Source organism: Lagopus muta, chromosome 1 (genome assembly GCF_023343835.1).
Source record: "Lagopus muta isolate bLagMut1 chromosome 1, bLagMut1 primary, whole genome shotgun sequence".
NCBI classification, from domain to species: Eukaryota; Metazoa; Chordata; class Aves; order Galliformes; family Phasianidae; genus Lagopus; species Lagopus muta.
This window is the reverse complement of record NC_064433.1, coordinates 65,693,211-65,905,484: the sequence shown is the minus strand read 5'-3', so window position 1 is coordinate 65,905,484 and position 212,274 is coordinate 65,693,211. Positions and strand designations below refer to the sequence as shown.

Sequence of the window (212,274 nt, the reverse complement as noted above, 5' to 3'; positions counted from 1 at the left end):
ATACTGGCACTTCCACAAATTCTACCAAAAAGATCCAGAACAGCACTTGGATGAGCTACTGCTGACGATGTTGCCATCTGAAACAGGCTGAAAACTACTTCAGATCCAAGATCTTTTGAAATTATTCTACCATCAGCTTCACAGAGAACCAAATTTGCTTGAAAACAATCAGGAGAGCTGCAGCTACTCACTGGTGGTATCATTTGCAGTAGTTTGGGCTGCAGCAGAACTTAAGAGAATTTCTAAAACACTGAGTGCATGAGCACTGTGCTGAGCACCTCACTCAGCCACACAGCCCTTCCAACACGATTCTTTACTTCGCCAAATGCTGAACAACCAGTTGTAACATCAAAGAAAAAGCCTCTCTGAGGAAGGCAAGAATGTGACATCTTTAATATGCATCCACTGTACACATTTAGGTATTACATATATAAAAAGGCAAGGGTTTTTTTACAGAAATTTATTGTGCAAAGAATGATTTTCATGCTCATTTACAATGAAATAATTATTTTTAACAAATAACCATGCCATTGCTTAATTTCAACACTAAGCAGACTATTTACATTCAAGTTTACACCTTTGTTCAAGTTCCATGTATTGTCAGATTTAGGTAAGAATGCATCTTCAGATCAAAGCTTTGCATCTTTTTACATTGAAGTATCACAGAGTTTCAGACTCTTACTGGAAATGACAGTTTTCCTTTCTTTTTAGTACCCTCATTTTCCCAGATACTGTACCGGAAAAGAAAAGCAGTGTGCAGAAGTGAGCATCACAAACGTACAACAGCGTACAATCAGCCTGGTGTTTCCTACCCCTGACGGAAAGGGGGCTGCAAGGTACCTCTCTGCTCTTTAAGAGGATGGTTTACGATTCTATTTATTTATTTTGCAAAGATGACATTCCTTAAGGAAATCAGCTTTATGACATTTTTTTTCCCATGAATTCTTATATAAAAAAGTATTTGTTTTGCCAATAATGAAATCAGAACACAGCATCATCACGCTCTGACAGCTTTCTAAAAACAGAACAAAAAACACCCCAAACATTTCATTTCATCTAATCATAATTTTAACAGAACAAAACAACATAACAGTTTCTCAAAGAGTTGAAAAATATTTTTCTGTGTGCAGAGATCCAAATGGAATTTTGGTGCTGCTCCTTCCTCTCCATGCTGCAGACCAGAGCCCAGTTCAGGCTCTACATCTCACAGCCTGCGCTCCCTCCCCTTGCTGCCCCAGCACAGCACAGGCTGCTCACATAACCTCGGCTGCAGCCCACCTGCTCACGCCCACTCCTTTCTGAAGTGAGCTGAGAAGCACCTGATAGAGGAAGGGAACTCGGAGATGGTTCTGAATTTTAATGTATTGCAGGTTTGTTAACAGCTGAAAATGCAGTGGGATTTTAGTTCACTTTTCTGGGATGTCTCCTTTCTTATCGCACTTCTTATCACCGCTTCTGCTTGTCTACATCTCCAAGGAGCCAGCAATATTTCCCAAAGAATCGGAGCATTCCTACCAATACGTGGTCCTGACAATTGCATGGAGTTGGAGGACAGAATACTGTGATTGTCTTACACTTTGGCTAATGATGTTCAAGGAAGATACTGATTTTGAAGACGCAATCCTAACATTCCCACATTTTAAACAAACTATCTGGAAGACTATTTCACTCCTTCTGCCTTCACGTTGTGACATCTCCTCCAGTACTTGTGGGCTGGGAAGCAACTGGAGCAGGCTGCACTGGTAACACCTCCAGCTCTGATTCGCGTACAAAAATGACTGCATCTCCACTTACATTTATTAAGCACTGGGCCTGTAGGAAGACAAACAAAGAGAACATACAGTTACCAAACATACAAGTAAACACAAAGTATGTGATTGTTTAAGCTGCTAAGTAGAATTACACAGATCTGTTGGCACAGATCAGAGAGGGGTAAATTCCTTTTCATATCCTCCCACTTTTACACTGTGTAGACATATTCTCATGAGATCAGCAACATACAATAACCTGGGTGCTGTTCTTCGTTTTCACTGATGTTTTGAATTTACCTCGTGTACCAAAACAACCCCATTCAATTGTCTTCTGACAAAACTTTGTCACTTTATGATTAAAATGAACCAAAATCTCTATATGAACAGTATTAAAATACTAATGCTACTAAATCAGAAAAGCCAAGCATTCAGCACTGCTGTGTTCTACTGCTTCCCACAATGTACTTCATTCTAGTGACCTTAGTTTCTTTTTATCCATTTGGGAATTTATCAATATAAATATTTGCAACTTTACGTTAGCTTGGGTGCACAGGGTGCTCTTGGCTTCTTTAAAGAAACGAGAGATCCAGAAGTGCCACACACGTGGCTCTAACAGAGAATTTCTAAGAAGTTTTTATATTCATGTCATACTAATACAGGCACTGTGATTCATACTGTAACTCACCTGGTTTTTGTTTGGATTCTCCATGAACACACACTGCTTCATGATGTATGAGACAACCGCATTGCCCCCTAACGCTGCAACGTGTGCTCTCACCATTGCAAATACTTCAGCAATAAAAGCATGGAGAAAGCCACTGACACCACCCTCCTAAAATGGGAAGAAAAAAAAAGGTATTTTATGTCAGTTATAGTTATCACAACAGGATACTTCCCTTACATTTTATCTACCAAATACATCAGCACATTTGAAATTGTATTGTGTACAGAACATAAAACCCATTCATCATTTCATGTGTTACAGTCAAACCTCAGATCAATGAAACTCTCTGCTTGAGAAAAGGAACCACAACTGGGTATCACACACAGCGGTTCTTTTCAGACATTCCTACATCTCTGCACAAACAGCTACACTCAACTGACATCCGAGAAATGATTTTTTCTTTCATCACAAAGAACGTTGCCCTTTGTTCCTGAAAACTGGGAAGTAAATACAGAGTAATTTACACTGAACACTAAGAGTCATGGAGAATCATTAAGAGTACGGAGTGGCTAATTTCAATCTACTATCGCTCCATGTATGCTAATGACTGTCTTGAGTTCCCAACATTCACTAAGAACAGAGCCCTCAAAATACAAAGTGAGCAAGGACAGATCAGAGAGCTGAGATGCTGTTCAAGCTGTTTGGTTTCTTACTGGTGGGTGGATTTAGTTGTTCTTTCAGGAGTACACAGAGGGCTGTTTTTTTCCCAGTGAAGACCAAAAGAACTTCTGGCCATTGTGTTTAGTTACTGCTTTGACTTGGTGGCACTCGTGGGGGCCTTTTGTTTGCATGGTGCTGAGCCCAGTAATTTGAATTGGTACAAAAGAGGGAGAAGGAACACAATAAAGTATCTTTTTTTCTTAGTCAATCCTTACGAAAGCATATGAGTAGCAACTAGAATAGGGGGGAACAAACAGAAAAATATGCAAAGAAAGAAAGAAAACCAAAAAAAGATGTGGAACGAAACTGACAAAACAGAGCTCACTACTGGTTCAAAGCATCTACAAAATTTCATAATGAGAAGTGGAAGGCAAGACTGCTTGACTTCCCACTTGTGCATGCCACTCTAGGATATGAAACTGGAAAGCAGAAGTGAGAAACTAAGCTGGACTTCAACAACCACGGCCTGCCCTAACATCTACTGGAAAATGTCTCTGAGTGTCTTTGGGGTAGATGATACATTAGGAACCAGAAAGAACACATGAATCTGTGCATAAAGCACGAATGAATTCACCTGCAGCCAGAAATCACATTTTCAATGAGTTTATCATTCCTTGTGAAATTCAGTTTGTCCACCTGTTTTAACAGTTACAGCACCAGTGGAAAAAAAGGTGTAATACTACAAACCTGATACATGTGTTGACAAAGATAATGAAAGATTACAAATATCCATGTAGATTTCAAAGCTTAGGAGCAATGAATAAACTGAACTTAAAATTATCTATGTATGAAGTACAGTGTCTTGCATACAGTTGAACTTATTAAAGAGTTCATATGGCTTCAATACTCTGTAAAATAACCAAAGTAGAAAGCAATTTTGCCAACTATTTTTATACAGAATATAAAACACAACTGCAGCCACTATTGAAGCCGGTTTGTGACTCAGCCTACATAGCTGAAATAGGTGTTAATCAGCTTCCCTTGGTGATGCCAGCAGCACACTGTCAACACCACAAAAACTGCACAGGCTTCCCAGCTTCATGGAGGAAGTGAATCAAACACCCGAGCAACTTCCTCTGCTTAGATCCATTACAGTAATCAGCAAAGTCTGCATATCAGCTATTTAATTTATAACTACAGAAGGCACAGTTAGAGCAAAAGCACCGTGCAACCAATGCCCTGGGTGTACCTTATTTCATCCTTTTCAAAACATTGTCCTTTTCATATAGACTTCTCAAGTTAAAAGGAACCATTAATTGCAAGAGATTTGTCTGTTCAAAGCATTTTCATAGAGCTGGCAGCAAGGTTTTATTTATCAATGCCTAATTAGCAGTAAACAGCATAGTTTCAGTATGGGCAAACCAGATGAGGAACGGTTTATTTCTGTGTCTAGAAATTTGGCAGAAGGATGTGGCTATTTCCCAAAGGTACACAATGGTGAGAAGGAACACATCTTAGACATTTATGGCACGGATCTATGTTACTGAGCATGCAGAGAATACAACATTAAAAAAGTTTGTATAATGGTTATATATAATACGGGAAAACATTAACAACCAACAAATTGTAACATCTGAGTAGAATGTGAAAGTTCATTGCTGAGCTTGCTAAATGAGCGAATAAAATGGGCATTATTTCATTTGGCTGGCTTATAGCAATTAAACGATTCTCAGTTTGGGGTTCAAAACTCAGTTTGGGATCCCAACTTCCACTGTTAGTCAATGATTCATTTTTTCATACGGTTCTGTTTAAGAACCTATAGTTGAACAGTACAGTCAAATTAGCCGTCAGCAATGGCCAGAGGATAAGTAACGTTTTCTTAACAGTGCCAGATGCAAAGAAACTCTATTTTGACAAGAGCAGCACAATGCAACTTGATCCCCACTGAGCTCCTCGCCTCAAGCGACAAAATCTCAATCCACTGTGCCACTGCTCACTCAAACCTCAGCAGATACCACATATACTTGGCTTTGATTATTATTATTATTTTAAAAACTACAAATCCCTGATGCACAGCTCACCTCACGCAAAGAAGTAGTTTCTCGTATAAAAAACATGTTGATTATCCCAAGGTATTTGGTTATTTTTGCCCGAGGAATAAAAGAAAGAGGTGTCATCTTAACAACAGAGACGGTAGAATTGGTACATGATGGAACAGAACGGTGTCGTAAGTATCCTTCAGCCAATGGACTTGCTTTATCAACTGAAGCAGCTAAACAGATGGAAAAGAAAGAAGAGAAAGTAACTATCAAAGTAAGATTCCCGTTTCCTAAAACACAACAATTCTTCTTTATGGTTTCCAAATAGCTTGGTGACAACATTCAGCTGCCTGTGATGCTCAGCCATACCATGTGAGAAAGGAAATTATCATGCAACGCATGCAAAAGGAGACAAAAGCTGAAATGGAATTTATTTGGAAGAGTGGCATTCCTGCAAAAGAAAACACTGAGGCGAGTAGCTGCACATACAACAATCAGTTATAAAGTGAAGATAAAGAAAAAAGTGCCAACATTTTGAAATACAAATTCTGCCGGAGAAACAAATTATTACAGGAAGTGTGAAAGTTGTTGTGTTTCCCCAGTGCAGCATTTTCCATTAACACAGATATTAATCTCTACTTATTTAAGCAAGATAGTCAGACCTGTGGCCAAAGAACTACTGAAAAAGAACTCACCACTTGCTAATTTAGTGACCATTGCCTTGACTGTCACCTTGGTGATTGCTTCCTGTTTCTCACCAAAAATTTTCCAAGATCATACATACACCTACATCCATGCAGTGTATGTTATATAATTAGTAGGCGTACACATTTATCCATAACTAATATCATAACTAAGTGAACAGAAATACTGTATTTTGCTCTTTACGACACCAGCTCATACACCCCCTATTAGCTTACACAGTCATTAACAAGTCGGCATTTTTCACTATTCATTCTACGTGTGATCTGCAATACTACTGCTGGGCAAGAAACTCCACTATTCACCACTGGGAAATCAGAGATATGTCTCAGATTATCATAACGTGGTAGAAACAGCCGCCTACTTGTCTTAATTGATCCGCGCCTTATGGTCTGAGCTTTCAGTTTAATGAGCTCTATCCAGCTGTTGCATCTGTCTGCAAAGGAACTGTAATCAACTGACGTTGCTGAAAACACAGACAGAAAAAAAACAAAAGAAAAACAAAGAAAAAAAATATGGATGATGTCTCTCCCTCATCTCAATGCTCCTTCTGAGGAAGCAATTATCTGTGTCTGAGAGAGATCGAACACCCCTTTCCAGGTCTGTTTAAAGGAAAAGTTACAGTATAAATCTGCACTTGTCCAAGCCAGTGTACCCATTTCTGGTGATGTCACAGTTGTGAACCAACTGCCTGACCGGGACTTCAGCACTGGAAAAACATGCAAATACAGTCATTAACTCTTTATGTTAGATTATTCATTAATTTTTGTTTTAATCTCACAGTAGGTACTGAATTTTGGGTTTTGTCTACCTAGGCCTTGTTTAACTTTAATTTTCGTTGTTATTCCTTTCCTCCTGAGGAGCTGCAGATGACGATTTAAGCTTCCTAACTACCTTGATCAGTAATTAACCTACAGACTAAAAAGAAGCATTGGTGGTGAGGACCAGGGTCAGAAGCTGAAACAGCATCTATGTTTAAAACATAAATGAGCTTTCTGTAACAAAATGCCGTCCTCCATCTCCATCCCCACTATCATTACAGTGGAAACCAGACTTATTTCTGCTGTGAGTTTTTGCTATTGCTTGTGGGAGTGTTTGCACATCTTAAAAAAAAAAAAAAAAAAAGTTTTGCAAACACCGTTTCTTCATGATCCAAAGAAACGGAAGGAACACATGCTAATTCAAATTAAGGTATTAAAAGCAAAAAAAGCTCTCTCAAGGAACTCATTCTCTGGCAGATAAAGTGATCTTAATTTATCTCACAGAAAAACACTTGCTATTAATGCATAGGCTTTGGTAATTAAAAAAAAAAAACATCCAAATTTTCTGATATCATTAAGCCACACCAGAGCATGCATTCTCAGTTAACTAGTAAACACTTCCTGGATTAAGACACATCCAAAAAGAGTATACCAATGGCCTAAGAATGCTCATTCTGTTCTGGCATACAGCTAAATGAAGTAAACTCACCTCTCTGAGCAGCAGGAATACCTGAGTGGGAACTTGCACCCTCCGGGACTTCTAACAAAACAGAATAAATTTCACTCAGATAATTTATGGGCACTATTAACTGTGCGTCATGTAGGATGTGACAACTTCTTTCTCATAAAAGTTTTACAGTAAAATATCAGAAAAATTCCATACATATAATATCCTGTGTCATGTACCTTGGTAACAGATTATACATTGGTACAAATCTTTATTAAACTTGTCTTGCAAGTTAAAAGATGCTTTGTTAATAAACAGTTCTGACAAACAAATAGCTATCACTGAGCCATTCATATTTAGCTTAATGGAAACAAGCAAACAAACTAGCTAAGACTCCATGTTCCAGAAGTCAAATAAATTTTGAAGTTTGTTTGAAACAAAAGAATCGCCAACCTTTTTTTTTTTCCACCTCCCACCTATTATCAAAGCAAAAGATTTTCAGTAAACAGGGAAAAACTGAGATTAGTTATGATTTTTCTTTGAACACAAAGCATAAAGTAAACTCATCAAATAACGTCATAAATCATTTCTGGCTGGATATTAGGAAAGGTATCTTCTGAGAAACAGCCGTGATGCACTGGAACAGGCTGCCCGGGGTGGGGTGAAATCACCATCCCTGAAGGTGTTCAAGAAACATGGAGATGCGGCACTGAGGGATGTTGTTGGCGGGCATGGTGGGGATGAGCTGACAGCTGTACTGGATGAGTTCAGAGGTCTTCCCCAACTTTAGTGATACTATGACAATTCTAATCGCCCTTTTTTTCCTGTGAGAAGAATCTTTTATCCACTTCACATTTATCTTGGCACGCTTAGCAATTCCTTTGCCAAACACACAGGTAAATACAGCCATTACTTCAGCACACTGACTGTTATCACCTCTCAGGGCAGACAGGCACGGTTCTTAGAATTACTGGCCCAATGAAGATTGCTCTTTTTGCTCTGACTGATGAATTTAACATCTATCACTACTGCCTGTCACTACAGAAACTGGGTCTCATCCTGACTTCTGGATATTATGTTTTTAAAAACAAGGTGATCTGTATTTTAAATAGGCTACCAAACAAATCTGCATTGAAACCTCAATGTCTATTTGTGAAGAAATGACAGTTGAAATAGTTATCTATCTGAAAACCCCGAAGGTGAGCTATGGTACAACATGGAACGTGAAGACCACCAGAATAAGTAATTTCTGTGAACAGGCTACCCTCTACTGGTCACTACCCATTCTACAACCTGCACAGTGATGTGACAAAAAATAGACATTAGAGGCTCACTCACATTGCAGACAGATGAGAGGGACATTGTTAGTCACAATGCTAACAAAATAACTGGAAGCTAAAAAACACCTTCCTCTCCATGCTGGTCACCCTCTGTTGATGTGATGCACTATGCAGTTGGCCTTCTGGACTGCAAATGCACACTGCTGGCTCATATCCAGCTTTTCATCCACAGGAACAATAAAGCCCTTCTCAGGGCTGCAGATTAAGAGTTCTTCTCCCAGTCTGTACTCATGTCTGGGATTTTCCCAGTCCAGGTGCAAAACCTCACACTTGGCCTTATCAAACTTCATGTTATTTGCACAAGCTCAACTCTCAAGCCTGCCTACATCTCTCTGAATGGCACCCCTGCCTTTCAGCACGTCGACCGCACCACACAACTCCATATCACACACAAACCAGCTGAGCATGCACTCAATCCCACTTACTAACAGAGGTGTTAACCAACAACATACAAGGAAGTCAAGGTAGATGATTTCAATGAAAGCTGTTTGACATTTACTCTACAAGTTAAGAGCGCTTACACCTACAAAAAAGAATTCATGCAATTTAGCTCAGCTGAAAAGTCAGCATTTGCTGTCTGAAGTATTTCTCACTGCACAAAAAAAATCTATGAGATAGTGACTATGTCGTTATTTTATATGGCCCATCTGTGGAAGCAAGGTCATATGAGACAAGTCTAATTATAAAGTAATTTATAACTCTTCTAAGTGAAATCACACCCAACACACAGTGGTTTTATATTTTCCATGAACTAAATATAATGGAAGAGAAAAGAATACAGGAAATCTACCAAAGAAAAATGCAGACCTTATATGACTCAAAAAATTGACTGCAGGAGTATTTATCATACATAGGCATAACAATATTTAAAATGAAAATACAGATGTTTAAAGGCTACTACAACAGTGAAAAAGTCACATTTAAAATCAGTAAAAAGGAAAGAGTTCATTTTTCTTCCATATAACCAACCTTTAGCTGCTGAGAATGGTTGAGAAGCAAGGGGATCAGAGCTAAGTTCCAATGGAAATTGCAGCTGTTCTTCATTGTCTGTTGACGCTTCAAGGAAAATATATCAAATTAATAACTACTCTGAAAACATGATTTGCCAGTAGTAGTAAGCACTATAGATTCAGTTTAGCCAGGCCGTAATAGAATATATTATTCCAACACATGCATATAGTAGTGCTGTTCTTTTTGACCAGTCAGGTGACTTAAAGTAAAGCCAGCTGTAAAACTCAACAGAGCCTGTGTTCTCTTATCAGAATTCAATACTTTCAGGAAAAGAAAGTTAAGTCAATTTATGCATCTTCTAATTTTGATTTTACAGTGGAATCCAAGCCAGCTTAGTTTTAAAAAAAAAAAAAAAAAAAAAAAAAAAAAAAAGCAACATTTGATTTATTTAATGTAAGAGAAAATGTTCTGTTACAGAATCACAGAATCACAGAATCACCTGGGTTGGAAGGGACCCCAAGGATCATGTAGTTCCAACCCCCCTGCCTAGCAGGGCCACCAAACATACACATTCAGATCAGGTTGCCCAGGACCCCGTCCAACCTGGCCTTAAACACGTCCAAGGACGGGGCATCCACAACCTCCCTGGGCAGCCCGTTCCAGGGCCTAACCACTCTCCTAGTAAAGAACTTCCCCCTAACATCCAACCTAACTTACTACTACTTAATTACTTTTACTATTACTTTTCTTACTACTTAAGAAGGTGAGATACAACTAGTATTTTTGAAAAATATGACACTGTGTTCTGCCACTAAATTCCCTTTATCAGAATGGAATACCTTCAAAATTCCATCTGTTTAAATTCTCATATACAGAGTGCAAATGTACACTTCTAGCATTAGGCGGTGCTTCAATAGAAAAGACAAAGGCAGAGTAAAGTAGAATCTCTTCTCTCTCCGTAATGCTATATGGCGGAATGCTTTACTGATGCCCCCAAAATGTACCTCATTATGATTTTTTGGTGTTTTTTTTTCTTTTGTTTTGCTTTTTTATTATTTTTGTTAGTTTGTGTCTCATGTTAGGTGTGTTTTTTTTTTTTTTTTTTTTTTTACAACTATTATAATTCATTTTATTCCTTCTTGAAGGGCAGAAGTTCTTATAAGCACAGTGGCTTATGTTATGCACATAAAAATACAATTAAAACAATGCCAAGTATTACATGAATTGTTTATAGAGAAAAATATTCTAACAAATATGGTATACAGAAAATGGAAACAGCAAACATTTCTTTCCTAAGGCTGTAATTTTGTCTAATAGGTACAAATATCAACTACCTGACAAGTAAGGCATCCTTCTACCGGAGGTCACATACATGAGCCCCAACAAATCTGTATTATAACTGTGATGTTATAGAATAGGCCTCACAGTATTTACCTCTTTTTTGTGATTTTTCTGTAGGAGGTTTGGCTGCTTGTAATGCTTGGTCTTTGTCAAATGTAATTGCAACAGCTGTGACTGCAATCTGCAAATCAGAAATTGATGGCATGTTAGCAACTTAATTTCTTATGCAAAATCCAAAGGTTTTTGGAAAAGAAAGCCAAGTGAAGAAAACAAACAAACAAGCAAAATGAAACAAAACTAACAAAACCCAACAGATTTTTCCACAGGAAAATAATGAAAGAAAAAAAAAAATTAAGCAGATATATTTAAAAACCTCCTTCACCGCACAGAATAAACAGGAATACTAAGGTCTGAAGTCAGAACATACATGGCAGTGTTTCTCCTGTGTTTACAGTTTTATTCATCAGTTTGTTCACTCTTTCTTTCTTGGTGAAATGACAAAAGAAATATCATACAAACTCATTATTACCTTTTGCCTGAGAGAAAGAAAGAGATTTTTAATTGATCCCAAAAACAATGTCATTTAAAAAAATTAAGTAGACTGCATCATCTTGAAACTGAAGGAAAAAAATACAGGTAATTTTAGACGGCAGTATATTTAGTATAATAAATGCCTTAATGCATACCTAGTCTGGACTTTTTGTTTCCTAATTAAAACCTCGCATGAAGACACCCCATGTTCATGATTTGCTCTGTTTGCAGTCCCACGATTCTCAAAACTAGCGCCTCTATAGTCACCTTTCCTCTTCACAGCCTTAAGTTTCACTTCAGAATCCACCAAGCATACCTATAATCCAGCCCTACTGGACCAAGTGTTAACAGAAGGGCAAAACTGGCACGCCTACATGCTGAAATTCTGAAGAAGCAATACACTTACCTGAACTATTTCATCCTCTGGAAGAGAGACAGTAAAATTCACATGACAAAGGCAGCACGGAACCATAGATCGCAGTTTAAAATACAAGCTCTGTTAATGACACAAAGTTATTTTTAAAGAAGTTTAATTCAGAGAAATTAAAGGTAAAAATTCTCTAGAGCACACTATCAATAAGGACTCATTCAAAAATCTTTGGAAAGGTCTAACGTACTAAAAAAGGCCACATCTATCAGCAGCATGCAAACTAATTTCAGGCACAGTGTAGCCGAATTGTGAAACTCAACTACGAAGAAAACATTACTGTCACTACACTCTCATGTCACCTTGCTCCCAATGAACAATTCAAGGTATATTTTAAATCAAAGACTCTTACCTTCAACAGGTTCTCACATAGGTCATTGAAGTTCTTGTTAAGTGTTTGATTTGTTAGGTTAATATTGCTTAATCTGGATACTCTTACTGCTGTGAACATCTGAATTAGATACACACAGATAAGAAAAATAAGACAGAAATGGAAAGAAAAGGAAAAAACTAATGAAGCATGTCTTCAAAATTTTACAAAAGACAATCTCTGCAAACTACTGTTTATGAATATGTGAAAAAGGTGACTGATCAAGATATAAAATACTGTATGCCATTCTACCTCCTACATAATTTTCAACCAGAGAAAATATAATGTACATAAATTGTGTACAACAACGTGCACAATAATGGAATGTCATATACAGACACACAGGCAATCACATCAACCTGACAGCATGCTGCTAATGTATTCATCTTACTTTCAGATTCAAACTCCATTTCTGCAAAGCATAGTCCTGCACTGTGCCAATTTAGATCTGTTTTAACTCCCTCTCTACATGTGACAATTGTATGGTATATATTAACTCAAAATAGTTAATTACAAACAGAAGTTTTCTTTTTTCTCCATTTTGGCTTTAGCTAATTCTTACTTATCTTAATCTACTAAAGCTATCAAATTCAGTATTCGACACTAGCCAGCACTTTCAACATTTGTTCAAGAAGCTCTAAAATCTAGCCAGGCTATTAAGAATGCCTGAAAGCTCAAATTCATATTTATCACAACTGTTTTTTTTAATGTTTGCATTTCTGTAACAACTTGTTACACAACAATATTACAAAATAGAAACAACACACACACAGGCACACACAAAAAACAGACTCCACATCTTCCTGTTCTTAACAAAATGCCACCCATATTTCTAGCACAAAGGTATCCTCTTAAATTATCTTTCAAAATCAGTGATCCCTAAAATATATTTCAGTTACTACTGCACATTTCAACAGTTTGGAAGGAATGTATGATGGTAGTTTTTATGGTTTATTTTTTGAAATAACCTTACTTGGATTTCCGGTGTCCAGTTATTTATACCAGGCATAATTTCTGTGTTGCAACTGTAAAAACCTGTAATGATAATATTTGGGCAAATTAAGTTGTACACTGAAATATGAAAATATTTCTGAAGAAATGTATACAATCCCACTCAATGTTCTGAAAATAAATTCCCTCGAGCATTTCTGAATATTGGATAATAACAGAAAAACAAGAATGGTATTTAAAGAAAAAGCAACATCTAAAGAACACAGTATTACTTGTAACAGAGACAGAGTTTCTATTATTCATACTGCAGTGAAAAACAGATGAGAAAGATGGAACTTCTAAATCAAATGCTCTAACTACAGAATCCTTATTCTGAATATTTATCTAATTGCCCAAAAGCAAAGCCAGAACCTTCAACATGGTGACATCAGAGAGATTAAGAGGCATCAAATGCAACAGTGACAACTGTATAGAAGACTGGCTAGCTCACGTCACCTGATGCTGACAGGGGAGACATGCTGCCAGGCTGCCTCATGGGGCCATTCCCTGCCAAGCCCCGCAACAAGAACCTCACAGAGAAGCACACAAAGACACTTTTTAGCTCTGATCAACATATACTTACGTACTGTCATTGGCAAACACCAAAAATCCACAGCTTAGCTCCTAAGAAACTAAGTACAAATGAAGAAGCTTACAAGAGGCACCTGGATGAGGAGCTACGAGATATGGTGTAGTTTGTGGTGGCAATGGTAATGAGAAGATGGTTGGACTAGATGGCCTCACAGGTCATTTCCAACCTTGTGATTCTATGATTCTGTGATTCTATAAAATGTACTCGGAGGAGAAGCTGAAAAGCTAACCCCTCAACAGACAGCATAGAGACGCTTGAATATACCAGCTGAAGATGAGAGTGCAAATATTAGCACTTACTCAGAGAAACTTGAAGAGATTGGGAAACAAACAAACAAACAAAAAAAGGCACAACAACTGAACAGTAGGGTAAGTTATCAAAAGCAAGTATGTAACCCTGAAAATCTGAATGTACATCTAAAAGAAAAAAATCTGTTAGAGTCTCTGTAAACGCACAAAATAAGCTAGAAACTGTGGAGCAGCTTGAAAAAAAAGTGTAAATATGAATTAATTTTCTTTCAGAACATCAAAAGCAGAAATCTTCTTAAGTGTCAAGTAAGACATAATATTCAAGGTATTCAAGGTAATAACAAGGTAGCAGACCGCATGTACTTTCTGTGTCAGTGCTCACTATGGAAGAGAAGGTTTCCACAGCGGTGAAAAACTCTAATTGATATTTCAAATAACTTGTCTTAAATAGAGATTTCTGAAGGAGTTATTGAACAACCAGGCAAAAGAACTAGGAAAAAAAAAATAAAAAAAATCATATACCAACAGGTGTGTAATTGCCACCAGAGAAAAGGGATCCTTTCACCTTCTGGTATTGAGGTGCTTTTACGTGCCCAGAAGCTACTAACTTACATGGCACAGATATTGGCACTACTGATCTGAGGAAGCTATCCCAGAACATGAAATCAATGGGAGAAAGAACAAGAAGATGCTGAAGAAAAGCTGGTAACATTTCTGCAAATAGAAGCAATGGCTCACACTCCCACCGGAGTTCTGTGAAGGAGTCACGAAGCACATAAACATCTGATCGATACAATCTGCTTGGGACATAAAAAGGCATTTGGTATGACAGACTCTTTAATAAAGCAGTATGCTGAGGAATACAATAGAACACCACTGAAGGAAATACAGACGGTTAAAAGACTCAACAGAAGGTCAGAGAAAATGGTCAAATTTTACAGTGGATAAATTTGTAACTCAGAACTGTATACTTCCAACACTGCTTATCTGTAAGAGAGGACATAATGAGATGACTGCTGACAACCTCATTTCAGGGTAGTAAAATCAACTGCAGCAGGACCTAATGATAGATAATAAGTATGTAAGAGATGAAATGTAATATTAATAAACTACTGATGGGCGCAGAAAAAAAATTAACATCACATATATGCAGCGACAACCTGTCTGTTGGCTACAATCTATGAGGAATAAAAGATATGGTCATAATAGTAGATAACTGACAATGATAGTTCTGGACTCAACAGTAGCAAAAAGATAAATACTGGCAGCAATTATTCGGAATGCAACAGACTCTCACAAGCATGGGTAAACTCCAAAAGACAAAAGAAGGATGACATGTGTGACCAAACTTCTGTATGGTCGATGACTTCATTAGCCTCTTAGTCAGATCAAGAAGTTCTGTCGAGTGGGGTATGACAGGTGTCTGTAAAACCACAGATGGAATACAGAAAACTGATGGAAAGCAGTAATTCAATTCACTGTTCTTCCCAGTACAGTAAGGAAGAAGGAGGAAAAAAAAGCTAAGAAGGCAGCTGATTCAAAACAAGGGCAATGGCTTTTATAGGGGTACAAATCCTGATGCAAAATTCTACAAACACAGAGAGCACGCATGCGTTCAAAATGCAAACAGCAAAACACACAGAAAAGTTTGATAAAAAGCTACTCTCTTTCAAGGTGCTGCTGAAGTACTAGCTGTTAATAGCCTATTCTGTTGGTTTTTTTTTTTTTTTTTTTTTTTTAATTCATTTTGCTCAGTCTTATTTTAGTGCAATACACATTTCTGGCTCACCTGCAACAGCAAGCATACATCGTGTGATACAGTACACCTATTTCTAGGTGGAGTTTTCAAATAACTCTTAAGAAATAAATCTATAAACACACAGAAGGAATTACAAGTTACTGCATTTCTATTATGTAATTCTTCTGCTGTCTACAGAAAATGGCCATTACTGACTTGGACAAAAAGGCTATGGGTGATTTAAGAACTCCAAATCTTTTTCAACTTTGCTTTCTCAACAGTAATGACTACCAAAGCAGTGAAAACAAGCATATTGAAGTTCATGGTATAGCACAGTCACAAAGTAAGGAAAATGTGTGAGGGCTCTCCCAAAAGTAACGTCTCCTATTTTCTTATGTTGGCCCATGAGATCAAAGGCAGATGTTAGCTGTATGGCAGTAGAAGCTGAACCTTCCCACCAATATTCCATTCCATTTTGTTGTAGCTTCCATGGAAATAAATAGAAGACATTATTTCTGGAGTGACCTAAGTATATGCACAAGATAAATGAGAGTGCTACAAGGGCAAATTGCTCGCTTCAGAGTGACACTGTTGTGGTACACTGTATGGCTAAATCAACATACTGCGCTCCATGCTTCTATTTTCACTGTCTGCAAAACTTACAAACTTGCCACTGAAATTCTAAAGATCTTCAGCAACTGATCCATATGAAGTAACTACAAACTTGCAACTATGGTACAAATCAGTAAAATGCAACCTGCCACACAAACACTGTGTTTAACTCAGTTTTCAATGAGTAACATATCCCCATAAGTCTTAATGACTTGTAACTCAGAAAACTTTCACTTGCAAAGTTGTATCTTGTCACATTGTTAAGGAGGAGGTTTTACAGGCTACAGTATAAATCAGAGAAGTATTGTTTTAACTATACCAGAAGGTGGTGGAGCATCTGTCAGCAAAGAATGTACATCTTCCATTGCATCTGTATCATCGATCTAGGGGGAAAAAAAAAGATAGCAATAAATAAAAATCACATTGTTTTTTCGGTCAGAAGTCTCAGAAAGACATAAAAGTGATGTTATCTAGAGATTTGTGTCTGACAGCTAAGCAGATATTTTAAAAAAGGATTCCATCAGTCAATCTTCTGAATTTAAACCAAGATCTTATGATGTGTTAAATGCCTGGAAAACAGTTCCCCCAGTTAACCAGCATTAAGAAAACAAGGAGCGCAGAATATACATGAATTGCACTCAGTAAGAAGGTGGCAATAAATTATTTTTAAAACAACATAAAATCCCCAACAAGGTATCACAGACCTTAGAACTTGTTTCAGCTAAGCGGTCCTGAGATCAAGAGTCAGGAGCTTCATTAAAGCTCCTGGAATTTTGTGTCTAATTACCAATTTCTTAACTAGGGATACGGTAGTAAGTGGTTCCACAAAACTGAAAAGTCTTTTTTTTTCCCCTATAAATAAAGATTCCACTACCAAAACACAGGGGCACACATGATAGGATCAATATATCCACATGATGGAAACCAGCAAGTATAGTCCCTTAATTCAGAGTTCTGCATTCTGCACTAATGAGATCCTATTTTTTCTTACCCATTCTGAGCAGCATTATAGTGTATCTTGTTACATACTTAGGATTTTCCCTTACACATGGGGACCTCCTGCTATTAACTCAAGAACTTCTACCATAGTTAATAAATAAGGTAGAGGAAAGAATTCTCCAAAACAGTTTAAAAAAAAAAAAAAAAAAAAGGACCGACCTCTGCTTGTGCTATATAATGCAGTTTTTAAGTAGCTGATCTTTGCTTATAGCAGATCAACCTTTTTTATGGGGACACCTGAAGGAAGTTTGCCTGACTTTTATCAGTACCACCCCTCCTCTAGTTAACAGATTTAGATGCAAATTGGAGGACATTTATGTTTTTCAGGTATTTCTTCTAACTCCTACATAGTTTCTTGCAATGAAATGGTCTTTGTTCTCTTTTTAATGCAATAACATCATGCTTTGTTTGTGACAGTCATCCAACACTACGGCATCCACTGAACTATCTTCTGATCAACTCATCCACTCAAATCCATTGCCTCACAGTACATCTCTCATCATTTTTGCTTAGAGGATACAATTTCATTCACCAGAGTCTATGCAGATCATGCCAGCTGCAAAATTTATTTGATGAGAACAGATCTTACTCATTTTAAATGTGAAACTAACCTAAGGGCCTTCCTGATTTACTCTCTTTGATCCCAGCATACTTGTAAAGCACTGGAGAACAAAAGTTTACTCAAACATCAGAAGTGCTAACTAATGTCAATTTATTAATTTATACCAACTGCTCACAATCTGTTTGTTTGGTTTTTTTTCCACTCTCCAGTCTCAGTGTTTTCAAATTAATGCCTATTACAGCACCTCTCACATTCTCCCCTATCGACAACATTTCTTTCAGATTACTTTCCATGAAGGTAGCGTTTTGTGAAGATTAGCATAACTACTGAATGTATGCCAGGCTGCAATTACAGGTTGTAATTTCATTCATTTTTTTCTTTTTGTTAGTTGAGGTCAGGTCTTTATAACACTTGTAACTACAAAAAAAAAAAAAAAGGAAAAAAAAAACTGAAAAAAATCCCAAAGCTCTAGAGTTCTTTAATACCTGATCCTTTTCTCCAAATTTTACGTTATTAAAACTACATCTTTAAATCTAAGTGAAGAAAGAGGTAAAATAAACATGCATTTTTTTTATCTACAGACAATTTCTGTTTCTAGTTATAGCTGTAGATGGAATTGGATGGTATTCTCTTCAGTTTTAAATTTTTGTGCTCAGAAAAGCATCAGTGGTAAGTTCAGAAAATAAGTTAATTCCTTCCTTTATGCTCTCTTGACACCTGCTGTTCTAATAATTCTGAATATCCAAGTACAACATCAAGAGCTTTGCAGCAGGAAGAACACAAATTTAGCCAAGAAAAATGCATTAAGTGAGACAATAGAGAACCACATCATTCATAACAATGTATTGTAGCTTTTCGATCCATCATGACTGTTGCTTGAAGTAGGCAGAAGAACATTTCTCACCAGCTGAAGTTATAATTTTACAAACATATAAGTATATGACACAAACATCAGTGTGACATTTTTCCTAATGACACAAAATGGGAAGAAAAAAAGGAGTATAAAGTCTTCAAACCGTAGTCAGAGGAGTTTTTATTTTCTTGTTTGACTGTTTTTAACGTATGTTGGGAAAAGAAAAAGGTGTGAAAATGTAGTACTGAAAGCATTTATCACCTCCAAGACAAAAGCATCTTTCTTCCCATGTGAAAGATCTAGCTCTGTAACTTCATCAGAGCTTTCTGATTGAGATCTCAATAACCTGGAACGCTGTCTTGGCTCTGGAATGGGAGACCCAATGATTTCTTCAGGTAGTTCCTAAAAAAGACATCACAATTAAGTTGCTCAATGTAGTTTTAAAACCATTTCATTTCTAAGCAATTTCTTCACAGTTTTAAGAATCAGAACATTCTGAAACTACATTGTCTTAGAAAGAAATCTACATATATATAGGTATATCTATATATCTGGATTTTAAGACAAGTACAGTATGTTCACAAAAAATAGTGAACGTATTACATACCTCTCTTAAAAATAACTTATGTCATTTGTGTTAAATTCAGAATACACTATTTTTAAGAATATAAAAGCTTTACTTACTGGAGGATTGATCTCATAAAGCTCCTTGTTTTTTGCTATTGTATCATTTATTTTCTTTTGCATGTGAGATATATGCTGCTCATAGGTGCCATCATTTGGAGTCTTCCCAGCAATCTGAATACCACCAGGTGTTGGCAAAGCAGCTAGATACACACCTGTTGCAGACTTTTTAGCAAATCATTAAGAAAAAAAATACTCTTAAGTATCTTCAAACCTCTTACACAAACATGTACTTCTAATCTTTTCATAGAAATGGTTTTCAATAATGGTTATGCTATAATGGAGAGCATTATAACATTTACGCTATAGCACAATCTCTTTCCATACCAGATTAATCTCTGTCTCTACTGTTCACATATGTAAAACACTTGCCTTTTAATAAACTTCCTTATTCTCATAGATCTTTTGCATGATGGAGCTCATAACTTACCTACAAGTTCCAAACAAAGTATGAATTCAAAACTCTCCCACATTATTCTAAGTTTTTATCTTCAAAATGAATTACGTTGATACAGGTCCTGGCACTAGTACATCTTGCATAGGCAAGTGATGGTCTCCCAGTTTCCAACACTTAAAGTTTGTCCAAACAAGTTACAGTTGTGACAGACCCATTCTATATTTTCATGAAACAAATCATCAGGTCAGACAAAAGAACCATGGAAGCCACTCAATATTACCCAAGCATCCTCTTACATCGCCGCAGGAAGAAGTATAATTCACTATTCTTACCCCACATAACAAAATGTAGTTTAAAATACTGCGAATGAGCATTTTCTCGCTACACCTGGGAGACTTTCCGCCTGTTATTCATTTATTTCTTCAATAGTTGCAACGGAGAGGCAACAAACCTTTCTCTAGTTGGCAACTAACCAAAGGATGTATCGACCGCATTTGACATGGAGCTCTAATGCTACTTGAGGAACAAGGATCTCTGACCTTTAAATAATGCAATCATTTTTCTATAATTTATGACATTGAACTGTCTGAGGTTTCTTTCCCTAACAACCCCTGTCTAATAAAATCCTTCTCAAGCAGAGCTTCAAGAGGTTCCAATCTTCTTTTCTCGTGCTGAAAGACAATCTGTCCTGATCTGACAGCAATTAGACACCTTATTTCTTCCCATCACTACAATTTATTCTTAAAATGACATTTTAACATCCCTAGCTATCCTGAAGTCCACAACATGTGTATGTCTTTGTGTCTTGAAAAAATAACTCAAGAAAGCAAGAGTCCCAGGATTAAAACTGTACTTACTGCCAACCCCATTAGCATATTTTCACCCACTGTGATTTGAATTCTCAGCCCAAACAGAGCATTCATTCCTCTCAGCTTAAGTTTGTTCATCAGTTGTGTGTGCACTTCATATTCCATAAATGGCAAGAGATTACTGATAGAAGTTGCGTTTGCTTCTGCTTGAGCTTTCTTCTTTAGACGGCATAACCTGGTAATAAAAAACAGTACATAACATCAGCAATTTTAACAGACTAGAAAATTGAAAATGATCACAGGATACTTTCTCACATCGCTGTAACACCAATACAACCAGTTTCTTGTTACCATATTTATTTACTTTTAAACAGGATTTTAAAATAAATAAAAGTAAATTCTTCTTGAGAAGACCTAGGCACTGAGTTTCAATAACTGACTTAATCTTCATTTTTAATACGAAACTATTTTAATATGAAACAAAAATCTGCAGCAATAAAAGAAACGTAAAATAGAACAATAATAACCTTCAGCAATATTAAAATCATATTCTCTATCAGAGCAGAACACAAAAACACAGAAGTATTATATTTTTCTAAACCACTGAATAAAGCCTCCTTCATTGAAGGTCCCTTCTAACCCCTGACACTCTGTGGTGGTAGTGAAGTATGCTTAAAGGTGTTGTCAGATAGAAACAACATGCATCGTGCAGGTGTGTTTTCTTTCCATAATAGTCTGACAGCATGAAATAACTACTGAACACCTATTCTGTTTGTTTCTGTTGCTGCAAGCCTCCTAATTGTTTAAGGTACAATTTCAGAACATTACTCTACTGGAAGAACTTGAATAATTATATTAACGGAAATTTGTCAAGTAATACTTGGGAATAAAGGGAAAAAAAGTAGAAGAAAAAATCAGTGCCCTCACAGCTCAAGCAATAACAAAGTTAGAAATACTCATTTCTCATGAATAAAAGGCTACAGAAATACCATCTCTGACTATAGTGTTAGTAATATTCCTTTCTTCAGCTTCAGTCTCATAGGCTGAAACTCAAACACCACACTAGTGTAATGACCGCTTACTTTCAGTTGCAGAATGGCATTCAAAAAGAACAAATGATAACTATGTCTTCTATTGATAAGATCAGTTATTTCCTTCTACGGAACAAATTACTACATGACCAGAAAAAAGGAGTAATTCACCTAATCCTAACAAGTTCACCTCAAAATCTTTCTGAATATATTTTAAATCTTTGTTTCAACTTAAGGCAAATGCCTCTTGCCCTTCCACTGTGCACCACCCTGCCTAATGTTTTCTTCAGCAGCTCCCTGTAAGTGTAAGAAGGCTGCAATTAGCTACCCCTGAAACCTTCTTTCCACACTGAATGAGTCCAGATGCCTCAGCTTCTCCTGTAAGGGCAGGTGCTTCTTACTCTTTTGGTGGTCCTCCACTAAACTCTCTCTAATTTGCTGATGTGTTTCTTAGTCTTGGAGAACACAGCTCAATTTAATTAATTCACCACCTTCAATGTAGTATAACTAACAAATCCTTACCCACACCCATGTGTCCAACAGTACAGGTCCCACTGCAGAACTTATTACATTTGTTAGGTCATCCTAGTAGGTTATGAACTATATACCACAATTCTTTCAGTCCAGCCATCCAACTAGTTATCTATCCACACAACTGGACAACCATACGTATCGTACACAGCTAACCCTTCCTTCTTTCCCACTTCCCATAAATTTCCTTATTCCCCTTTTGAAATTGAAAGGCCACAGCATAAATGTGACACAGCTGACAGTTCTACAGAGCTGAAGTTATGGACAACAGCAAAGCATTAATACAACTGTCTTAAAGAATTCATTGAGTTTACAATGGAATAACTGTAACAGATCACGTTAGCAGTCCTAATCAGCAAGCACTGCAACTCTACCTTATAATTCATGCAAACAAAACACAGCAGTGTCCACCAACAAACAAAAGTTACATCAACAGGCATGCACATAACACAATGGGAGGAGAAAGGTGGCATTCCCTATGTACCTTAATACACTGTTATTAAATGAAAATTTAAACTTGAATAACATATTCAACTACAGTAACAGGAATTCTTTCGAAGACCTCTAAAACTTCATGAAGAAAACATTCTGATCAATACCTGGCTTGAATAAGACATCCCTTTCCAATAACAGTGGCCTCTACAGGAAGATCAATTGTGGTGAAAAGGACATCAGGAACTTTTTGCTTCCTGCAGTTGTAACAATAAGTGAGGTGGGCAGGGAATGGCATGTTCAATTCATCGTATGGTATATGGCAAAATCCACAACCTGGTGGTGAAGCTTCTTCAATCCTAAAAATACATTATGGAGAACATACTTAAAACATCCACATCTTATTAACAAGCATCAGCATGTGCACATGTGTACTGCATTTCATCAATGAAAGATTAAAATTTGGTTGCACACTAGCTAATACATAAATTAGGCTTGTGCTCAAACTTATGATACAGGGATTGAATACATACAGCGGCCAATGATTGATGTACTCCTAAAACATTACTGAGTTAGCTTTAGGCTCTACAACTTTTTAAATGTAGTTCATGGTACAATACATTTACAGAGAATTTGCGGTACCAAATGTAAGTCTCTTATCTGATTGTATCAAAAAACCTACTCAAGCCTAATAAGCAGAACATAAATGACAGAACAACCATCCTACTGAGAAGCACAATAGATGTTAACATTGCAAAAATATTTTCTACACTAAAGTATCAGGTAAAACTTGCTGTTCATTTAAAACAGACAGTCCTCCTTCCCAGCAGGAAAAATCCAGGAGCGACCACTGTAAAAAATATGAACAAGGAACATGTGTGCAAACATCATCCCTGCAAACTTACTTTGTTTCACATAAACCAGTGCTTCTCAGTTATTTTTGAGGAGATGCTTAAAACAAATTCGAGAGACTTGGAACATTAAGGATCACTTTGGCAAGCATATTTTGTCTCAAACATGGTTTGAGACATATCTGTCTGTCTGGTTGCTTTATCTTACTTTGTTATACTTGCCAAGACTCTTAGTAGCACTGAAATACATATTTAGATAAAAACAGAATTTCCTTCACAATGTGAGCACATTTCTTTCTTTCCATCTCTTATTCTTTTGATAGAATGTAGAGTGATATACTGAATATAGACACAAATATTTGTGTTCTGGCTACATTCTTCAAGACCCTATCTGCACAAGAAGATAACAGCCTCTTGATAGAGTAAAAAATAATAATAATAATAAACCACACAACATTAGCAGGATTATATGAAAAAAGTAATACAAGTGTCAATGTTTAACAAATAGCCTTACTTGTGACTTAAAGTCACCCCTTGAAATATATGCTGACTTTTCTGACAAATAAGCAACCATTATGTATTAATCTAATTAGTTGGGTTTTTTTGTTTTTGTGGGTTTTTTTTACCCGAAGTAATTGTCAATAATCATTCTTTAAGTTTTATTTGCAAAAGCAGAAACAAAGGGATGTGTAAGGAAACTTCATGGTTTTCATTCAGTTTCTTGATTTTTGTTTCATGAACTTCACCTAAAAACATACATCTTGTGAAAAAAATCTGTGACCATCACTGCTTTACAACTAAGCTATTTTATCTCCTACACACAGAGCATATATACAGATATGATAGCCACAGTAGAATTTGGCTTACATAACATATAATACATCTGTCATTTTTTCTATGTGATATAAAGTTAAGAAAGATACCTGAGGAACGGCAAAGAGAAAAACTGAGTTATCATCTGTGGTTAGTATCAAATGTGTTACCTTATTCAGACTGTTAAAAATAAAAATAGAATATCTAATTTGTTGTAGAGTTCCATTACTTCTGTTGTTGTTGTTGTTAGTGAAAAGCAGTAAAGTGGTTGGTCCCGCATCCTGCACTGTAACACTGTAACCTACCCTAATAGAGAAGAACTATCTTGGCTGTGAGGAAAAAAATCAACCTCTCCCTTCTCTGACCCTATGGAAAAGAAGCCAGGCTGCCATGACAACCTTTGATCCAAACAGCCTTCCATGGTGCCATCCTGAAGAAACCTAGGGTTCAGTACAGCTGCTGTGCCAGACGCGGACAAAATACAGACCTCTTCACTATAAGAGAAAAAAATTACAATAGAGTGAATTCCTACTACTCAGTACTGCTTTCAAATACAACAATTAAACTAAAAAGTCTTGAACTTAAGTCTCTGTAAATTCAATATAGCTACTAATTTTACGCATTCATTCAATTTTATCCATGAGACCACACACACAATCCTCTTTCAGTATTTAAATTATGTTATCAGTAAGCAAAGCAGGAATGAACAGAAAGCCTAGGGAGCTTTGCCTGACGTTATAAAGAATATAGTACAGTACCACAAAGGTTACCCGGGTTTTTGACACTACAGTTAATGAAAAGAAATCCAGTCATCCAACAAAGGCAAAGAAATGTTTAAAAAATGAAAAAGCATAACTGTTTACCAAAGTGAACTGGAAGCTGAGAGTGTCATCATCTTACAGACAATTACTCTCAGAATGAAGTTACAATACAACGTGGACAACAAGATGCTTCTTGGAAGATAGTAAGTAGCAGAACTACCAACAACTACAATCATAGTACATACAGCACGTAAAATAACCAGCCACATTCCTAGTTTAGAAGAGTTAAAACTCTCAGAAATGCAAAGCATGATTCACAAAGCTTTTAGCATTTTTAAATTAGTTAAATATGAAATAAACCTATAATATTCAGTACTTCAAATACTATGATGAAAAAAAATACTGAAAACATCTTTCCTACATTTTCTAGAATGATATATTTGCCTTCTTTATTTGTCATTTCTTTTTTCAGAATCATTTTAATACACCATATCTAGCAGAGCAATACTACAGACACAGCTTTGCTCTTTATGGAATAAATATTAATTGACAAGTAAGTACAGAAACTCAAACACTAAACTACACTAAGTTTCTAAAGGAAATGAATGCATGAAATCTTAAAATTGACTGCCTAACTCTGTACAGTTTTACCCAATACCTAAAGTTAAACAAGATTATATATTAATTCTGTAACAAGATGAATTGTAAGATATTTCTCCCCATCTCCAGACTTCTCACAGATTATTAAGGCATAAAATACACAAGATTAGCATTTCTTAGTGAAGAGGAATTCAGCAAGACACAGGAATTTTGGCCTGAGTAGGACACATGCCTGGGGGAGCTTACTGCTTTCTAAAACTGGACTTTCAGAAAGACTACTGCAGAGCTGCAGTTTAACACGCTCAAAAATAATGACATGCACTTTTTAAAAAAGAAATGCAGTATATTTATACCTCAAGCATTCTTATGCATTAGGCAGCACATTTTCCTTTAACGTACATTTAATACATTCCTAGTAAAGAACTTGTGTCTCGAGTTTGATGTTTACCACTTAAGTACCAGTCCACCACTTTTACTTCAAGTAGATTAGGTTTAGAAAACTTCAAAGAAATTAGTTCTACTTCTACAAAATCAAACATTCAGGTCTGAATTTTTTTTTTTTTTTAATGCAGTAATAAGAACAAACAATGTCACTAGGAAATAAATGAAAACCCAGTGAAAGCCCAAATCAAAACCTATTAACAAAAAGGAAATCTGACAGACTGTTTAAATTTTTAAGCTCAATTCTGAAACTTAAGGAAATTACTTCGGCATGTCCTCCAAAGTAGACCTAGTAGAGAGTGGCAACAACTGTGTTGAAACAGTTCTCTGTCTGTAATCCATTGAAAAATAAAATAAATTTTCTGTGGCATTTTGAAAAATCATGATTTACCAAATGCTAGTTGATTCACTGTAGCCCACTACAGCATGACAACCCAATGCCTTGGCATGGGATTTTATTTCTTGTCTGATTTCTGCCCACCACGCATCTCGTGTCTCTGGTTCATCTGAAAGACAAAGTACAAATCAGTTCACTATTCCGCACTATGCCAATATAAAGTTTCATGCAATTAATCTCACAGGCTGAAATTTTCATATTCAAGTGTTTAATCTGAGGACTTCCTATTTCCTAGCTGTCACACTACAAGTATTGAGCAAACATCAGCAGGGCTGTGTCATTAATGTTCCTGTTTATCACTCATGGAACTGGTTCTGACAAATTACTGCGTTCTTGCTGTGGTCTGTAAGACACCAAGTATTGGAGACACTATTTCAGTCTGTACCATCTTTAAGATCATGTTATCAGTTTCCAACAATTTAAGAATAGCATCTAACTTGCAATAAAGCATCAAAGATCTTTTCTAACAAAAGAAAAACTACTACTAATAATGAACCAGTATTTAGAGTAATACATTGATATTTACCTCACATCTTTGAAATAACCTGAATATTTTTTCTACTGTTAAGCAGAAGTACTGTTAGCAGATTTTTAAAACCATTTGCACAAGACTGAATCACCAGTCAAACACAGTGCTCTGCAGTTCTTGGTTTACCGCTTCTAACTTATAATAACAAACAGTACAAATTTTAAGCTATTTTTAAATTAACAGCATGAAGAAGAACAAGAAGTATGTTGACTACATACTTGACAACATATTTTTTGCTTCAGTATCCTGATGACTGTCCTGGTGACTGCGCTTTTTTTTTTTCCTCCTTCCAAAATGGATTATTTATCTCATCATCTCTATTGCCTCTGGGGTGCATCCTAAATATTAAATATACTCTAACTTCTTACCCTGAGAACTACATTAAAATGCAAAAGAAAAGTATTACTAGGATAAGTTCATGCAATTTATTTGAGTGTTTAGAAACAAATTTCTCAAAATTAAAGCTATCCCTGCAAACTTTTTATATATGAACTCAAAAACTACAGTTTAAAACTAAGGTTTATAAAGTGCTTCATCTTTCAAAATGGAAAACTACGTTGACTGTTGATACATAAAACAAGGGAGAAAACAAAATCAAACTGTAGGCACTCAGATACTACAAGAGGATCTGAACAGATAGATTCTCACACAATTCCACTGGAATCAATTGCATTTGGCATGGATACAAGTTCTAGCCATCAGGATCTCGTTGCTAAGTCATAATATAAAATATTAAATCTGAGAACCATTGGGAGCCACTTTCGCACTTTTGTGCTATTAGGAATATTTATAAATATAGTGTATGATAATTCGATATCATACACTAAGTTCTCTGACAACGTGATGAACAAAAATGGAAGATGCAGATATACAGATATTTTGAAACCTACTGAAACAAAAACATCGTACAGCAAGATACATTCATCCATGATTTCACCTCAGCTTTCTTTTTTTCTAATTCAGAATTTGGCTTTCAGCTTTCTAAAATAAACCAATGATCATTTTGTAATAATTAAAAAGCAAGCACAAAGGTTTGTATTAATAAGTTAGTTATTCAACCATATCTATTTTTAGATGTTATTGCTTGTGTACTCATACTGTACTAACAGCAGGCTTGGGTGTGTAGAATCAAGGTCATCCAACATTCACTTTAAGAAACATATGCTAATGACAACAAAAAACTACAGTGATCATGGAGAACCTTCCTAAGAACTGAGACAAAAAATATACACACCAAAGCATAAAGCAGACTAAGGATTTTCATGAATTGTATCAATCACGCTACACTCCAGTTGAGTTTACCTTCAGCAGGTTTCAAGACATTCCCAGTAAAATCTCTAGGCATTGCATTTTGCCGTTCCTCAGAATGAAACCAGCATTGAAACAGTTTTACTGGCAGGAAAAATCAAGTGCTCAAGACTCCGATGACTGTGGTACCTGCTATTAAATTCCCACACTTTTCAGCTTTCAAGAGCTGAGCAGAAGTAGCCCATCACATCACAGCACTGGACTTCCCAAGTTCACTGTTGATAACAGTGTTATCAACTTTTTGTTACACATCAAGCAACTTTTTATTGCATGTGTTCGGGTACAGAAATGCACAGGCTGTCCTCGCTGCCACCAGTTAACAGAAGCATTACTATGCAACCAGAGGAACTTTGGAAACACATTTTAAGGCAAAGACTACGGTGTCAGACAAAACACATTAAGCTACAGGAAGATGTGAGACCACAAGCAAACCAATTAAATGTCATCACTAATTCTTCCTGGTAGAATGTAAACGGGTCTAAAGAGACATTTCTCCTTCTTCCATCCAATCACAGTCAAGAAGTTTGCTTATTAATGTGTTTCCCTCTATAAGAGAATGGGTTTAACTAGGTAGAAAAAGTGGGAGCACTGACCACACAAGACACTTCTTGCTCAACCAGGCTTGATCACAGGCTGCTGGATGTAAGCACTGATGGAATAGCCAGTGACATTTTTGTGATTCACAGAAAAACCTGCAATGGAGATGTAACTGGACCACTGCAATCTTTTCCCAGACATAAAGACTTAGGCAAAGGAAAGTTAATTTTATTATTGTTGTTAGTTTTCTCTTCACATCCTCAGGTACCACTTGGCAAATACTGCTAATGACCTCTCTGTGCAAATGAAATGATGTTGTAATGAAAGACTTGAAAGCAAGAGGTGAAGCAATGGGGTGAACAAATGAGGCATTGTGGGGTAAAGAACAAGATTACAAGCAAGAAAATGATAGTAAAAAGGAATGTGGACACAGGAAAAACTGAAACAGAATGAAATGTTGAAACAGAACAGACATGCTCAAAGGGAACAGAAATGGCTGAGAGAGAAGTGACGGGTCCCAACCTCGACTACAAACACGTAACTTTCCTCAACAGGAAATTTAGCTTTTAAATCAAAGTTAAGAGCACGTTTTTAAGAGAGTTAACACAATTTTCTTACCCAGTCTATCTACAAGAATGCCTTATCATAATGAAAAGTGCATATTTTGTGAGGTTGCTCAACACTATGTCTTGCTCAAGCAACATTTAACTCTTTACTCTAAGCATCTGTAATTACTGTAGTAATGTAATGCATGATTTTCATTCTTATTAAAGATAAGAACCATTTTCCAGTCATTGTCTTCACTGCTCACAGGATCGGGCTCAATATCTTTCAAAAAAATAAAAATAAAAAAATCCAACAAATTCTCATTGTGAAAGTTCAAAAAGGTCATGCATAAACATCTGCTTGTAAGTAGAAGACCCAGCCTCCTTTAAGACATTCAACTGAGTCGCTATATTTTCCCTTCCAGGAAGGGAATAATAAGGATCAGTATATTAATACTGTACATTCACACACAATTTACATAAACTTACCTTTGCATATAAAAATACAAAATGATTGTCTACAGTTAAGATCAAACACTATGACATTGCAGTAATAAATTGATACAGAACACTGAATGCAGTGCAATGTGTAGCATTCAAATTCTTCTGACAAATATTTTCACAAGCAGCCTTGTTTGACACAAGCCACACAATTTCACATGGGGATGCCATTGTAGCATTTACAAGTTTAGTAAAGCTAAGGATTTACATAAACAATTAAGCAGGGAAGCAGGATGGCATGTGTCCAGCACACTCTGTATGAGTGTCTGTTGTTGTTTTTCACTAAGGCAAAAGCTTAAGAACTAAGGGTTTGCAAAGCAGATTCAGCAGACAGTAGCCAGAAACGGTGGGTATTTTGGCGCATGCTTGGATCAGGTGACAGTACAGACTGAAAACTATGGCAGCTCACTGAAATGGTTACAGAAAGTAATGGCCCTGGATTCTAGGTGGAAGCAAAAAGGCAAGCATACATAGCACTCAGTCACAAGCTTTTCTAGCAAATCCATCAACTAGTTTATAGCAAGGTTTATCTAAACTCCAAACAAGGAAGTCTGCAAAAATTACACTGCTATTACATACTCTTTATTGGAAATCACAGACTGAATATTAACCTGCTTTCATTAATGTTTCAAAACTGGCATGATATTTATAACAAAATAGAAGCAAAGCATACTGTTTCAAGAGTTGAAGACTTGAGAAACAATGCTGCAAACAAGAACAGCTTTCTATAAAAATCGTGCCAACTCAAACCCTCTCCAGTTAAAATTTTTCCAAAATTATTTAACAGCTTCAGTAACTACAAACATTGCCTTTATTTGGTGCCCCAATTGTTTTTTTTGGTTCATAAACCACCCATTTCTTTCATTCAAAGTATAGGATGGATTTCTTTCACCTGGATAACACTTAACACTGTAGATGTTTTTTATTCACAAGAAGCAACATCTTTCCAGTTATCTGTTAAGAGGCTGTCTTCAAGGCCTTTCAAGAATCAGCACTAGGCTAGGTCCCCTACAAATCTTTAAAACAAGAGTTAGGTACACAAGAGTTACTGCATTGAAGTTGAATTCTAAAAAAGACATCCTGAGAAAAGCTCTTAAGTAGGAGCTGTATGGCTCATTTCAATGTATCATAATACTTCATATTGAAATTTAGTGACATTTACAATGCAGCATTCCAAAATGACAAGGACAATCACACTGGGAGTTGTGTCAACCTACAAATGATTCTTTGTCCTGGCACCTCAAAAAATAGCAAGGAAGACAGCAAATTTAAACTCTGAATCTTTCACTAGGTAGAGTCATAATCCACACTTTTCTGAGGCGGCCTCCATCTTAATAACCTTACAGTAGCAGAACAGGCACAGCTACTGCACTTTCATACTGCAAACAGAGTTTCCTTATCCTCTTATTCTCAAATCTTCTCTATTACAAGATATTAATCAGCTTATACTGGGGAGGGAGGAGAGGGGAAGTTGCTTGCTTTGTTTTCTGGGTGTGAGATTGGGTGTTTTGGGGGGCGGTCCTTCTCTTTCAAGAAATATCTTTGTCAGGTTTACAAGCACCTTCCCTGGAGTTTCACCTACAAGTCTAATTTGATGCTCTCTGGCTACCCCATAAATTAATGTATTTCCCACAACCTTTCTAAATGATTTAACAGTGCACAGAAAGTTTCTTGCCTGTGTATCCTAAAACATAAAACAAATGACTAACCCTGCAACAGATGAAAACTAGTCTGAAACTTTCCCAAGATTCTCAATGTTTTTTTTCTCTCCTCTTTAAACTGTTCTCTATGTTTATCTTTGAGACAAAGTTGGGAAAATGAAAGCTTTTTTTATAATTCAGAAACCAAAGAAAACAGATTATTGGAATTTATCATACGAAAACTAAGATGCAAAAAAGCAGTGCATACATATCACCAAGGAGAAATGGTAGACTTACTCCTACAAAATTTAAAACTACAGATAAACCACCCAGGCTAAAGAACAGTACTGTGTCAGTGATTCCCTGGCACATGAAATGAGGTCAGAAAGCATGTACTTTATTTCTCAAGCCCAACTGCCGAATGAGAAAAAACACAGCTGCTGATGTTGAAGGAATTCTTCAATTACTTAAGATGCAGCACCTAGGATTAAAACCGCAACCAGCCTTCACACATTTGTAGGATAAGGTATTTTGGCTGGCTGACTGAACACAAAATTAGTCCTTTGCAGGCCTACTCTTCTTCTATTGAGCTAGTCAGGACAAGAGACTCACTCTGCAAGTGCATGGGCACCACAAGACCGCAGGACCACATGGCAGGAACAGTGCAGAAAAGCAGACTGCTCCTTCCAGTAGCAGCACACTACTGAGATGCGTTAGATTTAATGAAGATACACTTTCAGATGGGAAGAAGCAAAGTTTCCCTCAGCAACATTCCCACCACAACTCCTGAATATTCTTAATTGCAAATATTCCACTGAAAACCCTATATCACTGCTGGAAGATCAGAGAATACTGATTTTTCACATAAAAAAAAGAAAAAAGAAAAAAAAAAAAAGCAGTTGCTTTAACTGTAAAACAGAACTAAAAGGCTCAGTTAGTTGGAGCACCTTCTGTAAGATGAAAGGCTGATAGATCCAGAACTGTTCAGCTTAGAGAAGACTGAGGGGGGAATCTCATCACTGTTCATATATATCTGAAGTATAGGAGTCAAATGAATGGGATCAGGCTCTTTAGTGGTGCTGTGACAGGTTAGGGGGAACAGACAGAAACTGAAATACAAGAAGTTCCATACAAGGAATGAATAAGGAAAACTTCTTTACTGTGGAGAGAGACAGAGCGCAGGAACAGAATGCCTGGAGAGGTGGTGTAATCTCCTTCTCTGGAGATATTCAAGACCCACCTGGATGTTTTCCTGTGTAATCTACCACAAGGATCTTGTTTTATCAGAGGGATTGGACTCTATGATTTACACAGCTCCCTTTCAACCATTACTGTGTGATTTTGAAACTTCTGTTTCTTTGATACGGGTGAATGTGCTTGTAATTTAGGAAGGAACATCTGTATGGAATTACACTTCCATACAGAAATTCTAAAGCAGATTGAGGCATTTTAACTGTTTCATCCCTAAAAGACAACTATAGGAATCCTAACTCAGAAGTCTGGCTTTTGGAATCGCACTTTACCTTCCCATCAGCTAACTAACTCTCTTACATTCGTAAACAAACTTACATTCTTGACATTCCCAGCCTTGAAACGTTCCTAATTTGTTCCTAACCTCAAACAAATAATCCATGGAACACTTTAAACTTTCAGATACCTGAAGATTAGCATCTCCTAAATCTTAGACTGACATAAACAAAAAACAAATATTTTGTAATGTTCACTGTGTGACCTACATGAATTCAATTCTGTATATCTAAACAAAACATTTCAGATGAAAAAAAAATCAGTAATTGGAATTTTACCCTAAAAAAAGCCAAGTCTCCATTGTTCTGCACTTCGTTTACTAGTCACACATCGCAAGCTATGTGACTGATCTTCAGGACAAACAAGCAAGAATTACTTGGACAGATCACTGCATAATTAAACCTTTTCTTTACACATCGTCTTTGAGGGAAGAATTTTCCATACTGGTTCAAACAAATCTGCTGAAAAATACTATCAGCATGAACTGCAGGGCTGTAAAGTTTAGACCCTGTAACTTTTCCTTTTAATGGTAGGTGAAGGTCTTACATGCTTTATGCATGCTGCAAAAGACTATCATTTTTCTTTTTTTCTTTTTTCTTTTTTTTTTTTTTTTTTTTTTTTTGAAGTTATCACACCATCAAACTGGCAGCAGTAATTGGGTTTATAGAAAAGGGAAATATCATGTAATACAACTAAAAAAACCTCAAATCAAATAGTAACACATTTGAAGTCTAAAAAATAATACTGGTTTTGTATGTACATATTAAAAATTAAACCTAAAATTAAACTATTATTAAGATAACTCTTAAAAATGAAGGTTTAGTCCTCAGCATACTTCCATAGCACTGCAAGTTTCAAAAATGCTGTTCAGGCATAATAAAATGTTAAACACCGTAACTAAATTGTCTCTGGAAAATTAAGTGTGTCACACCTAACTGTGTCACTAGCTTTTAATTATCATCTCAATCAGTCATTCATTTTCTAACACTGATGTCCTTACAGCTGTGCTCAAGGTTCTTGTAATAACAAATCAACTGGGACTAAGTACCATACAGGAATGTTTTAATTGATCCTATTACAGTAACAGGGACAGTCTACTGCTTTGATGAGGTGCTAGCTAGTAAAGATACTCCTCATTTTCAACTTCTACCTGTTGCTTTGTCGTTTAGGAACAGTAAATGCAACTGATTTTAAAACGAGCAATCTTCAAAGGACATCTTGAAATGATGGGACTGTCAGTCAAAACTGGAGCAAAGTAGTAAACAAAGCACATTTTTAAAAACCACTCAGTGTAAATGTAATAACTAGTATCAAAAAATGAACTATGTATATGTTTTAAAGTCTTAAGTCCAAACACCTGGAAACTTAAAGTATGCAAGAATGTTATTTTATCTAATACAGTCATTGAAAGAACCACACAGAACTTCAAAGAAAGTAAGCGATTAATCTCTCAACAAACACAGATGTTCACAGACAAGACTACCACTTTCTGGCTGACTGCTATGCAGACAAATTCCCTCACTACACAACTGCAGAAATTACCTGGCAGAAATTCATACAGCCTCTGCATTTCCCATTCATTGTTTACACTCCTCATGCTGTCTGTTGTATACACAGATCCACAGATCTTCCACAGCCTGTGCTCATATACCTTCACAACCACGTGTTTCTGTTTTTGCTAGTCACACTAGCAGAAGAACCCTCTCTAAACTTCTGGATCCAAGGAGTGTTTCCTACAGGACTTCAACAAGACTGCATGGAGACAGAACAACTCAAAAGTTACAAAAAACACTGAAAATATATCTGCAGAAGATCAAAGACAGATTTTGCTGTCTAGCAGAATTTAAACTACAAAGTAAATGAGGAAAAAAAAAAAAAAAACAACTATTGTTTTTTTCAATGAGAAACGTGGTGCACTGAAGAACTTTGTATTCAAACCAAGAAAGAAGAGCTCTCATGCTAATTCAGCTCAGAAAATGGATCTTATCCATTAACATTTACCCACTGCAGTTCCCATTACCTTGCTAAGGTCAGCTAGAACTTGTATAATCTGCAAATTACACTCCAGTTTCCTAAAACTCTGTCAACGTTTTACAAATACATGTTTTTCTGTTGTTTTGTAGTATTTTGGAAGCTGTCATTTCAACTAACTTTGTTCCAGTTTTCTTCTAATATACCTTGGACAAAGTAAGAAACCGTACAACTACGTCTTTCCAATTGTAGAGTGGCACAGCATAAGGCTGACCAAAACTCATCATGAAACGTGAAGCAAAACCATGACATCAGGATAACTGTTTTAGTTGAACCTCATATTTTGAAATTAGGACAAGTGATCTGCAACAACTTTCAAGACTACAGTTCTCTCTCTCTCATGTTCTACCAGTTCAAACTGTAGTGGTGTAATAAGCAATAGCTGCATTGAAGCATCTGTGCAGCAAAAAGTCAATGCTGACTCTCACGCCATTAACCAAATTTCAGAGAGAAACTAAAACTAACTAAATAGCAGTACTTAGTATTGGAGCAAAGATTTCTCAAACAAAGACTTTAAATGTAAAATTTGTTAATATATGAATCTTTAAAAGAATACCTGAATAGTCACTGACAATGATGAACCTTTGTTCAATTACACAGACGTCTGCTCAAAACTCACTAAGTAAAAAATCACACACAGTTCCAAAGGAAATTATTTCCCTAAGAAATGAGTGCATCTGCTTCAAAAGAGACTATTCAAAAATTAATCACATTAATCATAGAAACCATTTGAAAATACTCACTCCTCTGAAATAAACATTTCAGAGCAAAGAAGCAGAATAAAATATTACTGAAAAACATCATAATTTAATACACGTATTAATAAAGAACAAAAAGTTAAAGGTTCATTCAGACACCATGTAGCTTTTATTCATTCTCCCCCACTCAGAAAACACCCTGACAACTGCTGTACCATTATTCTATCAATACACACTGATGTGTTGCAAGTCAATCTGGAAATTCTTCAAGAAAAACCTAGAGGTCAACCTTAAAATTTAGTTGTCTTTTTTTTTTCTAAATCTGAACTTTAGAATGTAATGAGAACATTCTGGTGTTTCCTACTGCATTTTTTTCAAGTACACCACATTACCACTCCAGATAGCAGTAAGAAATGTAATTTGCACATCCACTGTATGTTCGTATTTCCAAGACAGAAAAGCATTCAGTTTTAGAATCAAAACATTTTCAGGCTTTCCTCTTGCCTTTTCTCACGTAAGAAACAAGCATTCTGGAGAATTTCACACTCCAATAACAACAGGAATATCACACAAGGATCTCAGAAGAGCCCTGGGAATTATATTAACAATCTTTTTTCCTTTCACATTTCTGACTACTGGAGCTAACGAAGCACTATTAGAGCAGCTCCCTGAAGCAGGAGGTTAAAAATGTGATTACTTGAATATATTGGATACTTTAGTCTATGAAATGACTGTATGTGAAAGTGGTGTCTACTGAACAAGTTTCTTTTACTTGCTTAGGAACCTTTCTTCTCTGTATTGAACCTTAAGGAAAAACTACCAAAGATCCAGCCTGCTGGACCTAGGACTTCTTTCACACTTTTATATTTACAATACATCTTTAACATCCTTTTATAGGATGCCACAAAAATGGCATCCAGTAGTGCCCTTGTTTCGACAAATTTGTGCTCTTCCCCTCTACATTTATACTGCAGATTCATCTTGACCACAGCTTATTCCTAACTTTGCAAATGTGTAACAATTATGTCAATAACTATGCACAATTTGTAGTTTAAGAAATTTATTTTTCCTTCATCAAATTCAAATAATTCCTTACTTCCACATTTGATTTTCAGGCATGCTCAAATCTCTGCATCTTTTCATCAAATGTCGCCACATCTTACACATTAAACAACCTCCTGACCACTAGCAAAGAAAGAAAAGGAATTTCTTTCCATATCCTTACGAAGCCTGAACAGTTTCTAAAAGGAAAATAATTTTAGGCTACTTATGGTTGTGATTACATCCTTGCTAACAGGAATGCACAGTAAATGCACAGTACTCTTTCCCTTAGCCTTTAAAAGCCTCTTCTCTCCTTCAGGCCAAGCATTAAGAGATTTGGCAAGAAACGTCTAGAAGAGGGAGATAAACAGAAATTTTAGATTTCTCAACAGTAGCAGATTTACACACCATCATTATTTCAGCCTAAGACAGAGTTAAAGTATATCATCTGAACTCTATTACAAAATCTACTGCCTGCTGCACATCATACCTAACACCTGATGCACTGTATTCCTTAGCTCTTCTTGTTTAGCAGTATCCCTGGCAATGAAAAACCAACAAATGTGAATACAACTCCCACAGTCCCTGACCAATAAGACAAATCAAGAGTGAGAGAGCTGCTGACACGTGTCAAGGCTAAAGAAATATAGACAGTTCTGGCTTGCAGGAAACTATTAACTCTAAAATTAGTGCTTGACTTAGGCTTCTCTGCTCCAGAATTTCTGCATAACCAACACCTTTGGGTATAAATACATATAACAAACTTAATGTCTTCATTTTTCTGTCACCTCTAAGCAATTTAGGCCATTGCTTTGAAATGAAGTCATGACCAGCTGGCCTTTAGTTTTGTAGGCTTACATTACTGCATTCCTTTCCAGCCTAGTTTAATGCAGTTTAGCGTCAGTACACAATTAATCTACTCCATTATTCTAATAAAATTTCCATAATAACATGAAACATCTTGAACCAGGCTACACTATACCAATAATAAATCTGAAAATTTCATAACATTATTTTCATATGAAAATTAAAATTCAAATTAAAAGATTCTATTTCATAACAAGAAAATAAACAAAAATAAAACAAACAAAAAAGCCATAAAACCTCCTAATTCTGACGTTCCAGGACATTTAATGTGGGAAGAAACAAGGACAAAAAAATTAGCCAGTGGTTTCACACACTACCTGTAATTGAACTATCTGTAAAATGAAAAACGTATATAGATAATTAAACTAAAGTTTGAAGCATGACTGTGTACAATTTCCAAAGACACAATACAGATGTGCAAAGCAACATTTCAGTAACAAGAAGGCAAGTTTGATACTGGGGAAAAACGAATCCCTCCAAGTCACCTTTCCGCCTTTGCACTGTGTCAGTTTTGAAAATAGCAATGCTTGGCAGGCTTCACTGACTGGGATATTATAAGCATGGAAGTTACACCTCTGCTTCTTCCATACCATTTTATATTTCCAGAAGGAAGAAAGGGAATCTTTAAGAAAGGAGACTGTTTTCATTTCTCCCTGTAAGAGGCCAGTACTTCACATAGCTTTCATGTAGACTGTACCATAACTCTTCCATTTTCTCTGGAGCTGTATAAAGATGTTGCACACTCTGATCCCTAAAACAGCATAAAAAGTAGAAAACTGGGGCTTTTTCACATTAGGTTTTGAAGAGATTTAAAAACTTAAATAATTCTGCTGTAAAACTTGCAAGATAATTCTATCTTACAATACAAGATTTATGAACCAGCACATTCTAGACAACATACTACCCTCTCTGAAGAGACCATCTTCTTTAGTCTATTTTTCTTGCTTTCAGCATACTTTACGTCAAATATTTAGAACAAACATATTCACTGATTTCCTGAAATTAACAGAAGTACAGCCATTATTAAAGAAAGTGCAATATCATGCAAAATAAAACAAAACAACAACAACAAAAAAATCACATTTGACATGATCCCAACTATGTAAAATCAGAATCCATTCTCCTTACCTAGCTTACTTGTTTTCTAGATGCAAGGCTTTTTGGATTAGTATAATATTAATCTTAGGAATACTATTTTATACTAAAACAATGTTTTGTGATTTTAAGTAAAGCCTTCAACAACATTAGAACAAGACATTGAGGCATGTCACTGTTAAACAGATTTAAATTTGAAGCATTAACCTAATTAATATCCTACAGCGTATCTAAGAACTTCACTGAGCTGCCATAATTTCTGTCAGCATATGTAGTACTGAATGACTAGTAAAATACCTGAATTGAAACTATTCCAGTCTAGCAGTTTGTATGATCTTGTGTTACCCATAATTCCGACAAAGGCTGAGTTCAAAACAGCAAATTAGTAGATCAGTTATAGGAGCAGAAAAGTGAAAAAATAAAAAACTACCAACAAGAACACAATTGACAACATCACTCCACAGGAACTGGAAAGACACAGACAGCAGAGTTAATAAGAGGCTGAAAGGGAAAAAAGGAGCATGCTATAGCAATCTAGCAGTAGGCGTGATCAAAGTGTACAATAAACAGCAATTACTGTGTAATTCGTAAGTTCTCAAACAACCTCTTTTAGTATTTTTTCCTCTTCTACAATTTCCTGCATATTCACTTGCCAGCGTAAGTAATTCAATTAATTTACAAACTTGACTGAAATGCTTTGTATGACCATAACAGAATTTGCTTCTACTTCTTCACTTTCCCTCCCACTGGCACATCCTTTCACTCCCCTCTTTCAGTTTTCATTTTTTTTGCAATATGCTGAGTTTGAAGTATGAAGTATGTTACATACACTCGTCAGGAGCAATCCAAAAATCACAAAAAACCCCTTTAAGTTGCAAAAACTCACTTAACAGTGCAAATGTGAGTCTCTGTTTTACATTCTTCTCCCGCTTCCAGTTTTTTTTTCATTTTGTCTTATCATACAGTACGTTCCACATGTAAGTGTTCTGTACCACAAATGTTATCTGTACATGAAATGTCGTATCTGTATCATATATGTTAAAATACAGACACTTGAGACAAACTTGTATCAAAAAAGAACAAACAAATTATACATTGACATTACTCAATATTTTCTCTACTTCATAAACAAAAGCTTAAAAATAGGGAAAAAAGAACAATATTCTGTACTCAGATGCTTTAAAAATTTCCTGAAGTAGTTTACTTGAATTCAAATCTAGTCTGGGATTATATTTCATTTTGTCAGCATAATCAGGAACGACGTTCCTGCTTTAAAAATTACCTGCCTTGAAGGAAAGGAGAGAGATTTCTTGTTGTTTTTTTTCTAATTTTTTTTGAAAAAGATGCATTTGCAGAAACTTTATGTTCTATTACTCCTGGCCAGTGCATGCAAAATTACTACAGGTGTTATTGTATTCTCTCATCTGCTTACATTTTAAGTGCACTGATTAACTCCAACTTTTTACAGAGCACTTCTACTTGTATCAAATAATGTAACACCAAAAGTATTCAGAGTCGCATAATGTTGATTTCAGAAACATGCAAAATACATGTTCCATTACTGGAGTTCCTAGGTAAATATTAGACAAAAAACACTAAATTGTTCTGTGCGTGTTTTTAAGTAAAAATAAAACACTCCAAAGGTTTTATCAACGGAGGTTAAAAACACATACTGAGCTAGAATGCAGAGATCAGTCCTTAAGGATTTCAAAGAGCTAAAAATTAGAAAACATTTGTAAGTATATATTTCATCCGATTTTTGTTTGAAAGGAAATCTTGCCTCGTGCTTTAATATTCAGAAGTAGCCAAAAATAAGTAGTCTCGATAAATCAAAGACAATTCTTGGTGTGAAGTTAATGGATCCCACGTCCCATCAGAATTTCACTAACTTGATGAGAGATTTCTCACTGAAGACAAACCCTCTGATTGCCTACTACTTTTCAAGCTTCAATTATTGCTCTTAATATACACTGTTAGAATGTATTTTTATTAATACAAATACAACTACCTCATAACATTTTAAGGATTAGAAGTACGTGGTCATCACGATAGAACTTAGAGAAATGTATTGTGTCAACGTACCAGGATTGTGAATGCGATCCAAGAGCTTCACAGAACGGGCACTAACAACACCACCAACGTGGACAAGGAAGCCCGGTGGAAAGGCCGTCAAGGTAAAAAATGGAAATTCCTGTCACGAGTAAAAACAAGCATCAATGACTGTTCATCAACTACTGGTAATTGCCACTAAACATGCAGTGAACTGATCATTGCCCTGAAATACAAATAAAGCAGTTACAGAGGGCCAAGCGTATCCTTCAGGCTTACTAGGCACTATGTAACCATACATCTTCACAGACCAACAGTGTAAGAAAAGCAGAGTTATTCTAAAAATGTAAAAATACTTTTCCCCCATAGAGTTGCATTCTAACACAGTATTAATTAGTAATCAAAGCTTTACATGTTTGAGTTAACAAAGCTTTTATTGGTCTGCCTTTAAGAAGGCAGCTAAGCAACACAAGTTTGTTAACTGACAAAAAATAAAGGATTATTTTCCTCCATTTTCCAGGGCTTAATGTTATAAATGAATGCAGTTCAATACTGAAGCACGGGGTAAAGCTAACTACAGTTCTGTAAGAACAGTGAATGTCTTAGTACAGGAGGACACATTTACAAATATATTAGCAGATTGCTTTGTGAGTGTCAAAAGCTCTAAAGATAAGTAGTAAATATTCATCCTTTGGAATAAAGCTTAAGTCTTCTATGAAATACAACTAAGTTCTTAAACCAAGGAAATTCATTTCCAATTTCATTTGTTTAAATGATTTTTACAAATTCATAATTGAAATCAGCAATTAATAAGATCTAGCAACAGTTTGAAAATGTTAATACAAGAGGTCATTATGAGATAATAGCAATTTTTCATTACATACATGACAAAAACCTTCATATTCAAATGTAGTGAACCCAAAAATGGGAAGATTTTATTTTCTACAGTATTACACTCTATAGCACATTTATGGGGGAAAGGTGACAGGTTAGTGTTCAGCAATTCTCAACGGAGAGGCAAAAATACAAAGAAAAATCATGCAATCATAGTTTGTATAGTGATGATTGGTTAAATGGATAAAATAAACAGCGTAACTGTATATGAGAGAAAGTACGGTACAGGTTCCTTTCTCACATACTTAAAGCACTTACAACAGTACAGTGCAGCTGAGCTTCCACCTAAACAGTGTACATGCTGCAAATTAAATGAGGATCGTGGTTCTTCCAGCAATACATGGCATGAAAAGCCCTTTTGAACAGAAGTCCAAGGCAACTTTTAAAATGACCACTTCAGGATTACTACCACCCATGTGAAGTTTACTAGAACTCTTACAATTCTTAAGAACTTCCTTTTTTCTGTATTTTCACTTTTACAGAATTTCAAAACTGCAGCAAATTTTGTCATCAATAATAACAATGTTGACTACCTCAGGCAAAACAAAACAAAACAAACTACTGTAGTTGTGTTTCATGAAGTGACTAAAAAGTAGGACTTCACAAGAGGAATCTGTGAACCGGCCTGGCTGATATGTCTTCAGGAGCACCAATGGATCTCTACAGAGGAGTACAGAAAAGATTCCACCAGAAGGTTTCACCAGATCTTGAAGTGCTCTGCAAGTTGTCAGAGCAGCCAAAGACCCTGACCACAACACAACCTACTTCTTTCCTGTACAGTTTTCTGTCAAAAAAACATAGAAATCCCAGAACAGCTCCATCAACTGTTCAGTGATTCACAACAGTGACAATATTTTTTTCTCCTGTGTAATAATTCCATGACAACCATTACGTGTAACTTAAAAATATACAAAATATATATATAGCAAACATACATTTGCTGTGTCTCCTGAATAGTTATCCTGCATTAGTAATGTTAAAAATTAATAACTAGCTTTCTTAGAACAGTAAAAATTGATTATAGAAAGTTCAGTGCGTGCTATCTGTATGAAATATATATTCTCCCTTAGGCTATGCTTAGCGTATGTAGTGAACAAAGTAAATGTTTTCACTCTGCGCTCTGAAGTACAAGGAAATCAAATGCTTATTAATCTGCAGTCAGAAGCTGCTATACACGTTTTTGTAAGGCTTCACACTGCAAGTAATCTTAACATGTTCAGACACCCAGCCTGTTTAGCTTACAAACTAGGAATAAATAACAGCATCGCTTTGTCTCAATCAATACACCCAAATGTAATATGTTAAAATTAGACCTATGTCCTCTCAATTAATTTCGCACACGAACAACTCTAAAGAACTCACTGAAATACTCAAACATGCTCTTACTCCCTTAACGATGTGTCTCGCTCCTTCTGATGCACATAGAAGGCTGTCACTTATTACAATAGCCTTTTATTTCTATTTTTAACCCAGCTCTCTCAGAAGGGTTTATTTATTATCGTATTAGTCAATACACCACAAGACCCAGCCTCAACTATACGTGGTGATCTGTAATACTTCAAGAAGTTTAAAGTTTAAAGCCATTCCTGTTGCACAGAAAACAGATTTCCTTTGAACCAGATGCCATAGTTGTGTATTATAAACTTCCTCCATTATTGTACTTCGCAATGGACCTTCAAAATAAGGTGGTACAAACACAGAATCTTCCCACCCGTGTGAAGACATGATGACCTTAATTTTCCAAGCTACAACTGAAAACAGCCAATTATTTTACCAATACTAAATGGTAAGCTGGGTGCTGGACTCAGTGATCCTCGTAGGTCTCGTCAAATTCAGCATATTGTGTGATTCTAATTCACTACACCATTTCTCAGTTATTCATTGCACGGACTCTCAAAAAAGTACATAACTGATTTAATCCTTGCAACTGCACTGACATTTTACAGTCAGCATCTGGAGAAAGCTTGATGAGGCTACAAGAAAGTAATTGCCACATTTAATATACTGCTTTAAAATGCTTGTGTTATACATACATGTATTGCTAGTATTCAAACTATATTTTACATACATTACACATAAAATAATGAAAAAGCACATGGAACAAGGCCACATACGCACACATACTGTGGTGCTAATGCCAGGGAAGCAGTTCTCAGCTTTCCATCCAGCCATTCCCTTATTCCTACCACGGTGCCACTCCCTCAGGTATCACCTGTGATGCTGACACATTCATGGAGCTTTTGGCACTGAGCCAGAGCAGAGATGCCATCCATACCAAAATACTGTTCACTTCCTGTTTGAGTTACCTTATTCTAGACATGTTTGCTGTGCAGTAACAGGAAATCTACTACAAGCTTGATTTTCTCTTTAGTGTATCAACTTCGCACCAGATGGCCAAATAATCTCATAATTTTTATTTCAAATGAACTGAGGGGTGCCCTGGATAGGAGTAAGAAGTCACTGGAAAGAAAAGTTGCTTAAGTCAGCAGTGCAGCCAAAAGAATCAGAGAGAGAACTGCGTTGTAACACAACAGTGATCCAGCAGTGCTCTTCACAGATGAATATCAGTGGATCTCTGTTTTGTCAAGGGAGCAATAAGGATCTCTCAAGCACTTGCAGAATGCAAATACGGAGGACTAACAGCATTTGTCCAAGTTGAGTTTGAAAGAGAGATGAATTACAATCAAGAGCAGTGCTTGACTGCATGTGTGAAAACACAGGCTAATTTTTGCCTACTGACAGAGGCAGTACACATTTCTAGGCAGAAGTACACAGAAAGATAGCTGTGTCATACAGTTAACACTTGCAATCAACAGGGATCCTGTGAACTGCTAAAAATACATTTATATTAAACAACACATGTACACATTTTCCATGGCTGGTGTACTTTCCCAGGAAAAAAAGTAACAGTTAAGATAATTCTTCTAACAAAATCTCTTCTGAATTCCAATTCAGTTTATTAAGTAACAGACTAACACATATTTGATTAAAAAAGCTGACAAGACATCCAGTTACATGAACTGCTTATAATATGCCTTAGCAACACCCATATGCTCAAATAATCTTACCAAAGATTCAGAAGAGCTTACTATACTTTCAACACATGTGGCAATATAACACATACATCAATTTTACTCTTTGCTTAAGTGCTATCCTAAATAATCCACACAAGTAACTACAACGCACTGTGCACATATGGAACAGTGAAACAGACAAAATGTTCTTCTGAGTGCCAAAGACGTGCTGAGCTAAACGTCTCCCCCACCTTTCTTATTCATTCTAAGTAACTGAAAGAGGGCAAATGCAATAAAAACCAAATCCAACGTAAAATTATCAGAAAGACAACAGAAGCAATTTTGTATGTGTCAGTCAATAGTCTGCATGTTTTGCTACATATTGATCATCTTAGAATCAGTAACAGATTCAACATGTTTCCACCTCATTTTATGGTATTTCTTCAGCTTGGCAGTATACAGCTCTTACCAAACTAATTTGCAAATAATTCAAATTCCAGATATATGTTAACTGTACTGATTTGACATTTTTAATTGTTTTTAAGAAGCTTCCTGAATAAATAATAGATAAGTCATGAAATGTCTAAAACGTTAGGAGAATAAAGATAAAAGAGAGAGAAATTGATCTTTTTTTCCTCCAAGCAACAGCATTAAAAGCAAAGCTATGGATTTCTATTTAAAAGAGAAATTATAACTGAAATCTATGAACATGCAAAATATAAATTAAGCCAAAGTATATCTGATAAATGCTTTAAAACAAAAAACTAAAAAATATACAAAATTCCTGCATAAGCAAGATTCCAAAGAAATCTGAAGAAACCTCACGAAGAAAATTAGAAATCATTGCTTAGATATCTTCAATACAAAAAAAAACCAAAAAACCAATAAACAAACAAACAAAAAAACTACAAAGAGTCACACAATGTTGGAGAACATACCCGCCTTCTACAGAACCTATGAGGCGATCCTCTCTTAGCAATGGACAACACAAGAAATGAGAAGAGAATCATCCACTTGACTCAAAATAGCAGCTATTCACTTCTATTTCACAGATGCAGCTGACTTTGTTTTCAACAACTTACACAGGTTCTACAGGTATTCAGGATTTGTAATTATAATCATTTATTTTTTTTCCCCAGATAGCAGAATATTCCACATTTCTTCTTTCAAGACATCTCGTTAATAACACAGCATTTCAATTATAACAGAATATACTGTAAACTTACTGCAAAGACCTCATAAGCATCTTTAAACAAATGAAAGGAATTTAAAGCACTGTTTTTATTTTGCTTTATATTCAGTATGGATCAATAGCATATAAACAAATTGAATTTTTAGTCTTACAGAGGTTCTTCCAAAACTTCTAAACTCCTTTCACTGTTTGGGAACTGAATTGTTGAAGTTATCATCTTACAAAGGCTACATGCACATCGTTTCATGTAGAACACACAAGTTCTGAACTTCTATGCAACGACTCTATTTTCTTCCAAATATCAGTTTTCTCAATTAATTATGGTACTTTCACCTCGTCTGAAGTTATTTCAATGTTTCTGACTTTGGCTTCTACAAAAATTCAACCAAATACGTGACAGTAGAGTATTAAATAGACACATACACCTATAACTTAGACACCAAACAGCAGTAATTTATGCTTTAACTGTTTTGTCATACCAGCTGTAATCACTTGTGTGTAAGCACTAATGTGCATACATTACACTTACTTCCACTGCTCTTACGGCTTTAATAGTATGTTTTAAAAGCTCACCTGAATTCTAATTATTAAATGTCTAATAAACATTAAATGCCTATTAAACATTCAACATTTATAGTAAACTCTCAGACAAAAAAAAGTGCATCTTTTAAAATAGACAGTAACAGGAAACCTATACAAGCTTAATTTTCTCTTTAGTATACCAGAAATGTAAGTATAAAATGCCTTACCCTTTGTTCCAGAGCTGACTGAGTCTGCTGCCTTAAGAGAGTTTTAAACGGCCCCCCTTCTTTTCCAGCACTCCCACTGCCCATTCCTAAAGAGCACCAGTACAAATGACATTTAAAAAAATAAATAAAAACATATTATCATTTGCAATCAAACTTCAATTTAAAAATACGTGATGCTGTGATTGAAAACCATACAAACTATTCCCTTAAATTTCCATGAAAAAAATGCTGAGCATTTAAGCATTTGAGTTTTGCGAGTGGGGCAGGGTAGGAAGGTGATGGGTTTTTAAGTTTATTTTAAAAATTCCTAGCAGTGTTTTCAATCATTATAGATTTGGATAAAAATTTCCTGATCTAAGACATTTTCCTGACATGTCTTTGAAGATCTGGGCTTGCAATTCTTTTGTACAACACAAAGCTTTAATTTCAATACAGAATCATAGAATGGCTTGGGTTGGAAGGAACCTCAAGGATCATCAAGCTCCAACCCTCTGCCGCAGGCAGGGCCACCAACCTCTACATATTATAGTAGAACAGATACATAGATCTCCCTCCTGTGCTTTCCACAGGAAGTTTCAGCATCATTAGAGTTTCAGAGTTCTTACCTAAAAAGGGCTGCAATGTTACCATTAACTCCACACTTTTGAACAATTCTGCTGCATTCCTTTATAGTAAGCTATACTTCTCTACTTGCATTATTGGTTTAAAAAAAAAAAAAAAAGAAAAAAAACCCTGCCTCCCAGAGTTTCAGCGTAACCACATCACCTTTCCTAACCACTGGGAAGTAACTGCACGCTACTTCAGCAATAGCTGTACACTGCATGAGTGAAACTAAAATGAGAACTGCAAAGCTAACACAAATCATTTGAACTGAACTATATGGTAGTGATATTTATTTAACATAAGCACCGTGAGATATTCAATCAGATAAATTTAGCAATACTGCTCAGCATTTCAAACGGCTACACTTATCTGATTACTATGTTTTCATACACATAACCTGCAGATCATCTGTAAATAAAAAATAACAAATAAATGATATTTTCGCATATCGTGACTAATTGTTTGGTTTCTTTTTTTGCATATTTCACTTCCACCTCAGCCCCTAAGTAGGGAACTTCTCTGAAGAGCTCTAAAATGTATCAGATACATAAACATCTTTGCCATCAAGGATCTGTTGTCAAGGAACAACATGTTATGTGGTTAACTAAGCGCTGCGAGATGCAGGTTATATGTATAACTATAGCATTCACTCTACTGTTAGAAATCAAAAAAGTAAAAAATAAGCACATACCAAGACTGTGTTTTTTGTACAATAAACACAGTACTGGTGAATCAGATTTTCTTGGTAATATTTCATGCCTAAAAATACGCTATCACTGGTACTTATCGTCTCTAGAACCATCAGAGCTAACTGGACACTGCAATAATATGCACCTAAATTTAGGAAAGCACTAAGAAAAAGGATAAAGAACATAAAGACATGTCAGGAGCAAGATGAAGTACAAACACACTGCAGTGCAAACGCTTATGAGTGAAGGCAAGATTCTCATTTACAGTAATTCTAACTAATTAAAACACTTGCTAGGTACCTCTCTTCTTATTAAGCATCAAATAAACATGAATGAGGGTGTACATATATATCAAAGTGTAGTTACTTCTTCTAAGAAAATAAAGGGATATCTAGAAATACTGATCTTGATATACATTAACTTCATTACTAACACTGTCAAAAAATAACCAGGCTCTCATTGCCATTTAATTGCACATACTGTAAGTACATACTATATATATTACATGTACTATATAAAGACTATAAAGACTATAACTACTAACAAATATTTTTAGCTGTTCTTGGATAAGGAAACAATAAGATTAGTATATGTATAGTCCCATTAAACAAGTTTTAATTGCTTTTAACTATTTGGCATTGAGCTAAATATCATTGTCAGGGACTATACAATATTAAATACAGACAAACACAGCATCAACACTGGACAAAAAAAAAAAACATTCTACAGAAAAAAAAAAAAAGCACTAACATCAACTGAATAATTTAAATGCATGCCAATGGAATGGAAAAAAGTACAGTACAAATAAAAACTCTGTACGGACTTTGCTTGACGCGCATTAAAGAGCAGAGTTGCTAGCCATCTGATAGCCATAATTCCAAACATTATGAATGAATTAATGAGCAAGTGCTTGTTCCATGCAAAATAGAGGAACAACAAGCTGAAGTGAATGAGAAGGGGGAAAAAAAAGTCTATTAATTTAGTCCAGTTACCAAAGAAAATTGAGAGGGGAAACGAGGAAGTTCTTTAGCGTGAATTACATGCTTCAAATCCTCTATGGCGTGAAATTCTGAAGCTGTTACAAGCTTCTAGGGCACAGCTGAGAGATGGTATGGACAGTCATGTAGCCAGCAGTTTTCAGAGGCTAACAAAAACGTTGGGTTATAGAAGGCTGTGTGTTAAATGTCCCTGTATCAAACAGCAACAACATTTGCTTAAAATGTTTAAAAGGCCATAATAGATTGATCCTACCAGAAGCAGCCAGAAGCAGCTCTTCAGTGAAAGAAACACTTTTCCTCAGAACAACTGGGCTGACATGGCTAGAGTGTAGAGGGTAAAGGCTAGACCCCGAGAGGAGGAGACAGGACTTTTTAAGATGTGGGGAATCACATGAGAGTGTAGGGGAGCTGGGAAACAGGAAAATCCTAGGTCCCTGTGGGGAAAGTGCTGTGGAGGAAAGTAATAGAGACAAAAAGATGTAGATTCAGAAGATGACTAAAGAAACAGAAAAAAGAAAACAAAATGAAGCATTTTTTTTTTCCTCCAAATGAACCCACACTCACTGCTGAACTATTCCTCAACATACAAAGAAATGGAAGGACAGTACAGCTACACAATATGAATGAGAAGCAGGTTATCAAAAATCACAAACTGATCAACTTCATTTTTAAATTATCTTGTTTTATTAAGAAGCCCTGATGATCCAACATTTCTTTTAAACTGTATATAAAATTTGATAGGTGTTATGGAATAAAAGCTAAGAGATTACTTTCATCACTTTGGTAAAAAGTTCTTTGGAATCTTATATCCTGTTGAATTCTAAGGTCCCACCAAGAAAAGAAGTTCCCACCTTTCCAATTTCCTCCAAATATCACATCAAACAATATGCAATGCTTTTCATCAGCCTAATATTCTATTAGTTTGCAGCAGCATAAAATAGATCACTGTGCACAGCAGAAATCCAGTTTCAAACCAAAACATGTCCTCTCAGATCTGAAAAAGTTTTTCTTCTACTTAGAGCACATACAGAGCAGACTATATAATGCAACCACAGCTGTATTTTCTGTAAGGTATTAGCACAGCAGTCTCCTGATTTGGAGCTACTGAAAACTGGACACTTAAGCAGATCCAAGTTTCCATCTCCCCTGTTTAATTATTCATACTGTGAAATTGTGGTATCTGCACTCTTTTTCCAGGTCAGTCTCCATCGCAAGCACGTGAACCTACCAGCTACCTGACTGAGAAATAAAAGACTATCTATCATATATTGCAGAAAAATGAGGAATCTCATTTGGTATCTCAAATTTTATGTTTAACAGGTTGTGCCAAGACAACAACAAACATTGTTTTAGCACTAGCCTCTCTAGCTTCCACACAGAAATATTCCAATAACATTACAGTTCTTGGAAAGGAAAACAGAGGTCCTAACACATATTGTATATTGTTGGAAGCAACACAATGAATTCAGTACATTATGGAAGCATATTTTGTATTTCATTTTGTATTGTCTTTTAGGTAAAACAATTTACTGAACGATGTTGTTCTTTAAGCTACTGAGATTCAAAATTTAGTATGTAACACCCAGATAGTGAATTTTTAAATGCATTTGGCAAATCTCAAGACACAATTCAGCAGCAGAGTTAAAAGCTGATAAAAAGTGCTAGCAAGCAAAAGCACACCCACTGGTAGATTTGATGCTAAAAAGACAGGTGGAACATAGGTCTGCTTCCTCTACATACTTCAGAATTCCTAAAAGGTGGCAATTATACAATCTGGTTTAATTATAAACAAACGAATCAAAAGACAGGGACCATCCAACTACGTAACACTGCCAGTAACCAAGTTAAGGCTGCTGCTTCAAAAACTTGGTGAATTCACAGTGAGTTGCCACTTCATAAACTAAGAATAATCACCACCATTACATTTTAATCCTTTACACCACACAGTCCTTACCATGAAAATCTGATCAAAACAAACATATTTTCAAATATTCCACAAAACAAACACAATAGTCATCATTTACACAAAAGGACCACAAAATGAAGTGGTAATGTGGTTTTTTTTGGCTTTGTTTGTCTTTGTTGTCATTTCTTTGGGGTTTTTTGTTTCTTTCTTTCTTTCTTTGTTCTGGTTGGTTGGGTTTGTTTCTTAAACAAGATGAAAATGACAGACCTAAGACAGCTCCCTTATATGGAACATTTTTTAATGGAAATATGGAGAATAAACTAGGTAAAACATTTAATACAAGTGCATGTGAATGCAGTATTACATTTATCTCCTTGGGAAAATTCTTGAAAGGAAGGGATGCTATCAGATAAAGCTGAATCAACCATTTCAACATACTTAAAAAACTGTAATGATCAAATGGAAACAAGAATGTTCTGAGCTCCAAACACCACAATTTAAAATACCATTAAAAAAAAAAAAAAGTGAGCTTTCATAAACAATTCTGCAACATCTTTACCACTATGCTGGTGAAACTCAGGGCACTGGCCATATAATAATAAACAATATAATTCTTTGAGCTGTGCTGACATTGTTACTGCCATGATTGTAACCACAGACTAACAAAAAAAGAAAGGGAAGAATCAAACAAGCTGAAGAAATTTTGACATAACAAAGAAGAAAGAAAAATGCTTTTAGATGATGACTGGAGTATTATTTAGGTTACATTCAGCAACCAGACTGTGTATGTAATTCCTGTATGCCAAGAAAATTTAATAGGCAGCAGCTGCACGATTTCTAGTATGGCATTTGCACAAGGGAGTTAAATAGTCACAGAGATATGTATCTAACAGTACACCTACAGCACAATGCATAATGCTAGAAAATTACAGCTTTAGTAAGAAAACTGCCTGCTAACATATTATGGTGAGAAATGAATCCCATGATCTGTATGTAATATGAGATGGAGGAAATAAGAAAAAGGCGATTACTTCAGACGCCCTTAATGCTGTGCAATATTTTATTTAGGACTAAACTCAGTTGTGTTAAAAATGTAATTCTAACGTTATCCACCTTAGTGGAAACATAAGGCTGGATTTAAATTTTCAGCCTACAGAAATTCTCCTGAGCACAAAAGTGCTACCTGAAGTCTCCAACTTCAACATAATTTTGATAACTTAAATGTCAAAAAGCAAAAAGAGGTTGAATGAAATTATAAAAAGAGAAACACAAATTAAACGAAAAGTGGGTGGAAGCGCCTTACCAGTTTTGGGTGTCAAACTCAAATCTGTGTCAGAAGAAGAGGACTGTCGACTGTAGGACTTGGAAGGTGAAAAGGAATAGGTTTGGTTTTTCAGAGGGGTGGAGGGTCCTGATGAATGAGTATTGGGATTGGGATCTTCATTGAAGGGAATCCTGCCAGAAGAAGGTGGAAACACATTCAGTAATCCTGTGCCAAAGGACCTGGCTGACAGCAGCATGATCCAAACACCAGGATGGGGTTGGGGCAGGGCCAGCAGCTATTCCTTAGGTGCGAGACTGGGGATGAGGCCAAAGGCAAATGCTGTTTAACCACTCAGCACTCTACAGGTAGATGCTGATAATCTACAATGAAACAATTAAGCCAAATGAAAGGCATGAGATGGGACCAAAAAAAATATATGTATATATATATATGCAAAAGAAAAAATTGAAAACAGTTCATGGCTTAAAAATCTAGTCATATACACAATGTTTGAGTTAGTTTAATGAAGAAAAAATGATTTCAAGTTATATTTGTGTTTATACATATCCATACATTTATGTATATACACACATATACATTTTAAGAAAAAAAAAAAAAAAAATGTTTCCTTATCCTATAGCATCAACAGCATGCCACAGCTAAAAACAGAGCCAAGAGGAGAACCTTTATGGGAACAGCTATATTGACAAACAGTTCACTTATGCACAGATTGACTTACCTGCTCTCCAAAGTTGTCTCTTCCACAAATGGCACACACGCTTCATTTAACCATTTTAAAACCAAAGTATTATATCTGAATTATGTCTGAAAGCAATTGTTAACTCCAATCAAAACGTGATTTCCCCTAGGGACTGTAACACAGCAAATGTTACTCAGATTTATCAACTTATTTTTACTTAATTTCTTAGAAAATAAGTTTATTAAAAAGAAACAAAGAGTGTGGCTTTGTGGAAGAGACTGATGCACTTTCAAGAAACTATTGCCTTTGTTTCAGGAGCTGCACAGAGAGTTCTTCACTGACAACAGAAGGTTTCTCCACGAGAAAATGAGGGAGAAAAGATGGGTGGTACCTGCCTACACTGCCTGCCTGCCTGCACTTTGCGACCACTGTGCCTTGTGGCCTGCCTCTCCCCAGCTCTTGAGTCTGAGCAGTCTCGTACCAGTGTAGATGAGAGTGGGAACAGACACAGAGAAGTTCTGAGTAAGTCGTGAGCCAGTAGCAGTGTGAATTGGGCTGTTGTGAGTCGAGCGGCATCCATGGCTTGGCGGATGAACCAGCGGAGACCTGAGAGAATTTGCAGCCAAGGTGGAAGAAAAGAAAACAATACATACAAACAGGTTGCAAAGTTATGTATAAATGATTTCAGGGAAGTTTAGCTAGAGGAGATCTCTTATTTTAAGCAGACTAAGAATTTTAATTCCTAGCATGCAAGAGTCCAGATGAAATAAAGAGAGAAAGGAAAAGCTTAAGTACTAGCTTATGATTATAAATTGATTTTTTGGCAACAGTGCATCAAGTTAGTAAAGCCAATAATAAGAAGCATTAGTTGACTTTGCTGGCTTTGAGAAACAGCCTCACTTTTTAGACTGAGGGACAATGATTCTGTAAACATCCACTACCAAACTGCTACACAAGGATTATTTGGTGGATGAAATTTCCACCTTTCACTCCAGAGTTATCTACGAAAGCCTTTTAAGTTGGTGGTTGCCAGGTCCAGGCTTTTTTGCTTTGTTTGTTTTAAATAATCACTGTTATTTCATGCTGCATTTTATTCGAAGCTCTTTTGATGGCAAAGTTTTAAAACAAAGACAAGTTAAACAAGCTATTATTTGAAACAGAAAACTACTTCTGAGAAGCCAGAGCACACTGCTTCCTAGAAAATGTCTGATTTTTAGTGCAATAACGTAACAGTAAGTTAATAAAGATGTCTGGGAACATTATGGAAGTAGTACACTTTGTAACACTGATTTTTCCTTTTACAAATCGGCTGACACTTTGAAACAGAAAGTCACTAACTTATCCAAGCAAAAATTTAGAGACTGCAAGTATTTCCCTACTAACTCCTCTGCACATTAAAAATTTGCGTGCACACTGCCTTTAACACTGCAGTAGAATTTACTGATTTCTGTTATATTTCTCCCATCATAAACAATATCCTCTGCAAGTACACCTTAGCCCTACCTGTTCTGCAACAGTGGAAAGCAAAGGACACAAGAAAAGATGAGCCTACCTAGGGTCACTCTCTAAACCGCTGACTGAACTGTGCAAACCCTTCTATGATCAGCACAGCTACTCAAACTTGACTGTACTCCAATCAGAACATCTTAAATACAAGGCATATCATTACGTCTTCACAGAACCATTTGTTGCACAAACACAGTCACTGCAAACTAATTATTCATTGGGAAATTTGTGAATCCCAGACCAAGGATAATACTTTTGCTAGCAATATATATGCAAAAAAAAAAAAAAAAAAAAAAAAAAAGCAATAATACCACCCCAGCTTCTAAAGAAATAACGTAAGTAAGCCACATCATTCCAAAACTGTAGAAAATAAAACTGAGTTCCAGACAAAAAAAAAAAAAATTAAAAACTGCAAAAGAAAACAGATTCTGGAGGGGAAGGGGGGGGTGGGAGGGGAAATAACACCTGTTATGTAAAACTGAATGACTATGAAAATAAATGAAGTCTGTTCCTCTAAAAGCTAGTAATTAATACTTACTCCTTCATTTCTTTGGATGGAGAGTTACATGCAGGTAAAAATGCTGATGTGCTACTTAATTTATCCAACGTGCAGGCTGTTCCTATGGCTCGTACTACCAGTCCAGACTCTCCCTCCAAATCAAAACACTGCAAATAACCAACAACAGCATTTCCTCTCATTTCAAGGACTTTCAAGCCAATCTTCCTTTGCAGCTCACCTACAACACAAAAAGTGAAAAGCTCATAGGTAATTGCAGTGAACTTCTCCTGTTTTCTATTGTGGGCTTTGTCCTCTATGATTTTGGAACTGCAGATCAAAGAAACAGGTAATAGTTCTGTTTTTATATAATTACATTAAGCACCTCTTCTTCTTATAACACAGAGTGATATTTCATTAGTTTTCACTCTTTTCCCCTAAATCTATTCTGATTGCAACTGCAGCTTGTTATTTTGTAATTTATTTATTTACTTTAAATTCTCATTAACTGTTCTCTTTTTTGTTTATTCAGAGACAGAGAAAGGGATGGTCAAGATGTGTGCTGGAACACACAAAAGATTATAGACGCTCCTTCATACAGTTCAATCTAATGCAACATCTTTGAAACACCTGTGAAAATCTATTACTTTTGTAATACTCAATTACTCAATTACAATACAATTACTTGTAATTACTCAAAACCTATTTAACTTCATTTAACCTTATCCATGCTTTTAGTTCTTTTAAAATTTATATTACTTTACTTGGTAACCTTATCTAAAAAATAACGTATGACATAAAGTAAGCAAAACATAATTCCAAATACACTACTACTGCAAACCAAGAACTGCACACAAAGACTGCAAACCCCAGTTACTGTAAGTTACAAAATTCCTCAGGATTCTTCAGACACAAATCAATGACTACAATATGAAGCACTGCATTATATGGCATAAAAGAGTGTTCCTATGAGGCCTCTTTGGTACTTTACACTGCCATGAATGAGAATAGTAATAAAACACAGCAGAACACTTCCACACGCGCTCTTTTACTTATTTTCACCTTTTATGCAAGAAAAGGGATTTACTAATGTTAATCCTTTAAAATGGCAACCAGAGGAATTAAATTTTTAATGAAATTTCTAATAATTCATGTCAGTTATGGCAACATTGTTCCACATACTCCCACAGTATCTACTGGTTCTCTTAGTGAAGATACTGAGTATCACCTCCATATTCTGTTTAGGTGGCCCCTTCTACTAAACATCTCCATACATTTGCAAAGCAAAATTTACTTTTTCTTCTAGTATCTGCCCTGAAACTGGTTGTATCTACAAGATATCTGATTACATTAAATGCCTATTACAGAACTGAAGCCATTGCCTACTGTTCTAATGATTATTTTTTCAACATTTCATTGTATTCCTTACACCTCCAGCACTGGTTGTCTCCTCTGTTAGCGTACAAGTCCTCTAATCTCTAGTGCAGGACTCATTTGTTCTGCTCCACTGTCACAGAGATGGGGACCCTTGACTCACAGGCTGTATTCATGTTTCTAATACCAGACAGACAGAAAGACAGACAGAAAGACAATCTGTGAAGGTAACTGATACTGTGGAGATATAAATTGGAACTCTAGTGACTAGTCTGTCCAAAAATTGTAAGCATATCCTGAAGAGCTGTAAGGCAATATGGAAGCATTCTTCAAAATGGGAGACAAATCATGACTTAGAAAAGATGATGAATAAGGTATGTATTAGTACACTATATCTCAGATCATGCCAACAGATACTAATTCACATACTTCAATGTAGTGCAAAGAGGGCTTCAATGTAGTACAAAGAGGGCAGTTTATGCTATCTTTATTAGACTCGAAGTACTACTAATATTCTTCATATGGGTAAACAACATCTTCAAGGGAGTTCCATTTCTTTTTTAGCCTTGCTAAAAACAACCAATAAATTGCACAGCAGTATGGCATCCCCAAGACGGGTGGGGTGGACTTTCTGTCACACTAGTCATTAGTTAGAACAACAGAACCTTCTGAAACATGAGATAATATGAACTGAAAAAATAAACGCTTAATACCAAAAATTATAACACAACCTTGTCTCCAAGCTAAGCCACTAATTTGAATGGTGACTTCTTTTACAAAGCAGCAATAACCATTGCAGCCTGCATGTTTAATACCTGACATCAGAGAAATGAGTCTTTGTCTAGCCTCATTTGATGCTCTTGGTGTACGTATTCGGTCTATCCATTGGTATTCCGGGTCTTCATTAACTACCAGTTCTTCCACAAATCCATGGATTATTACTGCTCTGTAACACTTCGGAATAGATGTAGCTGTTAAAGAAATATAAAAAAATGCAAGGTGTGAGTCTAAGACAAATGAACTCAAAGACTAATAGAAAATTACATCTAGACACTGATGTGATTCCAGAATGTAATCCACGCTTTTTTTTTTTTTTCTGTTAAGCTCCATTCCTATATCAAATAGATTGATCTGTTAAAATGTGGACATACCAGAGGCAATTTTGTTCCAGAGATGTTGTAAGGCCAGTAACTGCCCAGTGTACTGGTTACAATGCTTCTAAAACATGTAACATTCTGAAACTTTTTGACTTTTTGCCTCTTTAACAGAACATTCACTGAAAGTAACATAATGATCAGAAAGATGAGGGAAAGAGGAAGCTACCTACACTGCTTTGTGAAAAGAAAATATATGAAAGAAAAAAAATTGAAAAAGAAGCAAACTAAACATATTTTCTGTATTTGCTATTGCTGTCAACATAATCCACAGTGGGTTTATGCGATGAATTGGCAAGTGGAGGGAAACAGAGTCAGTAAAGAAAGAAGGAAAAAAAAACTTTGGTTTTCCTTTTTTTTTCCCTCTACTTACTGCAAAAAAACTTTACTCCACACGATGACTGCCTGAATCTGTTTAAATCATTGAAGAGATCTACTTTCACCACCACATTAATCTCCCCACGTATACCTATCAAAAAGAAAACATGAAATGGTGTTAAAAAACAATACAGAACTAGCCATTCTGTAATCTAATACAATCCTAACAGAACTGCCTGCTTCAACTGGCTGCTAATGTGTCAGTTCTAGCTTGGGCCAGAGGAGCAGGATGGCATCTCTTTGCCTTCAAGTGTGCCACAGAGATGCCCTCTCACAGGAAGCTGCTAGTTCTGCCCGGCCTTTGAGGCTGAAGCCACACAAGCAACAATCATTAATGCCTGCTGCAACAAACAGGATTTTAGAAGGGTGGTACTGGGAAAAGAGAAGCCATCAGCCGCCTGCTATTGCAGTGGGCCCAGCTGCAGGGAGCAAGTGCCGCTTGCTGCTTTGAGCTGCTATCATCGGTGCTGGCAGGGCAAGAAATCAAGTAGTAAATTCCATGATATTGTCCTAGGACATGCTCAGCACAAAAAGGCAGGACTACGTTGGATTATAGATACATCAAAACTAGTCCCGCTCACATCAAGTTTTTTTGTGGTGTTTAGAGCATTTTACATTTTCTCCCTCAAATAGTAGCAAGATTATGGTAAAGCTGAAGTCGATACAATGAGAAAAGTTACAGCTCTTCTGAGAACCAGAAAGCAGGTAATGTAAAATATTTTCTGAACAAATATATAAAATAAGGTACTACAGATCAGGTAAAGCTTAATCTTTTGGCTACAACTAAATCTTATTAATAGGACTGGATTTCTTCAGAATGTAGCTGTTCCTTTTCGGATTTTTCTGCTCCTATTTTGAACTTACTCCTTTTCCTGCACCTACTATCTAACTCCTTTCACATCATGTTACTATGGATTCTGACACATTGAGGGCTAAACTTCTTGATGAATCTGATCTCTAGTGACTTCAGAAGCCTTTAGGACAGAAATATCCAACTCAGAAAAATCATCAGATTCACAGACTGACAGACATTATTGCAGTAAAGTCACCTACAGTTATCTTCCCAAATGCCAACAGAAAGAAGCCTACATCTACTGTAGCAGGAAGTACATCAAACTAACACATTTTCACACATAATCATGCTAGGAAGCAAGAAAAAAAATTAAATAAATATAGATAAATGTCAATTTTCTTTTAAGAAAGCATTAATTAATGTTTGCCAAACATTGAGATACTTAAAATCTACTGCTACAAGCATGAAATTTATTTTTGTTTTATCTAAGTAGAAGAAAGAACTGTGAAAAACCAACAGAACTAGAAAATACAGGGAAGTCTAATTCTCCAACATACAAGTTGCACACATCCTGAGACAACAGTTCAAAAGAAAGCATCCAATACGAAAATGGGAGTAGAATTAAAAAAAAAAAAAGCAATATTTTGTAAGACACTTTTTCACTATAACTGTTAGAAATGCAGCAAGAAAAAAAATTATCACTAGTTATGATGACCATCCAATAAATACTACTAATGCTTTTCCGCCAATTAAGTACAATTAGGTTTTAAAATAGTTAAGTCATTTTGATTCCCACTGTATAATAAACTGTGACAGTACTAATACCTACACAGATGCTCTGCAGTAAGGTATTCAAGAAGATAGCTTGCTGTACATGGACCTTAATTTTCTGGGATGGATGCTCTGCCTCTTTAAAATCTAAGGCACAAGTATCATTAACTTCATTTTCTCATACCCTCAAGATACTCTGAAGAACTCTATCTAGGACTGCTGGCAGGGAAATGGAGTTTCACCCTGCATTTTATGTTTGTCATATCCTGCCCCATCATCTCAAATGAAGCTTATCCAACACCCCAGGAAGGCACATCGTAAGTAACTTCAGCAAAAATACATTCTTTTAGTAAACACAAAGTAATTGAATAAGTATGTTTTAGGGTTGTTTTTTTTAACTGATTTTTCCAGTAACTATTTCCACCAACTATTTTAAATAGTATGAGAAGATGTTTTCCACTTGTCACAAATTTTATGAAAGGCATTCTGCCAAGCCTTAAGATTCTGGCACAGTAGTTGAGACTTTCTAATGTCAGAAATATTAGACATCTTTCATATATGATCATTATTGCTATTAAACATGAAAAGTCCCAGAAGTATTTTGTCACTGATTTTAGATGGCATTCTTAACTTACTGAAGAGCTGATAAAAGCACCAAAACTGGAGCTTTCCAGCTCCTGAGGCTAAAATTATTACACATTTCTGAGGACTGCTTACAGAAAGCAACAATGCAAAACAACAAAATTAGCAAACCTTACCATGGATGGTATCATAAATTGGAAACCATCCTGAAATAACTGTAGCTGCTTCACTATAGAGCAAGGGATCAATATCAATGTATACTTTGCCAATAGCATCATTAGCGCTGTAGGTATCATGATCAAGAACTGTGATCTGGAGAGGCTCATCTTGTAGCTCTTCATCGTCTACCTAGAAATAAATATTGACATGGAATTTGAATACTTTAAAAAAAAAAAAAAAAGCAGGGGAACACTGCTGGAAAAACAAGCACAGTAAGAGGTGAGTCAGTTATGTACAGAGACATGACACAGATAAATCTAATTTCTACTTCCTGGATCTAAACAACACATTATTTTTACTTTGACCTTCATCAAATGCTGAAAACCTGAAACAAGAGTTATCACTGGGAGAAGTACAGAAAAACAAGATTATACTGATTGCATAGTTTAAAATTCCACATTATTTTAAGCCACAGTATTTACCCATCTCCATAATATATATACTTTTCATAATAAAATGTGAAAACTTAACGTAAAGAGTCTCAGAGGACTGTGACACCCTGAAGTTATGCTCTCCCATTTCAACACTGATCGGAGGCTTAGAAAGAATACAAGATACTTTATACAACTCACAGCAAAAATTAACTAATTTCAGACATGCACTTTCCTAAATGAATGCAATAATCCATCTTCAGACACACTGGCTATTTTTTTTTTTTTTTTTTGGGAGATATAAGATTCTCCTACTTTTTGTGCTGAACACCACAAAGCAAGGACCAGTCCTGCTAAACCTAATGGGAAGACTGGTGTAAGCGTTTGCAGAATTTCAACACAGTGTTGCTAGAAGGTCAAACTACACACACACACTCTTACGATCTCTTAAGCAGTTAGTGTTTTTCCACTCCTTGAAATGTGGAATTCTGATTTTTATTTTTTTTTCCCAATGTTATTGTTTGGCTCTTTCCTTTCCCAAATCCATTTTTCCATGCAGAAAGAGAGAATTTTAAGACTTCCGTTATTGTCAAAAAAAGCTCTTTCTGAACTAAGAGAGTTGACCCTCCATACAGTTCAGCTAATTTCTTCTACCTCCCAAAAGAAAAAAAAGACCTAAGGAACTGAAAAAAATTAAGAAAAAAAAAAAAGAGAACTAAGAGAACGGAGTGAACTTCAACATCGTAGTTCTGCTTTCTTAATAAACACGGACTGCAATTATGAGCTGTACTTCTACAAGGATTTCACATCAATAAGTTGCCTAAGCTTACTGATTCATACCTGCTCTAACATCACCCTACTCCACGTACATCTATTTGCCAACATGTTTATACTGAGATATTATCTTAGAACACTATAAACAAATCAGTACTACGCATCCAAATATTGTAGCAAGTAATTAATTCTACACACCATTACACAATTTATTTTTTTTAAGTGTAACAAAAAGGCAGTAACAAAAAACAAATATGTTCAGGGCACAATATCAAAGGACACCTACAGTACTACTGTATTCAGTCCATCAAAATGAACTAATCAGATCCTTGAAAGGAACAAGCAATTATGGGAGAACGCCAAGTGTCCTCATTATTACATAAGGAAATGAGAAAGAAAGCATCAGGCAACTGCTGTGCAAACACTTCATTTTTTAATTTTCTTACATAAATCCTCTGTTTCCTTTGTCAAGTGCATCACTTCCTCTAGCCAAAGTAACAGTTCAAATAGCAGCTAACCTTACTCAACTCAAAATTACTCTTAAAAAATAAAAAAGAAAAAGAAAAAAGAAAGGAAAAGGAGCAAACCCACACGGATACCTGAAGGCCTACTGGATAAAGCTTTTACCTCTGCCATAACACTTGAGTTGCATCCCATGTGCCAAGTTTTTCTCTTTATAAAGAATCTTAAAAAAAAAGCCAATGAGATACCATTGGCAAATGCAGTTTGACCATAAATAGATTTACTGAATGGCTTCATATGTATTTAAACAGAATTACTTTCACTACCCAAAACACTTTTCTGCCTAAAGTGGTATTATTTCATCAAAGGCATCCATGCAGACACAGGTAAACTCTCAGAAAATACTTACTTCAAATTTAAACCATTCAGAATTCCACTGAGGATTGAGTGACTTTGGATATACATCTGTCTTAAACGTTGTATTTCCAAATTTTACCTAAGAATACAAACAATCATTAAAAATAAACATTAACGAATAAATTTAGAAAGTGAGTTACTCATCAAATCTTTACTTGCAAATAATTTCAAATATGTATTTTAATAATATCAATACATTCTTTTCAAGGAGAGTTACTTTGTGAACCGATGTACTTCTATCAGTATGTAATGTTACATTATCACCAATATGCGGAACGGACCTCTCCCATCATTTATTTTTCCACTCCATCACTTTAGTGTTAAAATATCACTTTGTATTACTCGTGGTCACTCAGCACACCATCTCAGCAATTTGATTATTCTATATAAACATTTATATTTTATGTTTTATTACCATTCTCTCTAGGATTCATTTATCATTTTACTGACAAGCTATAAATGAGATATAGAATTAAAATGGTAGAATTAGTGAACTTATTTCTTAAAACACACTGTATTGACCTGCTGTTTTACTATGCCAAACACACATCCCTGAATTCACAGCATCAAGGACGAGCACCTTCACAGTTTCTAGTCCTCCCCTGTTACAGAAAATTCCAGAAGGCAAATCAGCAACAAGGACAGCAGGAACTACCTATCTATATATCCCTTCTAATCTTCTGTTAATGAAGATTAAATATTCTACATATTTCTATTGATCAAGGCTAATAAGCACTTAAAGGTGTGTATCTCAGGAATCTGTACTTGGCCTCTGCAGGATTCTATTTCAGGACCATGTCACAAACAGAATTTCTGTGCTGGTCTATGCACCAAGAAGCCATGCTGCATAATCCAAGAGGCTTCGTTTACTGTAGCTTTCATTCCAAACCCCTACACACCCTTGGAGTTCTGTGAATGGTACCTCTCAAAATACTCAGTATTTCAGCTCCTACCACATATGTGATGGTACCTACAAGTACAGGAAATTACAGTTGTGAATTCTTTCTTAAGGAAGTCATGTGTGCTGATTTTAAAAACATACTGCAAACAAAGGCAGCTACAGATCTTGAATATAATTTGGTTTTTGAAAGTCTAAATAGATCCTGGAAATTCAATTTAGGCTCAGATTTCAAATGCTATCTTGCATTTAAAACACTTCAACACTTTTTTAAGGATGTCTTAATTCTTAACACTATTACTGTTTTACACAGGTGCGCAACCTAATTCTAAAGAGGTTCTGTACTTGCTTACGTACAGCCTGTTAATTTGAACAACTTCAAGGACTGCAAAACTGACCTACAAGTTCCCACTGATCTCTGTATACATCACCACACCTCAAGCAACAGAACTCTGTACAATTCTATTCAGGACCTGGACTTGATTCAAGAACAGTAATGCTTTTGGAAAACATCCTACTTTGAAAGTAAGCTTTGAAATTAAAAGTCGGAGTGGAAAACACAAGGCAGAGCACTGTTAGTATAAAAAAAAAAAAACTAGCTATCAAAATGTGGATTCAGACTAAGAGCATATAGACAACAGCACACCTATCTGAATGGTGTATTCATCACACAAAGCACTACAATAGTGATAATTACACTGGTGTAGCAGAGCTACTTTATGCAGAAGCTGCCAGCACACAACAGCACAGAGCTCCACCCAGCCTAATTTTACATGCTATCTTACGAGTAAATGAGCTCCCTGTGAGCCTCAGGCAGCACTAAGGATACTCAGCCAGTATTCCAGCCAGATCATTAAAGCTAGGAGAGGTAATCTCCTGCACTGCTGTCCATTGTACAAATTTAGCAGCACAGCTGCAGAAGAAGCTGTGCTAATTTGTTCCAGACCACACGTGCTGGCTAAATCCACATTATACATAACCTCAAACAAGTAACCACTTTGAAGCCTTTCATCATTTTCTTTTCCAGTTCTAGATTTATATTACAATATATAAGAAAGAAATTAAATGCTAGCAATCAATTAGCATTTCAATATGCTTTCCACTTGTCAGTTTTATTTAAATGAAAAGGTTTTGTAAAGGCTTTCAGCAACCTTATGCCGAAAAACAAAATGACACTTTTAAGCTCATTTTGACACATTCTGCCCGCAGCTGTAACTGCTCCTCATGTAAAAAGGGTACTTCCCACGCAGAACTTGTTTTCCAAGTACTGGCCCTAAAAGCAAGGCCTCATCTACGAATTTCCTCAGCCTTATTTGTGCCAAGACATTCTTGAAGCTGAGTGTTAGTTAACACAGCTAACCAAACCAAATGCTGAAAATACTGCCCCTTTTTCTTTTGTTTAGCTAACATTTAGCCAGGTGTGTTTCTACATATGCCTTGCTACAAAGCTGCTCACACTGCAGGTAGGGATGGTAGAGAAAGAAGGTGCAGGGTTGGGAACAAGTGACCAACAGGAGAGGAGAGGGCTGCTTTTTCCCAAGGCAGCATAGAAGCGGCCAACTGACAGCAGGGCTGTACTTCCTACTCTGTTTCTTGTCTTCCTACACAAGAAGTGTTGTAGTCTGCCTACTAATCAAATTTAAAACCACAAGTGAATCTCCCTGTAAGACGAACTTACTGGTGAGATTCCAGTTTTTCAACGTGTACAGTTCCTGAATGACATTTTTCCTATTAGAATCCCATTACTGTGCCAACCTTCAATGACTATTTATAGTACAGGCACACACTTGTGTAGGATTCCATTTCTGAACAACTCTTTTCCTGAAGGTATGACTTTTCAAACTGTGGAATGCTACTGAAATTGTTCTAGAGCTATTTCTGATGGATATAGAGCCGCTGAGCAAAAGGTCCTCATCAGCTCATTTTTCAATCCCCTCCTAAGAACTCTTTAAACTAGAAGAGAGAAGGATTTAGGTTGGATGTTAGGAAGAAATTCTTTACCCAGAGGGTGGTGAGGCACTCGCACTGCTGCCCACAGAAGCTATGGGTGCCCCATCTCTTTCACAGCCAGGTTGGATAGGGCTCTGGGCAGCCTAAGCTGGTGGGTGGCAGCCCTGCCCACAGCATAGGGTTGGAACTGGAGGGGCTTCAAGGTCCCTTCCACCCAACCTGTTCTGTAATTCTATGAAGAACCAGCATGGGTCTGTTAGCTATGACAGTAAAAAAATGTTTGCACTTGATAGTTTTGGTGTAATTCAAGCATATAAACTGTATTAAGTATGTCCTCAATAAAAATTCCGTTTGAAAATGCTAGCTTTTCACACACTTTTAATTGAAAATATACATAAGAGCCTTAAAAGAGGACCTGTACAGTCACTCTCCACTTCCTATATTCGGAGATATAAGTGACCTAAAAACACTTCCGAAGACAGCTTCGTTCTGTTACAACGCATCTACTGAATCCCGGAACGGATTCCATTGGGCTGGCGTATAACGAGCCACTCATTAACAACCCTCAGCCCGAGGCTGAAAAGAGCAGGTGAAAGGACACTCGGGCTGCCCAGGGCTGTCAACTAACAATCACTCCCGAGCGTACCCAGAAGCCGCTCTACAGACACCACAGCCGACACGGACGCGGCTGTCCGCGCCGTTCCCGGAACGCGGCCCAACGCCGCAGCACGGGGGCCGCGCTCGGAGCCCGCCCGCCCCGCCGAGGGCAGCGCTCCGCCGTACGCCGCGGGGCGGCACCGCCCAGCCAGCAGGGGGCGCCCCGCGGGGCGGCGGCCCGGGGCAGCGCGGCGGGGGCGCAGGTGCCTCTGCACCGCGGGGCCGGCGGCAGGTGCGGGCCCGAGGCGGGGGCCGCCCACCCGCCCCGGGTCCCGGCGTCCCTCCTCTCCCGCAAACCTCCACAAAGGCGTCGGTCAAGTCGCTAGCGCGATCCATCACCGGCAAATGGCGCCCCGCCACGATTTTGACCTTCAGCTTCCCCGGCATCTTCCTCCTCCGCCTCCCGCCGGCTGCAGGGAGAAAACAACCGCGCGCGTCCCATGGAACGGCACGGCCGAGCCGTGGGGGCGGGCGGATCGGCCGCGCATGCGTCACACCGAGCAACGGTCTCTCGCCGCCCGCCCATGCCCGGCGCCGACGCCCGCACCCGGCGCCGCAACGGCCGCGGGCACGCGCGCAGTGACGTGCCCAGCAGGAAGGGGACGGGCGCTACGCGCACGCGTACACAGCGAGGCGTGAGGGAGGAAAGGGGCGCGCGGCTGCCCCCCTTCGGGCCTTGGGGTGCTCCGCCGTCAAGATGGCGTCGTCGGCATGGAGGTCGCGCTGCAGTGCCGGCGCTGACTCCTCGATGGGTTCCGCGCTAGGGATGGACAGGCGGGGTGCGCGAGCGCCGAGTCATCGATGGCCGAGGTTGCTGCCGGCCTCGCCGGGGCCCGTATCCAGCTAGGCTGCGGGGCGAGCGGCCTTGGGCTTCCCGAAGAAGGATGTGCTGCGGGAGAGGCTGATGGCTCCTGCGGGGGGACTGGAGTGTGTGGGTGCGCTGCCTTAAATCAGAAGAAAAACATTTACAGGAATTGAGGGATCATGAATAGATTAAATGGAATTTAGTTATGAGAAATAGGATTTGATATGGTTCATGTGGCCGGGTTTTGACTTCTTGATGCCTGAAAAGCTCTTTGTTTAGGAAATAGCCCGGGGGAAGGTTGGGAGACAAAGCCGCAGGTGTGTCTGTCTGTGGGGGCCTGGGACTGCAGACCTGGGTTGCGCTGGGCCTCGTGGGTCCCCTCCAGCTCAGAGTACTGCGTGGTGTGCAGGGATATAAAGAGCCTTTGTGCTTGGGCTGAGCATTGCCCAAACGTGGAGCCAAGTGCGAGATCTGGTTGGATTATTCCCCTCTCTTTCTAATCTTACAAAAGACTAAATAATGTTATGATTTAGGCTGTAATACTAAAAGCACAAACCATATGAAAAAGTACAGCAGCTTGCGGCAGAGCAAATTAAGGTGTGGAGCTTTGTTAGGCTATCTGCCCTCCAGCTATATGCTTTTTTGTTTTGTTAGCGTAGATGGCACTTCCCTTCCTCAGCTTATTGTGAAGGTATCTCAGGATCCATTCATACTGCTGCTGGAATTCAGCAAACCTGAGGAAATGATGAGCGGGCTATGCTTTTTTATCCATCCTTGTTTCAGTGGAATGACTTTCAGGGCAGAACAGCAATAAAGAGCAAAGATCCTGGAAGGGAATCAAAGCTAGAAAATATGCCACTAATGGTGTGGCATGGTTTAGACCAGAAGTTTGCTATTTTTAATGAAATATTCTGTTATTACCTATTTAAGTGTTGTTCTCACTCACAAAATGGAGCAATCATGCAGCACATGGACTGGATATTTCTTTTGGATTAGATTGAAGTGAAAAGCACTCACTAGCAGTACACCAAATATATTCCAGCTGTTTAATGGCAGTCAGGCCATTATGGCAAATAGAGTGTAGTGTAAAATCTTCTGAATGGCATGGGATGTGGATGCTGGGTCCTTAGTAGTAGAACCCTAAAAAGAGGCCATTAGTTGTGTACGTTGCTTGTAAGCATAGGCATTCCTGTATTTTAACTTTCCTACTGGTGTAGAAAATCACCAGCAGAGGGTGTGATGACAAAAAATAAAACGCAGTTCTCTGTAGCCCTTGGTAGATACAGGATTCCTTGGCCCTCGTTGATTTGTGATGTACACTACATAGTAGCCCCAGATCTAGGGAGTGTGAAGTGAGTTCTTGAATCTAAACAAGTAGGAACAAAGTAAAAACAACCTTTATCATATGCTCTTTTTCTGGCAAAAACACCTTTTTTTTTTCTTTTTTTTTCTGTATTCACTAAATAAATTAGAATGCAGCAAATTTTAGGAAACATTGTGTGGTTATTATGACTTTACTACATATTGTGATATGCAGAGTGATTTTTTGAGGTCCTAAAGATTGGGAAAGCTTGACAATTTTTGCTTTAATTTGGAAGAATAATTTTTTAGCCCATTAAGAAGATAAAGATTGAAACTGTCCACTACATCATAAGGAAAAGAGCACAAGTTTAGTTTTGTTGTATCTCTTCAGAGATAGGTAGGTGACTCTACAAAACATTTGTGTAAAGCCAGGTTCTTCCTAAATCTGTCTTTAAGCACTGAACAGTGAACAAAATCTCTGGAATTCTTTAATGCTCACCAGAGGTTGAGCAGTTTGACTGACTAATGGACAGTTAATGCAGTGAGTACCTAAGTATACTCCCTTGGTAAATAAAATAGCTACTGTTTGGGACAATTCTTAAACGATTCATGCATTATTCTGTCTGGTGCTTGCTGTAAGTAAACAAGGAAACATTCAAGGGAACATCTTAAAAGAAAGAAACTCATCCAAGCAGGTTCCAGATAAACTGCAGCACTCCTGGCTCCTAAAGGCTTTTCATATCTTCCCAGACAATTCATCTAATTGTTTTTCAATATAAAAAAGTCTAGAGTTCAAACTGAGTGCTTCAAGATGAAATACAAATCTGTTCTTGTCTCATCTACTAAACCTAGCTAACAGATTATCCCTTCAGAAACATTAGAAGACCTTTAGATTGCTTGTAACTGATACATGTGTATTTAGGTATGCTGTCATGCTATTTAACTGGGGCCAATAGGATTCACAAATTAACTACTACACAGAGAAAGGTTTTAAGTTTAATTTTGAGCTTTTGGTTCACATGTGGATTCCCATCTCTTAGATTATGAGAGAGAATGAATATTAGTTCATTTTACTCAGGCAGCATTTTTAAAAGGATGTTTTATAGATTTGATGCCTACCTGTGTGACCTACTGTAGGGACACTGCTTTACCAGTGGGGTTGGACTTGATGATCTCTAGAGGACCCTTCCAACTCCTGCATTTCCATGATTCTATAACTTATTTTGAACAAATTAAAAACAAAACAAAACAAACAAGCAAAAAAAAAAAAACAAAAAAACAAAAACAGAACTTTTTCCAGTCCTTCTTTCATGTGTCTGAACATTTCTTCTTGACTTCCCCTGAAGACTCTCCAAACAGACCATGTTTTCTTTAATTATGTTGTCTCAGATAGGAGACAGTGTTTCAGGGAAGCTTTACCAATGTTTCCTAGCACACATGCCTCTCCTTCTCTGTGAGGTAATGAAATGCAAGGATTGATATGGTATGTACTTCTCTAAGATTTGTGTAAGGACCCATCCTTACAAATGAAGATTTTAGTAATCAAACAAAATACAAGAAAGGAAGAAAAAAACCCACAACTCTTTTGGAGAACCAGTCCAAATCTGTTTCTTAGCTATTTGAAAGGATCAGTTAGTCAAAATTGAGTGCATTAAGAAACCTGCTTCTTGTGTTATGTATCATAAGGTTGATGACTTCCTATGCTGGTGTGTACTGGAGACCTGTTTTCTGGTAAATTGGCCTATCAACATGTGTCATGCAAATAGCATTCCAGTTTCCTATGGCCAGCAGGAGTTTACGGAAAGAGAAAGGTAGAAGGGACTGGCAAAAGTTAGGCCGGAGCCCTAGAATGTATAAACTATTTGTGGCATCCGAAAAAGTATTAGATTTCCTGCTGTTCAGGCAAATGTTTGATGTAATGAATATGCTTTAAACCCACAGTATGTCCTTTCTCAGTAAGATGCATGCTTAGACATCCATAGAAAGCTTCAAGATCTATTTTCATCATAAGGGCAATGAAGTTGTGAGGAACTTACTATGTTTTAACATCCACTTTGTCTCCTGCCAAGTTTCTTTCCTTTATACTTAAAAGTGGTGTTTTAGCAGGTCATGAAGAGTTGTTACAAGTCCTTTTCCAGTTAGGTAACAAGTGTGATATGCTCAAAGAACAGTTATCTCATTTGAGCATGTACTGCCATACAGTCAGTGGCATCATAACCAAATTTCTACAAACCAAGAATGTTGCTAATTAGATGTAAAGACGTCCTGTACAGAAAAGCGAGTGCCATAAAACTAAGGTTTTTGTGTGGGGGAAGCAGGGTGATTTTATAACCTAATTTTTTCTTTTTTTCTTTTTTCTTTTTTTTTGGCCTCCCCATATGTTTAAGCACAATAGGATTTTTATTTTCTTCTTAACTGTTAGCTCAGTATGCGCTTTGATGTCCAACAAAGAGATTTTTCTTGTGATAGGCATACATGTTTAACCCTTAGATTAAAAACTGATACTCCAAAGAACAATTTTCCCCATACCTTTAGTCTGCTAACTAAACCTATCCTTTTAGGATAGATTTCAACGTGCTGGTTTATCAACCTTCTTGACATACAGATTAGGAGGTGTTATCCTAAACTTCCCTCAAGTTGCAACTTGAATTGAGATGTTAAAGGAGGTGTCTTCACCTTTGGAAGGAACACTTTTTATTTATACTGCATTAAGCTGATTTTGAGAAAAACCAGTGAAGAAGTTTTGTTCATTTGCTTCTCCTTTATTGAAACCACAGTGACTTCATTAGGAGTCTGCTTAAAGGTATGTCTGCTTTTGCATGGTAGCATTCATAGAAGGTACTGGCTCTGTTTCTCCTGCAGTTGCTGTGCTGTGTCTGTAACAGGACACTACGGTAATAGTTGTCAACTACTATCCACAGATAAAACTTTGCAGTGCCAGTTTTTATTTGCTGGAAAAATGCCAGTATTTGTCTGTAAAAGTGCATGTTCCAAAGCTATCTGCTGAAATCTACAGGATAGCAGTACAAAAATAGCTTTTTATAATGCCCAGGGTGTGTTGTATCCTGAGTGTGATGTAGATAATAGGTATGTAGATACGCACACACCCACTTGGGAAGGTTGTAATGAGCTCAGTTTTCCTGGCTTCGTCCTTGCTTTGCCTAAAGCAACTTCTCTCAATAATACTTTTTAATCTTGATCTATAGTATGAAAAAATGAGATTATCATAATGAGTTATCTCCCTAATAGAATTAAACTGCCAATGTATACTATTAATTCTATCACATACCTTACTTTTGTCCTGAATCCATTCAAAATAGTTGTCAAGCTAAGGGAATTAATTTGAGCTGACACTGGTGATATATGATAATATTGTCTATTCCTTTGTATTACACAGGGACTGAATGCAGAACTCATTTGGTCTTTCAAAGGTGGCAGTTTCTTGGAGTTGATTTTTTTAAGTTAAAGATTGCCAAGAAATAAAAATACCGTACTATTGATAGAACAGATAGTTGGATCCAGACAAATGTGCTAATATTATGTGTGAGAAAAAGCTTACCCAATGAAAACTCTTTCCTGTAATTCCTGTGATTTCTAAAATATTATTCCTATTCATAGACCTAGTGAATTGAGTAAAACCTCTGTGTCCTTTGAGGACAAACAGAGCCAAGAATTATTTTCAAGACTTACATTAAAAGGGTAAACATAAGCTCAATTATGCCTCAGACCAAAAATTGTATTTCTGAGTTGTTTATGTACATTTCTTTCCTGGATATTAAATGAAAGTATTTCCTTTGGAAGAAAAATCTCAACATTTTTTTTTTTTTTTTAACATGGCATCTTTTCATCAGTCCAGTCAAATCAGTAACAATTTCCTGTTGAATTTATCAGTTTGGGATTTGGTCCGTATCAAGGAGTTTGTAACAACATTAAAATGATTTAACAATGTTAAAATTTTCCATTTCATGCATTTCAAGATTTCATTATTGCTGCGTGAAGCTTTCAATTTCCAGATAGACTTAAAGAAATTGGATAAAATAAATATTCACTAACATGAGTGTATGCAATTACCTACAGGGAGAATCAAACAACTGGAGCTGATGTCATGTTCTCAGCTAGTAATTGGATATCATTTATCTTTCTTCTACTTCTGTAAGAGAAATAACATTGCTTTGTGCATTTTACGAGCAATGAGTGGCAATGGCATAACTGGGATATCAGTTCACAGAGATTGCAGCAGAACCCTGTGTACACATGCTCTAGGAAAGATATTTAGTTACAAGCAGTACAATAATAACAGCTATTCAAAGTACTTCAAACGTACAAAGCCCTAGTTAATTAGTCAACACCTAGTTAATAATTTAATTAAATGTAATTGTTAGCAGTAGCATTTATATCATTAGAAGATAATTAGTCCTTCGGTGACTTCCTCCTCCTGAAGGCTGAGTCAAATAAATGTTTAACTGCTTGTGATTTGTGTTAGACTTTCACAGTTAATAGAATCGTTAGATTTGCTGATTTTTTCTTGTCTTTAACATTGCTGGTATTCTGTCTTCCTTTTTCCTGTATGAATATAATAGATTTTTTTGGATGGGACCTGAACAGATAGAATGAAATACTAATGGACAGGTATATTTATGTATTGAAATTGCTGTCAGGATCAAAGTTGATGGTCCTGAAAGATTGGTTAATGCTCATTGTAGCTATGGTCCTTGCAGTTTGTCTTGCCAACAACTGCCCAGCAAGAAAGAGTCCACACATCCTCATCAAATCCTCTTGTCTTGGTGAAGGATATTTTAAGGACAGTAACCACTCAACTATCTGTAGAGTAGTCTTCAAGATCCTTCACAAGATATGCAAGCTATTTCCTGGTGCATTAAAGAGATTAAATTGGATTACAAGTAGAACAATAAATCTTTGTATTCTAAAACTTGGAGTGCATGCAGTTCTTAATAACCATGTGATGCTTCTTGTGTTCCATTTGGAATTGACATGATGTTGTGAGCTATTAAATATTAAGGTTTCTAACATATAAACAATAAAAACACAAATTCATGGAACAAACTTGCCAAGTTTTGTTTTCAGCAGTATGCAACATTCAGCTTCTTACAAAATTGAAGAATGCAGCCCTGTGCCTACACCATGATGTTGTTAATTTACTGTCAAAACAACTGACAGCAGCTTTCACCTTGTTTATTTTAAGAGAGTTTAATTTTCGTGCCAAGCCAAAGGAGACAGGCAGGCTCCTGATCTGAATTCTCTCTCCCCCATTAGTACATAGGAAGTATAAAAATTAGGCTCCTAATTCAGGCTGGTGGATTTAGAAGCTTAAACTGTGACATCCTTATAATTCACTTTTTACCACCATCCAATTTGCTGTGAAAAGTATGTTCTACTGCTGTAGAAAATGTCGTTCAAGCTCAGCTTCACAAAGTGCTCACGACACATCATGTGAATGAGGAAGAGGGAACTGAGATCACTAAGAGATGAAGTACTTCACAAGCTTGAAAGAAAACCTCTCTTCAGGCTCACCGTGATAAAGAATGAATAAACACAATAAACCATCTCCTCTTTATTCAAAGCAGGCACACAACCACAACTAGAAGTTCCAAGTTCATTTTGTCTTTCCTACTGGAAACGGGCACTGCATCTTTTGTGATATGGCAAGAGAATGGTGCTGTTGGTTCAGGAAACAGAGCCGTATGGGCTTAGTGATAAAAATCTTATGCTGTCCAGTGCAGAAAAGATTGTTATCTGTGGCTGATGGATTCTTGGAGTAGCCAAGAAGAATGCTCCTAAGAAAGCAATTTTCTGATTTATTTATCAGATTCCTATGTGCATTCCTGCACCCCTCTGGGATGAGAAGGGAGTCTCCCTTCATAGAAAAATCATAGAAGTACAAGAGTTGCAGGATAACTGAAGTCCCACAAAGCACTCTTTTCAAAAATAAAAATGAAAATCTGATGCAGTCTTAGTGCTCATAACTGTATTATGTGGCGCAGAAAAGAGAGATCAATGGTCTCAGTACAGGCTTGTTGTGTAACTGTGCATTAATCCAACTCATTCTCTTGATTACTAGCCATTGAAGCAAACTCTTCATATCTGTTACTTAGTGCCTGACTTAAGTAAAAACTTGTGTTGATTCCCCCCCTTGGGAATCTGAGACCCTGGAGGTTAGTGAGAGGATCTGGGGAATGGAAAACCCCCCTTCTGTCAGAGAAGAGGTGGTCCGGGAGTGCCTAGGCAACACCAATGTTCACAAATCCATGGGACCTGATGGGATTCATCCACGGGTGCTGAGGGAGCTGGCAGAGGTGATTGCTGAACCACTTTCTGTCATCTTTGAGAAGTCTTGGAAGACGGGGGAGGTGCCTGAAGACTGGAAGATAGCCAACGTCACCCCGGTCTTCAAAAAAGGCAAGAAGGAAGACCCAGGCAATTATAGGCCAGTCAGCCTCACCTCTGTCCCTGGAAAGGTGATGGAACAGCTGGTGCTGGATGTCATCTCCAGACAACTGGAAGAAGAGGAGGTTATCAGGAGTAGTCAGCACGGGTTCACAAGGGGGAGGTCGTGCTTGACCAACCTGGTAGCCTTCTATGATGTTGTCTCTGGCTGGGTGGATAGGGGGAGAGCAGTGGATGTAGTCTACCTTGATTTCAGCAAGGCATTTGATACTGTCCCCCACAACATCCTTATAACAAAGCTGAGGAAGTGTGGGATATATGAGTGGACAGTGAGGTGGGTTGAGAACTGGCTGACTGGCAGAGCACAGAGGGTCATTGTTGGTGGTGCACAGTCTGGTTGGAGGCCTGTAACTAGCGGTGTTCCTCAGGGGTCTGTGCTGGGTCCGGTCTTGTTCAACATCTTCATCAATGACCTTGATGAGGGGATAGTGGCCACCCTCAGCAAGTTTGCCGATGATACGAAGTTGGGAGGATTGGCTGACATGCCTGAAGGCTGTGCTGCCATTCAGCAAGACCTGGATAGGCTGGAGAGCTGGGCAGAAAAAAACCGGATGAGGTTTAACAAAAGCAAGTGTAGAGTCTTGCATCTGGGGAGGAATAATTCCATGCAGCAGTACAGGTTGGGGGATGACCTGCTGGAGGGGAGCTCTGCGGAGAGGGACCTGGGTGTCCTGGTGGACGACAGGTTGGCCATGAGCCAGCAGTGTGCCCTTGTGGCCAAAAAGGCCAATGGCTTACTGGGGTGCATTAAAAAGAGCGTGGCCAGCAGGTCAAAGGAGGTGATCCTCCCCCTCTACTCTGCCCTGGTAAGACCTCATCTGGAGTACTGCGTCCAGTTCTGGGCTCCCCAGTACAAAAAAGACAGGGATCTCTTGGAAAGAGTCCAGCAGAGGGCCATGAAGATGGTGAAGGGCCTGGAGCATCTCTCCTATGAGGAAAGGCTGAGTGAACTGGGTCTGTTCAGCCTGGAGAAAAGGAGACTGAGAGGGGACCTGATCCAGGTCTATAAATATCTAAGGTGTGGGGGGCAGAATGGCGAGGCCGGACTCTTTTCAGTGGTGAGTGGAGACAGGACAAGGGGAAACAGCTGGAAACTGCAGCATAGGAAGTTCCGCACAAACATGCGCAAGAACTTCTTTACAGTGAGGTGACGGAGCACTGGAACAGGCTGCCCAGGGAGGTGGTGGAGTCTCCTTCTCTGGAGATGTTCAAGACCTGCCTGGATGCCTACCTGTGCAACCTGCTGTAGGGAACCTGCTTTGGCAGGGGGGTTGGACTCGATGATCTCTGGAGGTCCCTTCCAACCCCTACAATTCTGTGATTCTGTGATTCTAAAACCTGGCTAACTAAAAGTAGGATCCTGATCTCTGTCATCTGCGCTTGTTCTGAGTACCATCTTAATTCATTCTTGACAAGGTTGTGGCCAATGCAGCATTTGACCCTGTTAAAAGCAATTTATGGAGCTTCTGATATATGAATACAGAGTCTTGAAATGCCTTTCAAAGTAGAAAAAAATTCACATTTGTCAAGCTTGTTCTGTACTTTTGCTCCTTTTATGTACAGGAGAATTATGATCATCACATTGGACTGTATTGTTAGCTGAGGAAGGTACTGCTTTGATTTTATTAAGATGATTATAAACAACATAACCTGTGAAATATTGGTAATTAAATGTAATGATTTTTATAGAATCATAGAATATAATATCCTGAGCTGGGAGGAACACATAGTGATCATCAAGTCTAGCTCATGGCTCTGCACAGGAGGATGCAAAATCCAGCATGTGTCTGAGGGTGTTGTCCAAACACACTTTAATTCTGACAGATTGAGGGCCCTGGGGAACCTTTTCCACTCCTGACCACCCTCTGGTGAAGAATGTTTTCCTAACATGCAGCCTGACCCTCCCCTGACACATCTCCGTGCCATTTGTCTCTTCAATTCTACAACACAACTCAGCACAAAAGGAGACTAACGTCACTGTAAAACTACTGAATATTTTCCAGCATATGAAAGTTGAATACAGAGCTTACTTAGGCATGCCAGGAGGTAAGGGTAACAACAAGGCAGACAAGGACAGTGGCACCTACCCATCAGTATGAAGTCCCACCGCACCCAAGCAAGAATTGCTGAGTCCATGGGGTGCTGGTCTACACTAACTAGGCAGGTCAAAAGTCGAGACAAGGCAGCAGGGTGGGGTCATGAGGTATGCACTGCAAGGCTGGATGCAGTCAGTTTAGCACTGCTGTCAGGTGAGGGCTAAGGGCCTGAGCCCAAGCCTAGCCCAGCTCCCAGACCATGGGCAGAAGCTGCAGAGACCCCAGGAGTTATTTTCAAGTAATTTCCATCTGTATTAATGCTGGTCTTGAAGACTGGCAGCTAAACTTTGGAAAGGGAGGTGGAAAGGCCTGCAGGGAGAGTTGACCACCCTGGGGAGGAACCTTCATAACCGTCCTCCAGAGTAAGGTTACATGCTGGTGAGTGCAGTTCCATGAAGTCATAGAACATAGAACAGAATCATAGGAATGGCTTAGGTTGGAAGGGAATTGAAAGATCATCTGGTTCCAACTCCCCTGCTGTGGGCAGGGTTGCCAACTACCAGATTAGGCTAAATCTCCCTTCTTTTAATTTAGAACTGTTTCCTTTTGTCCCATTACTATTAGACCATGTAAAAAGTCTGTCTCCTTGTTTATAAGCTCCCTTCAAGCAGTGGAAGACCACAGTGAGGTCCTCCCAGAGCTTTCTCTTCCCTAAGATGAACAAACCCAGCACCCACAGCCTTTCCTCCTAAGAGAGGAGCTCCAGCCCTCTGATCATCTTTGTGGTCTCTTCTGAAACAGCTCCAGCAGCTACAGACCTTTGTTGTACTGGGGACCCACGGCCTAGATGCAGTACTCCAGATGGGGCCTCATGAGGGCAGATTGGAGGGGGACAATCACCTTCCTTGCCATCCTGGCCACCCCTCTTTGCAGCCTTCAGGCTGCAAGCACAATGCTGGCTCATGTAGAGCTTTTCGTTCACCAGAACCCCCAAGTCGTTCTTTGCAGGACTGCTCTCAAAAGAGTTCTCCGTCTGTACACATACTTGGGATTGCCACAGTCCAAGTGCAACTTGCACTTGGCCTTGTTGAACCTCATTTGGTTCACATGGGCCTATTTCTCAAGCTTGTCCAGGTCTCTGAATGGCATCCCTTCCTTCTGGTATATCACCTGCGCTCAGCTTGATGTTGTCCACAAACTTGCTGAACGTGCATTCTATACCACTGTCACTGACAAAGACATTAAAGAGCAGCAGTCTGAACACTAATGACTGGCATCCACCTGGACTTAGAGCCACTGACCACAACACTCTGGCTGTGACCATCCAATCAATTCTTTATCCACTGAATAGTCCACCCTTCAAATCTGTCTTGTTCCAATTTAAAGATAAGAATGCGGTGCAGGACCATGACATAAGCCTTGCAGAAATCCAGGTCAATGACTTGAAGAGTCTCTTGCAAAACATAGCTGTGATCTATATGAAGATGAGGCCTTGAATTTTTGAAGGCCTAATTCTAGTGCATTTTCTGAAGGTGAAGAGTTAACTGCTATCACCTTTGCATCATATTTTATCTGTGGCCTTCCTTTCCAGTGATTTTCCACTTATGTCGGAGATTATCTCAATGTACTATGTAACTTTCAGTGCTTTAAGTCAACAGATAAAACGTTGAGGCCATCACTTCATGTCGGAAGATTGTTTTGAAATTAAGACAGAACTAATGTTGTTTTATCCTTGCTATTGTTTGGATGTGTGGAGAAGGAGATGATAGCACTGATTTTCAACTTTAAAAAAGCACAATCTGTCTCAGATAGTATTTGAAACGTTTTTCTTCCGCAGGTAGTGCTTTTTTTTTTTTTTTTTTTTTTAATACATTGCTGAGATAAGGCAATGCAGAAACTATCGCAGCAGATTAGTTACACCACAGATCACATATTACAGCCCTGATATGGTGTTTGAAGTCAATGTGGTTAGAATACTTGTAGTCTGAAAGCACAGACAGTGGCCTGGAGTGAAGCTGTTGGAAGTATGCTGCTTGTTCTCCACAGGCGGTAATCCTGATGCATACATCATTAAGTGTTTGAGATGCACGCATGCTGTGTGTTGTACTCCAATATTCACTTGAGCCACATAGTGTTCATGAGTTCATAGCTTGGTGTCTTGAACTTGTGGATGAGAACTGAAATGCTGAGGCAAAACTGAATGAAAAGTGATGCTGTTAAGCTGAGGAAACTACTTGAAATGTGTGCAAAGGATCTTGACTCCATGTGAGATTTTAGATACTAACCCATACTTTGCAATTCACTTGGCATGAAGCTTTTGAATATTTGGCAACTGTTAGATAAGTATACAAAACCATGCTTATGGACCTCTTTTGTCATGCAGCAAAGGTGTACCAGATCTGTCTTTCAGATGCATCCTTTGCAGCTATTAGCTCTTCCAGCATCAGACTGAGGCTTTAATCTCAGAGCTTGCTATTACGAAAGTTTTTTTTTAAATCTGTGATGGCTCCTAGAAGAAAATGATCCTTTAGCTCATAAGCCAGATATACCTCACAGTTTCATTTTCTATTCTTGGTAGCTATATGCATTTTTTTTTCAGGGAGTCATATAAAAGAACTTTGGTATGAGATAAAATGCAGTCCTCCCTCCCAGCTGTCCTAACCTGAGATAGATACACAGTGATGAACTGAATTAGGTAGTTGAACTTTGTGCAGTTGAAAAGTAAGCTGGAAAAAGGATAATTCTATTTTAGCCATCTCAGATGACCACATGCTCAGATGTGCAGTAGTACTAAAACCTCATAACTAGTATTGGACTGGGCCTAGAATGGGTTATGCTTCTGCATATCTTTTCTCACTCCAAACTGCCATGACTCCAAATAGCATGACACAGAATTCTAAGTACAGCTAAGAAGCTGTTGTTTTCCAATTCTCACTCTGATTAGAATAAGTCAGCAGGAAAATGCCTGGAATTGCTTAGAAATAATATGCTAACCTATATTTAAGACAAAGAGCAAACAAACAAACACACACACACAAAATCACCGGTTTTGATCTAAGTGTCTAACACAACAGATATCAAGCTTCTTGTGATTTAACTGCGTCTGGGTATAAAGGTTTCTTCGGCTGTTTTCAGATGATATGTAGCTAGTTAACTTGTAGGTTAAGTCTTTGTTTTATTATTATTCTTTTTTCCTGCTGGTTAAAGAAGTTCCAGTTAAATATGTGTATAGAATACACTGAAGCTTTGAAAAGCAACCACTGTAAAACATTCTTCTTGCTTAGCTTCAGGAGAGGAAAAATAAATCAGATACTTCATCTTAATAGTAAAGTCAAGCGTAGCCTTAACTTCAAGACATTTCTTGTCCCCATTACTCATATTTGAAGGCTGTTTCAGAGCATCAATACATAGTCAGAAATTTCTACCTGGAACACCAGTAGCAGCTTATATCTATTTTGTGCACACTAACACTGTCTTTTATCTTAAATAGGTATTCTTAGGGGTAAAAAACTTCCACCCCAATACTTTTGTAGAGTGTGACTCCACCCATGTATGGACTTTATTGTACTGGATGGAACTTGCTAAGTTCCAGACTCCTCTTACAAGGGAGTAGGGGTCTCCATTTACCTTGTCATGTTTTTATTCCTTACCCATACTTGTTTTGGTTTTTAACATGGAATCAGCACTGTACATGGTCTTTCTGATGAGGTCTCAACAGAAACTAAAAGCTAGTATGTGTGTTCTGTACATGCAGCATCAGTTGATACACAGCTATGCTTGTCTATGGAAAAAAAAAAACAAAACCAACCAACCAACCAACCAACCAAACCAAAAAAACCATCAACCTCTGAAAGTTATGCAGAACTCTCTATGGACCTGGATTTCTTCAGCAGCCCTTGAAGGCTCATTAGGGAAGAAGAAAGGCTCCACGGCAGCACTCCCTCTTTCTGTCAGATCTCTGTGCTGATGTGCAAGAGGATGTGTCCTGAATGTTCAATGTAAAAGTGGTGTAGAATTCTTACAATGCACCATACTAAAACAATCAAAGCATACTAGAACTAGATTTTATTTAGGACTATGTGAATGCTTGGATACGATCACTACATATTTCTACATACATTTTAATATAAACATGATTCTCTCAGTTATGAGTGTCCTCTTGTGTGTTTGTGGAACGCCAAAACTAATCTGATGCCTGATGGTATGGGCAATCCACGCTCCTGCACTCAATTCTATGCAAGAATCAGAGAATTTAAAAATAAAAAAAAAGGTGAACGTATTTCTAATAATCCATTAAAAAATATGCAGTGCTCTACATACTAAGATTTGAAAAATGCCTTCCTGACTTCTGGCAATTTAGTTTATACCCAACAAGAGTAAGATTTAATTACTCTTATCTTTATTGTCCTTAAATTAGCATGTGCAGTAACTGCAGATACTATTATCAGTCATAAAATTAGTCAGCCACAACATTTAGGTAAAGCGCCCAAAGCACTGTTTTCCATACTCCTATGACAGTTAAGAATGCTTTTCTTTTATTTATTCTAAATTCTTTTGACCTAAGTTTTATTGGAGTAAATTCCATGCTTTCCCGATAAGGGACATAAAAGTTGTGATTAGTTTTTTCAAACATAGCCTATGGAAACATTTTATCTTGTTTTTGAACTGTTTGTACTGATTTTATTCACTTTGTGTCCACACAGAAACATCTTTTGCTCACGTAAAACTGTAATTAACTTCAGGGTTTTGTCAAATTAGGTCAATGTCATACGAATTGCCTCTCCACAGCTACAGCCATGACTGTCTCAGCTACTTCTTGAACTTTGAATCTAAACCTCTCCACTATGCAGCTTTCCTATATTTCTTTTTTTTTTTTCTTCTTAAAACTGCTCCCTGATACAGTATTGAACACACCCACCTCCAAACAAAACAAAACAAAACAAAACAAAACAAAACAAAACCCAACAAACCACACAACTTAGTTACTACACATTATTTTCTAACCTTTTTCTGCAGCTTTCAGTAAATACATCAAAAGTGTGCTTTGTTCGTCTTCTTGTGTTCTGCTCTGTGATCCTTCTGCTACGAAATTCAGATTTTGCCAAACTCCATTGCAAGGTGCAACCTTTTAATTATGAGCTTTTCTTTGTAAAAGAAGCCTCGCTCTTTTTATGAAAACATCTAGTGAATTATTACAGTCAGATTCAAACAACAGGCTGAGGAAGGAATGCTGAAAAACACCACAAAGATTTTCTTTCTGCTTTTTTGGGAGTGTTTTTTTTGTTTGTTTTGTTTTGTTTTGTTTTTTCTCCAAAGGAAAGAAAAGTTGAAATACATCAGAGAAGAGCAGAAACACATAATATTTCTGGAAACAATTAAAGTTTGCTTTATAAAAAAGTAAGCAAAGGAAATGTTATTGTAGGAGAAAATATTTTCTGCCAGATGTTTGGTTTCTGGCACCAGCTCTCATGTACACACAAGATTTAGAAGAACTTTTCCTTAAATACCATGAAAGTTACAGTAGACGAAAGGAAGGAAAAAAAAAAAAAGAAAAAAAAAAAGAAAGAAAAAAAACCAAAACATCATAACTACAAATACGTTGTGACCTCAAATTCATCAAAGTGTTTTGAAGTTAATTGCTTCTAAGTGTTCTGAAAGTTCAGACATTTGGGTTTATTCCACTTTCCTCCTTGCAGGTCCGTGTGTGGTTCTGGCTTTAAGATAGGCTGTGGCGGAGCTGTTCTGGGAACACTTAGGGATCACACAGAGGTTGACCTCGAGCCAATGATTTTGTGCAATTAAATTGAGCGAAGCAAAGCAAGGCAATGATTTACTGAACTGTATCTGACTGCCACAGAAAAGCTGTCTCATGAGTTCTGCTTTTCCACTGCTAAGGATCTATGAAGGATGTTGCACACATATCTGAATTCTGAGCAGTTAATCCATGCAATTGCAGGATTGGCCAACCTACCTTGCAATCACTCCTTCAGTATTTCTGCTTATGTATACTTGTGTTTTTCTGCAGATTAAAGCTTCCTGTTCCAAAAGACAGTGGGAAACAGTTGTAAAGATAACCAGGGACTTTAACAATCATGGTAGAATAAGATTTTAGAAATGTTTTTGCAATTTACTCATCATAAAATGGCTGTAAATGGTACATTTGATTAAATGATCAATAACTGCACAGTAAGGCTTCCCACTGTTTCCTTTACAATGTGGGTATTTGATGTTGTTTCCAGAAAGATGCTCATAAAGCATAGACAGGAAGATACCTACCAGGAAAATCTATTGGAATGTAAACTATTTCAAGAGAAACTCCCCAGATATCTCTACTTTTTTTTGCATTACAATATTACTTGTAAAATACATTTTGAAAAACATGCTGAATTGCTGCTTTGCTTATTGCAAGCATTCTTTTAATTCTGGAGATTAAATACACTGTTACAAAACATGAGAAAGATGAGAAAGTGCTTTGTTATTACACAAATGAGAGTTGGATCAGGAAAAAAAAACATTCCCCTGAGGAGTATCACCTCCAAAATGCAGGGAAAAAGGAAAAAAGCAACTCAAAATTATGATAATTAACAGAGATCTCTGACGTGCAGTTCTTTAAAACTTAAGGATGTACAGCAGACGGAGACAGGATATCGAATATCAGTAGGCAGAGCAGCGGGAAACTTTTTCCACTGGATAAAAGGGATAAAAAGAAGAAAAACAAGTCTTGGCCTCTCGCTGCTCTAACTGCTGACTAAGCTGCCGACATACCCAAAGCCAAGTGTAATGAATACCAGGGAAAATAATATCTTCTAAGCAAAACTAAACTAAACTAAAACCCGCAACTAAGGTAGAAGCTTAAAGTCAACGTAAAAACGTAAATCTCGAGTAACATTGATGCAGGAGATAGGTGGATCACGGAATGGGAGCAGAAGGTTGCAGTTGCAACCTGCCTGTGAAAGATGATCTGCGGTGCTTCGGGCTAACCGCAACATGTGCGGCTTGGGACTGGGAGGACCGGCTGACATAGAAATGCAAAATTCCAGTGTGTAGGGAAGAACCAAAGGCATTGCTCCTCTCCAGCTGTGCTTTGCAGAGAGGGGGGTGAGGCCGGAATGAATATTCGTTCCTTTTCACATGTTAAAAGTTCTTCTAATGGGAAGGAACCAGAAAATTTGTCACATTTTCAAGCGTAAAGACTGCCGAGTCAAACCTGTTGTGCCAGCTAAAATACTTTGAGGCAAGACGGGAAAGAAACAATTCAGGAAAGCTGGTGATCATCAGGAATGTGTTTGTTTATCCAGCAATGAGGTTTCCGGTTCTCTTTCAAGGTGACTTGATGAAACTCCGAATGCCGCTTGTGAGACGCGATGTTCTCCCAGTAGCAACTTCTGTTATACTTCTCCTTGTTGCTCACCCTCCTGCCTGCTGCTGGTTGTCTGATCTGGCAGGAACCGGCGAGCCGTCCTCCCCTTCAGTCCTCTCTGCTGCTGTGACTGAGCTCTGCAGCCCTACAGAGCAGAACATAGACTTCCTGAGAAGCTGGCTGTGTACACTCGGTAAATCTTTTGTAGCTTCATTCCTTACTCTTCGCAGTGCAAACATGTAGCTTTATTGTCTCTAAACTTGAGACTTTATGTTCCAAGCTCTCCCTTACCAAAGACATAACTAAAGCTGACTAACTCGATGATGTGCCATGCGTAGCAGCAGATGTGGACAGGGAAGTTCATTGAAAGGTATTTACAACCTGTGATTAAATATCAGCCCATTCTGAGGTGCTCTTACGTCTACTATTCTTCTTCGAGGAGCCCTCTAACGAATAAAAGCAGTCTGTAAGTTTGTAACAGGCGATACTAAAACCCAAAGATCTTCAGGACACTCAAAAGCATGTTAAGGCAGTGGCCTACAGCCTGTAGTTCCAGAATAAAAATTTGAGTCTGCCTCTGTGAAAGTCGCATTTGCTTTCGTAGGTGCATGAATGCCCTTTGTGGTCCCCTTGGCCAGGGCCTCACCTCCATCAGCCTCTGTGCAGGCCTTGGGTGCCGGGCGCTGGATGCCTCCATTACCCCCAGGCAGCTGCCAGCCCCTGCTGCCCCCCACCAAGCCACAGAGGTGGAATTTGCACCCTCATTGGTGGGGTGAGGGAGTGAGAGAGCAGAACTGTGAACTTTAATCAAAGTACATGTGACTGTACAGATGTACCAGTACCTGCTCTGCTTCATTTGGCTCCCAGTGAGGTAAATGGTTGTTTTCCTGGTGACTGTGATGGGCCCTGAAATTGGCTGTGCAAAGTTCTTCTCCTTGCACGTAACTGATTTTAACCAGACTCTGCTAATCCCTAATGTGTTGGCATGCAACAAATGAAAACTGCTACAAAATAGAAGACTAAAACGAGAAAGGAATCTGGAAAAAAGCTGAGACAGTGAAAAGCAAACACAAGAAGCAAATGTAGAGATTACAGGAAGAAAAAGAGGAGTTCCGGAGAAGGAAAATTACTATAGCACCACAGACTAATTTTGGGTGTTGATGCTTGCTCCCCAGAAGCAGTGTTTCCAAATCCTTAAAGAATCCATTTGAACATACATTTTATGCTTCCAATCTACTGGAAAAACTTGTGGGGGGATCAACATAAAGGCAAAAGAAGCAAAGTCTGAGGAGGGGACACTAAATTAGATTACAGAATCTGATTTTATTCCAGAGTAATTGGGATTATGCACCACTCAAAAATGAACTCTCCCTTCTACCCACTGGAGAAGTAGTAAAAATAAAAAGAGGTAAGTAAAGAGATTTTAAAAAAGGGTACTTCATAGACAGCAAGAAACATAAAAGATTATCCCTCTTCCAGTGAGAAATACATGATTTTTTTTTTTTTTTTTAATAATCTATTCAGTAATTCCCAAAGTTATAGGATTGAAAGCTATGTTTGGGATTTAAAATCCCAGTGAAATTCTAAAGCCCCTCCTACAGTCATGCAGGGAGGACACTCACAAGGACTGATCACTTCAAACTTAATCCTGTAGGAAATACCCTATAAACTTACGATGGAAGTAAGGCTTAAGAGAAATTAAAGAAAAAGAGAAACACACACACAAAATAAAATTCAAATAAAATATATATTCAGCTTGGAATCCAGTACACAGGTAGCTAGATGTGCAAGCCATTAGAAACCTGAAAGAAAGGTTGTGATGGTGTTACCCCAGAGCCCTATTTGTCCTCCAACTTGATGCAAAGGAGCTGGAAACTACCAGCAAGAAGATCACTAAGAACAATGCCAGTTTATTAATTTCTTCTCTCATTGACACAGAATGACAAAAAAAAATGACAAAAACTTTCTGCTCTTTGCTTTTCTTTCTCTCTCTGCATTCTTCTTTTTCCTTGTGTGAGTGTGTCTTTTTGTTTCCTTATTACTGATTGTGCCTGAATTGGCAGTCATTTCTATTTGATAACTGTCCTCTTGGTCTCTCAAGACAAATCTGTAGACATTTTTTGAAATTGTTTTAATTTACTTCACCTAACTCCCACACATCCTTTTTGTGCTATTATATTGATTTGAGATGAGAGAAAACAATGGCATTTTTTATAGTTTCAAATTACCAAAATGTCTAACTTTTCCATTGAGGAGGATGTTTTGTTAGTCCATAAAAAGTTAGAAAAGCTTACATTTCTAAAATACATAAAAGCCATTAAACTCCTTCTTCTATATTGCTTCAGATGAATTTATTCTTGCACGTGAGGCATCATAAATACACCCAAGTAGACTCAGTTTGGATACTTATACAATATCTGTATTTGTTGCCCTTGAGAAAAGCATCATGATATGGTAAACTATTGGGTGTGTGTACAGCCCAAGTTCAAATCAACCAACTTTTAATTACTCTTCAAATTTTAATATACAGATTTTCCTATTAAAATAAACACATAATCCAGCCTTAATCATGATTCTGTGCTCTTTTATCTAACCTATACTTCTTAGTACAGTATGAAGGTTTTCTCTCTTTATATCCACAGAATATAATGTTTGTATAGTTTACCCCCACAGGCACTGAGAAATCACAGAGCCTCTTGCTGAGCAGCTCATTGTGACTTAACTTAAGCAAGTATTTGGCTCCACTGATTTAAGCAGGCTTTGTCTCTTCAAATAACTGGGAACAACTTAAACATATTTCAGTGTTTTGCTTAGCTGAGGCCAGGTTTCCTGCAGGATGTGTGACTGGTAACTATCCACAGTGATTCAGCCTGCAGGTCACAGACTCAGAGCCAAGGAAGAATAGAAGGAAGATGTCTGTGCGCTCATCTGAAGCAGCCTTGGAGGTAACAAAGCCTATTTCCACAGATGCCCAGACTTCCACTAGGAACTGCTAAGGTTTCCAGATGAAACCCTGAAAAACTGAAAGAGGTGGAAACCACTGAACAATTTCAGAAGAACATCTGTTATAGAGATTAGATTATGCTCAGCATAACTCCCGTAATGGAAAACAAAACAAAAACAAAACAACACAGGGCTAAGATAGCCAGGATCTGGGTTATCGTGTATGATGTGTAAGGTGTGTGTCACTAATTGGCAGGCTCCTAGAAAATTAAGTCATAAAACTGTAACAAGCACTGAAAGTTTTACGCTATCAAAATACTCTTTCAAAATATACTTGAAAAAGCTATAATTCATTACTCTGCCAAGCAACTTACACAAGAGAAGAGGTTTTTTTACTATATAAATAACATATTGAGCTGTAGCTATCTTAGAGAAATTTATAAACTGTCAAGATTTTTATAAAATGATATAATTCAAGCTAGTGTTCACCAAGATTAAAATGAAATGTTTACAGAATACAATAAGCACATGATAGAACTATCAACTTTGTGTGTTGAGAGTTGATGCTGGTAAATCAATACAGCTGCTAGGACAGGAGGCACTTTAAAAATCAATATAATAAATAAATAAATATGAGTGGACTTACACTTTAACACCGTGTGTGCAGAGATGCACTTCATCTTGACACAAATAATACATGCTGGATAACCTAAAAGATTACATTCTTTAAAGCATTGAAGAAATGATATGATCAAAGGACTGGACTGGAACTCAAAAATTATTTCCAGGCCCACTGAGTGACTGATCTAATGGAAAGTTTAACCTTCTTATGACTCAGTTTTTCCATCTGTAAGATAAGGACAGTATAAGAACAGTGTTTGGAAACTCTTCAATAAGCAAACTATTATCAAAATTAACTCTGCCTAGAAATGGTACATTTTTGACCGATAGTCATGTTTATGCACTGAGTTCTCCTGAAGCAATTATTGAATTATTGGGTTTGAAAAGCAGCCAGGAGAACTGCATCTGGGAAGTTAAAACTGGTTCCAAGCTTGTTATTTCTCTTTAAAACTCCTAAAGAGCTTATAGTGTATGCAGTGCTGACCTAAATGCAAGGTGAAAAGTGTAGAAATAAATGAAATGGCACAACCTGGTCTCTGATTAGTAGAAGATGGAAAAAGAGAATGGCAGAAAAATAAGGATCAGCGGCTTAAACAGGCTGTAGGTAGCCAATGCCCAGTCTGGCTGGTGAAGACCAGCCTGGGAAAGAATTAATACATCCTGTTTTTTTCAGTTCCATGTTGTATGCATCTATAAGGTCAGCCTTATGATGGCTTTAATTTAATATGATGTGTCTAAAAAAAAAAAAAAAAAGCAGATATTAAGGGAAAACACATTATTCAATTAACTTCAAAGTCTTTACTTCGTGTAATATCAGGTCTTTCTAAGAACAAGTCTGCAACTGACCTGAAAGCTTTGTAGACTCTAAGGATCCTATTGGAGTTCTTGATAATGAATTGCAGTTTGTAGGGTATAGGTGTCAGGAGGAATAAAGAAAAGTAAAAATATTTTTTTCTAAAAGAAAAAATATACCGTTACTGAAAACTTTGAGTAAGATTCCCAGTCTTTAGAAAATATTTTATGACATTTAATTTGGACACAGAAAGAATTTGCAGGAAAAAAGATAAAAAGATAAAGATGAGGCAAGGAAACAGGGCTACTACCTGGCTCTAAGTTACCCAGACCTGTTTTAAAAGAGGAATGAAAAATACCTCCATGCACTTCGAGGACAAGCAAAAGGGACATACTTTTATATCACAAGCTTCAAGTTCTGCTTCCTTAATTCTCAAACAATCTAAACACCATGATGGCTTCAGCTTCTCCCCTTATGTTTAAAATACATTCACAGCCAATTTCTGGAGATTTAGTCAGATTCTGGCAAATTAGCAAAGCTTCTTGGAGTCAACAACTGAAAGTAATATGGCTTCTGGCAGGAGTAAGTATTATGTTCTGCATTAGTGTGATTGAATCTCTGTTTAGACCAGGTCATGCGGAAGATGGAGCATTCAACTTTCGACATTTTATTTTAACAAAAATGTCACTTTGCCCTTATTCCACAAGCAAGCCTTAGTTTATCATCTACTTTACTGCGTGAGCAGAAACAGAGCACACTGTATATCACATCTGATCCAGCAGAGTGATATAATACTACTATGCTAGTTATCAGTACTAGCGCTAATTTATATGACTAAATAATGTATAAATGATGAAATCTGTAAATGTGTTTAAAGAAATATGTATTTTTTAATAATAAAAAGAGTTTAAACTTTTGGTGTTCAAAGAATAAAAGTGCAGGGGACTAATAGAAAAAAATGGGTAAGGCAGTATATATAAAAAGATAGATGCAAAATCACAGGACAGAGTATTACAGTACATGGAATAGCTTTTTTTAGGGAACAGATTTAAATAAAGGCAAGCCAAAAACATATTATCTCTAGAAATATACTGAAGCTGTAACATTTAGATCTTTACATTTTATGACACTAGTGACTCTAGAAATTTGATATAGACCCCCATGTCTTACCCTCTTATTTCTTGATAGAAAAAGGGCTATTAATGCAGAATAACATTTACACTAGTAACATCAATTCATAAACATATTTTCATCTGAAATCAAACAGAAAGAAATTTTGCTTCCTGAACTCCTGCAAAAACAGATTCCTGTCTCTAGAGATTTTAAACATTACAGGAAGGTCTGAATGAAAGTCCAAGTAGAAGAGAATACTAAGATTAATGATAACAAGGAGTAAGAAAAAAGAATATTTAAGAAAGGAATTATTTTTAGTTTATTGACTATTTCAAATGTTGAATTCTGCTTGAGTGGAGCATCAAACAGGTGAGTGAATGAAGAACCGTAGGATAAAGTGACATGTTTGGTAGCAATAATGGGAATAGAAGTGATGGTAAGCTCTCTACTTAGATTATGCAAAACCCTTCACTGACAAGACAGAAGTTCTTGGTAAAAACAGGACGTCCCCAAGTAGATGTGGCAGTGTTACTGATGCACTGCAGTTCTGGAGAGGAATGTGTATTAAATTAATGAGAACTGAAACTGAAACTGGCCATTTCCCTCACAAACTGGCCATTATTCACCACATGGATCAGCACAGGTTAGAGGCTGACTTGCTGGAAAGGAGCTCTGTAGAGGAGAACCTGAATGTTCTGGTGAGCAACAGGTTGGTCGTGAATCAGTGGCATGCCCCTGTGGCCAAGAAGGCCGGCAATATTAGTGAGGTGCATTAAAACAAATGTGGCCAGCAGATCAATGGAGGTGGTCCTTGTCCTCTACTCTGCCCTGGTGAGGCCACATCTGGAGTTCTTTGTTCTAAAGAACATCCATGTTCTTTACTCCTTTGTTGAAAAAAAAAACCAAAAAAACAGAGATCTTCTAGGTCCAGAGGAGGGCCACAAAGATGATTAAGGGCTTGAAGCATCTCCCTTCTGAGAAAAGGCTGAGACTCCTGAGACTGTTCAGCCTGGAGGCTGAGAAGGGATCTCATCACTGCTTATAAATATCTAAATTGTGGGAGTCAAATGAATGGGGCCAGGCAGTGGTGGGGTGCAGTGATAGAACAGGGGGTAATGGGCACAAACTGTAACACAGGAAGTTCCATAGAGACACAAAGAAGAAATTCTTTATTATGAGGGTGACAGCACAGGAACATGTGTCCAGAGAGGTTGTGGAGTCTCCTCTGGAGATACTCAAGACCCATGTGGACACTTTCATGTATGGCCTGCCGTAGGAAGCCTGCTTTAGCAGGGGGTTGGTCTCCATGATCTTCTATAGAGGATCCTTCCAACCCTTATGATTCCGTATTTCTGTTGTTCATCTTTCTTAGGCTGAGTGAATAAACTTGCATTGTGATTGAGGAACTTCTTGAGTTTCCAGTGCTGCCTACATAGAAAGATCTTGGAACATGATGACAGGTGCAGGTACTTGTGTGAATATTATGGGTAAGTTATGGGTAATACAGAAGCGTTTATTTATTAAAATAGAATCATTGGGATTTTATTTTATTGGTAACATGCTGTATTTAGGAATAGCCTGGGCTTTTATTTCGTCTGAAGTCTAGACCTCAAACTGCCTCCTAAAAGCTTGAGAGTGGCATTGTTTCCACGATAAAAGAAGGAAAAGACCACGAGCGTTCTGTACCGCTTGTGGGAAAGGCGATCCGCATGGAGACGTTTGAACAGGGCAGACGCATAGCGCGGTACTTTCTCAGCGCCCACGGGGATACAAACGACACCGCGAACAACCGGCTGAAACCGCAGTAAGTGGAGCAAGGCGGTGAGCAGGTAAACACCCGCAGGGAAAAACGAACGGGGTGTGTGTGTGGGGGGGAAGCCTTACGAAGGCCAGCACAGAAATTACAGGCTACAAATTAACCGCAGTGGGTAATTCGGAGCCCGATTGCGATCAGCTGCTCGACCGGCTGCGGGCTGCCCCGCTCCTCGGCCGCATTCCTTCACGCCTGGCTCGGTCGCGGCCGCCCTCCCGCCAAGAGCCGCCCATCGGCGCTGCCCCGCGGGCCGGGGGGGAGCAGAGCGGGCGGTCAGCCTCAGGCAGGCAGGCAGGTAAGGAGCGGCGGAGGGGAGGGCGCCACAGGCCCCGCCCGCTCGCTCTCCCAAGCTGCTCCGCGCCGCAGCCGGGGGAGGTGGAGCCGCTTTATCGAGAGCCCAAGTGGAAATTTCCCCCTCAGTTGCCGGCTCCACCGCGGAGGAGACATCAGAGCTAGCTGCGCGTCCTTGTCGTTCTCGCCCGCCGCCATGTCTAACTACATCCACGTCCCGCCCGGCTCCCCGGAGGTGCCTAAGCTGGACATCACCGTCAGCGAGCGGGAGGGGCCCGGCTGCCGCCAGGGCGCCCTGCAGCTGCTGCGCCGCCTGCGGCCCCATTGGAGACCCGAGGAGGTGACGCTGCAGGTACGGCAGGCTGGGGCCGCGCGGGAGGGCGGGCGGGCGGGCGGGCGGGCTGGGGATGTGGTGTTCTGAGGCTGGGGAGGGTAGGGAAAGAGAAGGAAAGGAAGGGGGGGCGGGCGGCCATTGTGCGGGGGAGAGCCGCCGCGCCGCCGTCCCCTCCCCCTCCTCTCCGCAGGCAGCCCCCTGCGCCGAGCCCCATTCGCTCGGCTGCTCGGCGGCGGGGCGTGGCGGCCGGCAGCATCCCCTGCCCCCTTCCCCGGCTCTCGTTTTCCTCTTCCTCCTTTCGCTCCCCGCACTCTGCAACTTGATTGCCTCCGCCCCGCTTGCCCGCGCGAGCCTGGCGAAGGAAGGCAAGGGATGGTTTGCCCTCGCCGTGCCTTCAGAGCCGGCGGGTTGCGCCTCCCAGCACCCGCGGGGAAGGAGGGCGACGAGGGGCGGCAGCTGAGGTAACAGCGCCGCGGGCTGAGGCGCTCTTCGGGAGCCGTAGGCGGGCGCGCCCCGCGTGTTCGCGTGTAATAAATGTCAATAAAAGCCTTGGGTCACTGCGTTTTTCTTCCGTGTCAGCGGTATCTCGGTAGGTATCTGCCTCGCTAACGGCCTTGCTTGCCTCTCAGCCCCGAAGCCTCGCCTGGTGTTGAGCTAGGTGAGCAATCATTCATATTTATGATGAATCATCTGTGTGAGGATTGGTTGCTTTGTGCTTCTAGAATATACTTCACCTAGCCTTGCTTGCATCTTCACTACATGCATACAGTCGTGAGAAGCAGCGGCTCACGTACTGCCTGTGCTCAGGTGGGCGCTTTGCGCCGTGCCCTTCAACTCTGTGACCCAGCAGTTACAGCATGCAGCGCTTGAGGATTTTGGTAAAGTTTCTCATTTCCAGAGAATTATTTCTCTTCAAACTGCTACAGCAAAACTGAGCACGTCATGGTAATAACACACAAATTGTCTTGAGCACTCTGAAGTTCTGTGATGGTAGAAATTTGACTTGCACAGTTCACTTAATATGAAAATGGAGGTAACACTTCTTCCAAGTAATTTCCTTAAAGGCTACAGACATAAGTGAAACACAGACCCAGTGTAGGTAGGACATCTTTCTTCAGGGAGGTATTTTTTGTATCATGATGTACAATGGAAATAGCTTTACAGTGTGAAGAAGGGTGCTGAACAGAGCACTGCTCATGATTTTTTGTTCTAGTTCGGTGATGGGGACACTTCACAACAAAATGTTCTTTCTTTCATGCACCCTAAGAAATGAAACTTTTAGGTTTGTGTGGGATGGCTCTAACCCTTTGGGAAAGCTCTAGTATGCATTATTATTATTATTAAGGCTAAACCTACAAAAACATGCAAAACCCAACCCCACTTCCTTCCTACACCACCTAGTTTGAAAGAAGGAGTAATGAGCAGTATAAGAGCCATTGGCGTAGAACACGGATGCATGACTGTGCCATAGTGAAGTGATGGGCTGCTGTGCTTCAGTGTTTGTATGTAAAAAAAAAAAAAAAAAAGTCTGATTCTTGCTTCTTTGTTGCTTTGAAACTGAAACTTTTTTACTAACTTTTCTTTCTTTTTCCTTTTCTTTCTGTTAGCTGAACAAGAGCGTCCTGCTCACAAAGCTCTACAGTAGCCTTCTAGTTTCACTCGTTAGTCCACTTTTAAAGTTGTCTGTATGTAACAAGCAAGAATGTGGTTATGCATGTGTCGCATATAGTAATATGCTGAAATAAAACGTAACTGCTTTTGTTCCAAGTATGGTCTGCCCTGCATTCCCCTTGTTAGAGTGGCTGTGTAGTTAGGAGGGAGGTGAAACTGAGAATCATTTATTGCATGAAAAATATGCTTGACTAGTCTGAAACAGCAGCATCATAGCAAAGTAGACAAAAAACATTGATAGATGGAGCTTCATCTGTGCTGTTAACTGCCTTTGCTTTAAGTCATTCTAAGGGCAAAAAGGCAAGTAGGAAGTTGAAGAGTCCAGGGTTTGACTTAAAAAAATTAATTAACTTTTAGTGGTTTAAAAAAAATAAGAAATGTACCATTCTGTGTCAGACTGCTTAGCCAGCAACACAGTTGTGAGACAGCATAGTTAAAACATCTTTATGTTTAATCTTTTCTTTAAGATTTGTAACTTAAAATATTCATGATTTAATGGTTTAATTTTTTGATATTGTAGCATGGCACACAAGTAAGTACGAGGCACAGAATGAAAATCTCAGTATTGCTTAAACTAGTAGTATTGCTTTGTTTTTAAAATTCTAGAATCTGTACTTGTTGCCAGCTGCTTATTGAATCACAGGTGGTTTATTGTAATGTAACTCCTCAGTGTCCAGTTACCTGTGAATGTTATCACCACAAAACAAGCTTAGGTACTCAGGCTCTTACATTATGGTAAGGAAAAGCCAAGCTTTTCTGTCTGAACACTGACCTTCATGTGTTTTGTCTGTGCAGTTGTCACTAGAGGCTGTGGGAGGAGCTGCCTAAGAAGTATTTTCTCTAAGTTCTTGAGATTTACTTTCTCTGCTTTATGATTGCAGAAAGCTTTGTCATTAAAACCAGTATGGGCCTTTTGCATTAGTAGCTTTTGAATTTATGACATGTGATTTTAGTAATAAAATCATAGGGTAGTTCAAGTTGGAAGGGATCTCTGGAGGCTTCAAGCTCATGCTGTATGCTCGCAGCTTGCTGAATCCAGAAATTAGTTATAATGAATTACAGGGAAGGATGTGTTTGGATTACATAAAATAAAATGCCTTTCAAAACTCAGATGCTGTTCTGGATTAGTGAAAGTGAGCATGCCAATTTCTATATCCTTGCCAATTTGCTCTAAATTGTAGAGAGAGCTGTGATTACATTCAGCTCTACTGCCTTAAAGATGTTGTGAAAATGCAATCGTAGTTTACGAATTTTTTTTCTCATCTCATGGGGATGAAATTCTGTTTTTGAAGAAGAATCAGTTTTCATTTATAATATGGGAAAACTAGTGACCACTGCCATAAGCACAGACTTGAGATTGTCTTATCCCATGACCTATTAAGGGTTTTTTAGGTCAAGTCATAAAGAAGGATCAGTAGGCTAATACGTGATTGTCTCTCTGTAGTGTAATGCTATGGAATGGGAAATGCAGTCTTTATTTCTTCCTATTTTGAAGTTATCTTTATAAAGGATGCCTGATCTTACTCTTGAAGAGCCTTAATGTTAATTTAAGCATTGGTTATTTGCATAGCATTATACGTGCCAAAAATTCAGCAGCCAGATTTGAGTGTCTGAAATAATTAAAATTGTGCGTAGCACATGGTGCTCATCCTTCCCCAAACCTAGGGGGAACAAGGGGAACCTTTTTGTTTTTTTAATAAGGGAAATTCGTATATTCAGTAAAACTTATTTTTTTTTCTAATCCTGCAAGCATCTCACTTGGTTCTGTATTGTGCCCAAATAAGTTTCACGATTGGTTCTCCCTCGTATAATGAAATGTTGCTTGCTTTTTAGTACTGCTTTTACTATCAGAATGTACGTGTCTTTGCATTTATCAGTTTCCTGTATGTCTGCTTTTTGCTTCCTGTCTTGTGCTCAGTAGCTTTTCTGTGGTCAGTATTTTCTGGTGGCTGCTTTCAGTTCTGTTTATGTGTGGGTCTTGCTATTTTCTTTATAATAATGCGAGTGACTTAAAATACTTAGGTTTACTTAAACTGTATATGGAGTTCAGAACCCTGAAATAATTGAATGAAAATAAAATATGAATATCATGGAAAATGATGTAAATTGTAACCTTATTTTTAAATCTTAGTGTTGTTACTTTTTTCAACAGTATTATTTTTATTGCGTGGCTGTTCTAGGACATCACGATCTTTCAACAGTTGTGAAAGTTCTTACTATTTAGAGAGAGGGTGACTGAAGGAAAACAGGAAAAAAATAGTTTGAAGAAATATGCTACGCTGATGCATTGTGGTAAAGCTAATCAAGGGGTGTGTCTTGAATTCAATGTCAAAGCAGCTGGAATATTGAAGCAGTACTAGATGTCATCTGCTGATTGGTTTCTTCATTCTCATGAAGTGTCTGAAGTTCGATAAACTCAATCAGTTGTAAATGAGCTTTTACCTTATCAGTGGGTGTGGCAGCAATCATTTTCATGTGGTGAGGTCTTAGTTTATTTGCCACATCACTGAGCGTGACGTAACCCAGTTGTGTTTGCTCTAGATGTGATGTATGTACCGATGATTCTGGTTCTAGTTAAAGGTAATCAATACTTGCTTAGTCACAGCCTCTGATCTGGCTATGTAATGGCACATAATTTGCTCTGAACGTTAGAGATTATTTTGGAAAGGAAGAGGGCCACCTAAGATGTTCCTCCTTAGCCTCTGGGTTTTTTTTTCTACTGCTAGACAGCCATTTCACATCAAAGCCTTCCCAGGGAGAAGCCGCGAATTCATTCTTGAGTCAAAATAAAATCTTAGACACCTTTTATGTTCAGGTTTTTTTTCTTTTTTTTTTTTTTTTCTTCCCCCTATGGCTCTTAATCAAAATCATGAAGTCTCTAAAAAGATCTAAAGCAATTCACCTCTTCAGAAATCTTAACTGGTTATCAGATGTTATCCGCCTTCTTGGGAGAGCGTTCTTCAGAAAGAAGTTAAAAAGTGCTTAATTTTTCTTTGAAATCTATTCCAACGTAGAAGATAAGTTATTCTTGTTTAATTCATTTAGATCAGGATTAGTTCTTGTAAAAGGTGATGCCTCTATAGTACATTGGTCATTCCAAAAGCAATGCCTCCTATTTATTTCCATGGAGACTGGGACAGCCATAAAGAGCACCATAACACTGTTTGGTAGAGCAAACTCAGATACCAAACACTATTTTTCAGCCTAGTCACTACCATTAGCTATGCCTTCTTGCTGGTGATGAATGAGAGCCTGCATGACATGCGTAAAAAAATCTGCTCCAGTGGAGGTGACCTACTGTTTCAGTGCTGGCATCATTGCTAGGAAAATGTCCACGCAGTCTGTATTTCATTGGCCCAAGCAGATGCAAGTAAGTAGGTACTAAAACTGGACTATATGGTGGATGTGTTAGAACATAGTTGAGCCAAGCTTGGCAGTGTACTCCATGGTCTTCAAACTGGTATGGGACCTGGTATTATTGCGTTGCAGGAGAAAGGTTGTCCTCCCCTCTGTCCTGAGTCTGGAAGTTTGAGCCTTCAGCGTTGTGATTTAGCAGTTAAGAGTTGATGGTTTTTCTGGTTTTAAAGAAATCCAGACAAATTACTCCTATTCCAAGAGACAGTGCACATCACTTTACCCACTGAGAGTTGCATCTTGAACTTTTTTCAGTAGGGAATTTCCATGTTGCCACTCCATGCGCTGCCCTTTTGATTCTGGCTCCTAGTATTGACACCATGTATCATCACCAATAATGATGTGATTCAGGAAACTCTTATCATCAGCCTTCTGTTGGTTTAATAGATTTTGACAAACTTGCTTAAAGTGTTCTTTCTGTTCCTGTGTGAGCATTCGTGGGACTCACTTGGCACAAACTTTGTGATATTCCAACGTTGTCGCCATCATTTCTAATGTATTGAAGCTGATATTCAGCTCTGTGTACTGAGTTTCCTCCCTGGTTGTAATCTGCACATTTGTGTGAATGAGCTGATTGAGACTCTCATGATTTCTTAGTGGGACAGTGGTAGTTTGTCTTTCATATTGCTGATGCCTTTAGTGAAATACACCACCCACTGCCTCGCTGTGCTCACATCCACTGTTTGGTCTCAGAAACGTTCAGCAAGCATTGATGGATGTCGCTGCCACTTCTTCTGCATGGAGGAATTTAGTGCCATGCCTTTGCTTCATTTGCACTTCTGTGTCAGACACCCCCTCTGCTGCCATCTATTGCACAGCAACAAAATGCAGTGGAGTATTGGCTGGAAGATTTGACCTCTGCTGCCATACCACCACCATCTGCCTTCTGACTTCACAGGCCTGCATAATAAAGTAGGAGGCGTTACTGTTGGAACAGCCTTTGTATTTTATAATAGGTTTCTGCTTGTAGTTTTACATGACCTTCGTACTGAGAATGTGTAGGATGTGAAATTAAAAACCTTCAAGAAAAATCCAAACAAACAAAGAACCCATCACCACCAAAAAAAGAATTCTTCAGGCATTATTGTTTGGTAGCCAAAGAAGAGTGTTTGTGATACTCTGTAGTGTAGGAAGTAGTACTGTCACTTTCTCCATGCTTCTGTTGTGGCTGAGTGCCATGAGAGTGGAAAACTGTTGATCTAGCCTAGAATTGAACTGATAATGGAATGGCACTATTAATGTACTGGCTCCCTGTGAGCCTCAGTGTTTTTCACACCAAATCATGCTTGCTCCTGGTCAACTGAGTGTCCAAGTCAAGCAGACATGGTGTCATTCAAATGTCAAGTGCTATGATCAAGGGGGGGTATTGCTCCAGTTCCTGGAGAGCTGCAGATGCTATTTTCCTTGAATATGTGGGATTTAAAACCTATATTTTCCTAGAGTTCTTGGCTGATATGATTTTGTGGATGTGCATGTATAGACTGTGCAATACGGATTTAGTGCTTTAATTTAAAGAAGCACATGGTATAGCTTTCTGAAGATCTTCTAGTTCATTTTGGGATTCAGAAGCAGAACAATGTAGAATTATAGAATCACAGGATTCGAAAGGACCTATAAGAGCACCTAGTCCAACCGTCCTCCCATCACCATTGCCACCATAAGCACTAAACCATATCTCCTCATCCAGGCGCTTCTTCAACTCTGCTAGGGATTGCGGCTCCACCACTCCCCTGGGCAGCCATTCCAGTGCCTCACCACTCTCTGAGAGAAAAAGTTTTTTTTTGCTTAAAATCCCTGCTTGTTTAAGCTGAAACTTGACATCACTTCTGTTTATACAGCTCCACAGTGTTTATTTCAGTATTTCTCCTCTTACGGAGCAGTTCCATGGGATCATAATTTAATTCTCCATTTTTTTTTTCCTATGACCTCCTGAAAGAGTAGGATAAGATAGAACTTGTCTTGAACTGCTTCTAAACATGAGATGGGAATGTATTCAGCATCAGTAATCTAATAACCTGATCATTTCTTAAACTAAAAGTGCTTTTGAAGTCTCAGAGATGTTTCTCTGATTTTCCTGGATCCGTTTAGTTTGTCATGTTTCTGTTTGCTGGTTTCTGTGAGTGCATTTGGATATGTTTTCTGTATTTTTCTTACATTTGCTCTGTGTTTCAGTAAGTCATTGGTATTTTTTCCCAAGAGCTAGAGAACCTTACTTAAAGCTCAGTCTCTTCCTGCCATTCTTGCCCATGGTGGTGCAACATAAATATCATTTCCAAGAATGTTGTCAGAACTCAGTTTTGGCATAGAGTCACATCAACTGGAGGTTCAACCATTGTGTGATAAGTATGTATAGTGACATTTAAATTTGTACAGGCTACTGGAGGGCCAGAATCTTGGTTTTGGATTGTTCTGATCACTCGCTTGTTTTCTCTGCTGCTATTGTATTGCATAACCTACGTTTGGTTAGGTTGTGGTTGGACTTGATGGTCTTCAAGGTCTTTTCCAACCTGAGCAATTCTATGATTCTGTATTGGCTCTCCGTATTTCTTGATCTATTTCAGGAATTTCTTACCTGGTGTACGTAACATTTTGTGTTGTTTTGTTTTGTTTATTTTTTTCTTTTTTCTTCCAACTGAGAGTTTACTGGTTATTTTTTATCTTTGTAGTCAGAGTCCATTCTCTGTTCACGCTTTTGTCAAAGAGCTGCTGTTTTGCTCTGCTACATTTCAGGGTAGAGATTCTAAGCAGATTTTTTAAAATGCATCATTAATGATGTTCTGAACAAAAGAATAAAATATTACTTTATTTTACTGCAAGACAACATATTTTTATACTACATCATGAAAAAAATCATCTGCTCTGATTGCTGTCCCTGGAAAAGTAAGCTAACTACCTTTTTAAAAAGCAAGAAATGAAGTGCTCCTGAGTGTAAATAATTACTTGGAGCAGCATGTTACAAATACATGCTAATAAGAAGTAGTGTTCCTAAATTATCAGTTGAGGGAAGCCAATTTCCTTCTTGTAGTGATTTTCTTTTACTAACACTAATCAGGCTTATTTTGGAGGGGATAACAGACCTGTGCAGTGTGACGAAAGCTATACAACTGCCAGAGGTTTGTTTGACCAGTACAGGGAAACTTCAGATTCTTACTTTGTTTTACATGCTATTGCTGTTTCTCATGACCTGGTTATCTACATAGTATGTTCTGCATAGAGGGAAAGGCAAGTTTGATTGCAAGGTGTTTTTTTTTTTTTTTTTTTTAATGCTAAGCTGCTTTTAAAGTAATGCTTCCCATTTTATTATGTCATGTTTTATTATATCATGTCCTTGATGCCAGGGGTGGGTGATGATCGTATGGCATTAGAGGTTGAACTTTCTCACCAGTATTTTGTGACGTGTTGTTCCTGTGTGACAGATGGCAGCAGAGGGGCAGTCTGACAAAGCGGTGTCTGACACAGAAGTACGTATGAAGTGATGTAGAATCGAGTTCTTCCGTGTGAGGAGAACATTGCACCAAGTGACATTCATCAACTCCTGCTGAATGTTGATGGAGACTGAACAGGAGACTGAACAGTGACTGTGAGCAGGGTGAAGCAGTGGGTGGGTGGTGTATTTAAGCAGTGGTGACAGCTAGAGTGGATCACTTCTGCTGACGCAGGTTTTGCCAAGTGCAGCATGCATGCTTTTGTTCATCACTGGTGAAAATGTGTATCCAATGGTGGTGGCCATGTTGAAAACAGTGTTTTGTAGCTGAGAATTTGTTCTGTCAGGTGGTGGTATTGCGCTGTTTGTGCTATTGCTTATAGACAAATCAGGGTCTCAAAACTGTGTTCTTGGTGGTTTAAAAACCTTTTCCTTGGCAGTTACGAAGTGCTTAGTCATAGAGCACTGACTGCTCTGTGCACCTAGACCATTTGTCTTGCGTGCTTGACTTTGGACGTGAGTGAAATTTCTTATTTATGAGTTTGACTTTATCTTACAAATAGGATCAACTTTCCAACTACTTTCTTGTAGCAGGGTTACATTTGTTGCTCCTCTATCAGGAGTCTGCCCATTCTTAAAATGGGTTGCCAGGGATGGTGTTCACTTGCTACTCAAGCAAGCTGGTAAGTTGCTAAAAAGTGGGTTTTCAGAGTTTGTGGATATGATCTTTCTTTTATCACACAGGAGTGTCAAAATAATAGTGTAACTTAATCGATTTCTTTTGCTGGTGAGAATAACAAGTTGGTGCCAGAACCACCTTCTGCTCCTGAGCTCCATCTGTGGCAGTCCAAAGTATCAACCCTGCGCTTAACTTTCTGCATCAACATCTGTGGCTTATTTCTGCCTCCCTGTGTTCAAATTCTGCCTAACCTTTGATTTTTGTCTGATGCTAGCTGAGATGTTGATGACGATGATGTTGATGAAGACTAAGACCGGAACTGAGTCCGAGTGTGAATATGTACTGGGGAAAAAGAGTGGGCAAAGAGAGATGCTATTTCACAGGATCAGGTAGAGGTTGGTCAGGGTATGTGATGTATTAAACACCCTAGCACTAGCTGTAGTTCTGGAATGCGCTTCCACAGAGTGACTTCTTTACAAGGGCAGGGGTTATGACTTGCTTTCTCAGGGACTTCCAGCAGGGGTGTGATTGTGAAGAGATTGTGCAACCTGTTTCAAGGTACTTTGTGGGACGAATCAGGACCTGCCTATGTGTCAGGTGCTCGTGTTTAGAAAACATTAATCCTTCTGAGGTAAAGGTCTTCACCCTGGTTTAGTAAACTTATTGTATGTCTGGATATCATTAAGTAAGTTATTTTTTCTGAGAACCAGACATATACTTGCCTTATGCTTCCAACATCAGTGTGTTTCAGAAGCAAGTAGCTCTAGGTTCTGGTGGTTTGAGTTAATTGTATTCTAAAATATGTTGGAATCAGTACTTCTCTGATCACAAAAAGTCCCTTTTGACCTAAACAGTTCTGTAATGATTGGAGGGAAGAGGTTGTGCATTATAATGGTGTTGTTCATGACTTGAAACACAAAAATAATCTGCTTGGACAAACCAGGTAATCTTGTTTGGTAGCTCAAGTGCATCTTTATGTTAGAGCATTTGTGTCATCTGCATGAGAGTCAAGCAAAAGAACAGAGTGATGTTAGAGTATAAACGTATTCATTTTGCTGTTAAAATCAGTAGACATGGTGCTGAACTTTTTTTTTAGTTCCCTAATAGTGCATTATTTTGTTGTTTCAAAAGATTGCTAAAGACTATCATTCATCTCTTGTAATGGATAATTAAAATAATAGATGCTAATAAATGTCCATAAATTGTAAAGTCCTCATTTTAGAGTGAATTACGTAAGTAGTCTAACAGCTTTATGATTGGCCTCTGTACATGTAGATTGCAAGCATGATTTGCTGAACCTATTTGTAAACGTTTCAGTGTTGGTAGTTGTTTAAGCAAATAGAATGCCTTCATATCTTCTGCCATTCTGTATTTCTATTTAGGGATGCTGTGCTGTTTTTTTTTTCTTTTTTTTTCTTTTTCTTTTTTCTATGTCACTATGATGAGAAATTGATTCCCCACTCCATTTTTACTTTGTCTGAGCTTCTTTGCTTCACCACATAAAGATACTGAGGAAAGCAAGGCATGATAGTTTAAATATAACATATTTTTTTGTGAAGTCTTGTCTCTCCCTCTGAATAGTAGATTTGATTACAGGATCTTTTATTTAGGATTTAAATGGAAAAAAAAAAAAAATAAAAATCAAACAACTGTTCCTGATGCTTGATTTCTCCAAATCCATGAGACTTGTTCAAACGAGTGGTAGTTTATTTCCAATATTACTATGCTTTTCAAAATTAGGGCCACATTTTGGATGGGGTGCCGTCACCAAAAGCCAAAACCATCCAACTTCCTGCTGGAGGGAGAGGAAACGCAGCAGTGGTGACGGGAGAGAAGCTTGAATGCATACCTTTAAATAAGGAATTCAGACTGTTTCTGTGGAGTGCTTATTATTCTAATTCTGATAAACAGCTTTCAATATTTATCTGCTTTTCTGGCTTTCATTACAATTATGAATTTCTGAGATTCCTCGGAGTCTACAGGTTGCTTTACAGATAAAGCAAAAGCTGCTTGCAGCTAAATACCTCCATAGTTTGAAAATGTTCAAATACAGGTAGTTGAACCGTGAATCTGCTTGTATCTTTTGTGTGCCTGATTTTACTGAATGAGAATTAATGATGAATGTGCCTCCTAAAAAAGGAAGTTAAGGTTGTAAGGTGCCTACGGAAGTGGAAATAGTGTGTACCAATATACATATGTTAACCTAATTGACGCTACTTTCTGGTCATTTATTCCAGTGGAAGATACCGAAAGGTTCTTTTGCACTTTGCTTACTTCTCATGTTTAAAACAACAGGGCTGTTGAGTAGTCATGAAAACACTGATGCTTTTGCTTGTGCTGTTGGCTGTTTGAAAGTGTGCTTGTCACCTGAAAATGTTGATGTCTTCCCCTTAGTCACTTACTTAGAAGTTAGAGTTAAGACAGATAATGCTCATCCAGCAAAAACCCAGTCTGTGTTGACAGGGCACAAAGTTTCAAAGCACCGAACACCTATTTTCTAAACTGGTAAAATTCCTCAGGTTGTAAAAGATGAGAGAACTGCTGTTTCTTCTGTGTTGCTTTCAAATGTTTGGCTACATGCAAGTGTGCACACAAAGCTTCTTAGTAACTCTGGCTTTAGCAAACTTACCTGGTACCATTGGTGGAACTGCAGCTTCTTTTAGTGACTAGTTTAGTCCCATCATCAAAAGTTGAAAGAAAGGCAGTAGTTAGTGACAGTTTTTCTTTCTTTCTTCCTTTTTTTCCATAGCTGGGAACTTAATGCAACCATACCTCCATTGTTTCTTGAAGGGCAAGGAATAGGTTGTCATTAGATGTAAATATGTAATGCTTTTACTTATTTTTGTGGAGGGTCACTTGCCTCACCTCCTGTCTATTCAGGCATCAGTCACTAGGCTGGTCTCTGAATCAAGAGTAAATTGCAGGGCTTTAAAAAACTGCTTTTGTGTGTGTCTTTATCATTCAAGACTTAAAGTGCTTGTTTGTCTCCTGAATGGCATGAACCAGTTATGAAGTAGAGTGATGAAAAGAGTGAGTCTTGTCAGAAGCTCTTAGACTTGGAGTGGTACCTGAGGCTCAAAACGGAGGTCTTGAATTCAAAGTGCTTTTTAACATTTGTAAAGGAGCCAAAAGTGACTTTAGGACTTGTTCTGAAGTCCTCACGGCTAGTGGGAACATAACACTGAATTTGGACTGTGTCTTACCTCAATTCCACTTTGTTAAAAGGAATACTTGAGAACTCCAGAAATATCTTTTTACTGTGTGTGTGCTTAACAGCAAATATGGAATTCTGAAATGCATTAAAATTGTTTGTGCTGCCTGTGTTCACGATACAACAATTTTGGGATTGCTACCTTGTTCAGGCTTTGATTTCAGCCAATTGAAACCATCAGTTTCAAAGTGGTTATGTGAGAACTTGTTTTACAGCATTAAATATTCATCTACTGCCTTTTACATGTACTGTTTCTGCAGTCACTGTAGCATGTTCTTACATTGGCCTATTTTCTTTTGGTGTGTTACGTGGAAAAACTTCGTATTTTTCTTCATGATTTTCCTGTGTTTTAAAGATTGATTTTCTTTAAATCTCAGGCTTGTAAGCCAAAGAGTAACCTTGCATTCTTTTCTTGAACCATGGAAATAAAGATGCAAAACTAAGCAATGTGTTGTTTTACTTTTCAGCTGTTTACTGATGGAATCACCAATAAATTAATTGGCTGCTACGTGGGTGACATAACAGATGATGTAGTTCTAGTTAGGATCTATGGAAACAAGACTGAGCTCTTAGTTGACCGTGATGAAGAAGTGAAGAGTTTCCGTGTGTTGCAGGCCCATGGCTGTGCACCTCAGCTGTACTGTACTTTCAACAATGGCTTGTGCTACGAGTTCATGCAGGGAGAAGCCCTGGATCCTGAGCATGTATGCAATCCTGATATTTTCAGGTAAGCTTTTTACTTATTTTATTATACAAGTTCTGTGAAGTATATATGATGTCTTGTCAAATCCAGGGGATCTCAGGCTTAATTTATGAGCAGACAGAAAGTGAATGTTATTATAAGCCTGTGTGAAGCTGACTTTGAAACTTTTGTTGGTTCACTGTTTTTGCATAGTTAATCGTGATACTTCACATATGAAAAGATGATCCTTGCTGCACTCACAGAAGACTTCATACACATTAGAGTTTCACTTGTGTGTGTTCAGTGCTTGAACGTTGCTGTTTGAGAAATAATTTAACGTGGTGCAGTTAGAGAGGCTGGGTTTCATTAAGTGAATCCTAGCTCTATTTCTAGTATATTTCATTTGTGAATAGGTTCAAAACGTTTCACTGAGACGTTTTTTATGTTAGCAGCAAATAGGAAATGCTGATGTTTTAAGGTTTTTCTTAGCTTTTCATGTGTGTGCTGAAATGTATTTGATACCTAAAAGCTTCAAATAATTTAAATCAAGTCTTCTGAAGATGTGCAGGTCAAAGAGTAGACATGTCAAATACACATGGTGTAGCTGAATTCCAGTTTCTGTCCTGTTAGTGCTTCACACATGGTACTGCTTAAAGATGTTAGGAGGCTTTAAAAGTGCTACCCTGTGGGCTGCGCTGCTCTTGTTTATGCTCTTGTTGATTTCTTTGTTGGATCTCTTTATCACATTTCTATTAAATGTTTTTGTTGTTCTCACCTCTTGCTGGAGATGATAAGGACTATTGCAAAAGTAACATTAATTTAAACTTTTTTTTTGAAGACTCATTGCCAGACAGCTTGCTAAAATCCATACTATCCATGCTCACAATGGATGGATCCCTAAATCTAACCTGTGGCTGAAGATGGGGAAATACTTCTCTCTTATACCCACAGAGTTTGCAGATGAGGAAGTGAATAAAAGGTAAGTGTTTGATCACTGGTTGCTTCCCTGATGTTACAATTTTTCAGGGCGATGGATGGAAGATTATATATATAATTATTTTCTAAAAAATTCAGAAATTGGTTTGAAATCCAAAGTTAATAAAAGGCTGTTTAGAGTGACAGGGAGGCACAGTCAGACTTCAAAGCTAAAACTATAATTTGAAGGTGTATGTACGGAATCATCAAATTTCCTTAGTGAGTAGATTCCAGCCTAAATGCTCTTTATAGATAAGTGGTCTTTCTAGAATTTCTTGGATATCATTGATATTAAATGCTTTTCTCTCTGCGTTGTAAATGCTCTGGCAAAGTTGTGGGTTTTTTTTTTTTTTACAACAAAATTCTCTAGACAGGAGTAATTGAAAAATCTTAGAAATGTCAACCTAAGTATATTTACAGTTACTAAAGAGGAAAAAAAAAAGGGGTCTTATTTAATCTGGTTAGATAAATATTTTATGTGCAGTTGTGTGTTGTAATGTGAGCAACAAGTGAACGAAACTCATGCTGTAAACTTTTTATCTGTGCTCCTTTAAGAATGTGCAGGATTGAGTTCACATTCTATTCCTGAGTAGACTACTGTCATGTTTACAATAGATAATCTATAGAATTTCTTGGGGAGGACAAAATAGAATATTGTCGTAATTTGTCTGCAGTAGTGCTAGGGGAAATAGTGCCCCAGTCTGAGAGAACATCTGTTGGATTATTTGAAATAAGAGTGTAGAGGAAAATAATTAAGTTATTTCATTACAGATGCTTGGTATGGAACACACTACTAAAAATTAACTCTCAAACTTCTTACACCTGAAAAGGTTTTTAAGTGAAATTCCAAGTCCTCAAGTTCTTCAGGAAGAGATGGCCTGGATGAAGGAAAGACTGTCAAATTTAGGATCACCAGTGGTACTCTGTCACAATGACCTGTTGTGTAAGAATATTATTTACAACAAGAAACGAGGTAGGTAGTGAGCTAAGCAGTAAGTAGTGGCTTAGTTTGTTTATTCTGTAGTTTCATTTGCTACATCAGTGGTGTCCCTTTTAATGTCGGTAATGTTGGTGAACTCAGTTTGAGCTTTTAAGACTCCATGTAGTGGAGACTATTTTGTTGAATTAGTTGGTTCTCATACGTGTTACTGTGCAGAGAAAAATGTTGCTATTTGGTTTTAATTAATTAATTAGTTTTTCTGTAGCCTGCCTGCATGAGTAGGTTTCAAAGTCTGTGATTGTTTATGATAATTCTATTCCAGTCGTATGAAGGAGAAAAATTATACAAGTATAAAAAATAATCTGAAGACATCTCCTGTAATCTGCGTGGTGGTCTGGTTTGTGATTGTGTTGCTGCAAGGAAAGATCTTCATGACAAAGTATTTTGGTGATACTTAGCACTGCATTCAGTCATAACATCTGTGTTCTGCATGAGGTACTTAGGCATCTTAGATTGCTTTAAATACATACTTCATTCAAACAGCTGAAGGTGTTTAGGTAAAGATTAAATATATTTTTGATTATAAACTAACTCAAAATATTTTTAATAAAGAATGCCTCAAATAGAATCTATAAAGCTTCTGTATAAACTCAGTTTATTTTATTGGTTTGAGGTTCGGTTACTAAATTAATCAATTAAATACTATATTAAAATAAACAGAGAAGGCAAACTTCAAGATGCTAAAATGATGTGGTAAAATTGGTTGCATTTGCACAGCTTTCCTCCCATTTAATATTGCTGAGACCAGCTGAATGCAGTAAATTCATCAGGTTAGATATTCAAGATCCTTCTGAAATAAGGATGACTTGATCTTTTTAGTATCTTCATGTGTTTGCAACAGTTCAGTAACTGTTGGTATTTCGGTCAAAACTGTGTGAAGTAAGTGACCAGGAATCAAAAAATCAGCATGTGATTTTATGCTGGAATTGTGATATAGTACCCAAACCAATATATTGTTCTTGTGTAGGTTTTTTGAGTGCTGAAACTACTTGGGGTTTTAACATTCCTCAATCACCCATTGAGGTAAAAAGTAGTTTTTAGTCACTTTTCATAGCAGAACCATGATTCAATGTGAAATAAATCAGGAATCCCTCTAAAAGGCTCGCTCTCATGGTCAATAGACTTAAAGTTCCTACTTTAAAACAACTGCTATATGCTTTTCTTTTAGTAAACAGAATGGAGGAAAAAACAATGCCAGCAGTGCTTCACTTATGAGCAATCCTACCAGTGTGTGAGTGTTTAGTGTTGGGGACAGGGTGGGGAGGAGTGGGAGGTGTACATTCTAGCACGTTGGCTACAAGCTGGCTGGGGAAAAAAGACTTGGAAATCTGAAATAGGTAGATTGTTACATTTGTTTGAATGTTGCACCTTGTAAGACTTCTGCAATCTAGGCACAGCAGGTACCTTTTTATAGTAACCAAACCTCAATGCCAGCTGTAGTATGTTTACGTCTGTCCTTTGAAAGCTCTTTCTTATTGCATTCTTATTGTAGAGCAAAAGCTTAGTGAAGCTGTTTGCCCATTAATACAATCTTATGGAATGTTGTTTTTAGAAGTGGAGGGAGTCTCAACTATAATTCTACATATGTTTTGCTGGAGTTCTGTTAAGCACTGCAAAACCTTGTGTCGGTATATACAGAACTTCATGAGCACAAAATAGAATCTTCAAAGATGCGCTTCATTAGAAATGGCACCTGGCTGTATGAAGGTAACTAACAGCTGTGATGATGCTGAGACTTTACTAGATTTGCTTTATCATCTAGAGAGACTTGTGTCAGCAACATCTTGGCTTACCCTAAACTGGAACTGAGGAGAAAGACTCAGTGTTCTAGATTAATTACTTAGTTTTTTTCCTTCTCTGTTCATTAAAGATTGAGCAGTGCTGGTAATGTTTATCTAGCTTTTCAGAAGCTGGCACAAAATAACTCACTGGTTTTAACAACACTGTATTTGTTGTGTTTGTAAATGCTTAAGTCATCTACTCAACATGTTTTTGTTTTTAAGCTGCAGGCTGACAACAGATGTTAAACTCTTGTCCAGTGCAGTTAGAATGATAGTAACTTATCCCCGTGCCTCGCTTTTAGACTTGGACTCTGGATTAAATTAATGTTAAATTTTCAGACTTGGAAGAAAAATTATAATTGTCGTGCTGCTTCTGAGAAGAATTAATCTCATGTCCTTACATTTTATTTATGAGACTGGAATAGCATGTTGAATGCTATTTTCATTTGCTGGATTGTAAGTTATCTGATTTGAATTTGCTCATGCTGTGACTGAGAGAATTTGGCCTCTTCTTGCTGCTTTGTTAATGGCCATTCTCAGTTGCTCAGGATATGAAATTAGTAAGTGTTATTTTACATAACTCATAATAATTATCGGTGTGAATTACTCATTGAAGGATACAACTCAGAACTTCTTGTTGCTCTTAATTGCAATTTGTACATCTAGATAATCAAAATATGCTTAATAGCACATTTATAGAGCTCCTGTTCTGATGGTGTTCAATATATATATATTTTTTTTTAACATAAGCTGGGAATATCCAAAATGTGCTCCAAAAGTACTCAAATCTTGCTGTTCAGAAAGACCAAATACCAGTATTCTTTTGTCGATATCTGTGTTCTTTTTGAATGTTTTAAATTCTTCTGCCAGGAAGTTAAGTGTGTAGGTAGATGGCTAGTTTTGTTCTGTTTATTCCCTCTGCCTACCCAATGTTTTCTATGATCTTTGGTAGGAGTCTGTGGGTGCTCAGTGCTTCTGAAGACTGAGGTATGTTTAAGGCTTCTAGTTTTGATCTAAAAAACTATTTTAATTTTGCAAAGATATATTGGGTATTTATAATTAAAATTATTCTGTGGGTGTGTGACCCTATTTTGTATTTTCAGAAAAGGTAGTAGCCTGGATCACTGTCTTTGAAGCTGTCGTGTAGGATGTCAGGGGCTCACCTGATGAGCAGGATAGGAGAGAACTTTCAATATATCATCCTGCTGTAGTAACTACAGCTAGTACTTGCTTGTTAAAGTGTTTACCTCATTAAACCATTGAAAACGAAGGGCAGCTATAGAGAGGTGTCATCACTCTCCTGCCTTTCTGTTCCCTGAGGAGATCAAACAGATGTCCTCTTGATTACCTTTTCTTCTATTTGAAAAGTGAATTCCAGGTGTATAAAACACAACATGGATTCCATTTTGTATCTTTATACAATGTTAGTAGGTGAGATTGTGTTGCCTACTGTAGTAGGCACCCTTTGATGAAAAGGATAGATTGTGCTTGAAAAGCAAATATTCTTCAACACCTTTATTTCTTTTGGCAACAGGAGCTGCTCCAGAGAGATGACAGAGCATAGTTTTAAGTAACGTCTCCTTCAATAAAACACAGATCTGCTCAGACTACTGTATTATTGGTCTCCCTGCTCACATTGATACTAGTGGGATGTACAGTTCACTATGTTTCTTTAAAACCTCGAAGCAAACTGCTTCACTGTAGCGTAACCATACCTTTAGAAGTGGCTTTGCAGTATTAACTGCAGTAAATCTTCAAAGGAAATTCTAATACTGTGGATATTTAAACAATGAGAACGATGCTTCTTCTAAACGAAGGTGGTTAAAACTCCACGCTAGCACAAGTCTGAAAGAGATTAATAAGAATGCAGGATCTTTTTACTTTGGAGTTTTGTGTTACCACATATGAGTTGCCAAACTTTCTTCATCTATTATGGATCACGTGCCATTGTTGCTGCCTTGTGATGATATGCACAGTGCTACATAAGTGCACTGAGCTGATGTTTTCTCGCATCGCTTGTTTTTGTGCCTCCCCATTGGAGAGTGCCTGGTAACAGCATCATCTGTAGCTTGTTAGATTCAATTTCTTATTCCATAAGACTATTATTTATAGTAAAAATTAAATTTTGGCTATAATTAAAAACAAACATAATGGCGCATACAGGTATGTTTCAAGATGAAATTTAGACATTGAAGAAATTTATTTTAAGGTATATCTTATGCTTTACAAGCAGACTTTAACCTGCTGTGTTTTTATCTAATGTGGGGAAAAGCTGAATACATCAGTTTCTGATGATGTTAGGGTGGGGGGCATCAGGAGGTCAGTTGTGTTGCGGAGCATTAACCAAGGTTGGGCGGTACATTTTGACTGGCTTGTAACTTACAGGTGTTTGTTTTTGAAAGAAGTGCTAAAGAACCAATGAGAAGCACAAGCACGTGCAAGTGTATGAATCTGCCAGTCGAGTAGCGGCAGAAGTTGGTCTGTGACACTATCATAAGATCTTGGCTGCATCTGCTGTAAAACTTCTTGTCCCTTCAGACCCTTCAATTTTCCATTGCCAGCAAGATTTTCCTGGGAGGAGCTTGCCACTTTGCATTCTCATGTTGGTTTGTCAGAGCCTAAAAGGTTTAACCTCATAACTTTGGTAAGCAATCCTCTTTTTCTGTGGAAGCAAGGGTAAATCTGACTTGGAGGATTGTGACTAAATGATTTTGTTAGTGTTTTGGGGTTTAACTACTATTATAAGTGCTTAGACAAGAAGATGGATGCATCTGGAAAAGACAGATGTGTTATTGTTTCAAACATGCTAATGATGAACTGCGTAGACAGAAGGAACACTTCTAACAAAGTTGTTCTGTGTTAACTTGCTTGGGCTGTTTGCCTGATAGAGCTATTGTATTTGATATGTGCAATATTCATAAATTCTTAGGAGGCATAGCATTAGACTCTTAATCCTCAGCATAGAAAATATCTAGTAGTTAACTTTTAACGTTATTCTTAATTTGCTTTTTTGGTAGAGATATAATAGCATTAGTATCTATAAGTTTTCTTTAAGTGATGCTAACAAGATTGTTCATTGTAACAAGTATGTTTTTATAAAGTAAATATGCAACTAGTCATTGAAAGAATGAGCGTAGAGAGGCAGACAAGTACAACTGTGAACATTAGCCATTTCACCACAGTGTGGAAAATGTAAGCTTTTACATTTTAAGGTTCCACTGTGAATAGCACACTACTTCCCTTTCTGTTGCTCCCTTTAAATGAAAAAGCTCTAATTTTATGTAGTTATTCAAACTTGTTGATGTCTTTAAAGCTTTCTGTGATGTAGACGTGCTTGAGCAGGTTCAGTACTGTATTACATCTTTGAGTGAAGCACTTTTCCTAGCTTCCCCAAAGATAACTACTGACTAGTAAAAAAGTTAAGTAATTTAGGAACATTTGGGGCTGATACCACTCTGTCAGTTCTTATTTACACAATAGTAGGTAGCTTCATTGTTTTAAGCATTGTCTTACCAGTATCTTGAGAGTAGTTTAAGCCAACTTAAAACAAAAAAGGGGCAACTATTAGAAAAGTCTTGCTTTATAAGTGTGCTTGAAGAAAGCAAGGAATATCAACATACTAAAAGGAAATAGCAACCAGTTGCAACATGTTAGTCTGCCATGGTTGCACACTTGTCTTAGGACTGTAATTTTTTAAGTCGGGGAAAAAGTGATCTGTGATTTCTATGTAAAGCTTAAATTAAGGCTTCTCTACCATATTTCTCATTTTGAAGGTAATTGATGCCCTCGTGTGGTAGAAGTTAAAATTCTGCTAATCAAAGTTTAAAAAAAAAAAAAGAGCATTTTAAGCTCTGATTATTGAAAGAGATCTCTTGAATGAGTATTCAAAGAAGTCTCATACCTTAAAAACAGTATTGCCTTGTAAAATCTGAGTGCACGCAACTGGGTACAAATAAGATAGAAATGTGCTTTTTTTGTTTGTTTGTTTCCCTAAAACTTCAAAGGACACCAAAGGATTAGGGCCATGATTTCATTTGATGTGGACTCTGATGTTGCTGCTCTTGTCTCACATAGGTGATGTGCAGTTCATAGACTATGAGTACTCTGGATACAACTACCTGGCTTATGACATTGGCAATCACTTCAATGAATTTGCAGGTAAAAATTGGATTTATGAGGTGAAGTGGACGCAAAAAAAAACTTTTAGTTGTCATTCTTGTACTGTGTTCTGTTTTTCATTCTATATCTAGATACATGCAAGTAGCTATTAATCTAATGGTCTAAAAATGTGTTAATGTCTCTACTAGCAGGCCGGTTATGTCCTTCCTTTACAGCTCTCAGGTTTTGCAGTTGATCTGTGAAGTGACGCAGAAGATACTCAACACACTGTAATGAAATACCATGATGTATCTGCAACAGCATAAGTAGTTATTTAATACATAGAATATGCTGTGTGATCACAAAGTTAGAAATGGCAGACTTTACGTTTTTTTTCAGTAGTTTTGCATTTCTTTGCTAAGTACTTGCCCTTCGGTTATGTACTAAAATGAGAAGTAGAGGCTAAGAATGTGGTTGGAAAAAGTGTCAGATTTTAGCATTAAGTTATGGATAGATTCATTCATTTGCTACTTGAGTTTCTTCTGATAAATGCCCCTTCCTTTCACTCTGTAAGAGTGAAATAACCTTGTTTATGCAGTGCTACTTTAGAAGATGGAGTGATAGGGAAAACATACACAATTATTAATATAGGTGGAAAGTACAGTGTGGTGAAATTAGGAGCCTTTGGTTATGTACCTGTCATTGCTTTTCAAATCTCAAGTTCAGATAACTTAACCAAGTATACTCTTGACATTTTAAAAATTTAAATATTTAGGAAACAAGTTAAATTCTCCACAAAATATATTTAAAAGCTTTTGATTAATTTCATCTGGAACTTTTAAGAGTCCAAGTATATCTTTAGGGAGGTAGGTGCAGTAAGAAGACTACACACAAGTAATGTTCTTTTGCCACTGACGAGCAGCTGTGTGTCACCTTTCCTATGTTTGATGATCAGACATCGGGAAGAATTTAAGTGCCAGGAGATTGCAGTGGTCATAAAATAGAGCTGAAAGAGAATTAGGTATGAAAATGTCATTGCCATGGACATAGGTGTTAGTAGTGTGTATGGCCACAACCATCTGGCCATAAGTAGTAGTGTAGATCTGTGGCATGTAATCTGCTGAGGTGAAGCTACTTGTCCTGTGCAAGAAAGCTGTTTACTGTAAACTCTTTCCTGATGCACTTGTACAGGAGGTCTGACATTTCCTTAGTGTTTTTCTGTGTGTTATATCTCAAATCTAGAGTTTCCAGAGTAGAGGGGTCCTATTGCATATGCTTTGTACTACTGATTGCAAATGTGCTTTCTCAGGAATAGCATGTTTAGTATCTAGTTTACTGAGCATACGTACTGCTTTAGTCTTCTGGAAGGTGAAACAGAGGAAAGGAGACCAAGAGTGTTTTTCAAAGGAAGAGGTGGTGTGGCTAAGAATGACTTCGAAGCAGGATTAAAAATATTTTTCCACATCTTCTGGGCAGTAATCGACTGTGATCCAAGTCTTGGGACTCCTGGTAGATTGTGTGGCCTGCTGTTTAGAATGTCTAGTATAGACAAATTTGGAGCTGTGTGCTGAAAAGAACAATATGGCAGAAGGGAATAGTTACGGAGATAAGGCTTATAGTTCTATGTATGGGGAGGCAGAGTAGACTGCTCTAAAGGTTTAGTCTTACAGAGATGAGCTGACAGCATGTACATATCTGGATTCAGCTTTGGATAATACTGCATATGAGCTCCTATTTGATGTGCGGGAGGATTTCTGCTTTGCAGTGCAGATTTTTTTTTTAAGATTTGTTAGAGCTAAACTTGTTGCATTTCAAAAGAAATGGAATGTGCATGTGGATGAAAACGCCATAAATCTTTCTGTGTTGAATGCTATGTGATTCTTGTGTGAGAAATTCTTGCCAGCAAGTAACTAATAAAATCGTATCAAAGTAAAAGTAATTATGTCTTTTCACATCAATTTATGTGTTTGTATTTGTGGGGGGAGAGAGGGAGAAGCAGTCGCAGGTACTGTGATTCTAACGGTCTTTTTAGATACTCTAAGATTCAGATCTTTTTTTTTTTCCCTCCCATAGGAGTAAATGAAGTAGACTACAGTCTTTATCCCAACAGAAAATTGCAGGAACAGTGGCTGAGATCTTACCTCGAGGCCTACAAAGAATATAAAGGATTTGGCACAGAAGTCAGTGAAAAAGAAGTTGAAGTTCTATATGTTCAAGTCAATCAATTTGCACTGGTAAATAACAATCTGTGGATATGAATGTTAAATGTTGTATTTTTTCTCTGTGGGCAAATAACTGTCAGTTTCTTAACCTGAGTGCTGTGTTACGTAAAGAAAAACTTCTTAGCTTGTTCTGTGAATGTTTTCACCACTGTGTGTGTTGGCTCCAAGCAAAAGGGGCAGTGAGTGTTCAGAGAAGGTGATGAATTTTTTTAGCAAGTATAGCTACTGGCTGGCAAGTCCCTGTGTTGGCAGGAGCTTATGATGGGTCTATGCTGAACTCCTTGTAAGACAGCAGAAAAACAGGGTAGAACTCCATAAATACGTATAAGTCTTCTGATTTAAAATTTTTTCAAAGATAATTTTTTGTTAGTGTAAAACTAGGATACTTCTGACTTTTCTAACGAGTGATTAGACCTCTCTTTAGAATCTTTCAGTACTACCATAATTCTTTCCTTCCCTTTAGTGTTCTGGAAAGCTGTGTGATTTAAACTGTAGCAAAATGCGTATGCAGTCTTAAGGGTCCCATGGGGTTTTCTGAGGGCTGACTGTGTGAGTCTGTTCCCCTGATCGTCTTCTATATTGTGTGTCATACTATCTCCTGTCTGCTGTCAGTCTGCCTTCTCAGACTTCAGATGTAAAAGCTTCACTTCATTTTGCTTTCTTCTAAAAGTAAAACATGCTAAACTGTTCTTAGGCTAAGGCTAAAATGCCTGTTAGATCTTAATTTAATTTCTCTTTCTGACTAATCCATACACACCAGAAATGCCTTCAATAAAGAGATTATCAAGCTCATGTCCATTGTGTATATTTGTTTGAAAGTTCATTAACAGTCACATCATTCATAATAGTTTCAATCAGAAATTGAGCACAGGCCTCCAGGCTGTCTGGACAATCTGGGCTGGTAAAGCAGTCATGGTTGAAACGGGTTACAAACATGTAAATGGTGAGGAGCTGCTTTTCCGTAGCTACAGATCATGCTTTTGTCCAAGTCAGTAGTGAAAGTGAGTTGTGGTTGTTATAACCTAAGGGCATAATCAAAGGTTCAACTGGAATTCTCTATATACACTAGAGTTGAATATATGTAGGATATTAACAGGAAATTGTTTAATAAGTAACAGTAGTAGCAGTTCTATTTCTATTAACATAATGTATATAATTGCACAACAATTTACTTAATAGATGATGAACTCTCTCACAACTGTGGCATCATTTTTCTTGGGGGAAAAAAACCACAACAAACGTAGTGTCTGGAGGCCAATAAATTTACTCTGCCAGTAGTTTTATAACACATATCAGTCTCTTTGATGAAGACATACTAAGCAAGTTTACAAAGATGGATTTGGAGAGAGTTCTCTTGTAGATGATTCTTTTATTTCAATGTAAAAATGCACTTAAATATGCTGTTATACAGTGCTAATCTTTCCTAATTTTTTGCCATTAGGCTTCCCACTTCTTTTGGGGATTGTGGGCTCTAATTCAAGCCAAATATTCCACCATTGACTTTGATTTTCTAGGGTAAGTATGCTTGCTTCATATAATCATACAGTAATTGAGGTTGGAAGGGAATTTTGGGACCCTCTGGTTAAGTTATCCCAGCTATCATAATCTGTGAGGTTTGAGGTGTCTGATCTGTGTGGTTGTACTGTAACTTCTGAACTGAAAATAAGTGTAGACAGCTTTTATAGTCTTTTTTTCCTTTCTCCTGAAAACTTTCTAAATTAATATATGCCTTTGGGCTAAAATAGTGTAACAAGGCAAGGCTTTTAACTAGAGGAGCAAATGCTTTTAAGGATAAAAGGCTTTTTTTGAAGAGACAAAGACACAGAAGCAGACCAGTCATTGTGCTGTGCTAGTTGTCAGAAGATGTATGTCCCCAACTGTAAGAGTCAGGAAATGGGCCTCTTGTATAAAAAAGTTAGCTTACATCTTATTGCACAGAATATTGATCTTAGAAATTCTGAACATTTGGAAAAGAACCTCTGTAATGCCAACGAACATTAAGTTTTGCCTACTGAAACAATGGCTAATGGTTCTGTTTCACGTAGATGTCTGTGGCTTTTTGTTTTTAAAGTCTTTCATCACAGCAAGCAGTCAAAGATATCTGTCTTTTGTTGGAAACTGGCAGAAATGATAAAATCCATCATTTCACTTTAGCACGAGTCTCTGCTTGAGTGTAGGGTATTTTTTCATTAATGACTAAGCCAGTTTACTAGGCTTAGTTGTGCTGCTGTGTAAATGATGCCAATGTGAATTTCTTGTGTGGCTTTGTACCCAGTTAATTCCAAGGAGAAGTGCTTATAAGTAACCGCTAGATGGCGCAAAAAGCAAGTAAAAGCACAAGTGAGGAGACCCAGCTGTGTTGCGGTTCAGAAAAATAGCATTCTTCCAATGAAGAAGATTTTTTTTTTCCTTTTTTTTGGGTGGAGGGAGGGAACTGTAGCTGTCAGTTGTAGGACATTTTATTAAGAACAGTAAGCATGAAGATGGCACCTCTGATAACACTCAAAGTAGCATTTGTTTTGCAAACTCTAGCAAGCTGGGAGGAGTGGCGGAGTGGTGGTATTGAGGAAGTACCTTAATATGGTTATTCTATTCTTCCTCCTTTGGTAGGTGCTATGGGTTAGTATTTGAAACAAGCCTCTGGGGTAGGTGAACTTCTGAGTAGACCTAGCCTGTTTCTCATTGTCTGCTCTTAACTTCAGATGTTTTTCCCTTTAAATAGGTATGCAATTGTTCGTTTTAACCAATATTTCAAAATGAAGCTGGAGGTCATGATGTTAACTCTCCCAGAGTAAAGAAGAGGAGTAAACTTACCAAGTGGATAGAGAATCCCTGAATCTTTTCTGAACGGATACTGGAAAAAAAGCTAAACATTTGTTGAAGTTCTGTAATGCTCACTTGGTGGTTCTTGCTTTATAAATAATGCCTCTAAACAGTCCTTCAATGTTAAATTTAATATGAAGAGCATACGTACTGCTGTTGATATACAATGGATTAGAAATTTGCTAAATCTGAAAAACTTGTAGAAATGGCAATTTAATCCTTTTTTGTAATTTAACATGTTGTATGTGAAATATTTATTTTAAGTTTAACATGATTCCATTGCTGCTTTCATCAGTTTTTGTAAAAGTTGGGTGCAGATGGTGAAGTTTTTCCAAAGGATTTGTTTAACAACTTGTTTTATTGAGCTGCATTAACTTATATTAGGATCTACACGGTCAGAGGATATCAACCTTTTAGATCTGTACAGTCAAAATATGAGATACTGGTCACAGGTATGTAGTAACTAGGGGAAAAGGTTAGGATGATCTTTTTAAGGTTTTTTTTTTTAATTTTATAAAGAAAAAGGTAGCTTTCCATCTTATGGTACTTATCTTTTGTATAAGAATCAGCCTTCTTGCTCAAGTGATAAATGATGTTTTGACTTTCCTTTCTTTGTGTTAAGCTGTTGAAGCGTGAATGTTCTGTGGCCATCAAATTCTTTTAGACTCCATACCATCACAGTGTTAGATGGGAAGTGTACCATCTCTAACTTCTGTGGGAAAGCTGCTTGCTTATTAAGCGTACTTCTTAAACAAAAGACCACTGTTCAAAATTTGTATTATTTTTTGAAACTTGATTCAAAATTTGAACACTATTCTGGTCTCTGATATGCTTCAGCAGTATCTGACGAAATGGACTATTGAACTGCAAATTAGTGAGCAGAGATCCTGTTGCACTGGGGAGCAAGACACTTAGGTTTACAGTTTGTTATATTGTATATTGTCTTTCCTTCTGCTTTGTCATCATCTAACCTTGGATTCTAGTCTTAAATGCTTGATCCTGTTGTTGCAAATTCTGTGAGTCTGTTTTTCTTCTGTGGCAGCAAATTACGTTTCAAAATCTCCAGTTTGAAGGATAACATGAAGAAGTATGACTTGAACAATGGGACTTTGATAGTCACACACAGCTTTTTAAAGCTATTATACCAAGAATGGCCTGGATTGCAAAATGTGAATTGAAAAGAAAATGTTTACTGAAGAAAACCATATGTAAGCTTAAGTGGAAAAGAGGCTTTAAAACTCTTTTAGAAGAGATGGGGAGAAACAACAAAAATAAAACCAACAAGGCAATTTGGAGTTGGGCAGGCATATACTCAGCTCTTGGGTATACTCTGAAAAACTTTGCACTTTGGTCACTTAAGTGCCCACATGTACAAAGTCTGTGTGTGCATATACACATGCAGTCACAAACTTAGCTGAAGAGTAAATATTATGGGGAGAAGCTCCAGCAAAGATATTTATTCTGACTTGCTTTGTGACATACTGTTGTGTGTGTGTGTATATATACATATAAATAACATATACATACATGTGTGCTTTAAAGCTTTTTTGATTCTTTTAAGACAAAGAAGGTTGATGTGAATGAAGAATTTTCACCTTGAACAACCATTTTGAATGGCATTTTTTTTTTTTTTTTTTTAATAAAAGCAAGGGTTGGGTTTTTCCCTCTTGTTTATATTCATCTCTGAAACTTTTCTTTTTTGTTGTTTTTTAATTATTTAGTCAAAACCTTAACTGTAATGCATTGGTAAAACTGGGCTTTGTTTTTTTTCTGTAACTTGAAGTTGGATAACCCTTTTTGTTAGCATTTGCTAGCTGGAGGCTAATATACTGGACAAACTATCTTGGTAGTTAAATAGAAATGAATAGCTAAAATTGACATTTATATTTTCTTTTGTAGCGGATATAGAGGATGTTGCTAGAGCTCATGAAAGCACTGAAGATTCTCATTTTCTGTAGTTTCCCCTGTAGGCATGATTGACATATATTGAGTAATAGCCTGCTGTCTTTGTAGTCCCTTCAAGTATGGCATGATCTCTTTGGAAGTAAGGTTGATAAAGATTTTAGAACTTGATTTTTTTGTTTATTTTCTTCAAATGGTGTCTTTGTTTCTGGCAATGTTGCTTTGTTTTTAAAAATGTGTAAGAGGCTGTGAAATTCAGTTGGTCTTGGGAAATCCAGCACTTGACAGATCCTGTCTAACTTTCCCAACAGCTTGCAACCCACATTCCCTTTTCAAGTACCAGTTCTATTTAAGTTTGAAATCAGTGTAACTTTTTTTCAGTAGTGTTTTGTTTATATAGTTCAAGTAGCAATAACTGTAGAAGTGGAAACTTAGAAACTTGCTTCTGCAGAACCAAAGCTCTTTGTGGACGCAGCTCAATCTCATTCTTATGGAGTTAATTTCCACTGAATCTCCCATAAAAGCACTTTCAAGCAGATAGTAAATACTGCAAGCTTTTTCTGAGCCATTTTGAAGAAGCACAAGGATTATCACAGGTTGTAGTGGTCAACTTTGCAGTACTGATAGAGGCTTTCATTTTGCATGTTGAAGTTCATTTTACACACTTTAATACTGCTTTGCATCAGCTTTCTTTCAAGACAAGTACAGAATAAAACAATTCCTGATACAAGGTTCGGAGAAAATACTGTAAACTTTTCCAAAATGAAATGCCAGTTACCTTGATTTTTGTACCACATCACATTTAGCCAGTAGCACTCAGATATTCTCATTTGCAACAGAATATCTACAGATGTATTAAGTTTGAAGCGGTAGTTTTTTCAATAGCATTGCAAATATTGAGGTAGCTCGAAACTGTGAATACAGGACATTCTGAATGTAAGTTAGGTACTAAAGCACCAAACTAGAGAATGTGTACTTGTTCTGATTAGTTTCTCTCAGTCTCTTAATAGCAACGTTAAGATATTTGAAGGAGGGCAAAAAAGACTGAGCTCTAGAAGCATCCTGTAGTAGTTTTGACTGTGACTTGCCAAGAAGATACTCTGTTGCCTTTATGTTAAGCTAAGGGCATAAATGCCAAAATTAATAATTCTTACTGTAGTTAAACCTGTAATGTAAATATAAAGAGGATTATTAATAATGGCATTCTTGCATAAATAGCATCAAGTCAATAGACCATAGTGGCCTGGTTGCTTTTGTAAAGCAGAATAGTGTGAATTTTTTTCTTCTCATTTCTGCAGTCAGATCTGGCTAATCAGTGCTTAATTTTTTAAGTCGTTTAAGCATTACAGATTTCTGAGTAGCTGATCTGTTCTTACATAATTTTAAATTCGTTTATACGTCTTGATTTGCATTTTGGAATTACCAAATTCGTATTAACCAGATCTGACTGTGTATGTATATAAAACAGTGTAAATAACCATTTGTAAATTAGTGTGAATTGTACTGTACCTTGCTTTTATGGACTTGTGTATTGCATTGTATTCTCTCCTATTTTGTAGAAATTTTGATGTAAAGAAGAAATCTAACTCTGTGTGCTGACTTCTTTTGTTAAATTTATCTGTAACAAAGCATAGTAGTTACGTTCAGGTATCCATTTATAGCCTTGGACACCCTGTGTCTTTTTTCCCTGCTACCTTTTTTAACATCTTGCTCTTGGGAATGATTCTGGGGGAAAAAAAAGTAATTCATACAATGCTAAGATGAAGAGAAAGTCTGTTCTGATAGGGCAAATGATATATCTGAGGTACCTGTAAGTACCTGCGGTATAGGGAAGGCTGTTAAAATTAAAAAAAAATTCCTATACATTCTTGAATGCTGGTGACTTCTAAACCATAAGCATGTTGAAGTACTCTTAAGTGTGCGCTCCCGTGTGACAGCAATTGAGTTAGTTGTGATAGAAGTCTCCGAATTTAAATGTTTTTGGTGGATATAGACTTAAAATAGGATTAGTTGCTAACTTGTAAATGCTTATAATGACCCCCTCAACCTCAGATCACTCAAGTGGTTCTACCAGTCACTTTCGTTCGCACTAGAATTAGTTTGCTTAGACTATCTGAGACTTAGACGAGGAGGTATTTTTCCTGTGTGCACTGCTCTCCCTCTGCAACCTCCAAACCCTAATTCATTAGGGGAAACATGATTATAAAAGCTTCCTTTCCATACTTAATCCATATTTTTTTGACTGAAATTCTGTTCTGATTTATTAGTATATGACTCCTCATCAGAATTATTTTGTATGAAGTCCCTTGCTAAAGAGGCCTTTGACCTTGGAAGTGAACCATGGGCAGTTGTTGTCCCCAAATGGCCAACTGTATTTCATTACTGTTGCCTTTCAATACCAATCTTGAACTGCATGATGTCCTACAAGCTTGTCCGTAGTGTGTTTTTACTGGAAAACACGGGTGTGTGAATCTTGTTGTCCATCTGACGAATTGATCTTGATACAGTTGTCACATGTTGTCAGCTCTACCTGCACTGGATGAAAAATACACATGCTTATCAGCGTTGATAGTAAAGTTACTGAGGATCCTGGGAAGTGAGCTGGTCATAGAAGTGTCAAGAGATGGGTTGGGCTCAATAGATACAGGTAAAAGGAAATCCAAATGGAAATGAGAACTTCAACTTTCAACATAGCAAGTTACTGAATACGCCTATTGCATGGTGTAAGGACAAGAGCAAATGGTTAAAGCTTGTTTCCAAGTTTAAAATTTATTTTAAACCATTTGCTAGCTAGAAAAGGCTTACACAATTATTAACTCCTGCCAAAAGGAATCTTAAGGTAACTGCTTTTCTAATTATAACTTTGCTCTCTAGCCCACTGTAATATGATTTCTTGCTCAGGGTAGTTCTCCCTGTAGCTAGTAGAAGAGGTTGACCTCATCCTATCTGTTTTGTTTTGGGTTAGCTACCTGTTCTTCACAGATACTGTTTTTTCTTTTTGTATTTTTAAATGTGTTCGCAGATGCATGTGAACATGTAGACTTCATGCTGAATGTTTTCATTAGATTTAAGAGAGATGAAAAGCTGTGACCTTTGGTCTTGCACAGTATAGATCTTCTGTTAGCCAGCCACATAACTTAAGGGAACTCTTGGCAGTGAGAAGCCACACAAATTTAGGTGGGGTATGTCAGAAGAAAGCAACGTTTGTGGCCTTTAGACCTCTGGAATGGAAAGGAAAATGTGCAAATTGTTTGCATGTGCCAGTTGTGTGGAGGTGCTTAAATGATGTGGTGAGATGCTGGCTGATTTTATTTTTTTTTAAGTGACTTTTCTAAGTGATTTATCTGTACAGTTTTAAGTTGCTGTACCTAGAAACCAGCCAAATTAGGGGGGCAGAGAGGGAGGAGACATTCTAAAAAAGTACCTATATGTTACAATATAGTTAATTTGCAACCCTTCAGGTGCATGTTGGGCCTTTTCATTTATTTGACAATGTAGATAATGTTGTGCACCAGGTGGTTCAGTAAGGTTTTATTATCCTTGATAAATGTCAGAAAACTGACTGAATGTGGGCTGGGCCTGAAGTCAGAGTATATGTAGTCTGACCTTAGAACAAGTGGCCAGGCTTTACCAGATTAACCCCCTTCTGATTCATAATTTTACACTGTTTGCTTCTGTAGCCTTCTGAAAAATTTTGAGCATTTGTCTTGGATTCCCTGTTGAGTAGAATTTTAATTAACAGCCCCCCAAAATACGTGATGCTTATGGACCTTAGGAAATCCTGGTGCCGGTTAAGTCATGTGAACATTTAGAAAGCACATTACTTGAAAATGTAGCGAGCGTTAAAAATAAATGGTGAAATTACTTCAGGTACTGCACCAGCCTTATGTTCTGTGATGTTGCAACTGCATGTTTTTTCATGATGTAGTATTTTTTTCCCACATAGTAGAGATTCATGCAAAATACAAGATGAAGGAGACCACAGAAGAGAAGCATTGAAAACTGTTACATGCAGTCCTGTAAAATGCAGAATAGATTGGGGAAAAAAGTTTCCTAGCTTTTGGTGGTAGTAACTGTCAACTGTTATACAAAAATAATTAAAAAAAAAGAGTAGGTGTCGAGTCTTAAGTGTGTGACAGACTTTTTTTTTTATTTTTATTTTTTTAAATAGGTAGAAACATTCTTAACATTTTGTATCTCGAGTACAATCTGTGGTAGTCAGTAATGCTGCTTTGTACACAAGTGCTTTGAATAGTCTCAGCACCAAGAATGTATCCAATCCTTCATATAACTTAGATTCTTTAGTTCTGTCTCAAGCGTCTTAATCCAGCTGTCTACAACCCTTTAATTACTTGCAGAAACAGGGCCATAGCATAGTAGGGATATATTCCTCTTTGTGTCTCTTTTTATTTAAAAAAAAAAACAAAACAAAAACAATATTTGCCAGTGTTCTTTTAAACATGAGTCCATTTATGTGCTGTGAATAAGTTAAATTTAAGAAGCAACCTTTATCTTCTGGCACTGTCATCCCCCCAAATGTCCCCATGACCCTTTTTGTATGTTGTGGAGTTTAGGTGCATCACTTATCCATTGGAGTGAACTGTATTTCTTTTGAACTAAATGTTATTGAAGCTCTATTATAAGGCCTTCTACCACTGATTAAATGAAGTAATGTACCTTCAAAAGAGATTTATATTGTGTAAATAATTTCAAACTGCAACAATAAAGTTTGTTTCTAACTGCAGTATTAGCGTGTATTGTGGTGACTTTACTTTCCCCAGATTTATAGAACTGTGGAATACTTAAAGAGTTGTTGTAGGCTTTTGACTTGTGTTAAAATGCATACCTCTATCTGGGATTAATGACCTATCTGAAAGTGCAATGCTTTGAGCTAGTGCTCTGCTTGCACAATGTTGACTCTTAAAATTTTTGCATATTGAATAGCCTAGGTCATTAGCTATTAAAATTTTCACATCTGGGAGGCAGGACTTTATTGAACATGGCTGTCAGTAGGGATCACTACTGAAGAATTGGGGGAAGAAGTCCATCCTGCCGTCAAGTTCTACTCGTGCACAGTAAGGGCTGTGCTAACTGCTTTGTTTTACAGGCTCTGCCTCCAGTGCTAGGGGCATAATGTTAGGCAGTTGCTTGGGGAATGTATAATGAGTATTAGTAAAATTCTGCTGCCTTCGTTTTATTTGTGCAACTGTAAAGACAGTGATTTCACCAAAGCAGAAACTATTTGGGCTTGAGTACAAAGACAGGCTGAGGGAGCTGGGCTTGTTCAGCCTGGAGAAAAGAAGGCTGCGGGGTAACCTAATTGCAGCCTTTCTGTATCTAAAGGGAGCCTATAAAGAGGAGGGGAATCTATCCTTTGAAAGGGTTGATAACAGCAGGACAAGGGGAAATGGTTTGAAGTTGAGGGAGGGGAGATTTATGTTGGATGTCAGGGGGAAGTTCTTTACAGAGAGAGTGGTGAGGTGCTGGAACAGGCTGTCCAGAGAGGTTGTGGATGCCCCGTCCTGGAGGAGTTCAAGGCCAGGTTGGATGGAGCAGGGGGGTTAAATGAGGAGGTTGGTGGCCCTGTATGCGGCAGGGGGGTTAGAGATTCATGATCCTTGAGATCCCTTCCAACTCGGGCCATTCTGTGATTCTGTGAGCAGCCTTAAGCAATTGACCACTGTGAATTTATTGAGGGAAACACTGAATCAGAGTTTGTATCTGTAATGGATCTTCCTTCTCACTGAAAATTTCTTTCCTACATACACTAAATAGAAAATTTTAGTTTTCTTAGGTCTAGTGGGCTTGATTAAAGAGTTACCAGTCATTGTGTATGTTGGAAGGTATGGATAGAACAAGCAAGTCCTGTTGAGTGCAAAAGAAAATGTATCATTGGGCTTGAGAGAAACCATTAACCCTGCTTTGTAGGATACTTGAGATCCATGCATCTTGGTTTAAGTAGATTTTTTTTTAAAATGTAATAATTCCTTCTTAATTTGGAAGACCTCTGCCTTTTAAACTTACTGGTTGTTTTCCATTAGTGCAGTGGTCACACAGTAATGTTCTGTATGCACAGTAATTGTGGCCTGAGTCTCTAAAACTTTGAAGCATTGCTGTCACTGACCTAAATCTGTGTCTTACTAGCACTAGGCTTTTTGTCAAGGCACTGTTTCTGTTACAGGATGGGTAAGACCAAAGTTGCTTTTCAGTTTAATGGAAAACATTCAGTGACAAGAGATCTAGGGTTACTCATCCATGCAGAATTGCTGCCTGGAACAAGGAGATGATGTTTCTCTGGAGTCTCTGTCTTGGCTTTACAGAAAATGCTGAGCAAGCTCATACTTGAGCTAGAAGTTGTCACTGGGGAGTAATACAGAGTTTTTTGAAGGCCAGTCTAGAAATCAAGATCTTGAGTAGAGCATTTTCCTCAAGGTTTGTAACAAACTGCAAACGCATGATAGGGAAAACAGTGGTGTATGTACTGAACTTCAATACAGTATGTATTGAAATGTCAGCTGTGTAAAATGTGCACCTGTGGAAAACAAAGGTTGGCTTTAATTTTTAAGTTTCTATCAGATTTATTAAATAGAAGCCTTTACTCCCACTAGCACAGCAGAGTCAAGTTGCACAGGAGTGTGTTGGAATCCTCTATGCATGTCAACATGTGTGTCCTAACGACAGCCTCATTTTACAACCCGCCCTTTCTACTGACAGCTTTTCTCTCTTTAAGTTTCACAATGTGCTTTTACTGCTGACAAGTAAGGACTGAAACATTTCTTTCATCGGGAACTAGCTTTGAAATGGCAAGTGTGACCTTTGGCTTGTATACTCTTGGAAGTCTTGCTTAAGCTGCTAACCATAACTTGTTTTCTTCCCATCCCCTGTTCATGTTCCCTGCAATTAGGCTGCAGTTCATCCTTATCTTAATTTCTTGCAGTGCTATTTAGAATAATGCTACTTCTCAGTATTTCAAAGTTTTAGGAATATGAATAGAGCAGTTACTTCAAAGGCCAAAGGTGGTGTCTCCTTCAAGTGACTTCATGACTAACTGGGCAAGTCAGATGCACAGCTTTTTCTTCATTGCAGTTATTTTCTGTTGACACCTTTTTTTGTGTCATGTGGAACAGAACAGGAGGACAGACTCCAGCACTTACCCGCAGGTGGCAATGAAGCTGCAGGCTGTGTCTCATTGTTCAAGAAGCATTTCAAGACAGTTTATTTCTGTAGTATAGCATGCCATACATTGAGTTAAATGGGAAAAGGGTGTTCTTTTATCTCTCGATGAGTTGCAGCCAAGATCTGTAATTGCCTTGCTCTTAATGTTGCATAACTGTTAGCAAGACTCAAGCCAAGCATTAATGAATTTCATCAGAACTTCATTTTTTAATGAGCATCATTAATCGTTAGTCATGCGTGCTGCAACCTACACTTCTCTAAAGTGGGGATTTGCCAATCGTCTTGCACTATAAAAACAGCAGCATATTTTCCCCAGATTTTATCAGTAAAATAACAGCATGAAAAGACTGGAGCTAGGGAGACAAAAAAGCGCCTCCTTTATTTGAACTTTTAAATACTTGAGATGCTCTCTGAAAGTTAGTCTGCAATTTCTGCTTGTGAGCAGCTGCTGCTGCCCAGCTTTCTTCTCTACAGGCTTTGATAATACCGTGAGAGCTGGTAGGGATCTTATGTACCAAACTTAAGAGATACACCTACCATGGATTCTTAAGATGGATTCACTGGGCTTCCTCTAGCTCTTGTTACAAACTCCCATACGTTTTTTAAGGCAAACCTTTTCAGCTTTGGAAAAATGACAGCTAGTGATCCACTGTCCAGTATTTATTCCTTCAGGTTGTGCCTAAAAACCACAGAAGGAACATCAGCTTCCTGACTGCTTCAAGCACTTGTCTGGGTTTAGCAATTCAGGTGACTAGTCAGTGCCTGTCCTGATTCACTCCCCCAAGTGCCACTGGGGGAGAGTAAGTGAATGACTCTTTAATCTGCAGTTAAACCACACCAACAGCAATACTTTATTTGCACTGAGCTGCCTTATAGCTCATTCATACTCCCTCTATAACCGATTGGAGCTGACTACTTGCAGAGGTGGGTGAATTAAGTTGTCAAGCAGATGTCACTGTGTGTATTAGAGCTTTATGAGAAACAAAACCTTTTTCTTGTTGTGAATACTAGTGGGATTATGATTACTCTTATCTCTAGCCCCTATAGTGCAACCTCTCACTAGAGATAGATGCTGGTTAGTACCAAGATTTCAAAAGCAGATTAAACAAGCAAAAGAGATCGAACTGCATCTAAATACTGCACAATGGGGAAAAAGTCTTCTCTGCATCTTGTGCAGAGAAGGAAATACATTAATCTTAACCAATGTGGATACAAATATTTGTGGCTCAGGTGGAGGAGTAAGTGGTGTGTAGAGGGAAGAGTAAAAGAAGGGATCTTCACTTCCAAGGGATCATAAGGAAATGTGCTCCTGAGGAGGAAAGAAGCACCATGGAGAAGAAAAATGGGGGAAGAATGAAATATAGATGGCCAAAGAGAGCGAAGAGAGGGATTAATGAAAAGATATACTGACATGGAAAAAGGGGGGCATGAAATAGAGGGAACATCTAAGATGAGAGAGAGAAGACACTGAACAAGTGGTGACAAGAGAAATTAAAGATTTGCTGCGGATAATGAGTTTGCAGCAGAGGAAAAAGAAAAACCTCCTTATGAAAGTGTCATAGTTAATTTATTTTATTGTTTCTCTGGCATGTATTATCAAAACCGGTCATGATTTTGTAGTTTTGGTTTTAGGAATACCCAGCTGGAGATCCAGCAGTGTTCAGGGTAGCTTTTGGTGGTATCCCCAAACCAGTTCCAGTTACAAGATCTGAGCTTCATGTTTTGGAAGTGCATTTATTCATTAGATGTAGGGTTAACTTCCACTCAGGATTTTCTAGGTGAAAAAATGGAGGGGAAAAATACAAATGTGTGCATGAGATATTCTCCTGGGTGGTCACACATTTAATGCTGCAACTGCTCTTTGAACAAATCTTAATTGCTGCTAATTATATTGTGGTAACAAGAACATGGAGGTTTGTACCCAACCTTTTCCTAGCCTGTACTATTATTCAAAATTTTGTGGAGGAAATAGTAAGGGACACCCTCCCCCCCCGAAAAAACCCCAACCAAGCAACCAAAGAAAAACAGATACAAAATAAGAATATTTGGGGTAAAAATGTTTATCTCAATGTATAGTTGGTCTCAGCTTCAGGCCCAGAGTAGCACTGCTATCTTCTATGGCTAAGATCAGCAAATCCTGCCACACGTGACTTAATGTGCTGTGAATTAGAAAGACTGAGGTGTTAGTAAGGCATTGGCTGTTGCATATTCTGATGTTTCTGTGTGTGTGTGTAGTGAGGATGCTGTAAGTGCCACACCTGACTTCATGTAACCTGGTCATCAACAAGGGAGCTGCAAGAAGAATGACAGTCAGAGCTGGGAAATTCATTGTACAATAAATGATATATGGATTGCATCAATGAATTGGTGACTGAAACTACTGAGATCTCTTTTCTGTGCCAAGTTTTTTACGTCATTCATTGTTCTGATTTATAGCTGCTTCATGGGAGAACGATGTGCTTGTGTTAGGGTACTGCAAGTGGAGAACTACTTTGAGTCCCAAAATCAAGGGCTATTATGTTTTGTCACTGAGTAATATTATTTTGTCATATCATAGTTCATAATGCTGGACCAAACAGGGTATTGCTGCTGTTTCAAATCCTCCTTTGGGTTATGAACAAATGCACACATCAGGTGGAATCATCGGCATGACTGTGTATCTGTTTGGTTTAGTACCTTGCTCTGCTGTTAACCTGTTAACTAGCCCAATCTGGGCCATCTACCTGTGTTTTAAATTTCCTTTTTCCCACCATATTTTACATAGGTCACTTGGGTCTTAGTTTTATCCTGGATACTGATAAAATTGTGTCAGAGATGCAAACACCTACTACTAGCACAATTAAACAAATCCCTTTCTGTATATATATGTCTGTATAACAAATACAATACAATTAGTGCAAATAATGTAAATAAATTCATGAAGATCTAAAACCAAAACAAAGTCTTCTGAAACTGAAAAGCATGATGAGATTTTGAGAGCTGAAAATGCTGTGAGCAGATAGAGGACACTGTTCTATAACTCCGTCAGTTACTTACAGCTGGTTGTGAACAATCTTCTACCAAAACCATCAGTCCTAACTGCTATCTATTGTGAGTACTCTAAAGAGAGCAAAAAAACAGCTGGCTGGCAGATATACTTTCCTTGTCAAGGGAAATAATCTGAAGTTGTAAAATGTTATCTTACTGTGGTATTGTTCTATCGAGAAACACTTGGCATAAAATGATTCCATTTCATAAAATAACATAAAATAATTCAATATTTATTTAAATACATAGTATCCGGGTCACGGATGACAGGTAGTATCTCTGAGTTGCAGTATTTAACCACTGACTGTATTTTTTAAAATAGAGCAGTAAATGAACAATTATCTGTGCTATGAATGAGCTTAGACATGCAAAGCTCTTTTGCTTTTTACTTTGTGTGTAAATATACAGAGAGAGAAAGAAACAGTCTTCCACTCAAGGACCTTGCAACAGAAATAAAGGTAAAAGAAGGTCGTGTTCCCATTTTACAGGTAAAGAAGAACACAGTAGAAGTATAAATTACAAACCCAGCTTTACACAATGGCTTTGGTAACATGAGCCAGAATCAAACACAGATATTAAACGGATCAAGGTTTTCAAATGCCTCTTTCTCCTGAGGAGAAATGGTGCTCACTGAGACTCAAATGTTCCTATGATTGTGTTCTATTTACTGAAAGTTTCCTGAGATCTGGAGTGATGTATAAGGCCTTGATGAAGCTGTCTTTTCAATTAGGAAGGCAAGCACGTATCTCTCCTGCATGTGTGTGTGTCTCCTCAGTACTGGGATGGTTCTTCTAGAAAGGCTCTTTTTGTCACCCTCCTAAAACCAAGGCAAAAGAGACACTCTTATAAGAGACGACAGAAAAACTTTGAAAGTTCAAAATGCTTTTGTGAAATAATTTCCAGGGTACTATTTTACTTGTAAATCCAAAGATCCACCTGCAACAATTGCTGACAACACTAACAAGTGAATGATATTCAGCGTAATTTCGGATCCCCTAACGATTTCCTGGCTATCCTTTGATAATCTGCCATGTGTAAGCAGCCAGTCTTGACATGAAGGGAACCTGAAACGGAGAGTTCTCTGCATGGGCAGATACTGTGTTCTTAAGTTCAGAATATGTGTGAATTCATTTTCTTTAAATTCCTTGTGCTTTTCTGTACTTCAAATTTTACATTGCTGTTCTCAGAACCGTAAGGTGTACTCCACTACTGACCCTCTCTGTGTGTCCTTATTGCTTCTCCCCTGCATTCATGTAATTATTTGTTGATATTTCTCGATTAATAATCAGTGATCTGTTCCACCAAGGCAGAGTTACCATCAGGCAGCATCTCCCTGCGTTAGGACAACATCTAGATTTCTTTGCACTGAGACCCATGGTACTCGAGTCACTGAGTTCTCAAGGTGATCCTGATTGCACTATGATGGCCCTGACTGCTCTGCCAAACTGCTTGTTGCCTAGAAATTGGTCAAAAACACTTTTATATTCATGTTAAGATCACAGATGGCAATACTAAATAGCAGTGGGCCGTGAACTGTTCCCTCTCACCAGATATCTGACAAACAGTAATAATTCACCACTGACAACTATTTTTTGAGATCTGTGATTTAGCCAGTTTTTAATTAGAGCTCGCTAAAACAATTCTTCTGTAAAAAGAATTCTGTTTGTCAAAATCCAAATGTTTTGCAAGTATGTGTCAATTCTGACAAATATTTTTAACAAGAAAAAGTCAAAACATTTCATTTTTACTTTCTTGATTTATTTTAATAATATCGAAACATTTTGTTTTGATATAAGATAAAACTGTTTTGACTTCATCCTGTTTTCATTTCATTTTTTTTCTATATAAAAGTATCTTTAACACGCTTCATATTAAATATACCAGCTAACACTTCATATTTGACATAAAAGAAAAGCTCAAGTGAGATGGATAAACATTATCCAAATTAAGTATTGGAAACATGTTGGTAGTTCTAAATCAGCTTGGAAGCAATTTTTAACCCATTTTACTCTGATTTGGAAACTGTCTCAGCTACTCTCCAGCATTGGATGTGGTCCATGACTGATATCCAGAAGGGGAGGGTACAAAAGTACTGGTGTGTCATTGTCATCTCCCCCTATGTCACCTCTCCAAATGTGTGCTCTAAAGTCTCACAGGGCCAAATGAAAGGCTTCAAAATCAATATTGACACTGAAAACATTTATCATCTTGTGGCTCATAACCAGGTATTATGAGGCATGGATGAGACGATAGTTTGCTGTTTTTCCAGAGCCATGACAGGCTCTGTGGTGTCTTTACCCATGCACTACATTGGATTCTTGATTCAGCACCTTGATAATAAACTATCAGTGAAGCCAGCAGTGCCTATGGCTGCTGAGGAGGAGGTGGCAAGGATCACAGAATCACAGAATCACAGAATTGTAGCGGTTGGAAGGGACCTCCAGAGATCATCGAGTCCAACCCCCCTGCCAAAGCAGGTTCCCTACAGTAGGTCGCACAGGTAGGCATCCAGGCAGGTCTTGAACATCTCCAGAGAAGGAGACTCCACCACCTCCCTGGGCAGCCTGTTCCAGTGCTCCGTCACCCTCACTGTAAAGAAGTTCGTTCGCACATTTGTGTGGAAATGGCTTTAAACTGAGACAGGGGAGGTGTAGGTTAGATATTAGGAGGAAGTTTTTCACTCAGAAGGTGGCAAAGCACTGGAACAGGTTGCCCAAGGAGGTTGTGGATGCCCCATCCCTGGAGGCATTCAAGATAGGGATGTGGCTCTGGGCAGCCTTGTCTGGTGGTTGGTGACCCTGTGTATAGCAGGGGGGTTGAAAGTAGATGATCGCTGTGGTCCTTTTCAACCTGGGCCATTCTATGATTCTACGATTCTGTGATTCTCTTGCTTTATCCAGTGATGCTGTAACTCCATCCCAGTGGGGCTACAGCCATGGGAGAAGCAAGCCATGAAATCTGGCTCGCCACGCCCTGCTTCCCTGCTAAGAACCCTCCCAGTTGCTGTGAGGTCACAAAGCCTTTGAGGTCACCCAGCAAGTGGTGCTGCTGCCGCCACTCAGTTGCTGTGCAGACACTGGTGCTGCTGGTGGCTTGATTGAGCTCAGGTCAGAGTGACGGCCAGAGTGCAAGTTGAAGGAAGGTGCAATGCTCAGCCCGAGGTTTTCCATACTCCTCGTCTTCTGCTTGCCCTTCCTGTTCTCCGGCAGCCTTGCCCATTCTGGACACCCTTCCTGGGCCACGGTCATGTGGGATGTGGATCCCCAGGACATGGGGAAGCCAGGCATTGGCAAGGCAAGCTGGAACTACTACCTACCCTACTACTACCGCCTGAACCAGCTTTGGTCTTGGTTTGAGCACCTGGATCCACTGGGATTCGTGGAAGCGCTCTACGAGAAGAGCACAGAGCTGGGCCTATTCCTCATGGTGATTTACCTGTGGAGAACAATCAGGAGGGGCTGCAGAGAGGTGAGTCATGGAAGTCAGGCAAGCCAGACTGTGCCCGAGTTTCTCAGGAAGAGGCACAGCCCAGATGCAGAGATCTCAGGCCCCCAAGGCCCCTGCCCTTTTCATCACACCCCCTGCTCTGTCATTTCCAGGAGAAGAGCCAGGAGAAGATACTCTCAGCTGCCCCAGAGACATACTGCCAGAACCGCTCCTGCAAACGCTGCAAGCTGCTCTGCCAACTGAAGGCAAACCCTGCCTTGATGGAGATATTCCTGAAACATACCAAACACCGCTACCTGCAGGAGGATCATCCCAGGAGCCGAGAGACGGCAAAATCATGAGAAGATGGGGAAGAAAACAGAGACTTTTCTCTGCATACCAGCACATCCCAAGTAGCTCTGGAGCAGCTGTGAACTGAAGGGGATCCGGCCAAGACACCAAGACACCTGTGCCATCACTGTGCACAGGGAGGGCATGGCTACAGCACAGGAAACGAGCAGGAAGCCATCCCTAACTCCACAAAAGACAAGGCCAGAAGGAAACAGAATCCAGAAAGCTGGAAAAGACCTACAAGATCATTCAGTTCCACCATCCAACTATCACCAACAGTTCTCATTAAACAATATCCCCCAACACAATATTATTATGACTGCTCAATATTATTATTTCTAGAATGAATATGTTTGCTTTTATTAGAACAAAAGTGTGCATTGGCTTTCTCTCGTTCTCTTGCAGCATGAGAGAGGGTGATTCTAAAGTAATGACTTCTTTCCACCTCATTTTTTGGTAAGGAGTTCTTTTCTGAACACCGTGGTGCCTGAAATAGTGAACTGTAGCCCAAAGGAAAGACATTTTCAGTAGTACTCCAAAACTGTCTGGTCTGAATGCATCAAGCATATTTTCACCACAAAGAAACCTGAACACTGAAGAGTGCCACTGACTGCTGGTAATACCACCCAGCCCTGCTGCCCATGGACACAGCACTGAGGGCAAGCATAGGTCAGCAACATCCCTGTGCTGGCACAGATACTCCTTACTAAGCATTTTGGATCACACCCCTCAACAGGGCAGAGTAGAGGGGGAGGATCACCTCCCTCGACCTGCTGGCCACGCTCTTTTTAATGCACCCCAGAATGCCATTGGCCTTTTTGGCCACAAGGGCACACTGCTGGCTCAAGGAGATGCCATGCAGCCCACTGTGGGCACAAAGTGAAGAGCAAAAAATGATAACAGAACTGACAAACAAACAAACAAACAAACAAACAAAAAGCAGTCACAAAGACTTTTCTCCCTCTGCTTGTGTGTAGAAAAACAACCACTTGGTCAAAATGGAAAATGGGACGAAATGGGCATTCCGATGGGAAATATCTGCTTTCAATTCTGTATCCTGCACAATGACTGAGACTGATACTGTTTTGTTTTTTCTAAAAAAAAAAAAAAAAGCAAAGCTTTTTATTTCCAAATTGCAACTACACTTTTAAACTTACGTAGTAGCCTCTAAGTCTAAGCATGTGAAGTATTTGGCTAAAAATTACAAATGCTATATTCATCTGCAATGTTTCAGTTTGTCCATGTCCAACACTTCACAGTTTCAGATGCTGGGAAAAAAAAAAAAAAACCAACAATCAAAAGCTACAAAAAATATGTTGAAACAGAATAGCCTTCCCTGTCAATATTTTATATATATATATATATATATGTATATATATACATATATACATATATATATATATATATAGCCAAATCTATGCAACAGATGTCTCTGTGAAGCAGGAAGAACCATGATGCCCAGAAATATACATCCCTTACTGCATAGTGGGGATGTTCCTGGCAATTACTGACCTCCACCTGTAAAGCCAATATCACTTCTTGAGGAAAAACAATCTTGATCCAGGGTACTTCAGAAACACAAGCAGTTGCAGTGATCCCAAACTCCCTGCAGGCTTAGATTCTTAGATCTAAAATACCACTGGAGTTGATGGGGGTAAATTTCAACTCAATGGTGTGGACAGTTTTTGAGGGTGAGAAGCAATAAAGCAAGGAAGTTCCATCCAAACATGAGGAAGAACTTCACTTGCAGAGTGATGAAGCACTGGAACAGGCTGCCCAAAGAGATGATGGAGTCTCTTCTGGAGACACTGAAAACTTGTTGGAATGCTTTCCTGTGCTACCTGTTGCAGAGAAGCTGCTTTAGCAGGAAGGTTGGTTTGCTGATCTCTAGAGGTCCCTTCTAAACCCCGGGATTCTGTGGTACATTAAGTAACTACTTAACTAAATGAATAAAAAAGCTCTCTGCTAATCAGTAGATCTTCTGTCTCTTACTGATTCATATTCTGAGTGACAAAAAAGTTATTTATTTATTTATTTATTTATTTATTTAGTGTATTTTCTCCCACACACTGCAGAGAAACTGTAGCAACGAGTGATCTAGATGTTCTTTTGCATCAGCAAAATAATTTTTACTGAACTTTATTCTATTTCTCCCATGCAAAGTCATTAAAGGACATTTCTAATAGAGAACTTAATTTTGTTTGGAGAACCTTTAGTTCCAGTGATGCATAAGGAGGCTGCTTTTATTTACAGTACCCTGGCAATAAAAAATACTGATTTCAGTTTGGGTTGAGATTGCTGCCTAAAATCTTGGTCCTTCATAGCTAACATATATTTTATCAGAGCTGATCAGCCCAAATCTTGCTTTTCAAGCCATATTTTCCAAAAGTAAGTAAAAATATACTTCAGAATACTCCTGCTCAATTTGCATCCTCTAATGAAATACCTAATGTAAATAAAGCTATGTAATGCAGCTAATGTAAATAGAGCTACAAGCTCTACTGTTTAGTGGCTTGTGTTAGTAATGGTAATGGGAGGACGGTTGGACTAGATGATCTTGTAGATCCTTTCCAACCTTGTGATTCTGTGATTCTATGATTCTAAAGAAGAAGTAAAAAGGAAGAACAAAGGAGAATTTTTAGAAAAAGTAAACAAAACAAGACATATATCAAAGACATCTTTAAGAAAGGCAGTGCAAACAGCAAGATTACGTCAACAAATGGAAGCATTACTTGTGTGAAATGCACATATACTACCAAGTTTGTTTTTTATCCTTACCATAATGCAAACACATACGTAACATTTTATCCTTATACTCAGGAGAACCATCTAAGGAGAATGCTGTTCTACAGGGAAGTCTTCACAGGTGGCCATAATACCATTCAGTTTATTGCTTCATTGGAGAAGGCCCAGCAGGCAACCTATAGGGATACCAATATCTGCCAGTATTTTTGGAAACAGTGGAACACAATACAAAATTAGTTCTGAGCATAAACTCTGCCAGATTCTTTCTAAGGCCTATGTGCATTTCCAGAGTAGAACCGGTCTTTGCAAGTGGACACAGAAGAGAGGACTTAGAAAGTGTAGGGCTTTTTCAATTTTATTAAATAGAGATGTTGACTATGCTTGTATACAAGACTGTGTGACTCTACAAGATGTGAATACATCTGGAGTATCTGTTTTCAGAAAGAGCACACTTGGATATATCCAGAGCAGCGCCCATGAACTTGGAATTTTCAGCAGAAGCACTATGGATTTTGTGCTGAGTTGCTAATATCATGGCAACCTCATGTGATTCTAAAGATACTGACCATGTATAAGAGGTATCAGCGAGCAGCAGACTGAACAAATGAAGTATTTCTTTACTGTGCAATATATGTGCTGTTCTTGTTAGCCTCTGCTGAATTTTACTTGGCCAGATATAGAATCATAGAATCGTATGTGTGGGGTCCACCAGAGGAAACAGGTTTGACATCCTTGACTGAATGAGAGAACTGCTGTATCTGCCTGAAGGAAGGGTTACAAGCCACTCTCATCTGTAACCCCCTTGTTTAGATGTTTCTAACCTTTTCCACTGTCCTCTCACCTCTACAAACAAAATGCTTCATCACAAAAGCAATAACGGCAAAAAAGTTACATTTAAATCTATTGGTGGCTGTTAAAACATGATATCGAAGTACCTTGTAAACTAAGTTGTTGCATTTGGAACAGGATGCCCAGGGAGGTATAGGAGTCACTGTCCCTGGAGGTGTAAGAAACATGTAGATGTGGCACTGAGGGATGTGTTTTTAGTGGGCATGCTGGGGATGGGCCGATGGTTGGGCTAGATAATCTCAGAAGTCTTTTCCAATCTTTATGATTCTGTGATTCTCAAACTTGCACCAGTTTCACGGAAAGTTTCTGTGTCAGCTCTGCATCTAAAAGTGATTATATGTTTTTAAAGGTTATTGTACTCGAGTAAAGAAGGTTTCTATTAATTCGTTAGAAGATTTTTTTTTTTTTCCTGAAAGACAAGATTACTTTTACTTTTAGAGTGGAGGAGAGCACTGCTTTTTTTCCTCCTCTCCAGGCAGAATTTTCTTGGATTACACTTTTCACAGCTGCTCACAACTAAATCTTGTTCAATGAGATGATCAGTTCAATGTGCTCCATGAGAAAATAGGACTAATACCTGGGGAGGACTGGCTGCCACCCTCCAACTTCTGCAACATTTAGATAGGAATCTTTCTTTGTTCCTAATTTAAGATTTGACTCTGAACGTGCTTTTCAAACTAATCCTTTCTTCTACTCCATATATAATCTAATAATGGCTTGTGCCCTGCCGTGGCTCAAACAGCATGTAGGAGGACTGTGCTGGGCTAATACTCCACCGTATTCATTTGCTCATGTGGCTTATTCACATTTCTTACCTATCATCCAGAGTTCTTTTAACTGGAAGACTCCAGGGCAAGCTGAGCTTATGAACATGTAGCAAGTTTCACAGCAAGGTCTCTTCTCAGTTATTTCTCTGAATCCTATCAGTTGTGGTTAGTTATGTATAAACACAGCCGGAAGTTACAGAGGTCTGATGAGGAACCTTCTAGAATAGGCTGTGCTAAGGAATCACTAATTGTTTTAATCTCATATATTTTTAAATTTAAATAGATCTGTTTCCACAGTGAGTTCTTCTGCCACCATCTCAGCGGCTTTTTGTCCACTGTCAGAATAGTAATGTATTTTTTTTTTTCCTTCATGAGAGAGACATAAAATAAGTGCTCCCTCCTCTTCATTCACAAAGCTTTTTAATAGAACTCAGAACTATCAAGATCCGTGTTGTTAGATTGTTTAGGTAGTGGAGCCATTTCTTTTTTCCTTAGCCTTCTGAAGGGGAAATGGTTTAAAGTTGAGGGAGGGAAGATTTAGGTTGGATGTCAGGAGGGAGTTCTTTACCAAGAGAGTGGTGAGGTGCTGGAACAGGCTGCCCAGAGAGGCTGTGGATGCCCTGTCCTGGAGGTGTTCAAGGCCAGGTTGGATGGGGCCCTGGGCAGCCTGGTCTGCTATTAAATGGGGAAGCTGGTGGCCCTGCATGTGGCAGGGGGGTTGGAGATTCATGATGCTTGAGATCCTTTCCTACTCGGGCCATTCTGTGATTCTGTGATTCTGTGAATGTTGATATCTATTTATTTAGATTGTCTAATTAAAAATAGACTGCCTAAGACAGATTATTAAAATTTATTTTTCTGGAAAATTATATTCTGATGGGAAATGTAACCTAAAAAAAAATTAGGAAAATATTAATATTGCAAAACAGATTGCAAAAAAAAAATAAAATATGGTTTTAGCTGATTTGATCCAAGTGAAAATAATTCATGCATAACACTCTACTAGACTTACAAAGAATATTTAATTTTTCATTCTGCAATAAAACACTGAGTGCTGTTTCTCTTCCAGCAAGTTGTTTCATTGAGACATTTGGTCTTTCTTCTATTCCATGAGCAAAGCTCCCTGGAGGACCACATCTCCCACAACATAATGAATAATTTCCTGTGACTACGCCAGCTGGTACATTACAGGAAGGTAAATCCCATGGGGAGAGTGGGGACATTGGTCTCCTGATTGATTCTCATAAAGCCACAGTGCCAAAGAAGGCAAGCACTGAATGCTCTTAATCTGTGTCAGAATGAAACACTGCAAGCCAGCTTCACATGGAACAATTGATTTGGAGAATATCAGAACAACTATGATTTATTTTTGAAGACATAAAAATACTGGAATTTTCTTGTGTATTCTTTCAACATGACCATCAGCACTGCTCTGATGCTTTTGGACTCAAGGCCTAAGCAGCCAGCTCTCTCAGCACTGTTTGATGGATCTCCCAAATTCCTTTGCTCAGACAGACATGTCCCTAGTAACCTTTCTTCTTGAAATTGAAATGTAGCTGCTTTCATGGGCTTAATAGACATGATTTTTGCCATGTGCTACTTCAGACTTGGAATTGGAGTTTTTAATTAGGGTTTTAAATTTGTTCTGATTGTGGAGCACCCCTTTTTCTCATAGTAATTTCTTGTTTGTTATTTCCTGCAACTGTGTTAGCAACCTTTCTCATGAAAGCCTTTGCTTTTAATGACAGATTGGTAGATCTTTCCTCCCCAAGTTTGACAAATTCTGTTTTAAAGCAATTTATACCTTTGGTGTCCAGAGTTATCTTTACTCAAGCTTAATTACATGCCATGTGGGAAAGTGCTTCCTCCGCTCATACCAGTCCTGTTGCAAGATTAATTCATTTCATGTCCTGAGGCCTTAGACTGAGAAGCAGCCCTGCATCTTCCCCTGCTGCCCTTATCCACAGCCACCAGCATTTTGAGGACCACATTCTCTCTTCTGCAGGTGGAGAGCCCTGAGGCACCTTGTATCCCATACAAACACTGCTCCTTGACTCTCCCCATGGCTGTTGCCTTATCACTTCTATGTCCTCGTAACATTTTGGAGAGTTATGACAGGAACATGAAGCAGACACAGTCACATGGTGCAGTTCTGCTTTCTGCTGGCCGTTCCTTCCCTCCTTATTCTTGGTGTCCCATTTGTCTCTTCAGTCACTGCACAGGGGGACTTGACGTTTCCATGGCATTATCCACAGTGGCGCCAAGCTCCTTCCTGAATGATAATTAACAAATTCATGCCCAAGTGCAGTCCTTTGCTTTTCTTGGTGTTTATTTGCTTTTCCTGGCTACCTTATCACCTCCTCACCCAATAACTTTCTCCCACAGATGGACCTTTGGATTTCCAAGGTGCTGCCTGTGCCAAATACTTCTGCTGCTGGCTCATGTCACAGCCCCAGCGTGGGAGCTGTGCTGGAGATGTCCGGGAGCTCAGCTTGGCTACTGCTGCCCTATGCAAAGTTTCCACTCTGTTTTCCTTCTCATCTTAGTTTTGAAATGAGCTGCACTGATTCTCAACTCCTTCTTAAAAACCTTTAGTACCAAGTGGGATCCTGCATGTGCTTTCTGCCATCTCTTCTGGCACTCTTGCTCAGGAAGAAGGCTTTCACTGGCTTTCAGATTGTTCACTTTGAAAATGGAGGGCTGTTTCTGTATTGTATTTTCTTAGGCCTGAGTGGTTTTCTTTCCATGGCACAAACCAGAAACTTACTTACACTCCTTGATCTCCTAGTTCCCCATGATTCAGAACTCAGTCTTGTACAGAATTGAACTTTGACATTTTCTCTTCCAACTTTATGAGTTCAAAATGCCACACTACTGGGGAGCAGAATTCCAGAACAGAGATATTTTCCTCTAACCCTCAACAAGAGACTATATCAAGACAGGAAAAAATTCACTGTAGATTAAGCTGCTCTTCACCCTCCTGGGCAAACCGCCCTGCAGACGCCTCTCTTGGCATGGGGCCGTGCTTCCAGGCGAGCGGCACACACACCCTACAGCTGCTGGGGCAGGGCAATGGAAGTCATCATGCCCACATGTGGAAGAGCATATCTGACCTCTCTGTGTCTGTCTGTCTTCCCAAATGCACAGGATCGCTTATACTGTGAAATCACCATGACGGGTATTTGCCTCGCCCTGTGACATGATTGCTAGACTGTTGTACTGGGATCCAGTGGTGGATGAGACTCCCCCAGGATGCTTGCTCTTACCACCGGCCGTCACATCCCACTGAGGCATACAGAAAGGACAATGGTTATTTTTAAAAGAGAAAAAGCAGTACCAGTAGAATTGGTGTGGCTTTGATCCACAGAAACTTGGACTAAGCAGTACTTCTACCACGTGCCTACCATTGCAGGTGCAATGTACAAGTTACCAGGGATTTCACACAGTCTATTTTAACCTGTGTGCAAAACCAGGCTCCCTGAAAGAATGTGAAAGTCGTGACAATTAATGTACTGCAGCCAGTAATGCTAAAAATCCTGCTCTGTGTGTTAAGCTCATGATCTGCCTCAGCTGTTGCTCGTTTCCCACATTCTAAAAACAATATAGCAGTCTTTCTTCACATTAAGCACAATAATGGTGCGACGTTGCCATGACTAGAAGCAATTGTTAAACAGATCTCCTTATTATATATAATTACCTCACTGTCTAAGCAAGCAGCCACACAGAGCAGCTTAATTTTTCTTAAATTTAATTGAAATCTGACAGTATTGCAAACTATCAGAATACTGTAACAAAAGGGCTCGGTATGCAAAAAGTAATTTGTTGCTAATTTTGTTCAGTGCTTTGAAAGGTTGCTGGGAGTAGGGGACCACAAAAGAGAATACACTGCTCTAGGCTGGGATTTTTTATCATTTTCTAAATGACATAGTGAATGACAGGGAAAAGCCGCACGATAGTGGCTGAGTGGGTATTGATGGCTGCTGCGGAGTTAAATGATGTACTGGCACTAAAATATAGTGAAAGAACAAATCATCAGCGACTTTCCTATTTCATTCTTTCAAGAATAAAAACCTACATCAAGAATTTCATAACTTGAATTAGATTTGTTAAAAAAGACAAAACAAAAAAACAAAAAAACCCCAACAACCCGAAAAAGCCTAACCAAAGGAAATACGCATCAGACAAGGCTGGTGGTGCGCCCACGCTCCCTCACCCACAGCTGCAGCAGCACAATGGGTGAAGGGCTCTGTAAAGAACATGAAGACTTTTGAGGAGATCCAGGTTGTGCTTTTCAAAAACCTGACAAAGTGTGGAACACAGTGGGAAATCTACTAGAGGGGGAAAAGAAAACCCGCATGGAAGGAGAATGGGTATTCTTTCAGTCCACCTGGGTACACTCAGCTCTGGCACCTCTGGCACCTATCCTCCTGATAGGATGAGCTGGTTTCTCTTGTTGATGGATGGAGACAAGCTTCCACCAGGCAGGAGGAAAAGCTTGCTGTGATACATGACAAGCACAATACCTGCTGGTTTGTCTTGTTATAGCGCCATGTGCTGGGGCTCTCCCAGACCAAGCTGCAAGTATTCAAGTTATTGAATTCAAGTCAGTACACTCTGGAGCTAAGAAGCACGAATGATTTACATGCCCTGTGGATTAGGGACCCAGAGACACCTGAGCCCTGCCAGCTGGGCACTACTAGCACATGCACTGGTGTTCATAGATTGGGTGCTGCTGAACTGAGCTTTGTGACACACAAACAGCACAAAATGCATACAAAATAGGTGGATCCTGATGAACACAGATTTCTTTCTCTTGAAGCAGAGTGGGTCCAGGGACTTATAAACAACCTCAGCTGGGGGTGGGCTGGAAATTCCCGACAACTTGCACTCCTCAGCTGGCAGGGCTGAGTTCACTTCCTGCCGAAACCACAGCAGTCACACTCTAGAAGTGCAAAAAGTGTAGGATTAGAGAGGAGATGACCTCAGTGATGAGAGGTGGGCTCCACCCTCCTTGCTCCACGGGGGGTGATAGCTGCCCTGCAAATGACTACAAGGTCCCCACGTCCCAACGCGGTCTGGACATGATCAGTGACCTCACAAGCTTATTATTGCTTTGTACTTCACTGGCACTTTTTCACTTGAATTTTTCATTTATCCATCCAATATTTTAATTCTCCCAATATTTCTTAAGCCACTCTTGGGTCCAATTATTAGCAAAAAGACAGGGGAACTAAGAATAATCTTGCTTACTCTGCTAGAGTATAGGTCAGCTTTTGGCAGCAAGGATGTTTGTAGTTGTATTAATACAAAAAATGCTTTAAAAAAAGAAAGAAAGAAAGAAAGAAAAACAATCAAAGCTTGTATGTCTTAACCAAAATGTAATGAGAGCTCATCTCCAATGCCCCATGTGCAAACAGTTCTATTTCCTGGCAGACCTTTGAGACCCAAAGTGGGGACCTCAAGAGCCTAAACCAACCAGCAGTCCTTAGGTAGCAGACCTCTCCAGGCAGCCAAAACGATGTACCCAAAGGATTCTGAGGACAAACACCAATGTAGCATCTACACTGTCAGCAGCAATAGGCAGAGGGACAGAAATGAGTGTGTGCAAGCAGAGCTAAGAACTGCTGCCTGCACAGAAGAAACGTGTAGAAATGGAGTAAAGAGAGAAAGGGAAACTTTGTAGCACACATGTCACCGGGGAAGATGATTTTAGAAATTTCTTGCTTCTAGATGGTACCTTGCTTTAATTTGGCTCAGGTAGGAAAAGTCCTCACAAGAAGAATTAAGAGTACATGCCAGTAAACGTGAACAGACACCTACAGCTTGGGTAGGTCAAAGAAATGTGTCATGAATAAGTCCTTGCAGTGACTTCATCAACACATAGCAGCTCAGAAATGCCATGTTTTGCTTTAAGGCGCTATGTGGTTAAGGAAGCCATTGGCAGTCCAGGGATACATGAACAAACCACATCGACAAGAGGATATATGGGATCAGGCGGATGGACCCTGAGGGCAAGGCAGGCTTCCTGCCCCTTGGTCAGTTTGGTGTAGTAGCAAAGGTGTAGATGAGCATGTCTATGGCTGCCATGCCCTGCCCACAGCCTCTGAGACAAGAACCAGAGTGTCTGGGAGCAACAGGCCCCTTGTAATTTCCCAGCAAATTCATTCTTGCAGTAGTCTGCAACCAGCAAACTGGTTCAGTAAGCAAAACAGAGATGAGTCAAAGCTGTTGGATGACACTGTTACCATCTTGGCTCCAAGTTGAGGAAGCTTCCGCTCTAAAAACACCCTCACTTCTCAGAAAAGAGAAGAAAGAAAGAAAATGTACAGTTTAGGACTCAAATTCCACGTGCCACAGACTCATGTAGATGGGCCCAGAGCCTGACAGGTGAGCAGCAGTGGGATTTAGCTACTCAGGCTGCTAGAATTGAGTGCCTGAGGGAGTGTTAGTAAGGGTAGTTAGAGGCCACGCTGAGGTGGGAGAGGTTTCACACAGGTTGTGGTGTCATTATCCAAGCACCAACTGAAACAACTCTCAGGGCTTCCAGCTGCAGCCTCCCTCCAAAACCCACTGCCTCATTTCCTTGAGGCTTACAGTGTTGTGTAAGCCTCAGCAGAGGTGCTTAGGGCAGTGTGAGGGTCTGCCTGCTGCTCTGCTCCTGGATGTGGCAGTGCTCAAGGCTGGCCCAGGTGCTGTCCTTGTGGACAGCTGCTGTCAGCCCGAGTGTGGCTGGGAAGCAACAGCAGGAGTGCGTCAATCAGCGACCAGCATAGGAATATCATTAAGCAGAAGAGGTTAAAAATAGGATTTTGCAATCTAGTGAGCGGAAATTTCAACCAGATGGCAGAGGAAGGAAGGAGATGTTGTTCCCACTCCTAAGGTAAGGATTTTTGCTAAATTATTAAGTATCAGAAGGTTGAGGAGGAGAAGGCAGGCATACAACCTTGCATTAGAAGGCTGTGGGGTCAGTGTTGGCCATGAGCTCTGTGAAGTGCTCAGTGTCTGTCTGTCCTGTGTGCTGTGGCTCACAGGGCTTCTGTGGTCCTATTGGTGTGCTGAGAGAGGCATGAAGTGAAATGGGCATCTCCTGCCTACCAGGCGTCTGCTGTGAGCCTCAGCTAGTGAGGTGCCCCAAGGGAGGCAAACGGTGACCTGCAGTTCATGTAGCACCCATGGGTGTCACGTGAGGTGTGACTGTGGGGTGCTCACTTGGGGCATGTGTATGACTTCTAAATAAATGTTGGCAGGTCTGAGGTTGGTTATCTCTCACTGCTGTTGGTACTGTGTGTCCTGTGGAGAATAGAGTTGGGTTTCATCCTGCTGCAGGAGGAGACAAACACATAGGTGAGAGATGGCTGAGGTCATCCTTTGTGCTGCCTAACTGATAATGACTTATTATGGTAAAAGGTCACCTGCCATTACTGGCCCTTGGTCACTGCAGTCTGGTAGGCTGGCATCTTCCACTGAATGCACTGATCTGGCCTGCAATGTGCTCCAGCTAGAGGAACCTGCTGCTTTGTAACGGGCTAAATGGCTGCATGGCTGGGGACCCACCCATAGAAAATCAACTTTTGTTATTATGTTCTTTATGCAGTAGGAAAAATATTTTTCAGTAAGATTCTTTCCCTTTTTAGGTTCACCAGTTGCTGCACCTATATAGTTGCCCTTGCCAAGGGCAGGGATAAGGGGTGTGAGGTAGGACGTTCTGTGAGAGGTGCTGCTGGCTGATGCTATTAGGAAGTGCACGTGGAAGAGTTAGGCTCTGCATCTGTGTCTGCTGCCACACAGAGTGATGAGCCTTCTACACCTGACATCTCCCTTCCTTTCGTCTGCCCCATGCTGCTCTCTCCCTGCCTCTGCTTCTGGCCCTGTCTCCTGGCCCCCTGTGGTGCTTCTCGTTAGCCAGATTGTGAGTTAGTTCAAATAAGCTATTGTGGAGTAAGGGTTATTTTTTTATCTTCTCAAATGTGTGCTTAAATTTTAATTAAATTTCCCGTTATAATTTTGGAAATAGTGTTTAGCTAAAACTAATGCTAGGAATAAGGAAGTACTCTGCAGTAAGACAGGTTTTACTCTACGTTGTGAAGATGCTTCCTGGTATCTCCCATCCCTCAAGTATGAAGTTGTCATACATTGTCATAAAGTAAACTGTTGGAAGGGTGGGGACAAGGCTATTCTGGGGCTCGTTAACTGTGCAAAATGGTTGCATTCAGAAACAGTGTGATAAATTAGCTTCTATTTTGGACATGTTTCTTACAGCTCTTTCTTTTAGTTTATAATGGATTCTCTTTTTCCAAGTGAAGCTGTATGTGAAAAGGTGCTCTGTTGAAATGAGTGCTGCCTAATGGAATCAATACAAAAATATCTGATATTAATTTTCCAGCTTCTGTGATGGCAAATTGAGGAAGGAGGAGGGATCCTCTTGCAGTTGGGCAGGCCCTATGACTCCCTCGGTTATCCCCCACTTAAAAGCTATCAATTTAGAGCTGTCCTGTGTATTGCCCTGTGAATTGAACAAGCCTTTTCAATCTTTAATTAAGGGTGACAAACTCTTTGAACATCACAGCATTCATCTGTTCATGTGTGGAAAGCCTGGTGTAACAAAAGAATTTAATCAAACTACAAGCCTAATAAAGACTACATTGCCTGAATTAAATGATGTTATTGCTGCTGCAGCTCATAGTTTTACATTTAAAAAAGCGGGTCAGAGTGTTCATTCATCTTGATTAGCAATGCCAACCTAATTACTTCTGGAGGAAACAGTAATTAGCTGGAGTCTCACCTCATTAATCATGACATTCTTCTAGCAGACTATTTTTATCTGATAAATGGCTTGGATTGGAACAAGGTGTATATTTGAGTTCTAGTTAATTGTACACAGCTTGCTGCATAACATTTCACATTTTTATCTTTTAACTGCTTCCTTCCTGTGAACCTCTCATCCATTTTTTTTGCACGCTGCTCATGTTGAATGAAAAGTGAATGGTTCATGTAAGATATGTCAACTTTAATTATAAATGGAAGTAACTGAAGATATGTTCCAACAGCAGTGAAACGATGGGGTCCCCACCAGCATAGGAGACCAAGAGAATCTTTTCTCTGGCAGAATCCAGTGCACAGCTACTATTGCGCAAAGACTGACATTGGTTACTCTTAACAGAAACCCAGTCCAAGATTTTCAGTAGGGACTGATGATTAAACACATCCTTGCTCCTGAAGTCAAGTATTTGCAGGTGTATCCATTTAGGCACTTCAAAGCAGTGCACAGAAGTCACCATTCATTTCTGAGAGTGTTGACTTTTCACAGTTTCAAAATGTATATTTCAGAAAAAAAATGTTGCATTTATTATGTATATTTTCAGAGCAGTGAAGAAGCTTATACTGGTGGGGTTGTTTTTGCAGAAGTTGTTTTAAACCATTCAGAGATCCTTCTTAAGGTAATCATGCTTTGTCGAATTATCTGAACTAGAAAAGAAGAGAAGCCTGCAGGTCAGAATTCCAGAATCAGTATTCAAATAAAAACGAACACATTCCAGTTTCCTAATGAAGATGACTGTGCACCAGTCTGTGAATACCTTCTGGAAATTTCCAGAGATGGTGAAATAAGCTGGTGTGAAATAAGACGGTGTTTGCATGTGTGCTTCTGAAACCCATGCCCAATATGTCCATGTTGTTGGACTACCACAAGGAAAGTTCTGCATAAGCCAGCATTCCACATTTTTTGTATGGTGCTCTGAGGAGTTTATGTCCACCACTATTGCTTCCTACAATAACGTTAACATGGGGGGGAAAAAAAAATAAAAATAAAAAATTAATGGAAACAAATGAAAAAAAGTTATTTTCTTGTTTTTTTAACTAATAAATATTGCCAGGGTAATACTTGGCTTCACTTTACATTTTTGAAGCATAGAAACATTAACATCAGCTTTTCATTTGCTTCAAATAACTGGAGAAACTGGCTGTATTTTAAGGGCTAATGTGTTCTCTAGAAGTATCTTACTCCTCCACAGTGAAGTTCTTACTCTTAACAAGAAGAACAGAAAATCCTATGTTTGAATGCTTCCTGCAAGAATATCTGGCAAAAGCTGTGCTATTGAGGCGTCATCCAGCTGACATTGTGGCAATCTTAGAACTTTCTGGTAAAGGAATAATATGTATTAATGACGATTTCTGAGAAACCATTAAATAAAACATTCTGATCACTTCAGAAAGAACTTTGTGAATATACTTTAAAAAGTCTTAATTTCATTGAGTATTCCTTTTTGGGGTGTTTTGTTTGTTTGTTTTAGTCACAAAGAGAAAATGAAAAAGCCAGGAGGAAAAAATGCAGTGTCCATAGAATTTTAGTTGTTTAATTAAACTCTGAACAATTTATTTGTAAGAATGTGTCCAATATATATTATTTCTTGCCAGAAAAAATAAGTTTGTGAGACACAGCTTGTATTTTAAAAAGGTGGCAAGTTACAACCAGCTCTGTACTGTTTTGGTGCAGCAAAAAACATCTCTGCTGGCAAAAGGACCTTTTGTCCATACTTTTCTATAAATGGGAAATATCTGCAGAAAAGACGTGTACTGGAGAAAAATACATACAACATGTATGTGACCTTTCTGGTACAACAATTATCAGTTTAATTCTGTTTCAATAATCAGTATTGTTGCAAATAGCTTTGTTATTAGGATCCAACATGCTCTGGGCCGATGTTTTTGATTGTATGCCCCAGTGAAAGTGTTAAGCTAGAGGTAATACTTGTCAGATTTTAGGAATGTATAAGTTTTGCTAATGTGTGTGTAGTTATCAATTAATTCAACCTTAGCAAATCTCCAATGAAAATCCTAGAGTTGCTGACCACCACATTACCTGTAAAGATGCAACTAATGTCCCATAGATTTGATCAAAGATAATTTCTAGACAATTCTGCACATCTAGAGAAAATCACATTCTAACTTCTAATAGGTCAGAAGGAATTCATACTGATATTTTAATATTTAAATAGTACTTTTTTTTTGAGACCTCAAAGCAATTTATTAATGATTAAATCTTTCTTCATCTTCCTCTGATGGAGATTGGCATTATGTGCTCAACTTAGAGGAGGGACTGAATCCAAAGTTAGTTAAGGACAGCTTTCTCAAAATTATGTTATTTAGAGGTATCTTAGTATATACAACTCAGAATAACAAATCTCATCCATAGCTGCAGATCAAAACCTTTGCATATCCGAAGTCTGAGCTTTGACTTGCCATCTGAGTCAAGTGCAGAGCAAAGAGTAGAATGTTACTATTTTCTCTTATAGCTCTTGGTTAAGTTGAATTTCTTCCAATTTCTTCTCAAAGTGGAATCTTCAATCCAAGGACCGAGATGATGTGGTATGCCATTATAACACTATTCCTTACTTTGCGATCTGGGAGAAAGGGAACCAAACCTCAACAGAGTCATTTCACTGAGTGGTGGGAATGATGGCCAGTCACTCATTTTCCCAGCTCTTGTGACTTAGATAGCTTGAGATAGGGATGGGGCAGCCATTCTAGTGATCTGAGCATGCAAGACTCAAAAAAGAAATTGCAATGTAGAAGCAAGCGACTGCATTAAACACACGGGTATTGTGCAATGGCATGACTAAGACCAGGATTTCAGCATAAGATCCTCCTCTGCAAAAGGCAAGTTACGTGGCATTTCTGAAGACTAACTCGTGGCTTGTAATTTTATATGGGTTTGAAGTTATCTAACCCACTCCAGAAGATACACATAGTAAAACATGTATTTAAAGAGTTTCTAACACATTTTAAAATAAAATCAAAGGCACAACCTTATGATTGAAAGATTAAATCTTGCCCTAGCCAGTAAAAATAGAATTAAAAAAATGTGAAAATATTTTAAGGATGGTGTTGGCTGTTCTAGACTATTTTAGTTAGGTCTGTGTCTCAGTCTTGTCAGAGATTAGCATGGTCCAGAAGGCTGCAGTAGGTATGCAAAAAAATCGTAGCAGCATAGGTGGCAATTCCTTTTCATTACTTTTTTTAATAGAAAGCCTATGTCTATAAATGGAATGAGAAGGTAAAATTGTACATGGAATCTGAAAGTAAGATAGAGATAAACCTTGGAAACTTGTTGCAGATCAAAAACAGGCTCTCAGGGACAAAACTCAGTCCTGCTGAATGCAATGGGATTTTTTTTTTTTTATTAAAACAATGTAGTATGGACTTGGTTTGAGGCTCTAAACCTTCTGCGGTTCTCAACCATACAGTGAGAGGAAGCTGGAACACTGACCAAAATTTTACAGGAGATAAAAATTTTACAGGAGATGTTGCTGATATGGCTTTCATAGGCAACTGAAAAAATCCTAGGCTGATCTTTGAGTGCCTGCTGCTTCTATTTTTCCTCTCTCTCTCTCTTTTTTCTCTTTTTTTTTGTTCACTTGTATGTATGGAATTTAAAATTAAATTAAAAAAATTAATTTGGAAAGATTCTGCAGGTGATCTCTAATGCCTTGTGAACTACTTGTGGTACTTAAACTGAGGAAGTCATCACGCAGGATCATCTGTGTTAATTGTAACGGCCTCATCTATGAGAAGCCCCTCACAGTGTACACACTGAGGACACAAATATTACTGCAGTGCTAAAGCTTTTACAGTCTCAAGCCAAGAGAAGAGATGCAGGAGTGTTCGTAGTGTGTGCATGAGCAGAAAAAGCTCAGTATAATTGAACTTACTCACTGTGGTTTCAATTGAGTGAGAAGGAGCTAACTCTTGCATAATGATTTTTGACAATATGCAACAGTTTGAGGAAAAGAAACTTTTCAGTTGAAACTTCTGAAATCACCTCCCGTTTCTGGTATTACACCAGTGTAATGGGGATTGATACAACCATTTCATGTCAGGTGTAATTCCTAGCAGGCATAGTGTTATCCTACAAACTGCCTGGGCAATTCCTGCTAGTTGTTTCTCTTTGTAATGGTATATCTTGGTTGAGGCTTCTCTTTGTGAGGTAGTCTATACTTTCATTTTTTCTAGGAGAGATGATGAGCAAATGCTCCTGCTCTTCTTGATTTGTCTCATCTGCAAAATGGTTCTACGTGACTTTTCGCTTTGTGCTTGGAAGCATGTTGGAGCTGCCATACATCTGAATTTTGGCTTGATATGGTTATTCTATTCATTTGTAGAGAGTATGCTGTAATTATTCTTTGCCCCAGGGGTTTGTTTGTACCGAGTCACTGAAGCTGAATTGCCCTTCCTTATGCATATTTTCTTTGCAGATATAATTTGCTCACTTGATTTATTAGTGTGTTTATGCTACTTATGTTTGATCTTGATTATATAAAAAGGAAAAAAAAAAGTGCTCATTGTTGCCCTGAGTTGTAGATAATGCCTGAAATCCATTAATCAGCTCAAATTGAAGTGCTGGGTCTAGTAAATAGGAAGAAGAGGTGGTGTAGATTGAAGTGCTGTAAGTAAACACCTTTTGCTTGGGATTTAGTATGCACAAGGATGTGCACAAGGCTGGTATTCCCATGTAGATCGTCCAACTATTCTAAGTTTGGTTGCTTTTGACTATGTGGCCTAACTCTTAGCTAGGATTGAATGGGATATAAGAAGGAAATTATACTTCAGTTGTTACATTGGGAAATCTTTAGGGGACACTGAACTTGTTTAAACTGATCAGCACAAACTTGTTTGAGGCTCTGATTTCACCTGCTTGTGTCAGCTGGAAGAGGCCTTGGTGCTTGCAGGTGCTTCTGCTGCAGATGTGGCTGGTGAGAGCTCAGCACCTAGCGAACAGCACTTGCTTGTGGCTGAGTTAATTTTCTGTTAATTATATGGAAGATGCCTGAAGACCTACAGTGGTGATGGGAAGTGAGCATCAAGTAGGGTGTGAGGAAGAAAAGCAGGAGTTCTGTGGGTGGGAGCTAATCCTCTTGCGCTGGCAGCAGCAAGCTATTGGCTGGCTTGGTGTCACTGTATCTCGAGTCAGTCTGGATGGGTGAGAAGGTGTCTGCACCTGGTCAGGGCTGGCTGTGCTTTCTTACTTCAAGTTCTGGGACTGTGGAAGGATTCCGTGCGAAAGAAGGCTTGGAGTGCTGAACGGCAGTCCTGGGAGCTGAATTTGACTCTGATGGATTTCAGCAGGGTTCCAGAATTGCATTCTACCTGGTGAACCAGACTCCTTCATGAAGTAATGCTGCCTTACACAGCTGGGGCCTCTTTGCTGGAACAGCAGGAAATGAGGAGCAAAACTGAGGATGAGGCTCAGTGTGCACAGATTTGTGTATCTTTGTACACATCTGGTATAACTAAATCTCTGTGTGCAAGGCACATATGATTTTGAAGTGTCAATTTGACTTCGGGTAATATTCAATAATCTCTTTTTATTCCCATTTAAAATCTGGCTTAATTACAGTGTATGGAGTTCCCACAATGAGTATTGTTTCTAAGCTGTGTGTCTTTTTCAAATTCCCAATATAAACAATCCTGTAAATAGGTAATTAAAGCCATCTGCTTCTTGGTAGCCCAGTTACCTTTGCAGCATCATTTACATTTTTCTCCCCTTTAACTCAGGGAATTAAGCTGCCATAAATTCTTACTTTAGTGGATGAACCATTAAAAACAAACAAACAAACAAACAAAAAAAAAAACAACAAAAGACAAAACGCTTGTGGTGCGTAACTTGTCAAGAAGAAAAGACATTTTCTATTAAACTTTTCTTCCAATATGCCATACTTCATGTCCACACAATTGTGCCATCAGAAGACAGAAATGCTCCCAGCCCTTAACTCAATGCAAGATATTTAAGATTAATGCATTCACTGTCTATGGTCTTGATTTTTATTCCTCCTTTTCATTGAAAACCTGCTGCTCTAGGTGCATCGACTACCACTGACTTGTGGATTGAGGGAAAGGAGAAATACTGAGGCTACCCACCCCATCAGGAAGTAGGAATGAGACTGAGTGGAAGAGAAGCTGTGGCTTCTCCATGTTCCAGCCAGAAACGGTGAAGCAGCCCAATAGAGGGGACCTCCGCCCTCTGGGTGCGTGCTATAAATTACTTTCTCCCACAGCACTCGGAAAATTCTGTATGTCATTCCTGTGATAGAAGAAGCATTCTCGTATTTCTCTGCCTTCAAAATAGCAGGTTCATTTCTAATCACTCACTTGTAAATTCTGGGTTGACACAGTAAACAGTGGGTGGGACATGGCCATATTCCATTTCAGTGGTGCGGTTAAGGGCTGACTCCTTTTAAAAAGGAGTGGAGGCCACTTGTCACTGCAAACCATACAGAAAGCTGGCAGTTCATCCTTATTGCCTCAATGGCACTTCCTGAATCCAGAGCTCTCCACCAAGTCCAATGTGCTTCCAACTATGAAGAAAGCTATTTGAGCTTCATAGTTGTTACCACCTTTTGGAGAACAAAGCAAGTAATGCTGCTGCAACATTTGTGATTAAAAGGGTTTATTTTGAAACTAGAAAAAAAAACAAAACAAACAAACAACCAAACTTTCCAAACAAACCAAACAAACAAACAAACTTTCAGCTCGAAAGGCAAATGGGATCCTGGGCTCCATCAGGAGAGGGGTGGCCAGCAGGGACAGGGAGGTTATCGTCCCTCTCTACTCGGCTCTTGTGAGGCCCCATCTGGAGTACTGTGTCCAGGTGTGGAGCCCTCAGTACAAGAAAGACATAGAGATTTTGGAAAGGGTCCAGAGGAGGGCGACTAAGATGATCAGGGGGCTGGAGCACCTCCCCTATGAGGACAGGCTGAGGGAGTTGGGCTTGTTCAGCCTGGAGAAGAGAAGGCTGCGGGGTGACCTCATTGCAGCCTATCAATACCTGAAGGGAACCTACACCCAGGAGGGGAGTAAACTCTTCAAAAGGGCTGACAACAGCAGGACTAGGGGAAATGGTTTTAAGTTGAAGGAGGGAAGATTTAGGTTAGATGTTAGGGGGAAGTTCTTTACTAGGAGAGTGGTTAGGCCCTGGAACGGGCTGCCCAGGGAGGTTGTGGATGCCCCGTCCTTGGACGTGTTTAAGGCCAGGTTGGACGGGGTCCTGGGCAACCTGATCTGAATGTGTATGTTTGGTGGCCCTGCTAGGCAGGGGGGTTGGAACTACATGATCCTTGGGGTCCCTTCCAACCCGGGTGATTCTGTGATTCTGTGATTCTGTGAAACAAAAAAACCCCAAAAACCATGAGAGCAAATAGATTCTGTTGACCTTGAGTTTTCTTTATAACTCAAGGTAAAGCTTGCCAGTGGAGGAAGTTGGTTGTCCATAGGTAGATTGACAAATAATTCATTGCCACTTTGGGTGGCAGCAGTGGGAAAATAGTATCAAATGTCTTTGAGATTTAGAAATACCATAAATCACAGAACAGCTGAAGTTGGAAGGGACCTCAAAGGTTTTTCTAGTCCAACCCCCTGCTCAAAGCAGAGCCGACTAAAACAGGTTGTTTGGGATCGTGTCCAGTCAGATTTTGATTATCTTAAATTATGGAAACTCTTCTGGAAACGTCTTCTAGTGTTTGATCATCCTCACGTTAGAAAACAACAACAGATCCTCTTATGTTTAAACTGAATATCTTCAGTTTCTCAGTGTGTCCACTGCCTCTTGCCTATTCACTGGATGCTGTTGAGAAGAGTCTGGCTCTGGTTTCTTTACTCTCATCATCAGTTGCATATGCAGACTGACTGTATCAGCCCCAGTCTTCTCTCTGTGTTGAACAGTCCTTCCTCTTGACCTCTTTCCACATAAGAAAAGCTCCAATCACCTAATTCACTTCACAGCCCTTTGCTGGACTTGCTTATGTGAACTCAAAGATGCACTGCTGCATTCTGGTAAACCTGGTGTCTAACAGGAGACCAAGTGCTTTTCTGTAAAGATACTTTCCATCCGATTGGTCTCTGTACTGTTTCATGGGTTATTCCTTCTCAGGTGTGGGATGACTTCGTTCCATATCATTGAACTTCATTGGATTCTTTTCTGCTCATTTCTCTTAGCCCTTGAATTTGCTTTGAATCACAGTGCAGCCGTTTGGTCTATCAACCACTCTTCCTAGTCCTGTAGCATGTGCAAATTTGCTGAGTGTAGTATGCCCTATCCTGCAGCACATTAGTGAAAAGGTTAAATCCCTGGAGCACAGCACAAAAAGGGGTGGTCTCCAGCTGGACTTTGTGTTTCTGGCTGTGATTCTTTGAGTCCAGCAGTTTGGCTAGGTTTTCATGCACCTTGCTGTCTGTGTATCCCATGCTTCATCAATTCGTCCAAAGATTTTATGTGAGACACCGACTGAAGAAGTGACTTTCATTAAGCAAGTTCCTTCCCAAAAGGCAAAGATTGTTTTATGATAAAGTGGGGATAGTCTACTTTGATCAGTGTGAGTGCTCCCATCTTACCTGAATAAACTAAGAGAGCTATTATCTATGGCTGTGTTAAGGGGAACTGAGTGAGGTGTTTGTGAGAATAGAATCCTGTTGCTGGGTAACAGCTTACAGTTTATTGACTCGAATAGTAACTTTTTTGTTTGTTTTTTAACCTCAAGGCTCATTCACTGACTTGCACACTCCTCATACTTGCACAGATCAGTGTTGCTGCCAGTTCAGACCAGTTTTATAGGTATGTGGAAGCAGGAGCCTTGCTCTAGCAGTCTGATATGCTGGGTCCCAACTAGAGACTCGTTTTCTACATGTAGTGGCTCCTTCTGCCTGAGATGAATGTGGGTGCTGTTCCCCATGCTCCGCGTATGAGATATCTGTTGGTTTCTGTAGCAGGTTGTTGGTATGAGGCACTGATGGCTTTGCTACTTATATAGCCCCATTCCAAAGTCTTTGAATTCCTCTGTGTCTAAGGACATATAAGGTTTCTGTCACTATCTGATCTCTGGCCTAGTTGTGGTTCGAAACATATGAAGTCAACTACGCTTGCTTCAACTCCTTTCTTTGCCATCTCATATAATGCTATTCAGTTAAAACTATTGATGCAGTCAAGATCTCATTTGTTTGGGTGGTATTTTGGGGTGTGCTATACTCCATAGCAGCCTGTAAGTCACAGAATCATAGAATCATCATAGAATCATAGAATGGCCAGGGTTGAAAAGGACCATAATGATCATCTAGTTTCAAACCCCTGCCACAGGCAGGGTTGCCAGCCATTAGACCAGGCTGCCCAGAGCCACATCCAGCCTGGGCTGGATGTCAGAAGATGCTACAGCTGTAGCTGTGATGTCTGTAGATATGAAGTGACAAAATACAGAAGGTCATCTTCCACAACCAGGTCCTTACAGCAAGCTTCATGTGGTGGAGATGGTAAATTATCCAGTCATGCCAGGTGTGGATTCAGTAATGCTACTATGTGTGCATCTGAAATACTGTAGTGTTGTTGTAATCTTCCCTCTAACTATAAGGACTGGAGTCTTCAGATTTCTTTTTTTTTCTCTTCATTAAGCCTTGATTTTGCTACCGGTGTGCTGGGTCACCTTGGCCCATGCCCCTTTGCACTGCCTCTGTTTCTGCACTGGGAAATAAGAGATAATGGTGATTCCTGCTTTTATAGCATTCTTTGAGATCTATGTGGTGCTATTTAAACACTTTGTATTATTAATATTAATTTATTATTTTAGAGATGAGAGCATGACATGCTCTGGCTTTAATTATTGTGTGCTGTTGGTTGTTACCAGCACATTTCAGATGTGCTTTTGTTTTTATTCAGTAGCAACTTAAAAGTGATAGTGGGTAAACATTTCCAGGAAAAGAACTGTTAATTATGGTTATTCTCTTAGGATGATGACATGACCAGGCAGCATGAATATTTATAGTTTAAATCCTGAGTTAGTAAACGTTCTCTCCAATGAACAAGAATTGGAAAAGTAAAGTTAATTATTTCGATTGAATAAGGAATCCCATAATAACAATTTTATGGGTTTATACAGTTGGATTATTGGGAGTGTTTTAAGATACACAAAGCAGATTATTGCATGACTGAGCCATTAAACCAGCACTGTACAATAATATCCAACGTTTGTCTTGCTGGTTGTGACCAATTAAATTTAGAATTATAACATTTGCTATGCAGGTAATACAAAAGTAGCTTCTGGATTTGCATCTTAAGAATAAGTATTCATGAATTCTTAGTGTGGTGAACTTTCCGTTCCATATGCTGTGTTCTGTAAGAATGTGGTGTCTTGCAGGTGCCCAGCATTTTGTTTGAAGAACTTTGATCTTTCTCAGTTCCAGCGCTGACAGTTTAGCTTAGAAATAACGGACAGAGAAAAAGCCAACTTAAACTCAAAACATGGAAACATTTTGACATCTGACAGTAGCAGGGAGAATGATTTGCAAAGGGTGGAGTTTTGCCCATGATTGGCCTTTGCTCCATGTGCAAGGATTGTTTGCAGGGTGGGAGAGGGAGAACACCAGGGCAGAGCCTGGCTGGCTGGGATATGCTGAGGAGGAGCCTCCTCTGAGATTGGATTCTGCCACGGACCATTAATAGTCCTTGAAAGGCAGGCAGGAGAAAGAAATTCTTTTTCCTGGGATTTTAGAATCCATGTCCTAGAAGCACAATCTGCGTTAAGAGATAAGAGCTGCTCTTACTGGCAGTACAGATGAAGTATTTGCAATAAGGGATTGAAGAGATTCCTGTAGTGCTCTCCCAGTGAGCACCACCTTGGGCTGGAGAGGATGGGACTCAAGGGGCAGGCAGAGTTTAGTGGAGGCCTGATGCTGGAGGTGGGATTTAAAAACTGGGAAATACTATTCTTGATTAATAGAGAGGAGTGCATGTGCATACACACACATGCACACACTGTCAGGCCTGGTATATTCTAAGTTGAGCTACCACTGGAAACGTAATAAGCATTTTGTTTACCTTAGGGGTATTGAGAGAAGTAAATAGTGCATAAAACACTGAAGAGGAAAGTTCCTTTTGTAAATTTTACTTCCATTGTTTTCCTCACCAAGAACACTGATGAGATGGCTATTCAGATTGACAGCCAAATCTTCAACTGCTATAAACCAGCACAGCTATTCCATTTGAAGTAAACCTACTTTTGTCTTGCATCCACTGAAGATTTGATTTCCTTGTTTCAGTGATGCTACAAGCTTCTTTTGTTGAGTCCTGCTTAAAGAATTTCTCTCACATGTATAGCCAAAGGGTTTGTTTTCTTAATGATGCACACAAAAATATATGGGCTGAATTCTGCCTTTCTCGTGTCTCACTGTGAATTGCAGCCACTGTGGCCCTGTCAGTGAACTTTATCTGCTATCTAGACATACAGCTGAAAAGAGTTTGATCCCATTTGTCTGTAGAGGTTCCAGTATGGACTTCTGCAAATACTATTGCTTTGTGAGCAGCAAGCACTTGCATGTTAGTATGTTAACTCTGACTACAGTAGGGCTCTGTCTGATCATACTTCTTTGCACCAAACTTATGTAAAAATCCTTCACTTTATATTGTAAATGTAGGTTATTGGATTTTATAACTAAAAATGGATAAATTAAGATCTTGTAAGGAGAAGCTCCTGCTTCTCTGATGACGGAATTGTGTGATAAACTCAAGGATATAAATAGTATTGTCTTCTGTATGTGAAAGAAAGAACCATTTTTTTTCCCAACAATTCATATTCAACATAATTTTCCGCTGAAGAGACTGCAGCAGCTTGCCAGAGTTGTCACACGCCTTGATGTCTTTGAACTTCTTCCTTGGAAGCTGCTGAAATCCTTCATGCAACTGCTCTACTTGGGCATAATCCAGAAAGAGCTTTCTCCAGCTGCTTTGGTTTATTATGTATCAGCTCCCAGAATTTGAGATCACAAGTCAAGCAAAAAGGCTAAATGTAGATGCATACAGAACAGCCGGCACTCTCCCAGTCTGTACTCCAGGAAGACCCCCTGACCTGTTCTCAGGGCTAATGTTCCCCAGGATGCTTTCAGAACCCATGGGATTTTGGCTGTTGATGGTAACAGGCCAACAAATGTCATGCTGCATTTATAGGACAAGATGGGGGGTTGGGGGGAAGAGGGAAGGCAGTTAAACCCCTCTGTTTCCTCTATATTCACTGTAATAGGAGAGGAGACTATTTTACATCTTCACAAGCTGGAGATGCACTAGTAAAGCTAAAATCTTAGGATGCAAGAAAACAGTGGGGAGGAAGACTGTGGTACAACAGTGAAATACACTTCTTCAGTACTATAAGACTGTACCTACTATTGCTTTTGTTCACACACTCAAGCTCATCAACCCTTCCTTTTGGCAGAGAAGCTCCTTTCAATCTGATAAGAAGGGCAATTGCTTATTCCAATAGCACAACTGCCACATATAGAAATACAAGTGAAGTAAACAGGGCTCATCCAGGTTAGAGGAGGTTCCCTGTTGCTATAGGTATGTTACAATGGCTCTATGTCCCCAGTCACCTACAACCGTTACAGTTGGTAAATTGTGCCAGGCTACAGCATCTTTCACCTGTCAGCCTCCAACTAGTAGCACTCAGGTGTGCCTTGGTTTTGCCACCAAGACAGAGGTAAGTTATGGTTTTTCTCTCCCTGCCTCTCCTCCTCTTTTGCAGTGCTCTGTTATGGCATCTGCTAAGTGAAAAATAAGTACTTGAGAGGTGCGGTATCTGTTTTTTACTGCAACAGAGATTCAAGTCTAAGGTAGTGTGGAGACTTGTAATGGGATTTGTGATACCTGGGCTGGGCAAACACAATCAGGGAAGTGCAGCAGGAAAAGACTCTGGAAGCACATGTTCATGGTATGTAGACCTGCAGCCCACTGTGTCCACAGCACATCTACCTGCATCTTCATGGGGCACTGAGCTGTGCAAGCAAAGAACTGAACAATTCCCAGGGACTTGCAGAGGTGGGACACAATGGAAACACTGTTCACCGCCAGCTTCAGGAGGGTACAAAAAGTCAAAAACCCTGTATGTGCCCATCCACCAAAGTAAAATCCAGGGGGTGGTAAGTAGGGCTTGGAGCTGGTGTCTCTTGCCTGCCCTGGTATGGCCATAGATTCAGGAGCTACAGTCTGAACACAAATGCACACAACAGCTGGATAGACTTCTTGGCATACATAGCTCTGGCATTTCCAACTGTGAGACAGAGAAACCTGTTTCATTTTGGATTTTATAATAGAAAATCATCTTTCCCTCCTATGTTGCTGGTACAATGTTGCAGCACTATTTCCTACAAGAGGACCCGCAGGAAATGTCAGGATTACAGAGCTCCAGGACTCCAACTTAGTCCATCTAAGTGCTTAGGCAGATGCCTTCTTTTGCAGAAGTGAATAATCCCAATTAATTAAGAATATTCTTAAGTGCTTTTGTGAAATGTGTCCTGCAGGATCAAATACCCTTTATTCCTGGAGCTCAGATTTTTTTTTTTTTCAGTTTATTCTATCTTTTATGATTTAAGAAAAACACTTGAAAAACAGCTGCTGTTAAGACTTGAAGATCCTCTATAATTCACATATTCTAAACTCAGCAATCCTAGGATGCGTATGTTCTTTTACAAAGAAGGGGGAGGAAAGGACATGCAGAAATCTTTAAGATGCCATTAAAAAAAAAGAAAAAAGACTTCAAAGACTTCAGTGGAAGAGGGAAAGTTTTATCCTTGTAGCTTATACAGATAAACAAACATCTTTTCCACAGTTTTTTAAGAAATCAGAGTACAATTGTCTTTTTCAGTAATATCTAAATACTTCATATCTTGAAAAGCTATTGTAATGTTTTCATGTGTGTCATGAGGAAGCTTAGTAGAGTTAGCCTGCGCATTTTATATGTGATGTTGTACTGTTTAGTTACACTAAGGTCAATGGTCTTCACTTGTTCTCTTTAGTGAATAATATTCCAAGCGCAACTGGCAGAAAGGATGAGTGATGTATATATCTTGCAAAAAATCCTATTTCTTTACTACGTGGAACTGGAGAGCCTCATACATAATGACTTTTTATCTTTTCATTTAATAAGTGAAGCCAATCTGTCTTTGAGAAAATACCCCCTTTGGGAAGAGTTGTATTTTCTGACTGTAGGAATTTTATGTAAGAAATCTTTCTATCCTAGTCTGACATGCTAACTATTTCAGTTCTGCTTTGTGGAGGGAGCCCATATATAAGTTCCATGCCTGCCATGCATCCTGGTTTCCTGCACGTCAACTGCAGTGCTGTCTGGGAAGAACAGAGATGAGCAGGGGAATCAGAGATGAGATAGAGAGATAGCAGGTGGCTGTGGGTGGTCTAAGTCCTGTCCTGTGTTCATGAGGATTCCCTCCAATGGCCAAGGAAGATATTTGCAATTTCACTGGACATGAAGTATAGGCAGAGAAATCTAAGGATAACAGAGTTGGATAAGTCACAGTCTGCTTGTGATAGGACAAGGAAAAAGAGTATAAATCTAAAAGAGGAGGACATTTAGGTCAAATGCTAGGAGGAACTTCTTTACCAAGAGGGTGATGAGGCAGTGGCGCTGCTGCCCAGAGAAGCTGTGGTGCCCCATCCCTGGAGGACTCAAGGCCAGGCTGGATGGGGCCCTGGGCAGCCGGAGCTGGTGGGTGGCAGCCCTGCCCATGGCAGGGGGATTGCAACTGGGTGATCTTTGTGATCCCTTCCAACCCAAGCCTTCTATGATTCCGTGTAGTTCTCTTTATCTGCCTGAAACAGAGATGGAGAGCATAATAAAGTGTCAGTCTCGATTTCAGTGAAGTTAATGGGAGTTTTGCCATCAACTTCTTTAGAACCAGATTTTGTCCTTTCCATGTACTTGTCTGACAATATTTTCTCTGAGACATTTATATCCACACTTGCAAGTCTGTATAGGTAGCTCGCACATTGCCAAACACTTTAAATTTTCACACTTACTTTGTAGTCATAAAAGTAGGAGAATTTGGAAATCTGAAATTCTCTGCTGTAGATACTCTTCTTCATTTATTTTACTTTGGATAGACTGCGTTTTAACCTACTTGACAGTAAAGATCAAGAGCAATGCTAGATGTTGGAAGGTAGTGGGCCAAAATACCCACTAACCAGCTAAACCATCTCCGAGTTGCTTGTCCCAGTGACAGCGTGGCTCAGATCAAGGTACAATGAAGAAAGACATGTTTCTATGTATGTCTGAAGCTGTTCCATCATTTCTGAATTTGATATTTGCACCCATGATCTGACGATCTTGCCTTTGGATAAACAATATCCTGATGGTGGCTTAAGAGATTCTCATTCTCAGTGTTGATGTTACATTTTTTTTTTTGTTTGTTTCTGGTTGCAGTTGTTCAGCTCTTTTGTTAGAATTATTTTCCAACTTCATGGGATTGAATTCCTGTCTTGCAACTAATATCTCTCAAGAACATATGGTAATGTGCTAGCTATTGCTTTTTTTTCTCCCTCCCTATTTTGCTTTACAAGACTATCCTCCACATCTTTTTGCAAACTATGCTCAAGCATGTTCTGTGTTTAATAGTGCTTATTTTTTAAGTATTTCATATTTACAAGAAACAATACAATATAGAGGACAAGCATGAGTTCTGAACATACGAGTACCCACATTTTTCCTAGTTTTGCTGCTGATAGACCACTGTGTCTTAGCTTCAGGTTTTCTGTCTAGCTTTCATATTTTGTATAAAAGATTTCAGACTTGTAAGCCACCCAGTGTTTTATATATGCTTATAATGATATATATATATATGCTTAACAATTTATACAAAGATTTCAATGTCTGTAGACTGTGTGCATCACTTCCGTGGTCTTATGTTTTGATATTCTTTCCTTATCTTCAAAATAGTTTTTTTGCTGAACTCCACTGTTAGAAAGTTGAAACTTTCTTATGTTCTTTCGAAGAATTTTAATCATTAGTAATTTGAATTGGAGACCCGTTTTCTATTTATTCAATTCTTATTTACATAATCTGATCTCAGACCTTTCCCTGTATGCTTAAACCCAGCCCATGGAATGGTTAATATGTTGTAGCTGTTAGGTTTTATTTTTCTTTTAAGTCCTTTTATTGCTTCAGTTCCATGTTCTTCATGGAACTTCACTTCAAATTCCAGCTAAATAGTTCCAATATGAAAAGGAAGCCCATTTTAATGTTGCTTTCCTAGTATTTCTCTGTATTGAGACTACTGGGAGCAGTCATTTTGGTCCTGTTTTACTATATTTTTCAAATAACTCAGGATGAATCCAGGAACTTCTTGATGCCAGTTCTGCAATACAGGCTCTAAATCATGAGGAAGAAGGCTAATTGTGAACATTTCATGTACTCTACTTTTTTTATATTCTGAAGTTGATTCTCCTTTTACTTCTCCTTTTATTTTTTTATTTCACTTGTGGTTACGCTTAACCAAACATTTTCCTCAGTATGGCTGGAAGAACAGTTATAAGGAATTATGCTGCTTTTAAGAAAGATGCTTGTTTCCAGTGTTGTTTATGATTATTCTGTTGCTGTTGTCATTATAGATGGGCATGAACATCCTGAATTATATTTTGTGTAATAAAGTTCTTAATGTGGTAGTGATGTCATTAACCCTTCTGCACAAATCCCTAACGTAGAATTGTATCAGGCCACCAGAAAGAGTGAAGAATGCATTTGGATGGCAGAACTGCTGCACAGAAGAAATGAGCAAAGCCCTGCGGGTGAGGCTTCGTGAATCCCAGATTTGTACCCTTTCAACTTTCTTTAGATGGCAATAACAAACCAAGTTTATGCTTTCTGATTTCTTGGGGACTCAGGAAAAAATCCGTTAACAAAGGACAGGACTGGTGTGGACTAAAATTATTTTATCTGGAACTGGTTGTAGTCAGTGCTTAACTCTTCTTTCTTGGTCTGAGCGTGATGGCACAGTACTGTACATAAAATTTACTTATCTCATACGTCAAAAATTCTTTTTCTATCAGTTTTAATAATGGATACTGTTCCGCTCCCTGTCTAGTAAGAATCTTATGCAAAACATTTCCTGTTTCCTAACTAGCTCTTGTTCTGAGCTTGGAGGAAGCTCTTGGCACTTTTCATCTGAGGAATTCAAACAGCTTCCCAGCATGCTTTTATGACCTGCTTAGTACACAGGGACTTGGAAACAGAAGTGGATGAAAACCAGGTTTTGGGGAACTTGGCTTTACATAATCTTTTCCTGCTTTGTGGATGAAGTACCTTGCAGAGTTTGTCACTGCTTACATCTTCTATTGACTGCTGTTGGGTGGGAGTAGCATGCTCTCCATTTCAAACAACCTTTTTTTTGATATCTCAAATACAACTGTTAAAATAATTCACTCCTGAATTTGTCCTGCAAATCCTTCTGAAGGTTTGTCACTATGCCTGTGAGGCCACTACTCCTCCTGCAAAACCTTCTGAGCTGTACCCTGTGGTAGTGAACACGGGTGAAGCAGGGAAAGCCTTTCCTGAGCTCTACTGAATCTATTGTTGTGAGGTACTGTGACAGCCCATCTTTAAAGTATCACGGAGGAGATATATATGTTAATCCCATTGGTCTCCTTGCTCTTTATGGCAGGTTATAGCCATTGTGCCAAATTTTAACCTTTTTGAGTGTCTCGGTTTATGATTTTAATTGTATATTATTAGGGCTAGGATCCTGACTCCCATAGACCACAAGAACCCACACCCAGCGCTTCATTTCACTCAGAAAGGCCACTGTGGCCAAAGGACTGAGTCACAAGCTGTCTGGACATAAATGGCCTCATCAGCCCTGCCTGGACTTTGGTGGGGCCCCTCATGGAATCCCTGGGGACAGCCTGGTGCTGAGCTCTGGGCTACATGCGGTAGTTAGGACTTCAGTGACTGGCATGATCAATGATGAACAATCAACAAAGGCAGCAGGGAAATTTCCCAAAACTTCTTTGGAGAGGTATGGGCTTTGGTGGTCCTAAAAGCATTGCAAAGGATTTGGAGTGCAGTCTTCTCAGATAATTTTCAGCAGTGTATGAGTAGGTGTAAGCAGATTTTGGAGGTTAGAGATGATGTTCTCTGTCCAAGCGTAATACTATGATAAATTAGAAATTATAATCTGTGTCAGAAATTGTAATCCATGCCTCTGACTGGCAAAGGACCTCTCGGACCCATGAAAGTATTTTCAGAATGTTGCATGAGTAAAGTCATGAATCAGCTGTGCTAGTGTAAGAAGATGATTGTATTACCACTAGAAATTTGTTAAAATAATGAGAGTGGAGTTCTCCTTATTTGTCCTTTGACCTTGAGCTACTGCTATTAGCATAGAAGATTAATGTCATTCCATTATAACTTTCTGATAGCTGAGCAAGAGGGAGAAATGTTTTATTTCTTTTAGTACTGCACTTATTCCCTCCCAAAAATTTTTGGAAAGCTACATGATAAAAGAGCTGGGACATAAGGATGAGCATCTCTGTGCAAGCCTTATTATAAAATTGCAGGGATGGATAATGTTTAGAAGACAAAAACTTTTGTCTTTGACACAAAAACTTAAAAAGCTCTTGGTTTTTTATAGACTCCTCCTAAAAGTCTTCTCTTCCGAGCTGCGTATTACCTTCTAGTTTTTGATGGTGCATTTTTGGTCGTTAAAGTGATGATATTTTTTCTGAAGTCACTGCAATCTGCTACAGAAATGCCAGGTGGAAGTAGAAGAAAACATGGAGGCTGGCAGAGAAGTCACTCTTTAGTATCCGTCTGATTTGTAGCCCCTCTCTTTCTACCTTTATTTTACATGCAACTCCCTGTCTAGGGTTGGGGTTTACTTGATTTAATTTCAGCTTTTTAATATCCAGTGGACTCCTTCTGTAGTTAATGAAAGCGATAAGCACCTCCAGACATTGTTTTACCTTGAAGGTGAGCCAGCTTTTGGAGATGTGCGTATCCCTTCCCATTGACAACTGAAGAATCCTAAAGAGGGGAGCTGGAACTAATGCCTATCTACAGATGACTGACTGAAGTTAGGCAGGATGTTTGCTGCCTATCTTGGTGGCTTTGAATTGACCTTTCTAGCTGCAGGCTGATGGCAAGAGAGGTAGGTCCTCTTCCCCTGTGCCTTGGGGCAGTGTAAGGAGCTGTGGAGGCAGAACTGGGAGGACTATGAGTGCATAGAAGCTGTGTGCCACTAGCCCAGTCTTTGGGGTGATTTTAACAGCTGGGATCACACACCCTTGTAGAAGTGAGAATCCTCGGAGGCAGCCACTGCTGATGGTGTGTTGCATGTGGCAGCTAGGTGACATCTCCATGGGCACCTGGGCAAGCCACCCTGCAGGGCCACTGATGACTTAGTGCCCAGTGGTCACTGTATGCATCTTGCATGGGCACATTAGCCTGAGAATTGCTGCACAAGCCATTATTTTTTCCAGTGGAGAAAAAAACAGACTTTTTTTCTTAAGAATATAATGAGATCAGAATACATAGCAAAGTATGTGTGAGTATGTAAAGATTACCACTGTATATGCATTTGCTACCATTCACTCTTACGGTTGGAAGATTATCAGCTCTATATCCCTTGACATTATACAGTAGAAAGAAAATTTTCACACATTATCTTTTCATGTATTCTTTTTATCATCGAGACCTCTGTAAGCCAACAAAGCTGCTGGAAACAGATACAGTTTCTTTATAACTTATCTGTATTATTCAATAGTCACAGGAAATAGAGGAAAAAATGTGAAAAACACAAATGTGTTACAGACTGCTCCTTCGTTTTTATTAACATTAGAGCAACAGCAACTGCCTTGCATAGTATAGAAATCTACTCTCCTGCAGCATCCAATAATGTCTTCACTGTTCTGTACATAATTTCTGTGATTACTGAAGGAGAAATTAAAGACCTGTTTTTTTGGGGTGAGATGAGGGGCACATGCAAAAGGTTAAAGAAATCCTACAAATGAGAGGGACTAGAAAGGCTACATCTCTGGGCATTACAGCTGGACTTCTAAAACCAGTGTAATGTAAGAGAAGTGCATGCCTTCACAGTAAATCACTGTAGATTACAAGGATGGGAAAAGTTTGCAGTAGGAGATGAATAAATTCACCATTGAGTGTAAAAGCAATAGAACTCTACCACAGCCTGCAAGAAGAGTATATGAAAGCAATCCCTACCCAGTAATCCAAATATCAAGATTATATCAGTAATCATATACTATTCAAAGTTACTACTGGTTCTTTGTAATTAAAATATCTAACTTATGTGAAGTGATGTGGGTGTCTGCACGACATAGCACAATTTTCTTTGCACGTTTTCTGTACTACCAAGAGCTATTGCAAAAGTGAGCATTTATAGGACATAGCAGGAAACCAGCAGCTATGGGTTGGAGCGGCCACGAGATGTCACTACTAACCTGGTAAACAGCCGTCCCTGCCAAGCTCGTGGACAACATGCTATTAATTTATAATAAAAGGTATCTGACAGCTTTATTCTGATGAATTATGGGAATCCAAAGCATAATTCCAAGTCTTTGGTTTATAAATTGTCATTGATTTTAATGTTCTTTGTAAAGTTGTGGCACGCAACAAATTTTCCTGCCAAAAGCTGTTAAATAAATAGTCATCCTTTGCTCCGAATAGTACATTGAACTTGTTAGAGTGATGAGCAGAACGAATTGATGGTTATCCATAAACCATTTACGACAGAATGCACAGTAGCAATTCAAACAATTATTGAATGCATTTATTATAACTTTTTTTTTTTTTTTTTAAATACTTCACTGAACCAAGAGGAACAGACACAGGTAACAGGCAGTAGCAACTGCACTCCGTTCTCTGCCTGATGGCTGCTGCAGGATCTCTGAGGCACATCTGCCTTTTCCCTGCAGGAGGATATCCTGCACCCTCTGGAGACGGACCGTTATTGTAAAGAAAAGGTTATTTTCCTTTTTAAATGGTAACTGCAAACAGCTGTGATTTCTTGAAAAGCTTATAAAATGCATATAATGTCTGTAGTTAATATACAACTCAAATCTTTATATTTTAGATAGCGCTCTCTGTAGAGCCAAAGATGGAGAAGATGAACTTCTTACATAATGTCTATCAACAAAACAGACAAACACACAAAATTACCTTTGAAGGAAAAAAAAAACAACCACCCAAGGAATAAAACCCAACCAAACAAAAAACCAACATTTTTACAGATCTTTGCCCTTTATCTAGATCTGAAGTGAGACTCAATTCTTCTCAGGGCTTTAAGCAGCAAGCACAGTGTGCAAGAAATTTGGACAAGGAAGGATGGATTTTTGTTTTTGAAGCAAAATCAGGTTGCTTATATACAAGTCAAAAATAGAAAGTGGAGGTGCTAAAAATCTCGCAAGTAAGCCTGGTAAAGTTTGCAGCACCATTTTGTAGAGATGGGGACAGACAGCCAGGTTATATAAATCGGTATACCTCAGACACTGGGGGAAGAAATGGCTTGCAGCAGCTGAATGCAGGGAGCTACGTATGTTTTATCAGTTCGCTGAAGCTGTGTGTACAAGTACTGCTGTGCCTGATTAAAGGGCGTATAACCTCCATCTTTCTGAGATCCCTGCTTTCTAAAATAGCATAAGATTTCAGCTCACATGGAAAATGAGACAAAGTAAAGTTCTTTCACAAGTCTTTTGCTTTTTGCCAAAACGTATCTGAACATGGAATTCTCTGGGTTCTGCTTCTTCACAAAAGTGCTACTTACAGATACCCAACTTCAGCTTTAAATCTGAATGCATTTTGTCTGAGGGGCTGCCACAATGTGGGTAATATGTGCCTATTTTTTTTTTTAAGGAAGCATAACCAGAAGTCAGGAGCAGAAATAAAGAAACTATTAGAAATTTTTTATAAAGCCGTCTCCTACCGACAGCTTCTCAGGAAGTATTGTGGTCTGACATATAAACACAGTGTTTACCAACATTTCAAAATGCAGCCTATAATCCATGTACACTTGTTATTTTAATAATGCTTTTTATTGCAAGCTACAGACAAACAGACAAATGTTTGAATACAGGCTACACAATGTGGCTCATAGGTATGGACAGGTGACAACACACTTCAAAAGCTTTTAGTTGCATAGATTCAAAATGCACTTGGATTTCAGTTCTGCCAAAATGAAGCAGTGAGAGGGAGAAAGATTTGTCAGTATACATTTATGCACATTTTTAGTGTATGGGAGGGTTTGGTAAATATGTATTAAAAGTGAAAATTTCTAAGTGCTGCTTGCCTTTTCCCATTGCAAATGTGAGTTTTACCCACGGCGGGTACCTCTGGCACTGGAAGGGGCTGCAGGGCCGGGGGTGGGGCTGCCTCTTCGTTTAGGGAAGAGGAAGAAAGTTTGTACCAACACCAAATGCTTTGCCAGTAATTCCTCCGCGCTTGGGTTTGCAGCAGAGGGTAGGTCTGTGCAAACCGTTTTTGAAAATCCCTGTAAGAAAATACAGCTGATTCTCCCAGTTTAACATCTGAAAACTAAATAAACAGAACCTTCAAATCCTTAGACATCTAACCAACGTTAGCAAAATAAACAAAATCCACAAAGCAGACAGGTTGAGTGAGACATGATTTCTAGAATCCGAGTCTCTGAGGAGTACTTGCAGGTATTAGATCTCACTTCGCTGTGCAGCTTTTAAAGGAAACGGCGAGGGCAAGCTCTGCCAGTGGTGTAAATCACCCTCGTTCTTTACAAAGTAGCAGAACTGTGATGATTTACTCCAGCTCAGGCTCTGGACCTCCTGAATATAGCCAGATATTTGTCCCTGAGTCTTTCAAGTCCGGGAAAAAAGGGGAGATTAAAATCTTTCCTTACATGTTTTTCCATTGCATGGGGAAAAAAAGGAAGAAAAAAATATGAAAGAACAACCTAACTCCCCCCAAAAACCTGAAAAAATGTTCCACGCAATTTTTTATGGGACCTTTGAGGACCTTGAATTTTTAAGTAATCTTTTTTGATGATTTTAGACAGACCATTAAGCTGAGGATAAAAGTCCCTCTGTTCAATATCTGGATACATTAAGCATTACGCTCAAAATTTACAGCTTTCATTTTGACAAGGAAAATGGCACGTTTGGTCTCAAGTGCTACCTTGAACTGTTTTTCAACATTAAGACAGGTTGTCAGTCCGAGGGGAGGAGGTCTGCGCACCAGTGGCAGCTGCTGCTGCTCTCGCCGTGTGTACGTGTGGGGAGGGAAAGATGCCGTGTTGCTGCCCGTCAAGGGCTGTGACTTGAGAACGCTTTGTTTTTCCTACAGGAAAAGAAAATTATGCTGATCTGGGGGAAGGCAGAAAGCAAACGGGGCATCATTTCTGCCTGCAGAAGGAGTGCTTCATCCAAATATTTGAAAGAATCAAAGGCGGAGGAAGAAGGAAAATCAAGAATCGTATTTCTGGGAAAGCTTTAGGGATTAGGGTAATGAGGAGTTTGACTTCCAGCTTCCCTGGTGCTGTTATTCCAAAACTAGTCTCTCTTCCCAACATCCATGAGGATATTTTTACTGAGCAGAACTGCTTTCAATTTTGTCCTCTGGCTGAAAAAGAGGAGAGAAAAGCAGACGTGTTTGTCCAAGGCTTCCTTAGCTTACTAATCGGGAAGGTTCAGTAAGATCTGAGTAGGAACTGGAGAGGGCTACTTCCAATACTTTGACTCAAGGCACAACTGCATACATCCATTTTTAACAGTATTTTGAATGGGAGGGTGAAATATCTCAGGCTGTTCAGTAGTGGAGGATCAAGCTTGCTGTCTGTCAGCATTTCGTCTTTCAAGGTTTACTGAAGCTAGAGTTACTTTGGGTTTGGGCACAATCTCGCCGATTTAACTGGAGGGACAGAGGGACAGTGACCACTTCATGCAGGGATAACTGTATGCAGGATCACACATTTGTCTTTAGAGAGGAATGGGGCTGTCCTAGCTCAGAAGTGTGTCTATCCTGCTTCTAAGTGCCAAACCAGGGATGCTGGACAACACTTCGGCTGACTTTCCATTTTAGTAAGATGAATTCAGAGGGAAGTTTCCAAAGAGTTTAGTTAATTGATGGTGGTGGGCGAAAAGAAGAGACTAGTCCAAGAAGAGATTAGCCTTTCTTTGCTTGGCTGAAATCATTGGGTTTAAGGGAACAGAAGTTAATCCACTGGTTGACCTTCATCCAAATGCAAGTAAAACTGGAAAGTAAAACAACTGTAGGAAAGTGCCTCTGGGATTTTCCCATGTGAACAGAGCTAGAAACAGCTGCCAGCCTATATGTCCTGCTAATGGTCACAAATCTTAGGGCAGAACAGTTGTGCTAACCACAGCCAGTGTATCTTGGAGAGATCTGAGGTACCTATAAAACTGTGTCCTATCTAGCTGCAGGAGACAACACGTGATCGGACTGTCTACAAGCAAGAAGCATATGACTGGTTTGCTGGCCTTAGCCTGGTTTATTGTCCCTGTTTTTATTAACTTCAAATGTCTTGTGATATATCTGATACTTGAAAAGGAGGACAGCAAACAAAAGGAGTTGTTGTTGGGTTTTTTTTGTTCCTTTTTTTTTTTTTTTTCTTGGAGGCAGTGAAATATTAACTCAGTGCAAGTACACTAGGCTGTTGTCTGTGATTCTTCACACAGTCAAGAGAGAGCTGACCTACCCCACAAATACCACTCACATGTTTTTCAGAGACACTAAATAGGAAAATATAATCTCTCAAGTCACAAGAGAGCTGAGAAAGCGAGCCGTAACAGGGTCAATTAAACAGGCTTAATTACGATGGAACTTGTGAGCACTTGCCACCCTTTGGACTCAAGTTTGCAGCCTGATTTGGGATCTCAGACCACTTCAGGCTTAAATTTTTCCCTGTAAAAACTGCATTTTGATTATCAATAATTCAGAGTAAAGTACACACTCTCTGTGTTTCTTTTATTTCTTGACAGAAAATACCTAAATATTTCAAAATCAGCAGGGCTTAATGGGCTTCCTCCATGGACTCTTGAGGTAGCAGCTGAAGTCACCTTGGAGCTGTAGGTGGTTTGTCTTTGTGGGCTGAGGATGAGCCCCCAGAGTCCTGGAAAAGGCACGTGTTGTGTCAGCATCTACATGGCAGGAAAAAAGGAACCAGCCAATGTTGGGTCCGTCATCTGCCTCAGCACCCAGGATGATTCTGGAACAAGTATCAGTGAAATGCTGTGTAAGTGCAGAGAAATTAACATGACAAGTAGCGACCAAACAGATTTGTCAAGAACAAATTGTGTCAAACCAATCTAATTTCCTTTTGTGAGAGGTTATCAGATCTTATGGGTAGAGGAAATGTAGCAGGTGTCTTATTTCCACTTCAGTTAGGCTTTTGTGACTGTCTCTTGTGACATTTTGATAAGTAAGCTAGGGAAACATAATATTGGTGAAATTACTATAGAGTGGGCACAAAATCAATTAGAAAACTGAATATGGAGAGTTATTAGGGTTTGCTGTCAAAATGAAAGGATGAATTGAAAGTGTTCTGCTGGAGTCGGACCTCAGTTCAGTAGTATTCCATATTTTGGTTTCACTTTGGGTGATGAAATAGAGAGAGTACTTCTTAAATCTCCAGATGACATGGTGCTCAGAGAAACTGAAAGTAGGCTGGGAAGCTGGATTAGAATAAAAAATAGCCTTAATCAAAACAGATTTATCATCTGAAAAAAATTAAACAAAACTTAGTAGGGAAATCTAGAGGTGTGATGCTCAGGCTCATACAGCCTGAGCACAGGATTTATCGGACAGGGAAAAGAACTTTAAGTGGCAGTTCTGAAGTAGAAAGTATCTGAAATACACAGTGCAGCATAAGTAAGTCAACACTGTTGTACTGTTGTGAAAATGGCAGTCACCATACTGGGACGTGTAAACAGGTGTATGGCCTACACAATCCATGAGGTATTACTGCTTTGTTTAGCAGCAGTAAGACCTCAGTGTTAAGGCTGTGTGAGCTTTTTAGGTAGCGTGGTTCACGAAAGTTGTAAAGCGGCTAGAGAACATTCAGAGAAAAGCGAGGTTCAAGAAACATGGCCTACAAAGGAAGAGAAAATTAATTTATTCTAGAACAAAGAAACGAGGACTGAGAGCAACGCGACAACTTTATGGAATGGCATAAGGCCTGATGTAAAGAGGAAAATAATGCTGTCTCTATGTTCGCAATAGCTAAGGTAAAAATAATGATTTTAACCTGCAGCTGTATGCTAGGAGTCACTTTCTAATAACATTGATAGCTAAGGAATAGATAGCATAACCTAGAGGTATGTGGTGACAATTACATCACCTGATCTCTTCTCTTACAGAAAAGGTAGTTAAATATCAAGAACAATGCTTGGGGACTAGATCCTGCCTTGGGACAGGAAAAAGGGTGAGGAAAGCCTGAGGGGTCCCTTCCAGTGCTGTTCACCTATGATTTTTTGAGTCTGACTGTGGTATACTCAGAATTAAATGAAAAAGGAATCTAACATAGAGAAAGAAGAATGTGCTCTGAGTAAAACCGTGAATATTGAAGGTGCTGACAGGGAAGGAATGAGCATCTTCGTAAGTGTCATCATAGACCTAACTTAGCTGGAGTTTCAAGGTCTAATCATGTGTCAGTTATTTCTGTAACTCAGGAAACCATGCAGTATTACATTTTTATTTACTTTTTATTCTTATTTTTGTATTTTTTTCAAATTACAAAGGTCTCATATCATGCTATCACTACTGAATTTCTTTTCTATTGACTTTCTTTGAAAGGTAAGTAACCTTCTCTTTCCTGGATGCATTTGTTCTTCAGATACACATAGGCTCATACTCTGCTTTTTGCTAGGCAAATAGCACTTAGCTGACTTCAAAATATTAGTGTTATGTGTAGGATAAAGCTTGAGTCAATTTGAGCTTACTTAATGTTCTCCCACAAGTAATTGTTTTCATTGTGATATTTTTTAAACATTCATCCTTCAGCTGTATAAAAAAAAAAAAAAGTACCTAAAATCTGTGTTGTAACAGAAGTGGGTGGCTGGCATGTTTGTTATCTCCTTTTGCTGCTATCAGATTGAAATCTGGGCTTCCTGGACCACAGTGGATCCCAGAAGGGCATATCTTAGGATCTCATGTCCTACTCTCCTTGCAAGCTGAAGGGGTACCCTCTTTCCCCTCCTGCATTCCCCTGCACATAAGCAGAAGACCATACATGGATGAGGGGATCTGAATCTGAGTATCTGTTTTAAACACAAATAGTGAAGACACCGAAGTGGGTCTCCTGGAGCACAACAGCAGAACATAAGGCTATTAGAGAACTCCACATATGAAAACAGTAGCCACATGGAGATATAAATAATAGTAATAAAAATATATATACATGTTTAAGCAGTCAATTTCACTATGTCCTAGAACACCCTGGATCTCTGTATCCCTGCTGTCCTGGGTGACTTGGTTTGGTGATGCTCTGAGGATTGCTACAAGCACAGGACCTCATGAAATAGGCATGTTCCCCAGCAAAGGCTCGGACTACAGAATTTGGTGGAAATTTCCCAGAGAGTGGATTTCAGCTACACCTAGTTTTTAGGCATTTTAGTTTCAGGAAGGTGGATTGATTGGATTGATTCATTGGTGGATGACCCAGAATCTGACATTTCACTCTAAAGAAAGCAATAGGTGCCACTGTGTAGCACTGATAAATCAGGGGAGCAATGCAAAGTACACATATACAGAGAGCTAACAATAATTTTTTATTCCCACAAAAATCTCTTAGTCCAACAGGTATGTTGCTAATAGCACAGTCTGGAATTTCCTATGTGTTTTTTAGTTTTACAAATTTTAATAGAGTGGAAAAATTACATTGAACAGTGTTGGTATTATTTGCTCTACAAGAGTAGTCAGAGGTCTGATCATGAGCAAGGAGCAGAAAAAGAAAATCTCTAGTTCCGAAGAGAGTGATACTCAAAACAACTTCCTAAATTTTATTTTCAAAAGTGATTCATGCACTTAGAAGCCCATCCTCCACAGAATTTCAGCTCACATTTGCAAGTGAGATGGAGAAATCAGTCTTTGAGGTTATCATCTTTGAATGTTTTGCAAGCAGCAGGAATGATCACCTTCACCTCCTTTGAAGGCATATCTGGAAGGTTTTACTTGCCATCCAGTTTCAGGCTGATGCTTGCAGTAGAAGGTCAATGTAACTGTGGGCTCTAAGTCACCAAAATCAGTGATGTAACCCAAAAAGTGTGAGCAATCATAGCTGTCCTTCTACCCGTGCTTTACCTTTAACAGTTTAATTCCAGCCACTATACGAGAAGTGGTCCTCACAAGATAATGAAATGGCAGTCTAGAAGAGCCCCAAAAGTGTTTGATAGGAAAAGAGGAGCCTGGAAAGGAGGCTCAGCAAAGAAACTAGCAGAACTGGTAAACTATGTGTGAGGGAGGCAGGGAACAAAAATGCAAACAGCTGAAGGATCAGAGAACTTTAACTGTTGGTCTTTATCATGACATCTTTTTCACTGTGTGAGAAGTGGGAAAAATATGACCTTTAAGGATCCCTTCCAACTCAAATGATTGTATGATCCTCCAAAAATAAGGGGAGGTGTCTGTAAGTGAGAGTGGTCATAAAGGGAGCAACAGAAAGGCAGTCTGATTTTTCCAGGGGCAAGAAAGGGAAGAAAGTAGGAAGATGAGGTTTTGCCCAGAGAGGAATGTTGTGACATGGAACAAGAATTGCAGAAAATTAAAGAGGAGGAACTTTGAAAAAGAAGGGACATTTATGGAAAAGTTAAGAGGAAAGGAACTGAGGGCTGAAAAAATATTATTGGAAACATGTAAGTTAAAATGATTGACATGTAACTTAGTGAAACAGTCAATCCTTGTCTACCTTCACTGGGATTTAAATATGTCATTATACGGGAAGGGCATTTAAAAGCATGTGCACTACCGCTGTTGTCTCTTCATGCGATGAACTGAACTGCCATGAGTTTTCTAAAATTTGACCTATACCAGATTATTGAAGCCAGAAAATAAATATCTGTCTTGCTTACAAACATGCCAGCTTGTCAGACTGTTATTACAGCAACCAGCATGAAACCCTGCTGCTTTTTAGGAGATATGTTTGCAGTACAGAACTCCAGCGACTTTGGACGTGACAGCTGAAGCAACAGCACATACCCCTGGAACGTGCATTTGGGTGAAGCTACCAGCCTGAGCAAAGCATTTGTCTGTTTTTTTTTCAGCAGATTTACTTTTCTCTAATTTCGTTGAATAGAATATATCTGTACTTGGACAAAAAAAGCTGGGGTCGACAAAAGCAGTTTTGATTTAATTTAATGCATTTTAATAGGAAAATGAAGAAGAAGGAAATGAAGAGTTTTGCAAAGTAAAAGGAAAGATAGAATATTATCTAGTATATATTTTTAGTGTTTTTCAGTGGATAGATCCAAAGATTGGGAAACTGAAGTTTGTAGAAGCTGTGGCCTTAATTAGTGGGAAATAATTATTACACAGGCTGAGCAGTTTAGGCAGTGTTAAATGATGCAGGTCTCCATCTGAGTGATTGGCTTAATTCCAGGTAATTATGTGAGAAACACACAATCTTACATATTGTAACTAAATAAGCTTTACGGTGTAATTCTGAGTGATGAGAAGAAATGTTATGTATTTTATTTGTGAACAAGGTTCTATTAGCTTTTGTCACACAATGATTTGGGCAAATGACTAAAAATGAGTAATGATAACTCCTGTATCCGGTATCCTCCTCTTTCCATTACTAAGCAGCTCTGCCTTTCCCAAGTGCTATGTAATTCTTCAAACAAATCCTACTTCTAATTATTTTAATGGGACTTTCAAATAAATTTGCAGGAGTTAGGCATTAATAGCCCAAAGAAATTAAAAGACTCAAGCAGCTTTGAAATTCCAGCTCTCACTTCTGAAGATAGCAATTGTCATTCACTTAAAATACTAAAAGGGAGCTCGTGAATCTGGATGTCATATCAGGCCATTGGGATATTAAATCCACTTGTTTGTTTCCATTTCGATTCACTGAGGCAAGATCTGGGCTGTTAGATATTTTTTGGGGAGATCTTTCATTAGGCTCAGCACACTCTTTATATTGTGCTAGTATTTTAATGGGGCCTTTTCTTTTTCCTTCCTCTGATATTGGATATTTACTGCTGTGTCATTGCCTCAGTGACATAGGAAACATCCCTTCTGATGCAAATGATGGCAGAAAAGATAACAATTTGTACTGCAAGGAACAATATTTAATGATTCAGAGGGTGTCTCCCAGATCATTTTGCGACTTATTGGTGGTTGCCATGTAGACTAGCATATCTGAATTAATATTATTTACAGTGGCTTGTCCTGCTGTATTCAGAAACTGCAGATGCCATGTTATATATGCTAATATATATATAGTATATAGTATATAGTATATAGTATATAGTATATAGTATATAGTATATAGTATATAGTATATAGTATATAGTAGTAAGCATATTTGTAGTTGGCTAAGTAAGAATACCTGTATGCTGCTTTTGGTTTTAACATTTGGGCTGCAGAAACAGAGAAACCTTAAATAAAACAGAGCCTCTGCTTGCTGGGCCAGCGATGCTGCTCCTGGAAGCATGATTTGTGTGAAGAGAGGCAGAGAAGGAAAGAAGTAGCTCCTGGAGGACCAATAAAGGAGAGATGACTCTCCTTCAATCCAGAGAAGATTCCTAGGTAGGCTTTTTTTTAAGGAATTAATCACTGGCAAGCTGGTGCACATGCTGGGTGAGGCAAAAGAAATGGTGAAAGAACCTGCTGTCTTAAATGGGATGTTGGGAGAGAGGTCCAATGCAGAAGTTGCTAAAGCAGCAGGAGGTGATGACTGCTGTCACTCTGAATGAGCACACACAAGCTGCTCTATAGCAAAGAGCAGTGAGCTTACCTGAACAAGTTCAACCTTTGTATGCTTTTCATTGTTCATGCATACCACTTTCTTTGACACATTCAGGACTTGTTCTCAGGGATTGGTCTCTGCACTGAGTGCTCCAAAATCTTGATTATGAGAGACAGTTTTCCAGGTTCTGTGTTCTCATTTTACATCCCTACGAGCAGCCAATGTTGCTAAATCAGGTCTTCTGTTAAGGAGCAAAAGCTACAGACTGGTAGCTAACAAGTTTTACAGGTGCGTCACAGGTCATCTCTGATACCTTATTACACATATTTCATCGCAACATTCTGCATACCTTTCTCTTCCATTTTTCCATTGCACGTAAAATATTTAAGGGACTTTTTCCTCCTCAAGCAGGTTGAATGCTGTAATATAATTTCTGTTCATGGACCAGTGAGCACTCTAGCTTGTCAGCATTCACATTACTATCAAACTGTTTAGTACCTGTCTAATTAAAACAGAACTCACTTGCTGATCTCTTCATGCTAAAGCAAATTAAATCCTAATAGGAAAAGTGATATATCACTTAGATCAAAAGAAAATGAGTAACTATAACATAACCACTTCTTCTCCTTATTTTTTTCTCTTTTTTTTCTTTTCTTTTTTTTTTCTTTTTTTTTTTTTTTCCCAGATAAAGCAGGGAGGAATGATAGACAATTCTTGTTTTCAGACATAAGCATATGTATTGCTGCAATCTTCTTACAGTTCCAGGTACCAGCAAAATCTGTTTTACTGTAGAGAGATGGAAATTTCCTTAGCTGAGGGGAGTACATTATGAGGGACAGAACTTGAGGAGGGAGAGAGGGAGGGAGGAGGTGGCAGACAGGAGAAGAGAGCATACTGGAGAAAGCAAAAATACCCCTAGAACATTTTGAGCTGAACAAGGAGATTTTGCAATTGCTTTGTTGGCTAAAGGAGAGCTGACACTCTGTGGAAATCCCTGGTCCTTTTGTTTGGCTGTGCTAAATTGTTCAGGTATCCTAGGGGAAAGGGCTGTTCTAGTCTGATACTCTTGGGTTATTGATAAAAATAGAATAGAGAATATCTCCTTGTTTTCAGCCTATTTGCATAGTGCATAGTCCAAGTGCAGAATGGCCTGTTCTTCTTCGGTCAACAAAGGGACCACTTGTCTTAGGGTATTGACTTGCTCTATGAGGCCTTCAGTTCTTTTCCCTTTTTTATTTTTTTCCCTTCCCCTGACCCTTCCTCTCCCTGAGTTGGAGCACACTTGCCTCTGGCTAGGAATATTAATGAGCATTTCTTTTCAGGAGCTTATGCAGATTCCACTCTGTGAATCAGCTGGCAAGTGGTGCTGGCCAAGCAACTTACCCAGGGTAGTGCCCAAGGGCAGAGCGTGTGAGTGTGTGGCTGCCTCCTTCCCTGGTCAGAGAATAAAAGGTCAGGGAGTTGTCTTCCAGTGTGGGGTGCCTTGTCTGGCATGGATAGCTCAGACAGAACCTCCAGTACAACAAGGTTATTTAAATAACTGCAAATGAGGAATGACTCTTAAAAATGTTAATTTGCATCAAGACGGGAAACTGAGTGGCTCAGGTGGTTCATTATTAACTGCATGTGCCTTTTTCTTTTGCTAGTTCAGGTCTACTCCAAGGCAGAAAGGGCACAGAACATAAAAACTGTCTGAGTATGGTTCACATGAAATTAATTTAGTTGGCTAAATGAGAGAGCATTTTCCAGAGGAAAAATCTTGACTACATTTCACACTTCCATTGCAGTCAGGCAAAGTAGATCAATGAAAATTAAAAAAATCCTGAGCGGAGTAAATTGTAGAAATGAAGCACTCCAGCCTCCTGGAGAAGATGTGCCTTGTTTGAGATGAGGGGTGTTGTTGTAGTAGGGTGAGAGTTTAGAGAAATGCCCACCGCTTCTGTATTTGAGTACAAATTGGTCTCTGCTCTCTGATGCCATAAAGCTGTGGTTCCTGTCCTCTGGATCCTCCTGTAGCCATGTCCTTAGCAGTGGTGGTTCTGTATGCTGCTCTTGATGTTAGAGTTCTTTTCTCATGACATAGGTTCTGCCAGTCCCACCCTGGTATGGGGCTGGCATCGCTCACACACCAAGTCTGAAAGAACAGATGCTTACAGTGACATTCAGGGAAATCTACTTGTATTTTAAAATTGGGCCAAATCTGATTCTAAGTAACAGGTGCTTTAAATTGTCTCTGATAACCCTTCTCACTGGGATTCTTACCATTGGGAAGAAAGGATGAATATCTATATTGCTGTGTAAATAGAAGTCTAAAACAACCATGTACTAAATTGAACCTGTGTTATTTATTTATAAAATAGAAGTAGAATCATGGAAATCTTGAAGGATTTTTGTGGTTCTATTTTGTGTTCCAGACAGGATTGTGATGGAAAGAGTCATTCTTTTTGCAGCAGTTTGTTGTTTTTTAACCACTGGTTCCAGAAAAAGTGAAGAGTGATTTTTATATAGCTAAGACTGCAGAAAAGAATTCAGTCCACCATGAACCAAACTGTGAGTACTGGAGTTTGCTTATTTGATTTACTTCCCTCCATCTACCAATATGGGTGAATTACTATTCAAACTCTTTATTCTGTTCCTGGAGGCTTAAAGTCTTCTCCAAATTGCGGAAGATTTTCAGAAAACCAATAAATGTGTTTCCGCTTCACACAATTAGAAGGAGAGAAACAATGATCCAAGGGCTGGAGTACCTGGCAGGCTGTGGGAAACCAAGTTTTCGTTCCTTGTTCTGTCTGCCACAGGTATTACTTGGAAGGGAAAGAAGACAACATCCCCAAACCCTTGTAAACCAGTGCTAGAAGCTATTGACTTAAATTCAGGTGACCAATCCCTGGTTACTTTCACTCAAAATTAATTGACTTAAAACTCATCACACTTCTACAGTTAGCAGATTTTATGGCGTTTTAACAGAAGGGCCTCTCTGGTCCTTTCCACAATTGCTTCCAGACTTCACAAGCTGGCAGACCAGGGCTCCTCTGATTTTGGGAACTTTTGCTTTGGAGGTGCTTCCAGGGTCTAGTGTTTGCTCTGGGGCTTGGCTTCCTCCCTTGTGTGCTTGCATTGAAGGCTTTGCAGTTGGACCTTAGGGACACACAGGCATCAAACTTCGCCTAAGATGATGTCTGAATGGATGTTTCTTCTATGGATAGGGTCATCTTTGGCAAGTTCCTTAGCTTCTGTCCATTTCTAAAATGTGGAAAAGGTATTCTGTTCTCTGTCTTTCACAGTGCTATGTTAGGGTTTTGACAATACTCTGTTATCCCTTGATTCTAGAAAATCAAATTACTGTATCATGTAGTATTTTAATAAAATTTATGGAATAGCCTAGATAGACTCTGCTTTTAAAATATTAAATATTTCAAAATATTCAGTAGCAATCTCATGAGTGGAAGATGAATGTATTTAGTGTTGGTTTAATGTTTTACCCTTCTGTCTTCTGTGGGAGCAAAACTAACATAACAAACTGCTTATGCTAAGAAAAAAAAGACATCTTGAGTTATGCTACAGTGAAAGATGCTTCATAAAATGTAAGCAAAGTGACTAAGAAGCATGATAGGAGTTTGGTGCAGCATGTAAACTTCAGATATCTACTGGAGAGCTGCTCTTGTTGTACTTGAGAACTTTAATCCTCCTCCCCCAGCTTTGGAACATGGTTCTGAAAAGAAAATTGTTCTTTTTTATTTCCATCCCAGGCTCTCCAGCTGCTCTTTGTGGAGCACCAAGAGCATCTCAACTGAAAGGCATTTCTGTAGGTGCTAAAGATTTTAGCTGTCAGTGCAACTTAACAGAATGGAATTACTTCAAAAATATTTCTTAGCGTGACGTAAATTTGCTCTGACTGATCATGACACTCAAATCTCTGAAGTTATTGTTACTTTATTCCGCTTTGCTGAAAAGAAGTAACAGGAAAACTGATCACTGCAATGTCTAGTCCCATGTGAGGGTCTTATTTTATTTTGATCCACGCCCTAATGCCAAATAATATCATCGGAATCACACAAGTTAGAGAGGAAAAACACCTATTAGATAATGGCAGGGCGTGACCATTCCCCTAGTGAATTCTCAAGTGCATTGTCTCATGTAGTTTTAAATTACTCAAGCAATTGAGGTGTCTCTGGGGAGGCTGTTCCACAGTGTAACGTACCTTGCCATTAAGAAATATTTCCTCCTGTTCAGACTAAATTTTTCCTTTGTTTATGTGTGTCATATTGCTTCTAGCTCACCCCCTGCTGTTGCTTAACTATTCTTATTCCTATCATGTTTAGTTTTTTTCAGACTCCAGTCTACAAATAAACATTCTCCATTCCTGCTTATTGTATGCCCATATGCTCGTCTACTTCTTTCTCTTTTTGTATAATCTAGTAATATGTCCTCTCTTTTTCTTGGACCTCTTTTTGATGTCATGCTCACCAGACTGGAATGGTTATTTAAAAAAAGGCTCATCAGTGTCCTGCATGGATGAATTATCACAGTTTGTCAGGGTTTTTTGACTGATGTTCTCAGTTCTCACTCCCTGAATCACTGCTTAATACAGGGTCTGTTCCATTTAACTCTGGTCATGTGCTTAAACATGGGTGTCCAGCCTTTTGGTTTACCTGGGCTGCAGTTAGTGAAGAGGAATTGTCTTGGGCTGCATATACAAAATTGCTCTGAAAGTAATGCTTCCTATTTACTTCCATGGAAATTACAATTGATACAAAGAGCACAATGATAGAGCAAATTGTCAGCTACAAACTCTATTTTTCAACAGTCATCACACTGTGCTCACATCCACTATTTGTGCTTCGTGAGCTTTCAACAAGTTCAATGCATGTCAGTGGCTGCCACTTCTTCAACACGGAGGAATTCAGTTACACACCTTTGCTTCATACACACATTCATGTCAAATGCCTTTTTGTCAGACTGCCCCTCTCCTGTTTTCTGCCACACAGAAACAAAATATGATAGAATATTGATGGGAATGTTCAGTCTCTACTCCTATATCACCAGAATCTGTCTCTGATGGTATGAGCCAACATGATAAAACAGGAGACATTGCTTTTGGAATAGCCCTTTTAAAATATACAATATTGTTAATATATAAGTAACAAAGCATTTAAATTTTTAATATTTTTCTTAAAAAATTAAAAAAAGAGAGGAACAAAACTATAAAACTAGGACACACGACCTTGCTTTTGTGAAACTAACACATCAGGATGGCAGTGGTTGCCATTCTTAGTGAGGTCTCAGGGTGTTCATCAGATATTTCTGATGAAATTTTACTCTTTCTGTGCTTAGTCCTTGAAAACAGTTGTTCAGAAATGTGTATACTGCAAAAAAGTGATGATGTAAATAAGGTTTGGTTGTGAAGTGATGGTCATTTTTCTCTGGTAACGTGAGAATAGTGAAAGTCTAGTAAGGAGACACAGTCAGATTTTTGTGTTAATATCAGATTGCAACTCTATACATTCAATTCGAAAATTCCGAAGTAATATATTCATATTGACTGAAAATAGTATTGCAAACATAACTGTATGATTTTTTTTTGAAATTCTGAAACCTATTCTCAAATCCCTTTATCGAAATGGTAAGCACTGCTACACATTCTTCACTTTTCAGGGCACTCTGTTTAGCCAGTGTTACAAAACGCGCGCAGTGATTTGCCATAACTTGAGTCAGCACTGCCCAGCACTGCCCTCCCCGTGCCCTGCTTTCAACTGACATAGTGTTAATAGTGCACTGACTGTTTGGCTGTTGCTGAGCAATGGGTGTGTGTCAGGGACCGCTGCGGTGAAGAGCTGCTTCCCTTATAGTGGCAGGGGTGGCTGCATTGTCACCTGTGCTGGGTGACATGTGGTCTGTGGGTTGGACATGCCTGTGCTTAAGCATCCTGACACACTGATATTAGGAACATGTGAGGAAGAAGAACAGGTGTTTCAGAGTTCGGTGAGTCGTGACTCAAACTGTACCATTAAAAAGAAGAAAACGATAGACATCCCCTTCCATTGGAACAAACTCCAACCATTTAAAACATAAATGAATTGGAATGCTTCAGGTGTTCCTGTGAGAGAACTGAGCATTTGATACTCATTAACATTTGAAAAAATATTTGTGTGGAGATCTCTGCCATGGTTTGCAAAAAGACTACAAATGCTAGGTGGCTGAGTCTTTGCTTGCTGAACTTCCTCCTGTTTTCTCAGTCTGGACACCTTGAAGTAATTTAAAGCTCATTTGCCTAAAACCATCTAAGAGGAGGAGCAGGATTTGGTATGAGATAAATCCTGAACTGCCTATGCTGTGCTGTGAAGATCAGCAATAAGTGTGCTTCCATAACTAACAAGGTGGCCTCACTTTGCAGCCCAGCATGGCTGTGCTAGCGTGAGCAGAGTAGCTGCACCATGCACAGACTTCTGTGCTGGCCATTTGTTTTTCCAGAAAGCTGTGTTATGCGGGATCAGAACTCTTCACTTCTAAGGACTTTTCTGAGCTCTCCTGCTCCATCTTATTCCCAGGTGGTAATGCACACCTTTAATTTGTTCCCATGAATTATTTAAAATGTAACTGACCTCTAAATTCAGGATAGGAAATCCTAAACTACTCATTGTGGAGATTTAAATATAGGCTTTGGTTGGTTACTGAGGTGACAGTTAAAGCTGAAGAGCATGTTGGAGCTTATTTTTATGAATCTTCTCTTTTGTATTTTTGTTCATGAAGGGTAAATATTTTTGAATCATGTTTCTTAGTTTCTCAGAGCTCAGGGAAGATTAGTTCTCAAATAGCTGACTTTTACTCACAATTTTAAAAGAAAAGGAAAAAAAAAAAAGGAACAGAAATAGTATTTTTCCAGTTTTTCTCTTGGGACATGCAGGACTGCAGGGAGCTGCGGGTGCAGCCCTTGGCAGGAGGTGGGGACTGCGCTGGGGGACTCACGTCCTTGCTGAGCAGCTCAGCAAGGAAATTCTGCCTTGAGACCAGGGGTGGGAAAGAGTGGGAAAGGGTATAGAAAAGCATCTATTACTTGTGCTGGAATAAACATCGTTTTTGCTTTTTATCCTCTAATTGGACCTCAGGAATGGTCTGGGAAAGTGTTCATTTATAGCAAGAGGTGACCAAGGCTTACAGTTAAAGGAGAGCAAATGATTCTTCATGAGCTTAAATCCCTAACTGAATGCAGGTACCTTTTCTCGGCTCTTCATATAAGGTAAAGCTCTTATAAGAAATACGGAGTTTTGTTAATTGCTGTGGCTAACTTAGGAACTTTCATGACTCTCAGCAGCAGTAATTTCAGCTAAAAAACAAAAGTAATCAAGGAGTGGAGGAAGCTCAGGTGAAGTGAACAATCTCTGGATAACTTTTTAAGTTTTTGCCAAGCCTAAAGCCTTTCCTGGCTCCTGAAGGTTTTCTTGCCACTGGTTGCTGCTACATTTCAAAATTAAATGTTCTTAAATAGTGTTCATTGGCCTGTTTTTTGATTGTGACAGGCATTTCTGTGCTCTGTGCCATTAACTTCAATAATGTAGTGTAAATGGAGAAGGAATCCACTTTGTTGCTGTCTCTTGGATTTCACTTCACGTATTGTGTGTGCTGTGTGGAAGCTGGATCTAAATTCTGCATCAAGGCCCTCTTGTTCCTGCAGCACCCTGGGGAATCTTGTGATAAAGTGGGAATTCTGTGGCAGCTACAAATAAATTCAGGTTCAGTTCGTTTTTACTGAATTAAATATGTACATGAATAATACAATTGGTACAGTAATCCTTGTAGTTTACATTACCAAATGCAATTTTTTTTGTGTTCCCTACATTTTCAACATACCACTAAACTTTGTTATGATAATGTATACCTGCACTCTTAAAGTTTTCAGCAGAAAATTTCAAAGCCCTGTGCAAGATACACGTAAGATTCGTTATATCCTGTATGTGAATTTATGTTTTAGGTACCTGTCACATATCCTCTCTTTAATTTGCTTTAGACCAAAAACAATGTGTCTGGCCACATGTGAATTGATAAAATACAAATGCTGAAGCTGCACTATGAAATACTACATCTTGAATCAACAATTTTCTGATTGTTCCTGAAGGTAAAAATAATCAACATGTCCAATTATATGTCAGTATTTCAGTGCTAGATTTAATACTAGTCTGCGTTTTGCAATTCTTTCAGAGAGCTGATGCAGTGTTGTGCACTTTGTAGTACAGCACTGTTATGCGCAATACCACAGTTACCCCAAGTCAGGGCAAACCTCCATCCCAAGAGTGACCCATGCACAGATTCATTTCCTATAGAGAGCTCATATAGAAAAGAGAGGCAGTGAGAAACGCAGTGACTCGCCCATGGCTGTATAGCTGCAGAGCTGATTATGCAGAGTGCTTTCAGAGTCCTTTAGCATCCAGCAGAGTGACACATCGCTTTTGGAAAAGTTTTCATCCCCACCCACCATTTTTTCATTTTAAGAAAAGGTGACGTCTTTCACTATTACTTAGGGACAATACTAGCACGTAATTTGCAGTGGTGAAATTGCAAAACATGTAGGAATACGCTTGCAAGTTATCAAAGTACCTCTATTTCCTAGTGGAACAGATACTTAGTATCTACTGAGCCTGGTGGGTGGCCATGTAATTAATCAAATCTTTCCTGGACTTTGTAATGGGGTCTTTCCTTTTCTTTCTGGTTAGTAAAGAAAATGGCTGAACTTACAAAAAATTCAGCTGGAGACCTCTGGAGCTGAAAGCACAATTTTGTCTTCCTCTAATGCAAGTTTTAAGCAAAAGCAAAAGTAGAATATGTCAGTGCTTTGCCTTAGTCTTTTATAGTGTTAGACTGGTGTCATTCTGGTCTCAATTCTTATTCTAGGGCAAATTATCCCTGTTAATTTTTCTAAGTATTCTAGTATCTTGGAAGCTGGAGGTATAAAGTCAAGTCATGCCCATGGTTCCTCCTTCTCAATATGAATAATATATTTTACGATGGATTTGATCCCACAGAGAGCAAGAAAGCAATATTACTTGGAACTGATATCAGAGTGCCTGCATCAGAGTGCACATATCGCAGGCAGAGCACTGGGGTTCTTGCCCTGGTATTGCTGTGAGTCATTGGATTACACTGTCTGTGCAAGCAGCTGTCTCTCATTTGCATGAGGCAGAAATCTTTATTACCAGGGGCAAATTTATCTCTAGCCTCAGTGGGTGGAACTTCCTATGATTTCAGTAGGAGTGCCCCTTGCCTACACATAGGTCCATTTTTCTCCTTGGGGAGGAAGTTCTAGCAGAGAGCTTTAAAAGTGTGTGCATGTTTTTTCTTAACAGAGCCTTGTATAACATTTTTACACTCATTTCCTAACATAAAAGATGATGCTAGACAATGATACTGGCAGGACTTGCTTACACAGATGCTATTGGTAGTTAAGATAAACAGTAACACCTAGGATGCCAGATGTTGTGATTCATCCCTAGCGCTTGCCAAACTGTAATTCATACTACATTAGGGGCTACCGGTTATTTATTTTTCATCCCACTAGAAGTCTAATTGACTATTCCTCCATCTCCTTTTCTCCCTCTCCCCCCACTCTTTCTTCCTCTCATTCTTCCACCTGTGTTGTATTCACTTTGGCCTGAAGCGTGGAGAAATCCCATCGGTCATCCAGGGATCAGGTACCCCAGGCCAGAGTATCCTAGCTTTACTTAATGGTTAGTGGTGGCATCCAAATCATTTTCCTAGTGAGAAGTGGGTAGAGAAAGAACTGAAAACCTTTGCCAAGAAGTACTCTGTGGTGGATACTAAAGCAAGTCAGGTAACAGATGTCCAATCCAAACTTCGATGGGTAATTAGCTGATTCAATATCCAAAAGAAGTAGGTAATTGTTGTGATTTGTGAATCCTCTGCCAGGGCAGATACTTTACAGCTTGCAGATATTTCTCTAATGAGGGAGAATATCAGGAGCCCTGAGCAGTAAAACACTGTTTTCTTAGTATTCAAAAAGAATGGCTGTTTTTTTCTTTAGGGATGTTCTTGGCATAGACTGTTCTTGTTCTTTTCTTTGTTATTTCTTGGAAGTCTTCTGAAAACTATTGATGCAGTATGCAAATTCAATGCAGGAAATGTAATGTTATATAAGTGTAATTGGCCTTTTATTCAAAGACGTTTTTATTCCTTCTTGCATATTTTTCTCTTCCATTTAAAAGAGAGAGAGAGGGAAGGAACGAAGTTTAAACACAATCGTATATTTCTTTGACAAAAAGAAATCAGAGAAAGATGCTATAAAGATCAGACTGTAAAAAGAAATTGAGGAATTAGAGAACCACTAATAAAAACAAAACTATGGCTATTGCTGGAGACACACAGAATGGAGCTGTTTCAGGAAGAAAAGAAGTGTGTCTCACTCTTGCTGTTGTTCTTGAGCTAGATGTGGAAGGAAGAGAATAGAAAAAAAGCTCTGAAGCCATCTTTCCTTCCTTCTTTTCAGCACCATTTCATAAGTTGTATGGGAAGAGGGAGAAACATGGGGAAGGGGGGCAGGAAATCCTAGCAACCAAAGTGCTAGTGATGCAAACACCTCTAAAATGGGCAATTGCTAGCAGGAGTTCCAGAGGGCAAATTCACTGTTCCCTCTCTTGCCAAGCACGGCAGTGGCTGCTCACATTGGCACTGCAAGCCATGTTTCCTTCAATCCCTGGAGCTTAAAGTTATTGTTTTCAAGTTTACGATGTTTTGATATAAAGAATTGCCTATGCAATATTGGGGAATTTAAGAAGTCTGTACTAGTCATTATTGTTTGGAGGCTTTTTTTAATACTATCTCAGGCTTTCCTTTTCCTTTCTAAACCTTACTTGGTTTCCTCCAATTCCTCTGTTTCCATGAAGTTCTCCCTCTTGTTTTCTTTGAAAACAAAAATCTGTACAGAAGTCATCAGTAATTCCACTGAAGTCAACGGACTTCCTTTTATGTAAGAGATCAAATTTCCATTGCTTTTCATCATCCATGTCCAATTTGCCCCATCTGTTGCTGTCCACCCCAAGCATCACATTCTCGCTGAATTGCTTCTTCCTTCTCTCTTTTTTTCCCCTTCCTTTTTTTCTACTCTTTTTTATCCCCTCTCAGCATTTTGTAGTTAGTGTCTCAGCTCACTACTGCCAACGCAACTAGCAGGCAGCTGCTGGTTGCTTCTATGCACTCAGGAGGAATATTTTATGGCAGAACCAAAGACTGGTCAAAAAGCATATGAAGTCACGACCCTTGTGTGCACCAGTGACAATGAGAGTGACAGTTATCTGAAGTGGTGGGCTTCGAAGGGAAATCCTCGGCCAAAACTGACTTGCAATTTGACACATCTGGCCCCTAAAATTTCTTTGCCAAGGCCAGTACTTTTAGTTATGAAGCAATAACATATTGTTGTTTTTAACTGCATGGAAGAAGAAGCTGAGCTACACATCCAGCAAAAATGGACACTGTAATTATCTCATACTTTTAACAGCTCCAACTGTACTCATATAAATTTAGTGACAATAGCAGATCTGTAGGTAAATCATTTCAGTTCAGTGTGAATGCTGATTTACAGAGGCTAATAAAAGTTCAGAAGACTTTAACAAACAATAAAGGAAGAAATGTCTCCTGGAACGACAAAATTGAGATCTGCTCTGAGCCTTTTAAGGCCATGTAAGCAGTGTTTGTCACATTGCTAAACCCCTCACGTAATCTTCCAATCTGAATCCTAAATTTTCTTCTAGAACCCAACCCCATATTTCACTTATAACCATGCCCTCATATTCTCTACTTGCATAAAAGGACAAAAAGCACAGCACTTCAGTGATTACACAACTATACTTACGTATTTAATGCAAGTCACTTATCTAGTGCCAGGTAAAAAATAACTAAGTTAGTAAGAGACTGGTGGAGTAGAATTAGATTACCTTTGAGAGGATGAATGATCCAAAAGAAAAAAAAAGAAAAAAAGAAAAAAAAAAAGATTCATCTTAGCTAAAATGCTCTACTTGCCCCCAGTCTCCTGCAAGCAAACAAATATTTACCAAAAGCTAATTTTGAGAAAGTGGCCTCCGAGAACAAAGCATTGGAAGCTGTCCTCCATGTTTTCCTGCCTCCTATGCAGAAAGGTCTTCCATGCGTCACTCAGACAAGGTTAAAAAATTACTGCGTTTTGCCTAAGCCAACAGTCAACTGATAATATTGCAGAAAATAAACAGTTTGGACAGCATTAAAATCTAACTGGACTAAGGAGAAGAATGCAGATTGAAACCAGGTGTGGATTTAGACTCAGCTATACTTTTGTCTTGTGATGTGCTCTTGCTCATTGATAAAAGCTTCAGCTTTTCACTTTTTCTATTCAGAGTGGCTGGGAAAGAGAAGTTGTAAATTCACTGCAGCACGATTGACATCTTGAAAGCAAAATGCCTCCCAAATTGGTTCAGTTGCTGGGAACTGTGAAATACTTGCAGCATTTAATTCAACCCTGAATTCAGGAAAATAATTTTGAGAAAATAAGTGTAAAATTTCGGGCTTCTTTTTGGTTTTTGGAATGCAGAAAATGAGAAAAAAAAAAGTTTGAATAAAGGCAGGGTAAGCGGAATTAAGGCTTTAAAATGGAATGGGAAAAATAATGGTTTAGGATCCTTTTGGTGTTAATTTACCTGCAAAGTGATTCTTTCCATCAGTAGCCTGTTACACAGAAAACAGTTTTCAAACTGTGATTCACAAAAACACTCTGAGGGCATCAGTAGGCTGGAGCAGCTCAGGGGCAAGCAGTACAAAGTTTGTGAGTTCTGCATCTGTGGGGCTCAGGAAGAAGAAGATGGATGATCAATCTCACCAACACAAGCTGCATGAGGAATGGCAGGGGAAGCACTGCCTGCTCCAGCCCTTCACCTGAGGAGCAGACAGGTTCTTCAAATAGCTTTTCTTTCTCACTGGTTATCACTCCCACAGAGTGTACAAAGAACCAAGTCAAAACTGTGCTGATGTCATTTTCTCAGTTACGAGTATGGATCATATCCCCAGTGGATACAAACCCAAACCTCATTAAATTGTGTGTCCCCATAATGAAGTCCTTGCCCAGTTCTGAAACACCAACAGTCTTCTTTGTGTGTAGATCAAATCTTTGAAGCTGCAGTGCAGCTGATGGATATTTCTGTGTACACAGTTATTATGTGCACGATGAGCATGATTACTGCTTGGATACACTGTTTGCATTTTACAGTGCTATGTGGAGGATTTGCAAAGCCTAGGCTATATTATGCATAGCAGAAGTCCAAATAAACTTTGCTTTCTTTGTTCCTGAAGAAGAAACTTTGACAATAGAAGAAACAATTTCTTAGAAACAGTATACACTTTCTAAAAGATGTGCTGACCTATGAAAGAATCTATTTTTTAAAGTTTACACTGTTTTTACAACACGTTTGATATTTTATGCAAGCTGTCATCTAATGGAAATAATGACCTCAGGGACATGTGTTTATCTTGGTTTTAGCCCACTTAAAATACACTTAGCCTTTAGCTTTTCCTTAGGCCAAAACCACATCAAATGGGCCAAAGATGGAATAAACACATACATACACTCCTGAGGTCATTATCACTTCATTGTAGTTCTGCAGAAGAAAAGGAAAACAAACTCTGTCTCTTTGCATTACTTCTGAAACACAGCGTGCCCAAGTGATGGTGTATACATCATTTCATAAATGTTTTCTTTTTTGGAATGTGCTTTGCTTCTCTTTTTGCCCCTGCCACATATTAATTGTAAACTCTCTTCTGTTAATGCTTTAAATTAATCTTTAAAACATTGAAGAGCTGATATTGCAGAAATTAGAGCCGTAATTGCCAGAGTACAGCATTAGTAATGGGCGTTATCCACAAGCAGAGATTCACAGATGGAAACATTTTAAGAGGAAGAGTTAATATTGAGAATTTACTTCTTCTAGGAACAAAGTTCTGGAATACTGGATTAGTTAGGCCATAAGTGGTACTGTGTTTGTGAAACTGTAAATGAGTTCTGCATCCCAGCACTACTAAGTCATTACAGACCAGTACAGTAGGTGCTATTCTTAGCACTTTTCCAAAAAAAAAAAGTAGTGGTAAGCAAACTGTACTCTGCCACAGAGTGTGGAAAAGCTTACTTTTTTGTCAAGCCCCTTTTTTACGTGAATATAATGTAACTTCTACCATGTTCTGATGTAGTGGCTATGAACTACATGAAATAGAAGAAAAATTGCCTGTCCTTTCAGAGATTTGAGTTTATTTCCTAACCTTTAGTTTGTTTTTAATTAAGATTGATTTAGAGGGAGGAAAGAAAGATTTCTCTATGAAGTGTGCACCTTAAAAGCAAAACCCCAAATATTTGCTCTTTTGAAATAATTATCAACTTTTTTTCATCTACTTAATACAATGAGGGCTTCGTTCTAAACCTGACTGGCACTTTGACTCAATGTTGTGAAATAAAAGTTGTTTGTGTAAAGTTTCAGATCTTGTCTCTGCAAAACCATCGGGCAAAATGAATTGCAAAGGTTCTGGGCTTAAGAATGCACTTGTGGTTAATTGTATGTAGAAGTGATTTCCTGTTTTGGATCTTTAGAGGTGGAAATAACATGGTCACTATCTATCCTCGTAAGTCATTGCCCCTCATATTTATTGCATTTTTCATTAAAGAATGAATCCACTACAATCTTAGATGTAGAGGAATTTCCCATTTGCTTAAAAAAATGAGTAGTACTTGTTAAATAACGCTGTTCAGGTGCAAAAGCACCATAACCTGTCATGCAGTGGAGCAAATAAATGGTTAGTGTAGCAGTCTTTTCAGTCCCCACCTTTCCTAGAGGGATGAAAAATGTGGAAAGGGAAGAAATAAGCAGCTTTGGGAGCAGAAAAATTAATACAAGAAAGTGGGTGGTGTTTCCCTACAGCTTATTCCTCAGAGTATTGCAGAATCATGGGTCTGGCTGCTGCCTAGATGGAGCAGCTCTTTCCCTCATGGGAATCCCGTATTCCCCACCATGACCCTTAGGCTTTGGTTCCCATGTATGCGTCCACTACCAGTCTTACTGTCTCTGCTTTCTCACTGTATGGGTCTCAACATCTTCCTCCATCTCCATCTTGCCTCTCTGAGGCCTCTCTTGTTGGGATTCCGGTGGGGTAAGAAAAGGACAAGAAGGACCTGGAAGGGAGGAGGAAGGAGAGAACATAGGAGGGGAAGTGGGGACATGGCCTGCAGAGCTGTTTGGAGCTGTGGGAGGGTTTGAAAACGTCTTTACACGTTGGACTCATTTTCATTTCCAAAATTCAGTGTTTCTGGCAGCACTTATTTTTAGTTTGGAGTTCTATTTAACAGTCTTTGAGGTTGGGCAGTGTAGTAATTTAGCAGCCCTTTTGTGAAGGAAAGAAGGCTGCAGCTTCTGCGCCACTTTTAATATTTGTTGGCTATTCAGATTTTGCAGCAGGCTGACATTTAAATGTTCTGTTTTGCTGACACCTTCCCTTTATTTACTTATTTTTAATATATGAAAGCATAATACTTGGTGGTTGCTGTGTAGAAAACAGGGATTAGAGTTGAATTTTCTTTGAAAGTAGGGTTGAATATACCTGCAATGTGGGTGAAAAAAAAAGAGTTTGTAGGTATCTGGAGTGTGCACCTTTTGGAGAGGTAATCAGTATTTCCTTACTTTTAATTATGGTGTATTGCAAAAACAAGTTTTCCTGTAGTATCTTGTTATAAGTGTCTCTGGTCTAAAAGTGAAAGGGAAATAAAAACTGTTATTCTGTAATAAATGAAGACTCAACAATAAACCAAATATAGTAGGTAGAATTTTTCAGATGTCAGGATAATTTGGTGGCTGATCGCTTCAGAGTGGACAACTTTGATGTGCTGTGTATATCTGAGCCAAAAGGCTTGGTTTCTCCAAGAGTTTTGTCCTGAAATAATTTCCACGGTTTTGAGAACATCTCTTTCTTGTCTAAATCTTGATACATTATTTACAGAGAACACATAAAACTTTAAAAGCAGAATATGAAACCACACTTCAATACAATTCTGAAGCTCAACCCAAATGGTTGAACGTATTTACAGGCTAAAAAGGTTGGCATAGTTTTGTGTTGGGTTACACAACTTCCAAGTGAGACCAGGTAATCTTCAGAAGTGGAAAATTAGAGTTTTTCATTACTTTTTAAAATCAAATTCAAAGTAAAGCTCTGGAGACTGCAGTTCACTAAAGAACTCACACTGAAGAACATATTTACACAATTCCCTGGAATGATCTGAAAGCAGAATTATGCAGAACTGTGTTTGTGAAAAGCTAATGATAGGATCTTTAAAGGCTACCAGGTATATTCCCTACAGCTAGTGATAAACCCAGAAGACCATTTCTTGCCTTTGTTTCATTATTTGTTTCGGTTTTTCTCTTGACGTATTTTTTTTTTTTTTTTGGAAATCATTATTATGTTATCAGTTTTCTTTGATTTCAGAGCTATCTAACAGCTAACCTTTGGGCCATGTCTGTCTTCTCTCAGAGAGCACTCCTCCCTTATGTTGAAGCATTGCTATGAGCTACATCTAGCACAGGAACAAACAAGTGTAGGCTGGCACAGCAGCATGCTCTGGCAGAACTGCAGAACCTGATAATAGGCTAGAGAGGCTACAGCAGTGCGGATCAGTTATCTTGCATAAAGTATTTAACCATAGCTGCAAAGTTATTAGGTAAAAAAATCTAGTTTCAGGTCTTGCATAGGAATTTGGTCACTGGTGCACTCAGGTTTTGGTTTGTGGCCTGTAAGTAAAAATATAATAATAGAAATCACAGAACCACCAAGGCTGGAAAAGACCCACAAGATCACCCAATCCAACCGTCCACCAATCAGCAATATTTCCCACTAAACCATGTCCCTCAACACAATGTCTAAATGTTCCTTGAACACTTCCAGGATCAGTGACTCCACCACCTCCCTGGGCAGCCCATTCCAGCACCTGACCACTCCTTTGGAAAAGCAGTATTTCCTAACGTGCAGCCTGAGTCTCCCGTGGTGCAACTTAAGGCCAATTGCTCTAGTCCTGTCACTAGTTACATGAGAGAAGAGGCCAACCCCCAGCTCACTACAACATGCCTTCAAGTAGTTGTATCTGTTCACTGGTGCACAGAAAGGAGTGAACCTCTGTGAAGAAGATGGATATTACTTTAACTTCTAGGATTTTATGAAAATGAATTTTTATTTCTATGTAATTTTCCACAGGGCAGTCCACATCTTTAATGCCTAGATCGTCTGGAACCTGTAACTGTCTTAAGAGATGTTGTCAGAGATTCACGTGAGGATTTAGCTGTGTGGCCAGTGTAGAGTCAATAGGATCTGTAGAGCTGCATCAGCTTGCTGCTTTGAAAATCTACCCTGTTGTGTTTTAAACTATGCTGTTTCATTACACAGAAATGAAGAGGATTTTTCTGATACCTTATCAAGATAGCAGACACATGGGGCTTTGTGTGTTTTTGTGTTTACTGCATCTTCTTTTGATTAGTTGCCTATTTCTTGTTAAGCAATAATAGGAAAAACATTTCTTCAGCTTTTTTTTTTTTTCTCTTTCTTTTTTTTTTTTTTTTTCCTTTTTCCCAGCTTCAATCTTTTCTGTGAAAGTACAAGAGGGAGAATTTTAAAGATCTGTCCTGTGAAACTGTTATCTCTTTGATTAACATTCGAAGTTCTGCTGCTTGTTTTATCAAATTAATGTAACTTTGAAGAAAGGAAAAAGGAAATACTGATTTGTAATAATAGATTTTAATTAGGAAGAGTGTTTGAGTCTCAGGAGTCTGTCCCATGTGCGTTTTCAGATCTCTCATCTTCCTGGTGTCAGAACTCTAATTACCACTCTTACAGATCAACTTGTATTTTGAAGATATCAGAAAATGCATCATGAAAGATTCTTCTTTTTAATTGCATTCCTGTACCCCCTGCTATGTGGTTTCTATTACCATCAGTGTTCCTCCACTGCTGTTTCCATGTTTTTACTTCCTTCGTTATAGGTGAGCCTGTTGGGTTATATTGGAAGAGGATCTGTGTTTAAGCCTCTCTGTGTTCTCCCCAGCTTCTAGCAGAATTTAAGTTGTTAAACTCTGTGTGCAATGCTCAGCACATATGAGGCATTACATCAGTAGAATCTAGCCTCAGCAGCAACAGGAACCATCTCAGGATAGGGGAATCACTGCAGTGTAAATTGAACACTTCGGACCAGGCTACTCCTTGCCTTCTTTAGAAGTGGCCTGAATGGACAGCCAACAGGCACCAAAATCCTTTCCCTTGCTTACTGATGCTTCACAAAAGGAGGGCTGGTGATACCTTATCAGGGAGCAGGAATGAACCAGTAATTCATGGAGTCAAGAGGTTCTGCCTCATTACAGATGAATTACAAGGTCTGTTCTCTGTTTCTCATCACCTGTTATACTTTTGGAAGCACAAAACATGGATTGCAATTGCGAAGAGATCCTATTGACTTCATCAGATCCTTGCCTGCAGTGTGATGGTAAAAGGAGTGTCCTGTCTTCACTGCCAGACAGAATCCTGAACCCTTAGTGAACCATGTGACGGGAAGGTGGCTGCGTTTGCCTCATCAGTTTGCCAATGGCTAAAGAGATCCTTAAAATCTGGCTGAATATCAGAAAATGCTTGCCACCCATTTTCTGAAAGTCAGACTTCTTAGAGTAGCCTTAAGTTGGGCCTGACAAAAGCTGAAGAATATTATTATAATATTAGCTACTAGAAAAACTCGAGAGCAGAATTATTTTTTGCTTCAGTTTCAACAATCACATAAAATTTTGGGCCATGCTGCTGATGCATTTAATAGAAAACTAGGAATTTATCTAAGATAAATAAAAGGTTTTTATAGTGTTGAATGTAATTATAAATATTTAGATATTACCAGTACTTACAAATGTCTTAGGGAAGATAGTATAATGATTACACTTCCAGAATATTTTGTTGGAGGAGGGGGTTATTTTTCCTTTTCCTTTTGAAGCCTAGATAATGTCAATGAAATACTCCTGCTGTAATTTCTATATCCAAACAAAATTCAGAAGGAATGTAGTTGTGAACTTCTTTATGATTTATTTTTATTTATTTTTATTTTTTTCCTGCTGGAAAGGTAGTTACAGAAGAATGTTATTGAAGTTGTCTATTTTTTCCTACAAAAAGGAGCTGTGGGCTCAACTTCAGGGAGAAAGGTGATGACTATATATGCCTCACTGGCAGACTCTCTTTGTTGCAGCCCTAACAGTTTGCAGACATATTTAGAGCATCTCAAAAGGAATAAACTGAAAGTACAATAGGAGAGATTTAGAAAAGACAGTACAGACTTGCCTTGTTATTTAAGACAGAGGTCATAGTGCATATATTTATATATATAGACTAACACAAATACTCAATTTAAAAAAATCTCTTACTAGTCTTACAATTTTCCATGGTTTTTGATTATATATATTTCTCAGATCCACATCTCTATTGTTTCCTGAGATCAAAGGAGTTATCCTGGGCTCTGCTAAGCATTTGTCTTGCCTGCAGTAAGCTCCTTAAAAAATGTTCACCTGTCTTCCTTTAACATACATTCCTCTTTATTTTGTTATAGTCATCTGATATTTACAAAGCTGCTTGTGTGCTTTACTAAGAGTTGCATTGTTCTATCTGGAGGCAAAGTTTGTCTCTTAATTATAACTCCATTTACCAATCACAATAATTAAATAACCCAGAACAGCATCAGTTCTGTATATTTAATACATCAAGTTGAATATCATGTTGAGGAAGATCATTTTTCAGTGCAGAGAAAATAAGATATTATGGTTTTCTTAGGTTATTTCTAAAAGCCCATTAAAAGTGCTTAAGAAGTGGCCTATGAAGTTTTAATGTGTCTTATTAATTGTAATAAATGTTGCAGATCTTTCATTTGCTTTAGTTCTGAAAATCTACATTTGCTGTGTCTTAAGCAGCATCACTGAACTGCTAGAACAGTTAGATGGGTTTTGACTAATACTGACAGTTTTCCTTTCTATCTAGATCAATACATTTATTGGAATAACTTAGATTTTAGTTTTTTTTGATTGTTGGATCCAGTATTCATTGGATTTTTCCCTGGAACCTCAGTTAAAAGGGAATAAGGACTATATAGTTTTGTCTTGATGACAATGATCTCAGACATTCTACCTTGCCTCTAGGAAGCAAACTACACCTTAACTTTTTAAGTGCTGACAATCCTTAAGGGCTTGCTGTTTCCAGTACTTTCTCTTAACCTGCTAAAATAGACAGAAGAGTAAGGAAGGAAATTGTCCATCTAAGTAAATTAAGAACCCTTACAGGTCAGAGTAAATCAAGTAAAGTACTATTTTTCATGGAAGGAAATATTTAAAAACCTTACTCTAGCGGAAAAGAATGTAAGGAGAATGGGAAATAGCACAACATTTGAATCTTGAGATAAGGTTGTAAGAGGAGATTAGAAAAATAGATAAAATGTCACAGGCAAAGAACAGCAAAAAGAGCATCTGATTTGCATTTCGGAATTGCCATGGGATAATAATATTGCCAATATTAGTTGGCAAGAGAACTTCATGTATTAGCATGCTCAGCTTTTTCATTTGATAAACGAGGAGGGAGAACGGGCTTCAATAGACATGGAAAAGGCTGAGGTACTCAATCAGTTCTTCGCCTCTGTTTTCACTGGCAGTCAGGCTTTCCACACCTCTCATGCCCATGAACTTCTAGATGGAGATCAGGGGAGCAGAGGACCTTCCACTGTAAGAGCAAAGCAAGTCCAAGACTGCCACATGTGGTTGAAAGTGCACAAGTCTATGGGGCCAGATGACATGCTGAAGTGATTGCCATGCCACACCCCATCATATTAGAAAGGTCATGGATGGCAGAAGAAGTCCCTGGTGACTGGAAAAAGGGAAGCATCACTTCCATTTTCAAGAAAAGGAGAAAAGAAGACCAGGGAACCTATAGGCCTGTCAGCCTCATGTCTATGCCTGGGAAGATCATGGAACTTGTCCTCCTGGAAGAGATGAGATGAGGATGTGATCTGAGACAGACAGCATGGCTTCACCAAGGGCAGATTGTAGCTCACCAGTGCTCTTCAACATCTTCATAAATGACTTAGATAGTGAAATTGAGTGCACCCTCAGCAAGTTTGCAGATGACGCCAAGCTAAGCAGTGCACTTGATACACTGTAGGGAAGGGAAATCATCCAGAGGGCCCTGGACAGGCTGGAGAAGTAGGCCCATGTGAATCTAATGAGATTCAACAAGGCAAAGAACAAGGTGCTGCACTTGCACCAGGGCAATTTACAGACTGGGTGAAGAACCCTTTGAGAACAGCCCTATGGAGAAGGACGTGGGGGTCCTGGTGGACGAGAAGCTGGACATGAGCCAGCAGTGTGCGCTTGCAGCAGCCCGAAAAGCCAACTGTGTTCTGGGCTGCATTAAAAAAGGGGTGGCCAGCAGGGAGAGGGAGGTGATTGTCCCTCTCTACTCAGCTCTTGTGAGGCCTCATCTGCAGTACTGCATCCAGACCTGGGGCACCCAGTACAGGAAGGATGTGGAGCTCTTGGAGTGAGTCCAGAGCAGGGCCACTAAGATGATCAGGGGGCTGGAGCACCTCTCCTATGAAGACAGGTTGAGGGAGCTCGGGTTGCTTAGCTTGGAGAAGAGAAGGCTTCAGGGAGACCTCATTCTAGCCTTCCAGTATTTGAGAGGAAATCCTTATAAGCAGGAGGAAGATTGACTTTTTACATGGTCTAATAGTGATAGGACAAGGGGAATGACCTTAAACTGAAAGGGGAGATTTAGGTTAGATGTTGGGAAGAAATTCTTTACTCAGAAGATGGTGAGACACTGGCACAGGCTGCCCAGAGAAGGGCATGTGGATACTCTGTTCCTGGAGGTGTTCAAAGCCAGGTTGAATGGAGCTCTGGGCAGCCTGATCTAGTGGTCCCTTCTAATCTAAACCTCTTTATGGTGTCATTTGCAATGGTAATTAGAAAGTGGCAGTGACCACACTGTTTTTCTCCACAAACATGCTTTTCCCTCTTCCATATATATGGAACAGCATTACGACAAAAAATTATTTACATGTGTGTTAAAAAATTATTTACATGTGTGTTAATATGTTAATATGTGTTCTTCTGTAAGAATATCTAAATATGATCTTTTTACTAGAGTACCTATGCTACTATTCACAATCCTTGGTCAGTGTGTGTAATTACTTATGAGACAGTGATTCAGATTTCTACATATCATTTGCAAGTGGATACATTGCTTATCTATGGAATAATTCCATGAGCTTACCTGAAGTCTGCATCTGGCACACAGGGGAGTTAGTCCACAGACTTCATAGACTTCAGTCAACTTTGCATCATTTTTGGAATGCTAATGAGAGCTATGGAAATATCTATAAATATTTAAGTGCGTAAACATATATGAATATATACATCATACATATGTTTTTTGTGAAGTAATAATGGCTTGCTACCTGAGGATGTTGTACAGATTCCCTTATAGGACTTCCCCAGAGAAACAGTTTTTCATAGGTAGGATTATTCAAGTCACTTACTGAACTGAGAAAGCAGAATTGCTCAATATAAATTGAAAAATTGGCAGACTGTAGTAGCAATGATCTATGTGCACCTCCAGCCAGTGTGGAAGAAATGCACTTTAAATTCTTGGCTTTGGAGAAAGTTGAAGGTTTTAGCTAACATAGAAGCTTGCTTTCAGGAAATGTTAATTAAAATTCCCTGGATGAACATTATAGAATGGACACTGAACATGTTCATGGCTCCTTGTTGTCTCTTAGTCTTCATTCAGTTTTCCTTATTTTCAAAGGAAATAATTTTCTTTACAGGTTTGAGTAAGATATTCAGTAATATGAACTGCTCAAATAATTTTACATTTTGAGCTGACAAACTATTCTTATTTTATAATTGTCAGTGATGAAAACAGCTCACCAGAATGTTAGTTATCTAAACAGCACCAAGCACTTTAAAAATACCCAATACATAGTTGGAGCATAGCCCTTCTAGATACAAAAATCTGAAGCAGAAAAGAGCCAGGCATATCTGAAGAGACCAAAATGGAGAACATAAAGAACTTGAAATCTCTTATGAAGGAGAATTGTCCACATTTTCTTAGCAGACTCAGTTGGATTCTGAAGAAATAGAGGAGTGAACTTGGAGAAGAGGAAAGAGTTGTCTTCTGAAACTATTTCAGAGCCTTAATTTTCTGCAAAGGTTACTGTATTAGATCTATATGTTGTGGCAAATAGACCATCAGATGTGCCTTCACTGAAAGAGTAAATGACTTTGTAAGCACTAGCACAGTCTGTCATTTTACTGTAATATTTTCTGACTGCCTTTTTTGATTAACTCCTAAGTTTTCAAATAAGGCATATAAAGTGCTACACTTCCCAACAAAACATTCCTGGAGAAACATTTATTATGTTGAAAGTCAAAAAGTCTTGAGTCTTTGGGGACATTTCTGAGATCATCGGTACATCTCCAGGAGGTGGATGTGCATGTCAAATTCCTGAAGTTAAGGAGTATGCTGAATACCAGACAAGTTAATTACTATGATAAGGCAACATACGTGTTCTATCAAGTATTTCAGAAATAAATGTACTGTTAATATGCACTGGACAGGATTTTATTCAATTTTCAGTCTCTCACTAATAAAAAATGCATTAGTTATTTATTAATCCTCTTTTTGGAAGGGTCTTTTTGTCTTCTGCAAAGTTTCTTTCCCATTTACATTTTTTATTGATTGAAAAAATAACCTACTACATTCAACTTAAGGGTTCAGAAACACCTCTTGAGGTCAACAGAATTACAGAAAAATGCTCTTTCCCCCAGTGGTAGAGTTTTTGGTATGTATATATATATATATATGTATATATAGTAGTGGAAATATATATATACTATCTTGCTGGGTATCTTGCTGGAGATCTCTGCAAACCTGAAGTCTCAGAATCATAAGTAGACTTTTCCCCTTTGTTTCTGTGTCCATGGCTGCTGTGTTTGAGCATACCCTCACTTGCTGTATTCTAGGATTTTGCTACTCTAATACCATTGCTGCTTTTTCTATTATATACATACATATACATATATATGTACATATATATATATAAAACATACACATACACATACCAATACATATATATGTGTGTGTACACATGTGTATACATCTATTTATATATCTATATATATCAATGTTGGTAGGTTATCTAACTTCACCATATTGATAGCACCTATTTATGGACATAAGTAGAGGATACCCATAATCTGCAAGTCCCTATAAGTGGCAGGAACATCTTTGTTTGGATATATGCATGTACCATCAAACTATTTTCTAATACCTTGATTTTTTTAAATTATTATTATTATTATTTTTAAGTTCTGTTGATTAAGAACTTCTTACTCATTTGTGTTACTTTGCTCCTTTGGGACTTTCAGAAGAAATTAAGAAAGAAGTTGAGTTTATGTTCCATAAACTGAAAAATGAGTAAAGAGCTCCTGATATTAAGTGTCTCTATTTGGCTCTCTTTTTCATATAATATAAAATAGTACACAGATGGTACTAGTTACTAGCCAGACTGGCTATTGCTTGAGTCCCTCTGGCAGATACTGGAAGGGTATCTCTAGGATAGTAGTCTTTCTGTGTCTTCTTTTACATTCTGTGCCTTTCTCCTTAGCTCAAATGTTTTTTTGGCAGAGCATCTCCAATATAATTAATAATATTGTTTGTGTCATGTCTGAAGTTTTACTCTGATTAGGAATTTCATTTTTTAGAAGATCTCATGTCTACTTGGTGATATCACTTGCCATATCTCACTGCTAGGAAGAAGACTGCATGTCATTACTTACCCAAAGAACAGCTTGCTTTTTCAGGAAGTCTAAAAGGCCATCTCTACAACTCAGCTCTGAAAGAAACTGGTATGCCAAAAGGGTGCCGTGTAGTTCTAGCAAATCTAGAGTTCGATTTTATGAGCTTAGCTTTTTACTTCCAGACTTTCAAATAACTTATTTCTAGACATTTTTATAACCTCTGACTATGTTACACTCTTACTTTCTAGACTAATTAATGAAGATCATTTGGGGCTTTGGAAGTTAGTTTTTACTTGCAAAAAAAAACCAAAACAAAACAAAGCCAACAAAACAAACAAAAACAGTCACATGGAGTCACTGTATTTTCTAAGCATTTAATTGCTGTGTATATAAAACGTAGTGAAGAGATTGATCCTCTGAACAGAAGCAGCACATTCAGCTCACAGATGGTTTTCTTTTTGCCAAAGCCCTCAGGCTATGCTTCCTTCTCTTATCCTACCAGACCTTTGCTGCCTATCTTGCCTTGCTTTCTCTCCAGAATCCATGCAGGTCATGTGAAAAGCACAGTGCTTTTGGTGATTGTTCACATAGCAGTGTCTGAAGCTTAAGAAACTCAATTAGGTTTGTAAACTCTCTTATCTACTTGCTCATTCCCAGCATCAGGAATTTCCTCCTTGTTGATTTACCTCCCTACTCAGGTAGGTCTACAATTCCCTCTGCTTCCAGTAAGATCTCAAAGTGCAAAAATTGTTTTCTATGAATATTTATCCTTTTAGGAAAGAGATAGGACAGTTATATCCAGGAGCACTTGAAGCATTGCAAGTATTATTGTCTATCTGACTTTTTGACCAGCGAATCAACACACCAATACTTGCTTTAAAATAATAAATAAAGCTCTTGGCATTGTCTTGACTTTATTTATAGTTTTATAGTAACTTGGACTGTTTTGTAGCTTGGGAATTATTTTCTGTGTTTGTGTATGGGAACTGCTGAGTCAGGGCCTGAACCTCTGATTGATCACCTGAGGCGAGCCATGAGTCAGCCAGAGGAGCACAGGTAAAGGCAATTCACCTGTGCTGCTGGAAGGGGTGGAGCCTGGCTGCACCCCTCCTACACCTATTTAAGAGCTGGCTACGAGAGGGGAAGGATCTCTTCTGGAGATCACCTCTCTTGGTGTTTTGTGGTGAGCCCAGCTGAAGGGTAAGCTCTTCTACTTATTCTCTTTTTGTTATTGTTGTCTACTTTGCCTAACTCTCTTGATTATATTGTGATTATAACATCTTGATATCTATTGATTATACAATTATATTGTGATTATAACATCTTGATATCTATTGATTATACAGTTTGTTTCATTGTAAGATGTCTAAGATTCTAGATAAGTGATGGATAAATATTATTATTATAGATTTTTCTATGTTTCTGAGTCCAAACTTGAACTTGCAAGGAATGTTTTGTTCTACCTTTTTATGCTGTTTGTTGGTGTTTTCCATACATAGAAACTTTATAAGATTGGTTAAAAACCTAGTTTACTGACAATACCATAAAATTCTAGGCAGATGTAGACTCATTCCAATTCTCTGCATTTTGTGGCAGGTGACATAGTTTGGGTAAAATGTTCCTAAACTTGAGCTAGATCAGAAATGTGCATGATGGCATTATTTTCATTAGTGCGTATAGCAGTATCTCTGTGGAATGACTGGAGAGATAGAGAGGACCTTGATTAGAGACGTTTGGACCATCTAAACTTAAAATACTTACATAAATAGTTTGAATTATTGGATATCTCTTTTTTTTAATTTTTTAATTTTTTTTCAGCCTTTTTTCTTCCTCTGAAAATCATGTCTCTCAGTTTTCTTTAGCTGACTGTCTCATTCACCAGAGCCACAAGCTACTAGGGCGAGTGTAGAAGTGCGTGGACTACAGAGTACCTTGTGCAGCTCCAGCTCCTCCCAGCATGGCTCTACAGTTCTGTCCCAGAGATCTTTGTGGTCTCATATGCATGAGGAGGCAAAAATCTTGTGAAGTCATCAGAAGTGATAACCCCAAAGCCATTGCAGCTTGGATGCCACTGGTTAGCATTACGTATCAGCATCCTGTGGCGTCACGGTTCCTCTCAGAGGACACAAAGGTGATTTTCTACATGGAGTCCCATCAGAAGACAGCAATTGCTATTTTTTTATTTTTTTTTTTTATTTTTTCTGGAAACCTGAACAGGTTGTCAGCATATGAACCATAAATCCACACTGGGTTTCACTTTACTTACCCTGGAAAAGTTTCCAATGTTGAAATTACTAAAAAAATAGTGGCATCTACCAATACCTGGAACTAATTCATGCTTCTCATTTTACTGGTAACCAGGGGAGAGATACAGGAAAGTTAATGCCCTACTGTTACACAATAATTCAGTGAAACTTGAAAATCTGTTATTTAGAAGATAACTTTAGTTTACCGCTGAGGTTACAAGGCAATAAACGGTTCCTTGCTGTATCCTCAGAGTTTACCCAGTACATTTATGAGGCCATTTATTGCCCAGTGTACTTAAAGCAAAGTTAAATTATTACTGCTGTATCACATATACTCTTTTTTTTATAAAACTTTTTTCATTCATCCCTTTCTTTTTTCTTTTAATTCTCTTTCCCTGCCAGATATAGCTAAGAGCTTACTTCCTCTGTGTCACTGTTTCAATAGAACTAGAGCAAATCATATTAAAATAGCAAAACATTTTGTGGTAATTGCTGATGGAATTTATTGGTTTCTTAATTTTATTTGGTTAAAAATTTGGATTTTTTTTTTTCTTTTTCCTGGGGGAGAGTGGGGGTGGAAACATGTTCTTGCTACAATCAATTTTGCTAAAAGGGTAATAATTGCTCTAGTACATAAAATGAAGGGGTTCACTTACTAAAATGTTATATTTCTGCATCATAAGGAACTTATAAAATCCTATCTATGTGAAAATTGTCTAAACTTAAGACTCTCTTATGGTAGTGGAAAAATATTACTCTAGCTATCCATATACGTTTGCTTTATCTCAAGTTAGATGAACATTGGTTCAGTGAAGTAAGAGCTGGCATACTTTGGTTGTATAGATACAAAAAGTTTACAGGTTTGAAAGATCTTTTATACTATGTGGTACCACCTGACACAATATATTTGCTTCTGTCTGTACACCACTAACACAGACCACAGTTTCATGCTTTTAAAGAATCATAAAGCACCAGTGTATTCAGCACACCACAGACTCACCCCTTATTTTGCATTTCTTTTATGAGAGTTGCCTGACACATACATATCTAACACATATCCTGATGATAGCCAGAATATAACCAATTTTGACAGGTTTTATGGACAGCAGCCATGAAGCAAGCTATCAGCTGTAGCCCAGCCACAGAGTAAAGTATATAGTTTCTGCCTTTCTCTGGAACTAGAAGACAAATCCAGCAGCCAGGAATCCAGAGGCAGAAGCAGAGGAAACAACAAAGCATGTAGTGCTGAATTGAATGTCATGGCTTGTGATAAATCCTGCTGAGGGGTCCAGACTCATTTTTTCCTGGGCTGGACTGTCAGGGTAGCTTCTGGCAGGGCTCAGCACACTAGTGAATTTTGCTCTTTCTGAATGGCCTCTCTGCAGGGGTCTTCTTATTAACATATAAGTGTTGCTGTAAAGCAAAAACATCAGTGTTTCCATGTAAGGTTTATGATCTCAAAGAATGTATGTGGAAGCAAGTTAATATTCAACAGTTTTTAATAGGGAGATACTCATGTTACCACAGGCAGCTGTCCAGCAGAGTCTCTGTTAAATCCTTGGCCCTGGTGGCAGAAGGCTGGCAGTGTCTGCACTGCCCCTTAGCAGAAGACATGAAAGCCTAAGGCATCAGGAAAATCAAGGTAACTCACAGAAAACAGCATACTTAGTTATAGTTCCAGAGCAATTCCTAGCAAACAAGTTTCTTCTAGCTACATACAGAAGCTAGAGTTAATTTACTTATGTTTCCAAGCTGACACATACCCTTTCTCATGGGCCAGTTGCCTGCTCAGGCTGTGATGTGTGTTTTTCCATACACCAAAGCAGCATAATTTACACCTTATGAACTGCTGTGTGTATGTTGATTTTTAATTTTACCTTTTTATTTTTACTCCTCTTTCAACTCAGTTTGTCCATACTTGCTATTATATTGTCCATACAGCCAAGAAATCAGAGCCTGAAAGGGAGACAAGATTACCTCAGCCAGGTGTGCTAAGGTAATCCTGGAAGAGCTTCAATAACAGGCTCCATTATGTCCCCAGGCAACCTACTTTAGTGCTTTGCTCTCCATATGGTTAGAAGAGCTTTTCTAGGGCCTAAACTAAACTTTTTCTGCTTCAGCTTTCATCCCTGCCTTCTTGTCCTGTTCACTGTGCATTATGGGAGCTTTTCTCTAAGAAGTCCCCTGCAGAACACTGATTCCAGAGGCTGTTGAGCCAGGCTCATAACAGAAAAGTATGTGAAGAAAAGGTGGTGTATTTTAAAAATAAATGATTAATTTTTCAGGATGTATTTTGCAAGATAAATAAATAAAATCTCCTGTTTGGAGTAATGATTTTTCTTTAAAATTCTGCTTTAGATATAGAAGAGATGTTTGTTTGGAAGATGAAGTTTTCACTACAGATTAGACTGGTTGTTATTCAAGCATTGTTTTTTCATAACATCTAAATTCCATTTGCTCAAAACCTACAAAGATACTTAAGTCAGGGGTGGAGAAAAGCTACATAAAAACTCAGTGCAAGGATCCTAACAGAAATAATTAAACTCAATGGTAAATGGTAAACTATAATGCGACACATCAAACACTGATAACATCAAGCCAAGCAGTGTGGTTGTATGGCAACTGCTGAGTCATGGCTTGAACCTCTGATGGAGGGCAATCAGTCAGCCAGAGGAGCACAGGTGAAGGCAATTCACCTGTGCTGCCGGAAGGGTTGGAGCCTGGCTGCACCCCTTCTAGACCTATTTAAAAGCTGGCTACCAGTGGGGAAGGATCTCTTCTGGAGATCCACTCTGCTGGAGTTTTGTGAGTGAGCCCAGGATAAGGGTAAGCTTTCTATCTATTCTCTTTTTGTTATCGTAATCTGCTTTGCCTAACTCTCTTGTTTGTTTTGTAATTATAACATCTTATTATTCATTGATTATACAGTGGTTGATACAGCAGGAGGAAGGGATGCCATCCAGAAGGCCATTGAGAACCTACTGAAATTCAACAAAGCGTAGTGCAAAGTTTTACACTTTGGGAAGGGTAATCTCAGCCATGTATACAAACAGGGAGGAAAAACTCCTTGAGGACTGAGGGGTCCAGGTAGATGAAAAGCTTAACATGAGACAACAATGACTGGCTGCAGCCCAGAAGTTCCACAGTATCCTGGGTTTCATCAGAAGAGGGGTGACCAGCAGAGCGAGGGAGGTGATGTTCCCCCTCTATTTGCCCTTGTGGAACCCCAGCTGGAGAACTGCATCCAGCCCTGTGGCCCCCAAAAAGGAAAGGTATGGAACTGTTGGAGATAGTCCAAAAGAGGGCTAGGAAGATGATCAACGGACTGAAGCACCTAATCTATGAAAATAAGCTGAGGGAACTGGGCTTATGCAGCCTGGAAAAGAGAAGGATGCAGGGAGATCACATTGTGGCCTTCCAATATTTAAAAGGAGTACATCAACACCAGGGAAAAAAACAGGGCAAATATGATAGGACAAGGGAGAATGGTTTTGAACTAAAAGAAGCTATTTAGATTAGAGATCAGAGGGAACTTTTTATGTGGAAAGAGTAGTGAGGCACTGGACCAGGCTGCCCAGAGAGGTGGATGCTTACTACCTAAAACACCTTGGTGTTCAAAGCCAAGTCACATGGGGCCGTAGGCAAGATGATCTACTACTTGATCAAGCACTTGGCAACAATGAATGCTGGAAGGACATTGAAACATGATGCTCACTGAAGACACTTTAAACCAAAGTCATTCAAAGAAAGAAAATGCATATTTAAATAAAAAAGACAAAATATACAAAAAGGAGTGCTAATAGATAAGCTTCCCTGGTGAACAAAATAGAAGAAGGAGGCAGGGAGGCGGCACTCCCCCATGAATGAAGCAGAAGAAGGAGGCAGAGAGGCAGCTCTCCTCAGATGGAAGCAGCAGAAGAAGCAGGAGGCAGCAACATGATGCTCCTGACAAATGAAGAAGCAGCAGCAGGAGGTGACACTCCCATGATGAAGGTAGCAGAACTAGCAAGAGGCAGTGCTCCCCCAATGAACGAAGCAGCAGCAGCAGGAGGTGGCACTCCCCTGAAAAATGAAGCAGGAGCAGCAGGCAGTGAGGTGGCGCTCCCCCAGTGAACAAAGCTGAAAAAGCAGGATGCAGTGAGATGATGATTCCTTGATGAACCAAGCAGAAGAAGACAATGCAAAATGCAGAGTACACAGGGCCAAAGCATCACAAGAAGGGACCAAGGCAGGGATGATTCTGCACCAAAATGCAGAGAATGAGGAGGGTGAGGAAGCTCCAGAAAGTAGTCAATGTAGGGGACATGCAGCACACGAAGTGGGAAATGCAGGGACAGAGGCTGCGCCAGAAAGTGGCAAACGTACAGGTGGAGAAGGTGCCAAAAAGCAATGAACACAGAGGCAAAAAGGTTCCAAAAATCAGAGAACGTAAAATGGATGCAGCACAAGAAGAAGCTAATACAGGGCTGGAGGAAATGCCAAAAAGTGGCGAAAGAAGGGACGATGCCACGCCAAAAAGCAACAAATGCAGTAGTGATGCAGTGCAAAAAAGCAACAAATGTAGAGGAGATGCAGTGAAAGAAGTGACAAGCACATGAGGCGGTGCCAAAAAGTGGTGAAGATAAGAAGTTGGAAGAAAACCTGCTGATGGAGGATTCATAAAAGACACTATGCAAATGCAATGAAACATCAGCAGGCGGTGAGGCTCCCTGACGGATGGAGCTGAAGAAGTAGGAGACGGCACTGCCCCAACAGACGATGCTGGAGAAGCAGCAGGAGGTGGCAATTCCCAGATGGACAAAGATGAAGAAGCAGCTGGAGATAGTGCTCCCTGACAGACAATGCTGAAGCAGCAGCAGCAGGAGACTGTGCTCCTCCTAGTGAAGAAGCTGAAGAAGTTGTTGGAGACGGTGCTCTCCCAATGGATGAAGCTGAAAAAGCAGCAGGAGGCAGTGCTCCCCTGATGAATGAAGTTGGAGGAGCAGTGAGACATCACTCTCCTGGCGGACAAAGCTGAAGAAGCAGCAGGATGTGGTGCTCCAGTGATGGATGATAAAGAAAAAGCAGCAGGAGGCATTGGCCCTCTGACAGAAGAAACGGAAGAATCTGTAGCAGATGATGCTCCCCTGATGGACAAAGCTGGAGAAGCAGTAGGAGGTGGTGCTCCCCAGACAGAAAGAGCTGGAGAAACAGCAAGTAGCAGTGCTCCCCCAACAGACAAAGCTGGAGAAGCAGTAGGAGACAGCACTCCTCTGAGTGATTGTCAAAGGTTTACAGGCTGGTTTGTCCTGGTTCCATGATTAGCAGGGCAGAAGGACCCAGGGATCCATGCCCTGGGAAAAGGGGAAAAGGATAGAGACGTGGGCCTAAAAACAAAACAGCTGCAACTATCTGAGGAGAAACAAACTATTTTATTAAATAAGATACTGGAATGCAACATAACACATGATAATGCAATAACGTACAATATAATTAGAATTGAAAATAATAGATCAAATTAAATGAGAGTGCCCAAAAGACAAAGGCCTTCATCTAATGCTGTGACAAGACAGCACCCACAAACAGAGATGAGCAAGATGATTGAAAAAGGGCTGTCAGGTGACCTACAAAGGCCTTTTATCTTTTCCCTCAGAGCAGATGTGATAACAGCGAACAGTCCCTTGGGGGAATGTAGCAGTTCTTCTCTTCTGGAACAGGTACCTGGACCATTAACTCATTAACTCCCAGTGCACTATGAGATGTTATGATGTGGAATATCGATAACCAAACTAATAAAACCATGACAGTGATGAAGCTGAAGCAGCAGCAGGAGGCAGCTCTCTCCAGATAAACAAAGCAGAAGAAAGCATCCCCAATGGATGATGCTGGAGAAGCAGCAGGAAGTGGCATTTCCCCCAAAGGACAAACCTGAAGAAGCAGCAGGAGGTGGTAGTCCCCCAACGAACGATGCAGAAGAAGATGCTGGAGGCAGCACTCATCTGAGTGATGAAACGGAAGAAGTAGGTGGCACTCCACTGATGGACAAAACTGGAGAAGCAGCAGGAGACTATTCTGACTAAGATAAGCCAGAGGCAGAGCTCCCCTGACGGATGATGCTGGAGAAGCAGCAGTGGTTCCCCAATGGACAAAGATGAAGAAGCAGAAGGAGGCTATGCTCCCCTGGTAGCCAAAGATGAAGAAGCAGGAAGCTGTGCTACTATAACAGGTAATGCTGAAGAAGCATCATGACGCAGCGCTCCTCGGACAGACGATGCTGAAGAAGCATCGGGTGACAGCGCGCCCCCAGCTGATGATGCTGGAGAAGCAGGAAGCTGTGCTACTTCAATGGAAGATGCTGGAGAAGTAGAATGATGTGGTACTCCCCTGAACGGCAGTACTGTCCCCAGCAGGAGGCGAAGCTACCCTGACAGACAATGCTGGAAAAACCACTGGAGGTGGTGCTCCCCCAATTGATGATTCTGGAGAAGGTGCTGGAGATGGCACTCCCCTGATGGTCAACACTGGAGAAACCACAGGAGATGACGCTTGCCTGGCAGATGATGCTGGAGAAGCAGCAGCAGGCGGCACTTCCCTGAAGGATGATGCTGGAGAAAATGCTGGAGAAAGTGCAACCCTGATGGATGATGCTAGAGGTGGTGCTCCCTCAACAGATGATGCTGGAGATGGTATTCCCTGACCAATGATGCTGGAGAAAGTGCAGGATACAGTGCACCCCTGACAGATGATGCTTGTGAAGGCACTGGAGAAGGCACCTCCCCGACTGAAGAATGCTGGAGACGGTGCTGAAGATGGCGCATCCAGAGGATGCTGGAAAAGCTGCTGGAGATGGCACATCCCCAACGACTGATGCGGAAATTGGCGCTGGAGAAGGCACTCCCTGATGGATGGTCAGGAGATGGTGCAGGAAACAGGGTGCCCCCAACCGACGATGCTGGAGAGGGCGCTCCCCAGATGGACTATGCAGGAGATAATGCATGAGAGGGCGCTCCTGTGACGGACGATGCTGGAGAGGGCAGTCTGCCAAGGGACAATACTGGAGAAACAGAAAGCAGGGCTCCTCCATTGGATGATGCTGAGAAGTCACCGGTGATGGAGTTTCCCCAATGGATGATGCTGGAGAAGCTGTTGGAGACTGTGCTCCCGCAGCAGAAGATACTGGAAAAGCCACTCTAGAGATGTTGGTCCTCTGACAGACAATGCTGGAGACGATGCTCCCCCAACAGACGACGCTGGAGAAACTCCACTGTTGGACGATGGTGAGAAGCCGCACAAATCTCCACATGGATGATGCTGGAGAAGCCATTGCAAAGAGCACTTTGCCAATGATGCCTGAGGCAGCGCAACCAACAGTGCTAGCCAGAAAGACAAAGCTACAAGTGGTGCAGGAGTCAGAGCTCACCTGAAGGACAAGGTTAGCAGCGCCCACTACAGATGGTGCTCGCAATAAAGATGATGCTACAGGCGGTGGGTAAGATGGCACTCACCAGAAGGATGAGGCAAGGGGTGGCACGGGAGATGGCACTCCTGCAACAGGCCATGCTGCCCATTGCTCTGCAAGGACTGGCAGTGCTGCCGACAGTGCTCATGAGAAGGACGATGGTAGAGGCGACACTGGAGATGAG

General features: G+C 38.8%; 2 protein-coding genes across 23 annotated transcripts; one reads left to right on the top strand and one right to left on the bottom strand.

Moving 5' to 3' along the window:
* Positions 1 to 369: 369 nt before the first annotated feature.
* C2CD5 (C2 calcium dependent domain containing 5) lies at positions 370 to 66,314 on the bottom strand. Of its 22 annotated transcripts, none has more exons than XM_048934667.1 (28): positions 66,022 to 66,313; positions 62,212 to 62,298; positions 60,153 to 60,324; positions 57,826 to 57,921; positions 57,114 to 57,269; positions 54,967 to 55,165; positions 52,262 to 52,413; positions 49,306 to 49,500; positions 46,763 to 46,848; positions 40,947 to 41,055; positions 39,162 to 39,227; positions 26,540 to 26,654; positions 24,652 to 24,840; positions 22,850 to 23,041; positions 20,737 to 20,923; positions 19,483 to 19,647; positions 19,060 to 19,200; positions 16,704 to 16,767; positions 13,178 to 13,239; positions 12,187 to 12,285; positions 11,814 to 11,903; positions 10,970 to 11,057; positions 9,554 to 9,640; positions 7,287 to 7,337; positions 6,181 to 6,282; positions 5,157 to 5,347; positions 2,437 to 2,583; positions 370 to 1,812 (listed from the first exon to the last, which is right to left on the bottom strand). In XM_048934667.1, the coding sequence occupies exons 1-28, from the start codon at positions 66,109 to 66,111 to the stop codon at positions 1,681 to 1,683; spliced, it is 3,510 nt and encodes a 1,169-aa protein (XP_048790624.1). In that variant the 5' UTR covers positions 66,112 to 66,313; the 3' UTR covers positions 370 to 1,680. The 22 variants fall into 22 exon arrangements, 21 of the variants coding, with proteins under 21 accessions (XP_048790624.1, XP_048790629.1, XP_048790651.1 ...); XM_048934672.1 differs by having other exon boundaries at positions 24,712 to 24,840; XM_048934694.1 differs by having other exon boundaries at positions 24,745 to 24,840.
* Positions 66,315 to 91,327: 25,013 nt separating this feature from the next.
* Positions 91,328 to 124,226, top strand: ETNK1 (ethanolamine kinase 1). Its single transcript, XM_048938725.1, has 8 exons — positions 91,328 to 91,618; positions 104,467 to 104,726; positions 105,520 to 105,660; positions 106,487 to 106,629; positions 112,512 to 112,595; positions 114,609 to 114,769; positions 116,199 to 116,272; positions 117,480 to 124,226. The coding sequence occupies exons 1-8, from the start codon at positions 91,463 to 91,465 to the stop codon at positions 117,550 to 117,552; spliced, it is 1,092 nt and encodes a 363-aa protein (XP_048794682.1). The 5' UTR covers positions 91,328 to 91,462; the 3' UTR covers positions 117,553 to 124,226.
* Positions 124,227 to 212,274: the final 88,048 nt, after the last annotated feature.

Bases quoted from the DNA above. Each gene is read 5' to 3' on its own strand.
- C2CD5 (XM_048934667.1), bottom strand. From the start codon at position 66,111: ATGCCGGGGAAGCTGAAGGTCAAAATCGTGGCGGGGCGCCATTTGCCG. The intron at 57,922-60,152 runs GTAAGGTTTGCT...TCTTTTTGATAG, and splicing joins AATTTATGATACCATCCATG to GTATACGTGGGGAGATTAAT. The intron at 1,813-2,436 runs GTGAGTTACAGT...GTCTTCCTACAG, and splicing joins AGAATCCAAACAAAAACCAG to GCCCAGTGCTTAATAAATGT.
- ETNK1 (XM_048938725.1), top strand. From the start codon at position 91,463: ATGTCTAACTACATCCACGTCCCGCCCGGCTCCCCGGAGGTGCCTAAG. The intron at 91,619-104,466 runs GTACGGCAGGCT...TTTACTTTTCAG, and splicing joins CCGAGGAGGTGACGCTGCAG to CTGTTTACTGATGGAATCAC. The intron at 114,770-116,198 runs GTAAATAACAAT...TTTTGCCATTAG, and splicing joins AAGTCAATCAATTTGCACTG to GCTTCCCACTTCTTTTGGGG.